General features: G+C 28.6%; 8 protein-coding genes across 10 annotated transcripts; 5 read left to right on the forward strand and 3 right to left on the reverse strand.

Moving 5' to 3' along the window:
* The first annotated feature begins 22,502 nt into the window (after positions 1 to 22,502).
* On the forward strand, positions 22,503 to 24,006 carry LOC124808835 (heat shock protein Hsp-16.1/Hsp-16.11). Its single transcript, XM_065793918.1, has 3 exons — positions 22,503 to 22,642; positions 22,866 to 23,088; positions 23,342 to 24,006. The coding sequence occupies exons 2-3, from the start codon at positions 22,872 to 22,874 to the stop codon at positions 23,821 to 23,823; spliced, it is 699 nt and encodes a 232-aa protein (XP_065649990.1). The 5' UTR covers positions 22,503 to 22,642; positions 22,866 to 22,871; the 3' UTR covers positions 23,824 to 24,006.
* Positions 24,007 to 45,928: 21,922 nt separating this feature from the next.
* LOC136078323 (uncharacterized) lies at positions 45,929 to 53,130 on the forward strand. Its single transcript, XM_065793919.1, has 4 exons — positions 45,929 to 46,701; positions 49,949 to 50,105; positions 50,759 to 50,941; positions 51,780 to 53,130. Exon 4 carries the CDS (start codon positions 52,104 to 52,106, stop codon positions 52,959 to 52,961), a length of 858 nt encoding a protein of 285 aa, XP_065649991.1. The 5' UTR covers positions 45,929 to 46,701; positions 49,949 to 50,105; positions 50,759 to 50,941; positions 51,780 to 52,103; the 3' UTR covers positions 52,962 to 53,130.
* A 31,408-nt stretch (positions 53,131 to 84,538) lies between these two features.
* Positions 84,539 to 87,086, forward strand: LOC100204638 (uncharacterized). Its single transcript, XM_065793920.1, has 2 exons — positions 84,539 to 84,729; positions 85,453 to 87,086. Exon 2 carries the CDS (start codon positions 85,610 to 85,612, stop codon positions 86,756 to 86,758), a length of 1,149 nt encoding a protein of 382 aa, XP_065649992.1. The 5' UTR covers positions 84,539 to 84,729; positions 85,453 to 85,609; the 3' UTR covers positions 86,759 to 87,086.
* Positions 87,087 to 97,362: 10,276 nt separating this feature from the next.
* LOC136078814 (uncharacterized) lies at positions 97,363 to 97,875 on the forward strand. Its single transcript, XM_065794625.1, has one exon. The coding sequence runs from the start codon at positions 97,363 to 97,365 to the stop codon at positions 97,873 to 97,875; it is 513 nt and encodes a 170-aa protein (XP_065650697.1).
* Positions 97,876 to 111,240: 13,365 nt separating this feature from the next.
* On the reverse strand, positions 111,241 to 202,272 carry LOC100197441 (uncharacterized). 2 transcript variants are annotated; one of them, XM_065793922.1, is made up of 18 exons: positions 201,661 to 202,272; positions 172,670 to 172,758; positions 169,141 to 169,218; positions 165,615 to 165,702; positions 165,324 to 165,521; positions 162,998 to 163,115; positions 157,751 to 157,844; positions 157,641 to 157,678; positions 156,993 to 157,100; positions 145,740 to 145,851; positions 142,887 to 142,991; positions 142,677 to 142,715; positions 142,191 to 142,242; positions 133,619 to 135,393; positions 125,127 to 125,175; positions 118,256 to 118,298; positions 111,825 to 111,991; positions 111,241 to 111,543 (listed from the first exon to the last, which is right to left on the reverse strand). In XM_065793922.1, the coding sequence occupies exons 1-18, from the start codon at positions 201,686 to 201,688 to the stop codon at positions 111,419 to 111,421; spliced, it is 3,306 nt and encodes a 1,101-aa protein (XP_065649994.1). In that variant the 5' UTR covers positions 201,689 to 202,272; the 3' UTR covers positions 111,241 to 111,418. The 2 variants fall into 2 exon arrangements, with proteins under 2 accessions (XP_065649994.1, XP_065649993.1); XM_065793921.1 differs by lacking the exon at positions 201,661 to 202,272 and adding an exon at positions 197,192 to 197,359.
* An 18,401-nt stretch (positions 202,273 to 220,673) lies between these two features.
* On the reverse strand, positions 220,674 to 231,789 carry LOC136078325 (uncharacterized). 2 transcript variants are annotated; one of them, XM_065793925.1, is made up of 10 exons: positions 231,713 to 231,789; positions 231,221 to 231,489; positions 225,181 to 225,363; positions 224,735 to 224,871; positions 224,397 to 224,484; positions 224,094 to 224,283; positions 223,591 to 223,780; positions 223,284 to 223,442; positions 223,011 to 223,126; positions 220,674 to 221,231 (listed from the first exon to the last, which is right to left on the reverse strand). In XM_065793925.1, exons 4-7 carry the CDS (start codon positions 224,857 to 224,859, stop codon positions 223,611 to 223,613), a joined length of 573 nt encoding a protein of 190 aa, XP_065649997.1. In that variant the 5' UTR covers positions 224,860 to 224,871; positions 225,181 to 225,363; positions 231,221 to 231,489; positions 231,713 to 231,789; the 3' UTR covers positions 220,674 to 221,231; positions 223,011 to 223,126; positions 223,284 to 223,442; positions 223,591 to 223,610. The 2 variants fall into 2 exon arrangements, with proteins under 2 accessions (XP_065649997.1, XP_065649996.1); XM_065793924.1 differs by lacking the exons at positions 231,221 to 231,489; positions 231,713 to 231,789 and adding an exon at positions 228,783 to 228,920 and having other exon boundaries at positions 223,284 to 223,780.
* On the reverse strand, positions 226,110 to 228,661 carry LOC136078324 (uncharacterized). The gene has a single exon (XM_065793923.1). The coding sequence runs from the start codon at positions 228,539 to 228,541 to the stop codon at positions 227,228 to 227,230; it is 1,314 nt and encodes a 437-aa protein (XP_065649995.1). The 5' UTR covers positions 228,542 to 228,661; the 3' UTR covers positions 226,110 to 227,227.
* Positions 231,790 to 248,206: 16,417 nt separating the features above from the next.
* Positions 248,207 to 249,712, forward strand: LOC124808658 (uncharacterized). Its single transcript, XM_065794627.1, has 2 exons — positions 248,207 to 249,056; positions 249,156 to 249,712. Exons 1-2 carry the CDS (start codon positions 248,207 to 248,209, stop codon positions 249,710 to 249,712), a joined length of 1,407 nt encoding a protein of 468 aa, XP_065650699.1.
* Positions 249,713 to 250,590: the final 878 nt, after the last annotated feature.

Below are 250,590 nucleotides of genomic sequence, written 5' to 3' on the forward strand. Positions count from 1 at the left end.
TGGACCTCTTACAAATACAAAACTTGGGAACAAATACATTTTAACTATAACTGATCTTTGGAGTAAATATATTGAAGCTTTTGCAATTCCTGAAAAGTCAGCCTTTTATGTTTCAAAGTGCCTTACTACTTTATTTTATCAATTTGGTCCTCCAAAAAAAATTCTTTCAGATCAAGACATAGAATTTGTATATAGTTTGAATGAACTTTTGTTCTCTTCATTTCAAATCAAACACTTGATAACCTCTGCTTACCACCCTCAAACTAATGGGCAAGATGAAAGAACAAATCAGACAATTAAGAAATCCCTTTCTAAATTATCCAATGAAACCCAAGACATTTGGGACAAATTGTTAGAAGCTGTTTTATTTGGTCTATGTACATGTGTGCAAAATTCAACAAAATTCACATCCTTTTTTTTAATGTTCAGCAGAGAAGCAAACTTATTTTCAACTTTGTCTCTAAATAATACTGATTTAGATACTAATGAGAATAAAATTTTTGAATATAAGGCATCCAATGAGCAAGTTCAAGAAAAAATGGATTCTTATATTAAAGTTGTTACAGAAGTAAATAACAATATTATGCAGACCCAGACTAAAATGAAAAAATATTATACTTCAAAACAACTGAAAGGATGCAAATCATTTTCATTTCAAATAGGCAAGTATATCAAAATCCAAAAAATTAGTTTGTCTCGCAATTTCTGTAGATAATAATTTTTATTCAACATTATCAGCACAATCAGTCGAGCTGTGCATAGATGTTTTAAAACATCCATCTCGTTGGCTCGATGATACTTTAATTGATATTGCACAAAGCATTCTTTAACACCAGTTTCCTGAAGTAGGTGGGTTTCAAAGTTTTTGCATTTTTATAGCTTTCTATTCACTCACTGACAAGTCCGCATTTTTTGATTTTTTTTTTTTTGTGGAGGCCGAAACTTCACAGCGCTTTTTGAAGCAATTCTTTTGATCGTACAGCCCTGAAATTTTACAAATATTCTTTTGCCGACTAACAATAGCTATATTTGTTACCTTTGATTCAATAAGTCTTTTAGATTTAGTAGAATGAATTAATTTGTTTTTTAAGAGAGCAATAAATTTGTAATGGCAAGTTAGCGTAACGGTCTTCAGAAATTCAAAATAAATTTTTATTGAATATTAATCATAATCAATAAGTGTAATAATTCAATTTTATCAAGACTAAAAAGTAGAAAATAAAAGTAATAAAAAAAACTTTTTAAAAATAGCTTTCTATTCAATTGACTAAAAAGTAGAATATAACTTTTTTCTGTTTCTGGTACTCGTGGAAATCATGTACTTAGTAATAATCACTTTTGTAAAGCCAATACTGAAAGACATTGAAGGCAATTCATATACGTATGTAAACAAACAAACTCATCGAAGTAAAGGAATAGAAAGTTTGGCGCCTTTAGCTTTATGTACATTTAAAACAAATTTGATTTTGAAAGCATCTGACTTAAAAGGCGCCAAATTTTCTATTCCTTTACTTCGATGAGTTTGTTTGTTTACATACGTATATGAATTGCCTTTAATGTCTTCCAGTATTGGCTTAACAATAGTGATTATTACTAAGTACATGATTTCCACGAGTACCAGAAACAGAAAAAAGTTATTTTCTACTTTTTAGTCGATTGAATAGAAAGCTATTTTTAAAAAGTTTTTTTTATTTATTTTATTTAATTCAAAAAACTTTGGTGGTTATACTATTTCTGGAAAATTTGTTCAGATACTTAATGTTAGAAATTCGCATTGGGTTCTATTAAGTAATTTAGCATCTGAAAATGGTTCTAATTCTGTTCAGTATTATGATTCATTGTTTACTGGATTTAATAAAGCCACTGTTCCATTACTGGTACACAAAGTTGCACGATCGTTGTTAATAAATGAATGTATTTCTTCTTTGAATGTGGAGGTCATGAGATGTCAAAAGCAAGACAATGGATATGATTGTGGGCTTTATGCTATTGCAAATGCTACTGCTTTATGCAATGGTTTTGATCCAAGTTTAATTATCTGGGATAAAAATTGTATGAGGTCTCATTTCCTGCAGTGTATTGAGAGAAAAAAAAATGGAGATGTTTCCTTACATTTCTTTATCGTATGGTAAAAAAGTATGCTCATTATCATTTCAATGTGATGATTTCTGTCGCTGTACAATAAAATAATATTGATGTAGTATCTCTTTAGGTTATAAAATAATAAAAATATTTAAGTGTATATTTACAATATGCTGACCTAATCATGTGATAATAGCAGTTTTCAGTTATTTATTTTGTTTTAATAAGTTAATTAGTAATTTTAGAAACTTTGTGTAAAAATAATTTTTTGAAAACCTTAATAAAAGTTAGATATTTAATTTATTAATTTTTGTTTTGTAAGCATAATGACTTGAAATCTTTTTGTTAAATGCATAAAAATAATTTCTTAACAAAAACTTATTTTAAACAAAAACTAATTTTAAGTGTTTTTGATTGATTCAGTTTTAGATAAGAGTTATAAGTAGTGGAGATACAACAAGTAGAGTTACAAGTAGTAGTTATAAGTTAGAGTTAGAGCTAGAGTTACAAGTAGTAAAGATGGAACTAGACTAGATTTTAGTAAGTTTTATAAGAGAGATTAATCTAGAGTTTTTTAAATTAGGTTTATTATGATGTTTTTTTTTTTAATTGTTACTTTAGTTTAAATTCTAGTTGTATCATCACTCTAACTATTAAGTAAAAGTTATAATTAATAAATATAGATTGTAAATATAAAAAAGTTAAAAATAATTTTCTAATATTATTTTTCTTATATTTCACTTTAGATTGCCTGATTACATTTCAGGTTTCAAGTACTTTTTTAAATTCAAACATTTTTGTCTTTTGTTTGTTTAATCTGTCAATTTATTATAATTATCTAGTAAATAATTCTACTTATAATAAGAATGACAACTTTCTTCTTCTTTCTTTTTTTTTTTTTTTTTTTTGAGTTTTAGGTACGACAACTTAAGCTCTTATGGCTAGGAGTAATTAAAGTAAAAGATTCCATCGCTTATGTTAAAAGTATATTTGATAGGTAAACCTCGATCCCTGGTGTTATTTGAGGATCCCTGGTGTTATTTGAGGAGGCAAACAACCGACTATCTAGGAGAGGTATATTTAAATGGGCACAAGTTTTAACAATACAAAGTTGTTAATTTATTTTGGAAAATAAATTTTTAACAATTTAATATGTTATGCGTTTTTTTTTACATTTCTCATTTTGTTTCCAAGTAATTGTAATCTTCTACATGTTTTAATCGCTTACACATTATCCCACGTAAGCGTGTTTGGACGGTTTAGTTTGGATAATGCTGGTTTATAATTGTAACATTATGGAAGGTTTAAGATCATATCTAGATCAAAACCTAGAACTTGTTAAATTTCAAACCATTAACTCCAGATCAGAAATGGATTCCTATGTTTATTAAGTGTAATAGATTTTACACTTTTTACACTTATATGAAAATTTTCATCAGCTGAAAATTTAAAGTTAAGGCTTCTTTTTAAAAATATTTTAAGTTAAAATAACTCTTTTAGAAATACTATTACATTAAGAGATAATATTACTTATCCAGGAGGCACTGTGTGGGGTGGGCGCCAGATAACAAAATTTAACATATTATAACATTTATATCACTATCTATAAACATAAGACATAATACAAAATAAGATCGTTAATCAAGAGCAGTGCGGCGCTCCTAATTGTATTGTTACGTTAAATATGTTTGCAAATATTAAGTTCTTATAAGATTATTTTTGATGTCATACTTTTTAATAAGGATTTTATAAAACTTTAACTTAAATCTTAAATTAACTTAAAATTTAAAATTATGTTTGGCGTTAAAAATATTGTCTTGATTGCTCATTTTGTCTACTTTTTTAACGGGATACTTACTTAACGCCTATAGGCGTTAAATAAGTATCTGTATGTTAACGCATGCGCAGATACAACATTTTGTCTACTTTTTTAACGGGCTTCTTATTTAACGTAACACCGGCAGGCGAAGCTGAAAACATTTTTAATGTCCGGGTTTATAATTATTTTCAGTTTTTTTTTTTTTTTTTCATATGATTTTTTTTTACATATATTTCCTCATTTAAATTAATAAAAACTATTCCTAAAACTGTAAAACTTTTAGGAATAGCTTTAATAACGTTATAAAAAATTTTTTTTGACGTTCAATTCTTAAATTAAAACGTATGGTTCTACTTTTAACTCTGCGTGTTTCGCTTTTCCAATTATTGTTCTATAAAACGACAAAGGAATTAAAAAACTTAAAAAAATTATAAATCTACTCTTTTTTAATTAAAAATTCTTTAACTCAGCACATTTTTTTATGTCAGTTTTTGCTCTTATAGCAACAAACAACACTTAAATTGAATTGCATTTTTATAAAATTGAATTTTATAAAAATGCCTTTAATTTATACAGAAAGAAAATTTAAATTCTCAAGTTCAATCAAAAAAAGTATTCATGCTTTGCTAAAGGGTGCAACGAGAATGAGGCAAAGTGACACGTTTGGATGTTTATTGTTGCTTTGTTGTTTATTCTCATCCGGTGTTAGTACCGTGGTTAGAGGGTTGGAGTCTTGCCCCTACCCTTCCCAACATAAAAAAGCCAATAGCCCCCAAAATCTTAAAAACCTTACGTTATTAGATGACTAAAATTAAGTAAATCCTCCTTTGTCCTCCTTTTGACATTTCTATGTCTTCCTTTTGGCAACCAGGTATCTGGCAACCCTAATACCCCACCCGTAACGATTTTATGATATTTATATTTTGCCGATGAATGAAATATTGGACTGGAATACTGCATCTCAAAACCAAAACCCTTAGACGATGTGTGTTCACTTCTATGCGCCTATTCCTAAATCAGTCGTTGTATGTACACTCTATACTACTACTACTACTACTACTACTACTACTACTACTACTACTACTACTACTACTACTACTACTACTACTACTCCTGCTGCTGCTGCTGCTGCTGCTGCTACTACTACTAATAATGCGCTTATCTTTAAATCAGCCATATATGTTCACTCACTAAGTTGCCATCCATATAATATGTACGCAAAAATCTTCAGATTCGGACCACCTCCCTTTCCCTGTTGCACCTCGTACATTTTTATACTCCCCCTTCCCGCTCATGCGTAAGCACGCTTGGTGGTCTTGCCCCCTCTTCCCCACGGTAGTCTTAACACAAGGCTGCAAGCAACCGCTCGAAGTTGAACCACTCGAGTTGAAAGTTACTGGAAGAGAAAAGATGAAATTATAGAGCAAGATAACAATTAACTAAGAGCTTAAAAGATTGCAAACTATGTGATTCAGAAAAACAAAATGAAGGAAAAAAACTAGACGAATAAGAATTTTTGGAGCTCTTAGGAGCAGTCACAGAAAAAGGATGAGACTTAATTGAATGACGAGTAACACAAGAATGAATTATAGTAGATGGCACAAGAGACACTGGCTCTTTAGAGTAGTGCCCATTGTAGTATTTATAAAAAAGGAAAAAAAAGGTAACATTACGACAATGTGGTAATGGTAGTTGGCTGCAAGAGCAGGTTCAACTATGTTTACAATGTATTTTCTCTTCTTGTCTAAAAGAGAGGGTATTATTGGAAGATCCGCCCCAGATATGGCAACAGTATTTAATACAAGGATTTGAGATTTCTAGAGATAAAGAATAGAATCCGGAATAAGAAAAGGCAAACACCATAAAAAGAAACAACCTTAGCAGATTTTAATTTTGCAATGGATTTGATATATGGTTTCTAAGAAGGATTGGGAATAAGAGTTAATCCTAGAAGATGAAGGGTAGGTGACTCATTGAGTACATTACAATCCATAAATATAGGAAGATCTAGATTATTGAGATAACGATTAGCTAAAATAAATTGAGTTTTTATTTGAATTAAAGTTCAACAGCCACTGAGAGCCCCATGCTTTAGCAGTAGTGAGATCATTTTCATTCTCAAATGTCATATCCAAGTAACCAGTGTTTTGGCTTCTTATCGATACAAGAATAGTATCATTAGCAAACAATGTCACCTTAAATGGTAGAATTTCTGGGAGATTGTTAAAGTAAATAAAAAATATTATGGGGCCAAGGAGAAAACCTCAAGGAACCCCTAAAATTACAGAATATGAAAAAGAGCGCTGTCTATGGAGAACAGATTTGATACTGCGACTGGTAAGGAAGGATTTAATCATCTTTAAGATGTTACCTGATACGCCGTAGGAAAAGAGCTTATAAAAAAAAACCAGCATGCCAAACTTTATCAAAAGTTTTAGAAATGTCAAGAGCGATAGCCTGAGCTTCTTCGCATCTATCTAATGCACGATAAAACATACCATTAATTACCGTTTACAAATCAGCAGTATAACAAAAAGATAGAAATTTATGTTGATGATCAGAATGTAAGCTATTAGATTCAAAATGAGAGATTGAGTGTTTGTTAATTAACGGCTGAAAAATCTTGCTTATTATAGGAAGAAGACTAATGGAACGGTAGTTAGATGAGTCAGATTGCTCTCCAGAGTTTTTGAAAATAGGGATAACAGTTTCTGCTTTCCAGCAGGCTGGAAAACAAGACTCTGATAAGCACTTGTTAAATAGTTTTCAAAGTATAGACAACAGCACTCCGAAAAACACTTTTGCATGACTCTAACAGATGTATTGTCCGAGCCAAAAGCTGTAAAAGAATCTAAGCAGAAAATCACTTTTGATACAGAAGCTGGAGTGATACGAATGTCAAGCAATGGATCAACCTGTTTGTTGGCTATATCAGGTAGAACGCAACTAGTGGAATCAAGAGATGATATTGATAAAAAGCTCTTAGCAAATAATTCTGCTCTGTCTTTAGGTGAGGTGGCAAAATCTAAATCACACAAGAGAGGTGGAATAAAAAATTGGCCTTTGGTATAGACAATGTTAATGATTCTCCTGAAGTCACGAGAGCCTAGTTTTTGAGATGAAATACGAGGTTTCGTGTCCTGAGAGTAGTGGGCTTTGGTGTTAGACAAAATCTTTTTACAATGTTTCTAGCAGTAGTAAACAGACGTCTGTTTTCTAGAGAATTGTTTTACTGATAGATATGAAAATAATGGTTACAATTAGAAATTTCAGCAGTACAATTAAAAGAAAACCATTAAGAGGAGCGAGGCTTGACTAAGAATTGTCAAGAAAGAATAAAGTAATTCATGCCAGCTTGAATCCAAGAAGTTATATTAGAAGCACAGCTGTTAGCAGTAAGACAAAAAATTTTTACCCAAGAACTAGCAAGAAGAAAATCAAGGAAAGAGTTCCATTCAGCTTTAAGATAGTTGTAAGAGGTACAATGATAGAGGGAATTTGATGATGAAGAAGAATGAGATAATAGTTTTAGATTTTAGAGTTGTGATGAAGTGTGAATGTGGAGAAACTGAGGACTGACTAGGATCAGAAACAAGACATAAATCGAGTATAGAAGGTAAATTGCGATAGCTAGTTGGAAAGTTGGCCACTTGTGTTAGAGATTGAAAAAGGCAAACGTTGTGGGCCTCAACTCTTACAGAGTGACTGACACTAGAGCCAAGCCATTTAGTGTGATAAACATTAAAGTTACCAACAACAACGATATCGGCTGAAGGTTAAAGAAAGAGGGTTCGGTCAATTTAATTAGACATAACATTGAAAAAAGTGCAGTCTTGAGATAAAGGAAAGCGGTATAGAACAAAAAGAAGGCAATAGAGTGAAGTGGTGCTAAAGAAAAACACATAAAGAATAGTTTGTGGGTCCAAACTTAGTTTCCCGACAAATGGGTGAACTTTTTATAATGTAAATGCCCTGGCCAAGCTTGTGACTGTTGAAGTCTTTACGAATTAAAGGAAGATAACCATCAACACTAAGATCACTCGGTTAGACATCCAAATTCAAGTTAATCTTGCAAAGAGTAAGTAGTTTTGGTGATCTTTGCAAGAGAGAAGACTCAACAGAAAAAAAGTTACTTCGAAGACCACAAATAGTGAATTATAGATTTAGAGTACTTGGTGATGACAATGGTTTTTTTGTATTTTATAGTTTTTTACTTTTGCCATTTTTTAATTTGTTAAAGAACTTGACTCAAAGCACAAATAGTACTTAATACACTATCTAATAGCCAAAACAAGTGCCTCAATACTATAGTAAACCCCAAGCTGTAACATAAGGATCCAAATATGGCCACAACAATGCACATCAAAAGTACAAACAGGGATACCATCCATGTGCAACATGGCACTGTTAGTACTTTGATATTTTACAGCTGTAGATGAAATCAGCATCTGTGAGAGCTCCCACAGAGTTTGAAAAACCTGATTACCAGCCGGCCTCAGAACCACAAAACTGTGTTTTAGAGCTATATCCTCAGTAGGAGATAGTAGAATGAGTTTACTCATCATAAAAACAGAAACATACGTAAAACGCATGCATTGAGTCAAGAAGATCCAGCATTTAACATCCTAAACTGGAAACAATGTATTATAAATACATCTGCGTCAGCCTTATAGATGAAGAAGGGTTGGGAGGCAACAACGTTATTATAATGAACCAGACGGCTGGTCAACAAATAGAATCTGTTTACCATTTAAGTCTTTACATTGGAGGCGTTCTACAAGACAGAAAGCTTATCCTACAAGCCAGCAGGGCATGAAGCAGGTAGTACTAAGTTACATGTTACCAGTAGCAGGATAACCTGACCTATATTCAGGATGCTCAGGATTCTAGAAACAAAGTCTTAAAAAATATCTCATATATTAATAAAAAGTCTTTATTTAAATCTTAATTGATTCTCTTATTTAATGAAAGAAAAACTTTAGAAAAAATATAAGCATGACGTTTTTTGCAGACTTCTGGTTTCGATATCCTCAATCGTAAAATCTTATGCAAAAGTCAGTAGAAGTTTGTCTTTTCAAGCTTTAAGATTTTTATTTCTTCCAGATGTTTTTGAAAACTCAGAAAATCATATATTATTAACAAAATTTTAAAATGTAATGATTCCGACAGTGAATCATTACATTTTAAAATTTCGTTTAGTATAGAGCGACAGTGTTTACATAAACAATAATATATATAAAATTATTTTTATAAAGGTGTAAATAAAACTTCTTTTTTTTGTATAAATGAATAAATACAATAATGAAGTAATATATATTTAAATTATCTTTTAAATCAAAAGGACAATCCTTGGATTTCAAGTCTGACGTTAACACTGTTCTGGTTTGAAGGTCCAAATGCATTTCGTCCTAATTTTTTATAAACACCGTGATTTTAAATTTGCCATTTGTAAATGTATTAAAGTTTTATGTTAAATTTAGATTCGGGTGTTCAAATCCTTTCTACCTACAAATTTTTACTTCTGGCTGGATTTTTCAAGTTTTCTGCCCATTTTGATTTCATTTTAAGTAGCAGATCTACAAAAATATGATAAAAGTTGTTGGCCAACGTGTCTTTGCGTAAAACGTGAATCGTTTTTTACAAACTTACTAAAGGGGGTTCCTGAAATACACGACCGCTAAATTTTTACTATTATATATCAAATAAAAAAAAACATTATTTGCATTACTATTTATTTATTCCTGATATATAAATTTGTTTAAGTTTTAACACAAAGCTTAACGTGCCACGTTTGATTTTGTTTAAAAGTAATTAGTTGACGAATTAATTCAAATCTTTTAAAAAGTTATATGTTAATGCAAATGAAAAAATTAAAATTAAAAAATCAAATTTGACAGAAAATAAGGAGAGTGAGGAGAAACAGGCCACCAATGTAGTAAAGGCTTTATTAATTTTAATGCCATATAGCTTAATAGAATAACGCATTTTGATTGCAGTATGGAATAAATAGAAAACGATGATAATTTATCGGAAAGAGAAAGAACATTCTTAACAGTTAAACTCCATAAAAACTTTGAACTACTTCATATTTATGACAAATCAAGTAATGCGTTAAGTATAAGTCATGATCTCAACATGGTTTTTAAAAAAAGTAAAAAAAAGCACATTTGTGAATGTAAACGAAAAGACTGCGCAAGCAAGGTAAAGAATATACCGTTACTAAACTAGTTGATGGGGCTCCAAAATAAAAAACTCAAAAAAGTGCCAAAGAACTTAGTCCAAGTTGTGAAAGTATCATGTGTTTACAAAAAATCAGGGTGTAGTGACGTTAATGACGAGACAAGACATATTTTAACCGAGTTTTGTCGATTTTTGATAAAAATCTGAAAATTGAGATGATTAAATTGTTAGTTTGTAACTAGTGATACTAAAAGAAAAACAGTATTTAACCCATTCAATAAAAATTCAAGAAGTAACAAGTTTGCATACCAACTTAAAATTAAAAATACAATACCACCAGTATGCAAGCATTTTTTTTAAATAACTCTGGCATGGAAAAGTAACGGATTTTTCCGTTAAATTAATGAAGTAATTCGTAACCAAAAATCACAAAATTAACGGAGTAAATCAAACGATTAACGGATTCTTCGAAATTTCGTTAATTCAACGGATTAAACATTCAAATCCGTCGAAAAACAACTTAATCTTTTTATTAAAAAGGGTTTCTATGAGAAATTTTGAAGTGCTTTTTCTGTAGATTATATTTTTAAGTCTTGTTTGTTTGATTTAGATTTGTCAATATATTATAGTTCTTAATTTATAAATGATAAAGATTTAAAAGGCGTTTTTCTTAAACCACATTTAAGTTGTAGATAAAGGTTTGTTGCAGTGAGTTTAATTTGCCATTTTTTAAATTGCTTCACATTTTGACTAAATGTGAAACTATTTGAAAAAAGCGTAATTTAAATTGTGTTTATCCATTTGCTTTTTTTTACTAAATTTTAGTATAGAAAGCAAATGGATAAACACAGTTTTAGTTACACTCTGTTATTTCTAATTTCGAAGGTTGTTAAACTTATTTTAAATTTTCTATATATACATTTTTTATTTTTTTTACATGATAAACTAAAGGGTTAGTTGAACAATTATTTCCATAATTAAGACTATATGACTTGCATATATTCTAGTGTAATTTTCTATTGTAAACGTGACATGTAGTAACTTACGGTATAAATTTAAATCCGTTGTAAAAGTAAAAATGTTAACATTTCTTTTGATGCCATCAAAAGACCCATCAATGATAAGTATCATTATTTAGGTTAGTTGCAGCTATGTTTACACAGAGCTAGTTTATATGATTTTATAATTTGCAATTTTAGACATGTGGCATGCAATTTCACAAGTAAACATTTTACAACTGTTCATCAGTTGTAAAATGTTTACTTGTATTTTTTATGGGTGTTTATTTAGTTTATATAGGGATTGTTTAATTTGTATATTTAAGTTTGTATATGCTTTTATGATTTGCTATTTTAGACATTTGTGATGTTATATCACACTGTAAGCTTAAATTAGTTGTAAAACTATTTTTTTTTTTTTACTTGCAATTTTTTTATGTTAGTTGCTACTAAGTTTATATATTGCTTGTTTATATTTGTATAGAACTAGCTACTTTAGACATGGTTTATTCAGGCATGAGGTATCAAATTTAAATGTTTACTTGCATTTATTTTAATGGGTATATTTATTTAGACGATTATTTAGCCAGTTTACATATAATTTGTTTATATGCTTTTATAATTGACTATTTTAAGCACGTTTCATCAGTTGTAAAATGTTTACTTGCATTTTTTATGGGTATTTATTTAGGGTAGTTACAGGAAAGTTTCTATATGGATTGTTATAGTTTGTATATTTAAGTTTGTATATGCTTTTATAATTTGCTATTTTAGACACGTGTGATGCTATATCACACAGTGAGTTTAAATTAGTTGTAAAACTTTTTTTTTTTTTCTTGCAATTTTTTTATGTTAGTTACAAATAAGTTTATATATTGCTTGTTTATATTTGTATAGAACTTGCTATTTTAGACATGTGGTATTCAGGCATGAGGTATCAAATTTAAATTCTAATATTAATACTTTTAACGTGTTTATTATTACAAAATAAAATTTAATTTAATACATTGAAATGTAGAACTAATAAATAACATAATTTTTATTAGCAATTCAGAAATAAAGAGCTAGCAACAAATGTTTCTTACAGGGTTATTAGTAAAAATTTATTACCATTTTGTATTATGGTATATCATTTATATTCATTATTTTCTTTATTGTATTTTAAGGTTTAAATAACCGACAACAAGTTGCTGGAATTAAAATGTGCACACACATGAATTTACAACAGTATTAAAAATTGAAATCTAGAATAGTAACAATTGTATACATGTCTGTGTTTTTTATATAAATGTCTTTTAACCTTGAATATAATAACTGTATTAATAAAATATATATTAAGAAAATTTTTATAACTTTATTTAAATTTTTTGATTTTTTTTGTAATTGAAAGTTTCTATATTGAATTAAATTATTATAAATATTTAATTAGTTTTCAATTAAAAAGTTAAAAAGTTTTTAAAGCTTGCTAAAAAATCTCTCCCGATCAAGTTAGTTTGTATAAATAGTACTGCTTGTATCAGATGTTAAATATCATAATAAAATAATCTATATACTAAAAATAAGGACTATTTTGTAATGAAATCTCAGTTTTATCTGGCTTAATTCCTTTTAAATTTTAATAAAGGGAATAATAAATTATTCAATACGATGACGTAGTAAATTCTTCATTTTACCAAAACAGCAAAAGCCGCCCAGCGTAATAGTTCCTTTTTTTTAGCGAATTGTTTGTTGCACGAACGGAATAAATCCGTAATTTCGACGGACTAATATCGACGAACTTAATCCGTTTAAATTTTAAATCTGTTAAAATTTTAATCCGTTAACATAACGGAAAACCCGTTGGTGCAATAGCGACATATGCAGTTCGTTGTATATAACGGATTTTTTCTTAGAGTGTGACTGGACATTTATGGCTGAAACATTCAGGTATAATATACCTAGAATAAGGGTTTATAGTCTTGTTTAACCGTGCTGCTCTAAGTTCTGTAATCTAAACTACAGGCCATAATATAAACGTACGTAGGCGGTTTGACTGTCCTGTTCCCTATCTTTTTTAAAACTTGATTACTTTTTTTTTTTTTTAATATCAAGTTTTATTACATAGATATTTCTAATTAGCTTAAAGCTCTTTTTTTTTTTCAATGTTTTAAAAAATTTATGCGTCGAGGAAGCAGGTCCGCCGAGTGTGGGGTGAAAGGGACAATTTGTCCCGGGCCACAGTGAGTCAAAATCCATAAAAAACGGCAAAAAACACCCCATAAAAAAGTATTGCTGGAAATTAATTAATTTAATTATAATGTTACTAAATACCACTAAAAGTCAATAATTAACTTTTTTGTGAACAATTTTCAAGATTTCACCAATTTATACGCCTTTTTCGAGACTTATTTATTTTATTTTATTTATCGGAAAACTCGTTCAAAAAAATCTAGCTTTTGTGTCACTCTTTTAAGATTGACATGGGTAAAAACAGTTCAAAATTTAATTTGAAATCATATGTTTAAGATGTTTGGCAACTACTAACAACATTTTTGACAATAAATTTTGTTTTTAGTTTTTCATTATTGAGATCTCAAAAATGTGTCATAAATTGATTTTTTTAAATTAGTTTAATTATGAGTTTAGTTTAAAAACTAAACGATTCCACTAGATTCCATGGTAGTTTTAATACTTTCCCATTAATAGGTATATATGAAAGCAAAAAAAATAAAAATCATTTGCCCAAACTTGCCCCAATTAAAATAAGACCTTTCAAATACTTCGGTTTTTTTGTGTTTTTTTTTTTCGTTTTTAATTAAAACTTGCCGTATAAAGTAGCGAATATTAGTTCATTGCTTTCATTCATTACACAAATTATACATTTAGTTCCCATTAGTAAAAAAACTCATGCTCATGCAGATGGTGCTAATTATCAAACCTCAAAAACCAATATATGCAATGTTTGATGGCATAGTGCACGTTTTAAAATTAAAACTTGTGTATAAAATAACTTAAAATAGTTCATTGCTTACATTGAACATGAAAAGAATACATTTAGTTCCTATAAGTCAAGAGTTAGGAATTAATCATGATAACTTACTCGAGGCTCTTCTACGTGAGTTTTGTAGACTGGAGGGTCTATATTATGAAAGTATTGAAAAACCTGAAATGATAAATCTAAAGAAAACTCTAATAATATTTAAATGTAAATTCCGATCAAAGTTGTGGAAGTATGCAAAAACCTTCTCTAGACTTTTAGAACACGAGCGAACTTGGTTGAACAAAGATATTACTGTTAACAAAAAAAATGTTGCATCAGGTTCAGGTAGAAAGTGCAAGAACTGGGAAGATTTAGGTTATTGAAGCAGAAGATCTAAGGTATTAATAAATAAATTGAATTCAACCCAGTTAAAAAAATAGTTTACAAGCTTAAATATTAAATATTACCTTGTTTAAGGTTGCCAAATTGGCTGAAAATCCTGCTGAAGCATTGGCATCAGCTTCAATAAAAAAAAGCCACTAGAGATCCTAGCAAAAAAGACTTCGTTGATCTTGTGAAAAGTGCAACAAACTCTGAAAAAGATAAAATCAAAAAGATAAATTTTCCGATAAAAATGAAAACCGAAGATGCCTTGAGCTTAAAATTCAGTGTGACCTTTCTGATGAACAGTATCAAATTATTAGAAATTCATCGATAATACATAACGCAGATATTTATCCTTCACTTCATGAAATTAAGAATGAGAGACACAAATGTTATCCTGAGGGTTTAATTGTGACAGAAACATCTGCTTCAACTTCTCTACAGGGTATGTTTAATCATACTCTGACAAGGATATTAACTTTTACGGAATGCCAAGACTCTATGAGAATGTTTGCTGAAATTGGGGGGAGGTTTAAAGGTCTATTCCATTTTAAAGGTGGTTTTGATGGTGCCTCCAGTCAAAGTGTCTATAAACAAAAATACACTGATACAAATATTGGTGAAGCCCAAGTTAATGAACAAAGTCTTTTCCAGACAGCTGTTGTTCCACTTAAATTAACCATCATGAACAAAAATGTATGGTTAAATAAAAAGCCCTCTAGTACACATTACTGTAGACCCCTCCATCTCAAATATCAAAAAGAAACGGAAGAATTGACTAACACTCTGTCCTCGCAATCATGTAATGTTTGCGGAGCTAGGCCCAGTGAACTTAATTACCCAACATTGATCAGATCTAAATCAATCAATGAAAAAGGCAGTAGATGTAATTATTAGATTGAGAACAATCCTAATAGCAGTATGCTCCTGTTATGAGTTGAACTCTGAAAGTTTTGGCCAGTATTGCTATGAAACTACAGCTCTTATACTCAAAAACTATTGCTGGTATGTGATTCCCCCAACTGTTCATAAACTCTTGGAACATGGTGTGCAAATATCTGAGGCATTAGAACTGCCAATTGGTTACTACTCTGAAGAGTCACAAGAGGCTCTAAATAAAGAAATTCGCAAAGCTAGATTAAACCATACAGCCAAGATATCTAGAAAGAATGTTATGAAAAACCAGTACCAATACTTGTTGATTAGAAGTGATCCTGTAATATCAAACACTTTTTTTAAAAAATACAAGGTTGAAAATGGAAAAACACTTACCCTGAAGTTTTACCTTGTTAATGCTGTAATAATGAAATAAAGCCTTTTTATTAGTATTAGGTTTTCTTTTTTTGTTTTCTTGAAAGAAAAATTAGATAAGATAAATATTTATTTTGTTTTTATTTTAATATTATATAATATTTTATTTTAATATTATATAATGTTAAAATATTTTAATATTATATTATTTATAATATATATATTATTTATAATATATTATTTAAATATTTTAATATTATATAATATTAAAATATTTTTCGAACCAGTTTTTCTTTTTAATTAATAAATGTTTTGGTTTAAGGAATTTAATTTTTTTAAATTAAGTCAGTCATTGTGCGCGTAAAAGTCTCTAACGCGTATACGCGTAAGTAGTACGAGCCTTAGGCACAAGAAATATTTAGATTAAAAAATATGTGGTATTCTTTTATATGGTATTTTGGATCAAGGAATTCGATTTAGGTTATTTTTAAACCGCGTAAAAGACAATTACACGCGTATGCGCGCGCCTAACGCGTCATAGGTACGCGTAAAAATTATTTTTAATGGAAAGTTTAAATTTTTGACCCAAAATACGATAATATTGATGTATCACATAATTTATTATTTTTATCAAAAATTAACCATATATTGTAAAGGGCTTCATGACAAGATCCACATGATCTTCTAGAAGTCCTGTCGTTACTAATGTAAAAATTGAAAACTTTAATTGGTTAATTTAATATTTTTAAACGGCAAAAAAATATTAAAGAAAAAAAAAAAAAAGAAAGAAAGAAATTATACTATTTAAAGCATATTTTCAGAAGAAAAAACGTCACTATATTTATGCAATGTATGTATGTATGAATGTATATATGTATGTATGTGTGTATGTATGTATGTATGTATGTATGTATGTATGTATGTATGTATGTATGTATGTATGTATGTATGTATGTATGTATGTATGTATGTATGTATGTATGTATGTATGTATGTATGTATGTATGTATATATGTATGTATGTATGTATGTATGTATGTATGTATGTATGTATGTATGTATGTATGTATGTATGTATGTATGTATGTATGTATGTATGTATGTATGTATGTATGTATGTATGTATGTATGTATGTATGTATGTATGTATGTATGTATGTATGTATGTATGTATGTATGTATGTATCTTTATGTACTGCAGGTTCTACAACAAAACTAAATCAGCAGGAAAACGCTAGGATTCCGTCGCTCACACTGTTTTGTATGAGTTGCTTGATAAAAAGAACTTTTTTATACACAAATCTAAAAAGATAAAAAATTTAAGACTGAAAGAACTATATACCTGATTATGTTCTTTTATCTAGTTATACAGATCACTAGCTTTGAAAATTGCAAGCTCAAAATAGTCAACCTCAAAATAGTAAAGACTTCAATAGAAAAAACGTTGCCCTATATATTAATTTTAACAATGAATTGCCAGCAAACTCTCATATGCCCAGTTTTATCTGCTGGTGCTTTGTACTTTAAAAAGAAGATCAAAACTCGCAATCAAATTATCTATAACCTTCACACAATAGGGGCAACTAATTATTTATGAGATGAGACTGAAGGGAGACTGGAAATGTGTTTTCTTTGATATTATTTTACCATTTATTAAAATAAAAATAAAAAAACCCAAACTTAAATAAAGTGACAATATATTCTGACGGCTGTCTCTACCAAAATCGATGCACTACAATAGCAAATTTGCCTCTTTTGTTTTCTTTTCAAAATAATTTAATAATTGAACAGAAGTATTTGGAAAAGTGCATACACATATGGAAGGAGACTGTGTGCACGCTACTATTGAAAGAACTTTTTAAACTTAGTATGTACTTTTTTTTTACATGAAATGATTTGAAATAAAAGATTAAACTTAATCCTCTAAATGCAACAATATATATCGGTTGGCTGAGATGGGTTGCATTTGAAGGAATTGTAGTAAATTTGATGTCATGTTGAAACATGACTTCAATAACTTCAGGAGAAAAATGCAAATCAAGATTATTACCAATCAGCAAAATTGTGCCGGTGTTTTAAACAGCAACTGGCAAGAATACCTCTATAAACCATCTCGTAAATGTTCTACCATCAAACCACCCATTAGTGGTGATATCGTATGCAGTTCTAGGTGGTTCACCTTGAACCCTGGTAAAGGTACTTTTGTTTAAAAACAACCGCAGGTGGCAAAAATTTTCCAAAAGCTTTACCAGGAAATATTATACAAGTTGACTGCTTTAAGTGTTCCTGTTTTTTTTCAACACAGTGTCCATGACCACGACGAACAATAACGCGGAGATTGTAGATGAACCAATTTTGTTTTATATGGAGATTGCAAATAACCCGATTTTGCGCAGAGCCATTGGTTTAATATACTTTAATAGCAAAACTTGTAAAATGAAACTTTTTAATTGTGTTTTTAAAAAGACTTTTAAAACTATTTTATCTGTATAACCAAATCTGTTAGTTTCAACAGTTGCATTAGGCAAACGCATTAGAAAAATTAGTTTTATTTTGACATCAACGCAGGCTTTGAAACTCGAACCTCTTGGTACTGTGATAGCACTCCAACTACAGCGCCACGGTTGCAGTAGGTTTAATAAAGTAAATAATTGTGCCTTATCTAACGTTGTCCCGGTTTTTACGTAGGAAAGCGAAACGCTAAACTAATTAAAATTTTCATTGCGTTCTCTTACGGGAAAACTGGGACAATATTAACCTTGCCTAAGCATAATTTGGCATCTAGCTATTAATGTACATCAAAGGTTTTGAGTGCAGCATGTGCTGTAATTCGCCTCTTATATCTTTTTAATAGCAATGTCTTATATAGAAGATGTATGACATCTAAACATATAAACACGCTGCACATTTTTCAATAATTTAATGCTGGAAGGCTTACCAAACCCAGCGTTATTCAATGCGTTCAAGCTTTTACTGGTTTAAAGTTACATCACTGTTGGCAAAACAAATTTAAATTAAGAAACTTGTGAAAATTAATACGGGTTAGTTAGTAAAAGTTCATATGCTAATATAAAATTAAAAAAATCTCGGAGTCCGAAAAATTATTATGACGGGCAGGACTCCGGGTAAAAAAAAGAACTCCTGGACTTTAGACTCCAGACTCCAACTTTGCATCCTTGCAGAAAATAAAGAATTATTCTTCTATAAAGAAGTGTAAGAAATGTTAAACATATGGTGCTAAGTTATTTGACATAAATAGGTCTGGCGACCCGTTTTATGTGCCCTCTTTTTTTTTTAAAATAAATATATCTTAATGAGGAGGTTAAATTTTTATTACAGCTTTAAGTTTCCAAAAACATTGGGAGAAATGCTACGCAACTGTCATCTATGTTAAAGATACTTTGTTATGCAAAAATATTGAAGTAATTAAGTATATATAAGGTCGGTGTGGAATGTGGTGGAATAGACTTACTTATAATTATTAAAAAATTATGATTAATTAAGCGTGGCCGTACCAAGCCAATTTTGCCCTTTGGGCAAGAAAAGAAAATTGCGCCCCCCCCCCTCCCCAAGAAAAAAGAAGAAGAAAATTAAACGAAAAAAATGATTTTATGATCACAAAATTTATCACATCAAGTTATAAGTAAAATTTGTCATTAAGGTTGCACAAACTTTAGTTCAATGTCACTTTTCTGGCTTTTCTTGAGGCAAATTCAAAAATGACATCATCAAGATCGATGTTGTTTGCCACTTCATTTTCAATTGAAATTATAGCCAAACTAGACAAGCGTTCTTTGCCCATTGTTGACCTCATATAGTTTTTTAAGAGCTTAAGTTTACTGAAACTTATCTCACACGTAGCAACTGTGACTGGTATGGTGAGGAAGATGCGAATAGCAATTGCCGTGTTGAAATAAGTATCGGTCAAAGAATATTTATGAATGAGCTGCAAAATGTCGATCGGGCTAGATTTTTCAAAGTTGTCCATTATTGGGGCAGCTTGATATTTAAAGCTTTCCATTTCTGACTGGAAATGGAGGAATCTAAATCCGCCTTGTAAATTTGAGATAAATTTGTAGCTTTTTTCTTGAGTTCATACACTGAACTTTTAGAGAGTGAATGCCCACTAAGGAAGTCAAAATCAGAGGATACAGGATAGCCCCAAATTGCCACTCAATTTGTGTAATAATGCTGTCAAACACAAGGTTACACTGAGATCCGAATTCTGTTTTTGCTGTGAGAAGGTGAGAGTCATCTTCAGCCTAATAAAGTGCCATCCGCTTCACTTTGCGCTTCCTCTTAATTGGAAAGCCACCATCAATTCCGCTCTGGTTAGCTTTTTCTGTGGCATCTTTGATAATGATGTCCACCCCAACATCTTGAAGATTCTGAATGGAAGCCTTCAATACTTTCATTTTTTTTGCGGCAATGTCAATTGAAATGGTTTTTAACTGAAGTAGTTTGTTTTTCGGGTCAATTAGAGTAAGAATTTGACACCAGATTGGACATCAAACATAAAAAACTGAAATCAATTTGAATGAGAAGTTCTTTTGCACTACTAACTGTGACAGCATTTGTCATGGGATTGTGGATAATGGATTCCAAAACTTGAAGAACGTCTTTGATTTGTCGGTGCAATCGTGTAATTGTTTCTTTTTTGGCAGACCATCTTGTGTTACTGTTTCCCTTTAATGAGATGGTCAACGTTTTCATCAGTTTTTCCCATCTTGACGTGGAGCTTGAAAAATAGTTAAAGATGGCTTGAACCTTTCCAAAAAACATAATCATGAGTGGGGAAACCTCAACAGCATGTACACCAACAATATTTAAAGTGTGAGCTGCGCATGGAACAAATCTTGCTGACTCATTAAGAGAATAGATGTGAGCTTTTACGCCATTTTATTTTCCAGACATATTGGCTCCATTGTCATAGCCTTGGCCTCGGCAATCGGAAATATTTAGACCATCCTTCTCCAATTTTTTAGTTATCTCTGTTACAAGACCTTTTCTGGTTTTTTGGTGAGATTCAATGAAATCCACAAAGCTTTCCTTAACTATGCAGGTTTCATCACTGATGTGGACATACCTGATGATCTGAGTTATCTGCTCTTTGTGGGAGGCATCTGGAGTGCAGTCAAACAGAACAGAGTAGTATTTAGCTTCTTTGATGTTTGACAAAATGTCGTTCCTGACTTTCTGCCCAAGTAACCCAATCAGCTCATTTTGAATTTAAGGAGAAAAGTGGGATGTTGTGGTTTTTTTGCTTTAACGGACGCAATTTATTCAACCACTAAAGGATAATAATGTCTAATCAACTCAATAAAGCTCAGAAAAATGCCACTGTTTGTTGACCGATGTCTTCTGTTGTTCCCCAAAGGGCAAGATTGTTCTTGGCACAGAACAAAATTGCATCAACAATCACTTTCAACTTTTTCATCTCTCCACTGATAACTCTCTGCAGATCAGAATCCAGGGTCTTTCCTTCCTTAAGGTTTTTTTTAAGAGTTTTTCAATCAGAATAGCATCTTTGGTGTTCATTGCTGTTTTCATGCTCAGGAATTCTTGGGTTTAGTTTTATCCAGTCACAAAACTCTTTGGAAATTTCTGTAAAGTTGTTGGTTTTTGTTGTTGAAAATAACAAACAACAAAAACAAAATAAGGAATCTTTTTTTGTTGCTGTACTGCAGCCAAGTGCGAACAAATTTTTCACCATTGGGATGAATTTTTTCATACCATTTTGAGCTGAAATGTCGCATTCTGTTGTCAAAATCACACAGCGTGTTTGGGAAAAATTCTTTTCTGTCTTGCTCTAGCCTATGCTCAATCAAAAAGCATCTTGTTTTGTCCGTTATTTTAGGCCATCTTGCTGGATCCCTGTGTTGAAAATTTTCTTCCGAGGCCACTGGAATTTCTGAGATTTCTTAATGAAGTTCATCCTCGTCCATTTCAGCTGGGCCTGAAAGCTGGGCATTTCCATCTTCCTTTGTTGGTTCTGAATCAGTTGTGCAAAATTCTTCTTGACTTAGGCTGATGAAAATCTCCTCTTCAATTAATTCCAAATGATAATCTGAACTTAAGTCAATTACAGGATCTGTTGAATTGTCATTAACTTCAATACAAATATCCTCTGAAATAATTTGTTTTTCCACTGAGTTTGTTACCAACCACTTTTTGAAACAGTTATGTAGTTTCTCGTCACTTTCTTGGTGCTGTTTTCTTTCCTTCTTAAATTCAGCACCAGGTAATTTTTTGGTTCGATTCATAATAGAATCATAATGTTCAAAAGTTATCAAAGGTATGTTAGTGTTAAAGGGCGCTCTTTTGTTCAGTAAATGAGCTTTAATATTTAGGAGTTTGTGTCAAGAGGCGGAATTTTAATTAATTTTCTTATCAACAGCAGCGACGTCGTGAAAATTTGTTTCATAAACTGATTATTGTTTTTAATTTATTTTTTTAATTTATCAAAATTTGCGCCCTCCCAATTTTGGCGCCTCAGGCCGCGGCCCGGCCGGCCCCGCCCTTGGTACGGCCCTGTATTTAAGTGATTGTTTAAAATAATAAACTTATAAAAGTTAATATAAGTTTAGTTAGAAAACTTTTGTAGTCGTGTACTTAATTAAAGGGTTAATTAGGAAACGTTTGTAGTCGTGTTTGCATTTATTCGTAAAAAAAATTTTAATACAACTAAATGTTAATGTTTACGCTTAATGTTATGTATTTTAAATGGCTTTTTCTGTTTTAAATTTTTGATCACCGAACCTCAAGAAAACAAAAACTTTAACAAAAAAACGAATACGTAAAACCATAACGAAGGAGAGTACAAATAGATTGTTCTCGAAGTGTTTAGAACAGCAGAATAATTTGTGACGTTATCTCTAAAAAGACATAAATTTCTGTTGTTAGCCATAAAGCGCAAGCAACGTAATAAAAAAAAGCAACTAAAAGAGAAGGAAAAAAGCCAAAAAAAAGGTAAAGATCGTTTTTTGATGTCTTAATTAAAATATTATCTTGATTTTTTTAATTTTACAATGTCTTGATTAAGCAAGATTATTATGAGTATAAACTCATGAAACTTTAGCGCGTTTAGTTAAAGTGTATTTATTATTGTCATTTATTATTATTATATATATTTTGTGTGCAACTTGTTTTTAGTTACGTTTAATATAAATGTTAATTGTTATTTTTTTTTAAGTGAAAAATGTCTTTGTGGCACATTCCTGTTCATAAATATTTTGAAACCGATCCGTTCTTTGATGATATAATGGAGATAACATTTCCTCCTTTGAGATATTTTCCATTCTTTAATGTTGGAGCAAAAGCTGTTTCAAAAAAAAAGACTCCGAAAGAGAATGGTTTTGTTGTAAATCTTGATGTCAAGCATTACAAGCCAGAGGAAGTTACTCTAAAAGTAGAAGGTAAATTTTCAGGCCTAAAATTTATAAATGATAAGCTCGTAGCCAGTTTCTCATATTTATATTTTATCATTAATTTTCCACTATCGATCTCCTGTAGTACTTATTAAATTAGGAGAATTATCGCTGTTAAGTCGCAAACAACGCGGGCCTTGTTTATCCACTTATAGATATTTGAATTCTTAGACACTAGGAAATGCGTTAAAGATATTTCATAGTTTTTTTCTTCTCATAAATGGTGTTTTTCGTTGTTTAGGTCAAGTTCTTGAAGTAAGTGGAAAGCATCGTAACGAAAATGAAAATGGATTTGAGTCAAGTGAGTTCCAAAGAAAGTACACTATTCCAGATGATGTAGATGTGACAGCACTTACGTCAAACATCAGTCAAGAAGGCGTTTTGCATATAGAAGCTCCTAAAAAGCTCCTTGCAACTTCTGGAGAATCAACAAAAGAGACTTTTAAATGCACTTTAGATGTACAAGGTTTCAAGCCAGAAGAAATTTCAATTCAAGTAAAAGGCAGAGATTTAGTTGTTCATGGTGAAACAAAAGCTGAAAGCAGTGGTGAACACGGTTTAAGTTTCCACCACAAGCAGTTTACCAAACACGTAGCTTTGCCAGATGATGTAGATCCATCCGAATTAAGTTCTCGCTATACAAAAGACTCAAAATTAACAATCGAAGCTCCGCGAAAGCAACTACAAGCTCCACTCAAACTTGAAATCAAAATGGAAGAATAAAGTGGTGTCATAGTTGTTCGTTGTTTGCACTTATTTGTAAAAACATATTTTTTTAATATTACTAAATGTTAATGTTTACGCTAAATGTCATATTATTTCATATGGCTTTTTTTGTTTTAAATTATAAATTTTTGTATTATTAGTTTATTTAAAGAAAAAAGAAAAACTTATTTATTCAATAAAGTATGTGTTTTATTAGTCAGAATCACAACTGGCCAAGTTCTTAGTTGAAACTGAGAGAGGTAAATATTTATGCCTAGGTTAACAAGAAAATGACAGTATAAGCAAAATTTTAAACTACTAAAAGTTTAATAAGGTCAAACTTCTACTTCTGGCTAATGTTGTTTGTCATTAAACGTCCAGTCAAGCATCATCCGTTTGTTCAGTTTTGACTTTGTCTTCTTTTGGAAGCCATGTATCATTCATAAAATTAAAGTTATGTTTTGAAAAGTAGATTATGTAGTTTACAACCAACAAACTGATTCTTGAAAAAGTTTTCTTTTTCTTAAATTATTTACAATCCAGCAACACTAAAAATTTCAGACTGATTTTCGATTGATTTTTAAGTGAAGGTTTAGCTTTGGTATTGGTATTTAAATAAAATCATTTTAAGACATTTTTAACAAGTATGACGAAAATGTAATAGAATGTTAAATAGCGAGGAAATAATAAAAAAAAATAATTTTTTCTAGAGTTTATACCCCAAAAGACAAGAAATAAGAAAAAAACACTGAAAAATCTCACTAGAGGAAGTGAGAAACGATAACATAACAAGTTGCTAAAAATACATATCGTAGGCAATGCTCAAGCTTATATTCATTTTTCACTAAGAACTTTAAAATTGTTATATGCTTCTAAAATTAAATGTTATCATCATACTAAATGTTACTTTTGTGCCTCGATGTTATGATGAAACAAGTGCAAAAGCTTTTGTTAAAAACTGAATTTATACTTTTTGACATATGTATTATTATTGGCTGCTGTGGAAGTTTTAAATTTTATGCAATCAAAAAAGTGTTAGGCAATACGTCACAACATTTTAACAGGAAAATTTAGAAGACTATTGAAACACATTGGTCTGGCCTTTATTTGAAGTACCAAGAAACTTTATTGTACTTTAAAAAGCTAACTTGCTACTTTAATTAAGAAAACATCAAGGTCTCGTCAAAGTATACCAAAAAAAAATTCAGTATTAACAAAAACTTGATGGTAATATTTTCCCCAGCCTTATAACAATAGTCTTGTAATAGCTTTTTAACAATAAAATATCCTGGTATTAGTAATAGAGCATGAAAACACAGTAAAAATTTAATTAACAAAATTAAAATCAATTTAGATCACTTTTTGTTCATAACCAGCTTTACGGTGAATAACAAAACATTTTATAACCATTTTGAAAACGTATAACTGATTTATAAAATGTGAAGTGTGAATTGAATGCTGCATGCTGTTGAATTTCAAAAAAAAAAAAGAAAATAAGAATAAAAATAAAAAAACCTGGTACAAATGTGCAAAAAAACAAAAATAATCACATATAACAGCGTTTATAATATGCCTTACTATGTATACATTTATTAAATGTAAACTGCATAGCGTGTAAAATAAATTTTTTATAGTAAAAAGTTTATTAAAAAAAGTTATTAGTAATTATTACAATCGGTTATAGTTAATATTGAGTTTAACGCTGCTGCTGCCGTTACTCAAAGATTTATGACCTTATAACATTTTGGCCTTATAACATTTGCCTTTATATATTTGACTACGCCATAAAGTAATTTTAAATCTTTTCAACCTTTATTATACTCTGTTAATATCTGTTGCTTCTTTTTTTTAGAGCAGACAAGGCTCTTTAGCCATGAATAAAATGACAACTTACCTATTTAGGAAAAAAAACTTTGATTTCTGAATTGTGGATAAAGGTAGAAGGAGCTTATAAGTAGCCTTGTTATCGACTAAAAGTCAAAAGTTGAAATTCGACTGAAAAATTGAATAGTTGGTTTAATCGATAGTCGACTTCCTACTAATCGACTAAAAATCGAGTTATATGATTGAAAATCTTTATATTAGATATTAATTTGATGCAAACCATAAGTTCTATAGTAATAGATAAACCTTATATTATTTTTTAATTAGTTAAGTAACTTTGAAAGTCAGGCAATCTATTTTATTTATTTCAATAATAGCACGATTCAATTCCTTTTTCAATTAAATTTAAAGTATATTAATCTGTGACTTTTATTTTTAAGAACTCGAAGACAGGCTCACACACTCTATGTTGTATGTTCAAGAACAAGATAGTTTAACAGCTTATTTCAAAAATTGATGAACATTCATTAGAAGGTATGTCATTTAGTAAATGCTGCACAAACAATGTTGAACTTAAAAATGTTATCATCTATAAAAAATCATGTTAATTGCGTTTGCAACATAGGCCAAGCAGGCTCACTTGGCCCACTTTGGATTTCTAAATTAAAAAATAAAACCGGTTTTTTTGCGATTTGGCGACATGCAAAAACTGTTAACACGCATGAACTTCTAAAAATCTACTATTATTTAAATCTTTACAACCGGTAATTGAGAATTTTCTTCACGATGACTTTATTTCTTAACATTTTTGCAACAAATGTATATTTTTTTCATTATTTTATATGAAAACTTGATATATATATTTTTTTCATTATTTTATATGAAAACTTGATACCACTAACAGCAAAGCAGCAAAAGACCCTAATTAAATAATTAGGGTCTGTTACTGCTTTGTTGTTAATAGGATCAAGTTTTTACTTTAAAGTAATCCGCAACGCAATAAATGGTTATTTTCAAACCGATTTTGAAGCCGAGTTGACAGGGCTTCTCCCAAAAATCATCTCTTACTTCATCAGTATACACTAACCAAACACTCACGTCATATGAATCCGTCAAAGCAAAGCTTTTGTACCTGATTAAAACTAAATTAATGGACTTTACCCTAAGTTAAGTACTGCGATGCAGACTTTGCTATCCTACTCACCGCTATGTTTTCCGATTTGCTTGAGGCTGGTGAAGTACAGTATCAATAAAAAAAGCTAAAATCACCCCATTCTCAAAAAAAGCTGCATGTTAAACTATCAACCAATATGGTTTGTATTGATCTCTCGCAACCCGTTCATTGTGGATGCAAGGGGGCATTACATCACCATTTATGGAATACAATAATTTTCAGCAAAGCGTTTAAAATCATTTTGCGGGTATGTGGCACAATGATGAGCAGCACAATGCTGCATCATTCTTAACTGTCATGAAAAATGCAGACAAGCACATCTTAAGTCGAATAGATAATTTATAGAATCAAAAGACGCTTTTCCCAATTTTATCATCCTTAACTTTTTGTGGTCAACACGACATTGTTCTTTAAAAAAATAATGATAGAAAAAATGTCGATGACCTGTTTCAATTTAGACTGCAAGCTGATATAGAAATGCATATATAGAGTTCGGCTGGAAAGCCATGTTTTGCTTAATTAAACGTAAAAGAGGGAGGGTTGTTATTTGCCATATAATAGTAATATGTTATTAACGAGTTAATGTATTCAGTTTAGTAATCCTGTGGATTTAACGCAGTAAAGAGATAATTTTCTTTTGTAATGTAGGGATATTTTCCATTCAAACTTTTTCTATTGAAATAAATAAACGGGGTAAAGGTTCTAATAAACTTAAAGTATGCGGAAAAAAGTTAATATGCATCCTTTACTCCACATTTATTATTAGAAGTTTACGATGAGAAATTTTTAAGTGTAGAATATAAATTGTTAATCAATAGATTTTTAAATAAATTATTTTTCAAACCGTTTACTAAAAATTATTGAATCAAAGAGACTGTATTAAGAACATGTTTAGAAATGGTCGGTTTGGAAAAGGCTTACTATGACGCGTATCGTACGGGTCCAGATAACTAGTATAATTATATTCTTGTCTTAGATTTCAATATTGTGCTCAATTTCAAAACTATTGCTTTGCTAATAAATTATTTTGCCAAGTTGCAAGTAAACATAATTTTTTTTTAAAGGGTCATACACACGAAGACAAAACAATTTTATTCGAACATACTCAACTTCTGAGGTGAACGAACGTGTTATTTTTTGTAGCTAAACAACTTTTTTAATATTGAGAATTTGTAGGATTTTTTTTCTGGAATATAGTTGTTTATTAGAGCAATTCAACAGTAAAAAAAAAAAAATTTATTTCGAGTTTCTATGGAAAATAAGACTTTTTTTTAAAAAATTTGTCCGTTTTTTGGAAAATTGTCCCTAAAAGCGGACAGTTATATATATAAAAAAAAACATAGATAAATTGATAATCTCAATATTTTTATTTTTATTGTTAAAATATACACATAATAATAAAACACGTAGAAAAAACTAGATAAAAATTAAATAAAAAAACATGAGCAAGCTTGAGCTTGAAATAAAACTAAAAAATTTATAAACTAGGTTCTGTAACTTTTCGTGCAAAAAAAATCTTCGCCTTTTATATATCTTTTTGGAAGATAAGGTTCACAAATCCACAAACTGCAACTTGATTTTCTCAAGTTTTCCATAAAACTTGGATCTCTAACTTTTAATTATCAAAAAACTTTAAGCACTTTTCGTACTTTTTTTTGGCTTTCTTAGAAGGAGTTTCTACTTCGGCTACTGCAATTTCAACATATGTTCGTTTTAATAGATTTGCATCTTCTTTTCTTAACTGGTTTAACTATGCTTCTTCTGTAAAAGCTTGACCAGCCACTGTTATGACATATCTGGCATTTTTTGCAGGATGCTAATAAGCATTTTGGAATAAAAATTGCTTCAAGAGAGTTCTTTCAAAACTGATTTTTACACGAGTTGCCAATTCTTTTTGAGAAGTTAAATTTAAAGTTGGAATTGAAGATAGAGTTGCAGGCGGAGTTAAGGTTTGAGCAGTTTGAAGCAAAGAACTTGGGCTGCGTGGTGATTTTGCAACTGCTGATGATGTTATTAAAACGTTATTAAAAATTTGACGAATTTGTAATTTTGATTTGTCAGTATTGTCTTGATTTAATGGAAAGAGCCAAGTGTTTTCAAAACCATCTATAATTTGAGTACGAGTGTAAACTTTGTTGCTTCTATACAAACTGTGCAAGGAGACTTGGGAAGGTTTTTTTGGACAAATTGCTAAAACCACTTTCAGCATAAAATTTTTGTAAAATATTACGCCAAGCATCTTTGACAAGGAAAAATACACCAACATCAATGCAAAATAAGAGATGAATGGGTGGTAAAGCAAATTAATGTTATATTGTTTTTTTTTACACTTTAAGGCTACACTTAGTGACACGTGTGTGCTGTGGCCATCCAAAAGTAAAATATGTTGACCACCAATTTTTTGAATGTGGGGAATAAACGTTTCATTCAGCAACTGCAAAAATTAATTACTTTCCATCCAACCAGATGGTGATACTGTGTGAAGTGTGTTTGGTGCCCCTCCTTTAATCCAATCATCATAGAGTCGATTCTTTGGTTTGTAAATAACAAAAGACGGTAGAAGGAATCCGTTAGCATTAACATAATTAAGAATAGTGTAGTTTATTTTTTTGTTATTTCCAGTTAATACTAGTGGACGCTTTGAACCTCTTCTGGTAATTACTTTCGCATCGCTTTTGTTACCATTGAAACCAGTTTCATCACAATTCCACAAATGCATGGCATTACTCAAATCTATTTTTAGTAAATCAAAATGTTTTTTCAAAACATCATAATAACGGGCAATAATTTCTGGTGTGCTTGACCCTGCTCTCAAAGATGCGATGTTTGTAGCTGTTCATAAATCCTTTGTACCATTTGCAACCAGACATTCCATTTTTGAACAAACACGTTTCATCATTTTCAATTAAACAATCTCTGACTAAATTTTGAACTCGATTTAATCGTTTACCGAGGCCCCAATCGCCAAGCCTCAGAAAAAGGTGAACCAAGGTTAACTCGATAAAAGGGCTCAACTTTGTTATATTGCCACTACCAACTACTAAAGTCTTATTTGATTTTTTGTGGAATTACATTAATTTTGGTATGAGGTAGAATTAAGCTGCGGCTCTTAAGCTCAACTTTTTTTTTCCATTTTCAATCTTATCTAATGCGCTTTTTATTGTCTCCTAAGTGTAAGACTTCTCGTTTGTTTTAATTTTTGCCATTTTATGTTTAGTAAGTTCAATTCAGTTACAGATTTTTTTAAATGAAGAAACAATGCACTTTTGTGGTTACTTTGTGTACTTTTGCACCTTAACTTTGTACAGTATAAGTGCAAATATACAAAATTAATTAACACGAAAGCGTGAAAACTTAAAAAACCTAAACGAAAAAAAATTCTATCAGTGTGAAAAAAAAATTAAAAAAAATTAATTTTAACATAATAAAAAAATTCAATTAGAGTGAAAAAGTAATAAAGAGATTAACCTATGAAATTTTAATTGGCTATAGGGGGATTTGTTGTGTCAGGTTAAAGGTGAAAACTAAAGAAAACCTTGTATCCATCATAACTTTTTAACGGAGTAAGATTTTAAAAATCTAAAACTATTTTAGGAATTAGCAGAAAATTTCCAACAAGATAGTTTCCTTTGTTTTTCAATTGCCTTTCATGAATTGAAAAGAGCCTTATTTCAAACTAAAGTTTGATTTTTAGGGTTAGATTTTGTTTTAACTTAAATATCTTATTAAAGCAATGATTTTAATAATTTTTTTTCAAAATTTTATAATTTTAAACAGGCTAAAAATTAAAAACCTTTTTAAAGTTTGCAAATATCTTTATTTTTAGTGAAGATATTTAGTTTTCCCGATAAATGTCCGCTTTTACGCACTGTCCGGTTTGGGGTACTCTATATATGTATGTATATATACATATATATGTGTGTGTATATATACATATATATGTGTGTGTATATATACATATATATGTGTGTGTATATATACATATATATGTGTGTATATATATATATATATATATATATATATATATATATATATATACATATATATATATATATATATATATATATATATATATATATATATATATATATATATATATATATATATATATATAAATATTTCCATTAGGCAACCTTCTTTCCCGGAACCTTATTTTTATTAATCAATACTAAATACTATTTAGAGCTTTTACTCTCAAAATACAAATTTTTTTTATTATTATTTTTTAATTATCTTTTTTTATCTTGATTACATGTATTATATAACAAAAAAATACAAACAGTATAGATTTTAGATTTAAAATGGTTAAAATAAACATATATAAAGCTAAATCGATGTCTTTTCTATGAAAAAATAAAATAATCTTAAGTAAACAACTGTTTCTTTCAAGGTTAATATCTTAATTTATATGTGTATTTACTTTTTTTCATGCAATTCTGCGCATAAAGAACCATGACGTACTAATAAATATGCGCGCATGAAATTATCTGGTCTATTGCTTAGAAAAGACAAAACTTCTTATCTAAATGCTTCTCCGCTGTGCTCTTTGACAATCTTAAGGTCTTCTTAATGTACCTAAAACAAAATACTAAAATTAAAAAACTCCCTTAAAACAAACTTTTTCGAAATAATAAGAAGAACTAGCTTTCCGTAACAATAAAATACGGTATTATTTTACTACGGTAAAATACGGTAATATTTTACTACGGTAAAATACGGTAATATTTTACTACGGTAAAATACGGTAATATTTTACTACGGTAAAATACGGTAATATTTTACTACGGTAAAATACGGTAATATTTTACTACGGTAAAATACGGTAATATTTTACTACGGTAAAATACGGTAATATTTTACTACGGTAAAATACGGTAATATTTTACTACGGTAAAATACGGTAATATTTTACGGGTCTTTACCAAACCGACCATTTCCATACCCAATCTTTATTTACTTCAGTACTTTTAGTAAAATTATCCATTTAAAAAAAATGGCTTTAATAGCATAAAAATTTAACCGCATACGTAAAGCTCATAAGCTTATAAGTTATAATTAGGTTTGTTTTTCTCCTAAACGCAAATCATCGATAGCTCAGTGTTTTAGAGCACTGTCACCAGTGTCGTTTCGAGTTCAAGACCATTAGTGTTATATATTTTGAAATTCTTATATATTTGTAGCAAAAAGTATGGGGCTGTTCAATTTCTACAAGTAAAATTTTATAAATAAGTGCAACAAATCTTAGAGGTTGAAAAAACAGTAATCACTAATAACAATTTATAGAGATAAAAATGTAAACAATATTATTAAGTATATTAAATCAGAGCTAAAAAAAAAAAAAAGGAAGAAAACATATTGCTTTTTGCTTTACTCAATGCAACTAAGGCATGTTACACGTTTTTCCGAACAAAAATATAAGTTTTTTCAATTACAATATATATAAGTTTTTTCATCAAAAAGTATGACATATTTGGTATGTATGGAAAGATTATTTTAACCACTATTATAATCTGGTAAAGTTTATGAGACTATATCAAATCGTCAAGCGTAGTTTTATTTAGAAAAGATGTAGTTTTCACCATAAAGTACCTTGGGGCTCAGCTATAGATAAGTCTATGGGTTTGATTTTTTCATAAAACCACGTATTGGTGTTTGTTTTCAATGAATGTAACTTGGCATTTATAATCAGACATTATTTGGGAAAATTATCGATGAAAGCCATTTTTTTAAATGAAAATTGAAGTTATTATTTTAACTACCACATCTAAATGAGTATGTTTAACAATAATGTCACGTTAGATTCAGATAAACTATGGTAGTGTTAATTTTTCTACCAAAGTTGCTTTTGTATAAACAATCATAACTTTTAGCCCCATTCAAAAAACTGTTTTCGGTATTTAATATCATTTTTTGAAATACTCGGGACTTATTCGTCCATCTTGAAAAAATAGTTTATTCCATTTAGAATGCGTAAACAATTAAAAAACAGAGGCGGTAAACTTTATAAACAAATTAGTTTCATTTTCATACTCTTTTCGTTATATCAGTTGTAAACTTTAATTGACATTTGGTTTCTTTTATTTTTATAATAATAATTTAAAAGTATAATTTACATTTAACTTATTGTTAAAAAAACAATTATATCTTTGAACACTTTAGTCGATAGAAATAGCTTTTACGGCTTCAGTAATGTATAAAAATAAATACTCTTTGTTGTCAGCGCAGCGCAAAATGAAATATATATTACATAATTCATTCCAACTGCTTTTAAAATTAGCATATTTCTTATAAATATACCAACACAAATGTATTAATTTGTAATTAAGTTCATAAATTATGTCAAAAAAAAGTAAGGTTTCTACTTACTATAGTACTACTATAGTACTACTATAGTAAGTAGAAACCTTATAAGTAGTATAGTAAGTAGAAAATCTAATAAAAGTTTTTTTCTTGACTTTATAGCTTCAAATTGGTCTATAAGACCTTTTTAAATTTAACGAGCTTAAAAAATTTAATTGAGCTGCTATTTCTGCTTCAGTTGCTATTAGGTCTAGCGCAGACAAAATGATCTGCGCCATCGTTGTCCTTAAATGTGTTTTAATGTGCTTAAGGATCTTTTTGCAGTTACTTCGTTAATGGGTAATGTCAAGTATACATAAGTGGTGCTATTATATTTTTAAATGAGCAACTTATATCACAATATGTTATTGTGGACACGGGTAAAATGAAATAATGCGGAAATTTTCAATGTGTAAAATGCGGGAAAAAAGTGCAAAAAGTTTCTCTTAACCCTAAGCTTATTGCTGCCCCTACCAAAACACTTAGGCAATGGTTGTAGATTCAATCTTCTTAGTTTTTTGCCGTATTAAAGATGTCTTAAGCCATTTTGTTGCTTTGCGTTGAATAAATTTAACCAAGGTTTTATCAGTTTTTAAAGAAGCCCAAATAGACACTTTATATTTACGGTGTGGTCTAATAAACAATTTATATAACTTGAGAGCCATATTTTCATCAATGAAAGTGAATGTCTTTTTGCATACCAAGAATTTTTAAGGACTTTGAGACAACTGTTTGAAAATGTGTGCTCCACTTGGCGTTATATGAAATAATGACTACTAAGTTACGCACTTTAGTAAAGCTTTTTAAGGATTAATTTACTATACCTTTATATTTTGTTTTCATTCATTCCAAAATATCTTAATTTTAACATAGGTCTGTTTTAAGATAGAGAATCAACGCTTTGGCGAAATTGAGATTACATTAATAAATTGGGGAAATACTATAGAAGATGAAATAATACTAAAAGTCTCTATATTAGATTAGTCACGCATAATTTATGGTGAAGAAAACCATGTTGATTTGCAGAGAGTATTTTATTATCGTTAATGTGCTTAAAGATTTTTTTTCTTAACAAGTATTTTGACTATTTTGCAAGCAATAGCGTATAGTAAAATAGGTCAAAAGTTTTCAGCAAGTAGTTTATGTTCATTTTTTTTATAGACTAAAATTTGCTTATTTCTAGAGCGTGAGCAGTATTCCAGAATTAAGGAATTTATGAATGATTTTTGTTAACAGAAAAAATATTTATAGTGGTTTAGATTGGTTAATAATGTCTGAAGTTAATAATGTCTGAAATAGAAAAACCTAAGTTTTTATTATAAGTTCATTCTGATTTGTATCACTTTTTTAACAATGGAAATTATTCAGAGGGATGTTAATATTCTTTTTTATGTGCTCATTTTGCTTTAAATATTTCAGCTTTTACGGAACAGTTAAGTAGATAGCAGTTTATTTTAAGTTTATTATTTATCCATTTAGTTGAGCAGTTGATATACCAAGCAGATTTTTTTACTCGGATTAGATTTTAATATGTGGAGTAACCCAAAGATCATACTTTTCCTTTGTTTTATTAACCTTGGGGATAAAATATTTGCAAACAGTGCAATTGTTATAAATTAATAAATTAAACATTTGATCCGCGGTTTTATGTAGAACTAAAATATTTCAGTTGATTAATGCAATAAAGTTTGATATTGAATCGTAATCACCTGCTGTAACTAAACAACTGAGATTCACTTTCGGGAAACGGTTTTGAAACTAAAATTCCTCAAGTGATACTAAAGCGGTCCATAGTTTTATTATCTAATATAGCATCAGGAAACAATTATAAAATAGAATTACTGCTGTAGATAAACAGCATGTCTAACATATGGTTTGAGCAACCATAGAGCGTCTGGAAGTAGGAAATGTGTTAAAACCATTGACAATAAAGCAGCCATTATGTGGCTTCCTAATTAAGATATGAGCTATTTTGAAGGATTCTGCGATATATTATATTAAATTAGCATCATTTGGTCTATGTATAACCTAGATAAGTATGTGTTTATTATTAACTTTTACAGATACTAAAACTTGTTTGAGAAATGTTTTATAGAACTAATTAACTTTATGAGAGATAAATACATCAGTAATGAAGATAGCTATACTGCCACCTCGACGTCCGTCTTAGCAATCTTTTTTTTTAAAGTGAGTTATTGTTTTAATACAATAGCTTCACTATTGTACTTTGCTTTAAAACCTTACAACATCATACTTACCACTTTACTAAACTGTGTATTTATGAGTTGATACAGTTTGTTTTAATTTTTTAGACATAAATAAAAAGCTCACTATTTGAAGTATTAGTCAAGATTATTATTAAAACTAGTCTGAAAAAGAGTTTATAGTTCTAAGCAATATAATAATAGCAAATATTGCTAATGTTGCTATGTTTATATACATGCATATTATTTTTAAGAATGAAAACTTTTTTAAAAAATTTGAAAATTTTTACTTGGGCCCCGAATAACTCTGGGTCCTCCCTTAGCTGCGAGCCCTGCAGGCCCTTCGCTACGCTGCTGACTTTAGGCTAGTTATGATTTGCTTATTTTTTTATATAGCATTTTTTTTACTATTATGACTACCAAAAACAATTGAAAGTTCTGTAATCATTTCGATGTCATCTCTGATTGACAAATCATTATGTTTATGTCAAATGATTTCTGTGTTTAGGTTGATATTATTGTACATTCTCAACTAAGATTTTAACACATCTATTGTTTTGAGTTCCATATACGTCTATTCTTTTATTTTTGGCTGATAGTATCACTTTAACTCAATCATCAGGAGTTTTTAATTCCACTAGCACTGGCGCTGTTTTCTCATTTGTTGATCTAAAACTTTAATAATTTTTGATTTCTCAATTCCAATTATGTGAAATATTTCATTAATATTCTCTCTGCTGTTATTTTATCTGAATTACTTACTTTTTTATATATTTTAATTCCGACCCAAAAGTTGTTTTCTTTTTTTTCTTTACGCTTTATTTCACTTAATTCTTCGTTAAGTGATTCGTTAACATTCAAGTCAGACATATTAGATTTTGGTTTTATTTGCAGCAACTTACTCCAAGAATTTAATAAAGCTGATGTTGAGTTTTTAAGTGGTGGTTTAGCTCAAGTTTTGATACTTTAGCTTACAATGCTACATTTTCAATTTCTAATAACTTATTCTATCTTTTAATTCTTTGATTTTTTTTACTTTGATCTTTTTTCACTAATTAGTACCACCCCCGCCCCTCACCAAAATCTGAAAGTCCTAAAATACCTTTGAAATAGAAAACCTTTTTTTTTTGGAAATGCAAATGTTATATCAAATACAAAAATATTTCAACATCCCCCCTTCCCTCAACACTACCACCATAATTTCCTGGATCCATAACTGCATATGGTCAGCTTCTAAGAGAAATAGAAGTTAGTTCTATTAGTTAAAAGAAATAATCTAAGAATCGATGGATTACCGCAGTATTACCCTCACTTATTTTAAATCTGCCCCATTACTGAGGTAAAAACCGCAGTTTACCGCGGTATTACCGTGGTAACCGCCCCCATGTCACTTTATATTGAAGTGAAAGTATTAAAGTTGTTTGAAGAAACACATGAGTTAAAAGGTGTAAAAATTGAACGGCCACATAGTATAGGAATTGAAGATTACATGATTTTTTAAATAAAATCTTTTAAAATTAAAAGAAAAAAATTCTCACAAACGAGCGGTGACAGCACAAATCTAAAAAGGTGTGCGGAGAAAACACAAATCTAAAATGCTCTCCAAAAGAAAAATGTCATGTTAATTTTTCTGATTTTAATTTAAATTTTAGAAATAAAAGACCTTTTATAATACTAACGCTGAAAAGGCAAAGCTTTTCAGCGTTAGTATTATAAAGTTCCCCCCGCCCCTCCCCCACACTTTTTACTTTAGCTGCGCCTCTAATTAAAATATATTTATTAACAATTTGACAATATTTATAAAAACTTTGTTTTTTAAATATGCAAAGAAAAATATTTTGCGATTAAACTAATAAAAAAAGTGCTGCAAATAGCTGTAATTCTACGTTGTTTTTTCAATAAAAAAAATAAAACTCGTTGTATATAGTCGTTAAAACCATATTGAACTCGTATTTATGTAAAATGATTTTTTTTTTTAATTTATTTGTAATTATCTTTTATGTTTCTTTGTTTTGTAGTTTACTTTGCTTTTAGGCTTAAAGAAAATCTTTCAAGAATTTAGTATTTAAAATTATAATATTAGATAATATTTATATATCAGTTTGCTAAAGTGAACGACAGCGGGCTTGTTCTAAAAACGGTTGTATCGCATTGTTTGAAGCAATTTAAATGGTATTTTTGCATTTCTTAGTTTTAACTTTGATTAAAAATAGGTATGTTTTAATTGTAGCAACGTTATATATCAATGTTTTCGATGTTTTACTTCAGTGGTCTTTAAAACGGAAGTTGTCTGTTACGGTCTCGTCTTAAACGACTAAAGGAAAGATTTGAAGAGGGAGATACAAATTGCACTACTACTTGTTTCTATGTAAGAATTGTTGTTTCATCAACTTCTATTAGCACTACTTATGCCGTTAAGAATACGTCTTTTGTTAGTCTTAAGACTATCGTTAAGAATATATCGGTAAGAATATCGTTAGAAGCTATCGTTATCGAAGAAGCTATCGTTATCAAAGAAGCTTTCTTTAAGAATACATCTTTTGCTAGTCTTAAGACTTCAGCATCTGGTGGCTATGACAATACTTTTATCCCTTGCTGATCCTGTCATTAACGCTACTAATTATTCTTCTGTTGGTTCTGCATCTACTTTTACTTCGGTAATCTTGAGTTTGCTTCGGAAATCTTGAGTTTACTTCGGAAATTTTATGTTTTATAAAGGTCTCATACAATAAAAAACTTGTTTTTCAAAACCAAACATTGTTTAGCGTTTCTTATTTTCTTGAAATTTCCGCATGACACACGCATTCAAAAATATGGTATTTAAAGGCCATATTTTACTTTATACCATAAAAATTATTATTAAATAATAAGTTACCACTGAAAGCTTGGGTAAAATTACGAGTAATTACGTGAAAAATAGGAATTGGTACTATCGATCCGTTGTAAAACTTAAATTGTATAGAATTGTTCTAAATAATATTTGATTAATGTTATCCTATTTATAATATTTAGGCATTTTGCATCCCATGTACAACGTATCCCATTAGATTTTGCAAAAACCCGGAAAACATCCGGGACTTGGGATTGTATAATTAATGTCGCTAATTCCTGGATTTTTCCGGAAAATTGCGGCATTATTTTGTGCTTTAAAACTAAAATAAAAGTCTAACTTAATTAAGTATATAGCAGTTTAGATGATCAAAACTTGTAGAAAAAATTATTTATTTTGTCTTTAGAAAATATTCTCGAAGAAAGCTCAAACTATCTAAACTAATATCACTCAAGCGACTTCTTATTTTATTGCAGAATAGTCCTGCGGAGGAAAATACCCTTTTTGATTCTACGCTCATTGGTTTAATTGTCATTAAAAAATCACAAATTTTCTGAAAACTATCATACCAAGTACAACCACTTTCAAGCGATGAAATTTCTTTTGATTATTTAGAAGTAGGAGTTTCGCCTAATCTTGACAAAGAATTTCTGGGTGTTGCTAGAAAACATCTTCTTCGCTTACTAAATCTTAAACATTGTCCAAGGAACTTGTAGGGTGACTTAAATTTGTTACATATAATCTATTACATATAATTTATATAAGCTTCAACATTCTTTTTTTATTTTTAAAATTTGAAGATGCTTCAATAACGTCATCTATGGACATTAATTTGTTTTCTCCGTAATGTAGATAGTGCAGTAGATTACTTAATTCAGTACTTCACTCTTTGATTCTGGAGACTACTGCATTAAAGTTGACAACTTGTTGTTGTATTCAGCTCTTTAATTTAGCTAGCATAAACTCTAACGCAACATCATCAATTATAAGCATCGAATCAGCAATTATAATTGTATCGAGACGACTAAATGCTTCCAGTGCTGCTTTTACTGGAATTAGCACGTTCACTAGTTCAGAAACAATTTTATACTCATTATCTGACATTTTTATAGAATCATTAACGCTGATATCAACAGTTGCCTTTTTTTATGCAGTTTTTTAACTTATGAAACCTTTCAAGCATTGAACGTAACCTGTTCCATCTTGTTTTACAATCTTTGATTAAATAAAGGTTTTTTTCAAAGTTATTTTATTACGTATTTCTGAAGACAGTCAACATTTTTAATTGATGATATTTTAAAAACTAACTTAATATTAATCACAGGACCAATCGCTTTGTTTGTACTTATTACGTCTTCAATTATTTGATTATCCACTATAAAGCAACTCTCATTACCATCATCATTGCTGTCTGATTCACAGCTTGCGCTTAATTTAGATTCATTTTCCAAATTTTCAATGTGATCATCAACTTCCTTGACTAACTGTCTCTGCGTTTAAATTGATGCTGACGTATTATATAAAACAGAAATAATAGCCAGTTGAATACTGTGAGCAAAACATAGCTGTTGATTATTCTGTAATAGTTTTCCAATTTTTTTCATAACGCTGGCTCAGTCTGTCATGATGCACACAATACTATTTTCAAGATTTAAACCAAACGCAAAGAGTTTTTCTTTGAGTACAATTAAACACTTTTTAGCTGGCATTGTCGTTACAATCCTTTTAAACCTAAATTCCAAAAATTGTAATTTTATATTCAAGTAACGTTTATTTCGAATTGACGTCCACTCATCAAAAAAAAATTAAAACTTAGTTCCACTGTTATTTTTTTTGTCTTAATTCTTATAACATTCTTCATATTGTTAGAGAAATCTAGTACCATTTTTTTTAACAGTATTTGGAGATTTAAGTCTGTTAAAAAATTGCCTCATAGCAAGCCCAGCACGTATATCAACAGAAGTGCATATTACGTTAAAATAAACCCCATCTTTAGCTGTTAATCTTGCAAGTACCAAAGACAAATTATTTATTTATTCGTATTCGATGAAAAATATGAAGTAATTTTACTTTTTTTACTATGTGGCTCTTCTTTCAATGTTGGAGAACGGGCCAGTTCTACATTTCTTTGTTGGGCAGAAAATGTGGTTTTGCCAATAAATTAATCGTAGTTTTATAATTTCTAAATTCCGAGAAACTTTTATAATCCCAGGGTTACAAAATTAGACAAGATCCTGGGATCCGGGATTCCAAACCCTAATACCCATGCATGGGGCCATAGATATACAGACCTCCCATATAAATGTTTAAATCTCTGGTTTTTAAAGTTTGTTACCTTTTTTACTTGAAATGATTTATAATGTTAACATACAACTACCAATACAGAATATTTGACACCTTAATGTAAATATATGGAATCCCTACAACTAAATGCTATATCGCTCTATACATAAGAGATACGTTTTAAGATTACTACGGAATCTTAAAAAGTTTTATTGTTAAAAGACAGATTGCTTGCGCCTCTCCAGTTCATGAGGGACTATGAATTGGAGGGGTGCAGTTTAAATAAGTTGTCTACGGCTAAAAAATGTATTCTTTGCGATAATGGCTCAGTTAATTGTAATAATCAATTCATCGTAGAAAGTGGAAAAGTAAAAAAAATTTTAAATGTTTACTGAATGAAATTAACCATAAGTTATGGTTAATTTCATTCAGAAAACATTTAAAGTTTTCAAAATTTTTATTCATACTTCAAATTTTAATACGCTAAATCGAAAATTCATTTTCTATAAGATGAAGTTCCATTGAGTAGTTCCATATAACGAATACTCACTTTCACAACACAAGTACTCACTTTCTAAGATGATTTGATTATGGCATAGTTTCAAAATAATTTGTGACACAGAAACTTGGCTTAAACTAGTGACTCGCATAGTCCGCTATATTGGATCCTGAAGTACCGTCGACATCTGCGCCCATTTTCTGTTACGTTTTTACAAAATGCTTTTTTGGCACGTCAGTGCTTTAAGCATTGTTTGATAGATCAGCCACTTTCAGTCACATTGTTTGTTTCATTTTACCAACAAGAAGGATCTCTAAGCATCAGTAAATTTTTATTTGTGTTTATCCGTAGCCATTTTGGTGTTTTTTCCCTTTGAAATAAGGTAAGTTTTATTTTTTTAAATAAAATTTATCTATTGACCGTACATATCTAATTTTTAACCATACACCTAGCAAATTCGTTTTTCTAAGTTAGTTTAAAATTGTATTACAATCAGTTTAGTCAACAATATAAAATTTTTAAGCACAAATCTACATGTTGCCATTGTCGGCCGACTACCAATTATCGATAATGAGATCGTTTTTTTAAAAAAAGTAAAACTAAGGAGCCATGATACTAGTCTAGACACTAAATTACTCTAGAACTAAATCTATTTCTATCTTTTAAAATGTGAACTTATTATAATTGTAAGTTATTAGATCTAGAATGTAGATTATTCTACATCTTGATTGGAAAATTAGACTTAGTGACTTAGACTTTATTACTTTATAAGTTTATTCAGTGAACTTAAGTGACTAGTTTAGTCAGTAGTGACATAGTCTTAGAACTTTTAATTGTTGATTGATCTATTCTAGACTCTAGAATCTGTGACTATATATATATTATTATATTATAGATCTAATTCTTTCTTTTTTTTCCGTTTTTAGGTCCACAAATTCAAAATGAGAAAAACAACCCAGGATTTATGGAGTTTCATTGGAGAAAATTTTTCCCTAATCAACATACCTATTAAGAATGGGTGTATTTTATATCTAAAATATCAAAGTAAAAAAACTCTACAAAAGAGTCTACAAAAATTTTAACTAAATATTTGCTAAAGGCTGATGTTGTTAAGCTAAAGACTGCCATTAAAAGAACAGAAGATGGTTTTTTAAAATTCAAAAAAGTTCCTGATCGATACTGGTTTGAAATAGTTAATTATTGTGATATGCCTTTCAGGTATCAACCAAAGGAGGATGAGTCTACTAAAGCAATGACCAGTATAGATCTTAATACAGCTTTTATGGCAGATACTACTGATACAGGAATAGACGACACAACCTTTGATCTCAACACAGCTTTTGCTGATGCAAATGAAACTCAACATGCTGCGGCAGATGGCATATCATGTACAACAGGCTTCAGCAAACGAAAAGGTTGCCCGTCATGTTTGCAAAAAAACAATCTCTTAGCCACTCTAGAGAGATAAACTAAAAATATATAAAAATCTAAAATTTACAAATCGTAATTTGACTCAGAAGGAAAACAGAAAATCTGCTTCATTGACAATGTGGAAACAAAAGTATCTTCACGCTAAAGACAACCAGATAGTTTTGAAATCTCTGGATCATAAAGAGTACATTAATTCAATAAGGAAGCTGAAGATATCAAACAGTAAGCTAAGAACTCAGTTAAATAACTTATTAGAAAAAAACAGATCTGAAGCAAAAGAAAGAGATAAACACATTAAAAGCATTGAACTTGAGTTCAAAATGGAGTTGGTGAAAGTAAAAAAGGAATGTTGTCAACTCACAGAACAAAACCATTATCTCTTAAGTTTGATCTTAGAGCCACAAGACAAAAGTGTGGTTGAAACCATGGTAGGACGAGCATATGGTCCAGCATTGAGGAAATGTGTCTACAGGTCCTTAGTTAGCCAAGTACCTATCACAAATATAAGTGATGTTCTAACCCATGTATGTCAGATTTTGACTGGGACAGAACTGTCTTCAGTTTAGCACAAATCAAATGTTGCCAGAATGACTTTTGAGCTAGGAGTGATATCTCTTATTCAGACAGGAGAGGCTCTACACACTTGTGACGTTGCGACTTTAGCATTTGATGCCACTGCAGTGGTGGACAAACATCTCAACGAATTCCATGTAAGTGTTTACCCACAAAAGCAGTCACTTACCATTTTTACCATGAGACTACCAGGGGGTAAAGCATTTGATTATGCCACACACATATTAACAGCATTGGAAGAAGTAGCTGATACTTATGCTGATTTTACACAGAGTAACAGTTAAAGAAATCTTTTTGTCCAAAATTAAAAGTTGTCTTTCAGATAGGGCACCTGTGAATTATTGTGTTATTGAATTGCTAAAACAGGATATTAATGTTGAACTTCTAGAACTTCATTGCAATGTGCATCCATTGGACGGAATAGCTACAGCGTCTAAAAAAGCTCTCATTGATGTAGACAAAGAGCTGAAAATTAAAACTGCCACTGGAAAAGAAGGATCTGTAGTGTCTTTTCTGTACAACTTTTCAAAACTTAGGTAACTATATCTAATTTATATATTCTTTGTTTTGCTAACCTTTTTAAATAACAAATATGATGTATGGTACTATAAAAAAGTATAACACATAATATATATTATATCAAAAAAGTAAAACAAATTGAAAACTATTTTTAGATATAGCTTCAAAGGTGAACCAGCAACATTCAAGTCTTTCTTGAGAGAACATGGAGTTGCTCCAGGAACCTTTCTGCGCTATGTTGGAAACAGGGTACATGTAATTTTTCACATGGCTGGAGTTGCTATATTCCATCTACAGCTGCTAAAGTCATTTCTTCAGAAGTAAGAGTTTTATTTTTACAAATTATTGATAGAGCTTCAAAAATATAATTGAAAATCAAGTTAACATTTTGAAATATTTACTTTCAGACATAACAAAAATGTTGTGAGTAAAACTCTTTTTGGGGACATCGGTAAAGATGGCATCATCTTTCAGCTGCAAGCTCTAGGATTGATTGGAAAATTAATTACAGGCCCGTGGATGAAACTAGTTTATGGCAATGTATTGCAGAAATCTAATCTTGAACTGGTATTTTTATTTTATTTTAAAATAATAGTAGTTAAAACTTAATTTTAGTAAAACTGATCATATTTAATTGTTGTCTTTCTATCTTTTTTGCCTAATATTATTTTAGCTTAAGAATATTGTGTACCCTTTTTCATTTATTTTTACATTTCATTAAATTTAGGTACCCATGTTTCAGATTTGTCATCAAATAATCACCCAGATGAAACAAAGTTCCAATGATTTGTTGTCAACAGATCTAGATATTTTTGGGCAAAAATTAGTGTTTGACGAGGTCATTGCTGAAAACAACTAATATAACGCTCCTCAACAAAATATCATCAACTCTTCTGAGTTCTATTGAGTGTGTTATTCATAGACAATTGCACAATTATGAACCTGGGCCTCTATCTAACCCTACTGAGAAAATATTGAAGGACACACTATCAGCACCTGCCAACAATATGCATGCAGACGTGCTCTTGGCATGACAGACTGTCTACTTAGAAAAGCCCCCAATGCCACTATTGGATATCTAGATTCAAAAGTTAAAGCAAAATTGAATCACACTCTTCAGTGGATTGAATCCAAACCAGAAGATATTCAAAGAAACCTAATACAATTTTCTATCACTAGAGGATCACAGATCCGAAAAGCAGGAGTGCTTGAAAGTAAAGGGTTAGACGCTAACATTAAAACAAGACGGATTGAAGCATCTCAAAAGGCTAACAAGGCATCCAGGCAGAAACTGGAACGAGACGTTAAAAAAGTCTTGCTAAATAATGCCTCTGTTGGTAATGAAATGTTTATAAAAGTTGCCCCAACCAGAAACCTTTTCTTGAAAAAATGTTAAGCAATCAAAGTATGGCTAATCATTTGTTTAATCATAAATGGGAACTAGACAATGGACAGGACAAAATTTTTTATGGACGAATACTAACAGAAAGGCAAAAAAATAAGAGAACTGTGTATGTTACATCTTACTGGGGTTTCGACGAGGACTCATCAGAGGATTTTGACATGTTTATTGAGTCATTTATTGCTGACATGATACTTGGCAAACTATTTTTTGAAGTTTAGTTAACAGTTATTGTTTATGTAAGAAAAAAATTTTCATGTTTTTTTGCTACTTATAAGTTCAAATTCATCTCTTGAAACTGTTCATTTTGATGTGTTTTTTTTGCCTATATGTAATCTTAAAAACTTATGAAATATTCATATTTATTTAAAAAAATCATCAAACGTTTTTTTGTAATTTGCATAATTTATGGATAATAATTTCTTTATTTCATTTCATTTTTCATTGCAACTAGTACAAATAAATTCCTCATTTGAAACTGCTCATTTCGGTATATACTTTTGTCAATGTATTCATAATACTTTCTGAAATATTTACATTTGAAAGAAAATTGTTTCACCTTTTTTTTATTTTTCTATATAAAGTCCATAGGATGTCAAGGCACTTCGGACAAACTAAAAATCTCTATAACTTTTTAACCAATAATGCCAGCATCATAATAGCATCATTCTCTTTCATTTTATTACACATTTATTGGTATTGGATTAAATTAACTTTTTTGGTGCAACTACCTAGCTTAAACCAATGAATAAAGTTCTAATTTGTTAGTTAACAAAAATCTTGTATCAGTTTATTAAATACGTAATATTTGCGTAGTTGGTGTTATTATCATTTTTATTTACAATTCTATTGACATTCAAGTTAACAACCTAAGTATTAATAACGTAGATTGCGAGTCTTTTTGACGCGTTGAAATAATAAACAAACTTACTAAAAACGTCATCATCAATGCTATTTATAGACAACCAGCTGGCAATTTAAACTTATCTGCGCGAATTCGTAATCAAAAAAAGTATATTGCTATTCACACGAGGGAACATTTTACGAAACATTCCCTGGAACGTGGAACATGAACAAATATCCTCTCGTGTGAACGCAACTTGAACTGAAATTCACGGAACATTTCAGGAACTTTTGTACCGTCCCGCCAACCCAGCACAAATAAATGTTCCGGAACATTTATTTTCGCATAAAAAATGGTTTCTACTTTTAACTAATTTTAAAATAAGCGTATGGCACATTAAAAATTTTGTATTATGATAGTAAGATGCAAATTTGTTGTGAAAGGCTCAAGCTAATCTTTTTTATAAAGTTGTTTTCATCTTAACCAGAGTTTTTAGTCCTTGATCTCTGTATTATCCTTGGTCTTGGTCATATATCAAGACAAGAGTATCGATATTATTGGCAACATGTTGCCTTGAAACTTTTAGTCTTGGCCTTCCATCTTTATCATTGAAATCAGAATATTTTTTTGAATATTATTTCATAATTTTATTCATTGAGTGAGTTATAAACTTGTGGTAATTGCACGCAAGTAAGGAAATTCCGATCCCACGCGAGTGTCAATCATAAGTAGACCAGATGGTGGGCAATTTTTTGAAAACAGTTTATTTGACCATCAAAAATTTTATGTTATTTTTAACGATATTTAAAATTTGTATAAATAGAATAGAAATTTAATTATTGTTAGTTTAAAAAGAAGTTATTTTCATGTAAGTGTTTAAAAACTTATTCTTCAAATATACCATTATTACAAAAACAGTAGTATTCTTAATTGGGATCAGTTTTGATTTAAATTGAAAAGAAGTATAATTCAAGGTAACATTTAACTTGCATTAAGAAAATTTAATTTTCATTGTTTAATAGTTTTTATTTAATCATATTCTTTGCAAACATTGTTATTAAATTAATAACAATGCTTGCAAAGAATATGATTAAATAAAAACTATTACTTACTTTCACAATTATTCACAAACAGTAAATTAACTAATATTAAGTAAATACGGAATATTTATGAGGAAAATACTAATGGTAATGTTCAACAATAAAATAACAAGATAAGACAAAGCTAATATAACAAAATATATGATAAAGCTAATATATAACAATATATACCAATAATAATATCATTAATATTAACATAAATAGTAATAACAATGATGTTAATAATAATAATTTTTATTATTATTATTATAATTTGCAAGGCCAATAATAAACAACTCTGCTTAATAGTTCAAAGTTGAATTCTATAAATAAAATTGCTATAAGTTTATTAAAAATGCATCAATAATATTAATGCATTTTTAATAAACTTGTAGCAATTTTATTTATAGAATTCAACTTTGAACTAATAAGCAGAGTTGTTTATTATTGGCCTTGCCAATTATAATAATAAAAATTTTTATTATCATCATTGTTATTATTATTTATATTAATATTAATAATATTATTATTGGTATATATTGTATATATTAACTTTGTCATATATTTTGTTAAATTAGCTTTGTCTTATCTTGTTATTTTAGTTTGTGAACATTATCATTAGTATTTTCCTCATAAATATTCCATATTTACTTAATATTAGTTAATTTACTATTTGTGAATAATTGTGAAAGTAAAACCTTTATTCAGAATATATATTATTGCTTGACTGTATTGATATGACTGTACCATAAATCTTTGTACCATATATTATTAAATGTTAATAATTGTAGCACAATGTGCTACAATTATTAACATTTAATAATAAAATTGAACAATCGTGTTAACAGATCAATGTTATTAAATGACATAATTATTACATTACATGGAAAAGTAAAAATCAGAATAAAAGTAGCATCTAAAAGTTTCTGTTCCCTTGGCTACCAGTTTTTAACACTTTATTAAATTATTTAGTAAGCCCATTATTTATTAAGCCCATAACATTATTAAATTATTTAAAACCCATAACATAAAATCATTTAGTAAGCCCATAACATTTATACCACTTGTAAAGTTTAATTTTCTATTATTTATTTTACTATTAAGCATTTTTTTTCTTTTTTTGTTTTTGTTGTTATTGTTGTTAGATTTAATGTACTTATCCATTTTAGTAGGTAAAACTTTAAGTTTACACAATGTCTCAGCATTCAGATAAAGACAGTATTAACACCAGCACAACATGTACTGGTCTTTGCATATCCCCTGGAAATAAATTTGTATGGAATATTGCTAACACAAGAGTATTACTAGATTTATGGATAATTCAATCTAAAATTATTAATTTGAGGAATTAATTTATGTACATATTCTACATTTAATGTATGATACCTTACTGAAATGCTGAAAGTATTTTACAAAGTTAACCATGTATAATCAGCAGCGCCGTGCTGTAATTTTTGGGGGCCCTGTGCAGAAACTAAAAAAAAAAAAAAATTTTCTTTTAATTCGTAGTAATTTATGGTATTGGAGAAGTTTTTCAAATTTATTTAATAGGGGGCCAAGTGCGATTGCACTTGTTGCACTTGCGATAGTACGGCGCTGATAATCGGGGAGAGTGGTGTACCTTGGAGGTATTTTCAAACTTTTACAAATATAGAAAAAAATACTCATGATATAATCTGTAACAATATATTTTCTTTAACTTGATGATATTAGTTACTCGAGGATTTTTTATTAAACATCCAGACATATTTTTTTATCCCTTTTTTTAATTCTTAAAAATAACAGCCGAGGTACACCACTGGTGGTGTACCTTTGAAGTATGTATGTATGTTGTACCTTGGAGATATTATTGTTTTAACAGATTAAGTACTCAACACGCTAGAAATTTGATATAATGTTTACTTATAGGATAGTTAGACTATATCTCAAATGAGGCGGATGTGAATCAGCCTCATTTGAGATAATATTAATCTAACTAGTTAGATTTATATAAACTGTATATTAATTTATTTTTATGTATGGTTATAAATTTAAACTAATTTATACTTAGAAGTATTAAAAACTTACAACATAAATAAAGTTGATTAAAAAAAGAGTAATAACAAATAACTACATTAAAGTTTAGTAATATTAAATCTTTCACTTTAATTTAGCATTTGTCTATTCTACATTCAGGTAATCAGAGTTAATGCCAAATGATAGTTTTTCCAGCTGTCTTGTTGAACCTCCTGTAATAGAGGGATGTGGCAACTGAAAGACTGTGTCTGATTTGTCCAACTCATACACAGTTTTATATTTTATATTATATATTTATAGTTTTAGAAAAATATCAAAGAAAAGATAACAGTTTGAGAAAAAATAATTACAATTTAACAAAGAAATACACACATCATATCATACTAAAGAAACTCTTAATAAACAAAAAAAGCATTATAAACTATAACAACATATTACTTTAAAAAAAATACTTCATAACAAAAGTTATTCATAATAGTATTTACAAAATTGTGCAAGTGTATATCTTGGTAGTACCACCAAGGTATACAACATTAACTACCTCCAAGGTACACCGCTACCATAGTTTATACAAAGTCGCTACCATATGTTTATAGGGTAGGAGTTAAGCAGTTTCAAAAATGCATAAATGTAGCTAAAAATATGCTTTACAAATTTTGATAATCAGTTTTAAAATAAAGTTGATACGTTGACAGTTGTAGAGAGATACTGGAAACAAACCTTTATTTTTATTGCAACAACAAATGTGTTAAGCGAAGGTAAAACAACTTATGAGCTTTTAATGGCCAATACATGCAACTAAAATTTTGGTTTGAGTTCATCACTTAAGATCACAGCACAATTGGCGTGCCTCCAAGGTACACATACCTCCAAGGTACACCACTCTCCCCTAATATCTAATTTCAATTTTGTTTGCAACTGAGTGTTATTAAAAATTACTTAAAATCTTATTCAGTATTGTAGATGCAACTGAGTGTTATTAAAAATTACTTAAAATCTTATTCAGTATTGTAGATATACAGCTTGTTAATAATTTTTAATTGTCACATTTAAAGTTATTTGATTCAAATTATATTGTGTTAATGATGTGCTTATATTTACTTATATTTATGTATATTTTTCATAGACAAGAAAAACTTCAAGTAGGGTCATCGGGAGGAGCTCTTAGTAAATGGTGACCTTACGATATTGTTGCCAAAATAATAGGTGGTGAAACTTCCCTTAACAATGACCTTTTATCTCCAAGTCAAAATTTTTCTAGTCAGGATTTTCAAGATGATCAGGTAAGTTTAGTATAATTTATTGCTGTATATTTTAAAGTGCTATATATTTTTAAAGTAATATATACAAGTATGTTAAATATTTATACTATATTAAGTTTAAGAAGTTCTTAATTTTGCAACATTTGGCAGACTTATAACATAAAGATCAAAAACATATAATACTCCCTCTGTTCCGAAATACTGTTCTGATTTCACTTTTTTTTTTTTGTTCCAAAATACTATTCTGATTTGATTTTTTTGCTAATTTTGATGAGAAAAAAATCAAATATCTTTAATAAAATAACTTGTGTAGAAAATTATTCGAAAATGTTTAACAAGGGCCAGCCATTAGGAGTACCGAGGGTACCCCCTCTTGATTTTTGTAAAAAGGTCTTCATTTTTTTTACAAATTACATTTTTTTGCAATTCTTTATTTATTAGTTTAGGTTTTTTTGGAGCAGCATATACGCACAATTGCGTAGTTATATACCACATTAACCCAAATCTAGGATATCTATCTTATTTTTGTATATCTCTTTTGTTTTGGAGGGAGGGGCTGAAATGACTTCAAATCATGTCTCTATAAGTCAATAGATAAATTTTGATTGAAATATGATTTATAATCATTTCTTATATGTGGAATATTTTTTTAAATGTGTCTTTTTTAATTACAGATTGCCACAATGGAGGATGGCAAGGAGACTATTGGTATTTTAAATATTGAAGCTTGGATGATACAAGTGATGTGCAATCTATTGTCACTATTCCTGATGAGGAACCAATCTATGTCCAGCTGCAATAAACAAAGGAACTCTGATGATGAAAAAACTGTCAATAAAACAGCAAAAACTAAACCGGTAAGAAAAAATAAAAAAGCAAATTTTTCTTCAGAATATTTAAAAATAGTGAATAAAAATCTAGATGTTCAAATCCATTCACAAGAGCTACGAATCAGAGAGGTTGCTGCTTTAGAGTTTATGTGCAATGCAATCGAAAATGCATCTCAAGCCCAAGTAGATGTGTCTAAAGCCCAAGTAGAATATTATAAGTTCTTAATGAAAAATAAGGTGTTCTATTAGTCAAGATATCTCTTTAGTCATTAATTATGTTAAAGTCAACAGGTCAATGTCTTTTTCAACAGTATACCTTGTTTACATATCTATGCAATATATATTTAATAAGGTTTTTCAATGTTTTCAAAGGGATGGTTAGTGAAATATTGTACAAACTTGTAGATTAATCTCTCTATATATATGTTCTTTATGTTACCATATCACTATAAACAAAGGAATTTTTACTCTGTAATTTCAAGCATTAAAGTATATCTCTGGTGATATTTTTTAAATTTGTCGTATTATTTTAACAAAGTGTTTTTTATATGGTACAAATACTTTTTTTTTTGTATCTTTATACTATATATATTTAGTATTTTTAACCAAAGAAATATTTTCTTTTTGATATGATACAAGCCTGTAGATGAATTATAGTAATATGTTTTTTTATTATACCAGCGTGATTTGTTTTTTATCTATACAAACATCAAACATAACATGTTTCATTTTTATTTTTATTAACAGATCATGCTGTATTGATTCTAACAAAATGGTTTTTAACAATGTGTTCTAATCTCCTTTGAATTGTAATATAAATATTATATCTATGTAATATATTTATATAGTTTTAATAACTTTTTAGGGAAATATCTGTGAATAAAAAAACTATGAGAAAAACATGGAAAGCGTTTTGGCCGTACTTCGATCAAGAAGTAGAACATTAATCAATGATGAATCAATCACCCACCCATTTTCATATTTAAATTTAACTTCCTTTAAGTTAAATCAACAAGGGGATCTAATTGAAAGAAAAGTTTGGGTTAAGCCTAAAAGTTTTCAATGGTTTAACGAGATTTTTGCTCAAATGGAGGAATGTGAATTTAAAGAACATTTTTAAGTAAATCGTAATACATTTAATTTCATAGTTAATGAATTACATCCACATTTATGCAAAACTACCACAACTATGCAAGAACCTATTTCAGTAGTAAAACGTATTGCAGTTGCATTACATTATCTAGCTTCATGTAAAAAGTATCGTGTTGTGCCTAGCTTTTTTGGCATAGGAAAGTCAACAGCAAACTTAATTGTTCATGAATTTATTAACGCTGTTAATGACGTTTTGCTCCCTAAATATGTTAAATTTCCATTGTCAGAAGAAAATTTAAATAAATGTAGTAGAGATTTCAAAACTATTCTTGGTTTTCCCGAATGCGTTGGAGCTGTTGATGGATGCCATATCCTTATTTCAGCCCCTAAAGATCAAGCAATTTCTTATTGTTATTATAAAAGGTGCTATTCTATTGTACTTTTTGCCGTTGTAGACTGTAGATACCGTTTCATTTATACAAGTGTTAGATCGCCTGTTAGAAATAATGACAGCTATATTTTGCAGAATTCTTCTTTGAAAGCAATTTTAGAATCAAATCTTTTTGATAAATTTTGTAAAGAGCTGAGCGGTTCTCTTGTTCCACTATGTTTGATAGGGGATTCAACATTTCCTTTAATGCGTTATTTGTTAAAACCTTATCCTCAAAATTTGGAGCTTAGTGAAGTTCAAAAAAACTACAATAAAATATTTTGCGGAGCTACAAGAGTAGTTGAGGATGCTTTTGGACGCGTTAAAACTCGATTCCGTGTCATTTGCAAACGCATGGAATGTGATATTAACTTTGCTACAAGAATTGCTAATGCTTGCGTCACTCTTCACAACATTTGTAAATATTATAACGACATTATTATAATAGAATGGCTTACACTTCATCATGATGACTGTCTGGCTCAACCCAATGCAGTTTCTACTGCTGGGAACAATGGACCATGAAAAAATGTTCGTGACTCAATTGCTAAATACCTTTATGAAAGAGACAAATAAAGTAATAGTGTTTTTTATTATTTAAAGCTTTAGCTGTAATATGTTATGTATTTATTATCAAATAATATGTCTAAATAATGTCTAAATAAATAGATATTAAATATATATGAACATAAAATGAGAACAGTTTTAAATGGTCGTGGGTAGCTTAATAATGTGTATGTTTATTCAGTACTAAACCACTGGCGGACTGCTTTTCTGCGTCGTCAAAAGCGACTAAAGGAGATATGACCTATCTATATAAGCCAAGCTTTATAAGAAACAGGATAACAAATTTCCAACGTCATCTTTTGTATAGCGGGTATTTTGGATTGGGTTTCTATTGTCTAAACCTGATCTAGCTGGATCCGCAGCGTTATTTGCATTTAGTTTTACTTCACTCAAAATAATAAATATTAAAAATTAATAACTTATAAATAATGTGTATATGCAAAACTGTTTGTCACTAATTTTTATTCGAGTTTTACCGTTTGTTTTTTTATACACCGTCGAGCCAATTTTACACGTGAACGCTACAAGGAACATTTTGTTTCAAAAACATTTGTTCCGGAATGTTCCGCCAAATATCGCAAGTGTGAACATGGTATAAGCGTGTTTATGTTTACGTAGGGTACATGAACATTAGGGCGGGTTTTTTTTTTCAATTTTTAACACTATATGCTTAGACGATATAAATTTTATATGTGTAGGCCCTTCTATAAAAATAAGGAGAAGAAAAAAAATTTTCGATAAAAAATAACGAGAAAAAAGTTTTCTTGCGAAAAAAAAAACTCTTATTTTTAAATTTGACTTCAAAAACAGAGTATTTTTACTTTTTTAGTTTTTTTGAAAACTAAGTTTTCAAATTTTGACTTCAAAAACCAAGGTTTTTGTTAAAAAACGTGTTATGAGCGGTTTGTTGCAACTTTTGATCGGTTAGATTGCAATTAAGTTTTTAGATTCTGAGCAGAGGCAAAATAGGAATAAATTAAGTGGGGAACGCCTAAACCTCAAATGCCTTTTTCATGACTTTTTATATTTTATTGATATTATTATTTCCAGCCTTAAATTACAAAGGATATTAGGACTACAAAATTCAAAATACAAAGAACTTTGTGTTCTTTATACTTTTCTCAATTACAACTTTCATCTTCTAAATTGAATCTTACGTTTCTTAATTACAACTTTCAAGTTCTCAATTACATCTTGAAAAAGGTGTAGATATTGTTAACTTCAGGTGTAACCCTGAGCTTATTTTTAAGTTTAGCTCTACTTTGGACATTTGATATAGCGCATTACAAGTGTAATGTTGTGTCTTGTGAGAAGGCAAGATATATTTCTTGTGATTTTAAAGCTCATTATTATTTTAAATGCAAAATTCTAATAATCGGATTTTAGTTTATAAAATATCAAAGAGAAAAACTTGGAACAAGAGGTAGTAAGTAAATTGGTGCTCAAGATTTTAAAAAAGAAAAAAAGTAAAGTAGCTGGAAAAAAAAAATTCATAAAGTTAGGTATTCTATCTTTTCAACCTTATATAAACGAATTCAATGTATTGATATTATTGAGAATACTGACAACGAAGATGTTTTTTCCGAAGAAAATTCTGATTACCCAAGCAGACAACCCGAGTAGCAAACAATATTGGGGTAATATTCTTTATATAGTTTACATAATGTAAACAATATTGCGCTAGTATTGTAAGCTACTTGCAAAGTTTCTAAAAACTAAATGAATATTGAAAAAGTTGCGTTAGCATCATCAATTTATGGGGTACTACAACAGGGTCACTAGGGGAGTACAAGGGTGCAGATTGCACCGATTAACACCATCACGACCTGACACAGACGTATGACACCAAAATGAAAAACAAAGCAAATATGACAGAACTGCTCGTACTCGTGTTAATTTATGTTTGCTTTTACCCTAATCAATTGTTTTAAGGTTTTAATTTTTTGATATTCTTTATTAATAACTCAAAAATCTTTTGTCTTTCATTCAATATCAAAAGATTATATTTTGTTTGTCCAAACTTTTTTTTTTTTTTTTTGTATAATTCAAAACTGTTGTAAAGCTGAAACTTGGGGTAATGGACACACTTTTCGTGTCATAGTTTTTTGAGAGACAGAGTGGAAGTTAGTACACGATTTGTCTCTCGTATCTACTGTGGTAAATCTGTGTATGCTGCTGCAGTCAGCCTCTACGCAGCGCAACTAGAAACTTGGATGAGTGATCAAGGCTAATGCATGACGGGGCTCCATGCTATGAGTATTTGGTCCTGTTCTGTGTGTTTCATAAATTTTAAATCGGAAAAAAAGCTGAGGGCACATTTGGCTCAAATTACCAAACTTGCACCGAATGGAGTTTGGTGTAATAAGTGTCTGTATGAGGGTGATATCCAACTCATTGTGGAACTCATCTGAGGCACTGTAAGAATATTGCGGAGTGATGGAGGAGGAAACACTAACAGGGTCGGTAACACTGCCCTGTTAGTGAAAGTCTAGAGGGGTGACATCAAAAGCTTAACAAAATGGGTGGCACCAACCTCAGCGACGCCACTAGGGTATCAAATAGAGCAATTGCTTCAATTTTAAAACTAACACTGGAAACAGATAAAACGACTTTTAAAAAAGAATGTGACTGACAGTGAAATAGTGACAGATCATAAGAAAATTGAACGCTCTAAATTGAAGATGATGAAACATTAAAATATGAGAACGACAATATTGTAAAAAAATAGAGTTCAATGTTTAATGTTTGATGGGAAAATGGATGAAAAATAATTTTTTTTGATTATAGATGATAAAAAGTTATATCCCAGACTTATACAAGAAGACTATTATTCAGTTTGTGCAGAGCCAGATGGTTTATATCTGTACATTTTTATAAACGAGAAAGAAAACAGTTCTGAGTTTGTTACTTCAGCATGGCACACAGCAGAACACATATATAAATGAATTATAGAACATTGGGTAGATTCAACTCTAGTTGCTGTTGACTGTGATTCTACTAATGTTAATACTGGTAAGGGATTAATAGTAAATACAGGTAAATATTTGATGATAAATTTCATGCATATTTTAAAAAATATATTTTTTAGACTGGAAGAAAAGGTATCATTTGTTTTTAAGAAAACAAAACTTCAAACCGAACTTATTTGGATTGTTTGTGCCTTGCACAAAAAGGAACAGAAAAGGAGAAACCTTTGAGACACTTACTGATAGTCAGTTACTGATCGGAAAACAATAGCAAACAGCAAGTTTTCTAGCAATTTTGATAAAATTGTCCTTATTGCAAATAAAACATAAATGATCCCATGGAACATACCATATCATCAAACAGTTAAAAATTGTCGAAAAAATAAACTTAAATATTCAGCAAACAGTTTTGTTCTATTTTTATTGCTCTGCAACAAAAATCTAATGCTATTGGTTCATAATAGCAACAATGGCTCACAGAAAACTTCTTTGTTTTAGAATCTCAACAGATTTTGCTTATGCTGTTTTTGGCATTTAGTGTTAATTTTATTGTATAAATAGGATATTTAAGTAAATTCATGCAAATGACTTATAAATGATCAAAGAATAGTTAATGATTTTTTATGTTTTTAATTGGTTGTATTTAGAGTGTTGGTTTAGGAATCTTTTAAAACTGTTTTGCTACATTACAGTCATACAATATTGTATATATAATATTACAGTCATATAATATTTACATGTAATATATGCATAGCAAGATATAATATAGCATAAAATAGCAAAAATAATGATCTTTGTAAAATTTTAAAGTTATAAATTTTCAAGCTAAAATGCTGTCTATAATGCTGTGTATAATGAGAGTTTTGGGATCGAGAGTTGAATTGAAGGTGTTTTTGAGTCAATTGGAATAATCGATTAAAAGTTACTGCAAACCGCGTATCCCGCATATTTTAACTAAAACCTTGACTTTTGAGGTCAAAATTAGGAAACCTAAAAAAAAATTTTTTTGCATTATCTTTATATAAAGGCCATCACATTTAAAATTCATATGGTTTAAGCATTTACTTCTTAAATGAACTTTGACTTCGTTGAGCTAAATCCCGAAAGTAGTTAAGTAAAATCTTTTATTGAAACTCGAGTATAACCTTATACCAACTATTAACAAAGCAACAAGAATAAAAATTGTTAAGTAATATAAAGCCATACAATTTTTATAATAGCCAATTTAAAACGAATATAATCAAAACCGACTTAACTAACCATTTTAAATATTGATAATTACTGATAGCGTAACTCTTAATAGTAATACCCTCAAATCAACAGTATTCGTGATAGAATTCAATAACAACTCCTTGTCAATTTTAAATTTTTATTAAACCACACAAAATCAAAAATGCATATGATTTATTTTTGAACCAATTTTGAAAAAGACATTTCCTAATTAAAAGTTATTATAAATTTTAGTCAATTCTTTATCCTTGGATGACAAAAGGTCTACTTAAGTTATCGAGAAAAAAAGTTAGTTATATGAAAAATATTTAAAACAAAAACAAAATTAATAAAAAAAGTTATAAAATTTATTCAAAAAAACAAAAAACTCAAAAATCATATGAACTTTCAAAAAAAATAACAAACACTAAAAAAAACATAAAATATCATTAATAAACTAAATAGGGAAAAAAAAAATTCAGAAAAAAATTCGCTACGAAATTTTTTATAGATGGAAAGTTTGCTTATAATAAATAAATTTTTATTAGATAACTTAATAGATTTTCCTTGATGTTGGTTCAAACTTAGAAGCAAAGATTCCATTTGGTAGAAAAGGTTCATATTTTATAACGACTGATGTAATTATGGATAAACCTAATTTAAATCAAAGTGAACTAAGTGAAGATTTTAAAAATCTGAAAAAAAGTGCTGGTATAGATCAAATTATAGTTAATGTAAACTAATGTAGTTATACTGCATGGCATGTAAAGAGCTTGAAAATTCTTATGAAATATAATCGTTTGATCTCCTTTGTACACATCAGACATGTTGGATCCGTTGTCTTATCCTTGACCTCAGTAGTTTTTTAAATTGATTTCATTTAGATCCAAATGTCCATAATTATCTTGGTAATGACATTTCTTTTTTTCGAGATTGTCGACCCTGAAAGAAAGTTTCTTATCTTTTATAAACACCATAGAAAACAATTCAGAGAACAAAGGTTATTTTTCCTAGGTAATTAATTTACCGTCGACAATTTTTCCGCATTTTTTGATAAACTCATTTTGAGAACTCTAACCCAAATAATGAGCAATTATTTTTTTTACATTCTTGTTGGCAGCGGATAACTTCTTCTACTCTCGAATAAAAAGATGAGGAAGGGGGGCGGAAATAAAAGAAGAGGTGTTAAACTAAAATTTTTTACAAACCACGCATAAAACAAATTTACATATTGACATTTTAAAAATACAATCTAAATAAGTCCACTTTACACATATTCTAAACCAACATCATAAACCACGCACAAAACTATTTAGTTCTGGCTTGCGGTCAAATGCGCATTTTCTAACAGCTGTTTTATCATAATTTCAATAGGATTTAAAACATTCGCTACCAACTACGAGCATACTCGTAGTAAGTTGGCGTCATTTATTTGCCAACTACAAGTATACTCGTAGTTAGCGAGACTTTGATATTTGCCAACTACGAGAATACTCGTAGTAAGCCGGCGTCATGAGTTTGCCAACTACGAGTAAGCTCGTAGTTCTACTAACGTATTTCAAATAATATTTGTGCATGACTGGCTTTGTCTATTCACTTTTTTTTTTCTTAACTTCACATTTGATTTCAGAAAATATTACATTCAAGTTTTTATTTTAAAAAGCCAAGGAACCTAATTTAAATGCGGATAAAGACAGAAATAGCTTAAAACAAATAAAAGTAAAATATTGATAATGCTTTAACTTTATTTCATGAAAATTAAAGTGTAAACCTATTCTTTTGAATGATACATTCTGAAACATTAGCCAATACATAACGGTGGTCTATTTTCACAAACAGCACATTCATACCGTGTTTCTTTACGTTTTATTTTAGAGCAGACTCGACATGGTTTTGTTGGGAACTTTTTATTTGATGGTATTGAAGACAAGTAGTGGAAGCTATTATTGGTGATTCGAGGTACAATTTCATTCAAACGTTCACCCAATAAATCCGTAACAATTAATTCTCTAAACTTAAGCAAGGAAATTGTTTTATCCAGTCAATATTTGCTATTTAGGCAGTAAGCATGAAACAAAAAAGTATCAAAGAGATGAAGTGCTACTTTTTTATACCATCTAATTGTCTTTCTTAGGCAATCATAATATGATACCATTAGTTCCGTCCTATCTACTCCTGACATAACTTGATTGTAATGTTTAATAATATTGGGTTTCATTTTCTTCTCTCCTCTCCTGTTTGTCACTTCAATCATTTGCAACGAATGCAAGTTGCTAATCATTAGCACGTCTCTTTTGTCTTTCCATTTAGCCACCACTACACCCTCTCTGCTTCTGCTTATAAAGTCTTCCTGTTTCAGTTTTGCTTTTGTACATTCTTTTGGATTTGACTTTCGGTCAGTTCTTAAAGTACCACAAATGTATGTTTTTTGATTTATCATGTGCTTTGTTAACTCAAAGGAATTGTAAAAGTTATCGGTGTACAGGTGATCACCTTTTGCCAGAAATTTTTTCATTAAGTCTAAAGCAATAGCTCCCGTTTGACCCAACAAATGTTTACCGAGAGTTGTCTCGCTAGAGTAGATTTTTACTTTTAGTACAATACCATCTGATTCGCAAAGCTCATAGAACTTGATACCATACTTATGTCTTTTATTTTTCACATACTCCCTGAATACAAGATGTCCCTTCCAAAGCATCATTGACTCATCGATTAATATATTTGTATTAGGACAGTAGATGTTATCTATTGTTTTATTTAAGTGTTCGAGAAGTCCAGGTTTCTTGCTCTCCATGTTTATCTTCAAACCAGGATTGGCAGTAAATTGAATTTGTTTTACAATATTCGACTCATCTTTCCATTGGTTTGAATTTCTAGATGGATTTGTTTCAGAAGTTGTTTTGTCAGCAAAATATTACTTATAAGATCTACCTGTTGAGCTTTGTTTTGATTTTGTCTATAAGAAAGACCACCCGTTGTTCTAGCTCTTTTCGGCGGCATTAAAAAATCTTTTGCAGTGGCTGCTAGATAAACGTCTGTAAACTGATTGCCATCACTTTCTTCAGTGTTATTATCCTCAGAACCTGATTCTGATTCAGTCAAGCTCGGAGACGTAGTAGTATAACTTATATTGTATAAGCGAAAAATGGATCCGAATCTTCAATATTATCATCTTCACTACCCTCACAATCTTCGATAATCATATGTGCTGATCCAATTGTGAAATATCTGTGTTGAGCTAATATGAGATAGATAAATTTATAAATTATCTATTTATAAAAAAAAATTACTTATCCATAAAAAAAAACTTATTAGTATGCTGTGTAAAAAAATTTATTCAAAAGTGCATACTAAAATGTTTTTTAATATATTAAAAAACATTTTAATATATTAAACGTTGTAAACGTTGCGTAAATCAAATTTTTTTCACATTTTTAATAACATGCAGTATAATCATAGTCATAAGAAATAGATAGTCTGCCACTTGCGGTATTCCTTTGATCAACTCTTTGTTACTCTGTTGTCAACTTTTTAGTGTCCAGTCCGCCGCAGAGTGCACAAAATTTATTTTCGTCGATTGTCTTTCTACGAACTGCTTGTTCAAATTGCATCTTCTTCATCCAATTCTTTAAATGCCTGGTGCTAATTGTTCTATTTAAGGATGCAGTACTTCTAGGAGGCATAAGGGAGTTTCTATATTTAAAATTCCTGCATCTAACGATAGTTTTAATACTTCTTGGAGGAAAAATCTAATAGCCATTATTCTTAAAGATCGTATTCAAGATATGAATTTGAAGGCTCAAATAGAAAGTAAGAATCTGTTTATTTGTGAAAAGCATTATCTTCCAGAAATGATACTTCATAACGATAACAGAAAGTCACTAAAACCTGGATCATTACCGACTATTTGTCTACCAAAAAAAAGTTTTATATCATCAATACCTATACAAAGGGAATCTGCATCTTCAATCGTTGCTAAAAGAGATGCTTCTATGATTTCAAATAGTATTATTACTTTTAAACCCATATATAAATCATACGAAGAGTTCCTTAATCGTATTAGCAAGTTAAAGATTTGTGACTGGACAGTGAGTGTGAGTCCTGTTGTGGCAGAATTTAAACTTTATGACACAATCCACTTAGGTCCTCTATATAAAATATATATTGATGATAGTCTTGCTTTTACTATTCGTGTATACTCTTGGCTCATTCCAGATGATCATTTAATATATAGAAAATATGAAAGGTCAATACAACATATTTCAGCTTCAAATCTTATTTTTGTTGTTACTTCATTTAGCCTGTGTTCTGGAATAACTGATATATTCACATTAAAGTCAAATATGTATATTAAACATTGTATTTCAAAAAAGTTTGATTTATTTCCATCTAGGAATGAGTTTCCTTTAAATCAGACAGAGTATCTTCGATCTCAGTCATGTATTATGCTGATTGAGTTAGTGTTATGCTGTTCTCAATGCAAAAGCATTGAAAAAAAAGAAATCATAAGTTTGAAAAAAAATGTTGCCAATGCTTGTATCCCTGCTAAATTAAATGCACCAATTAAATTTACATCTCCAGATTGTCTGAAGCTTACATTACAGAGTGTTCGTCTGGAAAATAAAGAATTAAAAAAGGAATTAGCTTTGATGAAGAAGGAGATTGAAAATTCATCACTAGCTATAAGTTCAAATAATAGCAGGAGCTGATAAAAGCAAGATTTCTCCATTTATGAGCCTGTTTTGGGAAGAGCAGCAAAAGTATTTAAAAAGCTCAAAACAAGGGATTCGCTATCATCCAGCAATAATACGTTACTGTTTGGGATTAGCTGCAAAATCACCAGGTGCTTATGAAGCAGTATGAATAAATGAGAAAAATAATTCTGGTTTCTTAGTTTTACCAAGTCGTAGGCGATTGCGTGACTATAAAAATTATGTGAAGCCAAAGTTAGGATTTAATGAAAATATAATCAAAGAATTAAAAGATAAAGTCGAACATTTTTCAGCTCAAGAAAAGTTTATTGTCCTAGTTCTTGATGAAATGAAAATTCAAGAAAATCTTGTTTGGGACAAACACTCTGGAGAATTAATTGGTTATGTTGATTTGGGCGATCCTATTGTTAATTTTGCAACATTACAACAGGTTGACAAACTTGCTTCTCATGTATTAGTTTTCTTAATAAGAAGTATTGTAAATCCTTTCAAATACAGCTTTGCAAACTTTGCTACTATAAATATTACATCAGTGCAATTATTTTCTCTATTTTGGAAAGCTGTTGGCATTTTAGAAATCTCAGTAGGTTTAAAAGTAGTAGCAGTTACTTGTGATGGAGCATCATCGAATAGAAATTTTTTTGAAATGCATTTTAATCTGACTGAGAAAAAAGATAATAATAGTGATGTTGATGTGACTTACCGCACTAATAATTTATTTGCTGATGATGGCGATAAAAGGTTTATATATTTTATTTGTGATGTCTCTCATTTTATTAAAACAGTAAGGAACAGCCTTTCTCATTCTGGAGCGGGTAAAAGCAATCGTTACATGTGGAATTAGGGTCAACATGTTTTATGGTCTCATATAACTGATTTGTTTTATGAAGATTTAAAATGTCAATTGCATGCATGTCCAAAGGTAACCGTTGAGTACATCAAAATAACTCCATTTTCAGCTATAAATGTTCGTTTAGCTGCACAAGTTTTAAGTAATTCATGTAGTACTGCATTAGAAATGCATCATCTGATACTGCTGGAACTGCACAGTTTTGCAAATATTTTAATGATTTTTTTGATTGCTTAAATGTTCGTAATACAAATGATTATATATGAAGACGCAACTCATTTTTGAAACCATTTTCTGATACTAATGATGTTCGATTTGCATGGCTAAAAGAAAATTTTTAAAAATACCTTTCTGATTGGCTTTTTTCTATTGAATCAAGACCCAGAAACTTTTCAAAAAGTGATAGAAGTAATGTTTATTACTTGGCAAACCCATGATGGTATAAAGATCACAGTTAATTCTGTTATTGAACTTGTCAAATTTTTAATTAATAACAATGTAAGTTATGTATTAACTGAAAGGTTTTGTCAAGATCCTTTAGAAAACTACTTTAAACAACAACGGTCAATTGGTAGAAGAAAAGATAATCCTTCCTTGTTTGATTTTGGATTTAATGATAATACTATTCGAAATCAACATATATTTCACCCAATTGCAGGTAACTGTCTGAATGAATCAAACAAAATGTCAATGGAGGAGAGTATGACACATTACCACGCAGAAAATGGACTTACTCTGAAAATTCTGTTGATAAAAAAAAGTTAACTTTTTAAGTGATTTAATAAAAAAAAACTCTTATGTCTCCTTGTACTGCTGAAAACAAATAAATGAATTTGCATAAAAACGGCTATTTTCATAGCCACAAATCTTTTTAAAAACATTAAATGGCATAAAATATTGATCAGTTAATTAAGAAATTCGTTGTTATAACAACAAATAGAAAAGTTTATTTTGCAGACTTGCTTTTTTGTTTGTTTTACTTTTGTTACAATGTAATTAAGCACCAATGATACTTTTTATAGAACTTTTAAAGATATTATTTAAATATTAGGATAACAATAAAATTGTATTTGGGACCTAGCGTGTAATCAGGGGTGATATTAGGTGATTTTCTTAAAGCACATCTATTTTTCAAAGGTTATATGAAACTGGATATATAAAAAAATGGATTTTTCCCAAAAACTGTCATTAAGACACTATAATTTTAAAAAACATTTGATTACCTTATGTACCTAATATATTAGATTATTAGTTTGTCAAATTTGGTTAAGGGACCTCTAAAATTTGAAAAAAACTCCCTAAATTTGATGTCCCTTCCTCTTAATGGGTGCATGGAGGAGCCTTTATATGTGTAGTGGTTAGATCGCTTGCATTAGAAGCAATAGATCAGTGGTTTAATGTCTGCTCTTAACATATTTACATCATCTTTAAAGTAAGAAATCTTAACAAAAACCTTTCTTTGACACCTATTCACTTGGGTGTATGGTGTCATAATTTAAGCTTGACTTGATTAAGCTCAGAGCGGTGCTATATATATATATATATATATATATATATATATATATATATATATATATATATATATATATATATATATATATATATATATATATATATATATATATATATATAGCACCATACATATATATATTTGCACCATATATATATAGCACCTACATATATATATAGCACCTACATATATATATAGCACCATACATATATATATATACATATATATATATATATATATATATATATATATATATATATATATATATATATATATATATATATATATATATATATATATATATATATACATGTATGTATACAGTGGCGGCGTTAGGGTTGGGCCTGTTCTGACCTTAATGAAACAACACAATCTCCTGGTAGGGCCAGTTCTGACCTTAATGAAACAAAACTCTCTCTCACTACAAATCAGTCAGAGCAGAAAGTTAACCTGAAAATATTTGTTTATTATAAATTTAAAACTATTGTGTGTATATTTTAATTTTGTATTACATTTTGATCAGGGTCCTTTGGATTTAAATTCTTATGGGCATTACTTATGACTTATTGACACAAACAAATCAAAACATTTTCTCAAATTAATATTTTTAATGACAAATAAATAATGAGTTACTATGCCAAGTATGTTTTTATGAAATTTGTGGCTATGAAAATAGCCATTTTTGAATGTGATATTACATTAAACTATTTATTTAAATCCAATTGATGTTTCTTTCATCAACGGAGTGATTTTGACTTTGTTTGATTCTCTTTAAGTTTGTGGATACTTAGTTTTTCTTTTGCATATGAAAAAGATCTCACTCTAACAAGTGTAACCAGATGATAAAATAAGTTTAAAGACAGTTTTTTGGATACTTGATTTGTGCAAAGACTACGAAGTTCAGATATGCTTCCCATAACAACACTGTTTTTTAAAATTTTGGTTACAATCAGTTCTGAATAAATTTTTTTTTGCAAAACCATTACTTTGTTGGCGAAAGAGAAGCTCAAATTTTGTAAAGATTTCTAAAACTGGAGGAGACACTTTCCACAAACCACCTCGATTTTTAGCATCTGCAAATTTTTGGTAAGACTTAGTGGATGTTTCAGGATTCTTAAAAGTATGTTCTATTTTACCAGCATTAAGAAGTGAAAGACAGTCTGTGCTTAACTTTTGCTGCCATAACCGCGAACTGCGAACTCTGCAATAAAATGTACCGAATACATAACCACTTAGGTACAAGATAATTTCTTTATCTCTATCTGAAAGTTCAACTGACGATAAATCATTTAAATTTACAAACGAATTATTGCAAAATGAGTTTGTAAGAAATGCTAAAACATGATTGCATAGTTCATAGCCGAGAAGTCTAGTTGTTTTTTTAGTCAGACTGTAAATGAAAATTCCTCTATCACAATTAATATCTTTGTAAAATTGAGGATAAAACTTTTCTGCATCACCATTATCTTTAAAACTAGCTATCGTTGCCTCTAATAGAGATAGGGTTTGTTGCGAATTTTCTAATAGCATTGCATGATTAATTCTTAACTCATTTCTATACAAATCAGGATAGCATTCGTCTTCAATCAAGGTAGTAATGCTTTTATCGACAGTTTTCAAGTGTTTTTAACGAATATTAGAAAAATCACATAATACGGCCCGAGTGACCAGACTATCTATTTCTTATGACTATGGTATTTCTTATGACTATGGTAGACCATTTCAAATGTTTACAAAATATTCAATCACATGGACATGCGCACTAAACTGGCAGGCAAAAAATATAAACATTCTGCAATAAACATTTAGGAAACTTGCATTTTATTATTTTTTCACCTAAAATACAGCTCTAGATTCGTTTGTAAGTTATTTAAAAAAATGCCTGATAGTAGGATGTGTAAATAGAAGAAGATTTAACTTTAAATTTTTAAATTTTAACTTTAAACTTTTAAATTTAAACAAAGGCATTATAAAGTGATACAATGTTTTGCAGAATTGTATGAAATCTAAGTTAGATAAAAAAACGACCTAATGAACTACACCTTTCTGTCTTTATCAATTTATTGATAAATTTCCTTACATTTTGCTTAGGAATATTTACATAAACTCTATTTATATATAACTAAGGGTAGTTTTATTTTATCTATAAAAAAGCCTAAGGAACCTTTGGGTTGTGTTAACATCACAGTGCCCAACTAATGATTCATACAGCAAATAATGTTGTAGAGCTGTTTACCTTGCAAATATGTTACAAGCCTTAGGCATTTTGCAGTGGGTAATTAAGAATCAAAAGATGCATACTGTTTGTAATAAATAGTCTATTTTATTAAAACATGACATTCTTCTATTGTGTTATATTACTATATCTAATAAAAATATAATATGAATACATAACCAAAACATAAATATTAGTTATCACTAAATGGTACTTTTAATAAAGAAATGCAGTAATCAACTCCTGCATTGAGGGCAGAACCAGGAACCTCTTGGTTTCCTTGTAACATATACACATGAGTAATGAAACCATTTTTTGGAACAACTTGCATTACTGCATGAAATCATGAGACCAAATTCAGGTTTCATGCAAAAACAGCACTGTTTTCTATGTTGAAAGTCTTCCTCTCTTTTTCTGCTGACAATTTCTGGTAAAATAACATTGAAGAAATATTTAGCCAAAACATCAACAACTACTTTAAGAAAATCATTATCACGCTCCCCAGTTGAGCAAAATAATTATTTACAGTACACTGTAAATAATTGTTTTGCTCAACTGGGGACCACATAAAAAACTCACCAAAGGTAACTTTGCAAACGAACATTTGTAATTGCATCTGGAAAAAGTGAGGGTAATTTGATTTTAGACCATTACTATTTAGGAGAAATTTTTCATCACTTTGCCAGTTAATAAAACCATTTTTATAATTATATGGGCATTTAATCTCTAAAACACCCTATCCATGACAAGAACAGGTAAATATTCCATCAGGAGAAGCTCCCAAAAAAGGCATATCAGCCATAACATAAAAACCATTATATCATATATGGAACTTTTTATGCTGACTCGCTGGCTTGGAAGAACCTAAATAAAGATAACACCTATTTGCAGTAAAATATGAAAAGTTATTTTTATATAATCAAATTTTTGTCAACTTTGCTATACTCTAAATGTAGTTCTCAAAATTTAAGATTTATTTTTTGAATTATAAAAAAGTTGGATGTAATGAAATGTTTATTTAATTTCTCCTACTCTATATAGCGTAACTAAGTTATTTGATAGTGAACAAAAATCGCTTTGCTACTAATATACTAAAATTAAGAGCAAACAAATTAGTTTAAAACCAACATATAATATATATATACCCACATATATGTATATGTATATAAAAATGCAGCTGTGTATGCAGTAAATTTATTGCAGACATGTGTATACAGACAGAATTAATAACTGATTATGGTTATTTCAACTATGGACCTTGTACTTGTTGTCTCAAACAAAGTAATAAATAAAAAAATAAAATATAACCTTAGTTTTTATAAAACAATAATCTTCGTTGATGCTGGGAGCATACCAACAATCCTTCACATGGCCACACAAAAAATATGTTTTATATGCCTTCAATGATTTATATGCTTTGGTATTTTCTTTTGTAAACTCACTAGGAGTGCCTATGAGAAAAATTAAAACTTCTCTTCAAGTAATGTCAGGCAACTTTGTAATGTCTTTCTTCCAAACACTTTCATTAAAATTTTCTGGATTTACTTCCATTGGGTTTGAAGTATTCATTTTTTACTTATTGATAATTGATTTTGATATTTTAAATAGTTATGTTTATCAAATAAAAGTAAATGTTGTCTATAGTTAAACCGCTATTTTAATTTTGTTTTGCCTGCCAGTATCTGCGCGCTTATTGTTTACATTTTGCTTATACGTCACTTGAAATTGGTCTATAATGTACCCTCTAAAAAAATGAAGGATGGATTTGATGTTGATGAATGTTGATTTTGCGTTGACATAAGCGATCAAGGGCGATCAACTATAAATGGATGTTGTAGCAACGGCAATGTTATTAACAGCAAATCAACGTTTATTTACAAACACTGAGCATTCGTTGATTTTCTGTTGACAAAAAAAAAATTTATTGAGCCGTTTACTAACAGTAATTTGCTGAGTAAACAGCATGTTCTGCTGGGATTTTTTTGTTATTTTTGGTGGTAATGCAAAGTTTGTTCAAATTTTAATTATATAACGGTATGAAATGAATATAAACTTTATTGAAAAATATATATTTTATTAAGTAATTATATTTTCAGTTCTTAAATAAAGATTATCCTAATGAAATTAGGGTAGCTCTTTAACTATTTGAGGATAATAGAACATCGTAATATAAGTATTTTAACAATTTAACATGAAAAAGTCACAACTTAACAGCAATTTGGCTTATTAATGCTTATTATAATAACATTACTATTATCATAGCAAATTAGTAATGTTTATGACTGCAAGTATTTGCCTGATAAGTTCTGACTGCAAACTTAAATCATATAGTACAATATGCAATTTAAATTGGTTTTTTCTGTATAAGAATAATAATTCGTTTATTTTTTTTTTTTATGATGTAATAAAATAAAAATATTAATGCCTAAATGTGACAGAAGCCTATACATGAGAGAATTTATGAAAGAAAAACGAGATGTTAAAAAAAGAATAAAATATCTTCTGGAAGAGTGCAATATTATTGGTAGAGGGAATTGTGTTTATCTAGGTTCAGACATTCAAAAGATTTTTGAAGTTTCTGAAGATGTGCACAGCGATATATTGATGTTTTTAATCACTTTGCCTGAAAATAAATTTTGTTTAAGTAAAGTTGAATCTAATAATGGTGATGTTGACGACATTGCAGTTGAAAATAGTTTATACAGTAGTATTGATACTCTAACTTCAACAAGAGATTTTTTATATAAGTGGTCATTAAAATACTGTATAAAAGATGATGCTTTAAATGCACTTAAATAAATTTACACCATCTACACCAAAATGCAGGCAGACATTACAAAAATCTCTTCAAAAAGTTAATGTTTTATATGCCAGTGGAAGTGATTATATATATCTTGGAGTTGAAAGTGCATTTGATTATTATATATCAACAGTTGGAAATAAGGAAAAGCTTGATCTAATTGTAAGTATTGATGGTGCACCTATGTACAATAGTAAAAAGACTTCCATTTGGCCTATACTTATTACAACTAACAGAAAAGGATCATATGCTGTTGCAATTTGGTATGGTCAGGAAAAACCAAACAATTTGGATGAGAACTTTGAAGATTTTATTCTTGAAATGAAAAAATTGCAAACTAATGGGTATAAACAGCTGCAGGTGACTATTAAAGCTTTTGTTTTTGATGCGGCTGCAAGAGCATTTGTTAAATGCATTATAGGGCATAGTGGCTACCATAGCTGTGAAAGATATATGGCAGTTGGCAAACAAAAACATGGTATAAGATTATTGAAAACAACTGCTTTACTTTGTACTGACATGGCTTTTAAAAATAATTTGTATAAAGAAGAAGGTCATCAACTTGAGAGTCTTTCTCCGCATGTTCAGTTAAATTTCCCAATGGTAACTGGATTCCCATTGAACTATATGCACCTTATATGTCTTGGGGTAGTTAAAAAATTTCTAATAAACTGGTGCAAAGGTGCCCAATCTATTAGAATAAATCAATCTGTTAAAGACAGTATTTCAAATGAACTCATAAATTTGCGAAGTTATACACCATCCAATTTTCAACATAGACCACGCTCTTTAAATGAACTTGAGAAATGGAAAAGCAACAGAGTTTCGATTCTTTCTGCTTTATGCTGGACCTGTTGTTTTAAAAAGGAAAAATAAATAAAACTAACTATGACTTATTTATTTATCTTTCAATTGCTATGCACATACTGCTTTCTGATAAAATGGTGAAAAATGAATTGTTAGTGGCATATGCTAAACAGTTGTTTATACGGTTTGTTAGAGAAGTGCAAATTTTGTATGGGGAGATCTTAGTAGCATACAATGTTCATAGCATGAATCATTTAGCTGATGATTGTGTTAACTTTGGGGAGAGTCTTGATCATCTATCAGCTCCTCCTTTTGAAAACTTTTTGGGTTGAATTAAAAAAATAGTGCGAAAATCACATCAGACTGTTGCCCAAATAGTGAATCAACTAGATGAGAGAAAAAAGTTGGATATTTTTCTTAGAGAAAGAAATGGTAAAGAAATTTCTGTCCAAGTGGTAAATAAAAAGATCACATTAAATCTACGAGACAGAGTTTATTTCATTCAAGACAAAGGGTTTATTTTAGTAAAAGAGGTTTTGGTAGATATTGTAAAATGGAAGGCTGTAAATCCTCATTCAGTTCAAAAGTTATTTCCTGAATGTTTTGAAACATCTTATTTAAACGGTTGTTATGTAAATTCATAAGCCAACCTAAAAAAAAGGCCTTTTTTTCTGCTTAGACATTGTGATATTGATTATGATCACTGATTTCTTGAATTAAAAACACAAATTTTGATTATACTTGCAGACCATCAATTTTTAAAGAATGTCTGTGCATGTGTCATTTTGTAAAATTTGTTATAAATTTGTCAAATATATAGTTCATTGAATAATTTTAAAGTGAGTTTAATGCATTTTAGTTTATAAATTTTTTGTGAGAAACAAATACCTGGTATGTTTATAGAAATAATAAAATATTTACGCTGGTGTTTTACATTAATAAATCTAAAAAGCGTTTTTTTAAGTTCATTGTTTTTAATCTCTAATGTTTTTTTAATTTTATTTTGAAACTTATATAAGATTGTTTAGAATTAAATTGCACCAAATTATTGAAATGCCAATTTTTAAATGGAAAAATTAAAGAAGTGGAAATGATTGCTAAAAGTTGGATGAAAAATGATGGGAAATGCTTCTGGCCACCATTTAAAAGTTCCGCTGCAATAAATCAGACTGCAATAACTGGGTATATCAACCAATCAGAGGTTAGTGGCTGCAATAAAATAAAATTGCAGCCACTAACCTCTAATTGGAAGATATACCCAGCTAGGATTTTATACACTACAGGTTTGCATATTACTATAAAAAAAATGTAAAATAATTGAATTAGATGCTGAACTGTATGTTTTGACCAGGGCACTGGAGAGGATAAACATGTACTGGTGGAAATTTATTTTGGGCCCCCTTAACAATATGATTTCTCTCATTTAATATCACTTATTGTAGATCTAATATTCTAACTGGCATTTGTTTAAATTATATGTTCTGAATGTTTTTAGAATGTTTAAAGAAGATTTCCAATGATTAAAAAAAGTTTTTTTAATCGTTGACAAAAGCATTTTTATTTTAGAGTCTTTATAAACAAAAGTTTTTTTAACAATGTTTTTAGTTTGTTTTTTTTAACTTTCGGTGTTTTTTAAAAACTGAAAAATTCATTAATTTTCATGGGTTTTTCTTTAAAATTCATTAATTTTTATACGGTGCACCAACTGCACCCCTATCTCATAGGGCCTGCTTTTGCCGCAAACATTTCAATTACATTTTCATTAGATTTTGATAAATGATTTTACGTACATAGATTTGTGTTTAGATTTTTATGAAGAAGCTCAGTCACGCTTAGAAAATGCAGCAGATACTTCAAATATTGAAACTGACACCGAAGAGAAAAAGGGACAAAGCGAAAGTAAATTTTACTCTTTTTAGTTTTTAATAAATAAAAAATTTTGCAATAAAGAATTACACAAGTCATGCACTTTTTTTGTTTAAAAAGTAAAGTTTATATTAAAGGAGAAAGACGGCAATGACATTCTGTAAAAGTGATGAAGATATTGTGATTGGTGATGAAGAACTATACGGAAGACATTATTTTGATAGTTCAAATAGCCAAAGAACATCTAACGTGATTCCAAATATAGCAGGTTAACTATTTTTGTAAAAGTAAAATAACGGTTTGTTAAAATAAACATGCTTGTTTTTTTACTGAATTATAGATGTTTTTAAATCGATATCAACCCCCCATTTACACAGTGAAATAGCAAGCCTTTCAGTTGCTGAAAATAACATTGACTTCTCGAAAGAAACTAATCTATCTCAAGAGAAAATGATGTTTTCTTCAAATATATTGGTAAAAAAAAGTCCTAATGTTGCTTTTGTTTTAACTAAAATCTGTGTGCGTGTGCAGTAAAAAAGTTAATAGAAATATTTTATAAATATATGTTTGTTGACAAGTTTAAATAAAAATCGCTATAGAACGTTTAAAAATTTTGTTTAAATTGTTTAATTTTTGTATGTATAATTTATGTATACCTAGGTAGAAAATGGCTCTAAAAATTGTGTTTTGGATAAAGAGGATAGCAGAGAAAGACATTTGTCTTGCGAAGGTAAATTAACTTTTTAAGAATGTACATTTTACGTGTCAATCAAAGTTTTATTTATTTTTTCCATTTAGGTAATTTTTCATGGTTAATTTTTTACAAAATATTTTACATAAATAATAATAATATTATTTATTTTAATACATTTTTTTTTTAAGATATTCAAAAAGTTGCGTTGAGTTGGATGGCAAAATAGATAAAAAGGTACTACTGTTGCTTTTTATTTTAATATCAAGAATTACATAAGGCCCCCACAAATTTTCAAAAGTTTGAATCAAATCAGAAAAGTGATTTAAGAATCAATTTTAAAAATCCATGTATTGAAATCAAGATAATTTCATTCATATAGAAGGAATATAATATGTATTCTGACCCTTAAGTAATTTTTATTTTTTTTATGAGTGAGTTTTTTTATTGATGAGCAAGGACGCTGGGGCCTGTTTTAATGTCTCTGGTGGTTCATTGAAGATAAATATTAAAACATACACCCTGTATCATATGATAGTGGGTAAAAATGGTTTTATGCATTTTTTTAGATTTTTTTTTACGGGAAATATATTTTGTTTATCACAGTCAGTCATTTATGTAACTATTTGCTATAATTTCTGCAGTTTGATTTTTTTCGAAAAGTTTTAAAAATGAACAATGCTGCAAACGCTTAAATTGTTTAAAAATGTAAATTCTGTGTTAAATTCAATAAAAATCTTTCTTATTTAACGGAATGTCTACTTTCTTTCATTATTCTTTTGAGTTAGCTTTGAATTCCTCTATCGCTAAATTTTTTGCTAAATCTTTTATTTACAGCCTGTTTTTTACAAAGCAAATAAAGATTTGAGCAATATGTATAAACTTTATATACATATATTTTATATAATTACATATATACATTATGCATGTATATATGTAAATATAGAAAATATTTGTAATATTTACATTTAATATTTTATATGTAAATATATAAAATATTTTATATATTTACATATATACATACATAATGTATATATATAAATTATAAATTAGTATTAAATCACTCAACAAATTTTTTTTTTATTTAACACTGTGTTTCATCAATAAAAAGACGCATCAGAAATAATGAGTTTTTTATTGATAAGAGCATTTCTGATGAGTCTTTTTATTGGTAAAACACAGTGTTAAATGAAAAAAAATTTTGTTAAGTGATTTCCTACTAGAATATATTTTAAAGTTGTTTAAATATATATATTTCGTAAATTGCTGATATATATTTTTTCGATATATGCATTAAAAAGCGATATCAAAATGCCGTCGGTTATTATAAAAATCAGCGTTGAATCACCAGAATAAATGTTTGTTGATTAAACGTTGAAAAGCAACATTCGATCAACGTTTTTTGTAAACACCAAATCAACGTTGATAAGTGGCTAACATTTTGGACAAAAAATCAATATGGAATCAATATTGACGAGAAACATTGAATCAACATCAAATCAACGCCTCATTTTTTAGCGGGTAGTTATCAAATATATTTTAGCTTCTAGTCCGAAAAACACAACAATTTAGAATTAAGAAAACAAATTCTAAATTACCTTTTTTACTCATGATAACTCCCAATATGTATGTGCATGCGCAAAAAAATTGAAACACCATTTATAATACTGCATCAAATAAGCTACATTACTATACCTTTTCAAGATGTAATTGAGAACTTGAAAGTTGTAATTAAGAAAAGTAAGATGCAATTGAGAAATACAACATGTAATTTAGAAGTCACAATATGTAATTAAGAAACACAAAATGTAATTAAGAAATTTTAAAATGTAATTGAGAAACCCAACATGTAAATAAGAAATTGCAATATGTAATTGGAAAAACAAAAGTTCTAATTAAGAAATTGTAATATGGAAATGAGAATACATTATTTGTAATTGCAAATTCACAAGGTAAGCTTAAAGCTCATTATAAAAAATCTTCTTGTACATGCATTTTAATAAGTTAATAATATCAAATTTAGCATTTGTATGCACCCGCAATTCAGTAATACAGTAATGGAATTGAAAGGTCATTGTGTTATTTGTCAATACACTATAAACAGAATGTCTGTTATTAAATTGAATCCGTGTATTTATTTCACTAAATTTGTTTACATCCACTTTTGGAACAACCAGAACCACCTTGTCCAATTTGTAGACATGAAATACATACAACCGAATAAGTTGAAAGAAAACATTATGTTTTATCTTCATCGAATGATTTATTAAATGTGCTGAGCGAAATGACGACCCAATAATCATCATTTTGCGACTCCTGGCGCAAACTTTAGGTGTCAAATATAAGACAGCATACAATTGGGTCCTTAGTGGAAATTTAAATTTCCTTGTAAGATATGGAGGTCCACTCCTTCTTTCTAGTTAAATGCCCTTCCGCTGTGCTCTGCAATAAAGACTTCTTGGGGTACCTATAATAAAAATTAAAAAAAAATTAAGAAAAAAGGTTTTTATTCTGAAGATCTTTTAAAATAATATTAAAAAAAAAAAGAAAACATCAATCATTTCATCAGAAAGTGAACTACGAAACTTTGAGACAAATCTGGAAGACGGGAAAACTCTTTCTGCTTCCGAGGAAGTTGCTTGAATTCTGTGGATGGCTAGTTCAAATTTCAAAACTGCTTCTGATTTCACACCAGTTACTTCATATTTTTTAAACTGATCGGTGAAGGTCTTGACTTCTTTTGGCTTTTTAGCTGTTGATTGATTTTGATATAGAACTTCTTGAATTTCGACAAAAAAAGATGTCGATTGTGATGGTTCTTCTTATTTGCTTTTAGCACGATCATCTGATTTTGGTTGGAGACTATTTTCTTTTGTTGTAAATAGTTGATCAAATAAATTTGCAACATAAACTTGAAAATCTTTTTTAGAAGCGTACAAAAATGTGTTGCTTTTATTTAAAAAAAAATCGGGATTGTGCAAATAACGACTCAATGATACCAACATAATGTTTTTACAATTTTCGTACCTGGAGATTAACACCTCTGCAAAATTAACACTGATGTCTAACCTATAATTTCCTTACTAACGTTTCCATAATGATGTCATTCTCCAAAATTTTTGTATTTGGTTTTTCCAAGCGAACTGCAGCGTCAGCAATGACTTCCAATAAGTCAGACAACGATTTTAAGAAATTCAAGTCAATTTCATCTAACATGTTTAAGCAGTTTCTTCGAGTTCTTCGAGTGTTTCTTGACAGCTTTTAAGCAATCCAAAAAATTTTTGATTATCTGAAAAACACTGTTCCATCTAGTGCAGTTGTCGAGCAACAGCCCTTTGTCATGCGAAGATCCGTAAATTTTAAAAACGATGAATATTTCAAAAACTTAATTAGTATTCAAAGTTTCTGTAGACTTTTTTCGATATTTTCTTCATATTCAATCTCATTCTCCGAATAATCAATAAGAAACTCTCTTTTAGTCTCTCCATCAGTTTCCGTTTCTGCTTCAATATCCGATTCAGTTTCTTTGTTCACTATTTCGCGACAATCTTTTTTAGCGTATATCTAATCACAAACACTCAAATGAATTGAATGATTCTGGCAGATTTGATGTGGAAACTTAAATATGGTACCCAATTTCACCATCCACCTACAGCCATCCGTAGTTTTACCTGCAACATCTTTATCATCTATACCGATTTCTTTTAATTTTTGCATTATAAAATGTTTTATGTTTCGGCAATACTAAGAGATGGCAATCTCACCATTCCTAAACAACATGTTCGGTCGTGATGAACATTTAAATTGTAGTATCTTCTACCTCGATTGCTACACCATATGTCACCTGTTAATCCAAATTTTTCTCCTTTTGCTATCAATGTAGCCAATTCAACGATCATTTAACATTTGGCTTCAGCATGAAACATCTTAATTTTATCTGAAATTGTGGACGCTGACTTGGGAAAACTTTTTTCAAACGATTTGGCCCATAATTTTCAAAAAGCATTCTTATTGTTTCAGATTGAGTTATGGACCTAATCGAATATCCATCAAGAGCTGTCAACTTGGCAAGAAGTAGATAGTTTAGAAGAAGATAGTTTAACGACATCTTAGTCAAAACTGGTCTGGAACTGGATGGTTTTAAATCTATTTTCTCGCAACTTCTGACGTGACCAATTAGGCCGTGCTGCTTCCTGGAAAAGCGATTTTTTTATGGGACTTTTTGCAATCTCCGTATTTCTTATCATTTACGACAACTTTATCAAAGTAATTCCAAACTTCCGAAACCATTTTTTTTTTCTATAAAAGAAAAATTATCAATTTGATTGTGACACAGATATTTGTTTTTAATTTTATTTTGCGATAAGTTATCACATTTCAAGTTATTAATTAAGTTATTTATTCTAATAGGTAAGTATAATTAAACATCAATTATTATTATTTGTTATCACCGATAACATTTTATTACACAATTTCGCCACAATGCACAGTGGGCCGAATATTAGACTTATGGTGGACAAAATTATTTTGATCGTACGAAATACGACGTTATTGTAAAAAAAAAGTATTATATATTTAAAACTTACCTCGTTATTTTAAGACCAGTTTTTGTATATATTATAAATATTGATCTTGATCTTGACTAAATATTTTTTTTTTTAAAGGTAAACTATTAAATAGTTACAATACATTAAATAATATCACACACGCACAATATTTTAAAAGTTACTGTTTACAATATCTTTGCTTAAAAATTCTTGCTTTTTTGACAAAAAAAGATATTTTATTAAGCATTACATTTTATTATAGCGCAACTGATTTTTGTGTATTTAAAAAATACTAAATATTAAAAAGATACTATTATACTCAAAAGAGTTTTTGAAATAGTACAATGGAAAAGTACGAGTATGTTTTATTATATAGTTTTGAATAGAATAAGCTTTTTTTTTTGAGGTTTTTTCCACCACCACCACCTGGCCCACTGTGCATTACTAATTGCTTTGCGATGTAAATTAGTGTTGATATTGAACAATGAGAACCCTTATATTTTGAAAACAACAAGAACTATTGTAAAAGCAGCGTAGAGTTAAAATAAGAATTTAATTATTTTACGAGTAAGTTCGGAGTTTTTACGGAGTTCCGAATGGATCCGTTGCATCGGCACTTGAGAAAAAAATTTCTTCTTCATTGCCAAAGTATGAGAATACTCGTAGTGCTCCATATCCGCATTATTATCTAATACTATTGACATTTCGTCCCCTCAGTATTATATTGTGCTATCTAAAAATGTAATAAATAAATTTTTTTATTTAACGTGCAAAATAAATACAAAAAAAAATTATATATAAATAAATACAATGTTCTAATATAGTATAATATCATATTATATTTGTAATATAGTATAATATATTATATCAAGTAGAACATTGTAATTCTCACCAAAGTATAAAACATCAGCATATTAATACGTTCAACAGGACGATTTTTTGATGGAAAGAAGCAAGTAACATTTCAGCAGGATAAAAAATGGGCAAATTATTACAGAAAATATGTTACCGAGAAACTTATTGTTCTAGTTTCCAAACCTTGATCAAAATATTTTTGTCACGAAAATTGATGCAAAAGAGTTAAGTACTGATCAGAAATATCTTTTTGACATTTGTAATGGAATTTCAAGAGGTAATGTATCAATGTCTTTGTCACTGCGAGATCCTGGAAAAATTTCGCATTCACATTGATTAACAACAGCCAACAGAATTTTAAGGTTATATGTTTCCACATTAGATCCATCGATAGATCTGAATATTTTAACTATACGATTAAAATATACTCTGCTAGCTGGTTTGAAATAAAAATGAAATCAACCTGTTTGAATGGATTCAATCATTTCTTTGGAATGATTAAAAAATTTTGGTACTTATCTGATGAAATTAATTGTCGATCCAGTATTAGAAAGAAATGCTATTTCTGTCATCCAGAAAATATTTTGTTAGCTATGCTAGTGGATGAAAGAATGCACTTTAGAGAATTAGCTTTAAGGCGAATTATCGTATATAGAGAATCATATGATAATCAGAGAAATATTCGACCATTTAAATTGCCAAATCTAAATTTTAATGCTGAACATTAGATAGATATGATTAGTTGGCAATATGTTAATTTTACTGAGCCTCGTTTAACAAGACACATTTCAATTGATTATTAAAAAAAAATGATTTCCTCCATTTCTGATACAATTGGTATTGAAAAAATACTTTGCCACACTCAAGCAGTTGAACGATGTATAAAACTTGTATCAAATACTTCTACATCAGTTTGAAACTAAAAAACATTTCATAAATTCATTAAAATAAATATAAATTCTGCCTAAATGATTTTTAAAAGAAATGTTTTACTCAACAGCTTTTCTATTTTTATTTTCTGCAAGGTCCAGGGTTCCAATTTATATTGGAAATTATATTCTTCTGCCGTCAATGCAGAACATTCAATTCTACTCACAATATTCTTATTATTAGGAAAGATCGGGGCTAGTTGGCTCGGTTTTTACTCTATGAGCTCTGTAGCCCTAACAGCACATTTTTTAAAAATATTAGAGTGTAGTCTCAAAGAGCATGAATTTGGGTAACTGATAAAATTTGCATTCATTAACAAAAAAAAATTCTTGGGGTCTTCCCGGGCCCTCGAAAAAAAAAAATTGTGCTAACTTACCCCACCACGGGGTAGGTTGGCACAAACTATAAAAAATAATTAATAATGTACTATTAAGTGAAAAATTAATAGAAATTTTTTTTACTGTTAATTTTGACAACAAATTTAAGCTGGTCCACCCCAATTCAATTGAATTTCTTTAATATTAACTTTATATTTTTCAAATCAGTCTATTTATATCGTTTTTTGCTAAAAAAGAGTATTAAAAAAATAAATAAAAATCTTACAATTTGCTTCATTTATTCAACATTTTCCCTGTTTTGGTGTGTTTATAAAAAAAAAGAGATTTCTCAGGAAGTAAATGACCCTTTTTAATGCCCTTTGGTATTTCAGCTAGTAACATGTTTACTCAGGTACCCTAGCAGTTTTATCTATTTAACTGGAATCTTTCAAAAGTTATAGGAATTGCCATAATGGTTCCTTGTTTTATCGTGAAGGTCTCACTTTTTGATGACAAAAACACAAACTTAAAAACAAGAAAAAATAAATATTCTGCTACCAGTCCTTTTCCAATATATTTTAAACAAACTGGGAAAATTTCAAAGAAAAAGAATAAGCCTATCAGAAGATATCTTTTTTTAACTTTATTTGATTCGCTAAAAAGCTAATGTGGAGAAAATCACAAAACAAAAATAAATTTTATTTAAAAAGCTCCAGATTCATAAAATGATACAGGTTCTTCTTCTGCTTCTTTATCTAAGAACCCTTTTTTAATTCCTCGTAATTTTTGCCTTCTAACTTTGCATTTATTGGTGGATTTATAATTTTGCTTTTGATATACGTAATGCATCATGTAATTTAAAAGCATCAATCATAAACCTCCCAGTGTTAACACCTAAAATTTTAAACACTTTTAAAACTCCTTGAAAACCATCATTAAACGAAATAATAGCTGAATTTAAAGATAGTTCTAAAGACCTTTTACTAACAAATATATCTTTTGGGTATCTTTTCCAAATAACAACATTCAAGCTTTCATTATTATTCTGTGTTTGACCATGAAGACAATTACTTAGTAAATCTTGATTAGATAGATTTTTAAATATAGGAATTAAAACTTTGTAAATAGCCAATGGAAGGCTCGATTTCTTTTGATATTTAAATAAGTTAGTTAGTTTATAAGACTGCCACAAGCACCAGCTCGTTTTTGTCCTTAGACAAAATTGATGGCGGATGTTTTCATCCTCAATGTCAGAGTTATGAAAAAGCACAGCCCATACGGATTTCTGCATATTGTAGAGATTCTCAACATTTTTTCGTATGGCCATGCCATAATAGTTTTGAAACAAATTTATTGCTTTGTCTGTGAGGTTACCTTTGCCACTTAGACTAATTTGACCAAGTTTAATATCAATAAGTTTTTTGCCTTTTTGACTTTGGCGCAAGTTACGAAGACAAGTTCTTATTTGTTTATGAACGTAACCAACACATTCTAGTTTCTCAATATTTATATTGCCATAGTTTTGACGAAACAACATCAGTAAATGAAGAGGTATCACCATCCCCAATATATGAAGTGTACCTTAAATTATTCTTCATTAACGATCAAGAAAAAATATCACCGCCCCACATGATTCCATTGCTCCAGATGATTCATGATTAGCATCACATACATGATTTAAACTCCAATGAAGATATCCAGGATTAAGGCTTTTCGTTTTCCAGAACAAACAACCTCTGCATATTTTTGAAAGAACAATGGCATCTAAGCACTTTCCATTCTCTTTTGAAATTATGGTTACAATACCATTTAGCGATAGATGTCCACGCTTTTGCCAGGTACCATCAACAGATACCTGACAATTTATATGTTTGTTATGATCAACACAAAGATTCATTCTGGTCTGGAATGCAGCTCTAGTAGTACTTTGAATAGCAACAGTCTCATATGCTTTGTATAATTTGTTAATCAAATAGTTAAAGTTTTTTGGCGTCATAGGAGGTGGCATATTCATGAACGTGCAAAAGTACGCAAAGATTCATAATCTTTGCCAAGTTCTCTAAAAGCTACAATGGCATTAAAACTTACAGCTGCAACAGGTTTTCCTGGGGAGGTTAATATTTGTTTATAACTTTGAAGAGATGCATCGTATTTTGAGATAAATTCACATGTATCACATGATAAGTGTAACTCGTATGAGAACCCATTTTTGTTTTGTAAATTGTATTTTAGTAACAGCTTTCCATCATTTGAACAACACTCGTTACATATACAATTATTAAACACTCTTTACATATACAATTATTAAACACTCTTTACATATACAATTATTAAACACTCTTTACATATACAATTATTAAACACTCTTTACATATACAATTATTAAACATTGTTTTTAAAACTTCAAAGTTTATTATAATATTGTAATTATCCTCATCAAGCTCTTTTGTTCAACATAAGTTTTTCAATATTGTTAAAAATTTTAAAAAAATTAGTTTTATACAAATATATATTTTTTTCCATAGTAAATGTTATGAGCCAACTTACCCCGTGAAAATTTGTCAACATACCCCGAAAGCCTTTTTTTCAATAAACAGTCTATAGATCTTAAAAAACGGCAACTTTATAAAAAATTCTGACAGAATATAGTAAACCAATTGTGACTGGAACTTTTACAAGATTTTTTTTTTTTATACAACCAACTGTTTTCTTTGTAAAATAAAAAGAAGCGATGTTTCAAAAGTTACGTTTTTGTCCAAAAAATACATAAATTTTAATATCTCCCATGCGCATGCGCGAATCCTGACAATAGTATTGTGAATGATGAAATGGTCAATTAGGAAGGTTCTGTGACATTTTTTTCAGTTTCTAATGAATAGCTCTGAAGATAAACGCAATTCGTCAACATACTTATGCGGCCAACTAGCCCCGGTTCCCTACATCCAATTTTACCCTCAGTTTCTTAATAACCAACAAAATTAAACAGTAACTTATTTCATTTTATGTCAAAATTTTTCAAAAATAAAAGTAAAAATATGAAAAGTAGCAGTTACAAAAGTAAAGCCTAAAAAAATTGCCGAAAGCAAGGACTTACAAGCATAAATTAGATAGACCTCAACCGTATTTAAGTTTAAATAAATGTTCTGTTTTTGATTTCAATTTTTCATCAGTATAAATCTTTTTTTACAGTTGATATATTGGCTGTAATTAAAGCTATGTAATAAATATGCTGTTGCTATGAGCAATAGGTGAGCGTTGAAGTCCTTAGCAACAGTCGTGAAAATAAAAACCATTTTTAACAAATTTTTTTGTCTTTTATTTTTAAAAGTAACATTCATTTCGTGTTCTAGAATAAGTTTTACGTTTAGAAGTCTTTTTTCCGAGAAATTAAATAGTATCAAGCCAATATTTAACTAGGAAGAATATAAATCAATGTGTTTGCAATGAGCTCAATATAAATTCATGTGTTTATAGTATTGTACAATTTATAGTATCATAATAATTTTTACTTACTCTGTTTGAATAATCCAAAGAGTAAAATTTATGTAATGAACTCGAATGCAAGAAAATTTTATAGCTATTTTTATGATATTTAGCGAATTTAAAAAAAATGTCTTTTTTTTAAACAAAGCAGTCATTATAAATATTTTTCGCGCAATTGCTTCGGACTAGTCTCAGGCTTTCGCTTATAAATTTTGCTAATGACATATAAACTACTTACATTAAGTAAAAATAGTGGGCAAATTGGGCAACCAAGTAATTTAAATTTTACTATATGGAACAACCCCTTCCTTTGCGACGATATATATATATATATATATATATATATATATATATATATATATATATATATATATATATATATATATATATATATATATATATATATATATATATATATATATTTATATATCTTTGCCGTCGCAAAGAAGAAGGGGAGGGGGGGAGGGTGCTCCCTATATTTAAATTTATTAAAAATTAAAGTTACTAGTAACTTAAATTTTAATATAAGGAGTAACAACCAAGTATACTTGGTTGTTACCCGATTAGTCCACTATTTTAACTAGATTTAAATAGTTCATATGTCATTAGCCAAATTTATATGGAAGATTCTGAGAAAATAAGTAAAAATATAGAACATTTGCAAGATTTTTCGTTTTGTTGTTAACTAATTTCTGTTTCAGTAATTTTATTAAAAGTTTAATAGAAAAAAACATTTTTTTTTTTAAACTATTAAATAAATTGTCAACTACAAATTAAAATTTAAAGATATCTTTTTAAAATCTTTTTAAAGGAAACCGCATAGTTCTATATGTTTGCCTTTTTGTTGTTAACTTGACAATCGCTGCAATATCCTATATTTTAAGGAATGAACGTAAACATTACCTCAAAGCAATAATAAAAAAAAAGATGTCTAAAAAACAATGCACTAACCACGCGTTGTTTCTATCGGATTTGCGTTTAAAATTTTTCAGCATCCGTTTTACCTAATTTAATTACCAAAACAATGGTCGTTATGAAAAATGTTGGAACAATCCGGATCATTTAAAAGACATTTCAAAAAATAACTGTAATTTTTTTAAAAATAATTAATTTTAAATGCGAACGAAATGGTTTTTAATTTAATTACTTTATGTTTTACAATAAAAAGTAGTAAGTAGAAGAGATAAGTAGTATAACATATTAAGTATATTATAACATAACAGAGATATTATAACATTACAGAGATATCATAACATAACAGAGGTACTTTAACATAACAGAGATATTATGGAACAGTATACTATGTTTTTTTTTTGTTTTTTTACTTTTTAATTATTATTACTAAAATTTAAAGTAATTTGGGTAAATTGGAAATATAAATATGGAATTCGCTTTTAACAAAAAATATAATTTTTGTTGTATTTCGTCATCGAATTCTCGTTAGTTCGGCGTAATATTAAACGATATAAATTTGTGTTGTTGTGAACGTTAAATGTTTTGCTACAACATTGACTTTAATTTTCAAATATTATCAAGCTATGTGAAATGAATTCAAGTTTGTCAAGCTAATAACAACTACGTAAATATCTTTGATTACATAAATATCTTTGATTAGCGAATTTGACTGTATTTTGAAGTGACATTAGGCGCCTAATTAAAACAAAGTTTACAAAATTTCGATTGTGCGGAAAGGATAATCTATTATCTGCTGGTAAATAACAGTCAGTGCAAATCCTTTTTTCTTATATTTGCTAAAACTCTCCAATTTTTTTGATTTTTATTGAATAAGCTAGAAATTTTCATTTTCGCAGAAGCTTTCGATATTTAACGCAATGATTGAAATTAGTATTAAGCAAAGAATATATATACTATATAAATACAAAGTATAGATTTTGAACGACGTTTACAATTAGCGACTTTTATTATTTTACGTTCTTTTATTTTTCCTTAATTATTTTTCAATGAAAGGTGAGATGTTGATATTTTTTACACTTTTAATCGTCTATAAGAAGTAAAAGTATGAAATCAGTTTTAAGTTAAATAAATTACTTATTAGTTAAATAAATTTCAACCAGAAGTAAAATTAAATTACAGAAAAGTGTTTTTGAAAAATAGTTTTAGAGAAAAAAATAATTTTAATCTTTTTAAACTTTTGAATAAACTATGAAATTGATTTGCAGAAACCTTTATAATATTATTTCAATTGTTAGTTTTTTTTTTCTTTTTTTATAATTAAAAAAAAACCCTTTCGTGTAAAACCAATCGAAATCATTACGGAAGTTTAATAGAAATTCTTATTAAAAAAAGCTTTTTTATGTGACGTTAATTTTAAACAGTGTTAAATCTCGTGCGCGCGTCAAAGTTTTTATATTTAGATATTGTAAGATTGTTAGAAGTAATATGCTTCACCAATCTTTGCGTTTTGCTGGTATGAACTTTTAAAAAGATTGCAACTTTGTGCCAAATTGTTCAATAAAAGCTTATCTACATATCAGTCTTACAATATGTAGATTATAAAACAAATATTCTTTTGTAAGAAAAACATTTTGGATGGAAGTTTGACTTCCTTTAGAATTATGTTTTTTAATTTTGGCTGGATTTGCTTAGCTGCATGTTTTCTTAAATGTAATTGAAAAATTTTTTTTCTCATGTCATTGAAATAAAATCGAATTAAAAAATTTTATTTTTTAGCTAACGTAAAATGCTTTTTGTACCACCGTTTTATTGAAACTTACTACGAACTACATATTGCCAATGGCACCAAAAAGATTTAGCAAGTTGATTTAAAAACATTTTCGCTTTGGTATTTTATACAAATGATATTACTAAAATTTATAAGAAGAGCATAATGTATAAAGACCAAGAAGATATTGAAAAAGATGAGCTCATGTGGGTAAAAGCTGGGGGGCCAGGTGAGAAACCTACTATCATAAGACAAGTTTGTTCTGACTCATCATCTTGCAGCTCACGTGAAAACTCTGGTGAATCATCAAATGGTGTCAAACAAACTCTTTTATTGAGCCCTAAAGTTGGTCTTACATCTCGTGTTCCCAGTAACGATTCAATGCATAATTTTGGGCATTTAGGCAGAACATCCAGTGAAGACTCTCGCGTTATTGTTCTAAACGTTTCTCAATCCCCGTATCCTTATTCTATCGATAAAGAAAAAGTAAAACGATTGAAAATTTCTCAAGGAATTTACGCTGCAAGTAAGGATGACAAAGGTAACACCAATAATAATTTTAAAACTAGCTCATTTTGTAACAACGCAGGTGGCAGTCAGGTTTCAGTATGTGATTTAATACTGAAATCTAATAATCAACCTGTTGATTTTTTACCTCGTTTTTCTCCGATGACTGCGATTAAAAGGTCTTCAAGCGACGATTCCCCTCAAAAAAGCTCATCCCTTACTCAAGGATATCCAAAAACAAAAAGCAAAGAAGGGTACACTACGTTAATCAAAGATTCTCCAAACCCAAACATATCGGAAACAGCCCGTTCAAAAACACTACCGAGTTCTTGGCGACCAGCATATTCAAAAGAACATCAAAAGGACTTTTCAAAGTTTTCAAAAAGCATTGCATTAGAACAAGTAGTTAGCTTTCAGGATGAATTATATAATAAATCTTCGGAGATCACAACTTCGCAAGTAAAATTAAATCGAAAAAAAACGCGTAAAAAGTTCAGGCATAATTTTGAAAATGTTATCGAGGTAGGAACTTGCTTCGTTTGCTTGCGGTCTGCTGTTTATCATACGCAAGACAGCGATGATACGGGTAGTTCATTAGATCACCCGTGTAAATGCCAACCCTGTAGTTCAAATACCTGTGGACGGTGGTGCATGATTACATTGATGATATGTTTTTTTCCGTTTTTAATATTTTACCCACCAATAAAGGCGTGTCTAAATATACACGACTTACGAGTTAAAAGGAAAAAAAGACACAGCGAAAAAAGGGAAAAGTTAAAAAAATCATTAGTTCACGACGAACTTTAAAGTTAAAAGAGAAAAATCCTAAAAGAAATTAGATGAATTAGAGAAAATTAGATGAATTAGAGAAAAATGATGAATGCACCTTAAAAATAAATATTAAAACGAAGTGACTGTTGATTTATTCCGTTAAAATGGCGCCTGCTGATATTTGACATCAATATTATATATAATATTATATATAATATGACATTATTTATATAAAAATAGTATTTATTTTTTGTTTTTTAATAAATGATTATTTATATTTTATATATTTTTTGTTAAAAATCGTTGTGGAGTTTTAGAATCAAAAAGTAGTAGAGTTTTGTGGTAGATTATATTTGTTCATTTATTGTTCTTTTTTTTTCTAAATATTATACTTAAATTTTGTTTTCAAGTTTTAAAACTAAAAAAATTTTATTTTATTAGTTTTAAAATTCGAAACCAAAACCAAAGTAAGTCAGAAATAAAACAAAAATAAACAGAGTGATTCTAAATCTATTATTATTATATTACTAATATTATTAAATTAAATATCAAATCTCAATACTTGAGATTTAAAATTTAAATCTCTAAACTGGGAAGACTCGGGTCCAAAGGCACTTCCTAGAATTTTTTGCAGTTCTAAAAAGTTTTTATATTAATTTTATAGTCTGTAAACAAAATCTTTTGTTTTAGTTAACTAGTTTATTTTTTGAATTATAAAATCAAGGTTGAGACCTTGGTTGCACCACCTTAAAAGTAAACACTAATAAAATGAGTTTATTTAAAAAAGCTACAATAGTTTTTTTTGGAAGTAATATGCAATGTTAACAAACAACATATATTAATATTTAGAATAAAAAAGAAGAAAAAACATTTACCAAATCAGAAAAAAAGAAGCGTCAATGTAGATTGTTTAAGTTATTTTTTTTTTCAAAAATTTTTTTAAGCACCCTTTTAAGGGTGCTAATAAGTTTTGCACCTTTATAAGGGCGCTAATAAATTTTGAAAAAACCATTAACTTAAACAATAATACATATACGTATTACTATATTAGTATTTTTTTTTCTCTTTCTTTTTTTATATATACTATCAAGTATTATTATTTAATGTTTCTTAGTAATTTAGTTTATTATTCAAAACGCCCTGCCTCCTCTCGTCTGTATAGGATAACTCTGTTCTACTAAACTAAAATAGGCAGGACGTGTCTAGACACTTTGAATAAATTGAAAAAACAGCCGAGAAATTACATATTTTCCTGCAGTTGTCGTATTCTCATTTCTCAGTTAAACTTAACGGAGAGATGAGAATACGGCAACTGCACGAAAATATTTTTTATTAGTGTAAATTAAAATTTCTTTTAAATTAAACTAATAAAAAATTTATTTAAAATCATAATTTTTTAAACATAAATGTTTTATTTTGGTATAAGTTTTATTTTAACGAATTTAAATAAACTTTCGTCATTTCTTTACTTAGAAATATTGTAATGAAATTTCAGGCAAAAGCTCCGTTAAGCTTAACGGAGAGATGAGAATACGGCTGCAGATCATTAAAAAATTATAGTTTTATGGGAGTTTGACTGAGTGTATTAAACTCTAAACAAATAAATTGAATATACTAGATCAATTAAATTGAATTATCAAGATCAATTAGAACAATGCAACAAAAGTCCGGATTTTTCAAATTTATTTATATATTGTTTTACCACTGAATTCAAAAATCATTTTTATTTATGCTTAATTCTATATTCTCTTAATATAAGCAAAGTCAGTATGTTGTATCTATTCTAATGTCAGTATGTTGTACCTATTCTAATGTCAGTATGTTGTATCTATTCTAATGTCAGTATGTTGTACCAATTCTAATGTCAGAATGTTGTATCTATTCTAATGTCAGAATGTTGTATCTATTCTAATGTCAGTATGTTGTATCTGTTCTAATGTCAGTAGGGTAACCTGGGGCAAAGCGAGACACCGGGGCAAAGTGAGACAATTAGGTTTTCTAGCTTTGTACAGAATTTTTTTAAAATGATTAAGTAATTTTGTTCAATTATATTAAAAATTTCATGTTTTTTTTATGTGTAAAGTAGTTTCCATCAGATTTTTCATATAATATGACATAGAAATAATAATGACATAGAAAAGTGGGTTAAAAGCTTACAAGTTGCGTCAATTTGATTGAAAAATCAAAATTATTTTTTTTTTCTTATATGGAAAAAATCCACGTACGCTGCCATTTTTTACCACAGAACAAACATAATATTGAGTTTGTAATCATTTATTTGTTATCTTTCAACTGCCATTCTTCTTTTTATGTAAGATTATTTTGTTTCAAAGATATTTAAGAAATATATAACTTCACATTTACGGGGAAAGTGCGACAACGCTAGTTACTGAAAAAGATCGTCAAAGTAAACGTTTACGATATCATCATTTTATGAAAGAATTTTATGTAAAAGTAAAGCATAATTTTATTAGAAACTTTAAAAGAATATAACATAACTTTGTTGTCATTTAGTGACCAAAAAGTTTTAAATGAGAAACGACAAGAGAAAAACTAATCAAGCGAACTGGAACAAAGATGACATGAAAAATGCTATTACAGCAGTAAAGTTGAAGCAAATGTATTTAAGAAAAGCTTATAAAAACTATAGTGTGCCAAAATATTCACTACATCGGCGTGTTAAAAAGGCTTCACTTGAAAATAGTTTACATACTAACTAACTTGGAAGATTTATAAAAGTGCTTTCTGATAACCAAGAACAAGATCTATAAAGTATATTAAAGATATGGACAATTCATTTTATGGTCTCTCGATGATGGATATTAGATTCATAGTATTTGAGCTCTGCAAAAAAAATTTAATTCTAAATCCTTTTAACAAAGATAGTAAATTAGCAGGAGAAGACTTTGTGCGAGGCTTTTTAAAACGCTATCCTGATTTATTACTAAGAAAACCAGAAGGAATTTCTGTAAACAGAGTGTTTGGTTTGAATGAAGATAATGTTAAAATCTATTTCAGTAATTTAGAGAATTTGTTAGATAAATATCATTTTAAACCACATCAATTTTTTATTTGTGATGAGTCTGGGTTGTCATGGGTGTTTTTCATTAGTGACAAGTGAGGAAAAAAGAGTCACAACAACAATTTTATGTGGATGTAGTTCTGTTGGTCATTATGTACCACCAATGATGATATTTAAGCGCAAAAAAAGAAAATTATTACTCACAGATAATGCTCCAGTTGCAACTATTCAAGGATGCTCAGAAAATGGCTGGGTTAATACTGATTTATCTCTTGAATATATACAACATTTTTTTAAACATGTACAATGTACCTTGATCAACAAAGTTTTACTTATATTTGACAGTCATCGTTCTCATACCAAAAGTTTAAAACTTATAGACTTGTGACAATGGATTGTTTTTGCTATTGCTACCACCACACACAACTCATAAACTTAACCATGTGGATTTTTTAAGCCTTTGAAAACCTTTTTTAATCAAGCATGTATGAGATGGATGCGAAACCATTTAGGAAGACAAATACAAATAGAAAATCTTGGAGAAACTTTTAATGAAGCGTATTTAAGAGCTGCTAATATGTAAAATGCTACTTCAAGTTTTAGAGCAACTGGAATTGTCCCATTTAATTGGGGTTTGTTAGAAAATGAATATCCAAGGACATCTTTGAGTGACAATAATAATAAAATCAGGTTATCCATACCTCATGAAATTCACTTTGAACGCGACAACAATAAAGAAAGTGAAATTTTTTCAGAGTAGCCAGAGTTGACTACATTAGAATTAATGAGTCATAATAAATTAAAGCTAATTGAAAGCTTTTCAGATACCACTGCTACTTTATTAAATTCTTTTGAAGACATACTTTAAATTCCGAAACTTTATCCTCCAAAAGAAAATTAGCTGAAAATTCTCAAATTATAACTAGTTCTCCATATAGGAAAAAAATTTTACTTGAAAAGAACAATGAGAAAAAAACAATAGGAAAAAAAAAAAGAATAATAAGAAAAAAAATTTACTGGAAAAGAACAATGAAAATAAATTGAACAAAAAAAATATAAAAAAGAGCAAAAAGGAAAGAAAATTAAAGAAATGCTTGATTGAAAAAGATGTAAACAATGAAGAGGAATGGTTTTGTCCAGTTTGTCAAGGGAAATGGTGCAATGGTACCCAAATTGACTGGATAGCTTGTTGTGTGTGTACTGTTTGGGTACACGAAGACTGCACATTAAACAATGTTTGCTTTTTATGTGAATAGATTTTATTCAAATTTTTTGACTAACGTGAAACTTTGCATATGCATTTTTTTTATTGATAATTTTTTTTTAATTCCTATCATGTTTTTTGATTTAAAAGGAAAAATTACATTAAATTGATACCTTCGTGTTTTTATTTGCATTCTTATATTTAATCAGATCGAATTTATTAATAGTCTGCTTTAATTTTATTGAAAACTATATTTTTTACTTAGTTTTTTCTTCAAATGAAATCTGTCTCACTTTGCCCCAGGTTTTGGGGAAAGTGAGACAGGGTAGTTGTTGTCATTTTGAATTTAATTATGTACCAATGCAACAACCTATCACCACAAATATTTTAGAGATCATTAGACACATAGTGTGCTAGTGGCCTGCAAAATTTCTTGTTGTGAAACGTGATTCTTCTTAGTTATGAACATTCTCCCTGAAAGTGTCTCGCTTTGCCCCAGGTTACCCTATGTTGTATCTATTCTAATGCCAGTATGTTGTATCTATTCTAATGTCAGTATATTGTATCTATTTTAATATCAGTATGTTGTATTTATTCTAATGTCAGTATTTTGTATCTATTCTAATATTTTAAGGATAATTACATAACATATAAAATTTTTTCATATTTTAAAAGGTATTTAGGAGGAACAATATATGTGAAAATTAAAAAAAAAAATACACCATTACACCTTCTGCCTAGAACATTGTATATCAAGAGCAAAACCAGAATGCATAGTAAAAACCTGCTTTGCAAGCATGTTTACACTCTTGAGAAAAAAAAAGAGAATGCTTGCTTACACACTTAAAAATATTAGAAAAAAACAGGAGTTTTGTTGTCGTTTCTAACGAAAAAAGACATTCAAAACTGTAAAGTTAATCAGACTTTTTGGGCATTTTTTACAAAAATTTGTTGTTCCATTTCTTTTAACATAATTTTAAGTATCTGAGCCGTGATTTTAAAAAATTTACTTTTGACAACTGATATCACAGCTATCACTGCTATATATGTAGCCCTTTAGTTCTTATCTTGTTTTGTGTGGCATTTAAAATAATGAGTTTTAATACCTATAATTATTCGCTTTTCTGTCCTAATTCACTGCACAACAGCAATTTTGTTTCGGAACCAAAATTATTTATTTCTTACGTATTTTTCCACCTGCTGAAATCAAAAATGACATATTAGCTCTAGTTTAAGAAATAAAAGCAAAACTTTTCTCTCAAGGGTACAAGTTTTTTTTTGAAAAAAAAAAATTGTTTTGTTTTTGACTATCTATAATGTTTTATCTATGTTTAAAACTTGTGATATTAGTTATGTGTGTTGGCTAAAGTTTTTGGTCTAACCTATTCTTAGTTTTTTTTTTCATTTGCTAGTGTAAAATTTGATAAATCAACATGTAACGGAAGTTTGTTAATTTAGTGGACAATTTTTGTTACATTTGTAGCGAAACAACATTTTCCTTACAGAAAAGAACTATGAAACCTCTTGTGAAGACTGCTTACCAGCATTACTTCGATATGAAGGTAGGGGACCAGGATAAGTCATGGGCTCCACGTTTATGCTGTAGTTCTTGTTCGGTTACACTACAAGAATGGTTAAAGAATCAAAAAAGATCTTTAGCTTTTGCTGCTCTAATGATATGGAGGGAGCCTAAAAACCATAAAGATGACTGCTATTTCTGCTTGATCCCACCCATTAAGGCAGGTTTGTCAATAAAGAACATAGGAACAGTTAAATATCCAAATCTTCCACCTGCCATTCAACCTATTCCACATTCGGATAGTTTACCAGTTCCTACTCTACGTCAAAGTTGCAAGTTAGAAGCAGAAAATGAAGTAGTAGTAGAAGAAAAAGTAGAAAATAAGCCTTCCACATTAAATTATTCTAATTTTGTGATAACATATGATGTGTCACACAGATTGAGTCAAGCAGAGTTAAGTGATTTTGTTTGATATCTGGACTTGTCACAGGAAAAGGCAAATCTAAATTAATTACAATGAACATAAATGGAAAATTTGTGGTGATCTAAAAGCTATTGCTTTACTTTTAGGAATGCAATTAAAGTATACTAAATACTGCTGCTTTTTGTGTACGTGGGGCAGTAAAGACGGAAGTTTACATTATATAAAAGAAGACTGGCCTGCAAGAAATCTCAAGACAGTTGAAAATAATGTTAATGATGAACCACTCGTGGATCCAAAAGATGTTCTTCTTCCACCATTACATATTAAGTTGAGTTTAATGAAATGTTTTGTCAAATGTATGAACAAAGAAGGACTGGCGTTTAGGTATTAAAGAAACAAATTTCCGAAAATAAGTTATGCAAAAGTTAGAGAGGGTATTTTTGTTAGGTCACAAATACGTCAACTTATGAAGGATCCTGCATTTGACAAAGTTTTAAAGAGGCAAGAAGAGGAAACTTGTGAAACTCTTAAGGGAATGGTTTGTGGATTTTAGGCAACAAAAAAGATGATAACTGCATTCAATTGGTAACTGTACTTCTGCAAAAATACCATCAACTTGAATGTAACATGTCACTCAAGATTCATTTGCTCCACTCACACCTAGACTTGTCCCCCACCCCTCACGCAGGAGCTGTTTGTGATGAACATGGGGAAAGGTTTCACCAAGTTATTTCTGTAATGGAACAAAGATATCAGGGTAGTTGGAATGAGGCTATGCTTGCAGATTACTCTTGGTTTGAGTGTAGGAATGCTCCAGAACTATTCTACAAAAGGAAAGCAAAAAGATCACGATCTCGTGACGATACCCCATAATCATTTTCATACTTATTAGCTTGATGATCATGATTTTTTTGTTTACAACTGTTAGAATATACCCGTAATAAAAAAAACCAATGTTCTTTAAATTACAATAATTAGAATAGGTAACTTATATGTCATATTGCTCTGTGGCAAATTCACTGAAATAAAAATTTATTGCTATTGTATATCTCAGAAGCTAGAGCTAATAAAAAATTTTCGTTGCCATTTTCTTTTTTCTCAGCCCAAAATCAGTATAACTTGAATAAAATTGCTAAAGGTACAAAAAAAATGTTTGTTGTGTTGCCCAGTGTTATTAAGGTGCTCTAAAATGACCCAGCAGGCTTACAGAACACCACTAGCAGAACACTCTATCAGATTTATAACAGAACACCATTAGGAATCTAACAAAGGAGTTCACACCACCTTATTTATTGATATCGAGCAGAAGAGGCATAGAACCTTTTGATTCGAAATCCAGCGCTTAAAACCACTGCAACAATGCTGCTCTCATTATTAGTTAAGGCAGACTAAAATTAATTATCTTGCTGTGTTTACTGAAATTAAAATAGTAGACATTTTGATCAAAATCTTTGCTTTCTAATGAAAAATGTTGCAAATACAAAAATTCGAAATTGTCACAATTTTTTTTGTAAAGCAATTTTATATAAGTATATTAAAAATAACATGTAAGATTAAGTTACTTAAACAGTTTTCCAAGATTCTAAGCAGATCTGGCGTTTGTCCAAACTAAAAATGGCTACCATTTTAATCAAAAGTTAGTAACAAACTTTTGATATACTGACTGAAAGTACTATTCAATTTCACCAAGCATTAATTTACTCTTGTTAATCTAGTAAGTCTTGGATATCAGTAGATGTACACTATGTTCAGTGTACTGCTATTTATTTGCTACGCAGTAAATTTTGTTCTTTAAGAAAAATTTCTTGCTTCTCCTATACAATCACATGCCATTCTGTTTGGTGTTGAATGTCAACATAACTGAATACGTTTCCAATCTCAATTATATAAAACCAACTTGATTTTTTTACCACAAACTGCTGATACTGATTTAGTATAGAAATTGTCTAAAAATGCAAACCTAAGTGGAGCACGACTTGCCATAATTAGTTTCAGTTTTTCACCCGCAATGTCAGCTGTCAGCGACAATTCCGTAAGGCTTGCCAATCAAATAACTTGTACACGCAACACACCATATGCGTCAAAATTTAGTTTCAACATTTGTAATTATCGAACAAATTGATTTCGTTTCTTTTGTTTTCAAAATGGACACAAGCCCCATTAATTAAAATTTTTCAGGATCAACAAAAATATATATTTTACATAAAAAATCTTAATTGTTTATGAATATTGGAGTAGATAAATAAAAAATATAGATAACTTTAGTAAATTTTATTTTTTATAAAAATAATATTAATCATATACCGTAGAAATGGTTAATTACTGTAATTTTTTACTAAAAATTAAATAAATCGCTTGTTAGAGCGTATATTAAACTTTTTTGTGTGATTAGGGTATTACAAACATCTAGAGGCTTTTTTACAGGTATGTGTGTAAAGCAAAGAAGGGTTGGGGGTGACATCCCCGAAAGAAGGTGATTTTCAAGTTATAGTCGCTTTTACAAATTTAGTCGGCTAGTCGAGTATTTGACATAATTCAGTCGGGTAAATTTTAGGAAGCCAGTTGGTATTTTTTAAGGATTCACACTCATTTTATTCGTAGAATCGCCTCTGTGAGCAACATAAGCAAAAGTTAGATTATTTTCAAAAATAATTATGCTGGATCTAAAGTTTTTTTCGAAAAAGCAATTTTTAGGAATCACTACTCAAGATCTACTAAGATAATTGGGCACCCGAAATTTTTTCTTATACAAAGGTTTTAAAAAAGTAGCAAAAATGCTCATATTACCAGACCACTTGGTAATATGAGCACTTTAAATTAGTTCAAAAAAAATAACATTAACTAAATGAAAAAATACCAACCGAAGAACTTAAATTATAGAAAGATATTTATTACAGTTAGAATATTGAAAGTTTTAACTATGCTTTGTTTTTATTGAAAAAGCAATTAAAACCACTACATTTTTAGAACTTTAAAACAGGTAATTTCAATGAAAAACACTGGGCAATTTGAGCATGCTCATATCACACAAAATGGCTATCTTTAAATTAAGCAAAATTATATGTTTCTGTGCATTGTTTTCAAACAAAAATTGAACAGATTTCTAGTTAACATATTTTTCTTTGTGAAAAATTAAATTTCATTAAAAGCATCAAAATTTCGCGGCACAGATTTATTTATGCGAGATGATAATATTTTTACAAAGCAAAAAACTTAATAGCGTTTAAATTAGATGAGAGCCACTAACTACTGCATATAAACTTACGCTAATTATACTGATTCTTCTTATTTAAAATATACAAAGTAACTTTGACTTCACAGCGTACATCTTAAAAAACTTTTAGTATACTCATATTACCGAGGTGCTTATTTACCCTAATCTACCCTAAATATACTTTACGAAAAGACGATTTGAAACACATGAAAAAAACTATTTTATTTACTTGTATTTTATTAAATTTTTTTTTTTGTTAGTAAATACCAATACGCATATACAGTGGTGGCTCAAAAAATTAGAGCCGCCCTAAATTCTTCATAAAATACGTATTTGAAATACCAAATTGTTTGTAGTTATTTGATTTCAATTAGCAAATGTCACAAATATGCATTATTTTATCATAGTGGCAACACATTTTATTGCACTGTAATGAAGTTAGTAGCATTTGAGTTATTAACGGTAGTTTTTTGAATACGCGTGGATTTTTGACAGCAATATTTAGTCCAAGAACAAATTACTTTCGTTTTCATATTTTTCACTGAAATTTTTTTCTGAAAAAAGGTAAGTGCTTCTTCTATTTGAACGTTTAAAAAATCTAATATTTTTTTATTTATTTTATTTTCAACATAACCTAACCTTCTTTTTTTGTTATCTTTAAAGCAATGGGAAAACAAAAGGATATTTCACCATCTCTAATTGGACTGATTCAGGGTCTTATATTGGCTGGAAATAGCTCCAATAGACAAAAGGCAAAGAATGTAAAGGTTTCTATGGCAACAGTCGATAGAATTAAGAAAAAAATGGGGAAAAATGAACCATTGTCGTCAGAAATAAGGAAAAACTGTGGCAGACATCGAGTGACAACCCCACGAACAGAGAGAAAAATAAGAGATATGGTGGTGGAAAATAGGAGAAAATCAAAAAAAGTCCTTAAAGAAATCCTTAAGGAACAAGGAATATCAATTTCTTTGGGGACTCTTCGTAGAAGATTGGCAGAATACGGCTTCAAAGTTTGTAGACCTGCAATCAGACCCAAGCTCACTGAAGCTATGAAAGAAAACGCCTACAATGGGCAAAAAATCATTTACACTTTACTGCTGATGATTGGAAATAGGTATGTTTAAAAAAAATCATTCTTATAAACTGAATTCCTTTACATATTTTGGCTACTTATTAAAAAAATGGTGTTTTTTAATTTTTATAACTTTGACTTTTAAGGTTTGCTTCTCAGACGAATCCACTATAGAGATCATGATGGATAAAACCAATTTTGTGAGAAGAAAAGAAGGCGAGAAGTTTAATGAGGACTGTTTGGTGCAAAGAGTAAAACAACCACTTAAAATAATGGTGTGGTCTGTTATAAGTGGCCAAGGAACAGGAAAGGTGTATATTGTACAAAATACGATGCACCAGGATCAGTACGTTAAAGTTCTCGAGGAACGCCTCATACCTCAGGCAAAGGAGTGGTTTCAAGATGGAAAATTTATTTTCCAAAATGATTCGCCTCCATGCCATAAAGCAAAAAGCGTATTTAGACAACAAAGAAATTACTGTTTTACCCTGGCCAGGAAATTCACCAGACCAAAATCCAATAGAAAATTTATGAGAACTTTTAAAGCGGGAAATAAACAAAATTTAATTGAAAGATTAATTGAAGTATGGCACCGTAACGAAAACATTCAAAAACAGTGCTTAAATTTGATAAAGAGCATGCCAAGGAGAGTTGCAGCAGTCATCGCAGCTAAAGGTGGTCATACAAAATATTGATGTCGATGTAGATGTTAAAGAATTATTTAAAGTATTTTTTTTTTTGTAATAAAACATATAAAAGTTATCACAGTTTTTTTTCTAAAATACCTAAGTGTTCATGAACCAATTGATTTAGAAATTCAATGTATGCCAAAATTGGTAATTTTGGCACGTAAACCTTAAAAATGTGGAAATTTTATGGTGGCTCTCATTTTTTGAGTCACCACTGTATGCATATATTATACACTGTATGCATATATTATACACTGTATGCATCTATACGGACGAATATAAAACAGAAAGAATAGTGCATACATTTTTACTTTTTTTTTTCTTTTTTTCTTTGCAGTTTCTTCGTTTTGAGCACCCGCTGCAATGTTTTTTATAAGCTACATATACAGTTTTAACTTATAATGAAAAAAACAACGCTTATTCATAAGTTTGTACACGTAAAAAATAAGTTAGTATAAAAGTTTAAATATAAGAATAAATGAATAAAAAATTATAGAATTATTTTTTGAATTTTATTAATAAAAAATATATTTCTCAAATAATTATTTTTAATTTAAGCTTCTGAATTAATGCTTTTCTCATAAAAATTCTTTTATGTATACACAAATCCAAAAATTGTTAAAAAAGTTGTCATCTTTTATTTCTTGGCATTTGTTGTTTGTCAAAGTTGTTAGCCATGCAAAGAGCTGTATAAAATATTTTACAATCTGCTATTGAATACTGAAAATATTTTTCTACTTTTTTTAAATCAGTTTTCTTTTTATTAAATTTTCTTTTACCGTCATATGCAGTAGTAATAATTGATGGTAAAAGTGGCTGGTACCCCTTTTTTGCAAGAGTTGGAAATCATGACCAATTAAACAACCTTTGTATCTACGCGTTGTTATAAGATTTTGGTGTAACTTTAGAGAATTGTGATACTTTGTAAGAGTGAAGAGGTACACAGCGGAAGCACATAAAAGAATGGTCAGAGGATTCAAACTTGATTTCTTGACAAATAGGCGAATTTTTTATTATTATTATTATTACTTATTGTGGTATTTAACCTGGACTGGTATTTAACCTGGAAGTTCACGCCTTCTTCCTTTCTAATGATGCATATATGGTAAAGACCAACTTTGAATCGTGGATCTCCAATTCTGAAGCAAGAGCTCTAACCACTATACCAGGCTGCAAATGGGCAATTGCTGCGTAATTGCGCATTGATGTGTATTGCGAAGTGATTGCCTAAGTATACGGCCAAGCCAAACATGCAACTATTAGAGTCTTTGCAAACCAAAGGGTTGTGACCACCAATGATCTGAAGAAGGAACAGCCAAATTTAAATATATGCATTTGTAAAGAGCAAGAAAACCTGGTGAAATTTGCATAATGTACAAACAAAAATCTTTGAGTAGAGTCAAGAAGATCCAGCATTCATCATCCAAGGCAAGGATTCATCCAGCATTCATCATCCAAGGCAAGGAAACAACGAAACACAGGTTTGCATCTATGCCAGCCTAATAGATAATGAAGGAGTGCGAGACTGATCACCTTTTAGTCTTTGCTTAGAAAATCTTCTACAAATTGTTAGCTGGATACAGTTAACATCTGCCCAAAATATTTTAATTTTTATCGCGACACCATCACTAGGCTTAACTCAACCAAAACTCCAAAAGCAGGGAAATTTTAAGCTGGGGTTGTCCTTCATGTTCTTCCCAACTAAATAAATCCATCTAACTTTAATTTAATTGTAAAAATAATTCTAGACCTACAAAAGTTAATATATTTGGCTCAGCAAATTATGAGCTCAAATTAAATTAGGGACAGCACTTTTGTTTATTTCGATGTAAAAAAGTAATGGAATTTTAAATGTAAAGCATTAAACATTTAAATTTAAATATAAATCATTAAAAAAAAAAATAGTAAAGTTATATTAATCTAAATTTTGTTAAGATAAAGTTAATTTTTAAAATACGTAACTAGTTGAAAAAGTAATTTGTTTTTATAATTAAAAGTAATTAATATAAAAAAGTTACAAACGTTTTTGTTACTTTTCTTTTGTATCCGGTTATTATTAAATTCCGGTTATTATTAAATTCCGGTTATAATTAAATTCCGGTTATTATTAAATGTTTTAGTTTTAACAATTGTTTTTATCACCGGAAAAGTTTTTTTATTGTGATTTTGATCAAGAAACTATTATAATTGTTTTAAGTTTGTAAATTTTTTTCACAGTTTATACATTACTAATTATTAGTTACATTAAGTTTTAATTATTACTTACATTAAGTTTTACATTAAGTATTAGTAAATTACATTAACTTAATGCTTTTTCAAATTGATATTTAACCTATAATCAACTTACAAAAATAATTTTTTTTTTTAAATTTAATTTAAATTTATTATACAAAACAAAGCGACAATACATTACTATTGTAATAAAAAATAAACCAATTATTAATAGTAAAAAAAAAGTAAATAGGTCAATTAGCTAGACTCTACCATTCCTGCAATTTAGTTGAGAGTGATACCAAAGATCCTAATAAAATAACACTGAAACCCGTAGGAAAAAAAATTTAGCTTAACTAAGTTCAGCCATCAATATCGTTTCTGAATAGCATATTTAAAATGGGGTGTAGAGGGAGATTTTAAGCATTATTTCATCTCAATTTTCAGAATATTAATAATATAAAGTTATTTTAATTCAGTTTTATTATGTAGTTTAGGTAACAGAAAAAATATATATATTTTAAAGCAATTTGCAGAACTTCGAATGTAAAAAATTGATTTAATACCATTATTAGAACTTCGAATGTAAAAAACTTCGATAGCATAAATTCGAAGCTCAATCTGATGAAAAAAAAAGTTGTCAAAAAAGCAGAAAAGCAATAAAAAATAAAAACATCCTTCAAAAAAGAAGTAGAGTTTTTAATAAATAATAAAATAAATAATTTTAATAAATTAATTTTAATAAACCTAAAGCAGGGCTTGGAAATAGTAAAAATGGTAACATGTCAAGAAGATTATTTCACACCTCGAAACCTTTCATTTATAAATGGTGTTTACTTGGATATAATAAAACATTTATACGTACTTCTGGAAGTCCTTTTAAATGGAAGGTTTATGCTCTTAAATTTTAAACAGCATCAATTATCTATTTTTAAACGCTTTTGCTCAAGAAACTGCTAAAAAGTATATAAAACGTTACGTTAGTATTCCATGTTTCTGACTACGCATAAAGTTTTTATGCATGTTGCCAAAGTAATAACTTATGAAATCCTCCCTATTGGACAGTTATCTGAGGAGGCAGCTGAAGCCCAAAACAAGCACTTTTGGTACTACAGGCAAAATTTTAGTCAAAATTCTCTCGTATCGATTGCAACACAGAATTATGCTGTTAACTTCGGAGCCATGCATAAGTAGTTATAGTATACATAGTAGATCAAAACGGCACAAAAAATGTTGCTTTTTTCAAAAGAGACAGTAAATATGATGACCTGAAATGCTCATTTATTTTAACCTCAAGCTGAAAGCGATAGTAACCAAAATATCACAGATGAAAATAAAAAGTTTAAGAGTTGACAATAACTAGCACATAATTAATAAATCATTTTTTAATAATAAATCATTCTTTAAATCTTTTTTTGCGCTTTTAACAAATACGTCTGAACATTAGTTGATACATCTCTAATAAGTATGTCAGATATGACGCACTCTTCCACAGATATAAAAACGATTATTTGAAAGTCAGGATTAGGGTTAACTATAAATCTAGAGCAACCTGACCCTCGCCTCAAATCTATTTGGACCAATCATAATCTTAAATCTGATCCTTATACAAGGCTGCTTCTTGCAGGAACTAGTCGAGTGCGGTACAATAATTAGGGTTTTAACAACAATTTAATTCCGCACTTCTCTCGCTTTTGAAGCACTCACTCTACTAACACACCACTACTGTATGTTACCGCAAGTTGTTTTTTTCCATTTTCAAATATTCGAGGTGATTATTTATTTACTAATAAAAAAGCAAACTTAAATTGGTATCGTTAGAGGTTTATAACATATCAAACGGTCAAATTCTAAAAAAAAATAATTAAGTGATTTTGTGAGAATCCTAGTGACGCAAGTCAATTTTTAGTTTATTTTAGCTAAAAGTAGAAAAATGAACTCATCTTTACTTATATTGAATTTTCTGTATGAAATTTATATATTATAATGTTATAAACAACAACATAAGTGTGGCAGGCCTAGATGACTTACAATACACTTATTTCAACCATTAAAATTTGTCTAAAATACAAAACAAATTACAAAAAATTACGGTTGAAAATTTCCGGAAAGAGCATGACGTAATAAGACATTCTCTCCGGCCCCCCTACTGTCTAGGGAGATCCTAAAACTTCTAAACAGTTTTCTAATAATTAAGAGGCGCTGGTTATTAATAAAAATAGGTATATTGAGATCTTTGTTGGTAACATTCCTAAAAGACAGTCTGAAAGTCACCCCTCGTTATTATCATAATTTATGCGTTTTCGTCAATATATGCTTACATTAAAGAGTAATAACAACAATGCGTGTGAAGAATTATGCTGAATTTTTTTTTTTTTACTAATCTCTATTCAAAACTTTGGAACCAGTTTAATTTAAAGTCAGTTTTTACATTTTTAATTACTCAAAAAGTAGAAGCTTGTGTTAACCGAGTGGCGAGGTATAGCTAGGTCATGTTGCTTTGGATTAAGATTTTCAATTAAGTACAACATTGAGTTTAGCTTAAAAATTGATCGAAAGTGACTATTTTTACAAAATGTACAACACAAAAAACGATAGGTTGTTCTGTTCTCTAAAAAAAGCTTGTCAAGGTGGTCATCAACTGTAAAAATTGATTGCTGGGCTGTTTCTACGTAAAAAAAAGGAGGTTTCGCAATAGAGCGATTTTTAATAGCCATAATGCTGCCCCAATCCAAGCATAGCCTTTCCTTTTGCATGTTTAGAATGACAACGCTAATTTCCCATTCAAAAAAAATGTCTTTTATAAGTCTCTTCTGAATAGTTTTACATTTTTTGCATTCAGTCGTGGTTTCATAAGATTGAAAATCAGCAAAATACTGAATGAAAAACTCATATTCAGATCCAAAGCAATCTATTAGAGAGCATCCATCCATAAATATAGTTGGTAAAATCAGTTTTTGCTTCATCCTATTCATCTTTATCTATTAGCTGAATAATATCATATAAAGATTTTTTTAAAGGACTACATTGCAAAAGGCTCATCAAGTTTGGTGCGAGTTGGACTAATGTTCAAAGAGATGAAATAAAGGTAATCTATTGTACAAGTGTGATTAATAACGAGAGCTGTTGAATTAGACTTTATTGTACGTTTAGATTCCCATTTAGGCAATTTTAAGAAGAACCATTCTATATTTTTATTTTTATTAGGTGATTGAAAAGTTTTGAATTTCTTTGGTGATGACATCATCTGTAAGGAATCATCTGAAAAAGTCTTATCCTTGTCAGAGTTTTGAACTTTGTCTACTTCTAACTCACTCAACCAAGCTTTACTTTATCACCTTTCGTCATTTTGTTATTTCTAATTTTCTTTTTTCAGACTTGTTATCATCTTTATTATTATTGTCACTCGTCTCCAATACAGCTAACTTTGGAAAAACAGACAACATCGAAACAGCTTGGCTTTTAATTTTTTTGATTCTTTTTTCGTCGCTTGAAAGAAACAAAATAACTCTTGCAATGTGACTACAGCAGCCGACAGTACGCATTCCTGTTTTACATATACAATACCAAGAGTCGATGCCGAATTGATCATTGATGTTGGGTAAATACTTAATATATACCATGTATTTAGTCATTTTACTGTGCCTAGAACAGACATCTAAGTTTATTATTTTAGAACATTGGGTTGAATCGATTGTTCCATTAAGTCTTTACTCGTATTTTCCTTTGTTAAGATGCGCCGATACATAACTCAAGCTTTACCTAAGCTGAGACAAACCTATAGTTATATAGGTTTGTTTTGTATTTTGATCAAGTACCGTATATCTTAGGATTCCAATTTAGTAAAGGCAATTTTTTTTTTTATTTATTTATTTTTTATATTTTTATATTTTAGGTGCCCCAAGAAGTCCTAACGTTCTTGTCACAGAGCACCGCGGAAGTGCATTTAACCAGGAAGTTCACGCCTCCTTCCTTACCGTGACGCAAAAATTTTACAGTGAAGCTTCTTTTCTTTTTCGTGTTAATTAATGTTTCGATTAAGTTCTATTTGTTAAGGCTCTCTATCATAATTCTAATGATTTCTACTTTGTTATCATTATCGAAGAGTAATCTTCCAAATTATTTATTAATCAAAGTGGCATCAATCCGGTAATTATCTAGAGTATGAACGAGGCTTATGTTGCGAACCTTATACAAGGCTCAAAAAGATTGCTTAAGAAAGCTATTGATAACTTAAATAACCCATCAAGACTTTGTAACGAAGCGTGATTGATTTGTTTCCAAAGTTGTTAACTGTTTCTGGCCTTTTCTAAGACAAGCTGGCATTTTTGGATTAAGTTTAGAATCTTTCTTAAGCTCTTTAATACAATCACGGAATCCGCAGTCCAACATAATGACGTCATTTGGTCGAATTAAAGAACTTGAGCTTTGGTCCTTGACTAGAATCTCACTTAATATAGTCGCGTCATTTTTTGTTGCTTCGAAAAGGCCATAAACATCTAAGATATATCCGTTAGAAAAACATATCACGAATGGCATTACCAAGTGTTTCTTTTTTTGGACATATGTATTTTTTACGCTGAAAACTTTATTGCTACTCTTTTGACAATAGCAGTAAGTTCCATCTGCTATTAATATCAAAATGATCATCACTTGTTTGAAAAATCTCTTTAGCAATGAGGCTAATGTTTTTTAATAATTTATTTCTTAGGATGTAGTTTACACCTAGATTATTTGGAACAAAATTAATGGTAAGTGACTCTCTGATATGTTAAAGTAACCAACTTATATCAAATTCAGGATCCAAATTAAAAAACATTGATATTGTCAAATGATTCAACCCAGTTATGAGCCAGAATTGATATATTGCCAAAGCTTAGGTTTTAGAGCGCTGGATTGAATTTTTCATTGAATCAAATGATTCGCTTATTTCAATAAATTGTCTCCTTGTAAATCCAGTTATTTTGAGACATTTATATTACTTTGAAAAGATTTTTAACCTCTTTTTTTTTTTGAGTTTTATATTAACTTTACCAATTGATAACATCTCCATACTTTGTTTGATTAATAGATTTGACGATTGACAAAGATGAATGCTGCAATACCTCGAACTAGGTGGAATCAATATTTTTTTTTTATATAGACGTCAACAATCGCTTCATTAAAAATGTTTCTCAACTTTTTGTATAAGTTTTTCTTTCCACGAACAAGACAGCTTTTGTGAGACAAAAGAGAACGAAAAAAATCTACAAATACTGATTCATCGTCAGAATTGCATTTTTTGTCAGTTGTTTCTTTTAAATGAACTTGTGAATTTAAAACCCTAGAATTATCTTTGTTGTCTATTACACATTCAGCTGAAAATACTGATAAATCGCTTACTGGGAATGAAAATGCGTTATCGGTATTCTCGGTAGTAGTTGAATTATTGTTTATAGATTCTTCATTATTATTTTTTTATTTTTTATTTATTTCGTTATAAAGCGTTTTGATAATTCTTACTGATTTTATCATTTTTCGTAATCAAATTCAATTCTTTGTTTCGGATTTTATTTAAACTATCAATATTTTCTTATGAACCAACTTCACTAAACTGTTTTAGTTCTATACAAACATTACAGCAAGCACAATACAAATATCGAGCATATTTTTTTGCCATTTAACGTTTAGCATTCAAAAAACTATTTACGCGTTATTAAATATTTTAAACTATTAAGAGTTCCAAGTTACGCGATAATCAGACTCACAGTTCGTCGCGTAGGTTTGACTTTTCTTATATGAGGAGAATCTGAAATTTTTCATATGAGGAGAATTTTAAAAAAAATGTCTCAATTTTTTTTTAATGTTTATTTAAAATTATTTATACTACTGTTTTTTTATTTGTTTGGGTATTTTTTTTTTGGTTGATGTATAAAATAACATAAGTAAATAAAGAAATAATAATAAAAATATTTTTATGTAGACTTTAAAAAACAGAAAAAAAAAAAGATTTATTTGCTACTCTCCTAATATAATAAAAATTATAAAAATAATTCGGGCTATTTAATCAATTTTTCTCGAATACTATCAATTTTTTTCATAATTTTTTCTGAACTTCTTTCCTGTCATTCCGGTAGATTTTGAGGTGATTTAATAGTAAATTGATTGAAAAGTAAAATTTTGATGTTGCACAGTGGGCCAGTAGGTGGACAAAATGGGAAAAATTTTAGTTGTCTAATCTTGAAAACCTATTTAATTTTAGTATCTACATATATTAGGAGAAATCTATTGATAATTTATTTATATTAAATCCCTTAGTTACCAGGACTCTAAGCATTTGAATATTGAGATAAAATAAAAAAAATAAAAATTATAAATAAGTAATTAACGGTGACATCAACGTTGTGTTATATTTCAATTACATCTACGTTTTTGAAACAAAAAATTAGTACATGTTATTCTAGAGTATTTAGAGTTAAGAAAAACCAATGTGTGAAATAAATTTGTCATAGCATGTTATCTCAGTTATACTTTGAAAATCACAGATTAAAAAAAAAAAATTTCTTAAGAAACTTATTTTTTGCCGCACCATAACTAATAATTACCACAATTTGCCATGTGTTGTTTTATATTTATTTGAGCTATATGATGCTTCAATCGAGTTTTAATTGATTGCTCGTCCCCTTAAATCCCCGTTCAGATTTTATGTATGTTTTAACTTGGTTGCTATGGTACTAAATTTTGCATAGCAAGAACTCATTTTTACATTAACGTTGTTTTAACAGTATTTTACTTGCGCTAAATACACAATATTGGGGGTATGTATTAAAATGAGATTCAGAATTCTTATGAGGTTAACTTTTTTTGGTTACTATGGATACCTTACTTTGCATAACATAGCAACAACATATTTTTGGTAGTTGTTAGTAATTTAATTACTAACAACTAGTAATTTAATTACTAGTAATTTAATTACTAACACTGACAGTAATTTAATTACTTTTAATTTTAATTACTAACACTTGTAGTAACTTAATTACTAACAAGTATTAGTAGTCCAGGCGGCATATATATTATAACATTTTACTTTTAAATACAAAATACTTGTTACAATAATTATTTAGATATGGTTTTGTTAAACTTAGATATTCATAATTTTCTCCAAAAAAACAATCTTAGTATTTCAAAACAAAATATTACTGAAGATATATTAAAATTTATTCAGCCAAAATTTGCTGATTTTAAAGACGTTGATTTTAGACATGCTGTTCAACGATTTGTTTACTTGTATAAAAAAAAGTGGAAATCTGCAAACTATACTGTGAAAAATTTTGAAAAGAAGTTTGTGAACTGGCTTAATGAATATTTAATTGTCAGAAAAAAAGACAATGAACCAACTGCAAGTAGACGTGGTCGAAAACCAGTTGCATTTGATAATAGTTCTAATAAAACTAAAAAATGGCGTGTATCTTGTTTAATTGAATCTCATTCAACCAATGAATTATTTTTTGCTGCTAATAAAAAATTTAGAGATGAATCTGTTGTTATTGCTGCCAAGAATGTTTTAAATATATCAAATACAGATAAAGCAACTAAATATTCAGCAGACGAAGCACTGGCTTTAATAATTGATGCAAGTCTGACAAAAGCTTCCTATCAATTGATTAGAAGCGGAGCCTTGGAGAAAGAATATAACATCTACCCCGCTTACAATGATGTCAGAGATGCAAAATTGAAATGTTATCCTGCAAACATAACAGTGGAGGAGTATTCAGCTTCAGTTCCTTTAAAAGATTTAATGACTCATACTTTGCAAAGAATCTGTGCAGTTCAGGAGCCTGTGCTAAGGCACTTGATATTGAACGACAAGGCAATAAAAACAATGACACTAACGTGTAAGGCTGGTTTTGATGGTGCTACTGGCCAAAGCATTTATAAACAAGTTTTATCAGAACCCGACATTAACAGAGATTTAAAGCGTGAAGAATCATTATTTATTACTTGTCTTGTCCCATTGGATTTGACTGGATTTAACAACAGCAACGAAAAGGTGCCTATTTGGAGAAATCAAAAGTCGTCCTCCACAGCCTATTGTAGACCCATAAGATTTGCATACAAAATGGAATCCAAGGAATCTGTGATTGAAGAAGATCAGTACATTAAAAGTGAGATAGAAAGCTTGGGTATGATTTTATTAGAGGTTTGCGGATCTTCTATTGAAGTGAATTGTATTATTGAACTTACAATGATTGATGGGAAGGTTCAAACAATACTATCTGAAAAAAATAACTCATACCAATGCTGTTCAGTGTGTGGTGTCTCTCCAAAAAATATGAATAGTCTTGATACCCTTAATATAGATTATACTAACAGAGAGTTCAAATATGGTCTTTCCAGTCTTCATGCATGGATTCGATTTTTTGAGATGTTATTGCACATTGCATATAAAAAAGAAACAAGAAAGTGGCAAGCAAGATCTAAAGAACACAAAGAAAAGGCATCTGTAGCTAAACAAAAGATTCAGACTGATTTTATGAACAAAATGGGACTTGTTGTTAATTTCACTAAAAGTGGTGGTTCTGGAACAAGTAATGATGGCAATACCTCAAGGCGTGCTTTTGCAGCATATGAACAAACAGCTGAAATTCTGGGTATTGATCAAAACCTTATATTCAGATTTTACATTATCTTGGTAACGCTCTCTTCAGGATATGATATAGACTGCTTAAAGTTCAAGGATTATTGTTTTGACACTTTTAGACTATATGTGTCCCTTTATCCATGGTATTACATGGCTCAATCAGTTCACAAAGTATTGATACATGGGCATGACATAATTAAAAGCCTTACATTACCCATCAGACTTATGTCAGAGGAAGCTCAAGAGGCTAGAAATAAAGACTTTAAATCTTATCGCGAAAATTTCAGCCGAAAAACATCCAGAAAAGCAACAAATACTGATCTTATCAATAGACTCCTAGTTTCCAGTGATCCTGTTATTTCATCATTGCGTAAATCAACATCACACCAAACAAATCATAAAGCATTTCCTTCAGATGTTTTACAATTACTTAAACAATTTTCAAACGATATTATTGTTTTATAATTTTTCGATGTAATTTAAAATTGATAACGTTTTCTTGCACTATTTTTTGCTTTTATTATTCCTAAAACATTATTTACCTAAATACTCAATTGTTATTCAATATAGGTGGGTCAAAAATCCGATAAGATATTCAAATATCAATTTACCACTTTGTAACTAAGGAAAGTATCCGGTAACTAAGCAATATAAGTATCCATAACAACTAAATTTAAAAAATTATCACTTTTGTAAGAAGTGTGATCTCATATTGGTACTCATGCCAAATTTAGTGAATATAGCACTTATAAAATATCTGCAGATAACAAAAGTAGGTTGTTGCTAAGCAAAATAAAGGTATCCATAGCAACGAAATAAAAAAATATTACCTTCATAAAAAGCGCAGACATCATATTAGTACTCATACTAATTTTAGTGAATATAGCTCTAATATTAAATTAGTTATGAATTTTGTCCAGTAAAAGTGCATTCTGGCCCACTGTGTGTTGAGGCGATTTTCTGGGGGTGAAATTTACATGCTTATTGCGTCATGCTCTTATCCGGGAAATTTTGCTCAAATTCCGGAAATATTTTATTGCAATAAACTTATAGTTATTATATGGTTTTATAAAATTTCTTTGTTTCAAAATAATGCGTTTCATCACCGTAGTATTTGGGTATTCTTTTACATATTTTAACAAAAAATATAAAACAATAAATACCCAAGCGAAAAGCATCTTTTAGTCAAATTTTTATAGTCAATTTAAGAATCGCGCATTATATTACTTTTACTTACATAACTTTTGTGAAACAACAACAAAAGTAGATGTTTTCCGAGCTTGTTTTTTGAGGTTGTGTATAATATATTTCTAGCTTTTACTTCTCTCGACTACGATGTAAAATATTCACAAAAACCAAAGAATCAAATTGTTTTTAGAATAACAAGTTTTACTGTGTATTATATTTGAAGAGTGTTTTAAAGAAAAAAAGATTTTTTATGTGTGAAGATTGTATACAAAAGCGATTTTAGAGGGAGGGTGTGTTGGGGAAGGGGGTGTTCTATCCCTAAAAAGAAGGTGATTTTCAAGTTATTGTCGGTTTTATGAGGAATTTAGTCGGGTATTTGACACAACTCCGTCGGGTGAATTTTAGCTTATAAGGACTCTTTATTTCAAAGAAACCAGTCGGTACTTTTTACAGATTCACCCCCTCCCCCTCATTTGTTAATTTATCAAGTCATAAGTGCCATAGGTTGTGGCGAGTGAGACTCAAGCCTCAAAAACACTTATTTAAACATAGCGGTGGAATTTATGATCTCGAAATCATTAGTTCTTTATTTTGATTGCTAAGTATATTTTTAAATAGTTCAAATTTAGCAAAAAAATCCTAGCAAAAACATTTTTTACTTTTTGCCTTTCATTAATCAATAAAGTCTTTAAATCAAGAGAAAATTGTATAATACTATAAATATTCAATTAAATCTTTATATATATAATTTTACAATTTCCAGTAACTTATAGGCCAATTTAAAAAAATGCCCCATCACATGCATGTGCACATTAAGTCAAGCCTTACAAAGCTAGCTACGGCAATGAACATCAATATGCTTAGCAAATAACGAGATAATGCAGTTTTACAAAACTTTGAAAACAAAGTATCATAGTTGTTACTTAAAGTTATATTTATATAAATATGTATATATATATATGTGTATATATATATATATATATATATATATATATATATATATATATATATATATATATATATATATATATATATATATATATGAAGCGTTTTTCAAAGGGGGCTTTCTAAAACTTTTATAATCTACTTCACAATATTTTACTATCTTTTTTTGAAATTTCCAAAATTTCCGGGACTTTTTCAACCTTGCAAAAAATCACGAGGTCTTGCATTTTAATAGTTTTGCAAATGAAATGTGTTTTAAAAGTGAATCACTTAAAAAAAACAAAAAAAAAAATAAAAAGGAATACAAAAAAATAAATTGACGCATGCTTTAAAAGATAATCGTTTCCGATGGTATTATATCCGATACAATTTAGGATAAGTAACAAAAATAATTCATGACACGAAAAGCTGATGAATTGCCACCATAAATAGTAAAAATTATATTTACAAAAAAATCTTATAAAAAATATATGTACAATAAGAAAGTTTAAATAACATTTATAAAAAAGATTTTTAAATAGTTGCAAAAATATGTTCTAGAAAATTAACAGTAATATAAATAAAGAATAATACAAATAAAAGTTTCTACTCCTCCAGTTTTGTTAGATTCTTAGAGAAACGTCTGGAATTCCTGTGCAATTTAATGAAAGGAAAGTGACGATCTTTCGACTTTACAGATGCCGTATCTCCATTTTCATAAGGCGTGTCATCTAAACCAAAAGTTTTCAATTCAAAAAAATGATACAAGACATAAAAGGTAAAATACAAATCAAAAAAGATTTTTCTAGTTTTATAAAAATACAGTACGAAACAATTTTTTCAAGTTTTATAGGAAAAGGCACAAAACGATAATTATCGTTTTATACCGTATAAAAACCAACACCGAGAGGATAGAAACTGGCACAAGTGCTTACAAATTACTCTTTGTTTTTTTAATTTTACAGTATTAATAATTTGTAATCTAGTCAAAAAAAACTTTTTTTTACATTACCAGGTATTTTCTTGCTAATTAACGGAGAATCACCAGCAAAGTTAATATCTGATAATGACTTGCTTTCATGTTTTAGATCAGTATCAGCAGTTGGTGATATTGGATCTGTGAGAGAATATCTGTTTTCTTGAGTTAACCATTTGGCCACTAAACCTGACTTTTGAACACTAAAATAAAGTGTAAAATTCTTCGCATTCATGCAGTAAACTCAATGATTTGAAAAAATAGATTAAAAGAGGGTCAAATGACATAGTTAATTTTTGATATTGATTTTTTTATTCAAGTTGTAAAGAATTTTAAGATGTATTTAAAATATAATAATCAAATAATATTTTTAAAAAGTTTTTTAGGAAACTTTATTTAATTAGAAAAAAACAACTACTTTATTCTACTCTCATATTTGGGGAGAATGAAATATGCAAATTGATTGGTAATTAAAAGAACACTCAATTAAAAAATGCTACCAATGATAACAATTAAAATGCTACCAATAATAACAATTAAAAAACAACCAAGGAGTAAAGAAAGTATTATTAATTATGTGATGATGTTGAGTCTTTAAGAGGTTCTGGAGGTTGAGTTAAGTTGTCACTCGTGCTGCACTTTTTGGTGCCATTTATATATCACTTTAAAATGCATGTTGAACAAAGCCAAACCTTGCCTTTTGAATTTTCGCACTGAACCAGAGTTTGATTTATTTAATTAAATAATTAATTGATAAAACTATTTTTTAACAAACCGACTGTTTACCTGGAAATTTTTTACTGGCGGGAATGCAAACGCCGAGGAGCCACAGCACGAATTGTTTAATTTCCATCCATCCCGACGGAGATATTGCGCATACGGCACCACGACCACTTAAGCACTATTTTTGTACAGACGTTTTTTTGATTTAAAAATAATGTATGGTCTATAACCAGCAGCATTGATGCAATATCCAACTGTATAATTGATTTTTTCATTGTTGCCAACTAATTTCAATAGTCGTTTAGCACCACGTTTGCAAACCATGTGTTGCTTTCCTTGATCACCAGAGAAGCCAATTTCATCAAAATTCCACAAATGGCATGAAATGGTTTCTTTAATACTTGCATCGTTATATCTTACTCTTCGCAGTATATTGAAATACTTTGCTACTATTTCTTGTGTGCAAGAAGCGACTTTGAGTGATGAAATATTGCCAACGACTCTGATGCTTAACTTATGACTTCTCTGATTGATGAAATGCTTGTGCCAATCTTTCCCTGATGTACCTTTGAAAACAGATGAAATTGACCTTGGTGTTGCAAATAGTTGATAACTAAAGTGACTACACCATTAAAAGTTGTACCACAGTCCTGATTGAATAACATGATGTGTGTATCTACCAGAGTTGATTCAAAATGTTGTGGCAACATTAGGTTTGAACCACTGCCAACTATTTCACTTATGCCGTTGTAATGCCTACAAAGAACTGCTACTGGTATGCTACTGGTCTTCGGTGTATGTTTTTTGTTTTGTTTTTATGCTCAATTTTTTTTAAGGAGCATATTTTATATTAGAATAGATTTGATAATAATCGATTTATAAGTTGAAACAAAGAATTTATAAAAATTCATTGGTAAGTTTAGACATAATTAATAAGCCTTATTTACCAAGCAAATAATTGGCGTATATCATTCAACCCCATAGTCTACTGTTTCCATTTTTAACTCATAACTTTTTACTGGAAATAGCAAATTTAATTTTGAAAAAAGATTAATGCCAGTTAATTTTACGAGTTTTTTTTTTCTTCCTTGAAAAGCAAAATTCACATATTATTCTGTAAAGTATGAGATTAAAAAAAACGAGAAACAGAAACCTCTTTTAAAATAAATTACTGACACATTAAAAAAACAAAAAACAATGATAATATTTTAATCAAGTAATAATAGTAGTTTTCAGAAAATATATATAAAAAAAAGAAATTCGAATTATAATTTATTATAATGCCATCGAAGCAATTTGAAAACCGGAAAAAAATGTTTGCACATTCAAGATAATAGTCACGACAAAAAGTTTTAAACTTAAACATCCTCTCTACCTTCTTTTTTCACCAACGGTTGTTCTTAATATTCATATTACTATTCTTAAAAAAAAACATAAAAGATGGTTTCAGACACACCTATTAATGAATTTTAGTTCGAATGAACAAATTTGAGCCTTTTAAAATAATACAGCTAATTTCAATAATCAAGGACATTTTAGTGAGAAAAAATCTCAGCACCTCCCTACTTGACTACTTGTGTATATCAAACAGGGTTGGTGTGTATACCTAAACACCTACGCATATAGGTATACACACCAACCCTGATTATGACAGATTTATTTAAAGATTTATATGCATTCATAAACACCCTGGTAAAAAAAATTAAATTTAAAAAAAAATTTAAACTTTCCATAAAAATATTTTCTAATTTTATCAGAAATTTTTAGTTTTTTTAAATTTTCAGTTTTCAGTTTTTAAGCTGTTAAGTAACTAAAATATCAATAGAATGTTAAATAAATTGAACAGTGATGTATGCAATTAATCAATAAAACTTCTAAAATAATTGAGCTGCAAGCAACCACTAATTAAAGTTGGAAGTTACTGGAAGAAAAAAGATGAAGATTGAAGAGCAAGATAAAGATTGACAGACGACTTAAAGGATTGCAAACTAAAAGAATCAGGAAAGCAAGATGAAGGAAGCGAATTCCAAAGAACCAAAGTTCGAGGAAAAAAACTAGACAAGTAAGAATTTTTGGAGCACTTAGGAACAGTCACAGAAAAAGAATGAGACTTAATTGAATGTGGAGTAACACGAGAATGAATTTTTTAGATGGCACAAGAGACGCTAGCTCTTTAGAGCAGTGCCCATTATAGTATTTGTAGAAAAAAGAAAGAGAAGCAGCATCACGACGATGTGATAATGGTTGGAGATTGGCTGCAAGAGCAGGTCCAACTATGTTTACAATGCATTTTTGCACCTTGTCTAAAAGAGAAAGGGCATCATTAGAAGATCCGCCCCAGATATAGCAACAGTATTCCATACAAGGCCCGATTTGAGATTTATAGAGATAGAGAATAGAATCCGAAGTAAGAAAGTGTCGAGCTCGATAAAGAGATGCAACCTTAGCAGATGTTAAGTTTGCAACAGTTTTGATATATGATATAAAATCAGAAGAAAGAGTTAATCCTAAAAGACAAAGAGTGGATGACTCATCGAATACATTACCGTTCACAAATATAGGAAGTTTATCTGTATTGAAGTTCACCAGCTACTGTGAGCCCCATGCTGTAGCAAAAGTGAGATCCTTTTCAAGCTCAAATGCCCCCTCCAAGTAATCAGAGAGTGTTGGCTTCTTATCAGGACAAGAATAAATGGTAGTATTATCTGCAAACAATGCCACCTTGTGAGAACATCTGGAAGATTGTTAATGTAAATTAAAAAGAGTATAGGGCCAAAGATAGAACATTGAGGAACCCCTGAAGTTACAGAATAAGAAGAAGAGTGCTGTCCATCAAGGACAACTTTTATACTAAGATTGGAAAGGAAGAATTCAATAATCTTAAAGATGTTGCCAGATTCACCGAAAGAAAGTTTATGGAGAAGACCAGCATGCCAAACTTTATCAAAAGCTTTTGAAATGTCAAGAGCGATGGCCTTAACCTCTCCACCTTTATCCAATGCATGATAAAACCTATCGGTTATTACTGTTAGCAAATCAGCTGTAGAACAAGAAGATCGAAATCCATATTGATGGTCAGAAAGTTATTAGATTCAAGATGAGAAATTAAGTGTTTGTTAATTAAAGATTTAAAAACCTTGCTAGTAGAGTATAGACGTCAGCTCTGGAAAACACTTCTGCTAGACAATAACAGGTATGTTGTACGGGCCACAAGCTGTAGAAAAGTCTATGCAGGAAATCACTTTAGATACAGAAGCTAGAGTGATACGAATGTCAAGCAATGGATCAACCTGTTTGTTGGCAATATCAGGTAGAACGCAACTAGTGGAATCAAGAGATGATATTGATGAAAAGGTTTTAGTAAACAATTCAGCTTTGTCTTTAAGTGAGGTGACAAAGTCTGAACCATACAAGAGAGATGGAATTAAAGATTTGCCCTTATTTTTAATACTATTAAAGATTCTCCAGAGGTCACAAGAGCCTAATTTTTGAGATGAGATACAAGATTTCATGACCTAAGAATAGCGAGCTTTGGCGTTGAACAAAACCTATTTACAGTGGTTTCTAGCAGTAATAAACAGACAACTGTTTTCTGGAGAATTGTTTTGCTGATAGATATGGAAGTAACGGTTTCGATTGGCAATCGCAGCAGCACAGTGTGAGGAAAACCATGGAGGAGAGTGAGGCTTGACCTGGAATCATCAGCCAGCCTGAATCCACAAAGTTATGTAAGAAGCACATTTGTCAACAGGAAGATGAAAGATTTCTACCCAAGGGCCATCACGAAGAAAATCACGGAAAAAATCCCAGTCAGCTTTTAGGTAGTTGTAAGAGGTACGATAATAGGGGGATTCAGGTAATGAAGAAGAATGAGATATTAGTTTTAGAGAGATCAAACTGTGATCAGAAGCACCTAAGGGTGAATGTGGAGAAACTGAGCACTGACTAGGATCAGAAACAAGACATAAGTTAAGTAAAGAAGATAAATGATTCGGGTTGTCTGGAAAGCGAGTTGGAAAGTTAACTATTTGAGTTAGGGATTGAGAAAGGCAAAAGTAATGGGCTTTAATGCCTGCAGAATCACTGACACTAGAGCCAAGCCATTCAGTGTGATAAGCGTTAAAGTCACTGACAACAACAATATAGGCTGATGGATAAAGAGAGAGGACTCGGTCAATATGATCAGAAATAAGATCAAAAAGAGTGCTGTCTTGAGATGAAGGAGAGCGGTATAGAACAAAGAGAAAGGTGATAGAGTGAAGTGGTGCTATACGAAAGCACATGAAAGAATAGTCTGTTGATTCAAACCTAGTTTCACGACAAATGGGTGAATTCTTACGAATGTAAATGCCCAGGCCAAGCATGTGACTATTGGAGTCTTTATGAATTAAAGAAAGATAACTATCAACACTAAGATTGCAAGATGAGACAGCTGAACTCAAATTAGTCTCACAAAGAGCAAGTAGGTCTGGTGAACTTTGCAAGAGATAAGACTTACCAAAAGAAAAGTTACTTCGAAGGCCACGAATGTTAGTGAATGATAGGTTTAGAGAACTTGGTGATGATGGTTTTTGGTGTTTTATAGTTTTGGTACTTTATTCATTTTTAAATTTGTTGAACTTGACTCAAAGCATAGATAGTACTCAGAACACTGTCTAATAGCCTAAGCAATTGCCTCATTACTAATAATAAACCCTAAGCCGTAACAAAGGGCTCCAAATGTGGCCTAAGCAATGCACACCAAAAGTACAAACAGGGACACCATCTATGCGCAACATGGCACTGTTAATACTTTGATATTTTTCAGCTGTTTGATGGAATCAGCCTCTCTGAGAGCTACCACAGAGTTTGGTAAACCTGACTACCAGCCGGCCTCAGAACCATAAAACTGAGTTTTAGAGCTGTACCCTCATTAGGAGATAATAGAATGAGTTCCCTAGTCATAAAAACAGTGACACAAGCAAAACCCATGCATTGAGTCAAGAGGATCCAGCATTCAAAATCCTAAACGGGAAACAATGTATTAAAAATACATCTGCACCAGCCTAATAGATAAAGAAGGGGTGCAGGCTGGTCAACAGATAGAATCTATTTACCCATTAAATATATGCAATGTAGAAATAAAATGTAGAATCTGTTTACCTCTTAATGTATGCAAATTAATCAATAAAACCTTTAAAATAATGGAACATCAATGTATGCAAATTAATTAATTAAACCTTTAAAATAATTGAACAGTGATGTATGCAGATTAATTAATTAAACCTCTAAAATAATTGAACAGCAATGTATGCAAATTAATCAATAAAACCTCTATAATAATGGAACAGCAATAACAACAAAACAGAATCTGCATAATGCTGAGATGAAAATGAAACTTGATAAAACAGAGCAACTTATCAAAATTTTCAGAAATAAAACTCTCTGTTCAAAAGGGATGTCAAATTGTAACAAAACATGGTTTCTGATATGAACCTGGTAATTTGATAAAAGGACATCTACCAAATTATAATAAGGGTGTTATTAATACAAAAAATGGTTTTCAATTAAAAAAAAATCAGGATAAAAAAAAGTATGTTAGATTTTAATTTTGTGCAAAATAAATAGTGGATTATGAGCATTCATAAATATAGTATAAATATTTAATTTAAATATATTTATAAATATGAATATATACATAAATATTTATACAAATACATTCATAAATATCTAACAAAAACACAATAGATAAATTAAAAAAGTACCTATTTGGTGTGCTTGTAACATTTGGTGTGCTTGTGATACTGTCTAAACAAAAAAAACAACAACACTTTTTAGCATTTTATATTATACAAACACGCACATTAATAGCACAATTCTTTGTCTATACATAGGCACATTTAAGAAAGTGGTCTATAAATGAATTTACAAGCTAGTTACAATAGAGTATTTTTTGAAACAAATAACACAACCCATATAATAATTTACTAATCATAAATTATTTAAACTTGTTGAACAAGGGCATTCATCCCTTTCCAATAATAATAATAACTGCAAAATAATTGGTAACAGCATATGACTTTTTACGTGATCACTACAACTTATTCATTTTTTTATGAGACATGATGCCTAAAAAATATAATTTTTTATTTTATCCAACTTGTGGTTTCAACTTTTTATTATTTGATTGACCAAAGACATGTTGTCTCTGTCCATAAACCCATCTCATTTGTGTTTGCCAAAATACCAGATTGAGAAGCTTATGTCACATCTTTCAACCAACTGTTATTGAACTTGAAAATAAGGTACATAAATCTTGTAATCAATAAATTTAATAAATTAAAAACAATAAAATCATTAAAAATAATAATAAAAAAGTAATTAATAAACGATTACAATGAAAAATAATAATGACAATGTTAGTATAGGTTCTTATACATCTGAGCTTCAAGCAATTATATCTTAAGAGTGAAGCCTTTTTATTTGCTAAATGATGTTTTTTAAATAATTTTAAATAATTTGAACTGCAGATTGTCTGTAGTACAAATGCGCAAAGAGAACATTGTCACTATAAACATTCTATGAAGACAATAAAGCCAGTTTTATTATAACTTTATTTACTTTTAGTCTCTTTAAATGAAAAAGACATTTTAATTGCTAATAAGATGTATCTAAGTTCTTCAATCCACTTCAACTTTGATTTTAGACCAAAGTGGAGTAATAAACTCCATATATTTTTTAAGAGTTTATTGGTCATATATAAAAATATTTTAACTTCAGTATCAAGTTCTATCATAAAGAAGTTTTTACTTTTTGACTTATAAGATAATTTTTAAGTATAAGAAAGGGGTTATTTATAAGGTAATTTTATACTAGAATTTTATTTAACTCTGTATTGTTACTAAGATATTTTTAAAATTTTTTCTTGATTTATTCTATGGGAAGAAAAAAAGAGTTTGTCCTGTGTGTTATTGTTGTATCGATGGAACTGTTTATTTGCTGCTTGATCAAGTAGCTGTGTGACTTCAATAGTATTAGGTGGAGACAAACAAATTAATGTGCTTTTCACACAAAACATTAAAAACTTTAAAGTCAAACCATGGTGAACAACCATCTGATAGAAGCACCACTGAGCACTCAGTGACCTTGCTACCTTGCTACTCAGCTACCATGCTCAGTGAGATGTTTATTAAGATTCCCATATGCAGCCAATAAATCAATCAATAAATAAATTAATAAATCAAATTTTGCTGTCAAGCTGAACCATGAAATATCAATGAGGTAGAAGAATTTTCCTGAAAGATTATTATCTTAATTATTTTCAAAAGAACAAATCAACTGTGAAATCAGTCAACTGATTCTTGGGTTTTCAAACATTACAAGGAATCAATTGATTTGGTAGAAAGAAGAGATTCGAAAATTAAGCCTCACAACTTTTTTGTTCATATTTGCTGAATCCTGTCTGGATTAAATATCTTTTTCTTTTGTGCTAAAAATGTTTTTATCAAAAACTCTTATCAAAAAACAAAATACCCAAACCATACCGAAAAGAAACAAAATACTATCAAATAACATGAACGAAAAAATTGTACAATACCCAATGGCTGCCTAATTCCTGACGAAATTTGACCTAAAATAAATATTTGGTCACAGATTTTAGTTTATTTTAAGCTTTCAGCAATAAATTTAAATATACAATGCTAGATAAGTTTGGCAGGAAATGTATAAATTGGCAAGTTTTAGGTGTGGCAAAAAATGCAAGCCATTTGTCAACTCAAAGATGATGAATGACGAGCTCTAAAAGATGGAATGTTTTTCTTGGGTCAGAAAAATAGCAACTCAAAGTGACTAGCAGTAAGTGTTTTACACTAAGATTAACATCTGCTTCAATTTGTAAAGATATAATTTTAAGTATAAATTAGCAAATCACATTTAACTTGGTCTCCAAATTCAAGAGATCTCAGAATGTCTATGGATCTAATTTTCAAAAACATATGCTGTAACCATAATGGAAGAAGAGATTCAAGAAGTTGACTTTGGAAAATATGAAATAACTCAGTTGATGGTAACAGCTAGGTCATGGCTACAATTTGCATCATAAAATAAGTTATATAGATGTATATAAATGTACCTTAAGATTTTCCGAAGCCAAGATAAATGCTGTTCAGGCAGCAAAAATTAATGTACATATAATCATCAAGTATTTCATAATTTATTTCCAGTTTTACAGCAAAAGCATTCACTATGTACATAATTCAACTATGTTGGTAATTTCAAAATTTGCTAACTGGCCTGGTCACTTCACCAGCCTAGTCACTTCACCGACCTGGTCACTTCGCTGTATTAAATTAATAAAAGCAAATAAAAAAGTGCAAAAATGTTTTATTAAGAAAATTGCATATCCAAGTGTTTATTTGTATTTTGAAAGTCTCAGAATACTTAACTTGAAATAATATGGAACTCATAATAATCACATGTTTCAAAATTCTGATTAACTAAATTTGCCTTGATAAAATTAGTTTCTTTTTGATTAAAAACTATACCCACACTTGAAGCAAACTAAAATGCCAATTAAATGTTCACTAATATCTACTGCAGAGTTGTTAACAAATGCTTAAAATAACAATAGCCTTACAAATAAAAATAACTAAGTAAATTCAAAAAATACTGTCAACCCTTATTGCTAATCTCATATGCTAATTATTGTTTTATATTTAGAATTATTGTTTGTGATTATAGTTTTGTTATTTATTATGTAATTTTAGGGCACATTGTCAGTAGAGTTGAGCTTTTACCAACTTTTTAAGAGTTTATTGGTAAATTATTTTTAAGTTTTAATTGAAAGTTTCTCTGATTACTTTCAAATCATTGTTAATTTGGTGAATTGTCACATTGTTACATTGCTACATTGTTAATTTAGTGAATATCATTATTAAAGCATGTTAGTTGTCACATACTAATTTATGTTTATGTATTAATAATTATTGTAATTATTAGGAATTGTCAAGGGAGTTGTTATATGCTTATTCAAACTTACATTTTTATGAGCATTGTAATTATTAAGAATTGCCGAAGGAGTTGTTATGCGCTTATTAAAGCTTACATTTTTATGATTATTGTAATTATTTAGATTTGTCAAGAGAGTTAAATTTTATATTTATTTAATATTTCGTGTAATAAATAAAGAGAATTTAAAATCTTAACAGTTTAAAAAAAATATAAACATGATAATGAAACAAAAAACGTCAGATATCTGCAAACATTATAAAAAAGATCTATCTGAAAGCATGTTTAAGATATGTGGAAACAAATATCAGTTCACAGGTTCTACAACAGGAATGTGGATCTTTGGTGAAAAATATGAAATAAAAAATCTAAAAAACAAAAAAGATTCTAAAAAGTCTAAATTTATCTGACAAAAGAAGCATCCAAAATTTCATTGTTTTTCGAAGAATTCAATCAGAGAAGTTAAAACTGACAGCTTGGCTTATGAAAGATTTTATTTAAATGCTTCAATAAAAATCACATTTATTCGGTCAGCAATGGCAAAAAAAAGTTTTCTAAAAAATTTTATTCAATTGGTAAAATTGAATTAAAATTGAATTTTACCAATTGAATAACTTAGATATAAAAGGAGATTTCTAAACATTAACATTCATCAGAAAAAGAAATACTGAAATCTTGAACTTAACGTATATCAGGGTCTCTTCTTGCTGAAAAAGCAGCAGAAATGGTCTCAGTGAGAGTGGCAGAATTTGGATTGAATTTGGTTAATTGTGTTGTTTGTTTTACCACTGATGTCATCAATGATGTTATCACCGATGTTATCACCGTAAAGGTCAAAATTCATTTCCAGTCTGTCATCAACAAAGTTCCAAAAAATATTAAGTTGTTCTAGTAATCTCCTGTCAAAAATGATATTCCCTAAAAAGAAGGTAAAAAACAGCAAAAAAAAAAGCTCTTATTTTAGACTGTCAAACAAGATGGATCAGCTTATTGGCAATGATTCAGTAATTTCTAAAAATCAAAGATCAAATTGATACACTAGAACCAGTCAAATCAGCAGCAGAAGCACTTTGCAGGAAAACTGCAGAGGGAACCTTAAAGTTTCTGAAAAAAAAAAAAAAACTAAACTAGAAAAAATTGAATCTGTATCAAAATGAAAGAGGCAATTATAAAGCTTTGCAAAACTTAATTCAAATAGAGAGAAGTAAAGGACCCAAAAACAATGAAGAACAACTTTCTCTCGAAAAATAGTTCGAAGAGACCATCTAACATTTAGCAAAGAAGCAGAGATTAAACTCAAAACTTAAACTAGTTTAATTCTATTACAAATGAAATATTGGTTTTTGAAGCAACAAGCAAAGGAACTGCTAATCTCGAGTTGTTAATAATTCCCTTAACAAGCGTTGAATCAGAGTAAGAATTTTCAGCTGCTGGACTATTTTTTATAAAAACTATTTGTTATAAAATTTTGATCTGGAATGAGCTATAATTTGCTTGACTCTTTATGCTTCCTGAAAGCCCATTTTTGTTGAAAAATAAATTATAAAAAATAATATTTTTTTGTCTTGTATTTATTGCAATGCAAATCCAGGGTAATCAAAATATACTATTATCTAAGTTAACCAATTTTTTTACCATATACATGCCTCAGCAGGATCAGCAGGCAATCACCTGTGCCTGCCTTCACACCCGTATAAGTCTCTTTATATGGGCAAAATAAAGCTCGTGCAAATATACAACTATTATTATTTTAAACAGCAAAACCTTATGTTTTTGTTGAGCTGTATAATCTTAATGTTAATGTAGAGTTGTATTTTACTTACATAGACAATAATTGTAATAATAAAAACATTGTAATAACCAAACAGTAATAACCAATAGGTTTTAGCGTGCGTTAGATAGATGTGGAGAGGTTAAATTTTTTGCTCTTGACATTTCTAAAGCTTTTGATAAAGTTTAGCATGCTGGTCTTCTTCATAAACTTTCTTCTTACGGTGTATCAGGTAACATCTTTAAGATTATTGAACCCTTCCTTACCAATAGTAGTATAAAAGTTGTCCTTGACTGACAGCCCTCTTTTTCATTTTCCTGTTATTTCAGGGATTCCTCAAGGTTCTAACCTTGGCCCTCTTTTTAATTTACATTAATGATCATCCAGATATTCTCACATCTAAGGTGGCATTGTTTGCTGATACTAACATTTATCTTTGTCTTGATAAGAAGCCAACACTCTCTAATTACTTAGAGGCATTTGAGCTTGAAAAAGATCTCACTTCTGCTACAGCATAGCGCTCACACCGGCTGGTGAACTTTAACTTAGAGAAAACTCAATTTTTTTCAGCTAATTGTTATTGCAATAATCTAGATCTTCCTATATTTATGAACGGTAATGTACTCAATGAGTCATCTACCCTTCATCTTCTAGGATTAACTCTTACTTCCGATCTTTCTTGGAAACCATATATCAAATCAATTGCAAAATTTGCATCTGCTAAGATTACATCTCTTTATTGTGCTCGCCACTTTCTTACTACGGATTATAATCTTTATCTCTATAATCTCAAATTTGTCCTGGTATGGAATAGTGTTGCCATATCTGGGGCGGATCTTCCTATGATGCCCTTTCTCTCTTAAACAAGGTGCAAAAACACATTGTAAACAAAATTGGGCCTGCTCCTACAGCCAAACTTCAACCATTATCATAATATTGTAACACTGCTTCTCTTTCTCTTTTCTATAAATACTATAATGGGCACTGCTCTAAAGAGTTAGTGTGTCTCTTGTACCATCTACTAAAATTCATTCTTGTGTTACTTGTCATTCTATTAAGTCTGATCCTTTTACTGTGACTGTTCTTAAGTGCTCTAAAAATTCTTAATCGCCCAGTTTTTTTTTTGGAAATTAGTTCTTTGGAATTCACTTCCTTTATCTTGTTTTCCGATTTCATATAATTTGCAATCTAGCAGAGATCTCCTGAAAAACTTATCAAAAACCTTTTAAAGTTTCATTTAATATGGTGGTCATTGTGTCAATGGCCATGTGTTCGATTCTATAGCTGTTTTAAAAGCAACATACATTACATGTAAAGAGCAACTTTCGATGTTTATAAAGTGTGGTATCTCACTGTCTTTTCTGTATTAAAATCATCTAGAAATTTCACATTTTACTTGAATTAAATCTTGATAGGTTTTCATTGCAATGAGTAAGAAGGTCAGAAGCTGTAAAATGACCAAGTAAAGCAAATGTCGAATACCTTTCTTTAACTTTGTTGTTGACATAGAACTATCAAATGAATAGATCCATGTGACAACTTGGAGTTATGCCATTCAAATTCTTATCAAAAGATACAATGTAACAAACAGATTTTGTTATTTCATTTGTTTAATGGCTTTAATTATGGTTCTAACTGATATGATATAAGTTATGATATTATACACATATTATGTTTAACATATGAATGTAAATATGACATACTTCATATGAATGTATATATTATGTAACATATCAATTGTCTGACAAAACAATTTTTCAAAACCAACTTCCAACAGGTTTCAATTGCAAGAGTTTTTAGAGTTATAAAAACATTATAAATATATACATATATATAGATAGATAAATAGTTTTACTCACGCGATGAACTTTTCCTTATTTTGAACTTTTTTAAAAGTCTTTTGAAACTCTAAAACATAAAACGCCATCAGATATTACATGCGTATTTATATATATATATATATATATATATATATATATATATATATATATATATATATATATATATATATATATATATATATATATATATATATATATATGAAGAAAAAACAACTTTTTCTATGGCACTTTTAGTTTCATGCCTATACAGCAATCATCAGCCATTGAATACAAAATCAAAAACAAAAAAACCTGCTAAAAATTACAAAATACTGTGTAGTGGGATCTTTATGTAGCTAAAAGACATACTTGGTGGCAACCAAAGAAAAAACAAAATATTAGCCGATCACCGGTGTAAAAAAAAGATAAGAGGAATTTATTCTTATGCCTGCATTTTGAAATCAACTTATTTCATTTATTTAACATGTTTTCACCTTTAGATGTTAAAATAAAGAATTTTTTGTATAAGCAAAGATTGCAAATTTTTGACAAGGACTTGCAAGGTTTCACAATTTTCCACTTAATCAAGGGTGTAAGCATTTTGTCTATTATGCCCCAAATTTCTTTAGACAACTCGGTATCATTTTTATATTTATTAATGTTAGAAGATTTTAGGTGATTAGCAAACCAAGATTTGGATGGAGTTTCACATAAGCCAAAATGTACTTTTTCTTTGTAGTCAGGTTTATTTGACAACAATTTTATGGTGAAGCTTGGATTAAAAAAAGTGGAGGTTTATTTGATGTCACAATAGGAGCCTTTGATGTCGCAGAAGTTTGTGAGTTAGTTGGAGTATTTATCTTGTTATCGCAGTCTTACAATAAAGATGAATTCGGATTGTATAGAGATGATGGTCTAGCAGTGTTTAAGAACCAGAGTGACCAACAAATGAAAAAAATTAAAAAGCACTTTGTAAAAATTTTTAAAAATAATGATCTTCATATACTTATCAGCTGTAATTTTAAAATTGCTAACTATCTGAACTTAACGTTAAATCTTAATGACAGTTCTTTCCAAGCTTACTGCAAGCCTGGTAATTCTATCAGTTATATAAATGCTGACTCAAACCACCCTCCTAGCATACTAAAAAGTCTTCCTCAAACTATTAAACTAAGATTGTCAACCAATTCTTCTAACGAAAATATTTTTAAACAATCCATTCCTCCTTATCAAGATGCATTATTTAAATAAGGTTTTATCTGCAAATTCGTTTACCATTCAAATAAAAAACCAATCCCATTCAAAAATCACAATCGAAACATAATCTGGTACAACCCACCTTTCAGTACCAATGTTGCAACAAAAATAGGCAGTCGATTTTTGAACATGGTAGACCTGCACTTTCTGGTTGGTCACAAATTTCACAAGACATTTAATCGAAGTACCATTAAAATAAGCTACTCATGTATGCCAAACATCAAGTCCATCATTAAATTGCACAATCAGAGGGTATTTTATAGCCAAGGTAAAGATGAGGGAAAAACATGCAACTGTGTCAACAAATCCATCTGCCCCATGAACAATCAGTGCTTGACGAAGAACATCATTTATCAAGCCACTGTGTTGTCACATAAACCTGACTACAAAGAAAAAGCACATTTTGGCTTATGTGAAACTCCATTCAAATCTCGGTTTGCTAATCACCTAAAATCTTCTAACATTAATAAATATAAAAATGATACCGAGTTGTCTAAAGAAATTTGGGGCATAATAGACAAAATGCTTACACCCTTGATTAAGTGGAAAATTGTGAAACCTTGCAAGTCCTTGTCAAAAATTTGCAATCTTTGCTTATACAAAAAATTCTTTATTTTAACATCTAAAGGTGAAAACATGTTAAATAAATGAAATGAGTTGATTTCAAAATGCAGGCATAAGAATAAATTCCTCTTTTTTTTTTTGACACTGGTGATTGGCTCAAATATCAATATATATATATATATATATATATATATATATATATATATATATATATATATATATATATATATATATATATATATATATATATATATATATATATATATATGATCTCAGTGGAAAAACCAGCGTGGTCACATTTATCAAACTTTTATTTGTATTTAAAAAATTATCAAACTTTTATTTGTATTTAAACTTTAAATAAATCAACTGAAATATAGTTTTTTTCTTCTCATTTTTAGTTTTTTTTGTTTTATATAAAGACTTTTATTAATGAGCAATAAATTCTTTCTCAAAACTTTTTAAATGTGACAATGCTGGTTTTTCTACTGAGGTCTTCATATATATCTATATATAAATATATATATATATATATATATATAGATCTATAGTTTGTTGTCTTTGGGAAGAGCGGAAGGAAAAAAGTGATTCTTACGCCAACACATACGTCACTTTTAATTACTTTTGACTTTCGTCCAACATTTGCGTGTTGAACGAAAGTAAAAACCATTAATTTAATTACAAATAAATCGTTTTTTAAAAAAACCACAAAAACGCAAATTTAATTGACCAGAATGTTTTAAAAACATTCTGAATGTTTTTAACAATATAAACAATGTTTTTACTTTTATTTTTTTTAATAAAATATTTTTATTTTTAATTTTTTTAACAAAATGTTTTTGTTTTTATTTTTTTTTACTGCAAATCATGCGCGGAGTGTTGCTACATCGACTATCTTATAGCCTGACTCGCAAGGGAGTGCTGCTACATCGACTGACAAATAGCCTGACTCGCAAGGGAGTGCTGCTACATCGATTGACAAATAGCCTGACCCGCAAGGGAGTGCTGCTTCATTTACTATCTTTTAGCCTGACCCGCAAGGGAGTGTTGCTACATCGACTGAGGGTTTGGTTGGGGCAGGAAGTCTATCAATTAATAAAAAAAAAAAATTCCGGTCTTGCATTTTATTTTTTACTTTTTGTCAACAAAATATGGACAACTTTTGGACAACATCTACGGGTTGTATAAATATATATATATATATATATATATATATATATATATATATATATATATATATATATATATATATATATATATATATATATATATATATAAATGTACTTTTTCTTTGTAGTGAATTAATACTTAAGGAAAATTTCTTAAGTTTTTATTCACCTAAAGCTGACCAATTACTGAGTAAAAGCAATTACTCATTTTTATTTACACGGCTTATTATATTTATATATATATATATATATATATATATATATATATATATAATATATATATATATATATATATATATATATATATATATATATATATATATATATATGTATATATATACATATATATATATACGTATATATATATATTTATTTATAAATTGTTGGATTTGGAAGTATGTTAAGGTAAAAAATGATTCTTTCGCCAACAAATACGTCACTTTGAATTACTTTTGACTTATATTTCCGTGTTGTCAGAAAGTTAAAACCATTAATTTAACTACAAATTAATTGTTTTTAAAAAAAACTGCAAAAGCCCAAACTTAATGACCAGAATATTTTTAAAAACATTCTGAATGTTTTTGATAATAAAAACAATGTTTTTATTTTTATTTTTTTTAATAAAATGTTTTTTTTTAATTTTTTTAAATGTAAATCATGCGCAGAGTGTTGCTACATCGACTGACAAATAGCCTGACTCGCAACGGAGTGCTGCTACATCGACTGACAAATAGCCTGACTCGCAACAGAGTGCTGTGACATCAACTGAGGGTTTGGTTGGGGTAGGCAGTCTATCAAATAAAAAATAAAAAAATTCCGGTCTTGCATTTTAATTTTTTTTTGTGTCAATAAAATACAGAAAAACTTATTGACAACCAGGTAGGAGTTATATATATATTAGACCATTTCAAAATAAAAATATTTTAATAATTAAGTGGCTAGATGTTTAAATGTTGTTAATTGATGAAAAAAAGTAAATCATTAAAGTTTCAAAGCATTATTCCAATATTTAGTAACAGCTCAATTAGTTTACTTTTCAATGTCCTAAAATTAAAAAAAAAAAGTTTCTTAAAAGTAGGTCAGTACTCAAAAGAAGCAAAATAATATATACATTTCAAAAATAACAATTGTTTTATAAAAAAATAAATTACAAAATTTTTATTTTTGTTAAAAACTTGTAAAAATTTTTCTATTTCTAGTTAAAAAACCATAGTTTTTGTGCAATTAAATCTAAAATAATAATTCTATTATGAAATTATCATTTTTTATGAAATTTTTATATAATTTCGATACTTTTAAGCAGCGCCGTGCTGTAACTTTTGGGGGCCATGTGCAGAAACTAAAAAAAAAAAATTTTTCTTTTAATTCGTAGTAATTTATGGTATTGGAGAAGTTTTTCTAATTTATTTAATAGGGGGCCCAGTGCGATTGCACTTGCACAAAATTCTTTTTTCAAAATAATAGGGACCTGCTAAAAGGTAAAGTTAATTGAGCTGTCCCTAAGCACATTATTTAAGTTTGCAATTTTGAACTAATTTTCCTAACCACAAACTACATCAAATCAAAGGGTAGCCCACAAAAATTTCATATATATATATATATATATATATATATATATATATATATATATATAAATATATATATATATATATATATATATATATATACATATATATATATATATATATATATATATATATATATATATATATATATATATATATATATATATATATATATATATATATATATATATATATATATATATATATATATATATAGAGTGCTCAATGTTCTTAAAGAACAGAGCAATAATAAATTAGTAAAAAACACTTATCTAACTTTTATCTTCTACTTTAAGTTTCACCATTGCTGGATCATCAGGAAGAGCTACTAAATCTCAAAAAAAATTCAATTTATAGAAAAAAACACTTTATTAATTTTTTTTTATTAATTAACACATAGTTGTGGCCACAACTACGCGTTAATTAATAAAAAAGAACAAATAAAAGAAAAAAACGCTGATTTTTGTAATTGTAAACAAAAAATAGATTGCCCTCTAAATGGAAAATGCCTTTCGAAAAATATAATTTACAAGTGCATTGTTTCCTCACAAAATAACCCTGATAAACAATATATTGGCTTAACCGAGGGGGAATGGAAAAAATGTTATGCCAACCACAAACAATCGTTTAAACACAAAAAATATTCAAAAGAGACTATGCTGTCAAAATATATTTGGGATTTAAAAGAAAAAAATAAAAATTTTAATTTACAATGGTCTATTCTAAAATCTGCCCCTGCCTATAATAACATTTCCAAAAAATGTATGCTATGTTTGCAAGAAAAATTTGAAATAATTACTCATTTAAGTCAAGAAAATTTATTAAATAAAAAATCTGAATTAATTTCTAAATGTAGGCACGAAAATAAATACCTCTTAAAAAATTATAAAAACAAATGACCAAATTAAACTATTCCCATTCCAAAGACAATTATTTAACAATTACTTTCTGTAACTTCCCGTTAACAAAACAAATATAGTAATTAAAATTTTTTTTATAATAATTTATAACTTCCTGTAAAATATTTTTTTCTATAAATTGAATTTTTTTTGAGATTTAGTAACTCTTCCTGATGATCCAGCAATGGTGAAACTTAAAGTAGAAGATAAAAGTTAGATAAGTGTTTTTTACTAATTTATATATATATATATATATATATATATATATATATATATATATATGTGTGTGTGTGTATATATATATGTGTGTTTATATATATATATATGTATATATATATATATGTATGTATATATAAATATATATATATATATATATATATATATATATATATGTATATATATATAAATATATATATATATATGTATATATAAATATATATATATATATATGTATATATATATATATGTATATATATATGTATATATATATGTATATATATATGTATATGTATATGTATATATATATATATATATATATATATATATATATATATATATATATATATATATATTATATATATATATATATTCGATCCCCACCACGTCCCTGGTAGTACCGCGCTCAACTTGTTTCTCCGCGCAGCGGCCTTGTTCGTCAAGGTTCGTGTTTCGGAGTTATAGAGTTGAGAGAGGGTTATAACCACAATTAAGTAGCCTCCTTATCTGTAGTGGCCTTCTGGGCCTTGTGGAGGTGAAGTAACAAAAAAAAAAAAAAAAATATATATATATATATATATATATATATATATATACATACAGCGGTGGCCAAAAATTAAAAACCACTCATTTTTTAGTTGGTTTCTTAATCTTTAAATTAAAATTAAGAAGATTCTAATTGACATATTAAATTTTTTTTTTTAATATCTTGTTAATTAAAACATACGGATTAAAGTGGTATAACTTTTAATTCTAATTAAATAGCGTTTAACTTATTAAAAAACTGATGAGTACTTATAAATCTTCTTTAAATAAATTAGACAAAATTTAACGACCACTTTCAAATCTTTAATTTGCACTTATTAAAAATAATAATCCATTATTTTTTTAACTGTCTTAATTGCTTATTACGTTGGCTATAAAATAAAATGTCGAAACCTGAGTTTCGATATCAAATAAACATTTATTTTTTGAATTGCAATAAGGATATAAAAATATTGCAAAAATGCGTGCAAAAATCGAAAAAAAAGACAGATATGCGGCTCTTGTATTAAAAGAATGTTTGCTCGTTAGTGAGATTAATGAAAGAAAACAGACAAGCATCATCTACAGACTTGTCTACGAAATGGACACTGTCAAATGGTCTGAAAGCAAGCCCTAGAACTGTGCAAAGGGTCCTCCACAATTATTTTTAAAAAAACCACGCTTAAATAAAAAACAAAAATTTGCCAGGAAAGAGTGGCGCAAACTACATAAAAATTGGTCAACAGATTAGTAGAGCCATGTGGTCTTTAGTGATGAAATGAACGTTGAGGTAGACAACAGAAAAAGTCGCGTAATGTTGCTCCACTTCCAAGTGAACGGTTCGATGAATCATGCATTTTGAAACGAACAAAACAAGGCAGTGGTTCAATAGGCATTTGGCCCTGTATGAGTGCCTGTGGAATTGGCGTTTTTCATTTATTCAATGGTAGACTCAACAAAGAAAGGTACATCAAAATTTTGGAAAACTCGCTTATTCCTAGCATTGATTTATGGCAGTTGCAAGATGGATTTATTTTCCAGCAAGATAATGCGCCGTGTCATAAAGCGCATGTTATTAGCGATTGGTTTAATTCTAATAAAATTCAAGTGCTTCCATGGCCTGCCAATAGTCCAGACTTGAATCCAATAGAGAATTTATGGTCATAGCTTGATCACAAGCTTGGTAAAGAACAACTTTACAATTTGGAAGATTTGAAATCTCTCATCATTTGAAAAATGTGCCTGATGAAGTAATCAAAACTTTAATGAATTCAATGCCAGAACGAGTACAAGAGTGCTTGAAAACAAATGGAGGAACAACATGTTTCTAAATTATTTTTTTATTGCTTTTTGAAATATTTTTGAAACTGGTCTTAAAATTTTGTCCAATTTTTTTTCCCATTTATATTTTTTACTAGTCAGTTTTTTAATTTTTTAACATTATTTTGTAAAAAAATTATAAATTCTTTTATAATGAATATAAAATACAATAAAAATTCTTTCTAAAAATGATTTTGTTTTTTTGATACCTTTTTCCAAAATAAAATTATACTAAGGTTAAAAATAAATTTTGAAAAAAAAAAGAGTGGTCTTTAATTTTAGGCCACCGCTGTATATATATATACATATATATATATATATATATATATATATATATATATATATATATAATATATATATATATATATATATATATGTATATATGAATATATATACACATATTTATATATATATGTATATATATATATATATACATACATATATATATATATATATATATATATATATATATATATATATATATATATATATATATATATATATATATATATATAAAAAATAGTATAAAATAACTAAAGAAAAATTTATCTCATATAACAGTGTTTCATCAATAAAAACTCATCAGAAACTGATGATTGATGATAAAATATTCCTACTTGTTATTTTAAACTAATGGGTGAATCAATAAAACTTTATTCTAAATGAAACATTACCAAAAAGAACCCAAATTTTTTTTTTAAACATAACTTATCTAACATTTTAATAATAAAAAATTCATTAAAAATCATTGATCCTAAGTTTAATATGCTATCAGTATGGCATGTAATGGCAAGGAAGTTTATGAAGATTTTTAGTATGAGAATTTATAAATGGGGAACATTTTTCAGACCCGTTTTTGTATGTAACGATCTTGTATGTAACGATCTTGTATGTAACGTTCTTGTATGTAACGATCTTGTATGTAACGTTCTGGTATGTAACGATATTAAAAACAAAGCTATGCAGTAAAAGCAACAATAAAAATATTTTGGAAAAAAAATTAAAATGTGACTTACTCCTCTGCGAGAACTTTTACTTCCAGATATTGAGGGGACACCAATAGAAGGCGCACCAATAGTAGATAAATCAATATCCTTACACATTGCAGCCAACATAGCTTCAAGTCGCATTTTTTCCAATTTTACTAACATAAGTTCCTTTCGTAATGCAATATTTTCAAGTTCAATTTCTGTTATAGATTTATTATTACATTCATTTTGCGAAGTATTGTTTGTATCAAGACCAGTTAAAGAATTTTTATGAAAAAGATTTTGATTTGAATCCGAATCCTTTCCAATTAAATCACTGCTTTCATCAGAATCAGAATTTTCATCTAAAGACAAGTCTTCTAAGTCAATTTTTAATTTTTTAAAAAATGTTTGAATATCATCTTTTTTCTTGTCCAGATCGGAAACTTTATCAATATCACCTGATTTGGTCTGATCGCCCAACTCTTCAGAAAGTTTCTTTTCACAAGATTCTCGTTGATCTTCAAGACCAGTTAATTCTTTAACAATAGAAGCTTCCTTCTCAGAAATAGCTTCTGAAGATCTTGAATCAGTAATATACATGTCTTTTTCATTATTTAACTCATCTTCTACAAGTTTTAGTAAATCATCACATGATTCCCATTCGGATTTAAATTTTTTGTGTGCAATAGATCCACAAGCATCTACTGAATCTAAATGACTAAGAATTGAAACATTATCTCTGTCAAAAACTGAAACAATATTAGTTTCATCTGCTACTATGTTTAATACGTCATTTAACACAACTGCACTATCAATAAAATAAGGCATCTCTTCAGTAAGGTATCCAAGATATATTATATACTTTTCTAAATCGTCTAAGTTATCAGTTAAAGAGCTACCAAAAAGCAAATCAAACTTTCCAATATCTATATTAGTAATATCAGTTATGCTATGAAGGTAATTAAGTTGAGGAATGGAGCCGCCAATTTTTAAAATATTCTGAAGAAATTCTCCCACTGATCTTAGGGTAATGTTACTAGCTGAAAATATATTGTTTGTATTCATAGTAAAACTTTCAAAATCTTCAGTCTGATCTGCATGACTTTGATCTGCATTTGTATCTTCTAGATTGTCTGTTTGAGTAGAAACATTTGAAGAAATTTTTAAATAAGAATTTTTTTGAAGCAATACTGTTTCACCACTGAGTTTTCCATTTGTACTGCAGTTGTTTTCAAAATAAATATGGGAAGTGTTACTGAATGATTCTTTTTCAATTTGATTAACATTGTTTAAAACTAAAGTCTCGTTATCACCATTCTTTGCATCATATAAACACTTTGATTTATCTGCATTTTGGTTATTTGATATTAATACAACCTGAGTCCCAACCTCATTTTCATTTTGGGATAAAGTAACTGAGTTCCTGATAACTTCTGTTGTTTTAAAATCATTTGCATTCTCATAATTATAGTCTAACATGTCAAGTGATAACTTTTTAAAATTTGGTGAAATTCCATCTGGAGCATCAAGTGCTTCATTATAAACTTTACACTCTCCATTGATTAGCTGTTCTAAAGTTTCAGACTTTTGGTTAATGTCTGTATTATACTGAGTAATGAGAGATAAAGAGTTTTCACTATTTAAAAAACTAAAATCATAACAAAGTTTTTCGGAATTAAAGCTGGTTTGACAGTGAACACTTGCATATTGTTTTTGTTTCATTTCTAATGCGTCATCAACAAATTGAGTTCCATCTGAATTTTGTTGAATTAAATATTTCAATGACTGGAAATTACTTTTTTCCTTTTCATATGCCTCTTCTAAACAAAATAAATTTTTAAAGTTATTGAAAACAATGGTTTAGAAATATAAACCCATGACCTCGTTCCAAAAGGTAAAATATTAAAGTTAAAGTATACTATAACTTTAATATTTATATAAGTATATGTATATATGTATATATATACATATATATATGTATATATATACATATATATATGTATATATATACATATATATATGCATATATATACATATATATATGTATATATATACAAATACATATATATATATATATGTATATATATATATATATATACATATATATGTATATATATATATACATATATATATATGTATATATATACATATATATACATATATATATACATATATATATGTATATATATACATATATATATGTATATATATACAAACACATATATATATATATATATATATATATATATATATATATATATATATAAACAAATAGAAAATCCAGTAAACTTTTTTTCTCAAAATGTTTATATCAAAAACAATATAATTACCGAAAAAGTACTAATACAAAATATTTTTTTATATATTAAATATATATATATATATATATATATATATATATATATATATATATATATATATCCTTATATTGTAGTCTTTTATGGGTAAAAAGTAGACTTTTATGATTAAAAAGTCTCCTTTAACAACATTTAAGTGACATCAACAATTAAGCAACATTTTGATGTTGTTAAAAAGTTAAAACAATTAAAATAATGTGGAAGTACATTAAGTTTTATCATTTTTTTAAAAACTGCAATAATTATGGACTAGAAAGTTTTTTTAAATATTAGTGTTTTTGTTTTTTTATTGTTTCATAATATTTTTAAAACATTCGAGCAGTGTGCTACATTCACTGACAAATAGGTAAAACATGTACGGAGTGTTGCTTTTTTAATGTAAAACATGCAAGAAGTGTTGCTGCATCTTATAGCCTGCTGCTTAAAGGGGAGTGCGGCCACATCAACTATCTTATAGCTTGCTGCTACAAGGAATATTTATCTTAAAACTTCTTTTTTAAAGAAGTTTTAAGATAAAATACTTCAAACTTCTTTCTTATCACTTAAATCTTCTTCTAAACCTTTGAACTTTCATGCAAGTTTTCATCATATATCTTTAATACTTAAATCAGTCTTATTTTACTACTTAATGGTTTAACAGTTAAGGCATGGTCACCATGGTGTTACACTTAGATTGTAAAATTAAATATTTTTTTGTTCATGCAGAAAAAAAACATTGCAATTTAAGGTTAATTTAAATTAACAACCTAAACACAACCTAAATAGGTTGTTTTTAGGTTTAACTAAAAACAACCTATTTAGGTTTTTTATAGTTCAATCTAAGGATCTAACTGCAACATGGAATATAAAACGTTTTAAGAATATGAACCATTGTTTACGTCTTTTTTTTTTTGCATCATTATCATAGCTCTGACCTCTTATATTTTTCACTGAAATTTTTTTTTCTACAGAGTCAATTATTAAATTAGTTAATTAAAGTCAGTGCCTGTCTAAGCCTGCACACAAAGCCAGTAGAGTTACTTAAATGAGATCAGGAGTGCATTCTACATTTGAATGCTGCAGGTTAACATAAATATATTTTGCAAGCTACAAATAAACTCCTGGTGCTTGAATGCAATGTGGAAAACTTGAAAGACCACGGCTTTCACAAATTCAGAAGCCAGTGATGGTGACACAATCTATTTGACCTTACATGCCATGGTAAATTCTGTAATAATGGATAAGATCACTTCGACATCATTAACTTGTGAGTGATTGGATACTGATAGCTAACAGCAACCCTTGTTTTTCCTAATTTAAAAAAATGGAACAAGTTTTGTGGTTAGAACAACTTTAGGAGTATTTATATTTTCTGATGGAAAGAATCCCCAACAACCATTTGCAGCAACACTTCAAATAAAGTTTCTTGAAAGAGCAATAAAGGATGTGAAACATTTCAAGCATCCAATGTTTGAACCTGCATTTTAGAATACTAAGAACAGCATATGAGTTTGAAACTTATTTTTGCTACTTATTCTTTGCACAGAAAACAATTGTGAACACCTAGGTTAGGCTCAAACTCAAATTGTGAACAACAACACCTAGGTTAGGCTCAAACTCAAATTGTGAACAACAACACCTAGGTTAGGCTCAAACTCAAATTGTGAACAACAACACCTAGGTTAGGCTCAAACTCAAATTGTGAACAACAACACCTAGGTTAGGCTCAAACTCAAATTGTGAACAACAACACCTAGGTTAGGCTCAAACTCAAATTGTGAACAACAACACCTAGGTTAGGCTCAAACTCAAATTGTGAACAACAACACCTAGGTTAGGCTCAAACTCAAATTGTGAACAACAACACCTAGGTTAGGCTCAAACTCAAATTGTAAACAACAACACCTAGGTTAGGCTCAAACTCAAATTGTGAACAACAACACCTAGGTTAGGCTCAAACTCAAATTGTGAACAACAACACCAGGTTAGGCTCAAACTCAAATTGTGAACAACAACACCTAGGTTAGGCTCAAACTCAAATTGTGAACAACAACACCTAGGTTAGGCTCAAACTCAAATTGTGAACAACAACACCTAGGTTAGGCTCAAACTCAAATTGTGAACAACAACACCTAGGTTAGGCTCAAACTCAAATTGTAAACAACAACACCTAGGTTAGGCTCAAACTCAAATTGTGAACAACAACACCTAGGTTAGGCTCAAACTCAACTTTTTAAGAATATGATCGTTTCTTCATTTATGGTTAAGCAGATGCAAGAATCATTAAGTTCATCATCAATTGAAGTTAGTTGCACTGTGTGCAATGGTTGAACAACAACGCTTGTTGAAAAAAATGTACTTGTATTTTTCTAGATTAAAACACACTTACCATATGTTAACCCAGTCGACTACTATTTTAATATTGATTTGTAACTGCTGGATGTCAAAGGGTTCTTTGATGATTGTGATAAGCTTGGTGTTATAAGCAGTGTTATAAGTGTTATAAGTTTGCAATGATAGTTGAGTAAACAAGGTATATAGTTAAAATGGATGAGAAACAGAAGTGGTCCAGTATATGAAACCTGAGGTCAACTAAGGACACTCACTCTTTGAAGAGAAGCATATTTATCTATCGGCAGATGTTCTTGTCAGAAACATAAGCGCAGATTAAAATAAAAAGTTAAACACATGAATAAACACTAAATAAATTAAAAAAAAAAGTTTTTTGAGATATTTTTTATTTCATTTATTTATACTGTTTAATTTACTAATTTATACAATTTTATTCTCATAAACACTTTTATCTTTTTATTTAAAAAAAAAAAAAAAGTATATATCGATCAAACTTTGGTGCCTTCAAAGCCTTTGAATCTGGATGAAATCCCAGATGGAAAAAAGCCTTCCCAGGAAACGTGTGCTGTTTTTCCTCTTGTATGTCCATGCATGAGTATTTTATTTTAGACAACTTGATCACAGCCGTTTGCAAGTTTTATTATGTGTTGCTGAAAAAAGTTTTAAATACAAAGAAAGCAAAACTTACAAATGAGGAAATTAAAATAAACTTAAAAAGAAAATAATAATAATAATAATAATAATATAAATAATGTGTACTGTTTTTATTTTTGTTTCATCAGAGTGGTTATTTTTTTTGGCAACAAAATTCGATAAGCCAAAGCAAAAAAAAGCCAACAACAACAACAGTTTTAAACATTAAAAAGAATGATTTTCCTATATTTTATTTGTTTTTCTTTTAAAGAGGAAGGCAAAAATATAAACTGTCATCTGTTTGTAAAATATATTTGTAAAATTTTAATGTAACAAGTACCCACTGTCCCTATAAGAAAACATCTATGTAATGCACGTGCATACTTTTATATATAACTTTTTGTACTATATAACAATTTTTTTATGTATAACTATATTTATTTAAGTATAGGCACGTTTAACTCAATTGGATAAGGGGTTATCTTCATACACAGAATGCCTATGGTTCAATTCCCACTACTGTCCATATTTTTTTTTAAACACCGCTAGTCATATGTTTGCTTTGTAACCATTTATCTTTTCTTATTTGTTTATAAAAAATCTTTATGGTATATGTTTCTGAATGATACACATCTCATCACATTCAGATTTCTTATGCCATTTAAGAACTTGTAGAACTTAGAAAATACACTTTCAGTGTATTTTCTAAGTAAGGCGCACACACATATAAACATAGTTTTTAAGCTTCAATTAAACCATGCCATCTACACATAGCCTTAATTGTTTCATATTACTTTTCTTTTCCTGTACATTTTTTATCCCTAATATTTTAACGGAGACATGTTTCTTTTTAACATTCAGCTCTGCATGTGTAAAAAAACAAAAAAAATTCAAGAAGAGGTTTCCTCAAACATTCCGTTTACGAAGTCTACCCCTTATCCAAATAAGCTAAAAAACCCTATAATTAGAAGGACGTAAATATAATTATATAATACAAAAAGGTATAAATAAAAGTATACATATCTATTACATAGATGTTTTCATAAAGGGACAATATATACTTGTTACATGAAAATTATACAAATATATTTGACAAACACATTGCGATTTATATTTTCGCTTTCCTCTTTAAAAAAAAAAAGTTAAATAAAGGAAAATCATTCTTTTTAATGCTTTTAAATTGCTTTTTTTTTTTTTTTTTTGCTTCACCTTATAAAATTTTGTTGCTGAAAGTATCAACCACTCTAAAGGAACAAAAATAAAAACAGTACACAAATTATTTAAATTATTTTTTTCTATTTAAATTTCTTTTTATATCCTATTTTGTTAGTTTTGCTTTTTTTATTTTTGAAACTTTTTTCTGCAATCAATAATATTATAAAACTTGCAAACAGCCATGACCAAGTTGTCTAAAATAAAATACTTGGGTGTGATCATACAAAACAAAAAACTGCACACGTTTACTGGGAAGGCCCAGGAAGAAACTCCGTTCTGCCAAGCCTGTTTATATCAAACTTTCCGAGGATAGATGTGCCATTGCATGCCTTATATGACTACGAATATAATTTTTTGTTTTGACAACTTGGCTCTTCACATGTTTTAATAACTAGTGTGTTTTAAAAATGTGCTGAAAAAAACAAGCTAAACTAAAGAAAAATTAACTTTAGGAAAAGTTTTTTTATTCACATAATATAATGTGTCTAAAAAATGTTATTTTTTATTTGGGTTTAAAATTTATTAAGTTAATAGACTTTATAGACTTTAAATGCAAACTATCAAAACACGCAAAGAGCTGTGGCCAAGTTTTCAAAATAAAAAATCTCATGTGTGGTCAAATAAAACGTGTGACTGCATGCCTTTCCTCAGAAGTTTTGATATATCTTCTATATATATAAAGGGCAATGTGTGTGTGTGTGTTTGTTTGTTTGTTTGTTCTCTATAGAAATCCAAACCGCCGGACCGATCTCGATGAAATTTGGCATGAGGGTAGTCCTCGAGGGGGAGAAGGTTCTTAGCTGGGTTTTGACCCCGTACCCCGATCCCCGGGGTCAAGGGGGCCCAAAAATGGGCCCCCCTGACCCCGGGGTCAGGGGGGACCATTTTTTAAGCCGATTTTTTAGGCCCATTTTTGGGCCCATTTTTGTGTACAGATATCAGGTAAGCCAGTTTAAATATTGGCCCGGGCAACGCCGGGTAACTCATGCTAGTATATATATAAGTATATACATCAGATGTAATAAAGCGGGTGTGATTACTCCCTTTACATGAAACACGCCCATCAACAGTATATTCAAAACCTACAGGCATGATAAGCAATGCTCATTCAGCTTATAATGAGAGTATAAAATTCATGTTTAATTGATTTTTTATAAAATATTCTTAATAAAAATTACTTGTTAAAAATAAAACTTGTTTAATTTAACAGTAAAATTCTGTCTTTCAATTAAAACTAACAAATTCGTTTATCTTAAATTAAATTTTTTGTGTATAATCTCTAAAATAAATTAATAAGATGAAAAAAATATATTAATAAACTTAAATGGAAAAATAAATTAAACTTCTTTTGTATAATCCTAATTTTTTAACAGAAAAAATAAAAAAAAAGAGCTTATTATTAAAAATTTTTTAAAAAAATCAAGAATTACAAAAAACAGCATAATATCATTAATTAACAGCATAATATCATTAATTAACAGCATAATATTATTAAATCAATCAATATATTCTTAATACTAAATCAATAAGAACTTATAAGTACTTGCGCTTTTGTTTTACCATCAATAGTTTTAAAAAGTTGCGATAAGACGCAAACAATATACAGAAGTTGGGAAGTATAAAAAGTTAATTCCTTGATGCAGTGTCCTGAATGCATTGTTGTAGATACTTCAAAACAGTTGTCAACAATGTTGTATAATAAATAGTAAACTTTTTATGAGTCTTCACCAATTTTCAAACCTTATTATTGCTCTTGAAGTAATTATCTTGAGCATGCATCACACAGCTCAAGACAACATACTTCAGTTTTACAAGCGCAAAATAACATGTTGCGCAATTTTCTTTACAAAAAGCCCTGATATATACTTATATATATATAACCTTATATATTAACTGTTTAAAGAAAATTATAAATTTTGTAAAAATATTTTTATGAGTTAACTAATTTTATCATTTACATTTTAATTAAGTTATTTAATTTGTCTATTTATTTTTATACTATATATTTAGCATACAAATATATATTAATTATATAGCATACAATTAACAAAACACAAATTTAAACAAAGGTTAATTTATACCTAGTTGAATCAATTCCTTTTGAAGACGTTCTGCTAAAGCTTTGTAGTCAACCTAATTGTAAAAAAAAAAAAACTTGCAGTAAACCTAATTGTAAAAGAAAAACCTCTAGCCAAAATTTTATAAAATAAAAAAAATTAAAATTGTAACCAACTCACTAACTTAGAATTGTAGTCTACTTATAGTAAAAAAAGCTTCTCAATCAATGTATTAGCTAACTTATAGCTAAAGCTGACACATGGTAAAAAAAAAGTCTCTCAGCAAACCTATTTTACTTATAGCTGTAGTTGACATATAGTAAAAAAAATTCTCTCACTTAACCTATCAGCTAACTTATAGTTGTAGTCCACTTGTGATAAAAAAAGTCTCGCAGTCAACTTATAAAACTTATAGCCAATCCAATTGCACTAAGCCTTGCAGTAAATGTATTTGTTAAAATTTAAAACAAAACATCTGTTTACAAAAATTAATAACTTATCATTTAAGACCTTTCTTTTCTGTATATTGTTTACCATATGAAAATCTTCCTAAAATAAAACAAAAGTGTGTTACTTCAAAATAAATGCAATTTTATAATATAGGTTCATCAGCCCAAGAGTTACTGAATTTAAGAAAAAAATTTAAAATATATATATAAAAAATGCAGAAAGTAAAAATAAAATACCAAAATAATATATAGTCTATTCTAAAGCTCTTACAATATATGTTGATGAAGATACATTGACTACATTCATTGCTCGCCTTCCAAAATTCAAAGAAAATTTTGTTTCTTTAGTGTTGAGTAGAGATGGCGAGACACAAATCTTTAAATCAACAAAATATAAAAAACATTTTTTAACTAAACATCATAATTTCTTTAATTACACAAATAATTGTAAAAAGATAATGATCATAAAAAAATTTACTTTTTTTTAATTTTAACTGTGTTTAAAAGTCTTTTTTTAAAAAAGATGCCTACATAAAAATGACTGAAAACAGATTAAAAATGTAAAAAAAATTATAAGATAAAAATGACGTATATGAGATGGGGGGCAGGGATCAATTTTAAAAGTAAGGAGATACTTAATTTAAAAAAATATCAAAAAATGTAGGGTAGGTAGGTTAAAAGCATAGGTACTTTTAGGGAGTTGGAGGATATGTACTTTATGGATGATCCCTTAATAGGTACTTAATATAATGATATTTAATATAATAAATATAATGCATTGATTTAATCAATTTAAACATTAATATGAATTAAAACTTATCAACACATTAATAAAAATTGGAAAAACATACTGAAACTGAAGTCACTCTGTAATAAGGTAACTAATAATAAAGTTGAAAAACTCACAATCAGGAGGTAATCCACTGAAAAAAGTGGTAACCCTCACACAAAAATTATCATTAAAAAAAAAATGGCTTGCTGAAGCAACTGAAAACGAAGTCAAAAAAAGTAGTGTTTTTAGGTTATCTCTTTCGGTTACTGAAGATCAGACTACCATAAAATCCATTGCTATAAAATGTTATAAAAGCATTATCAATTTTAAACATCAAAACCAAAATTATAAATACTCAAACAATAAAACAAAAATTTCAACCAGACAATGATTCAACTTTAAGAAATAATCAAACTCTGGTGCATTGATGTGTCCAAGACCCTTTAAATCAAATCAACATGTTATTACACTCATGCCATCTCACTTAACCACAATATGGCATCATTAAACACTACTGCAAAAATATTAAACCCAAACATCATAACTATTGTTGAAACCTGGTTCAACAAAAATTCATTTATCAAATAAACTACAAACTATTCCACAAAAATCTGGAGTTATGGTGGAGCTATTTATGTGTCAGAAGAACTTGAAACTTACAAGATTACCAACATAATGTAGCACAAAGTTCGAGCAGGTTAGGCGTGGAATCAGATTTAATAAAGAAATAATTTTATTTGGTTGCATTTATAGACTTCCACCCAAATCAAGTGATACTTACAATGGTAAAAAAGCATGTAAAATTGCAGTAAAACTTTTAATTGTTCTAGCCTCAAGCCAAGTTAAATTAAAGGTATTTTCTAGAATAAGTATTGTTGGCAGAGTTCAAATATAGTTTCAAATATAGTTTCAATTACCAACATTATAAAGCAGTGGAAAGAATTTAAAAGAGAAAAAAAAATCTGTATTAGATGTATGTATGAGAAAAATATTGTACATGACAGGTCAAATAAAAAATGATTAAATGGATATGTGAAACTGAAGCATGCAGCATCAAAGTCAATAAACTCTACAACTAATGCAGATGGCATAGTATCTAACTCTGGAACAAATATTAGCAACATTTTTAATTATCATTTTAAATGTAGACTTTTAAATGTCATTTACTTTGTAGAGGAGTTAAATAAAGTTTAGGCACCACATTTTGAGACTTCCACACCAGCAAATGTTAGGATTCCCTTACTAAGTATTAAAAATATTAGTAAAGGTTTACTAAGCTTAGACAATAAAACTCCAGAGGTAAATGGAGTTTAACCTTGGATACTAAAGACATGCCATATAGAGTTTTCCAAGTCACTATGATATTTTTAGGCTTTATGATGGAATTATCCCTGACATGTGGATATTAGCCAATGTTGTACCAATATATATAAGTGGCATTTGCAACAACCCAGAAAACTTTTGCCCAGTTTCCTTGACTTCAATTTTATATAAACTTTAGGAGCAAATTTTCAAAGACATAATGAATCATCTTAACTTGAACAAACTCATAATCAAAGTACAACATTTGTTTGCAATAAAGGTTTCATTGCCAATTTACTGGAAACAAACCAGTCACAACAACACTTTCAAAAAAACAGTGAACTGATGTAGTTTTTCTAGATTTTGCCAAGGCAATCAACATCATCTAAGACTTGCTCGAAAATTACAAGCATATGACATAAATGGAAAATTACTAAAGTGGATACTAAACATTCTAGCAAACAGGCAACAACATGTTATGCTTTGAAAAAGCATTTTGAATTGGACTAAGGTTACTAGTGGAATACCACAGGGTAATGTTCATGCTGACAACAGCAAGTTTATAGCCTAATTATCAAATGAAGAAGACTCACAAAAATTAAAAATAAAAAATAAATGCAATCTTCAACTGGACAGAAAATGTCTTATGAAACTAATGTTGATAAATGTAGAGTTAAGCATTTAGGGTATAGCAACCTTAAATTTAGTTACAGTATATCTTACCAAACAAACAACTTATGCCTTAACATCAACAGACTCTGAAATGCAACAAAATGTGCTTACAAAGCTGTTGTGAAATTGTCAAAAACTGCAAAAACAACTTTTTCACCAACAGAGTTATTGATTAATGAAATAATTAGATGATTCGACAATTCAAAAAAGTAGTTTAAAGGACAGCTTAAAAAAAAGTACAATAGACATTATTATTGCAGTTAACAATAGCTACCATTATAAGTCTGCTGTTTGCAGATCTTGTACTTATGTTTTGCTCAAGGTTTTTCTCTAGGATATAATACTAATAAATAATTCTGTAAATAACTAAAAGCCTACCATAATTGCAGCTTTGCTATTTCGAGCAAGACTTTCTTGTAATATTCTTGTTAGAGGTGCATTTCGAAATGGGATATAGCTACTTCGAGATGCTAATGCATGAATGACATTTCTTTAAAAAAAAAAAAGAAGTTATACACACTTTTTGTTTTCTGAAAATTAAAGAAAAAAACAGAACTTTTATAATATTTTTCTGTATTCACCAGAATTTAAAATAAAAAAAAAGCTGGCTTTATAAAATCTGTTTTTAAAACACAATTTAAAAAAATATATACTCATATTATTGTCAATATTATATCATATATTTTATTATCACTATTATATCATATACTTTATTGTCACTATTATTTATTTACTCTAAAATCAGAAACTAAGTAACAAAGATTGAAAATGTGAGACAATTGAAAATATAATCTCTTGACATGCTAGGAACTCTGGTAGTTTGTTTTGGCTGATTTAAGTCTACAAAACAAAACTCTAATAGCTTCCTAGTTTTGAAAAAGTCTTTCATGACTTGATTTAAAAAAAAGCAACAGATTGAATAGTGCTCTAAATATAACAAATTAATTTTGGTACGGCATCTTTGGAAATTAATAATAATAACTATTTATTGCTGAAAATGAAAAAAATAACAATTTAAACAATTTAAAACAGAAATTGTTAATTTTATAGTGTTAAACGTGAGTAATAAGCACACTTTATATCAACCGGGAACTCAATGTTCGCTTTTATTATATTTGTATAATCATTTTTTGTACACTTTCATGGATGTAGATAGCACGATAGATGAAGGAAGACAACTCTATACAGTGACTAATCTATTAAGAATAAAATTCTCTCTTAATGGACAATATTCTTTTATTAATTCATTTTTGAATCAAATGGGATTTCTTCTGTATGAAGATTGTTCAAATAACTCTTCAGGTTTTATCATTATTTTTGACGTACATGTACACTAGGGTGGAGCGATTTTCATAGCAAAAAAAAAAGAGTTTATAAACCAATATTACTGAGACACGAATCAATGTCTATTAATTATAAGATAAAAGTAAAAAAATATTTTTTGATTTTGATGAGATCTTGAGGGTCCTCTTTGGAATTTTTGACAGGTCCTAGTGGTTTTTTCTAAACCATATCAACCTTGGACTCAAAAAAAGCAGAAAAAAATGCTTGTTTCATAAATAATAATTTTATTTAAAAAATTTTTTAGTAAAAAAAATACTTGCAAAAATATACCTTAAAACCCCTGTTTTGTTGAGGACGGGGGTTTTTAATGAAAAAAGCAACTCTACTTTTTTAATTTTAATTTTTAAATAAAAACAAATATTATTTTCAAAATCAGCATATTATTTTGCTTCTTTTAAGTATCAAGTTGATATAGTTTAGAAAAAAAAAATTTAAACAATATTAGGACCCATCAAAAATTTAGAATCCAAAGAGGAACCTCAAGAACTCATCTAAACTAAATAAAAAAAGAGTAAGGTTCTTTTTTCACCAAAAGATATTGATTTGCTGCTCAGGCAAATTAAATTTCAAAAATTTTCAAAATCGCTCCACCCTAATGTACACCATTTAACTTGTATTAAATCGTGTACAACTTAGAACCACTTGATTAAATCTCTTTAACCTACTTGTTTCTAACGTTTTAATATTAAACTTTAATTGTAATTCATAACTTAGATGTAAGAGGCTTCTTGATCAAGTCACTCTTCATTGAACTTTTTTCACCATTTGGCTACTTTATTTATATCATTTTGTAATTCATTTCTTATAGTCTTGATTTTGTCTAGTTCAGCAAGAGTTTTACTATTTTTAAGAGTTTTAAATTGGCATATACTTTTGTTATGTGGAAAAGCTGACAAAGAAGGTCATTTATAAATAAACTTTTTTTAAACAGTAAGGGGATTTAAAAAATATGTTTTTATAAAAAATATAATTAAAAATTCTAATTTTTTATTTATTGTAAACTATTTGATTAAATTTATAACGTTTAAAAAAAATAAAAAGGTAAAAATACATAATATTAAGGTAATAAGAAAATTTAAAGTTTTACGGCTATTTTACCACGCCTCCGGTACACCGAGTCCGCAACAATGACGGAATTTAGATAACCATCAAAATATTATTATACTTCGTATAATATTGGAAGAGTTAACTCGGATGCCTAAAACTTATAATACATGAGATATTGCAGATGCCCACGCCGTAAATATTTTGTATTTCCTACTTTACTTTTATAGATTTCTGAAATATCTTTGAATCTTCTATTATCATGATCATAAATAATATAATTATTGAATATACTTTTTTTTATAAATAGTATGTATTTTTTTTAATCTTTTAAACTTTTTAATCTATTTTTAAAGTTAGATAAATAGTAAGTATTTTTTTTTATCTTTTTAACTTTTTGACCTGTTTTTAAAATTACTGAAGTTTAATTTTTTGATGTTTTACTTAACAAAACATGCTCTGTTTTAAAGGTGATGCATTGAAATTCTGTCTTGACAGGCTGGTAGTTTTATAGAAGCTAAAGATGACCTTATTTTAAAAGATGACCTTATTTTTAAAGATGACCTTATTTTTAAAGATGACCTTATTTTTAAAGATGACCTTATTTTTAAAGATGACCTTATTTTTTAAGATGACCCTAATTTAAATGTAAGATATTTTTATTTTCTATTGGTTTTGAATAATTTTATGGTTAGATATTCAATCGTGAATCTATTAATTTAGTACAGTGTTTTTGTCTGGTGGCGATATTCAGGTTAGCTTTTATAAATTTCAATTCATTTAAAGAATCATTACAATTTACTTCTTAAAAAACTTACATTTGCTTTTTTTACATTTTTTCTAATTCAACAAATTTTTTGTACTAATGTTTAAAATTGAACAACAATATTTTGTTTGTTATTTTAATTTTAGTACCACAGCTTATCACATTGTTGGTTTTAATTTCAAATTTATCTTCATCTTTAAAACTGATTAAAAAAAAATTTATTATTTTCTTTAATATGATTGTATTATTCTATTTTATGAGATACTTTACAATTAGTTTATGAGATACTTTACAATTAGATTGCTTTAAATTGTTTTTAATTTTCATTTTCATTACCTGTATGTTTTTGGTATTTATTACAGCCAATAAAGTTGTAGCAATCCCAGCAACAATAGCTGCTGCACCACCCTTATCTGTAACTGGTAAATAAAAGATTAGGTTTTATAAATAAGTATAAAACTAAAATATCATTCAGCTCTCTCAATTGTTACTTTTTTTATTTTTAGGTTATTCTTATAAATGTTTGTACGCTATTAAGATTGGAACGGGAAAAGATTTCCCTTCATTAAAGGGGAAGAGATAACCCTTGCCGAAAGTAGGTGGAGTTCAAGTGAGAAGGGGAAAATACTTAACTACATCTTCAAAACGAAGGTGTAATTAAATGTTTATAGTTTAATATGTATATTTTTATTAACCTTTTTTTTTAATTTTGTTTGTAAACAAAGACCAATTTTGTTTCTTCTTTTTTTAATATAATGTTATGTTTATAAAAAATTGTTGTTGAAAAGGTGTACATTCTGTTTCTACACTAAAAACCATCAAAATTTCAGTCAGCAGAACATGCAAAATATTAAAATAATTTGTTGCTGTGACGGTGTTTATGATTCTTCCATGTCAGAAAAATAGTTTATTGTCAGTTTAGATTTTATGATTACTTTAAATTGCATTTCATAATTTTCATAATAATCAACAATACTGAATTAGGGGATAACTAATAAGCACCAACAATAAATTTGTGAAAGAACTTTTTCCCCGTCTATGTTTTTAATTGATGTGTCCTTATCTATTCATGAAAACATTATTTTTTTTTTATTAAAAGGATCTTTTTTAAAAAGAAGTTAACATTTTACTATATCCTTTTTATTTATTTTATTGTTTGTTTTTATAATTTTACCTTTATTATCTGATGATAGTAGAGTTATTTGTCATGTTTAACTGGAAATATTTTAAATTTAGTTGTTATTTTAGTTCTTTAGTTAACTTGGGTGCTCTACCAACTACCATTAGTTTGCTTTGTCTACTGCTAAAATATAGTTTTAACTTTGTAAACTTTAATTATTTAAAATTTACTATGTTGATTATCAGCTAATAGTTTGAAAAGAAATTAGTTTGTCGAAATCAAGGTAAGAATAATTTTATTTTCTGATTGAATTACAAAATTTGTTTACACCGATAGCTCTTATGTTTTTGTTAATTCATGTAATAGCTAATTGTCTTTTCAGTAAATGACTATTACAGATTTTGACTGTTTTTAACAATGCTCTAGAAAAAGATCAGCAAGAGGTAAATTGGTTTGTAGTGTTTATACAATTTTACTTCTTTTATTATGCCATAACTTAAATTTTTTAATTTTTTTTCTATTTCAGATATATCTTGCAATGCTTTTTTAGCATATTGCAGAGGAAATAGAGGTCCCACATCTCATTAGGCACATAGGATTAAATTAAATTTAGGGCAAAAGCTCTCCGCACATCTTTTTTTTTTAATATAGAGTTGCAGATTATTAAATAATGTTAAAAGATATTATAGCATGCCAAAATATTTGAAGTGCATGGGTTCAAATCCTTTTGTATACACACTTAATTTTTTTTTTTTCATCTTTTCCAATTTTCTAGACAGAAAAAAATGTAAGCCTTTAAAAAACATTTTTTTTAAAGGCCTATAGATATTATATACTCAACATATATAGAGATACTATATACTATAACAAATGAAAGGGAGAGAGTTTTTTAAAAAGCTTTTTAAAATTTCTAAAAACATAAAAACACTATTAAAAATTTATGCACATGTCATGATAGAGATACACAAGTTATTAATGTGCTTAGTAATTCGTTAAGACTGCGCATTAAACAACTTTCTTATAGAAAATTTACATGCAAACTTTTATTTTCTTTAAAATTAACAGGGGGTAATAAAGTATTGAACATTAATTGTTAACTCAAAACAACAATTTTGCTCTTTCTTAAAAGTTATTGAAATAAAGCGAAATTATTAAAATGGTCGGTGTGGATGCTTTTGTGAAATCAGTAAATAAAATGTCGACTGGATGTTTGTTATGCAAAGCTGTACTAACAAAGTCTTGACACTCTAGAAAATTATAGACACAACTCTTTTTTGGCACGAAATCATGCTGTTGCATAATAAGATTACTTGTTAATAGATGTTTCATCATGGAGTCACAGATTATTCTTTCCATTAATTTACTTATGGCCGATGTGAGTGAAATTGGCTTCTAATTACTTGCAACAATTTGACTACTGTTTTTGTGTAGTAACGTAACATTTGCCTGGCTAGTAAAGTAACATTGCCTGACTCCATTGGTAATGAACTTGATTTAAAACTTTAAATGAAAGTTATTTTTAGTGGAATACAAAATGATGTTGCACAGTTTTTAAGAACGTATCGACTTACGTCATCAATTCCTATTGATTTGAGAATATTTAATTTTTCTAGTTTCTGTAGTATTGCAGTTTCTCTGATATTCGTTCTTGCATTTCAGTAAATATTAGACCGATTGTAGATGGATCTTTGGTATTTTTATAACATGTATAAAATAACAATCATTCACACTATTGATAAAACTTGATTTGTTTTCAAGTTTGAATTGAATGGATTGCATTCTGCATTCCATTTGATGTCAGTGTAACTGAAGGATTTAAAATCATAAGAAAATATGCAGATAAAAAAGATTTCAAAAATCTAATTATAATTAGTAATTTCAATTTTTCCCTTTTTTTACTTATAAAAGTTGGTTTAAAAAGCTTAATTGAAAAAGAGTCTGACATTTCAGTCAAATAAATATAAACTCACTATCAAACATCAAATAAATATTTTTTAATTTTAATTTTAGATTTAATTTTCATCAACACAATAGGCAAATGTGAACCAGCAAGTATGAGTATTGTTGAGTAATTTTGTATTATTAAATATATCATGAATTTAATATTTATATTAAAATTTTGTTTAACTTTATAATATGTTTTGATTTTTTTCTTTAAAATAGAATAGTTGAAGAAATAAAGTGAAATTTTTTAATGAAAAACTGATTTTAAAAGCATAATAAACTTCTTTACAAGTATTAATCATCATGGGTGATCATCATGAGTGATCATCATGAGTGATCATCATGAGTGATCATCATGAGTGATTATCATGGGTGATAAAAGACATCATTTTACTTATTAGGAAAAAACATAATTTACAATGAAAAAAATGCAAATCTTTGTATTTTTCCACTGTTAAAAGAAGGATAAACCAATGATTGTTAATAAAGTAAAAAAAAACCTTTGATTACAATATAGGTATGTAACCTAAAAATGACCTACAGTTAATAAATTACACTATTTAGACATTACATAGCATTTATAGTCTTAGTAGATGATAAATCAAAAACCTATTCCGACATATGAAGTGTTATGTAAATTGATAACCGAAATATAACAAAATAAGTGTATGCCTAGATTTTTAAACACTTTTGAACAAACTACATTTTTAACTTATTGCCTAACCCAAACCGAAACTCTTAGTCGATGAATGTACACACCCTGCATGTTCTACCTATTTAGTCAGACAATGTATGAACACTCCCTGCATGTTCTACCGATTTAGTTAGTCGATGTATGAACACTCTCTAAATGTTCTACCTATTTAATCAGTCAATGTATATACACTCCCTGCATGTTTTACGTATTTAAGTCAGTTGATGTATGTACATTTCCTGCATGTTCTACCTATTTTATCAGTTGATGTATGTACACTAGACCATTTCAAAATAGTATATAAAAAATAATTTTTGAATTTTAATTGGGCTACCCTCTAATTTGATGTGGTTTGTGGTCAGGAAAATAAGTTAAAAATTGTATGCTTAAACAATGTGTTTTAGTGACTGCTCAAGAGATTCAAAATTGTAAAATAAATGGTGAGAAAACAGTAAAAATTCTTATCCCATTAGGTTGATTGAATATAAATGTTACAACATATTTAATAAGTGTGTTATACAATGTGTGATTAAAGTTTTTACAACAGTAATGAATGATCACTTGCTATTCTGCTTTAAAGTTCTTCTTTAAAGGAATGGTCATGAGCTTTCTGTGATATTCGACAATCTGAAATATTAATTGCCGTTTAGCTTCATCAAGTGTTAGCACATTATTGAAGTCTGTTGCTAACTTAACAGCACGCTTAGCACAGTCATTGGTGACTCTCAGGTTTGCTATTTTATGCTTGGCAGTGAGATAGACAGGACAGAAAACCCATGCAGCTGGATTATAAGTAAAAAAAATAGGTTCAATTTTAAGTGCAGTGAACAGATTCATTGATCTTTGAGTAACAAAATCTGACAAAGTCTTTTCCTGAAAGTTGTCAACTAATTTTGAATCAACTCTTCTGAGATCAGTTTTCATTGGTGGTTTCTTCAGAACAACAATCATAGCCTCTTTCTCACTATTTGGAACCAAGTCAGAAAATAATGCAAGTCCAATCAAATCTTCGCTCAAATAATCCTCTCATTTTTTTAATTGCAATATCTGCTACTTTTTTGTCTACAGCAAGATAAGACTCGAGAGTTTGAGTAGACAAAGGTCATTGTATGGAGCATCAGAACTGTTTGGAGCTTTAAGCCAGATTTTCGCATAAATCGTAATAATTAAAAGACAGATACGACAAAGACCTTGTAGTTCGTATGCTGTAAGTTTGAATTGTCTATGGAACAAATAGATTTTAAGACAGTATATTCCTTTTGCCATCAACCTGGCACGACGATAAGCACCTGGAGGACTGAAATAAGTCATATCATAATTTTCGACCAATGTGATATGGGTCAGTTAGATTAGCTCCAGGTAATCTTTTCGTGGTTTATTTTTATCGGAGAGTTAATTCCTAAGATATCCCGACATTTTTCTTATTTTGGTTTAGCCATACACATTCACCAACTGTGAGTTCCGATTTGACTTCAATGTCAGAAGTCTCAATTGTACTATATTGGGTAGTGTCAATAAGTTTCCAGTGTTCCTTGAACCGACGAAATATTCCAATCTGTGATCCTGAAGACTGGAAAAACTGGTCAAGTACTGCAGCCAAAATAATTTCAAGGATATGATGCCCGCATACTAAAAGTAAACGTTTATCATATGCCTGCTGAATGACAGTAATCGCACCGGTGTGAACACCAGTGTTGGAACTTGTTGTGTCAAAACAAAGACCTGCCAGCCAATCTGGAACATCTTTCCATTTTTCCAACACTTCAACAACCGAGTTTCCCATAAGCTCACCAGTACCCATGAAAAGTTTAGGAAAGACCAATAGTTTTTCAACATTTAAATCTGATATAATAATTGCCATCCTGTCAGCCAGGTTTCCATATGTGTCTGGTAGAATTTTACTGTCAAAATGGGCAACAATGTTTTTGGCACAAAATGGGCAACAATGTATTTGGCACAAATGTTTCTTGAATGTTTTAAGCTATAGATTTTCTAATTGTTTTATGAGCTCTGTATATTGAACTTGCAGATAGAGTTATATCTTTTATGTCAATCCCAACAGCTTTGAGAACTGGCCGATGTAGTTTTTGTACGATCAAGACTAGCAATAAATAATGAACTATCAATAACATTATGTGGTTTGGGTGCTAATTTTTTATTTTGTTCAGTTTGAGTTTCAATAGGGTGGTTTTCTAATGTAACGATCTTTTTAGACTTTTGCTGGTGATACTTGCTAAATAAAGGCTCCTTATCATCAGTTTCTTCATATTCTGAATCTGAATTTTTTTTCAACCGATCCTGTCTTGATATATTTTTTCACTTCAGTTGCCTTTTTTTTGCGATGTTCTTCTTGGAAATGTCGATACACTGTTTTTTTTTTCACGTTCTATAAATTCTAAATCTTCTGTACCTGTTACCATTTTCCTTTTTTCTCTTTGGTCTTTTAGAAACATTATATCCTGTTAAATTTTTATAAGTCTGCCACATCAAATAGCTTACTCAACTTATTTATCCAATCAATTTCCAATTTTAATGGTTTTTCAGTTCTCTGAGGCTTGTTCTTTCCTATTTTAACATAAGAGTTATACAATACTTTTAGTTTAGCAATAGCATTCCTTTTTTGTGTTGTTGAAACATTGGCAATAAACCAAATTTGTAAAACCTCATCAATAGTATTCGAACAGCTTTGTGAAAGTTCCATTTTGTTTGTCATAAGTCAAGTCATAAAAGAGGCGATGTAGGACAAGACGAACTGTGGGCAAACAGCTTGAACAACTTAGTTTATCTAGAACTGGTAATTGATGACCAATCAGCCACACATTAGTGTCACATCTTGTTTTAATGACCTTCTTCTTTGAAATTTAGATTATTTTTTTTTCACTAAAAATACAAAATATATATAAGGTACATATTCACATAAACATATAAATATTTTTGTCATTTATCAAATTAATTGAAACTTAGATGAATTGGCTTTTTTCCATAAGGAGTACCTAGATTAAACCAATTACCAATTAAAACAAACATAGTTGTAAACAAAAGTTAAATTAACACTATGCAGTATACAAATGAATTATTTTATCAAATTTAGTAGATTAGTTGACAAAAGCAGATAAATAAAGTTAATTGAGCTGTCACTAAATGTTGGAATAATGTCATGAAATTTTGTGGAGTTATTTTTTTCATCAATTAACATCATTTAAACACCTAGCCAATTAACTTTTTAAATTTATTTTTTGAACTGGTCTAATATACAAAATTCACAGGCATTACACATAAAACTAGAACTAAATACTTTAAAATATAACATAAAAGTTCACATAAAAACAAATCACTCAAGAGGAATTGATCCTGTGTTGCCCAGGCAACAAGGCAAAAGTGCTATCAACAAGACCACATGACATATATCTGTAGCGCAGTAAATTATAAATATATACCTTTATTTTTCCGCTACGCAATTATTCAAAACAATTATTGGGTCATCAATTTAACCAAAAATTCAAACGTCGAAATAGGTTTTTGATTCTATCATTTACCTAAAGTCTTATACAATTTGCTATGAGTAAATTGTAAAAGACCATAAACGCTCTGTAATGTCTAAATGATGAGATAACTTATTGCAGATATACTTCATAGCAATTTTTGTAATGCTTTTATCAAAGAATATGACAACCAAACTCTATTTTGTAAATCATTGAAGATGCTATCTTTAATTTAAAACCAACACAAAAATAGATTTTTAACTGCATTATAAAAAAATGTTGAAAAACTGTTTCAGATAGTCATAGATTTATCCCTACCTTGCATTACTTTTATAATACAACAAAACAATGTTTAAAATAATGAAAGCAATCTTATAACTAATCAGGGTCTTGGATTCATTACAAATAAATTATATAAATCAAAAATTACTTGAATTTCTGGATTATATTTCAAGCAATATTGATTAGAAATGTTCTGTTGAAGTTGTTTTACTTGAATTTGCTATAGCTTTGATACAATTCCACACCAGAAAATAATTTCATAATGTGCAGTTTATGTTTAAGCTATTTTGTACTTTTTTAGTTTAAAGCTTTTTGCCTGACAAAATGCAATAGGTTGTTATAAAACAAAATACTTAAACATGGAAATACAGTGAAGTTCTTAAGTGAAGACAGTGAAGTTCTTAAGTCTTAGGTTCATAGCTTTATAATGTTTATATAAAATATTTTCCAGAGTCTATAAAAAATACTTTTATGTTTGAAAGCAGACAACACAAAAGTCATGACTTTAGTTTAGTTAACAAATTATAATATACTTTACTAACAAAAGTTATCAAAATTATATTTGTTGCAAATTAATAAATATATATACCAACATTATATAACAAAATTATCTTAATCAGTAATTTATGATATGAAGATTAAAAATATCTTTGGCTTATTTCAAAATCTTTGGCTTATCTTAAAATCTTTCGCTAATCTTAAAATATCTTGACTTAAAACAAGACAAAAAAAAAGAGGATATAATTCAACTATATAATATTTTTAAAGGATGTGATAAAGTTAAACTTGAAAAGAATTTTGATTAAAAAAACAGTACATATGCTCAGTTTAAAATAAGTTTTTTATTACTACACTTCTGTATCATTGATGTCTCATATAGCATAGATTTAATTTCCACCATTTTTTTTTATTATCCCTATTGTAAAAATTGTTCTTAAAATATATAAAAAATTACCCAAGTTCTAACAATGATGTGTTAATAAATTTGACTTCAGACATTCTTCTATTTGAGCAAGTTTCAAGATCTTTCTTTCTCATTCTTTCCGCACCAGCTAGATCACACCTAGAACATAAAAAGAAAACCTAAATCCTTGTACTAAGAAAAAAATATTAAACATGCTTGAAAAAAAAAAAAATTAAATAATGAATATTTTGTTGCATCTTCAGCATATAAATACTGAACAGATGGTTGTAACTTCAGCATATAAATACTGAACAAATGGTTGTATCCTCATTACATAAATACTGAATACATGGTTTGTATCTTCAGAATATAAACACTAAACATATGGTTGTATCTTCAGCGTATAAAGCCACTTTAAATGTAAAAGTGTGAGAAAATTTAATATTGAAGATTATAAACAGTGTGGACAAAAATTGCACATCCTTGGAAGTTACTGTGGAAGAAAAAAATTATTGCCTATTCAGTATAAATTAGAAAAACATTTAAAAAGTAATGATAAAATAGTAATGAAGAAAATCAGGAAGTCAGTTTTGATCAATAAATTTTGAATAGCATTATTTATCAAGTTTTATAAGTAATATAAAAAATTATTAATAAAAATTTTCCATAGTAGCACAAAATGTTGTTAAAATTGCTTACATGTACAACTTAGTTTTTATAACTGTATCTTCAATTTCCTAGAAAAATAGTACCAAAGTAATCATAAATTAAATTGACATAAGTATGCAAATGCAATATATCAATACTACTTTTTCACTCCTTCCGAAATTAGAGATTTTCTTTTTTTTTACTGATTTCCTTTTTAATTGCTTCTTGATAGTTATCATGCAAATTACATGAGACCTAAACAAAAAAATTATATATATATATATAAATTAGTAAAACACTTATCTAATTTTTGATTACTTCAACACTGTGTTTCACCATCAGTAGGTTCATCAGGAAGAATTTATTTATTATTGCTCTGTTCTTTTAGAACATTGAGCACTCTATTTGTAGAATACACTAACATAATTTATAATTTGTATATATATATATATATATATATATATATATATATATATATATATATATATATATATATATATATAAATTTAATTTTATTATAATTTAAATATATATATATATAAATTTAATTTTATTATAATTTAAATATATATATATATATATATATATATATATATATATATATATATATATATATATATATATATATATATATATATATATATATCTGTACCTCAGAAGTCAAAGGTCGGTTGTCACTTTTTAGAAATTGTTCAGGAGAGAGGAAATAGTAAAATAATTAGTCTTTATTGGCTTATTCTTGATGGTTAAATTTATGTAATTTTTTTCGTGTTTTATTTAACTTGACTTAAGGCACATGAAATATATAATACCTCTGTGTAGATACTTAGGAAAAAAACACATACTGAAACTTTTTAGTCCCTGCGTTTAATAAGCTAACTAATGTATAAAATATTTCACGACCAGGAAGTCATCCACTTTTATTAAGGGAGGTAGCCCTCCTAACCTGATAAAATATTACAAATTTCACAAAGTTAGAAGTTGGAAATGTCAGATCAAAAAGAGTGGGCGAACAAATAGTGCGGTTGCACGCCCTGTTTAAAGTAATATTTTTAGACACACTAACCATGGCACTTTACATCTTTTAACTTATAAAGCGTTTAAATAATTCGTGACAATAAAGCTTAACTTGAAAAAACTTACTGAGAAAAAAATAACTTAAAAAAAGGAAACAAGATTGTAACGAAATATCAAGTTTTAATTAAATAAACTAGAAAATTTAATAATTAAAAAAAAATAAAAATAAAAATTTTTTTATATAAATTTTTATACAACTTTTATATTCTTTTTTTAAAAGTGCTTTTTAGCTAGCGAATTTGATACAAGTTGATGAAAAAAAACATATCTTTTATAAAAATTTAACAACAATTGAAAGTTTATGCAATTTATTCACAATTCTTATCAGCCTGTATTATTAAGAAACTAATTTGAATGTACGCTAGAACTATGAGAAATTTTGTTAATTTCTTTTGTTATGTTTATTTGTTTTGTCGTCTTTTCACTTTTAAAAATGTTTTTGCTAAACTTGAAGTTTTTTCTCAATGCTTATATAATAGGAAAATAAGAAAATAAATTTTTATTTATTTGTAAAATATATTATTTGAATAATAAATTTTATAATGATGGAATAAATTAAATAAAAGAATAACATGGTTTCTTTTATATATGTATTTACCGTATTTGATGCATGCCTGAAATTGTTTCTTTCGACCAATTTCAAATGTTAATACGAATTACTAGAGATAATAAACATAACGATTGCTCTGTTTAAAAAAAAACGTATTTAAAACTTAAAAAAAAAAAATTAAAAACTTCAGTAAATTACCAATGCTCTAGCCCAAAAGCTTTCGGAGCATCGTCAATAACAATAGTTCAACAGGAAATAAACTAATGGGTTTAAATGCACAACTTGGATAATCCAACAAAACTGCAGACTATTTCAATGGGGGTATTAATGACTTTTTTTTATTACATGAAAAAATAATTTTTATTTAATTGTAAAAAAAATATTAAAAAAATTCTTTTTTTTTCAAACAAATAAAAATTTTCTCACTTTCTATGCATTGATAAAAACAGTAAAGTTTAGTAAAAACATTTGAAAAATAAATTTAAAATTTTTTTAACAATCAACTTTTTTTAGCTTATTTTATTAGATTTTCTATTTCATATAGTCTTTGTTTCGTTTCTTCAAGTATTACTGTTTTATTTTCTGTAGTTTCTTATAGCTTTGTTTTGCCACAAATTCTTAAAACGCTTACTATATAAAAATGAGGTCAAGTTGTCTAAAAAATTACTTGAAGCGTGGACGTAAAAGGCGCACGACCGCACGCACTTCCTGAGAAGGCTTGAGTGGTGTTTTCAAAGTACTCTTCTAATTATTTGAGCACTGACAACAACACCAGAAGCTTCTTGCCATTTTCGACTGAGATCAGTATAAGGTAGCTTTCTATTATTATTTCACTATGCGAATAAGTAAATGTTCATTTCTTTCATATGAAATGCTGGGTCTTCCAGGAGGCAGAAGATTTTCAATTGTATTGCATTTGTGATATCGGTTCACTATTCTGCTCACAGTTGCATGTGTTGTGTTTAAATGATGCTATTTCTCTAATTGAGGTGTTATGTTCATTCTATGCTATGATATCATATTTTTTCATGTTATCAATAGTTTTTCCAGTCATTTTGGTAGAGTGTTTTTATTCGACTATAGGGACCAGCACTACAAGCTCGACTACAGGGACCAGCACCTCAAAAAAGAGAAAGGAACACAATTATGCCTTTTCTAACTACAAATTTTGCAAATATTAATTTTGAAAATTTGTTAACTACTCAACATGGTATTTTGAAACTATCTGTTTTAGACAATAAATTAAAATCAGTTTTTAAAAACACTTCTATTGTACTATCATAACGCCAACTAAAAAATATTTTAATAACTTAAGGTTAAGAACACATCTACACATGCAGAACAGGTATTGGTTCAGATAAATTTGATCAGCATGTTTTCAATTGCCATAAAAATGAACCTTTTTAAAATTATTTCCAATGTTTAAACTCTCAAATGTGAATTTACTTCTTATTTATGAAGCTCACCTACATAAACAGGGACATGATACAATGAACATATAAACAGAAAGTAATTATTTTCACATTACTTTTAAAATTTTCATTACCAACAAGTATCAAGTTATGCTATATTTTTGTTAATTATAGTTTTTTATATAAACCTTAATTACTTCTTTTTTAAACTTTTTATAGGAAGTTCAATATAAAGAGTTTTTTATAGTTTTGTAAATCTCATACACAGCTGAAGATTTTATATGAAAGGCCTTCTGTGTTAGAGAAAATTTTTTTAATTATTTGTCAAAATTTAAATAATAAATATATTTTACTCATCTTAGTTTGAATACTTTTTCTTTTGTTACCTGGAACATTTACTCATATGTATATATATATATATATATATATATATATATATATATATATATATATATATATATATATATATATATATATATATATATATATATATCCTCTATGCACATTGATGTGCATGATCTAATTAGTTTTGCACTGCAATTTTAAATGATTTAATTGCAGACAGTTTTTCAGATAAAAAAAAAAAAATATTTCTATAAATTTTTTAAAAACAATAAATATATGTAAAAAAAATTATGACAACAAATGTTCATTAAAAATAATAAAAATAAATGAAATAACGAAAGAAACTTTATTGATATTTAAATAATATACGGATATATGATTTTGGTAGAAAATATATGTATCTTATCCATATACAGTTATGGTACTAAAGATCTGACCACTCATAAATATTATAGATAATTGCTTATAAATGCAAAAGATGCGCACTGGTAACAAAGTAAACAATCACCCATTCCATGGGTGGTTGTATAGTTACCTACCAATTAAAAAAAATTTATTACATGCTCTATATACAATAGAATGCTATTTAAAAAAAAAATTTTATCCTCTAAATGTGTCATTCAAACATTATTATCTTAGAGTATGGCTATAACATCACTTATCTCAGAATATGACTACAACATCACTTATATACAAAAACATCTAAAAGTATGGCTACAACATCAATAATCTCAGAGTAGGGTTACAACATCACTTGCTAAACACGCACAAGTAAAGCTTTTTGTGGAATATGGCAAGGGTGAACAAATGATTTCTGCATGTTTAAAGATGCCGAAAATAACTCTTAAAAATATTATTCAGCACATTAAATCAACAGATGACACCAATCCAAGAAAATCCTCTCACAAATTCTTACTAAACTCTTAGTGTGAATCTTAGTACTCACACAATTTAGAGACACTTTGCTGAAGACTTTGATCTTCAATCTTAGCGTACTGCATTAAAGCTAAGCTTTTCTCAAAATTTTATTTGTAAATGTCTCAAATTTTGAAAAAACATAGAATGAACTGTTAAATTATAATGATTTGTCATGTTTTCTGACAATCTACATCTTAATCTTATGCGGTAGTGGTGTAGTGGTAAGAGCGCTCGCTTTGTAAGCGAGAGGTTCGGAGTTCGACTCCCACCACGTCCCTGGAAGTACCGCGCTCAACTTAGTTTCTCCGCGCAGCGGCCTTGCTCGGCAAGGTTCGTGTTTCGGAGTTAAAGAGTTGAGAGAGGGTTGCGCCACGAATAACAACTAAAAAATAAAAACACAAAAAAAATGAGTAGCCTCCTCGACTGTAGTGGCCCCCCTCGGGCCTTGGGGAGGTGAATAATCTAAAAAAAAAAAAAAAAAAAAAAGCAGCTTGCAGTACACAAAGTAAATGCCACAAAAACTTACGGAGTTTTGACAATTCGCAATTATGCAAAAGTTGTCATGACATCACTTGAAAATCCTATTAATGTACTACATATATAAAGTTTTAAACACAATTAGGTTTTCGCAATTAATAGATGAATTTATAAACATTTGTTTATCCTTTTTACGTTTTTCATTTTTTCTTTATGTTAAATGTTTCATCATAAAAGGCATTAAAGCTACCAAAAAATTTGTAATTAGCATGAGGTAGGAGCAGCTTAGGAAGTGAACCTTTTGTTTTGTAATATATTTTAAATATATTTTTTATATCATTTTAAATTTATTAGTTGCCAATATAAACATAGTTAAAAAAAGCTTAACAATATTTTTACTAAATTTTTTATTTTACCTTCACCAAAAAACTTTATTAAAATGCAATTAATAGAATTTTAAAACATTGTATATAAGAGTTATCAAAATGATTTATATCAGATGGATTACTTTTTTTTTATTAACACACCCTGTTAATAAAATTTAAACAATGAAATAACGTAAACAATAAATTTATATTTAAAATTGTTTGAACCTTATAACCTTAGTAATAAAAGATTATGAAGTTTACCGAGAATTATGAGGTGTTCTTTCATCCAAAATTAGCTTTACTTTCCCTGTATCTAACAAATGAATAGCTTCTTCTGTGTTATTTATAACTGTCTCAGATAAACCCTCAACTAAAATCCCTAATAAACAAAAAAAATAAAAATAAAAAATAAAAAATAAACAAAACATTGAAAGCTATAAAAAATACTGAAACTATTTTTACGCTGAAACACATGTTGTGTTCAGATGAAAGAGCTCAAAGATGTTAATTTATTTAAACACACATGAGAGTGTATCAAAATATTTGAACTAATGCTCTTATTGTTGTAAAATTCTTTAGTTCTAAAATGTTCTCTGTCAATATTATTTCATTTAAAAGACAACTTTAAGTAGCAACATGAAGAATTAAATAAACACTTTCGGAAATGTGATATAAATCAATAAATATCAACAGTTGAAGTGAACTCAGTTATTGATCATCATGTAATATTGTATGGAAATAATCAAAATACTAAACAATATTTAAAGTAAATTCAAATATTTATTTATATTGATTACCAATATTTGAAGTGATCTCCTTAATCTCCTGTGATTTAACTTCTTGTACATCTTTTGAGATCAGTTATTTTATCAACCTGCTTCAACAATTGGGATACAATTTTTGTTTCTAATCTTTTCACCTTCTTTAGTCTCTAGACCATATTTTTCCAGAGTTTTTTGACATTATAAAGACTCGCAATTCTAATAAACAAAAATATTTTTCACATAAGATGACATTTTACTTTTTACCATTGTGTCATCATAAATAATGGTGTTCACAATGACTTTCAAGACCAATGGTGCAACACCAAACCCAAATCATGTCAAGCGATACCAATTTTTTTAGATCACTATGATTTTGAATAGCACTACGCCTTATTGTGAACAGGATCAAAAAACATAAGCTGGTACACTTGTTTAGTTTTGTACATAAGTAGTTTTGACTAAATATAGTCTGTAAACAAATCAAGGAAATTTTTTAATTAGGCAAAATGCGTAATTAAAGTTACCTATGCTATATAAATCAATGATACAGCTGTAGTTATATTATATGGATACTATAACGATGAAAATATAATTAATAATAATTTAATAATTATTATTAAACAATAATAGATAATATAAATAAAACATATGCATTATAATAAATTATAAAATGTTACAGAAAAATAAAAACATCTTTTGCTACAATTTAAACCTGCACATCCACTTTTGCATAATGTCAAAATACCCACTGCACTACACTATTTATTGATTATGAATATATTAAACTTATATATTTATTGTAAAGCAAACCTCCTCAGAGTTTATTTGTCTGTTTAGTTAGAGGATTAGTCACCGTTAATTTAAACAACTTTACATGGAACTTTATTTAATTAAAATTTATTCATTTGTTTCCATAAGTTCATGTTTGTTTTATAGGTTTCACACTTTTTTAAACTTCATAACCAAAGTTAACAAATACTTGTGTTGTTAACTTGCTATTCAAGTACAGTTAACTTTAATTGTTTAAATTAAATGAATTTCACTGGCGCTTAATCAGAGGTAATTTTGCCTAAAATGGTTTTATTTGAGACAGATTTAAAGCCAATGCCATTCCATAGAAACAGAAAAATCAAACTTCTGTACCTGTTTTTAGCTTTAATTTTAAATCATAATGATATAATTATAGTTGCAACCGTTAATCAATTTAGATATTGCATCATAAATATGATCAGAATCACAATGCAGTAAAATCTGAATTAGTCTTTTAAGCTCTATTATAATTATAAACCTTTTTTCTTAACAAGTCAAACTTTATATTAATTTATAAAAATGGATTAAAATGTTTCCAAACCTTGTATGAATTTTAAAAAACAATTTTTTTTGTTTAGATGCTATTGTGCCATATTTATCCAGTCATTAATTGATTTTTATTCCTGACCCAGGTTGATTTTGTGCTCTTTGGGCAAATTTAGGCTACATTTTTGTTAGACATACTAGTTTTTTATAACTATTATTTTTGTGTGTTTTTCTTTCATAGATTTGTTAGTAAATCTTTGTTTAACATATGATTTCATAAACACATTTTCACGATTGATAGAGCATACAATCTTTTAAAAGTTTGTGGAAAAGATAACAAGAAAAAAATGTCCTGAAAACCAAAATTATTGTTCAAAAATTTTGAGGTTCAAAATATGAAGAGGATTTTGATCTAAATAAACACTAATGCACAAGAGAATGAGTAAAAATATTAAGTTTATTGTGCCCCCCTCTCTCTCCCTCAAAAAAAAAATTTTAATGTTGCATTTTTCATATTAAAAAAATACCATCTTTTGGGTGTTCTCTCAGTGCAAGTGGACCATTTTCGCTGTTAAAAAGCAAATCATAAATCCGATCTTGGTAAATTTGCAAATAAGATAAACTAAGTGAATAACTGTATTCAGTACAGTTCGAAAGACAATCGAATAACTTGCGTACGGTTGTGGGTATCATTCCATCCTGAGAGAGCATAGAATAAGTTTTGCCTAATAAAATAAAACAACAAAAATAAATAAATATAGCTTGCTCATAATCATCGAATTTTAATAACTTCAAAAGATATTGATTGTAAAAGTTACCTGTACATGTCTGTCCATATACGATGAAACTGACATTGAACCCATTAAAAACAGAAGAAACTAGTGGACCACACAATGATGTTGTTATCTGTCAAAAAACATTGTTATTAAAAACTTATTCAAAAAATTATATAACAAAATATACAATTTAGAAAATATATGCATATACACAGGGTTGTTTTGATATAAATTGAGTGATTTAAATCAGTTGATTTAAATTGATTTAAATCATGATTAAAATCAGACGAATAAAAATCATGATTTAAATTGAGTTTTTTTATTTCAATTATTTTTAATGATTATTTATTGATTAATCAAATTAAAGTAAATTGCACTAGCTAAATATAACTACTGCATAAACTAGTATTAGTTATAATAGTCAGATAATACAATATATTTGCATATATATATATATATATATATATATATATATATATATATATATATATATATATATATATTATCATATAAATGATTAAATTTTTAAATCTATTGTAGGATTTTCATCCATACAAGTAAATTTTTTTTTTCATGTTTTAACTTATTGACTAACTACATTAATTTCTGTTTTTGTTACTATTTATATAGTAAATATAAATATATTCCTTTTATATAAGAGTATATTCAAATTTATTTAAATTACAGTATTCATTTATAATTGGTTATTATTTTTTAACTGAAAATAAAATAATATTACTAGAAACAAAAATGTCTAGCGTCGGTAAAAAAGAAGATACAGTTTGGACATGGTTTGAAGAAAGACTTGCAAAGTTTGGGAAAAAAGGTAACAAAGTTAAATGCAAAAGCTGCGGTGTATAAATGCAAGGTTTGGTTGCTCGAATTAGAAACCACAAAAGTGTTGGTAAATGTAATTTTCTGAAAGATGTTAATTATGACGAAAACATAATTATTTGTCAAGAAACCTTAGAATATATCAACCAGACAATTGAATAACCACAAACTAGTCAATGTTCTGTTAAGAAAACTGAATCTAGTCAATCTGCTGTTGAGAAAACAAGTTTTTTGTGTTAAAATAAAAAGGCATTGACAAGACTAAACAGTGGCAAGACAGTGACAACTAAATTGGATTCCTACCATCATATATTCAATCTGAAAAAGAAGCTACTGATGAGCAGATAGCAAGAATGATTTATGCTACTAACTTACCTTTCAGAATGGTTGACCATCCAGAGTTTATCAAGATGATCCATTTTTTATGCCCAGGATATAATCCTCCTAATAGAATCAATATTGGTGAAAAACTACTAGATACTGTTTACAAGATCAGTTTGTTCAGGTTTGCTACATGATCAGTCTGTAACCATGAGTATTGATGGGTGGAGCAATGTTCATAATGAACCAATAGTTTGTGCAACAATAACAACAATGAATTCAGATATCTATCCTGCAGATACAATTGATACTCCTGGCTATTCACATACTTCTGACTATTTGGTTGACATTGCTGTTAATTCTATCAACAAATGCAAAAAGCAATTAAAGCTGGCAGTGTAGTAACTGATAACACAGCAAATGTGCTGAAAATGAGACAACAATTGGAAACTTGAGATAATGTTAATGTTATTACAAATGGACGTTTAGCTCATATTCTCAATTTGTTGGCCCAAGATTTGGCAATCCTAAATTTTTCAAGTTGTTATATATTTTAGAAACAACCATTTTGCTGCTGCTACATACAAAGCAAAAGAGGGGCTACGACTCATAATGCCCTAAGATGTCAGATGGAACGCATTGGCTGATTGTCTTGAATCCTATCTAAAACATTGGTCGATTCTGTTAACAATTTGTGAAGAAAACAGAACAATAATTGATAAAAATAAAAAATATTTAAAGGTAAAAATATAATGAATAAAAACAAGAGAACTTGAACAACATTTATTTTGGTCAAAATTTCAACTGACACCATTATATTACTAAATAAAAACGATTTTTATTTTACGCCTGTAATGTCTTCTTTTTTGATGGTTTGATTTATGTAGCTTTGTAATGTTTTATATTACAGCTGATGATGCTGACCGCTATAGGTTTGCGAAATATTGTAAATATATAATTATATCATTATATTTAAAACAAACAAAAAAAAGACTTATACGCAGACTTCTTAATGAAATTCAACAAATATAATATCATATAACAAGAATATGATTTTAAAAGATATATATATATATATCTTTATAAGTTTCATGTCTATCAGCAATCATATCATATCTATTCTTTAAATCAAGAAAAAACCTGTTAAAAAATACAATATAGTTCTGATGTTAAAACAAAATAAATTGGAGTAGAAAATTGGTTAATCAGCTGTGTTGAATTGGGCGAGAAGAAATTTGTTTTTATGTCTGCACTTTATATTATTTCACTTGATATTATTTCACTTTTTATTTAAAAAATTTGGATTTTCAAAAAATAAAATTTCATACTTTTTACTTATGCATAAATTACAGGATTTCATAGTTTGATTATAAGAATTGCATCATTTGATTATTTTGCATTTGACAAGAGGGTTTAAATTTGCATCATTTAGTTTCCATACTTCCTTTAGTAGTTCAGTGTCATTTTTGTACTTAGGAATATTAAAGAATTTCATATGGTTGGCATATCTAATTTTAAATGGTGTTTTGCTTATACCGATATAGAACTCATTGATAAAAGTGTGAGCAGGATCATTGTAACTTACATTAGCTAGGTATACAATGTTTTTTGTTAAACAATGGTTTGATGAAGGGCAGGTATTTTTATTAAAGCAGTTGCAGCTGATTTTAAATGAAATTTTATTGTTGTTTATAATGTAACAATTGTGTGCATTTAAAATAGATTTCATATTTGGCATAACGCTGTAACTTATTTTTAACATGTTTTGTATTAAAAATTATATGGTGTTTAATATTCATTGGGAAGTGTTTATAGATTAAGGTTAAAAAGTTTTTTCCTACATTAGTGCTAATATTTTTATTGAAAGGAGGGTTGCACCAAATGATGTTGCATTTACTATTTTTTGTATGAAGTAAAGTTAAATTAGGACGGTATGAATGTATATATATATACATTATTGGACAAACGTTTTTAATTACTATTTAAAATTGCTAAATACAAAGAAAATACTGTTAAGTATAAAGTATACTATTTAGTATAATAATTGTGAATAATTATATAACACAAACACAAATTAAATGCGTGGTCACCAAATGACTACATTTAAAAAACGAAGTAATCTGTGTTTAAGCGTTACTTTAGTATTTATTAACAAAAAAATTACAAATTATGATTACCAATTATATATTTAATCATTTATATATCATTAATTACTAGTTATAAATTTAAAAAAATCAGCTGTATTAGTAATAAACTCCAATATTAAAAAATTAATTATTTTAAACTACACTAGAATCTTTCCTGTTATATGATTTTTGTGTTATATGATGTTATCTGATTCTTCTGCTATAACTAATAAAATAACTTTTTTGCAACTAAGAAATTTAATAACAGTTTTTAAACTTAATCTTACATCTTCATTTGAAGATTGAGGTGGAAAAACCTGGTCAAATTTGTATTTAGTTTCTTTTCCACCATCTTGCAAGATAATCTGTTTAAAAAAAAAAAAAAAATTAAAAAAGTAGATTATAAATTGATAAATTATAAACAAAGTAATAAATACTAAATATTAATTTTATTATCAATTATACGGACATTTAATATAAGATCAAATCAAAAAATAAATTACAGCCTAAAAATACTATTAATGCATCTTTTTTTGTTGCAGCACGTTTTTAAGAATATATTTTGAAAATAAAAAGTTGATTTAAGATTTCAACTTCTTACTTCAAAAATCAATTTTTTTTTAATTTTTGTTTCAGATTGATAGAGTTAACAGAAAAATATATATCATTACCCTGTTTTAAATTAATGTATAGAAATAAGGGGCGGATCTAGCATATTTTGATTTTGAGATAGCTAACTTACAGACATGGAGCAAACTCCAAAAATAAATAATATTTGCAATAAATTAACTACAACACAATTATTAATAAAATAAATAAAATATTAGTAAAATAAAAAAAAAACATTTATATGTTTATATTTTATATGTTTATATGTATTATACATCAAATACGGATGCTTTGCAAAAAAATGGGATGATTGGGAATAAAAAAGCCCCAAATTATTGCCACCCTACTCCAAACATGATAGCAATAAGCTGATAAAATATTTTTATAAAGTAGAGTAAACTGGGGTAAGAGTAAACAGTTTAGCTTCAAATTCAAATATTTTTTGAAAGAAAAAATATTTTATGTTTATTTTTTTTTGTTTTAAAGAGAATTTTTTACATTATATAAATATATAAAAATTAAGAAAAAATATTTTGAAAATCTTTAAAAAATTGATTTTTATGAAGAAAAAAAAAGTTTACTTTTTCCCTTATAATTGGGGAAAAGTAAACTAGTTAATTTTTAATAACAACTTTTTAAGATATTAAGAAAAACAAAACTAAATAAAGGTATTAAGAAAATCAAGCAAAATTAATTAAAAATAAAATGAAAACTAATCTTATTAGAAGTTACGTTTACAAAAAACTATTTTAATCAAATATACAAAAAAAAACTATGTCTTAATTAAAAAAAAGAGTTTCATCGGCAGAAGCAGGTTCGTGGCATTTTTTTATGCAAAAAAAACTCTTCACCAATTTTGCATTTTTTGGGTAAACATGATCAACAAACCCAAGACTTGCAACTAAAAGCTTCCCATTGGTACCACATTTTGTTTTGAGTTGGCAATGCTTCCTCCCAAACTCTGCGACACTTTTTGCACCTCTTAATGTCTTTGCCTTGTCTAGGTTTTTTTGATTGTTGCACTTGCTGAGTTTCATCTAAAGCTTCACTGAAGTGAATTTTGTATTTCTTTAATTGCTTTAACTTTTTGGCCTCATTGTCTTGCTTTAGTTTCTCGAGCACCTCAGATGTACTTAGACACTGGCCTTCAACTATCGGAATGCTGACTTTTTTGTGTTTTTTTTTCGCGTCATTATGGTGGCGCTGTAAAACATTTTTCAAATTGTCTTCGAGTCTTTCAGTGAAATGTTGCAACATTTGATACGTTTAAGCAGGAGTCACTGATGTTGCTATGAAATTTTGAAGTTGGCGAATTGTTGGAGTTTGATGCTGACTGATGTTAGATGATGATATAGGCTGGGATGAGGATGATGAAGCAGGCTTGGTTGAGGATGATGAAGCAGGCTTGGTTGAGGATGATGAAGCAGGCTGAGATGTTACTTGAAATATATGAGCAATTTGTAATTTTTTAGTTACGTAGCAAAATCTCATAGATAAATAGCAAAGGCTGCCATATTTATCTATATTTTAAATAATTAATAAGTATTAATTAGTTTAACCGCACTCATCTTAATGCATAAGTGTGAGCAATTAGCATGTTTACTTTTCCCCTGAAAAACATTTATACTGGTTTTTTGCTCATTATTTTTTTCCGGAACTAGCAAATTCAATTTTTAGAATCTTGATCATAAAATTTTCTACAAAACAGCCTTTTTTGTTTAGTAAAATTTAATTTTAGTTTTGGGAGTTTTGTAGTTGATTTTTAGAAAAAAAACTTTTTTTTTACGAGGGTGGTAATTTTTAAAGTTTGCTAATTTTTTAAAATAACTTTTACACCTTTAGATAGAGCACAAAATTCTCTACAAAATGGTGCCTTGCATTTTTAAAGATTTTTTGTTTTAGCTTTCAATAAATGCAAAAGAAACAAAATAGCTAAACCGCTCACTTTTTTTTTCTTTTATTCTTACCCCTGTTTACTCTATATCATAATTATTGAAAATAGTTTCATAGTATATTTTCATAGTGTTAAAAAACCATGACCATATAAAGTTTAAACAGCCCTCAATTTGAAGGGGTTACAAATTTTATATGGTCATAATTTTTGAACGCTAAGAAATTATACTACGAAATCAAAATTTATAAATAAAAATAAGTCTAGTTGATAATAGAAAAAAAGCAGTTTAAACTAGTTGCTCTCACATTTAAGCAAGGGAGGCAAATATTTTGGGGCTTTTTTGTTCCCAGGTTCAAATCATCACAATTTTTATACAACTATGATGATTAAAGTATTTATTCTAACTTTTATACTGTATTTCTTTATTTATAGTATTTATACTGATTTCTTTATTTTCCATAAAAACTAATGTGTTTTATAAGAATGAAATTTAAAAGAAGAATTACACCACACATTTCTTTGATGGTAATTTCTTTTATTGTTTAATTATTGAGAAAAACATATATTTGATATTTATTATTTAACAATTAACAACTTCACACTATAATTTTCAATATTTCTATAAATTTAGAGTTAAAAACCTATAGTTAAGTTAAAAGGTTATTTTTTATTTTTTTCAATTGTTTTTTTAGTTTATGACTATCTTTTATTATAAAGGATAATAACTTAATATTTTTAAATACTTTTGTAATAATCTTTTATAATATTAAAGCATCAAGCAAAAAAATAAAATATACTTTGCATAATTATTAAATTGAAAACAAAAATAAACAATTTTTGAAATAAATTAACTACAATACAATTATTAATAACACTAAAAATAAGAAAAAAATTGGTTAATAAAAAAGTAAACATATAAAAGCTTGTTTTTATACAGTCTGTCATAATTAAACCAGAGTAGTTCAAATTCTTTCAGTCAATACAGGAAATAGTATTACAATTGTATTTTTATATATGAGAGCAATAATAAAGACTAAAGAGCAAACCCTACATCATCAATATCTATATTACAAAAATATACAAAAAGCACTTTATTGTCTATTTTAATATATATGTTACATAAGCCTGCTTTACATCAACACATTTACCACATAACATATATATATATGTATATATATGTATATATATATATATACATATACATATATATATATATATATATATATATATATATATATATATATATATATATATATATATATATATATATATATATATTATATATATATATTTATATATATACATATTCATACCTCATTTTTGTTTGGAAATTTTAGATTAATAGTTTCATCAACTGAAAATGTTGGAGATGCTCTTACAAACACTTGAACGTTAGATATATCTAAAATGCAATACTATTTTTAAATAAAATCATTATCATATATTGCCAGAGTTCATGCAAGGATAATACAAAAATAATAATACAAGAGTAATAAAAGTCTTTGTATATCTAGTGCATCTGTAATCTAGTATGTCAATAAATAGTATTTTATTTGAGTTTCTTGTATTACATTTTTATTTTATATATATATATATATATATATATATATATATATATATATATATATATATATATATATATATATATGTATGTATATATTTATATATATATATATATATATATATATATATATATATATATATATATATATATATATATATATATATATATATATATATATATGTTTATTGTATAACTAGGCATTCTACTGAAAGATTATTCAAAACTATATAATGTATACTTAATTTTTTATCTAATGAATATTATACATTAGATTGGAAATTAAGTTCTAGGCAAATACTTTAGGAATAAGCATAATATTTTTATAGATCAGTTTCACACCATTTCTTGATCTAATAAGCTAACATAGATGTAAATCTGCCTCAGTTAACAAGTGTTGGATCTTTTTAACTCTACTAGTTTTTTTTTCTTGTGCCTGTTTTAGGAGTGGCTATGCAACTTTTTTTGCTATCTTCTAATAAAGGTGCAGCTCTAAAATTAAGTTTAATAGATTTGAAACTAGTTGCTAATAAAATTTTCTGAACTAAAAGGTGTCATACACTAGCTTTAATTGAATCAAATTCTTTTTAATTGAAAACATGAACAAAGTATTGGAAAAAATTAAAAAAAAAAAACAATAACGTTATTATCATCATTTTTATTAAATCTATCATTTGATTTGCAAAGACTCCAATAGTCGCATTCGTAGGATATATTTTCCTAAAAAGTGTGAAATTTTGACTATTCTTTAATGTGTTTTTGCTTAGCACCTTTTAACTCGATTGCCTATTTTTTTTGCGATTTATCATTGTTCTTTTTCCCAAGACTGAAATGAGTACATCATTTCAACATTGTTTTGATAAAATTGATCAAGTCCTATCTCTTTATCCCTCAACCAATATTGTTGTTATTGGTAATTTTATTGCTTATTACACTGAATTGCTGACCACCAACTCTGTAGGCTCTAAAGCCTAAAATCTTTGTTTTTCTCTATCTTTTTCAGATAGTTTCCTTCATAACTCATTTTCTACAAAATTCTAATCTCTTAGCTTCATTCCTTGATTTGTGTCAAACCATAGCTTTACCTTTATTCTTCATATGGTGGTTCAGATCATGTTATGATTTCACTAAAACTATTATCTTTTTCAAGATTTATAATCTTAATCCTTTTATCTTTTTCACAAGAACAACTCTATGGATGGAATAATTCAGCTTAGATAATAACTTATATACATCTAACATTTTTCTTTGAACATCTTTATTTTTTAATTTTCTTCCACCCTTATAATTTCCTGACTGGAATAGAATAAAAATTTTGAAGTTTTTTGTTGAATACTTTCTTTCTCTTTAACTCTCTTTACAATAAAATAAAAAATTAAAGTGTTAATTTTTTATTTTATTGCAAAGAAGCTCTATTCTATTGTGAAGTAAAGTATTTCTGATGCTGTAGAGCTGCAGAACTAATAAAAGGATGTCCATAGCTAAACTTAGAAGGTTAAGACCTATTCTGTGTAATTTTGGTGCAAGTATTCCTCTATTTGAGGAAAACTTGCACCAAAATTACAAAGTCCTTGTTTTTGTATCCTTACTTGCACCAAATTTTTCAAAGTCCTTGTTTTTGTATCCTTTAGAGTTCAGACTCTCTTGAGAATAATGCCTTCATTCTTGGGCAAAAAATTTCAAACTAAAAGGTAAAAAAAAAAGTATACAGAGTTTTTTATTTCATCAATAACGTTCCGGCACACAGGGGTTTACCTGCTAGGTTTCCTGATTCTACAAACCTATTGAGTTGAATTCTCTTAGAAACTGTGCCTCTTTGTCTTATAAATATGCTAATTGTAACATCTCATAGAAAATGATATAATCCTTTATAGGCAATTACAATGAGAACTTGTGTAAAGATGAAAATTTAAGAGCTCTAGATAGATTTTAGCCACGAAATTCTGCTGTGATTTTTCCCAAAATGTATTTAAATTATGTAGTGCCTCCGATTTTGCATATAATATTAGGAAATACTAAACTGTTCAAGCTATCTTATCTCTTAACAACGAAATTTCAAGAACAATTAAAATATGAGCTGCCAAAAAAGATCCTTGATTTATATATAAAATGGAGAACTTTAATCTATTATTTTACGTTTGTGTAATATTGTTTGCTTTTTTCAAAATGTATATATTTCTTTATTACGTATAACGTTTTCATCTATATTACATGTCTATTCTATTAATATTCTATTAAGTAGATTTTACTAAACATCATTTTTATAAAATCGTAAAGCCAATTGAAACTTGCTTTTTGGTGAAAGTATGTAATATTTAGCAAATATCAACTTTGTGTACTTTTCCTATATATGTATTTGCCTATATATTCCTTTTCCTATATTTTTCCTATAGAAACAAATAATTGGGGAAGCAACTGTTTATAAAGGAATTTTTTGTTTACTATAATAATGACTGAATATCAAAAATAAAATCGCATATAAGGTAAGTGTGGGTATTAAGGCCCGGCGGGTAATAGGGCCCACTAATCCAAACTTAGGGAAAAATAAATTGTGAAACTTTTTTTCGACATTAAAATATTAGAGTTATCTGGTTTTATCACTGGCAGCAAAAAAAAATCAGCATTTCTTTACATTTTCATTTTTTTAGGTGGGCCTTAATACCCATACTTACCTTATACGAAATTTTTTTACATTACTTTACAAAATTTTACATATGTGTACGTATTTTATCATAGATAATTTTTTTGGGTAAATCTGCAGTTAAGCTGGCTAAAATAATTCTATTTTTCGGCTATTTATTATTTCATTCGGCGAAGAGTGCGAAAACGCAAATCAATTAGACTAATATTAATAAATGATAATAATTATTTATAGTGATGGCTTATATATTTATATATTTATAATATTAGTAGTGGTAAAGTTACAGTTAAGCGGCCTATGACAATTTTATTTTTTTGGTTATTGCGCTCTCGTCAGTGGAGTGTTTTTAAACATAAAAAATATTTGGGTGATGGGGGATCGCTCCCATACCATACTCCCTCTTTCTCTCCACTACTAGATTCCTAGTATGGTTTTTGTTATTCAATGACCAATTTTCAAAACTATTCAACAAGCAACTTACAAGACCTTAGATATTTTCAAAATAATTTTTTTTTCTTTGTAAATTTATATATTTAAGGTGGTAACCCTAGAAATAATTTATTTTTTGAGTTTAAGCTATTTATTGATATTTTGTAGTAAAACTTGACTCTATTTCAAAAAATTAAAAAAAAAAATCATTCAAAAATTTTTTTTGCCTTGATTATCCAAAAATAAATTAGTTAAACCTCAAACAATGGGGTATATTTGAAAACATAATATCTCACTATATAATAACTCTACAGCTTTGACATTTTGCAGAAATGCTTATTACATATAATATTTTCATTTGTCATAGGATTTTTTGATTTGCCTCGATAATTCCAAAGTTATGCAAAATGTTTCAGAATTTATTTATTTAGTCACTCAAATAAATACTAAATTTCATATAAATCTGAAATTTGCTCTTAATATTACAAAATCCTATGAGAAATGATTTATCTATGTCTTATGAAAATGTTCTGAAAATTTCAGTTCATAAATCCATACCATTTTTAAATAACCATGTTTTAAAATGTGTAATGTCTCGAAAATTATTAAACCTGGGAAACGAGACTTTTAATAAAATATTTCAAAAATAATGTTTAAAAACCACCAGGTATATATGAAGTTTGTTTTTCATTTGAAACCTCAACATCCACTATGCCTTTTTTAATTTTTCTTAGTTTTTTACGCTGTTTTAACATCATATTAGAAGATTTGTGCTTCATATGTTCAACACGTTTATTATCAGCCTCCATTAGTTTCTTGGAAGTTATTTGTCCTTTAGTTCCAAAACTTTCCAAAACAGATTTTACTCCTTCACCACCATCATTGAAATGAACTGCAGAATTAATTGCCAATTCAAACGTTCCTCTGGATAAGAATACATTTTTAGGACAGCGAGTCCATATTATTGCGTTAAATGCTTCGTTTGCATTTTGGGTTTGTCCATGGAGGCATTTGGTCAATAATTTATCATCAGATAAATCTTGAAAAATTGGTTTCAGCTTTAAATAGATCCATATTGGTAAATTAATTTTATCTTTATGAAACTTAGTACCATTTAGTTGATCAAGTTGCCACTTACACCAAGAATTTTTATCTCTGGGACACATAGCATGGCGACCTGCAGGATCATTAAGTGCGGTGCAATGGTAGAGAATGGCTCCTATAGCTTTCTTCATTGCATATACATTATCAGAGTTTCTCCGAATAGCAAGACCATAGTAGTTTTGCATGGAATTAATAATAGTATCAGTAAGTTTCCCTTTACCATGTATTGGAGTTTTTGTCCCTTTAAAGTTTTTCACTAAATTTCGAACTCTAGTACCAAGTCGCTTTTGCACATGGCCAATACACTCTAATTTCTCAATGTTAATTCCATTCTCCTTGTAAGGATTAGATTCAACAACTTCTTTAAAAGAAGAAGTATCTCCATCTCCTAAATATTGGAAATAAATTATATTGTTTTTCTGGATGGAACGTGCAAAAATTTGAATAGCACCAGCAGCTTCCATGGCACCAGAGGATTTAGTATGGTTTATATGACAATTATGATTTACTTTCCATCTATCATGTTCAGGTGTACCTTCCTTGGATCTCCACATTGTATAACCTTTACAGTGTTTTGAGAAAGCCTGATAATCTAAAACTTTATCACCAACAACAGCTGTAACTACACCATTCAATGATGCATGACCTCTCTTCTGCCAAGAACCATCTGTTGTAACGCGTTTGCAGACTGGCTGATTACTCGCTTGAGAAAATTCACTGGCAGCTCTTTTCATTGATACTTCAGCTAATTTAGCATATGCAGTTGAAATACAGTTGTCATTTAAGTTGTCAAAAGCTGATTCACCAATACCATACATGTTAAAACAGTTAGTAAACATTTTCAATGCTGCCTTGCCCCGACCAATCTCACGAAAACTAATGACTGCTCGAACATTTGACTCATACAATTTGCGACCACGTTTAGTTTTTCGATGAGAATCATGGCACTCTTTACTTGTGAAACAGGAATTAATCCAACCACAGCTCATACATTTCAATTCTAATAAATGAGCAAATCCCATTCTTCTTTTCAGGTTATCAATAAATTCTATCGGTTGTTTGTTATCACATTTAGGACAGTACATAATTGGTAAAATTAACTTTTTCATTTGCTCAATATCCATAAACATAAAATATTTACTATCATCATTATTACTAGATTCAGCAACAAAACCTGCAGTTTTAAGTTTCCTGGAGCTTGCACATTCAGTTTCTAAATCTGCTTTAGTTTTGTTGTTGTTAAAGTTTTTTTCTTTGGTTTTAACCATGTGGCGATTCTTTGGTGGTATTTTTTTTATTTTTCTTTGTAAATTTTGTTTTGTTGAAATCATTTTTACTAACTAAAATCTAAAAAATAAAAAATTCAAATAAATAGACTTCAAAACAAAAAAGAAATTTGCCTTCGATAAGCAATTCATGTCACCAGACAAACTTCATGCTTATCCTTTTAACTTTAACAAGTGTTTTAGTTTTTAAAGTATAGCTTATAGTCACTATATAGTTTTAAAGTATAGCCATAAAAATGTTTCAAAAATAGTATTCTGCTGCATTTTTTAGGGCATTTACATGTTGCTAGCGCGTTGCTAGGGAAAAGTAACAGGAACCAATTCACAATTATATCAATATATTGACAATCATATTAAAAAAACCTATTCATGTTATACATTTTTGTAAAGGTATTAAAATTCTTAATTAAATACAATAGAAATATTTTTTTTGAAAATTTCATCAAAAATCAACTTTTATTTCTAGGGTTACCACCTTAACAAAACATGTTGTTTGAAAACTGAATTAAATTAGGGCGACTATTTGTGATAAATTTGAAATAAATTTGTGGTGGAAAAAAAAAAAAATTGGGACTGCTAGGATATTAATAGATATCAATAGATTAAGACGGTGTAAGACTAATATTCTAATTATCTAATTAAAAATTCTAATTAAGATAACCTAGATAATTATTATCAATTATCTAGATTATCTTAAAAAGTGTTACAATTTAAATCTGAAAACTGTTTCTCTTTCCCTCTCTCCCCATCCTCTCTACTAGATAGTCTGGATCCACCAAGTAAAAATAAAAATACCCTCCAACTTTTCTTCCTAGATGATCTGGATGCACCAAACCAAAAAATTGCCCCCTCCCTTACTAAATGGTCTAGATTCCTCCCTGCCGGTCTTAATCGATTACATCGAAATCATTCAGACTTTATTACATTTATGTTATACATATAAAATGTTTAGAATGTTTTTATTCATCACTTGAAAAGTTTTATATAAAATGAAGTATAAAAAAGTTATAAAATAAAAGTTTATTTTATAATATTTTATTACAAAATTTTGCTATTGAAAATTTGTGTGTTTTTTTACAAAAATTCTAACTCCCTGGAAAATTATGGCTTGTAGCCTAATGACCTTTAAATTTCAAGATTTCAATTTCAGGAGGTTATTTTTTTTTTATATTACCGTCTCACTCCTAATTTCAAGGTAAACTCAAAACTTTAAACTCAAAAGGTTCTTATTTTCCGGGAAATTGAGACTTTGAAGTCTTAACTTCCTGACTTATTTTACCGCAATACCATATTCTGTTCAAAAATCGAAGGTTAGTTTTTTTTTCTGCGTTAAATTTAATTAGCTTTAAAAGATTTTTTACTTTGTAAAACGTAAATTTTTTTTGTATTGTACTTTAATAAATAAAACTATTTATTAAAGTCAGGCCGTCCTTAAGAGGTGTCTTTCATGGAGGCGGGGTTGTTTGTGTTTTCTGCCAACTAGAGACAAAAAAAAAAAAGGTCCTCAATATTAGACATTAGCCAATTATACTTCAAAACCCATCTACAGGTCAATTGTCATGCATTGTGTATTTTTTAAACCAAAGTGATCCAAAATGTTGGGTTATAGCTTTGATGGATTAGTTATTTGTAAAATGTTATATTATCTGTAGTATAAGGAACAAAATGTCAAAATAAGGTTGCTTTTTTTGTTTTCTTTGTTATTCACCTCCCCGTGGTCGAGGGGACCACTACAGTCAAGAGTAATACTTTTTTTTGTCATCAATTGAAGAATTATGTATTAAATACAAATTTATTTTTATTACTTGAATAATAATAGCAAAGATGTGTCATAAAAATGACACATCTTAAACATACTTTTATTCAAGAGGTATCCAAAAAAATCCAGAAAAATAAATTTGATTTTATTAATCACAGCAAAAAATTATTACATATTTAAACTACTGATAAAATTTAAAAAAGCTGATTACATTTTATTTTGCAGAGCAGATTTTTATTTTTGCTTTTCAGTTGTACAGTAAATGTGAAATGATAGCAAAATTTATGAAAGTTTGTTGCTTTTTTCCACATCAATTGCTATCAGTTTATACAATAAGAGGGTAAAATTATTTTATCAATAATAGAATACAATAACCAATATTCAACTTCTTTTTTCTTTTTTTTTTTTTAATATTTGCTTTTAAGATAATATTTTTTTACTCTGAAAATCTCGGTTGTTTTGAGTTTTGAAGCTTAATAAAAGTATATGTTGTATATAAAAATGGATATAAAATTTATAAAGTCAATAAAAATTTGTATATATATATACAATATATATATATATATATATATATATATATATATATATATATATATATATATATATATATATATATATATATATATATATATATATATATATATATATATATATATATATATATATATATATATATATATTAGGGTGACACAAAATGTGTAAAAAAAAAAAAAAAAAAAACCGCAGTACATTTTCCGGTTCTATCAAACTTAGAGACTCTACAAAAAAAATTTCAGATTCCTAAGTGATCAGGAAGAGCTATATGTAAATTTGAAAATTTTACGTTCCAAGCATTTTTTATTTCTTTACTTTATTTTATTATCTTTAGATCATTCAGAAAGTTTTGAAAACATGCGTCAAAAACTTAAGATTTTTCTTAAACATTTGCGGTTATTTACAATTATTTAAAAAAAAAAAAGTTTAATTGCAGCATAAATTGCGTGGTTTGCATTTTAATCACTTGGCAACTTTTGATTTATTAATTACCTTGCTCTAAACTTTGATTTATATACTATTTACATATCCGTACAAAATGTTGAAAATCAAAGAGAGAAAAACAAAAGAAATTAGCTATAATGCTCGCAGGTCTGTTTACCTGCTTAACTCGCCTTTAAGCTATTTATCTACAAACCAACTTCCATCAAATCGAAGTGTTCTTTGATATTACTTGTTCCTAACTTCAGCTAGAGATAAGCGATTCAAAACTATTAAAACTAACTTTTCATGTTCTCGAGCAAGAGAGGATGTTATATGCAAAGGGAAAGACGAGTTTTGTAACTCAAATACCGAAAAATACTGTTAACTCCAACAAATAATAATAATAATGTAAATATTTGGAAGTCTGCAGGTTTCAGAAATTATTTGATTTCTGAGAGAAGCATAGTGGAAAAGTTTAAATCTCTATTTTCGACAGCCACACAAATGAACAATATGATAGAGGAATTGTTTGACAACAGTGCGAAAGACTTTGAGAAGAAGATGAGACACGATAAATCAATGACTCGTGATATTTCTGCTATAAAAGAAGATTTGGCCTTCTTAGATGATCAAAGGTATTTTTTTTCTAAATTTTAAAGATTTCACCAACTGAGATTAATTGAATAAAAACATATGTACTTATTTTTCCTTAACATAAAGAATAATTTTTTGGAGAAATTTGGTTTTTTTATTTAAACTTATCGTATGCAAAGTGTTTTAACAACTTTTTGCACAGAACTAACAGAAATATGATCATATCTTCTAAAATTGACAACGAGCTTGAAGCAAGGTTTCAGAGAAAGATCGATAGATGCAAGAGAAAAGAAGAATACAAAGATCGAGTACAGAAGAACAACGGTTCAATAACTCGTGATAACAAAGAGGAAATTGATAAAAAAAGGAAATGGAACCATAATTTTTTTCAAACAATGATATAGATTTCAATTCAGCAGATGAGGAACCTACAGAACCTAAAAAAACAAGAGCTGAATCAAAATTAGGTAATATCAAAGTATACTTTGCTTAACACTTAAAAATATTCATTTCAAATTCTGATTAAATCAAAAGGGAGAATATAAACAGTTTTTTCTAAAAAAGCACAGGCATTTTAAGTAAAATCATTCAGTTTTTGAAGTAAATGTATAACTGAGTTAAAAATCTTTATATTAATTTAGATGCTGGAAGTGTAATTGTTGGGTCAGAAGTTTTTGTCCCAAATAAAAATGTTAACTTTAACGAAGCAAGCTCAAAAAGTAGGCATCAGTTTAGACCAGCATTCTTCAGAGTAGAAAAGGAGATTACCAGTGAGGGTCTCATTGCAGCAACAACTTCCACCAGTATAAGGGCCGGTCTCAGCGTTCGAGATCAAACCCTTCTTATTGCAAGTATAGTAAACTATTTAGGAGGAGATGTTAAAGAATTAAAGTTAAGCAGAGAATCTGTCAGAAGGCGACGTTACAGATTTTTAGAAGGGGAAGGAGGCCAGATACGTAATGAATATATTGATTTAATGGCTAACAAGATGTTAGTTTTACATTTTGATGGTAAAATGTTAAAGCATATTGAGGAGAACACTAAACAGGCCACTACTACAGATAGACTATCGGTATCTGTAACTAGCCCAGAGTTTGAAACCAAAGATGATCTTTTACTTGGTGTTGTGCCAACTGAGAGTGGTAAGGGAATCGATATGGCTATAAGTATTATGAATCTCTTAAAATATTTTGAAATTTGTGACTATATTATAGAATTCTGTTCTGACACCACAGTAAGTAACACTGGATGGGAATCTGGTGCAATAAATGTTATGGCAAGATTTCTCGGTAAACCAATTCTTTGGTTATTATATAGACACCATATTGCCGAGATAAATATTACTTGGGTTTTTAATGCAATTTCAAAGGAAACATCTAAAGCCCCTGCAAATAAGTTGCTAAAAGATTTTCAGCTGAAATGGATAACATAGTTTTATCCAAAAGTTTCAGCCAGTGGTGCTGTAGAAAAGTTCAAACAATTTCCTAAGCAAGACCTTATTGTTGGCAGTGACCTCTGCAAACTCTATTTGAAGGCTAAAAACATTGTAACTAAAGCACTAGAACATGAAATTTTCCCCAGGTATGTAACAATAAATTAAATTTTTTCCATACATACACTTTTTTTTAAAGGATATTAAATAAAAATGTCAATGTTTTATGAAAAATTATAAGCATCTTGTTGAATATTTGGCTTTGAATATCTGACTCCTAAAAAGAAACATATGGTCGCAAGGGTAGCATTTATTGTTGCTATTTATTATGGACCTGCCTTTCTCAAATCAAGCAAAGCAGAGCATGCCGTTCTAAATGATTTTAATGCATTTAAAATTGCTGAAACAATTAAAACAGAATGTGGTTATGAAGTTGGAAACTCACTTCATAAAAGCATGAGTAACCACACATGGTATTTGTCTCCTAAAGTTGTCGTACTATCGCTAGGTGATCCTTATATGAAAGTAGATGCTAAGCGTTTATTCATTGAGAAGCTTTTAAAATTTCCAGTTCCTGAGATATCAGAGATTTCTGTAGAAGCTCCATCGGCTGTTATTGTTACTAGCGAAAGTAGATTAGAGATTAATTACGAAGGAGAGTTGGCTTTTTTTTATACTCACAGGTCACACCGAATCTGTTCGAGAGTGGCATACTTCAAGCGATTTTTTAGCGCTTTCTAGATTCGTACAAACATTTCACTCAGTTTGTTCGCAATCTCAGTGTGACTAACGACTGCGCAGAAAGAAATATTAGCTTATTTGAAAATTTTGTTCACACTTCCCACAATGAGGATCAGAGACAGAACATTTTTTTGGTAGTAAGGGAACATAGAAAACTAATTACAAAAGATATTTCGTTTAAGGAACTGGTAAACCTAAAACCTAGAGTTGAAAAATTAATGTAAAATAATATCTATAAACATACTATAAACAGTGTTTTAATTTCTTAGATCAAAAAACTATTGTTATAAACATATTTTAATCTCAATTTCTTATAAAAATTGTCATTGTCTTAAAAAAAGTCTTCATTTTAAAAGTGGGGTGTGGGGGCGTGTGTCACCTCCCCCTCCCTAAAATTATTAAATCACATTTTACATTATTTTTCCAACTCTCAGGGTCAACGACACCCTGTGTTGCCGGCCCTGAGAGTTGGAAAATTAATGTAAAATAATAGTTAACTGTAAGATACTACAAACAGTGTTTTTTTTCTTCTTAGATCAAAGATCAAACAAGAATTTAGTTATAAACACATTTTAACCCGTAAAATAACATAAAGTTCACCCAATCCTCAATATTCGAAAAATTACATGTAGCACGTCTAACAAAGAAAAATAAATAAAATTTTGTTTATAGACTAACTGAATGTTGTAGAACAGGTTAAGCAACTGCGGTTTTTGATATTCTAAAAGTTTCATTTTTCGACCCTAATTTGTGTCACCCTAATATATATATATATTGCATATAATATATATATATATATTGCATATAATATATATATATATATTGCATATAATATATATATATATATATATATATATATATATATATATATATATATATATATATATATATATATATATATATATATATATATATATATATATATATATATATATATATATTGCATATAATATATATATATATTGCATATAATATATCTAATTTAATGCATAAAAGTTATCTAATCACATTCCACTTCACTATGGGCCAGTATAGTCAATTTTGAGACAAAATTAATAACCAATTTAATATTATTACTGTATTTACCAAATTTAGCAAAAGCTAGCAAAATTAGCAAAATGAGGTCCGCGCTTCTTATAAAAGTAATAACTTTTATATTTAGTTGCTATGGATACCTAATTTTGCATAGCAACAACCTGTTTATTGATCTTAGAGATTTTTCGTTAGTGCTACATTTACCAAATTTGATGTGATTACAAAGATGAGATCTAAGCTTCTTAAAATTTTTTTATTTTTAATACTTAGTTGCTATGGATACCTAGTTTTGCATAGCAATAATCTATTTTTGGAAGTTAGAAATTTTTTATTTGTGCTACGTGCACTATATTTGGCATGTGTCTTTGATATGAGGTCTTTGCTTTTTATAAAAGTGATTTTTTATATTTGGTTACAATGGTTACTTAATTTTGCATTACAAGGTGGTGTATCACCTGAAGTTTACTAATTTTGCATAGAAAAACTAGATAACTATAGCAATATATTTAAATAAAATTTATATCAACTAAACAGTCAATTTTTTACACAACTTTAATACTTGTTTCCTAACATGGCCGACGACACGGGTTTCGTAGAGGATGGGCACAATCGTCTATTTCTAAAAAAAGTCCTCTAAATTTAGAGTTTTCTCTAAATAAAAAAAAAAAAAATAAGGGTCCTTAAGAAAGAAGTGAAAGAGAAAAAGTAAGGGTGGGGGCTTATATATATATATATATATATATATATATATATATATATATATATATATATATATATATATATATATATATATATATATATATATATATATATATATATATATATATATATATATATATATATATATATATATATATTAGGGTGTTTCATATTTTATCAATTTTTGAAATTAAACTCGCGAATCGATTTATAAATTGACCATTTATATGAAAATAAGTTTGAACAAAAAAAAGTATGTTTGTACAATTTTTAGGGTCCCCGCCAGTTCGATTTTGGGCAAAAATGTTGGGTGTTTTAAACGCCTGGCGGGGACCTTAAAATTTATCCTACAAAATTTATTATTCTGTTAAATAATATATGTTGGATTGGATATTAATTACATAAAAGAAGCATGTTGAAAAAATTAAGATACGCCTCCGAGTTATAAAATATGCCTCCGAGTTATAAAATACGCCACCGAGTTATAAAATAGGTTTTTGTAAAAAAAATTTGGATTTTTCACCAATTTCAGAAGCTTCAGTAGAATAACTTCTTAATTTTTTTAACATGCTTTATATATGTAATTAATATTCAACCCATATTATTTGAAAGTATAAAAAAATTTTATAGGATAAATCTTAAGGTCTCCGCCAGAGGTATTTACCTGATGACGCTGACCACAATAGGTCAACAAAATATTGTAAATATATTATTATATCTAAAATATATTTTAAAAAATAGTTATACGCTGCCTTTTTTATTAAAATCAATTTATATATATATATATATATATATATATATATATATATATATATATATATATATATATATATATATATATATATATATATAATATAATATTGTTTTATTAAATATTATATAAATGTTATATATATATATATATATATATATATATATATATATATATATATATATATATATATATATATATATATATATAATATATATATATATATATATATATATATATATATATATATATATATATATATATATATATATATATATATATATATATAACATTTATATAATATTTAATAAAACAAAACAAACATAACTCATAACTTATTTATATATCAGGACAACATAGAAATTCAAAAACTCTTAATGGGAATTTTTTTTTATTACTCATAGACTGGACCATTGATTGCAGGCTTTGTTTTAAATAAAAGATGCTTGACGCATCAGCATTATGTGAATTTGACGTCATAATGTTCTCTTTTTTTTTTTACTTTTTAAAGACAATAACTTTTTTAAACTACTGCAATATTATTAATTACCGCAAAACCAGTTAAATTAATATACAAATGCTATTATGGAATGTTTATTTTCTTTCGATTTCTTTTTTATATAAAATAATTAAATTTAATGTTACATTTTTAAAAATGTTTGATATAAAAAAATTTCTTTCTTTACTCGACAATTTGTATAAATGAACAAAAAATGTTAAATTTTTTAAAATTATTATTTCTAAAATTTCTTATTGCGGCTTTGCAATTTTGCAACTTTGCAACAAACAATTTTTTTGAATTGAAAACTTGAATTTATTTACTTCATTTATTAAAAGTTTATTACTTTATCAGCGATTTTGCTGTGATATAAATGTGTTTATAAAAACTATTTTTATAAACACACATATATGTGTGTGTGTGTGTGTGTGTGTGTGTGTGTGTGTGTGTGTGTGTGTGTTTGCGAAGGAAAACATTTAATTTATATTAATTAATAACAATAAGTAATGTTTAGTTAATAAAAATATCAAAATATTAAATAAATTTTTTAGCTTTTTTTTAACTTTTTTTTTATTATTAAATAGAAATTTAAGTAAATTTTTTGTGCTCACAAAATGATAAATAAAAGTTTTTATTATATATTTCTTTTATGGGTTTTAATTATTTTACGTTGAGTTTAATAACTTCGTATACAAAAAAAAAATTTGTTGTTAACTATAAACAATTTTGTTTTCTATTACTAAATATTTTAATAAAATTTTTAGTTCAATAGAGATTAAGTTTTCTTAATGATTAGGAAAACTTAATCTCTATTGAGCTAATAATTTTAGGGGCTGTCCATAAACAGCGTCAACGAAATAGGGGGAGAGGGTATTAATTTTTTTGACATTTGTTGACAGGTGGGAGAGGGGAGGTCAAGACAAGTTGACGTCAACAACGTTACTTTTTAAATAAATTTAGTTACTGAAAAAAAGGAAAATTAGGCAGCGTTTGTAGCCCTGTGTTACATACTAGCTAAACCTTGCGTATTTTAATAAAGCTATTTATATTCCTACTTTTTAAAAATCGTGTTGTGCTTTAAAAAGATCCGACACGTACAGAACTAAACAAGCACACACCAGATGTTTACTTGTAACACTATTGTTTTTTCAAAGTTATTGTTGGTTGGTCTGCTGCGCAAACAAAAAAGATTTATGTAAGTACTTAGACTACACTATTATTTAAACGTTTATAACAGGGGTCGGCAACCTGCGATTGATGCTGCTCTTTAGCTCCATGCACAAATATTAATATAATATTGAAATAAAGATTTGGTAGATGATTTGAAAAAAGATTTGAAATGAAGATGTTGGTAGCTCTTCAAAAATTAAAGTGCTACCAACATCTTTATTTCAATATTATATCAATATTTGTGCATGGAGCTAAAGAGGCACATCTTGACATCAAAAGAACCACACGAAGCTTGCAAGCCGCAGGTTACCGACCCCTGGTTTAAACGTTTACATAATATTATGTAGACCATGTACTTACATAAATCTTTTTTGTTTTCACAGCAGGCTAAAACTTTGTAAATTACAACTTTTGGCACTTCGTTCTCAATTGGTTGCCGAACCCTGGTTTATACAATTTGTTAAATCTATTTTTTGTTATACTAAAAGATAATTGGCTTTTACTGTGAAATTGAATTAGGTTTAAAGTTAAAATGAGTAGGATTGGCACATTGAAGTGTTGTATTAATTTGAATAATGTTCATAATTTAAAAGCGTAAGGTACATATATTTATGTAAATCCTTTAACCTTTTTTTTGTTCGGAGTAAGTTTTTGTAGTTATAAACTTAAAATATGTTCTTAAGTTAAAAGTTTAATAAATCTTTTTTCTATACCTTTTACTTTTATTCACTTTTTTTTCAAAGCATTTGTAATTTTAACAAAGCAAACATTTGTAATTTTAACAAAGCAAACATTTGTAATTTTAACAAAGCAAACATTTGTAATTTTAACAAAGCAAACATTTGTAATTTTAACAAAGCAAACATTTGTAATTTTAACAAAGCAAACATTTGTAATTTTAACAAAGCAAACATTTGTAATTTTAACAAAGCAAACATTTGTAATTTTAACAAAGCAAACATTTGTAATTTTAACAAAGCAAACATTTGTAATTTTAAGTTGAGATTTACACAGCTGCACTATATATCATTAGATAGCTTATTTCTTCAGCTACAAAACTATGTAGAATTCTTTAGATTTTATGAGAGTAGTTGGCCGTACCATTATAAATTGCACAGTGTGTCAAAAGCACTGGTTCTCGCCAACTTGAATTCAATCTCGCCATTGATTTAAAGTCGCCCACTGTGTGACTTTAAAAAAGATCTTATGATCGCCTAGGGCGACATTATATACAGGTGAGTAAGATTGAATTTTGTTAGTTAATATCAATTCTCAATTGCACCATTTTAATTAGAAAAGTATAAAACCATGCGGTTTTTTAAACGCAAACTTTCGCCCCTTCTTAGATTGTGACCTTAATCTGAATTCCGAGATCAATCCTAATTGTAATTGTAAAATGTGTAACTATTCGCCCCAGTCAAGAATTTAATTTTTATATTGAGCAGCCGTGGCGCAGTGATTAGAGCATGGAACCGTAGTACAAGGGTTGCGAGTTCGAATCCTGCTCGAAGCGTATACGTTACCAGTTAGGCTTGAAATGGGGAACCAACTCATTAAATGCTTATGCCCTTGTGGGTGCTTCTTTATAATAAGACCATTAGGTCTTATCACACATAAGACCATTAGAGTATTCTTAAATAAAAATAATAAAAAAGTTTATATAGATAAGACGAAATTGTATGCATTTTTGAATATATAAAAATTTTTGTCAAATATTTAATACATATTAGTAAGTATTGTTCTCGAGATCAACCAATGGTTGAAATACAGATGATAGTGAAATGAACTTCTTTTTTGTTGTTGCTGTAGACTTGTGGCACAATCTTCTAATTTTTTTTCTCAGCCAATACCATTTTTTGTTCTTTTTCTTCGAGTCGCTTTGCAGCATTGATATGTCGCTGTTGTTTTCTTTCTCATTTTTCTCTTTCCTGTTAGGTTTTGTCTTGGTGATATTTCAGCTTTGCTGAGTATGCTACTTGAGAAGTTAAATTTTAATTAAATTTTGAATTTTTTTAAAATCAAAAATTAATTAAAAGTTGCATTGTTGCTATGAAACCATTGATCACTTTGTGATATGATTGACTTACCAGGATAGAAACTGTCGTAGATTGAAAGTTTGGTGGTTCTAAGATTTCTTTTTCTTTTCGCTTTGTAAGATTGTTAAAACTATTCACAGTAAAGTCAACATTTTTTTCTTTAACTGAATTGACCAAATATGCAAGCTGCTTATCATGGACAGTTTCTGCTTCCATAATAGATGTGTTGCTTTGTAATGGGCTGTGAATTGCGATATCTTGTTCATTCTGATTTTTTTTCTCATTTATGGCAATCAATGATTCACCCATACCATTGTGCAAAACGATTTAAACACCTTAATCATTATCTGCACCAGGTATTGAAATGTCATCAACAGTGGTATTGCTGATATATCCTCAACTTGGGTGTAGATAGCTAGGCAAATATGCATTACTAGGAATAGCTCGAGGATTAAATGGATAAATTCCACACGACTTGAACCCAGATGCAATGTTGCTAGAAGTCATTGCTTTTTCCCATGCTGAAGCAAATCTCTCTGCTAAATTTGAACGACAAGTAATAATTCATGGAAACTGACCCATCATATCTTGTGCTGTAGAACAACAATAATTCTTGAGTGACTTAAATAAGGTGCGGTTGCATGGTTGAAGCCAGTTTGATGTGTGTGAAGGCATAACTATATGTATCTGGTTCTGGATAGCAATGCCAATTAGCTCAATAAAGTTGTGAGAGTCGTGCCCATCCAGAATCAATAAATGAGGATGTTGGGGATCAATGTTTTCTGTAAATGTTTTAGTAAACTATAGTTTTGCTAACCAATTTTCTTGGTTTTACGTCAAGTTGTAGACTAGTTTCATCCATATTGCATATGACTCCGATTTAACGTGAAAACCATTCTTCACTATGACGTCATTAAAAGCACTAAAGTACTTTAGTACCTTATCTTTATCCATGCACTGATATCGAACTGAAGCTGTACCCTTAGGTTGTCGCAGAGTAAATTTATGCCCATGCCGACGTTTAATCCTAGTCCACCACTGGTTGCTTGGAAGTCCTTTCTTAAAGTTGAACTTATGCTTTGTGGCAAGTTTCCCAGCATAATTCAGGAACTGTGACTTTCCAAAACCTACACCTAACTTTGCTCTATTGCTGGCCTTGCTGTAATAACTATTTTTCCAGAGAGTTTCTCAGTGTTGTACGAAACATAAAATTAAAAAGAAAAAAAACGAAACATAGAATTAAAAAGAAAAAAAAAAACCATCAATAAAACAAAAAGTTAGAATGAAAAAAATTAAGATTAAAACATTAAGTTAATGTTTCAGTGTAACATAGTAGGGGGTTGTCCATAAAGTACTTACGCTTTTATTTCGATCCTCCCCCTCCCCTCCCCCACATTTTTCTATACGCTTTTTTGAGTACCCTCTACTTCCTTAAAAGTACCTACGATTTTAACCTACTTACCCAACATTTTACAATATTTTTTTAAAGTGTCTCCTTACTTTTATAATCAACCCCTGATTCCCATCTCATATACCCCATTTACAGACCCCCTCTCCCTCATCCGAGCGTACGTACTTTATGGACGATTCCTTGCCATTCAAACTTTTATAACAAACCTTTTCATATAATCATCATTCAAATGTTAAGTTTTTTTATAAAATAAATTGCTTCTTTTATTTTACTGCTTAATAACAAACTTGAAAGTTAAAAAAAAAAAAATAATGATAAAAAGTTGCTCATAGAAATCGCTTTAGCCGTACGTAAAATACGCATATGTAAATTGCCGGCAGCGTAACGCTTTAAAACAAAGCCTACATTCAATGGATCAGAAGTGCACAACAGTCATTTGATTACATCTTTTTTTGCAGTTTGATTGACTTATTTTTCTTGCATGATTTTAGCGATAACTCTTAAAATCTTTATTACTAGCCCCTTGAGCTTCTTCTGACATAAGACCAATAGACAATGTCATTTTTTCAGTTATGAGGTATCTTTTCATTAATATTTTATGCAGACTTTGAGACATGTAGTTGCAGGAGTAACATTTAACAAAATATCTGACAGTTTCAAAACAATAATCCTGAAATTTTGAAATTTCTAATTCAAAAAGATTGAAGGTACAACAAAGTAAAAAATATAAAATATTTTTTAAATATTTTTAAAACAATATTTTATACTTTTACAAAAATCCGATAAAAAAGTCGGATTTTTGTAAAAGTATAAAATATTGTTTTAAATGCATTTAAATAAGTAAAAAACTGTTGTTATACATATTACCCGATGTCAAAATTATCTTGAATGCGTGATTAAATAATCAACTTATTTATTCTTCTATTACTTTCCTGTTAAAAATCATTTTATATATTTTCACCTTTTTTATTAATGTAAATTTTAAATTGCAAATCATAATTAATTTACATGGATATGATCAGAAGTATCCATAATTACTGTCATGAACAGAGCATCTTAAATAAGGTTTTAGTGGCCCTGCAAACTATAACCCCGAGCAGGCGCAGGGCTCCTCGCATCGGCCCCTGCTCGGGGTTATAGTTTGCGGGGTCCTTAAATGAAAACTTAATTAAAGTGAGGGGGCGAAGAATACTAATGTACGAGGGTAAAATCGTGTTTATTATTAAATATATGATATATATTTAATAGCATATAGTGACATTATTGAGTATATTATACTCTATACTCAATAATGTCCCTATATTCTATTAAATAAAAAAAAAAGAAAATCGTTTATAAGTTAAAGAATAAATGTAACTGAATTTTATTAAACATAAATCTACATAGACAATAGTGATGTTCTACATGTTTCCAAGTTTTTTCTCAGCAAAATCTTGTAAAGGAGTTTGCAAATCCAACTGTCTTGCTTCTTTACTTTCAATCAACATGATCGTCAAACTGTTTAATCCTGAGTTTTTGTTGATCGCAGATAAATTTTTTAAAAGTTTTAATCTAGAAATGATATCTCTCTAGAAGCAAAGCTCACTGGAATTATTATATCTCCCAATAGGAAATATAGACAAAAGTTGTAATTTGATTTTTCCAAAAATATAGTTATGGCATATGCAAGGTCTAAACAAGCTCTTAAATTTTCTTATAGCAGTCTAGCCTGCACCCCTGAAATCTTTTCCTTTATGTTAGAACCATTGTCATAGTATTGCCCTCGGATGTCATTAATGTTCAGTCCTAAAGATTTAATTTCTTGCTTCAACACAGAAAATAGGTTTTCTCTTGCACAGCTCTTTAAATGTATAAATTTAATAACTGTTCATATACACTGGCACTAGAACCTGGTAATGCATCATCTGAAACATCTGGGGATTGTTCTTTATGACTGATGTCTCGAGTACAGTCAAGAATCACAGCAAAATACTTTCCATTTTTTACTTGCTCCATAACTTTATTTTGAATTTTACTGCCTATCGCATTTATAATTTCATTTTTGATTGTTTTATATAGAAAATGTTTATTAGTTGTTTTACTGGCAATTCGCTGTAGATGGTCCTGCATTATTAGATCAAATTTTTTAAATAATCCAATAATACTTATAAAATTTCCGTTTTTTGTCTAACTTTGAAAAGTTTTTCAACAGATCCTTAAAATGCTATATTGCGTTCAGCTAAAAACTGAACCACAGAAAATAGTCTTTCATAAATATTATACCAACGAAATTTTACTTCTTCAAGCAGCTTTTGCTACACTTTAAAAATTGTTTGTTTAGCAGACAATACGTTTAGTTTTTTTGAAGATTTGTACATTTTAAAATAGCCATCAGTTAATCTTTTGAATTTTCATGTAGTGGTAATCTTCTGTGTATATTTGACCAGGTATTAAATCCAAAAGTAGCAAATGCACCTATTTAGATTATTATTTCTTCAATTGAAAGCTTTCTTTTCAAATGCACTTTTGAGAAATGTCTTCAATCATCTTGACAAAATCATATAAACAACTTTTTGGTGGTCTTTTCTTAATTAAATAGTCTCTTATTTGTTGACTAACTATCTGGGACCAAATAGCAGGATCATCTGTTATATTCGTTTCTTCATTATAATATTTTTCTTTACTCTCAGTCGTATTGGGTTAAGTTGTTTCTATTGTAATGTTTTTTCTACATCTTTTCATTAATTTTATTTTCATCGTTTTCATCTTTGTTGCAATTTTTGTTTTCATTATTTTTTTTTTTATCTTTTTTATTATTTTCTTATGTATCTTTATTATCATTTTCTTCTGGATCTTTTCAATTAATTTCTTCTGAACCTTTTTCGTTTTTATCACCTGGTGCTTTGTCAGCATAGCCTATTTTTAAGTATTTATTGGAAACACCTTCAAGTTTTTTAATATAAGCTTTTCTATTTTTAGTTAATTTACTTTTTTAACTGCCACTTTTGTATTTTCTTCCTATATCTCTCTCTCGTTTTGTCGGCTTCGACATCTTGTCAATAAAATAAAAGGTACTTTGTTATAAACATCTTTTTTTTTATGAACTATTTTCAGTAAATAAGTTACAATTTTTTAAAAATAAAAAATATAAATATACACGCTGTATTGGTTGACTGGCTAAATTGACTCAAAGTTGACAAACAATCTTTGCGAAATAAACCTTTGACCACAAGTTTGTTAAGAGCAAATATTTTTATTCGTTTCTTTTAATTTTTCGAACAAAATTATCAATAAAGCATGATGCTGTTGTATTGCAGTAATTCTATATACGATTTTTTTTAGAAAACGTGCTTGTTTGTTGAACTCGTGCTTTGAGTAGTAAATAATACATTATGTCTATAAATACTCTAAACTCTTGCGAGAAGTCAACTTCTGGTTTGAGAATTCGTAGAAAATAGATTTAAATACTTTTAATATTGAAGTATTCTAAATTAAATAGGCACCAAAATTTAATTAAAAACAATTTATTTGTCTTTTATTCTTTTAGTAAAATTCTAAAGGTCTCCGCGGGGACCTTTAATAGCAAATAGTTAGAGTAAATTTATATATAATTATTGCTAGTGTCCAAGCAAATAGAATTTTTGGTTTAAAAAGAATTTCTATCAAAACTGAGCTGCCTGACTTTATTAAACTTTTTAACGTTTTTAAAACCAATAAAGATTTGTGAAAAACGTATAGTATTTGATCCAATTAAACAATTAAAAAAATAGATAATTTGAATAAACCCATATTGTTTTAACTATATAAGTTTATTCTAAAACAAATTACAGTTATAAAACAAAAAAACTAATTTAATTGACTTTAAAAGATTTTTGTAATGGAGTTTAAGAGGACTGGCACTAGTAAAAAAAACAAAATAACGTCATCATAAAATCTCATCATCATCATGATTCACCAGAAAGACTAAAAGCCTTTCCTTACTAACTCCTCTAAACAGATGATTTCACTTCACTACAGGTTATTGTTTCTGGCAGTCCGCTAAAATTATTTTACTGTATATAAACCTTTGTTCCAATTAAATTCTGCATTTTGTAAATTTTTCAAAACAAGCCATCAACAACTTTTTTTCCTCAACTTAAATTATATCAGTTAACTATTATATCTAATTCCTCAATTTGACGACTAGTCGGCAAAATGAAACTTTGACAATTTGTCTTTAATCGACTATAGATATATAGATAGATAGATATATAGATAGATAGATATATAGATAGATATATAGATAGATAGATATATAGATATATAGTCGCTATATTAGTTTAAAACATGTAACTATATTTATTTTTTTCCACTGGAAACTGGCTAGGTAGTTGTTAGCTAATTTCCGAAGGAACATCATCTAGCGACTAGCTAGCAGTGACGGATCCAAGAGGTATGGGCTATGCGTACCCCCAACACCGCACAAGAATCTGAAAGTCCTATTGAAAAGGTAATGTTAAGTTAGCAACAATATAATTATATTAATAGTAATAATATTATGTTTTAAAAAAATATGGTGCAAATTGCAAGCTGTTTTTACAGCTTATAAATTAATAGTTATGTTTTAGCAAGCTACAAAGCTACGGTCTGTAACAATCAAAATATTGCTTTAAAACCACTTATAAATATATCGTACCAACGTATTATGTTTGTACAATATATAGATAACTACATATTGTAGTTTTGTCGCTAGCAATTACGTAACAATAATTCTTTACCTAAACTTTGACTTCAGCCATCTATAGCTATAGCGATATGTATATACATATGCATATACAAACCCGTATATATATCGATATAAATATATCGGTATATTATAACGATATATTATATTAGCAACTAAATATGTTGAAATATATCGAAAAACTAAATATAACTAAATATATCGAAAACAGAAAAGCTTGGATATTTAGCCATCAACAAGCTTTGAATATATATATATATATATATATATATATATATATATATATATATATATATATATATATATATATATATATACATATACATATATATATATATACATATATATATATATATATATACACATATATATATATATACATATATATATACATATATATATACATATATATATACATATATATATATACATATATATATATATACATATATATATACATATATATATATATACATATATATATACATATATATATATATACATATATATATATATATATATATATATATATATATATATATATATATATATATATATATATATATATATATATATATATATATATATATATATATATATATAATCATTTATAGGGGAAGGTGTTGAAGTTTGGAGCTCGATAAACAAGGGTAAATAAGGTTTCAACGGGGTTAGTAAGTGTTTAACTTTAAGATAAATTTAAAAATACTTTGTTAACTTATTCAAAATCTGCAACAAAATTATATTTTTTAAAAATAAAATTACTTGCATCTCATTTTTTGTTCCTCTAAGTTTATTGACATGAGTATGAAGAGTCCGTTAATAATTTTTTCAGTTTATTTTTGTTTTTATCCTGCTTAAACTATGCAATTACAATTTTAGAATACAACGACTTACGAACATCTACACATTTCTTTAATCAAAAGTTTCTTATAAAAGATCTGAAAATGTATTTATTCCTACTATCCAAAAAAAAATTTTTAGTGATCAAAAAATTGATAATTTACAAAAAAAGAATTCAAAATTACCGCTAAATAGCTCAACTAATGCTCTAACATTGTTAAAAAACATTTATAAAATTAGTATTTAAAATCATTATTTTAAGATAACTGATGACATCTTGTAAACCCTCAAAGCGTAAACTTCTTCAAAAATTAAAAAATAAAGCGCTGTACTAATATTTAGCTTTTTAACTTAATTTTTTAATTTAATATATTTGTTTTTCTGTTTTTCGTTATTTTTTGCAAGTTTACTTTAGGTTTAAAGTAATTATCGCACTTTGATTTTTAGTCTTAAGACAGCTGCAAAATTGGTTTGCAAAAAGATTTATCAGTGCGTTTACAAAATAGTTTTTTTTGCACCTTTTTATAACTTTTGATTGTTACTCTTTTATTTCTTCTGATTATTGTATTATTGTACTAAATAATAAGAAATATTAAACTTCAACCTAAATTAAAGAACCTCGTTATTGGTAAAAAATTTATGAACAAAAATAGAGTATTTCCTTGACTGTTTATTCAATTAGTAAAATTTTAACATTTTCTAAACGAAAACAAAGGTAAAACATATGTCTTGTTTTAAAGTGACAAACCAGTAAATCAACTCATATTAAAATTTTGTATTTTACCCATTTTTTATTAATTCATAAATTAAAACTGTCCATGGTTCAATTATATAGCAACACATAACTAATCTTTGTTCAAACCATGCAGAAATAACTTCATAATACTTGTTTTATTTCGTGCTTCTTAACTATCGTTTCTAACAATTGTTACCCTACCGTGGTATTACCAAGTAATTTAGTAAACATTGTTGTTTTGTCCGTTGTTCCCGTTACTGTGTCGCTCTTTACGACACTAACTTAATTATGGTAGCTAGCGTAGTGCTGAAAATGTTAGACAAGTGCTGAGACACAAATATTATATTGAAATAACCTTAGATTACCAATAGATTAATTTGAAAACTAACAATTTTCTGTAAAAACTTGCGTTTCGTTCGCATATAATTAAATAGATAGCAATGTTACGATATTTACTGTATTCCTTAAGAAAACCATGGGATTAAATATTTACGTATATTTAAAGTTGCGATTTGGTAGCAAACTGAAAGTAAAAATAGATGTCAAAAAGTTATATTATCTAAAGTATGCTCTAACTAATAACTAACTCTCTAAAAAAAACAAAAATCAGAATAGAATTGTTACTTACATTACGCGGTTGTAAAAATTGGATAAAACTTATTATCGCAGTAGAATAGAGAGTTTTGAACAGAAGGCTTCCTGCGTTTGCTCGTACCCATTCGGAAGTTTGGTTTGGTTCAAAATAACAACTGCTGTTTCGAATCGTTTTTACAGAGCAAAAAACTAAGAACCATTTTGTTTCATACTGTATTTTAACAATACTGAGGTACCCATTTTGTTTGTACCAGTGTTTACGAAAAAAAATTAAGACTTGTAAAATAGGAATCAATTGCTTCTTACTTTTCAATTTTTTTTTTTGATAATTGGACATCATTTTATTATATATATATATATATATATATATATATATATATATATATATATATATATATATATATATATATATATATATATATATATATGTCTATATATATATATATATATATATATATATATATATATATATATATATATATATATATATATATATATATATATATATATATATATATATATATATATATATATATATATATATATATACATATTCTTGTGTTTTTTAAAATGCCTTCTTTATTTTAATATCTCATATTAAAAATGCTTTCTTCTTTATTTTGATAATTTAACTTTTTTGAAAAATTTCAAATAAAATATTATCAAATATTTCATCTTTACATTTGCTACCTTTTTTTATTTTGGCTATTATAATCAGTCTGGTTTACACTAAAAGCAATTACTTTAAAATATGCAAGTAAAACAAGCGATTTCTTTTGGTAGCGGCATTTATTCCATAGCGGAGGAAATTGCTTATAAACAGAAGCAAAACCTTATTTATGTACTTTTGAGCAACTGCTTTTGTCGTGAGCATTTGCTTTTTAACTTTTAACTTTTATTCAGAGCAATTGATTGTGAGCAATTGCTTTTTTATATTCATCCGGTCTATTATCGATTTATTAAATAGCTGATAAAAAGATTCCAAAGAGTTTAATGTTAAGATGTGATGTATATCGAATGGGTGTAACATTAGATTTTTCAAGGAATAAATTTTGGAAATTTCTTATTTCCGATTTCTTGAATAAGGGTGCGTATTAAAATTCTTTTATGCAGATTCTAAACCTGCTGAAAAAATAAGAAAAATAACAATTAGACGTTTTGATTTCTTTTTTTTTAAATCTTTGAATTGTATTTTTAATTTTTATATAATTTTTAGAAATGTATGTCTAGACGAAAGAAGCTATCTGTTTAAATTATAAAATTTATTTCTTATGTACATTGTTTTATTACTTATTTAGGACACTATTATTTAGGGGTGCACTGTTAGTGTCCAACTATTTAAGGGGTGCACTGTTAGTGTCCTACTATTTTAGGGGTGCACAGATAGTGTACTACTATTTTGACTTATGTGTCTTTTAGAACATGCATTCTTGTTCTAATAAATCTTATGTTCTCTCTTTTTTTAAAAGTTTCATGAAAAAATAAAAAAAATTTAAAGAACAGTATTTAAGTAACACATATTTTCCTTGACTTTTATACCATCTATTTGTATTTTAAAGTGTTTATCGAAAATCAAGGATTTGATTGTATTCTTAAACATACAAATACTAAAACATACAAATACAACCAGCATTTACAGCTTCTTATGACAGACTGTTTTAATGATTAATAACTTGTTGAGAAAAACAATATTTGCAAATATTGAATCGATATCGTTGCTTGTGTAACTATAAGAATGACCACGCGTATTATTATTATTGTTAATTATTATTGTTTATTATAATGATCACGCGTATAATAATTATTATTGATTTAAAAAAAAACTTTTATTTCTACAAAGCAATTTATGCATAGTCTTATAATATATAGGTAAATCATCTAAGCAAGTCATCTTTTATACGCCTGAGATGAAGGCAACCCAAACCAAGCATTTTTTAGCGGCTATGATAGCTTAAAGTATTAACCTTTTTTTTTAGTTTTATTAATAATCAATTTTTTAATCAATTAATTATAATAATCAATAGTAATCATTTTATCTAAATCATTTATTCAAAAATAAAGTTCAAGAAGCGAAAACTTCGTGATGAACTGCTTAGTTTCGAATCATGCTACTAAATTTTGAATTGCACAAATTCTTCGACTTTTTAAAAAAAAGATAGATGTAATACTTTCAAACATTTTGAAAACTCCAAATATAAGTATATATATATATATATATATATATATATATATATATATATATATATATATATATATATATATATATATATATATATATATATATATATATATATATATATATATATATATATATATATATATATATATATATATATATATATATATATATATATATATGTGTCAAAAAAAAACGTTTTAAAAAATCGCAGTACTTGAAAAGTTAGCCCTCCTACCCCAAATGTGAGAGCAGTTAGTTAATGAAATATACATTTTTAGTTCTATCGATGTAAGATAAGGTCTTATAAATCCTAAATATAAATCCTAAACTCAAATTTATCGACAGGTTTAAAGTTTTATTTAATATTCTTTTAACGTTCAAAAGTTATGTCAATAAAAAAGTTCTCCCCGTTTCAAAATGAGGGGGTTATAAGTTAAATAATCATGACTTTTTAACATCCAAAGATTGTTAAAAGAAATTTATATAAGTTTGTTGATGAATTTAATATTATAAGGTAATGATGAACTTAGTATAATACACTAAAAAAAAATATTTTAGCAACTTATTGCCCATTTGTGGTGTGGGCTACTTTTTCTTCAATCAGCGCAATTTTTCCTAACTCCAATCACTGCAAATTTTGCAAAACATTCTGATTTGACATAATTATGAACATGTTTAAGCTCGGAGTTTGCACAATATCTAAAGGTTTCATACACCAAAAACCTAAAACATTTTTAATACTTTATCTTTAGTCAATATAACATATATTGTAATAAGCTGTATCGCATTATAATGGCATTGGATGTATTTAAAGTTAAGGTATTTAGCCATGTTGATGAAAACGATACTTCTAGATGTCAATAAAGTTTTTATCTTTTTTATCTCTTTATTTTGACTATTAAAATATAAAAACCCCAAAATTGTGTTTTTGAAGTCTTTCAAAAGCGCAAAAGTTCCAACCTATTGCCATCAACTTCGCATACAAATAATTAAGATAATTCATATTCAAAAAAACCTTATAAATATTTATTGTCATTGATTAACAATATATTTTTATATAAATATTATAATCTATATTTCTGCATTTTTATCATAGTTTTTTTTATATTACACATACAAATATTGCTTATAAACAAGAAAATTACCTTTCATCCTGCCACGTTTGGATTCCATACACTTTTTGTTTTTTCTATTTTTATTTTTTGTTAGTTTTTATTTGATAATAAATCAGAAAGTTACCAACATTTATTTCTTCTAATATAAAAACATATGTTAATTACAAAAAAAGTTTAATCCTCGTTTAAAATAAAGTTTTTTTTACTACCATGGCGTATAATTTAACCTATTGAATTGTCATTACTTGATGATATTGAAATAATTTCCGTTTCATCTATGTTTAAAGGAGAAATTCTTTCATATTATTAAGTCGTTTTATATGGACTTTATCTTTTGCGTCGTTACAACGTTTACGTTCAGCAATTAGACAACGTGTTACTTACATTTGTCAATAACATAATATAATAAAACTTAATTTGTTCTACAAGCAATAAACCTTTCATTCACCAAATAAAAATCTGTTTGCCTGTTAATTCTAGTTAAAATAATATCATGTAAACTAACGCACTTTAAATAAAAACTATAATTTTTTTTTCACTTCAATACAATTTCATTTCATTTAGCGACAAATCTTTGCAAGAAAATATTTTTATCGTTCAAGAGGTTGTCAAAACTATCAGCGCAATAAAACAATAAAAAAATGTCTGTTTTGCATGACAGATATTTTTTGTTTGTTTATACGTCAATCAGGTAGTTAAAAGTCTAGTCGACGGATTATTAACTAATAAAACGTTTGAGTAAATTCGTATTTTAACTGCAAGTGTTGAAGTATAAGCTTAACATAATAAAATTTACCGTACAAATACAAATAAATAATATAAAATAATATATAAGATACCATAATATAGTTTACAAATGGCTTATTTCGAATCGCTGAAAGTTGTAAATTATTTGATAATTGTAACTTGTTGGTACAACGAATAAACAGAAGTTTAAAAAAATGTTCAACTTTCGAGTGATTTTCATAGATTTAAATAGTTTTATGTGTGAAAGTACAATAAGGCAATTATCATGTTTGTGTATGGAGGCGCAGTGCTAATTTAATTTTTATAATTTTTGTACTCCCTTTTTCTACTTAAAAACTAGTTAACAGATGCTTTATTTGAGGAGTGGACAAACCAGATGATTCACTTTTTTTTAAAAATGACTCAGCAACCTTTTTGTATAGTTTTCTTATTCCTAAATCTTCGTAATTAAAGATTAAATTTAAAAGTAACTATTTTAATTATATTTGACCTGATTAAAAATATGTTTTCCGTGCAAAACAAGATAAATCAGCATTAACTTTTAGGGGTCATCCATAAAATGTCAGTATATATAGGTAGTATATATTTGCAAGACAAAAATCCTTAGGAATCCTTTAAGATATCCTATAAAATAGTACAAGAATATTGCAACCGTGTAAGACTTAAGTTGTTCTTAAGATAGTATACCAGGGGGTCATCCATAAATGATGTCAGTAAATATAGGAGGAGGGGGGGGGAGGGGGAGTGCTGGAAAATTTGACACTAATTGACAATGGGGTGTTGAGGCTAATTTAAATTTTTTTTTTAGTGAGTTTTATTAGTTTTTATTAGTTTTAATGAGCAGATTTTAACGGTATTTACATCAACTAAATGGTATAGATAAGATGTTTTGTTTGTGGGGAAATTAATATTAAATGCGGGGAATTCGAAATTATATTTTATTAAATTATTTATAATATAATATTATAAATTAATATAATAAGCTTCCCAGAGACATTAAATAAATAACAACTACTAATGTAAAATAAAATTACTATCGTTTTATTAATATATTACCATTTGACTGCGAATCAGATTATGCTAGAAATATTAACTCTTTGTATATTAAATTCACAATCGTTACTCGTTCCCTAGCGGACTACAAAATGTGGTTCAAAGTAAACTCATTAAAAGTAAACTCATAAATTTGTCATTTTTTGAAATTAAATTGTCGTTATTTCAAATACGAAACTCTAATTGCTCTCTAGTTGATTGTAAAACGTAATGCAATGCAATCACATAAAGTCTATTGAAAATTCGAAACGCTAATTTCTTCCTAGCCGGTTGAAGGAACTCTTTTAAAAAGCTTGCGCTAACGATGAGCAAAATCATTATTCTGATTGTGATGTAAACAATATTAATAAATCAATATTAAAATATGGCTGAAACCGCATTACTTAACTTATTGATGGTCTCGTATGGAAATGCTCATCCCGATAAAAAAAAAGCTAATATCCAGAAAGAAGTCCATAGTATATGGAGTTCATTAAAAGAAGAGAAACTGGTGCATAAGGATCTTGAATCAAGAGTAATGTATTTAATCAACTTATTTAATGAAAAGACAATGAAGTTCAAGAGCAAGCAATTATCATTTTGGGCAAATACTCCAAAACAGTCTGCCCCACGTAAACTCTACTTGAATTTGACAAGAATTCGTCACAGTTTGTTGAGCCCACCAATAAGTGATCTGTTATTGATGATCAACAAAGTGCATTAACTTTGAGTTTGTTGACCACGAAAAATTAAAAAAAATGCAAGAACAGTGGCTCAAGATCGACTCAATTCTGAAATTGCAGCTTTAAATTGTGAAGTTGCTGGACTAAAGACTAGAAAGAGAAGAGGATTAATTGCTGAGGCTGAAGAGAATGATTTGAAAAAGAAAAAGAAGAAACTAGCTTATCCATGTAAAGAACTGGCCAAAAAAAAGTATGATCAAGCTCATCAGAAGAAAACTAAAGAACTGAAAAAAGCTAGAATGGAGGAAATCTGTTTGGAGCATCCAGATGTCAAAGAAAAACTAAAAATCAGAAAGTAACTTGATCGACCGTTATTAGAAGTAGATCAACCTCTTCTTTTAAAGGCGATTACAGGCCTTGTTAAGAAGCGTTACGCAGCTCGCATTTTGCTTGCGATAAGGCGATTCGCCTACGCGTTCAGCGTTTTTGCGTTACGCAAAAACTTATATCTTTTTTACGCAAAAACTTATATATTTATATTTTTAATTATCTTTTGATATCGTTTATGTAACGTTTATTCTGAAGAAATAAAGTTGTAAGTAAAAGCATTTAACCGCAATTGTAAACTAATAGATTTTTAGTTTAAGAAACAGTTTGTTTAATAATTTTTTTTATTGTTGATAAAAATTAGTTAAAAAAAATTAGGTGTTTTAAGTTTTATCTTAAGGAATTAAATACATTAATTCCTTTTAAATGTAAAAGTTATTTTTTGTCATAATAGTTTAAAAAATGCAAGATTTATTTTAATGTAAATATTTTATAAATAAGATATTTTGTTTATTGTTAATTCAATATCGTAAAGTTTTAACGACGTTCGTTTAATTTATGAAAATAAATTATGATCACGAATATGTTATCGGTAACTGATAAATAACAAAAAAAAACTCTTTATTGTTTAAAAACGTTATTAAAAAGAGTTCACAAATTAAATAAGAAAAAATTTATTAACAGTTAATAAAATAATCATAAACCATAAGTAAAATCATAAGAAAATAAAGATAGATTATTTTACGTTTCATGAAAAGAATATTTTTTTTCAAAATAAAATTTAGTTCATATTTGAAAGAAATAATAAAAAGAGGACAAAGCTCACGATTATCACTACTTTTCAAAGTATTGGTTGGCAAGTTCACTTATAAAATTTACGAACCAAAACCAAAGCTGGAACTTTTTAAAGCAGAACAATTTTCCAAAACACTGGGACAACAAAACGTCTCAGTACTACAAAACAACAATCGAAATATTAGGCAAAAACGGGTCCCTTTTTAACATCCCCCTAAATACAACAAAAAAATTTTACTTAGAAGTGGCAAAAAACAAAAAGACAGTCGTGCCAGCAGAACTTTTTTGGAACAGTTCAACAAAAACAACGATGCCGTGGACCCAAATTTGGAAAAAGAACTTCACCTCCCACGCATGCGGACCGACTCAAAACGTCCTCTTTCGTTTTTTACACAACAGTTTACCTTCTGCGGCCTTGCTAGCCAAAAGCACAAGGCATCAGATCGTCAAAAATAACAAATGCAAAACTTGTGGTAAAATCGAGGACAACATGCATATCTTTGCCTACTGTCCTCCTTCTGTTGAAATTTGGGAGTATTTTAAACATGTATATAACTCCTTGACATCCCGAAACAACTTTTCTCCGATAAATTCGATTTTCTCGATTTAAACAGCGAATTTATCAGTGAAAAACCCCACTTCGCAGCTGCTATTGACACTCACTCAAACCATCATGAGTGCAATATGGAACAGTAGATGCCACCACATGTTCAGCAACAAAAAAATTGACCCAATGGCAGTGATCAGGGTAATAATCAGGAACATCAGGAATATTATTACCTTAAAATATAATTATCATGTCCGTAGAAATACAACGGACATTTTCTGTGAGTATTTTTGTATTAAAAATGTTTTCTGTCAAGTAGAGAATGGAAGTCTGAAACTAAACATATGAGCTGAATTAAAACAACGGCTCGTTGTATGTTTAGTAATGACTTCCTTCCCTCTTGCAATTTTTTTTATGTTATACAACAAACTTATTATTATATAAATAAGCAAATCACTGCCAGCCCTTATTTTAAGAAATATTATTTTAACATATAAACTTTTTTTATCTACAGTGTTCGTAACGTAATGTTTATTTAAAAGTCCTGTAATTCCTTTTTTAATTTTTTTGCGTATAAATCATTCATTTTACCTTATGAACCTTTCCTTAACCTATTTTAAAATTTCTTCTTTTTTTAACTTAATCCAAACTCTCGATTTCTTTCCGCACAACGGCAAAAAAATAAAAAACAAAAAAATATAAAACCAAAAAACACAAAAAAATATAAAATCAAAAAACACAAAAAAATTAAAAATTCAAAATACAAAAATTACGTAATATAATTTACAAAACAGAAAATGTATATATTTGTGAAAAATTGTAAAACCATATATTGTAAAAACATAAAACCTTAGTTAATGTTATTAAAAAATTGTTAATATTTATTATTTTATAATAAAAGAAAAAAAAAAAATAATAATTAAAGGTTTTCTTATAATATAAAAATTTCAAGATTTGATTTGAATATAATTTACGAAATAGATCCCGTTTTCTGTAAAAAAGTTAATTATATCCAAATATATTTCTTTATTATTTAGAGCATTAAAACTCTCGACGAATTGACATCGGAGATAAACAAAATTGGATTTGCAATCAGCAAGAGCACCCTCTATACCCATCTACTTCCGAGAAGTTACATAACATTAGAAGGCAAAAGGCACGTCAAAACAGTCCCTGGTAGATTGATCAGTCTTCAGAATAAATCTCATCTAAAACATGTTGATGGACTCTTTTGCAGTTCAACAATAAAATATGTGGAAGATGTTTGTTCTATTTTAGGGCCAGATGAAGTGTGTTTCATTAGCCAAGACAACAAGGCTAGAGTGCCAATTGAAATCACAGCAGCCAAAAAACAGGTGCCGTTGATGCATTTGGAGTACCTGGTAACTCTCCCGGACCACGATCCAGTCTTGGTCCGGGTACTCCAAATAACTAATAATAATAAACTTGACGCTATTTTCATGACGGCGAACGCTCCAGGCCGCAGTGCATGCCACAGAGCTGAGCGACGAATGGCGCCTCTAAGTAAAGAATTATCTGGGGTGATTCTTCCGCACGAACATTACGTAACTCATCTTGATTCTCAAGGATATTACATTGATAAAAGTTAATTTATAAAAACATTAATAAAATTTTTAACCTATAATAACTGACATATCTTTTTAAATCAGGCTGGAAAATAGATGAAAATTTAGAAAAACAGAACTTTGGTTTTGCCGGACAGGCTTTGACTGATATTTGGTCTGATCTACAAATTTAAAGTTATCCAACCAATGCAGAGTATATTGATCCAGACAAATCAGAGCTAGAGTCAAGGAGCCTTTTATTAGAAGATCAACGTTGGATTGCCGATCATCTTCGTACAAGTCAATATTTTACTCAAATTGTGAAATGTGAAAATCGTTCTTGTTGACGGACTATTAGAAGCTCTTACTTTACTCTAATTAGAGAAAGATTTCTTCCGCCACCTGTCCCTCTCAACAAAACGAGAGACGGGCTTAAAGCTGTAGATGTCTCAGAAGGAGCAAAAGAATTGTTTCCATCATCCGTCTTTATGCTCATCGCATCAATCATTGAAAGTATTCTTCCTCGTACTGCCAAAGGATTTCGAATTTTGCCACATGATGCGTTTTGTCCATCAATTCAGTCTAGCCTAGCTGATAGAATCTGTAAAAAGTGCAATATCTACTTTGCCTCTCAAGCTATGTTGAAAAAGCGCGCTTCTATCCATTCTTCTGCTATAACACTCCCTTTAATCAAAAGGGTCCAACATGTTTGTATCGCTGTTAAGCGTAAGACAGAATTTTTGGCAGTCATCGCCTTGCAGAAAGTTCGGAAACTGCTAATTGGTTAGATGAAAATGAAGTTGACGCAACAAATTTGATTGTACCTCAAAAATACGACATCCTTTTTGAGCGCGGAGAGCATTCACTACCTATTGTTTCAATCGATGATCACTTCAACAACCCATGGGAAGATTATATTAAAGATATATAATACTATTTGCTTAGTTGATTATTTAATGAGATATCGACTATTATATAATATAACTTGATGAGATCTACTATTATATAAATGTATAATTTAGTCAGAAAAACAATCAATGGTTTTTAAGCATTTTTATTGTTTTTTATGGGGAGAGTACACAATAACTTACATCATATAAAACGGGGGGTTGGCCAAAAATTGACAGAGTTTGACAAAGGGGGGAGAGGGAGTCAAAAAATTGAGAAAAAACACTAATATCATTTATGGATGACCCCTTTTTACGTTTTATAAAAATGGCGGATTTTATTAAAATGTCGGTCGGCGTTGTCGCATGCTGATCTTAATTCCGAGGGCTGTATGCACACACATGTATATATATATATATATATATATATATATATATATATATATATATATATATATATATATATATATATATATATATATATATATACTGGCCCGCAGCCAGACTTTTTTTTAGGAGGGTGACAAACTTTTACTGCTGCCTACTATTTTTTTAATAGGTCATTTTTTAAAAATATTATAACTAAACATATAATTTCCCGAAATTTTGAATATAATTATAGTAACTGATGAAAAATAAAAATTCCAATCTTCTCGGACTTAATTTTGAAAACATATTAACGGCCACATCGAAGTTATAATCATATTAGGTGTGCAGTGTGCATTAAAGCCAACTAAAAAAGTCTTTCCTGTCCTTGTGTTACTCTTGTGTACAAATGAAGGCGTAGAATTACACTTCCCGTTATTTCACATTCTGCGTTAGTGACTGGAAGAACACATCCAAGGGAAAGGTCAATATAAATATTTGGAAACTTATCTGGCTTACATTTTTTAAGAGCACTAACAGCACTCGCGGGTCGATTATCTGATTGATATATAAACCACATTTTTGTCACACAATTATTTCTTCATCAAGGAAATTAGAGTTAGGAAGATGACTTTCATAATGTGTTATAGCTTTTTGTATCATTTCAGATAGCTCCATTGACGTTTTTGACAGATAATAAAGGATAATAATAACTCAACCGTATCTGATAATTTAAATTTATCTTTTGATTCAACTAATACATGATCTATAAATGAAATGATGAGAGATCGTTTAAAATATTGTTCAAACGTTTCAATGGGCGGATTTGCTCGCTGAGATTGTTGGCTTGTGTGTAATCTAACATATTTCTTTTTACAGGTATTTTTCAAGAATTACTAATAACCATATTCGGTCTATGACACGCGCAGAGTGTATATTGCTTCTGGTTGAATGCTCAGAAATTGTGCTTGTACATCTGATAAGAAACCTGCCATTGATACTGCACAATCGTATAAATGCCTCTCATATTTTCAATATTCAAATTAAGGTCATGTAAAGTTTGCTTATTTTTAATAAAAATATTTTTGGCTCTCACACGCTCAAACTTTACAAATACCACAAACTCCTCGCGTATCTCATGTTTCTCATCAACAAATTTTTGTTTAAGGGATAGGTCTGTGTGGTGATAAAAATATTTGTCCTCCTTTATTTCTTTTATTAAAGAAGCTTGCACCGTACTTTTTTCTAAAATGAGATTACCTCATTTTAAACCTTTGAGGAAATAAAAAGAGCATTTTCATTTTTGGACTTGGAGAACAAATGCTGCCGCAAAAAAAAACCTTGCGGCACAACAGCATGCTCATTTAATATTCGTCCATCTGTTTGATCGAAAATTTTTTAAAAAGTTTATTGGTATAATATATTTAGTGATGTATTGAATTTTGATTTCGACGACATCTTTATTATATTTCGCTCAATAGTCCTTATGTTCATAGTAGACGTAATGACAATTGCAATTACGTCTACTATGTGAAAAAAACGAGCGTTTTCAGCACTTGACATTATTTTCAAACGTTCTTCAACTATTTGAATTTTGTTTTGTTGATGATTACTGGTCGCAATAAAAGATGTTGACGATAATTCGTCCGACTTCTTTTCCCGTGAAGTTTGTGAAAACTGCCTTAATTTTATGCACAAAAAAAGAGGAAAAATTTTCTTTAAAAGATGTTGACATAATGTCATGAAAATTTACTTGCGATTGTTCTTGTAGGAGTTCTATTTAAGACCTGTTCATGTTTTCATCTTGCGTCTGACTGACTTTTTTATAAAAATTTGCAGTTAATTTCACACATTCTTTTACAGAGGATTTAAACTTTTTTAGTTTTTTATAAGTTCTTTCTCAGCCCCATCTTTTCTTTTTGATTTATGTTAAACTAAATGATTTAGAGGAATAAAAAAATACATATCAGTAAATGCGAAGTTTAAAAATTACCGTAAAAACAAAACGCATGAAAAAAGTACATATTTTTTTGCAATATGACATTGGTAAAACGTTGTGTACTGCAAATGTTTTCCTTTTGGAGCTGCGCTATTTTCACTTTTTTTAAACCAGTTCTATCGGTTAATGATAAAAAAACAAAAACAACTTAAAAGCCTTTATGTGTTGGTATGCAATAAAACTACGACCGCTTGGTGTAGTTAAGGGGTCGTCCATAAATTACGTCACGCGGTTTTTGAAATTTCATAACCCCTTCCCCCCACCTCCTCGTAACGCAACGTAACACTTAATTGACCCCCACCCCAATATTACGCAACAATTTTGAATTATTCTCCCCCCCCCATCCCCTTAAAAAAATTGAAAACATTTTTTTATAGTGTACAAAATTTTACAAAATACAGAACGATTTTAAATTTATTAATGTCTATAATGTTCTAAGCTTTTTTGAGTTAATTAATTAGTACTTTTCAGTCTGTTCAATGTTTTTTTTCCACCCTAATAGTTCCATGTAAAATTAAATAAAATTAAATTAATTAACATTGCTATCCTAAACATGATACCAATTTTAAAAAGCTATTCTTTCGATATATAATAAATGCAAAACATTATATATATAATATATAATACATAATAAGACATAGTATATCATATTTGCAAAAATATTATTTTATAAATACAATTTTTTTTCAACTTGCAACGTTAGCGTGGCCAAGTGGATTCCGGTTTAGGCCACTAAACGAAGGTTTCAGGGTTAGCCTCTCGGTTAAGAGATTTTTTTTTTTTTAAGTTTGTTCACAAAGGTTGTTTTTTTGTTACTGCACACTTTTGTGCACCAACTAAATAAGTTCTGCACTTATAAATAAACCGTATAAAATCAAAGCGCAGAAAGTGCACATAGACTGTTACAGCCGTAACAGTCCATTATTAGGCTGTAACTACGCCGTTAGCGGAGTGTACACATCGACTAAGTAAGATTTAGGTGTAGTTGATTTTATAATCAACATGTAGATACATCAACGAGGGTTTTGGCTTTGTCAGATACTCTTTTAATTTAAAGAAAGTCGTCTCTAAATTTAAAACTAAGAATGTATAAATGTCGCGTCACAAAATCGAGAACCCTTCCCTCTCGTATCAAATCGTCACAAAATTGCCTCCCCCTCAATTCCGCTCATCGAGGTTAACATAAATTTAGTTAAAATCTTTTGAAAAAGTTCCTTAATTTACTACAGGTCCTAGTTCTAATCAGTTCTGACGTATATTAACTATATATAGTTGTCAAAACACAACATTTCTATCAATTTTCACAAAAAATACTAGAACTCCGACCAAGAAAGAGCTTATAATTAAGAAAAATTGCTAATATACGATCAGAACAGATCATATTGTTAAACTATAATATTCATTTCACCTAAAAAACGCACTTATTTGAAATCCTATTAAAATTTAGACAAGCGATTGTAATTTTAAGAAGATTTTTTTTAAAAAAAAAAAGAAAAAAAGAAATTTCGGTCTGGGTTTTTTCGCTATTTTATGATACCGCAAAATTTATCATTTTAATTTTTTTCGTCTTTTCATAATTCACAGACCTGATCATTTAACGGAAATATGTCGTTGTCAACAAAACAGACGCTATAATATTTTAAAATTGCCTTAACTACACCGAGCGGTTAATATTGTCAAAGCAATAAAATCTAATTGCTGTTTTTGCAAATTATTGTATTTTTATAGTTTGCGAAACTAAGAATTTTTTAAAAGCTCGAGCCAACACTACTTTTAATGAAAAATAAAACAAAACCACATATTTAGTAAAACTTTGAAATAGGCCTACTTTTTCAAAAGGAGGGTGACAGCCACCTCCTCACCCTTTAGTTACTGGCCTGAATATGTATATATATATATATATATATATATATATATATATATATATATATATATATATATATATATATATATATATATACACAAGAAGATGTATGAAGCTATTAATCGTAAGGATTGGGACAGTTGGGTCAATGAAAAAGAACGAGTATGCAGGGCACATTTTGTATTAGGTATGTCCTCTGATGAATGAGGTTAGCTAATAAAACTATATACGTAGTAATACGTTTAAGAAGGTTCTTTAAATTAATAATTTATAATATTTGGTGCATATATTCATATAATTAAATAATGTCAATTGTAAAATAAACTTATTATATTTTAGGGAAACGTTCTGATGACCCATCTGACTTTGACTGGAGTACATCTGTATTTAATCACCTTGGAGCTGCTCTGATTTAAATGTTATTATAGAACATAAGTAAATTAACTTACTTTATTTATATATATTACTTTTAATTTACGAATTATACAAAATGTAAGTTTATGCAATTTAAATTTTATTTTGCATAATTCATTTTTAATGAAGATTTCTTATTACTTTTAAAATAAAAATTTGCTACTTAAAAAATATTATTTTATTTGTAAATTTAATTTACATTTGGTAGCATATTACTTTTATGTAACTCATTTTCATATGCAAGTTTTTTTTAAATATAATTATTTTTAATTAGTTACTTTTATAGGTAAATGTAAATTACACTTTAAGAAAATTTTATATTATGTAATGTAATTTTCAAAAGTAGTTAACTTTTAAATGTAAATATAAATAGCTTTTTCATGTGACTTACTTTTACATTTCAAAATAAATTAATTTTTGATGTGATCTTCTTTTACATAACTTTTAAAAGTAAAAAAAGTTACATTATAAAGTAAAAGTCGTTTCAAAAAAACTATTTACATATACGGAAATTTAAATTTACATTAGGCGTTAAAATTACTAATGTAATTTACTTTTTGATTAAAATTAACTCGTGCGAGTAAGAATAAAGTAAGTAAAAGAGTCATTCCTACTCAGTAGCTTGTTTTCCAAGATCATATATAGTGCAGTCAATTGGTGCAAACGTTGTGCTATTTAAGGTAAAAGCATGAAACTTGGTGGACACGTTGATAAGGTTAAAACATTCGCTTTGAGACTCAAACCCACTTTTAAAATGGCCATAGATGGTCTCCAAAACTAGCGCCTGCCTAGAGCAACAAAGATTTATTTTTTTAAATCTAATAATTTATACACCAATCAAAAGCTCAATAAAAATGAAGCGAAAAGTATAAAAATACTATACGGAAAAAATTAACTGATAACAAGTAAGAGGGCTTTAAAACGCTATAAATCCAGGGGGTAATGTAGTTATAAAGTATTGCTTGCAAAAACAAGCAATACTTTTTTTTTTTAAAGTTATTTTATTTTTTAAATGTCATTGCATATTTTTTTTGCTTTAATTTGTTACAAAATTCTTTTGTGTACATAAAAAATTCAAATTAGGCATGACAATTGTTTAAAAAAACTAGTAAGAAATAAAAGAAATATAAAGCGGTTTTTATCTATGATTTGTTTTGTATGTAATTTAAATGAGTTTTCGAGAAAATTTTATAGACCACATAGTTTAAAATAGAAAAATATAGCAAGTAAAAATGGCTAAAAGGCGTTTAAGTGCAGATATATTTGAATTTTCGTTAACTGAATGGATCTTGCGTTTGTATTGTCAGGCAAAGACAGCCGAGAGTTTAATTTGTCCAGGGAATGTTAAAAGAAAAAACCACGATTCTAGAGCTGCAAATGAAAAAGTTGCCATAAACTTAGAAAAATATGAAAGAATGGGCGAGTCATTAATTACAATATTATTTGATAATGTAAATATAAATAATCTAAGGGATAAATTTATTCAGCATGATGCAAAGTTTCATAAGTTGTGTAATAATAAATTCAGCGATATGAAGTTAGAAAGAACTGAAAACATGTACTACTGAACCAACTAGAGTGCAAGAAGAAAAATGATGATGCTAAGCATAGTTTTTGCTCAATCATTTCCATGTAATCAATTAGCTTTTAAGTAATAGAATTTGCATATATATATATATATATATATATATATATATATATATATATATATATATATATATATATATATATATATATATATATATATATATATATATATGCATATATATATATACATACATATGTATACATATATCTATAAAACATATCATAAATAATTTAAAATATATAAATATATATGTAATAAGTTATACATCATATAATAAATACATATATTACATATCATACAATATATATATATATATATATATATATATATATATATATATATATATATATATATATATATATATATATATATATATATATATATATATATATATATATATATATATATATATATATATATATATATATATATATATATATATATATACACACACACATACAGTGCTTCCAGAAAGTATTAGCGCACTCATATTTTTTTTTACCTAAGTGAACTTCAAATGAGTGTAATTCGAAAACAATAAAGGCTGATTGATATTTTTTTCATTAACTTATTCATAAAATAAAGCAGAAATACTAATTTTCAAATATACAAAAGATATTTCTTTATTATTATCTTGAATTTAATTAGAATACAATAAGAGTGATAAAAATAATATCAAAAAAGTGTCAAAAGTATTAGCGCACTAACAGTTTTTAAAGATTCTAAGAAAGTTTAATATTTTATGTGACCACCTTTGTTTTTAAGGCATACCCAGACTCTAAGCGGCATAGAATCTGTAAGTTTTTCTGGTTCCACAACTCTTGGAATTTGCGTTTTGAGCTGCACCAAGTTAGTGGGCTTGCTTTTTTGTAATTTTCAGTGCATCCAACTCCAAATAGTCTCAATAGGATTTAAATCAGGTGAGCGAGCGGGCCATTGCATTAGATTCAACTGTTTGTTTTCCATGTATTGCTTCATTGAGCGTTCTGTGTGGCAAGGAGCGTTATCTTGTTGAAATTGTCTTGTGGAGTCAGCCTTGAAAACGTCCATTGATGGCTTTAAATAGTCTTCTAATATTTCTCTTTATCGAAGTTGATTAAGGCGATCAGTGTAAAGATGCGCCAGTCCATAGCTAGATCCAGCAATACAGACCAAAATGTCAATTGAACCTCCTCCTCCTTGAACTCTTGACATGATAAAATGAGGATTATATTTTTCGTTTTTGTATCTCCTCACGACAACCCTTTTCTTGCAATTAATAAGTTCAAAATTTGACTCGTCCAAGAAAATTACTTTTCTCCATAGCTATACAGCCCATGCAGCTTTCTCTTTGCACCATTTTCTTCACTTGAGACGGTCTTTGATACTTAATAGTAGCTTCTTTGTTGCAAGGTATGAATTAAGATATTTTTTCTTCATAAGCTTGCTAGTTGTTGATCGGCTAACTTGATGTGCAACCAACGCTGTATTTAGGTCTGAGGCGACTTCGGCTATGCTCATGTTATGGTTGCGTCTAGCGAGCGTAATTGCTTTATTTTCGTCCCTTTCTGACATTTTTTTGGGACGACCAGAGCGATTTTTGCCTTTGACTGTTCCAAACTCATTATAGTTTTTTGAGCGTTGTTCTAACGCTGCATTCACTGATTTCAAGTTGACGTCCGATTTCTTGATTGCTGAGACCACTTTTGTTCAGGCCAACGACTTGCCATTTTGATTCAACTAATATGCTCCTTAAACCCATATTTTTGCTGTTGCAATTTTTAAGTTTTAACTAACTGTATTTCAAATGATATTTCCGCCACTTCAATTTATTCTACATTTTATTCAGTTTTTCTCAAAGGAATTTAACGAGTTTGCTAATACATTTTAAATGAGTGAGCTAATACTTTTGCAAACTTAATTTCAGACATTTTTCTAAGTAGTCATTAAACTCCTAATTAACTCATAAAAAAAAACAAGCAGGTTGACAATATTTGGCATTATAATTAAATGTAATTGCTTTTATCTTTCATTTAAAAAAAAAACTAGTTCAAAACTAAAGTTACATTACAATTTATATTGATTTGAAGTTGTCTATAATAAAATAATTATGAGTGCGCTAATACTTTCTGAAAGCACTGTAAATATGTATATTTATCAGGCATCTAATGCTTACTCTGTATCCAAAACCAATTTATTTTGACTACTCTAAGAAAGAAGTCATATTACAACCGAAATATGGAAGAAAATATATTCTTATATTTTATTATCTTAATTGTATATTCTTAGCTAAATAAAGAGCAAAAATATGATATTGCCAGGTCTTTTACGGGTTGACGAAGGAAATGGTACAATAAATTGCTTTTCAAATTGCTGAGCGAAATAAACTGAAGCATAAATTAAATTAGACATCCCAGTTGGCAGGTAAAAACTGGTGTTATTCTTTCATAAAAAAACATTACAATATTTCATTGAGAAACCTTAGCCCACTTCTTTAAACATAATAACTGCATTTAATGAAACAGAAGTGAAACCGTCTTTTGAAAATCTGGAAGCTCTGCAACAAACTTATCACTTTGACGCAAACCATATGTATAATGTGGATGAGACGGGTATTTCTAATGTTCAACAAATTTCCAAAATCTTAGCCCCAAAGGGCCAAAAACAAACTGGGATGGCAACCAGTGGTGAAAGGGGTTCAACAACTACGGTTGCTTGGTATATTAAGCATGAGTTTCACTGTTTATCGTCCGGATGGCTACTATCACATTACAGTTTAATGAAAACAATTATTATTTTTGCATTAACTATCGCTGCACATAAGCACATATTTAATAAGCAAAATATAGCACATAAGCTATATTTGAACTTGGTTATATATCATAAAACGAAAATATAAATACAATTTAAAATGAATGGAATTATATATTTCATCAATAAAATGTTAATTATGAAGGCTAATCAGATCACAGTAATTTCACTTTGCGGGCTTTAATCTTTGCGAAACTAGAGATGACATTTTCGTACAATAAAGTCTTGACAAGGTTGTTTTCAATTAAAATCACCATAAGGTTAGTAAAGCGATGAAGAACTAAACAATTACTTTGTTAATATTGGTCCAAAATTGGCTGCTAAAATTCCACCTAACTCCACTCCTTTTGATTCATATTTAAAAACTTATGATAAACTTATGGACGAAAGTAGTTTAAAACTAAGGGAACTAAGAGCTGCATTTAGCAGTCTCAAAAGTAAAAAAAGTGAAGGTTTTGATAATATTAGTATTTATATTGTCAAATCATTTGGTATTATTGAACCTTATTTATTTCATATTTTTGATCACTCGTTTAAGACAGGTATTCTTCCTGACAAACTAAAAATTGCCCGTATAACACCAATTTTTTAATCTGGAGATAAGTCAAATATTTTAAATTACATGCCTATATCTATACTACCTTGCTTTTCAAAATTGCTAGAGAGAATAATGTATAATAGACTATATAATTATCTAACTGAGAGCAACATGTTGTATGGCAAGCAATTTAAAAAAAAAAAGTTCCACTCAACATGCAATAGTTGAACTTTCTAATCAAATACTTAGCGCCTTTGATAATGACTGTTTTACATTAGGAGTTTTCATTAATGTGTTTTGCATTAGGAGTTTTCATTGATACGGTATCAAAAGCTTTTGATACCGTAAATCAAAATATAGGGGGACCGGGGCTAGTTGGCAGCAGGGGTAAGTTAACGAATTGCGTTTATCTGCAAAGCTTTTCATCAGAAAGTGACAATAATTTCAGGAAACCTTCCTAGTTGACTATTTCATCTTTCAATGTAGTATTCTAAGGATTTGCGCATGCGCATAAAAGATATTGTGATTTATGCATTTTTTCCACATTTTTGTAACTTTTGCAACTTCTTTAACTTTTTCGATTTTTAAAAGCAATTGCATCAAGTGCACGTAAACTTGATTAAAGCTATATCTTGCATGGTTCAGTGAAATATGTCCAACCCTCCGTTTTTTATTATTTACCTTTTTCAGGGATCGGTAGGGGAGTTTGTGACCAAATAGCTGTCGGGGTAAGTTGACAAAATATTGGCGAGGCAAGTTGGCCTATTATTTCAACTTGATCCGATCGCGATCGGACGTAAATTTTGAGAGTTTTCCATTTTTAATTTCTTTAAATATTATATTAAAATCGATTAGATAAATAGAACACATACATCATATGCAAAATTATAAACGAAAAAACAGAGAGGGCTATAACTCCTCAAAACGTTATAAAAAATGCAGTTAATGCTGTTTTATTAAAAGGAAAATCTATACGAAAAGCAGCCAATATAATAATAAGACTTTAATGTCCCTGAAAAAAGTTTGTCCCGATACTGTAAAAAGCAACAACATCGTGGTCAGCAAATATCAGGTTACATAAAAAAAAAAAAAATATATATATATATATTTTTTTTATATGAAAAGACACCACCATCTGCAATTGATCTCAATTTTGTTCTGACGCCGTTCATATGCGACTGTAAAAAGTTTAAATCAATTTCTTGTAGTTTTAGTTTAATGCGATCAATCAAAACTTGCTCTGTTGAAGCTTGCCAATCTCCCTCGTAAACCTCTGTGCCAAATGTCCCCAAAAATTTTCAATTGGTCATGCTTGAGGCACATTTGGTGGATTGGATTCTTTATCAACGTAATAGACATATTGGTCCATCCAATTTAGAGAATCTTTAGAATAATGAGAACTTGCTAAATCTGGCCAAAATAAATAGTTACAGTCTCCATGATACTTGTGAATAAATGGAAGAAGTCGTTTTTCTAAACATTCATTAATATAGATTGATGAATTGATCGCTACAGCCTTGGAAGTGCGAAACAATGGCTCGGACATACCACGGTCAGATATGGCTATCTACATTAATAATTTTTTTGGAAACTTCTCTTTTTCTATAAAACGAAAATTTTCTGGACATGTCTTTTTGTTGTTTGTGTAGTATCCAGAATTTCCAGGCATGTTGTCCCCTGCAAAACAAAAGTATTTTTCGTCATCGATGACTAGAAGCGATTTTGTGTTATAGAGTTGGTTAACTAGTTTCCTGCTTCTTTTCTTTGCCTTTATTTGTTGTTCTATAGTGTATTTTGGAGTCTTTTCACGTTTTCTGTATTTAATATTCATTTTTTTTAACTGACGACCAATTGTCGATTGATTTACACCGAATTTAATACCTATTTTTCTCTGACTGACCCCTTTTCGATTGTTGACAAGTCTCGTTAATTCGGTTTTCTTTTCTCTAGTCCAGGATGTCGGACGACCAGGGTGCTTTCTATCAGAAAACGATTGAACAGTTTCAAGTCTTTTTAGGTTATCATATGTTGTACTTCGAGCAAATCCCTCCTTTTTAAAATGATTTACGATTTTTTTTTTTTAATAAGGTTTTTTTACAAAAAACATTTTTAGTCGCTTTCGAAAAGATTCTCGTTCAGCTGCATTTAACCTTATTATAAATAATTGTGTTTCAAATAATAAAGTTTATATTTTATAGAACGTTTATGCCTACGCATAAAACCACAAAAACTAATTATCATGCTCAAATAATGAAATTAGGATTTGTCCGATAACTTCAGCATCACCCGTTATAAAAATTATGTTAGTGTTTTTATTTACAAATAGAGTGCTCAATGGTCTTAAAGAACATATCAGTTATATTTTATAACTGTGTGTTAGTGTGTGTTAACCTACACTCTTAAACAAAATCAGGAAATCGCAACTGAAATTCAGGGATAACTTACTGAATTAATCATTGCGTTAAGGCACAATTGATTTTCAGGCGTTATCGCCTGAAATTCAGGGAATTATATTTTTCTGAAAATCAGGGAAACCAAGCCTTCTGAAAATCAGGGATTTTTGTTGCACTGAAATTCAGGAAATGTATAACTGTATATTCAGGAAAAAACTTTCACCAACTCGGGTTTTTATACCGTTTTTATAATATTTATTATATTGTCGGCATTTTTATTGTGGATAAAATTAATTTTGAAAGAATTTCGCCATTGCTGAATTGAGTAAAGTATTTGCACACGCCTAATTTAACCTGGGATTCAAAAACTATATTATACTATGTTGTTCGTGCACTTCACATTTATAATTGTTCGACTATTAATTACTTAAATTTATGATAGAATTCATTATGATTTCATTAATCATGTTATTTAGTTCTTACTTGTAGGTAGAGATAATTACAATAATTAAAGTTAAAAGAAATTTATTAATATAATTACCAACATTACAATGCATTTAGCACTATTTATATTGTACACTTGTGTGGATAAATACATGTCGAAAAAAATAAAAACTATATTTCAAACACAAATACATCTTAAACAAAATAAAAAGATTTCGTTGATGTATGCATTTGTATAACATTTTTGACAATGTTCCTATCTCAGAATGTGAATAGATGTTGCTTATTTAAAAAGCGTTAAATATATTTAACGCGTTTTTAAAAAAGTAACAAGATCCCGTACACATTCTGAGATAGGAACATTGTCCAAGATCCCATACAAATGCACCTGCAAAAACTGCCAAACATGGCTTACACTTTGGTCATACTTAATCTAACCGATGTAGTGTAGCTTGAAACATTTGTCAACAGCAGAGACCATACAGCGCGACTCAATAACTTCGTTTTCTATAACGACAAACGATTGGCTAATGTTGCCAGTTATACCCAGTGCAATAATTATTGGTTGCTTAATTCCTTCACTTTTAATTTTCTCAAGAATTTCATCCATTGAAGTTCCATTCTAAAAAAAGGTAATATAAATATTAGGGTGGTCCATTTTAACATGCTAAATTTTTTTTTGTTTAAATTAATGAGGCATGTTGCCTTATTTCTTCTTTTTGGTCTAAAAAATCAACTGTGCAAAGTTTCAGGTTGAAAAAAAATATATTTAGGGGTTGCTAAGGCATATCAAAGTCTAGAATATTTTGTAGTTTTGCAAAAAAATTTTTTTAAACTAGAGTTTTTGTGCAGACTGTATTTTTTATTGTGTTTAACCATTGTGTTTCATTATCAATGTAGAAATATTGTAGAAATTTCTTACTCATTCAGTAGATGTCAGCATTAAACTTAATATACTTCTAGAATAATTATTACATACAATTTTAAACACCGTTTTTTGGTAATACTATAATTATTAATTACTGAATTAACTTTTTGAATTAACATTTTACTCATTTTAATAGAACTTGCTTGCATAATTTATTGTAGGTTAAATAATTTAAAATAAACAATGGCTAAAGCTGCAATAAATATACCAACAAGAAAAGCAACAGAAATATATTTGATTGGGCAAACATTGGAGAACTTTGGTGAGTGATTCCTTCCAACAGAAAAATATGTTCTAAAGCGCAGTTTCTTCTTCGGAACCAACAGTCAAGAAAATCACAAAAAAGTCGTCAACGAAGTGCTGTTCTTGTGGACAATGGCACATATTCCAGTTATGGAGACCAATGCAATCATTGCAAACTGCCAAAAAAAAAGAGCGAATAGAGAAAGAGAAGAAAAAAATGGAAGCTTAAAGGTGCAACTTGTTGACTCGACACTATCCTTTTCAGACTCAGAATCATCAGAACATGGCTCTCCTTAAAGACGTAATCAAGATCAAAGCAATCAACTCCTTCCAAGAAATTGAAAATGACTCCAGAGTTGGTTTCTGCATTGGACCGTATTAACATTTCAGACTGGCGCACTGTTCACATTTTGAATGCCACAACAGCAACAGATCAATCTCCAGTAGCTCAGTTCGACGTGCTAGTATATATAGCAGGGATACCTTTTTAGTATTACACTGGGATGGCAAGTTGCTCTCAGACTGTACAGGAAATGGAGATGGCTTAAAGGTGGATCGTTTCAGGAAGGGTGCAGAAAGCTTGAGAAACTGAAAATTGTAGATGATGGGGCAGAGAGGGGAGCTGCAATGATTTCCACTTTCAATGATTCTTTGACAAGGGACGAAAAGACAAAACAAGCACTACTACTAGTTGTGGAGCACCTTGTTGTCTCCACCCCCTTAAATGACTTTTCTGACATTTACGAACAATGTGAATGATTGTGTTTTTGATTTTCAATAACTTTTCAGTGATTTTTATTTTGAATGATTTCGATTTTCAATAACTTTTCAGTGATTTTTAAATTTAAATTTGTCTTAAATTCATTTATTTGTTCCTGCAATTTGCATTATTTTGATAATATGATTCATTTAATCTATAGTTATATTGTAATTTTTCACTGCTGAGCCAGAAAATAAAAACAAATGAAAATTACATAGTATTTACACTGTGGCATCAACTATGAAACTTTTATAGCATTGAGCAACCTCTAAATACAGTCCGAACTATGTAATATTTTGCACAGTAGCTTTTTTAAACAAAATGAACATAACAAACAACATGCCTCTGCAATATATGATACTTGACTTTTTTGGACCACCCTAATAAATATATAGTTTATGCATTTTTACATTTTGAACAAATTTAACATAAAATATTGATAAAATAAGATAAACGTAGCTATTGCTTACTGGATGAAGCTTAACAAATCGCTTGCACACTTCAGCAACCGAGGCACATTGCTGATTTCGCATAGGCACACTCAGCATAAGCGGAAGTAGTAACAGAGCGTATTCTTGTTTGGTTTCTGTAAAAATGTTGTCAAGTACATACATTACATACACATAATAAAAGTAACTAAAACAATATAATATAATTTTTATAAACTTAATAATAAGTTAATTTTAACTTATTTGTAGATAGGATCTCTATTTAAATTTAAATAAAATTAAACAAACATGTACTTTCGAGTAGGTTGTTGTCAGCTGCTAACTCATCAAGTAATATTGCAAGCTCGGTTGACAACCCTTTGCATTTTCCTTTGGCATACAAAAAGATCCTGGAAAAACAATCTCCCAGTCCCTCCACTAGCCGTTTGCTGTTGGGTGCACTTCTACAGAATTCTTCCTCAAACAAAATAATTTAATTAGTTTATACAATAAATCATTAATGTAAACAACTAACAAACAGTGGCATAAATAATTTTAGTGGCAACTCATAATTTCATCAACTAACTACACAATGATTACTGAAAGCAAATTAAAAGCTTACCGCAGATGAGTAAATATTTCTTAATGGGGGAAATGATAAAAAAAAATTGTTTTTATGGGAGGTCTTCCTTCCCTAACCCAGAGACTGCAACTTGAATAGGTTGATCCCATAATAATATTTATGCGATCCTCGTTAGGTGTCTCGTTTATAAGTTCATGGGTAAGTGCCCTTTCATCTTCGGTAAAATACTCTGATGAAAAAAATTGAAAATATTAAAAAAAGGCAATTAAAGAAACTATAATCTTTTACTATATCTTTAAATATATTTTAATACAGCACTTAAATACACCATTACATATAAATAAGATAAAACTATGAATAAATCAGAATGAAAATCAAGAAATAATATATATAAAAATAAATAAAACTTACAAGTAAATCAATAATTGTTATACTATTATTGAATACAAATTTTTCAACTATAGAGTTATCCAAATAAATGTATTTTAAATATATACTTAATGCAAATGTTCAATCTATAAACAAACAATTAAAATAAAAACCTGTCATGGGTCCATTGACTAGATCAACTGCATCTGTTCTTAGGCACTTCTGATGCGGCTTGTGTGCCTTTTCAATAACCGGAAGTTGTTTTCTCAGCGTCTTTAAGCGTTCTTTAATAGAGCCTGACGGGGAATACTTTCTTAATTTTCCGTTTCGTATTACTTCAACATACTGTCTGAAGTAAGCATCCTTTAAGTAAAAAAAAAAGTTTCGTAAAGCTAAACTAAATAAAATTTCAACTATATTCCCATTTCCATAAATATGCAAACAAAAGTTTCAATTAGACTTATAACAAGACTTACATAACCATCTCCATTACCACTTCTTAAGGTTGGAAAGCGGTTTATCACCTCCATTGCCAAAGACTTTTTTTTCTCTGTATTGGGATAGCTGCAAAAAAAGAAAATCAATTTTGTTGTGTTTAATAACCTTCCTGTAGCTCCATTTATTTTTTGCAGTAAACTTTTATAAATAATAACTTATATCTAAAATAAAATTTATTTTATTTTAGATTTAAAATTTATTTTATTTTAGATTTGTTTTATTTACTGATTTAAATATTCGAACACAATATTCAAACATTCAAATGCCAAACAAATATAAATATCTGAATAAAATATCATATTAAAGACTTCCTAACCAGTTATTATCTTTTACAAGATTTCCAACAATGATACGCACAAAAAGATCCTTCATCAAAACTAACTGCCTGGTTCGTTCATACTCAGACAAGATTGATGCACCTTTAGGGTGATCTTTTAACATACCATCAATGTCCTTAAAAATTAAAATTCTCTTTTACAATATTACAAATAGTGAAATATATACAATTATATAAATAATTTCAAAAAAAGTTTAAGCTTCTAACAAAATTATAAATTATAAATATATATGCATTAATGATATAAATTTAATAACAACCATAACTCACAATACAACATTTAACAAAAGTTATAGAAAAAAATAATCTTTTGTAGCAAATGCAAGCTAATAATCATTTACTATGCTTATTAATAAATATAACAATTTTATTAAAAAAGCTTAAAAGTTTCATTTAATATTATTTATTAAACAAATTTCACTCACAAACTTATATTGACATTTATATGATGTTCTAACAGAACTGCTAACAACACCGGAATTTATTTAATCCATTATGATTGTTGTTGTAGGTACAATATGCTGTCTTATATCAGTATATATAGATGCAGAGCTTTGTAGTTGTATTTATGCTTCGTCGGAGTTGATATGGCAAAGAGGCTGCTCATTCTATTATTAAATAAATATGCTAAGAATAATGTAAGTTGATACCTTAGTTCAAGTTTTCATTCAATATTGAGATGAAAGAGAGAGATTTATACATAGTTATTGATAATTTACACAAAGTTATTGAGATTATAAAGAGAGGGTTTTAAGACAAGTATCATAGACAATCTTAAAGTTAAAGCTATAAATCTATCATACAAAGAAATATTGCAAGAGTACAATATTACATCACTCATTTTATTTTAATTCTTTATAATATTACTGATTAGTATTCTAATATATATATATATATATATATATATATATATATATATATATATATATATATATATATATATATATATATATATATATATATATATATATATATATATATATATATATATATATATTAGAATAACTAATCAGTAATATTATAAAGATTTAAAATAAAATGAGTGATGTAATATTGTACTCTTGCATTATTTCTTTGTATATATATATATATATATATATATATATATCTATATATATATATATATATATATATATATATATATATATTGTATTTATATTCATATATATATATGAATATAAATACAAAAAGTATTATACATATATATATATGATAAAAATTATACATATATATATACATTAACAAAATTGAATAATTAATATTCAAATTTTATTATTTTTTATTTTCGAAAAATCCTAAGTCAAAGAAAAGCACACAAATACACATGGTATCTAAATAAAACAACTCATTTATGTTTTAACTCATAATGTATGTTTTACAAATCAAAATATTTGACCAAATTATATCACATTTATATGTTATCTGCACATAGCGTGTGACGCAATGAAATGTGCATAAAGTGACAGATCGGATTATAGCAAGTACCCAAAAAAACAGGATGATAGTCAAGCAAACTATCAAGTGTGTAACAGCTGACAGTTTTGGTATCATCACAAGTTACAGTGTAGCTGTGTAGGTGCTCATCAAACTGAATTAGCCTAAAACTATGGCATAACAAATGAGCTTTTTTGTCCATGATCACAATCTTGTCTATACAAATAAAGTTTGGCTCTCCATGTTCATTAATGTCTGCTATTAGTGACATTCCAGGTTTGTAAACAGTACCATAGGCTTCAATAAAATTTGCTAGATATACAACAGCATGTTTATCTGCAAAATGTGATGATATTGTTTCTCCATTTGGCACAAGATATAAAAGTGTTTCTGTAAATGTGCCCAAAACAAGGCTTTGTTTAAAACCTGTTTTTTTCCACCACTGACTACATTGTGCAAGTTGATGACGAAATGCAAGAGTGTAGGCAATGTTACAAAAGTTGCACACAATGTGGGCTAATCTCTTAAAAAAATTGTGTTTGGCTTCAAAACGCATGCACCACATCCTGGCTAATGGCCCATTTTCTAAGATTAGACTTGGATAATGTGTGCCTGTGGTGTTTGTACATTAAATTCTTATTTGGAAAAAGATTTTTTAATAGGGTGTTATGGTCAGAAATCAAAGCCGCTAAATATGTCATGTCAAATTTGTGGACTGCAGGTGAAAATACAATAATTGAAATTTTTAATAGTAGCAGCAAAAGTTTCCAGTGTTCAGAGTTACTTGGTACTTTATCACCAATCAACAAAGGCAGGACAATTAGTAAAGTCATTGTTTGACTAGATCTCTGTCCAAGAAGAGAACTGTTATCTTTTAATCGATTTTCAGTTATCAGACTGGGTTTTTTGTCTTGTAATGCTAATCTATAAGGAAAATGTCTGAGATGATTATTTAACAAATTTAAATCAAAAAGATGTTGCACGTAATTTTATAAACTTGCTGCATAGCTAATTTGTTAACAATTTCCTCATATTGTGCTACAGGTAATTGAAGCGTTGGAACTTCTGTAAAAATGCTTTGCATTGTTTTTTGTCAGCTGTGCAAAGATCACAACAAAAGTCACTATTAAAAGACTCTACATAGCCTAAACAAGTATTAAGTCCAAGATTGTCCCCTGTAATTTGACCAAGAATGCATTGCACATGTCTTGAAGTAGCTTCACCATCAACTTTAATTTGAAATCCATCCTCCATACACTTTAAATCGTCAACAATGGCTCTTAAAACTGCATTAATGCCATAATTTTTTATGTCATTGACATATGTCAATGCAACTAAATGTACATTTGCTAAATTGGAATTAAAAACAGCTGGAAAATTTTTCAGAATAAAGTAAAATGTTCCAAGCTTATGTATGGACACTTTTGATCCTATAGGATTTACTGTTTCTACATCATCATAATAGAGTTGAATAATGAGTTCGTGGGTGATAAAATTAACTGAAGGCAAGGGATGGCGATTTTGATGCGCTTGGCGATTACTTCCATCTTGGTAGTCACATAAGATTCCACCTTCAGCTATATTTTCACTAAAAGTGCAGGCTGACCAGCAATCAGAGTGTCTAAAAATATACTTAAAGGTTTTGCTGATGGGCACAAACATAAAAGTGTCTTCTACTTGAACTTGCTTGCCCATCTTTGTTTCCCACCAATGTCCCAATGCAATTTCAGTAGGGATAATTAATGCACCAACCCTTTCTAGATATGTACTCAGCTTTTTCATAGTATCAATATTCTGGAATGGGTGTTCAAGAGCAGCAAGAAAAAATTCTGCTGTGTTTTTATTCTCTAAACAATTCATAGTAAATACTTCACTGACTTTATGTTGCACAGCACAAGCAAAAACAGAAAACATCTCATCCAAGCCATTACGGATGTCATTGGTATTGCTTAATGGTATAGCAGCAGATATTAGATTAAGAAGAAACTTGGCAGCTGGTAAAAATATTCCTCTATGGTCGAAACATTCAGCTACATCTAGAATCGGTTGTGCATCAGGAGCATCATTAACGTCATCAAAATCTTCTGGCACAAAGCTATCTTGGGTATCAAAATTGCCTTGTGATAAATCAAGTATTTGATTAGCAACAAAAGGCACTTTCCAAACTTCTCTTTTAACATGAGAACGCACATGTTTTTGAAAACTATGAAAAGATGTAAATAATCTTTTGCATCCTTTTTGGCTATATATAAGTTCACTTGGTTCCTCAAGCGCATGTATACCTTTCATATGGCAAAGTAAAAACTTTATTGTTGGGAAATTGCGTGCACATTTACAGCATGTTAACTGCATTTTTATTGATTTACTTTTTTATATTAGTGAACCTGTAAACAGCAAAAATTGTTTTAGTTAAAAAATACCTTAGAATATATAGTTGAAAATACACTTTTAATCTTTAAAAAATAAAGGAAATTTAACATTTTTCTAAATTATTATTGAAAAAAAAAACTTTAAATTATTATTGAGAAAAATGACTAGTACTAATCAAGTCTAATGTACAGAAAATTAACATACCTTCAGAAAATTAACATACCTTCTAGAACCTGCATACTGTTCTCTAGCTTCTTTAGAGACCTTTCATTTTACAACACTTAGAACAAAAGTTGAGTGTACATACAACGCTAGAAATTTCGCTACTGAATATTTCAATATGGAGTAAACGCGTTTTTCTTAATTTGTTGCCTGAATAAATCAGAGCATGAAATAACCTAAATCGTTCAACTGAAAATCAGGAGTTTCGCCTGATTTTAAGGGCGGAAAAATTAACTGAATAATTCATGTAATAATTTCCCTGAATTCATCTTAGAGTGTATGTGTGTGTTAAAGAAAATAGCAGTTATATTTTATAACTGTGTTTTGTGTGTGTGTGTGTGTGTGTGTGTGTGTGTGTGTGTGTGTGTGTGTGTGTGTGTGTGTGTGTGTGTGTGTGTGTGTGTGTGTGTGCATATATATAGTGTTATTTATTTTAATATTGGTATTGCTCATTTAGGTTTTTACTGATTTACAAGAAGATTTATTAGAACAATATGTGACCAAAGCCTCTGATATTTATTATGGACTTTCTCCTAAGGAAGTGAGGAAACTAGCTTATCAGTATGGAAAAGCGAATAGCATAAAAATGCTATTCGCTTTTGAGGTAAGCACTGGTTCAGTGCTTACCTCAAAAGGCACAAAAAACTGTCAATAAGAAAACCTGAGGCAACAAATCAAGCACGTGTTTCCAGTTTTAATCCAACAAATGTTCAAAAGTTTTACAACAATTTACAAATTGTTCTTAATCGTTTAAAGTTAGAAAGTGGAGATATTTGGAATATGGATGAAACTGGTATTACCACAGTTCAAACTCCAGATCATATTGTAGCAAGAAAAGGTTTTAAACAAAATGGACGTGTTACTTCCGCTGAGAGAGGCAATTTAGTTACTGTGGCAGTTGCTGTTTCTGCAAGTGGAAATTCAATTCCTCCATTTTTCATATTTTCTCGTGTGAAATTTAAAAGCTATTTTTCAAATGGTGCTCCTAATGGAAGTGCAGGCGCAGCAAACCCATCTGGTTGACCGAAGTTCAATTTTTGCAGTTTTCCCATCATTTTGTCAAATATGCTAGAAGTACGAAAGAACGACCCGTTTTGTTGCTATTAGACAATCATGGCTCTCATCTTTCAGTAGAGGCTTTAGATTACTTTAAAGAAAATGGGGTATCAGTTTGTTCATTTCCTTCTCATTGCAGCCACAAACTTCAACCTGTAGATCGAAGTGTATTCAGACCTTTTAAAAAATACACTAACACAGCTTGCGATGCATGGATGACAATGCACCCTGGTTCCACAATGTCTATTTTCATTATACCAGGTATTGTGGGTAACTCATTTCCATTAGCATGTATCCCTAATAATATCAAGGCTGGTTTTGAAAAAACAGGAATTTTCCCACTGAATGTTAACATTTTTAGTGAACACGATTTTATGCCAGCCTATACCACAGATAGATACCACAGATCTCCGAAACAAGACTGTGCTATGGAAAGTACAACGCTGAATATAAGTAATGTAACTGATGTTGATTTTACAATATCAGAGAATGACATGTTAGAAGCTGGTTGCTCAAAAGATACAGAACCACATAATGATATTCAAGCAATAATGATGTACAATGCATTTGCAGAGTCAACTGTAGTTCTATCGCCTGAAGATTTAAGACTATTCAAAAAATGTTTGTGTTGGAATGTTTTCTAAAAGTAAACCAGAAGAAGTCTGGGTTCAATGCACTCAATGTCACCTTTGGGCTCACGAGTCATGCATAATCGGAAACTCTTTGTTTTTCATTTGCAATAATTGCTACTAGCCGATTTGAAACTTAATTAGTTGAAAATATTCATATTATAAAACAATATACGTTTTAATTCTTATTGTATAACCATAAATTGGGAGCACTGTTTTGTTTTCACTTTTTTTCACTTTTTAATTATACTTTTTAATTATATACTTTTTAACTATAATTACTCTTTTGCTTATGTTATGACTTATTTATAATTACTCTTTTGCTAATGACTTAACCCAAAAGTTTGATGATATTGATAAAAGTATATTTCAGCTATGGTTTCTTTAAAAAAAAAGAGGTGGGGAGGTTAAAATATTATTGGAATACATATAAATAGGACCTTAAACTTTAATTTTTATTATTGTGAGTTAACTTACCCCTTGAGTATAAGCAACTTACCCCGTGGAGGGGTAAGTTGGCGCAATTTTTTTTTTTTTGAGGGCCCCGTAAGGCCCCAAGAATTTTTTTTTGTAAATGAATGTAACTTTTAAAAGTTACCCAAATTCATACTCTTTGGGACCACACTTTAATATTTTCAAAAAAATGTGCCGTTAGGGCTACAGAGCTTATAGAGTAAAAACAGAGTCAACAAACCCCGGTCTCCCCTACTAATAAAAAAGCTTGACAATTAAGGAGTGAAAAATAAAAACTTACTTTGGTTCAAAGGTTATCTGACAAACTAAAAGCAATTTTTATAATATGATTGAAATAATGCATTTCCATATTCCATAACTTGAGGAGTTCTTCAGGGCTCTATTTTAGGACCAATCTTATTTCTATTGTACATAAACGACTTAAACTTAGCAACAAATCGTTTAGATCTAACTTCGTTTCCAATCTTTTTTGTTCTCACAGAGATATTAAAACACTTTTAAAAACAGTTATGTAAATTTAATGAATGGTTCGTATGTAACAATCTCTCACTAAATGTGGATAAAACAAAACTTATACTTTTCCATAAAGTAAATAAATCAGAAAACATCGCTCTAAAATAACCAAATCTTGTAATTAATAATACTTATATTAAAAGGGAAACATACGTAAACTTTTTAGAAATAAAACTGGATGAAAATTTGCTGTGATATTCACTTATAAATATTGAAAGAATACTCTCAAAAAATATCGCAATGATGTTTAAGTTTAAACCTTTTCTAAATTTAACATCCCAAAAAAATTGTATTTTGCCTTTATTCACAGTTATTTTTCTTACTGAAACATTGTGTGGACTAATAATGGCTATACAAAACTTAATAAAATCTACAACAAACAAAGACATGCGTGCAGAATAGTTTTTGGAGCCTATAGAAATACTCCTTGCGAACCACTTTTGCGTGCGCTCGATGCATGAAATTATTGTTTATGTTTAAAACAAAAATGGGATTGTCCCCTAAAATATTTTAAACTTGTTTTAATAATATTAATCATAAATATTCAAGAAAGGTTTTAGATAACTTCTTCTCAAATATAATTTAAAATTAATCTCCTACTCAATTAAATACCGCGGACTATTCAATTAAATACACCTTATCTGTGGAAAAAATTCCCAGAGATTGTCAACAAAAACAAGACTACATTATAGCAATTTAAAAATGAATCAAAACGATTACTACTGTTCAGGGATCTTAATTTATCCGACTATTGTTTTTTTTTTAAATTACTACTGTTCAGGGATTTTAATTTATTCGACTTTAAATGTTTCTTTTAATATAAGCTTAAAAAAATATAAAAAAGTTTATTTATATATCAATGAAATTTAAGTGATGATGTTAAAAATTCATCCTGTAATTATGTTAATTTTGAAATTTTATATTATTATTTTTTTATTCAAAAACTTTTAAGTGATTCTTAAACATTTTAGAAGCTGTAAGCATTTCAACACTTCTTTATTGCTATTTTTAATTTCTTTATTTTCTGAATTATTTCCTGTTTAAATTCTGATTTATGTTTTTATACATATTTGTATGTTACGGTTATGTAGAACTATTTTTTATATATGGGGCTCGGCGATAAGGCAAGCTATGCCTTCATCTTGCTCCAGCCATCATTAATTTCGAAATATGCATATGCAATGTAAACATTTTTTAAAGGCAAAATAAATTTCACATAAAAAAAAAGCCTCTCTTTAGTCATTGCTGATCGCAATTTGGATTTGATGAGAGCAAGCTTACTGAAAGAGCGCTCTCCTTCAGCCACTGAAACCGGGATTGTGTTAAAAATGCAAAGTAAAATGTAAATTAAAGGAAATATTGACTGAAGACCTTTCTAGTAGATTCTGTTGAGCAACTTGATAGAAAAAGAGATTCTATATGTCTAAAGTATTTGATTGCTTCAGAACATCTAGATGACGGATTTCTTCAATCAACTCCTCTTCTTTTACATCATTTACGTAGAGATTTGCCAGGACTTTGCATTTTTCTTTCTGACTAAGTCTTTCTTTGTGACTAGAAGGAGAAATTGATATGGAAAGTACAACGCTAAGTAGAAATTACTTATATTTAGCGTTGTACTTTCCATAGCACAGTCTTGTTTCGGAGATCTGTGGTATCTATATGAACAAAAACATATACGCCGTCTTTTGAGCTGTATCCATTCTGTATCTTTTCTGTTAGAGCAGCGCGTCAAGAGCAACATCAAATACGTTCACCTCAAAACCCTTTGATTCGACTTTGTGGAAATGGGTTGTGTTCATCGACTCGCCGTGAAGTGTTTTCCTTTACCTTGTCCTCTTAATAACAAAATCATTTTGAAAGCCAAACGAGGCTAACATAGATGCAATCATTTTCGCTTCTTGGAGGATTTGGGAACAAGAAGAACGTAGTCGGTCAAGATCATCAATTAGATTTTTTAAAAAATTTGTCAAAAAAAATGCTTTCTTTTGTCAAAAAAAATGCTTTCTTATTGACGAAGGAGGCAGACATCGTTGACCCATAGAAGAGCCTTAAATTAGTAAGAAATCAAGGCAATTAATTAAATAGATTGAACCCATATTTTGAGTGCCTTAGCTAATTTTAGTCGATGATCTTCCAATTTAAGTTCTTTAAAGAACTATGTGGTCCCTCCAGGTTAAATTTTCATCCAGAACCACACCTAACAATTTTATTGATTGCTCTCTTTTTAATAATGCGTTATCAATAAAAAGATCAGGAAGTTTTAATGGAATATCTTGTTTTTTATGAAGACGAGATATTCCATTAAAACTTCCTGATCTTTTTATTGCTCTCTTTTTAATAATGCGTTATCAATAAAAAGATCAGGAAGTTTTAATGGAATATCTCGTCTTCATAAAAAACAAGATATTCCATTAAAACTTCCTGATCTTTTTATTGATAACGCATTATTAAAAAGAGAGCAATCAATAAAATTTTTAGGTGTGGTTCTGGATGAAAATTTAACCTGGAGGGACCACATAGGTCTAATTGAAAATAAAATATCAAAAAATATAGGTGTTTTGTATAAAGCCAAGCAGTTTTTAAATCTATCTTGTTTAAAAAACTTATATTTTTCTTTAATTCATTGCTACTTAAATTATGCAAACGTTGCTTGGTGCAGCACAAACGCAACAAAAGTAAAAAAACTGTTTAGTAAACAAAAACAGGCTATAAGGATAATTACAAACGTAGACCGTTTCTCTCACACTCAAACATTATTTAATAAACTTAATATTCTAAATGTATATAAACTAAACCTTTACCATATTCTTATCTTCATGTTTAAACTTGATAAAAAAATATCACCAATGTTATTTAATTCACTTTTTGAAAAAATAAACCACATATACCCTACCAGATTTTCAAAAAACAATTACATTCAATCCAAAACACAATATTCAGCAACCAAATTCTCAATTGCTAACCGAGGTCCTAAGCTGTGGAATACAATATTAAATAATGAGCTGAAATCTAATTATTCTTTAAACCAGTTTAAAACAAAACTTAAGCAATTACTGATGATACATGAAAATGAATTAAAGTTCTTCTAAAAAGCTTTTTAAACTAGCAAACAAAAACAAAAATTAACCTACTAATTACTCTTTAATATTATATTTAATATTCTAAACAATAGTCTGCTATTGTAAATGTATTTCTTATCTTATAAGTTTTGAATTTACAAACGATTTTTTTAAGTTTTATTATTTGAAATACTAATTACTAAAAATATTGTAAAATTTTATAATTTCAATTTTTATTAAAAAAAGTTATTGTAAATTCTTTTTGTAATATTAATACTTATATATCATCTTATTTTACTAATCAGTTCTTAAATATAAATACTCTTTGAATTACTAAATATTTTAAACGTTATATATTTTATTTTTTGCATTTTGTTAAAACATTTTATTTGATGAATATGCATTTTTTTAGGGGGGGCTTAATGATAAGATGAATTTTGTCTTCTTCAAGCCCCAGTCATGTAAATATTTGTTTTTATAAATTACGAGTGTAAATTATTTTCAATCGGCAAATACAATACTAAAAAAAAAAAAAAAAAAAAAAGAAGTTTCAAAAACTTCAGTATATCTTTCGGTCGTCTCAACAATGGCCGGACAGCTATTACGCGTGCACTCCGTCTTATTTGGAAGTTTGGTGAAGGTACTGCTTAGTCGCCTCAGTCAAACTTTACCAGCGCATGGTGCTAATACTAAAAAGGTTATACAAAGATTGGATGTTGCCAAAATAATTGTTGACTATTTAACTGTTGTTAATTGTAATAAACAATTGTTGAGTAGAAGATTCTGCAGAATGAACTCCAGCTTTATTGAGATTATGCGCACTGCAAGGCATGAACAAAGCTTGAGGATTTTTCTCACGAATGATAGGCGGCAATCCTTTGTATAGACCGGAAATTTTAGTCCCGTTATCATAGCTCTGGGCCCTACAGTTCTTTAAATCAGTTCGGATTTGATCCAAAACGACTATAATTAGCTACACAATGTCAGAAACCTTTTTTCCTCCAGACTTTTTACCTTCAGAAAACGAAGGTATACGGAACAAATCATTTTTTTCGAAGAACAAAAATGATTTGTTCCGTATAAGACACGTCCGGAGTTCCATCATTAACAATGGAAAAAAAATGGCTGTGTGGACCTCTTTGAAAACAGCAGCGAAAACAGTTTCATAATGAATAATGAATTGATTTTGAGTTTTCCAGCTCAAATAGTGCGCTTGCATTCTTTTTTCTTGTTTTTGGTGTCGAGAAACTTCTTCTAGATAAAACTGAAGTGTCCTATTGTGTTTCCCCAACAGCTCAAGGGTGGATAAAAAATTACCATTATCATACTTTTCCAGCATGTTTGATGAACCTACACAAATATGAACATAATATTGAAATAAAGATTAAATTTAGATTAATATTCCAAACAACATTAAAATTATCTTATGAACATAAATTGCTAACACACCTCGAAAACTTAGATGTCTTGAAGCTAAAATTTCATACCACTTAGATTACTTATTTCTTATTGACTTTTCAAGTTCTGAATCGATCCCGGTCTGATTTTTCAAGGCTTCAAAGGCTGATTTCCAAACAATGTAGTGATTTCTGTGTTGAACATTATACTGGTGGCTTTTAAAGTTTCATAGCTTTCGCCAGTAATCTTTTATTTCGCCATTCCACATCAAGTGGAAAGAATGAAATCCAGGTCAAAAATTATGCTTTTGTCCAAAAATAGAGCAGGGAAAACAAACGAAAGCTTTTGCAGTTCCACTCCTGATAAGCCAGTCTCTGTTAATCGTCTCTCCCTGTTGAGAGAAGTTTCGTAAAAAACGGAGCAAGAACTTTTTTGTTTGTAGAATATATAAGAAAAAGTGCCAGATTTTGAGGTGGTCCATTTAGTATGACTAGATTGCGTTCGACTTTGGATAAACCCTATTCTTCAAAACGGGGTCATTTCTAACTGCTTGATCACCCAGTTGAATCACTTCTTGATCCTAAATTAAAAAAAGCATTTGAAAATTGTGGTATGTTTTCAATATCTGCAGATATTAAATAAGTGCTAGATTAAGATGAGGTAGGGGGTGGCTTGGAGGAAGGGGGGTTATAGCCCCGGGCCCCACAATTTAGGGGCTTCAATACAAAGCAAGAGATTTTTTATAAACTCTGAAAATTAAATCTTTTATTAACTCAAAAAAGCCAAGGTTAAATTTCCTTAATTGACTAATTAAAAAAAAAAAAAAAACACAAATGAAAAAAAACTGCCAACAAAAACGCTGCATTAAAATTTTTTTTTCCGGTCTTGGACTACCGGAGGAGCGCTAATCACTTCTACAAAAAAAAAAAAAATTGCTAGATTGGCAGCTGAGCCTAATATCAAAAATATTTGTAAAAATTGCTACGAAAACAATTCCCTTTGGAAAATTATTGGTGACTTGAATAATTATATTGTCTTTGAAAATGTATGAACGATTGCAACTCTACAATTCTTTTGTACTTCCGCACAAAGAAATTCTTGTGTGAATACATATAAAAGCTGTAGAGCTTAACTTGCGAAAGAGAAGATTCAAGAGAAAAAACGAATAGCTTAACACTTTTCAGGTTATACAGTTATTATTAATATGCTAAGAAAATATGAGTGGAGTTTCTAAAAGGAGATTGAAAAAAGAGAGAGAGGAAATGGTAGCTAAACTTCCGAAAATGACAAATTGTTTTTCATCAAACTAAATCAATATGCAGTTTCCACTAACTGTAGAAAATGATAAAAACAATGAAAGAATTGATGAAAGCAATAACACGGAAAATGAGGTAGCCTGCCTCAATCCTTCAAATAAAATTCGCGGAGTTAAAAGTGTTGAATCTACAATGCGTAATAATGAACTTAACTTGGGTACTCTAATTTTCACTTATCTTTCTTTTAATGATGCCTCTAACGTCTGCTAAACAAACAATTTACTTTTCAGGCATTTAATATTATTTTTCAAAAGTTGTCACTTTTTATGATACTCATTACATATACTTATTATTTTTTTGTTAGGCTTTTGTTTATCATGATTTTTTTTCTCCCCTGGATACCATTCTACATAAAGACCCTACTTTATGGCCATTACAATTAAAAGAAAATGAACGTATGAAGTATTTAAACAAGGGGTGTGCTTTTTTTCAAAATAAAGACTTTGATTTTGAATCTTCGAAACGAATGTTCAAAAACCAGTATAGATATTGTTCGGTTAAATATTTTCAAAAAGTGATGAATAATGGTGAAAAGTGTGACCGAAAATATTTAATGTTTTCTGAATCCATGGATGTGTATTTTGTTATTTTTGCAAACTATTTTCAACTGATTACGACAATGTATTTGTCAAAAGTAGTTTTTATAATTGGAAAAAGCTGAACGAACTATTTTTGGCCACACTGTATAACTTTACCGTGAAATTTACGGTATTTTACCGTAACTTTAACAGCATTATACCACTATTGTAGTATCACGGTATCACCGTGATGTTCCACAATATGAAAAATATGCACTATACGAAAAATAAAGATTTAAGTTTGTTAACTTTTTTTTTTCATATTTTTTTATTATTTAATATGTTAGCATGTAAATCACATGATAACATAACAGTGTAATTAAATAATAATTGTAACTTTATCAAATGTAACTTTAATTATTTAAAAACTAATTTTTTATTCTCTTTTGATTAGGTACGTGACTATCGCGTTTTACGGAACCGAATTTTGTGCTAAAATTTTGTGCCACATTTTTCGTAGCCTCTTCCAAGTTAGCGTGCTTGAGAAAAGCTTTGTGGAATAAATTTTTAGTATTCGTTACCAACATAGATTATTTTTAGAAAGAAGAGTAGTTGAAGCATTAGTTCGATTTGGTTTTAATTATACTCACTTGATATATTGAGTTTGTTGATGTCAAAATTTTGGTCGTACTTCTGTGGTGAAATTAACGTCCAGAATATAGCCTCTTTTTTTTTCTATCCAATTTTTTTGTTTAAGTTATTCATTTATCTATGCACCTGCCAAACTTCGTTGAAAATATTTTGTAGCAGTCACCCTATTTCTTGCTGCACTTTTATTATCTAATTTACATTTTCCCTGATGTTGGGCGGGAGACAGAGGGATACATTGATTATTTATATATACATATTTCTTTATATATATAGCATTCATATTAGCAATATTTTACTAATGTCATAAATTAATATTATAAACCTAGATATTTTATAGTAAAAATATAATTAAAAAGTTTGTAGATTTAAAAGAAGTTGTTTTATTAAAACAATTTTCAGTAAATAATAAGATAAAACTTAAATTTTATATTTCATTTAAAAATAAAATGGAAAAAGGAAATGTTTTACATAGTATTTCATATCATATTCATAATATAAACTAGATATGAATCAAATTAGTTATGAATCATATTTAATTTGAAGTTTAAACGTTGTCTTTACTTAACAAGGAATGTCTTTATTTAACAAGGAATAAATAAGCTATTTCAATATAAATTTATTCAACTGTTTTTAAACTATTATATGGCCACTATCTAAACCTTTATGTATAGCTTAAATATTTCTTTCGCTGTTTTAGATGCTCAAAATTGTAGTGAAATGGCGTCAGCCAACAACATCAGTTAGTTACTTTCTGTATTCAATAGCTCAGTAGTTATTATATAGATACTATTATAGTATATGTTCTATATATATATATATATATATATATATATATATATATATATATATATATATATATATATATATATATATATATATATATATATATATATATATATATATATATATACATATATATATATATATATATATATATATATATATATATATATATATATATGTATATATATATATATATATATAGATGCTCAAAATATAACTTGTATAAATGATTTACTATATGCAAATTTTTATATTTCTTTGTAAAAATAAAGTTTACTTAATTTTTGTTTAGATGAAGTTGCTTTAGAGAGGATCAGTCAGTTATATCATTATATAGTCAGTTATATGATTTAATATTTTAGCATTTAGTCATTTACTATTAGTTTTCAAATACAGTTCTTTATTATGCCTACGTAGATTATTGTCTAACAAAAGTATTTCTTTTTAGTTTTATTTTCGTATACCTAATACTTAAATTTTATTAAGTCTCTCTTTTTTTTTCTGTAGACAAATTAGAACAAACAATCAGCAAGTTAAGTTTAAATTGCTTTAGTTACTATATCATTTAAAATTATTTGTATGCTGTGTTAGTATTCCTTTGTCAGCTTTGAATAAACGTTTTGATTTAAAGTTGTGATTTAGGTGAGTACGGCCAGTAGATATGTAAGTTTTTGTAGATTTATATATTTTTCAACATATAACTAATTGATACATCATTACAAATATAAACTTCAAATAAATGTTTTAATTTAAAATTTGCATTTAGGTGAATATTGCGAACAGATATGTAAGTTTTGTAGGTTTCAATATTTTAAAGTGTATAAATTATATGATGTATATAATACATCATTATAAAGATATTATAACTCGAAACAAGTGTATTTTACAGTTAAAAAATAATATGCCATTTAATCAATATTTAGTGTCACTGTCGTTTATTCCATCTGGTAAGGTTTATATATTCTTACCTTTCAATATAATTTTAGTTGCTAAATAATCGTGAGATTATGTTGTGTGTTGCATTTTTATTTCTTAATATCATCTTCTTCCATTACTGTAGGTAAGGTTTATATATTTTTACTTTTCAGTATGGTTTTAATTATAAAAAAATTGTAAGGTTGTATAATCTTCATCCGTAACTGTTGGTAAGGTTTACATATATATATATATATATATATATATATATATATATATATATATATATATATATATATATATATATATATATATATATATATATATATATATATATATATATATATATATATATATATATATATATATATATATATATATATATATATATATACAGTGCGTTTCATAATTATAGCCGCATCCCTCATTTCTCTTAGTCCATGTTTTCCACAACGAATAAACAAATAGTATTAATGCTACTTCTTATGGATAAGTAAGAGTAGAAAAAGTACATGTGTTATAATCATTTTTGTTTTACTTACAGCCAGCTATGGCCTAAAATCGATTTTACGTGCGTTTCATAATTATAACCGCAGTACGACCTATAACCATGAAGAAGGAAAACTAAAGCGCAGGTTTTTTTTCTAATGACCGATATAGCCACCTGTTCTTAATAACCTCAAAAATGCGATTCGGCATGCTCTGATCAGATTCTCAAGCAACTGGACTTCAATTTCATTCCAAGCTTACGAAATCCCCATTTTTAGTTCGGGCACGGTCTGAAACTGACGATTCTTCGCATACGCACGTCGTACAAGCACTCCCCATAAATTCTCAATAGGACTTAAGTCGGGTGAACACGCGGGCCACTGTAAAAGTGGAATATTTTTCTCAATCAACCACGCTGAAGTGCTTTTGCTGGCATGAACACTTGCATTGTCTTGTTCAAAAGTCAAACGACGGCGTGGAAAACGTCGGATGAAAGGTAGAAGATTGTTCGGAAGTACCAGTTGGTATTCATCACTGTTCATTTTTGTCGAAGGAAACGCCAGTTGCAGTTTAGAGTTAACACAGAAAGCCCCCCATACCATTAGACTAGCACCACCAAAATTCCGTTTCGAGAAGAAATGTGGCTCTTTACGGAAAACTCTCCAGTAGTGAGTTGTTCCATCTGGTCCAACCAGATTAAACTTTTTTTCATCACTAAAGATGACCTGATGTAGAAAAGTGAAAATAAAAACACCTTAATTCTTTAAATATAATTATTACTACCGAATTTAAAAATTCACTACCTTGGTCCAGTCAAGAGACATATTGTTCCGACCAAAATCCAATCTCGCCTCTTTATGGCGTGGCAGCAGACGTGGCACAGGTAGCATTTTTTCTCGAACAATGTGTGGAGCATGTTGTATGGTCCTCCAAATCGTACATTTTGACACATTCAGGTCTAATTCTCGTTTAACCTCGAGACAACTCTTGTTAGAATTCGAAACAGCTTGAATAATTTTGCGCTGGGTACGGTCACTGAGTCTTTTTGGACGTCCAGTATGCTCCTTTTGGCAGTAAGTAGCTGGACTAGCCAAGTAATTTCGTACCACGCGATCTAAACGTCCAATTAGTCGAGCAATTTCACGTTTGGGTTCTTCCTTTTTATGTAGAATTTGTACTTGGACTTTTTCAGCTTCAGTTAATGTTTTCCCGCGAGGCATATTGCTACAATGAGCAAATAAATAAATGAATTAGGTAAGGAATAGTAATATATAATAAAAAAGTCATTACAGCATTAATAACACACATATTTAAAGTTAACTTACATTTTAAATAAAAGTAATCACAAGTGCGGTTATAATTATGAAATGCCCGCAAAGTTGATTTTGCGCTATTGCGTCCATTAACTAAAACAAAAATAATTATTGCACCTACATTTTAGTTTCTTTTACCTACATATATTTAAAATAATATGAGTAATATTTATTTAATTATTGTATTATATATAGATCTCAAGAAATTATGTGTGCGGCTATAATTATGAAACGCACTGTATATATATATATATATATATATATATATATATATATATATATATATATATTTTTATATATATATATATATATATATATATATATATATATATATATATATATATATATATATATATATTATATATATTTGGAGTTGTTTTTCTGGTTTTAGTGGAGTTAGACCTATTTACAGAATAAATGGCATTATGGATCAGTATGTTTATCGTGATATTCTCAAGGAAAAAGTGGTTCCTCATACTAATAATATGCCCCTTTTATGGACATTTCAACAAGACAACGACCCCACACCTCTTAATTCGTTAAAGAATGGTTTGAAATAAATCAAATTAAAGTAATGAAATGGCCAGCTCAACCACCTGATCTCAACCCGATTGAAAATTTATGGTACCAAGTTGAACTCTCCCTAAAACATAAAGGACCCTTCAAAAACGCCGATGAGCTATATAAAGCTACTGAAACCACGTGGAATGAGATTACACAAGAAAAAATTAATAAACTCGTAGAGTCTATGCCGAGAAGATGTTCCTTGATCCAAAAAAGTATAGGATATAGCATTAACTATTGATATTAACAATTTTAGGGTAGTTTTAAAAAAGCTGCTAATGTTTTGGAGGACTACGTTTTTGCGTTAAAATACCAGTACAAACAAAAATTCACGTTTATTTCTTTTCAAGTAGTCTTATTATGTTAAAATCTTTATTCTTACATGTAACATTTTTTTCATTCAAAGCGTAATTAAAAAAATATATATTATTAATTACAAATAATTTCAAGCATGGTTTCACTTATGAAATAATTGCACGGTTATGTTGTGTTTTGCATTTTTTATTTTTTAGTCTTCATCGGATATAACGGGTAAGGTTTTTATATTTTATTTTTCTATATGATTTTAATTTCAAAATTATTTTAGGGTTTTGCTATATTATTTCATTTTTTCATATAAGGTTTTTCACATAAGATTATTTTATCATATAAGGCTGTGCTATAGTATTTTATATTTTTATTTTTTAGTGCCATCATCATCTAAGCGAATTGGTAAGGAATAATCTAAACCTTCCACATGATTGTAATTGCATAATAAATACAAGATTTTATTTTTTATTTCAGTGCCACTCTCCTATGACCATCGATGGTCAAAAGAGAGTGGCACTAAAATAAAAATTATGGATGGTACTCCACTCTCTTATGACCATGGATGCACCACTAATGTATCTTTTAATGTAGTGGAATAAATTTTTTACCTCTTTGTTGTTGTACTTTAAATATTCAATCAGATATTTCAAGAATTAAAACATTTTTTGATATTATAGTACTAAAACATCATCAACATATCTACTATGAGTTTTACATTCATCTACCATATTTGGTGGTAGTCTGGTATGAATTTATTTTTTAATTTATTTCTAATTTCATTTTTAAAATTATTATTCCAGTATTTAAATTTATTTCCATTTTTTTTTAAATTTATTATTCAAATTTTGAAAACAGTAACTGCAATTTTTTTTTTAGGTCGGCGGGGGAGAGGGGGGGGGGGGGGGACAGACGCCTCTTCCGTAATAGAAACGCCACTTGTATACGTAAGATCTTGTATAACATAATTTTATATTGTATACTGATTTTAATTATTATAGTAAAGATATAAATATTTATAAAACCAACTCGTTTTTGATACTAAGGTGTATCAAACCATCACCGCCACACATCCACCTCTATTGCTAACATACACCTCTTATATATTTTGGTGGTTACTATAAATTTAAAACAACTTTTTTGTATATTTATATTGCTTATGTCTTTTAAAAAAACTTTTTTTCTGAAAAAAGTGTTCAGTTTCCTATGGGCGAGGTGGTGATTTGGTACCCCTCACATACCTATTATGATTTTGATCTCTCTTATTATTTTTATTCGCTTAAAATGTGTTTTGTAATTTATTATTTTTTTAAAATTCTAATTTCCAAGTTTAATAAAAGAACTTTTGTGCAATTAACTATTTTCAACACGTTGCTACAGCTAATATTATTGATAATATTGTTAATATTGAATTTTATTAAAGCAAACACTTAAATATGGAATTAGTTCAATTAAATATCAATCCATTAAATCATAAAATTATCTTCCCTCTAAAATCAAGACAACATATCAAAAAAAAAGGAGAGCTCTCTTCATCAAAAAAGTTAAAGAATTTATCCAAGATAAAAACAATAAGTAAAGTTTCTGTTGTCTTATTGATCTCTATATTTTAATTTTTGTGTAATTTTGACCTTATCCTAATTATTATCCTTATTGTTTAGTGACGCGTATCAAATTTGATGCAAATCCTCACTCTTGTGGCCCTTAAAGAACAAAAGAAAGACATGATAGAAGCTTGAGTGAACTAGCAAACTGTAGTTTAAACAACTTTGAAGACGTTAAATTTCAGTCGCCTTTTAACAATGTTAGTGATTTTCATGTCTCTACTGGTTTTCCACCATGTCTTGCTCATGAATGTTTTGAAGAATTAGTATGACAAGATATGTATCTTTTTATCAACTATTTTTTTACCAAGCGGCGGTGTTCTTATAAAAACCTGAATAGAAGAATTAATCTGCTTAAGTATTTAGAAAATGATGCACAAGACAAACCATATGAAGTAAACAAAATATCATACACAAAGAAGTTAAGTGACCATGCAGTAAAAAACTGGGTGTTTTTGCGTTTATTTTCTATTATTATTGGATCATATTTAACTAATAATTTTAATGACCTGTTCGGTTACTGTATCTTAAATTAAAACAAATTATGAAGATGGTTTGTTCTCCAAAGATTGATCTTACACATATTGCGTACCTTCAGACTTTAATACATGAATATTTGTCTGGGCGAAAAAAACTGTTTCCTTATAAATAACTTTTACCCAAACATAACTATTTGTATCATTACCCACAGTTTATATTACGATATGATCCTCTTATACGTGTGTTTACACTGCGGTTTGAGAGGTTTCTTATTTTAAACGATGTGCTCGAAATTATCATAATTATTCATAATTATAAACACCTTTGCAAAACTTTTACTTACACCCATCAATTGCTGCAAGCATACAACAATTCAAGCATTACAAACCAGGAATATTTTTTTATTGATTCCTTTCCGTTTTATAAAACAAATTTTAATTCTTTAATAAATGGTGTAATATTAAATACATGTGGTCAGTTTCCGCATGAGGTATCAAGGTTTCCATTGTTTTTCGTGGCACACACTACAAGAAAAATCGCTTCTTATTGTGTGAATTTTCAAAAGATTTTGAGTTTCCAATTTTTTGAAAAATAATAATTCTTTTTATAGATCCGAGCTGTAGCATCCCTCGGGTTATTGTCGCAGTTCAAAGGACTGAGTTTGTCCATGAACTTGGTTTATATGAAATTTTCGGCTCTACAGATAAAATTATTTGCCTTGCTTAATTGGCTATCTGCTTTTACCAGCTTACATATACCAGTATCGAAAGATGATTTCACCTAAACATACAGTTTCATGTTCAGTGCAAACATTTTAAAATCTTAAGATAAATAATAATTGAATTATAATATTATAAAGATTATAACAATTTTTTTTTAATTGTTGTTAAATTTTAAATGTATATTTAAAATTTAATATAAAAATATTTAATTTCAAAATATTGTATTTAAAATTTCAGCTATTAATTTCTTTAAAATCTTTAAAAATAGTTATGATAACAATAAAGTTAAAAAAGTCTGAATATACAAAATCACTTCTTTTTTTTTAAATTGACTGTTATTAACCCTGATACATTTGAGCTATGATCATACAGCATATGTTTCAGTATATGCTATATATATGCCAATCTATTAAATTTTATTCTCCATGTGGCGGTGCTCTATGATAAGACCATTAGGACTTCTTAGAGCACCTAAAATTATATGTATATATATATATATATATATATATATATATATATATATATATATATATATATATATATATATATATATATATATATATATATATATATATATATTAATTATATATATATATATATATATATATATATATATATATATATATATATATATATATATATATATATATATATATATATATATATATATATATATTTATAGTTTAATTCATTGAAGATTAAGTCATTTTTGTTGCAGTGTTGTTTATTTATGTAGGTGATGGAATTTATTAAAGCCAGCATATTAGAATCCTTCCCTCTATAGATGCAACTTTATTTGAGCAGCTTGCAAGGAGTTTAGAGCTGGACGGTGGAGTGAAGACTGAAGAAGATCTTTATTTGGTTACATAAGAAAACTTGTTTGGGCTAAAGCCAATACAAAGACGAAAACTAATTCAATCATGGTTATCAAATAACATATGTAGGTGGTCAAAATTTCTTTTTAAAATTGTATTAAGTTTAGTCTTTATAAAATAATGTTATATACTGTGTAACATCCTACTGTTACACAGCTATACTAAGTAGAAATATAATTATGTATCTATTACTTAGTATACATTAAGATGTTCCAAAAAAATGATTTTTTTTAATTTCAATTAACATTGCTTTTCATAAGGTGCCCCAACCTTGATATTACTAATAAATTTTTTTTTTTCATGATTAGATCACTCCATGACTTCCCTCAATGGGTCCAAAGGTCATTTTTTGCCCATATTCCAGACTAACTGAGGGGAGTGTTACCATTATCCAAATTAGTTTTTCTTTCTTTTTTTTTGTTGTTTCATCTTTTTGAAGAAAATAAAAATATAATGTTAAGCTTAATTTGTTTATTTATTTGAACAATAAAGATCAGAAAATTTGAAAATATTTATTTATTTTACTATATTTCGCTATCTTTTACTACCTTGGTCCTATCTACCATTTTAATGTATTTTCTGCTATACTTTAATTACACATATATTTGTTTTATTTTGTGAACAATTATATTTTACCTTGTGTATGCAATTTGATTTTTAACTTGTTTTTATCTTGGTTATCATTTATCTATTTAGTAACTAAATAACTAAAAGTTTCTTAATAGTAAAATGCCACCAAAAAAGAAATTGAAGCTTACTCGAAATAAGGCTGAAGTATTTTTAGTAAAGAAAGTAAGACAAACTCTTTCATGTTATAAACTTCCTACTGGCACAGAGGCTTTGCAATACTACCTATATCTAGGAAACTTGAATCCCAAAGTAAAGAAAACGGTTTTACCTAGATGTCATTTCAAAAATAATTTAATTGAGCTCAGATGCCCTCCAAAAGCTGACTGTTGTGTAATGTCTAAATTAGTAAGGTCATGGATTCTTGCAGGATTCCTTATCATAATCTATGAAAATATCAGGTAAATTATGAAATCAAAATTTATTGACAAATTTATTTTAATCTTTATTTTAAATATTGAATAAATTTTGCATTTTAAAGAAAGAAGATTGATAAAATGGTGAACAACTATTACAAGTTAAAGAAGAATAGTAAAAGGAACAACAAATACAAAAAGGATTGAGGAATTTTTTGAAGAAATGTTAAAATGCTTTTGGATTAGTGAAAAAAAAGAAGGACTAATTGAAGGTATTATGAAAGACATTGAGTTTGAAAGTATTATGAAAGGTATTATGAAAGACATTGAATTTGACAAAAACTATGAAAGACATTGAATTGAAGGTATTATGAAAGACAGGAGAAAGACATCCAAAGGCAAAAATGAAGATATTGCGTTTATCTTAGACCAACTTAGAAATAGGATGGGAAGAATAGGAACAAATGATAAAAGATTTACGTACACTATTAAGAGATACCTCAAAAAATTCCATTCCATGTTAAACATGGAAATTAAACTAAACAATGATAAAAATTTAGACAGTTTAAAAACTCTTCAAGTAATGATAATAATAGACTTTTTGCCAGATAATGACGTCATTATAACTACGCATTGCATTTTGGGATTGCCTTGGAGCAAACAAAAGTTTAACTTGTAAATATCCTGCTGTTTACTAATTAGTTTATTAAAAGTTGATCATTATTATCTATATGGTTAACAACTATTTTTTTTTATTCGCAACACTTTTTTTTAATGGGTAAGAGTGATCATTGTGCAGTTTTTGGTTGTAACAACGATCGCCGATACAAAGAAAAGTATGTTTTGAAAGATCATATTTGGAAGACATTTAGTTTCAGCGAATTAAAAGTTTTTACTTGTAAAGAGAAATATTTTTCCACATGGAGTAAAATTATTAACAGAGAAATAGTCGACCCTTTAACAAAAAAAAGAAAGCTATGTGCTGTAAATAAGAATACAAAAGTATGTGCAAATCATTTTGAATATGGGAAGCCAACTGAGCTATGCCCTCATCCAAGGTTATATTTGAAAGGATACGAAACATCTCCTCCTCAAAATAAAATAAAATTACCAATGCCTCAATATACACCTAATAAAGTTTCTCAAAAACAAAAAAATACGCATTTTTCAAGTACCTGTACCACTACTAATAGCAGTAACAATAACAACAACATTCTCCAACAGTCTTCTCTGTCAATATCTCCTCCATATCTAACATCAACAGCATCTGATAAGCAACTTTCTCCACAAAAACTCAATTTAATTTCTAACACACCAGCAACTTATGTAATACCAACAACACTTTATAAACAAAGTAGTCATAAAAGATTAACATGGGAGGCAGTGCGTTCCTTACCCAAAGTCATAAAATTGTATACTGGGTGTCCAACTGAAAATGTTTTTTTATATATTGTTAGCCGTGTTCAAGCTAAACATAAAAAAATTTCATACTTCATGGATCATAAACGTTCATTTGAACCAAAGCAATATCAATTTATTCCTGCTAGTAAACCTTTAAGTAAAAAGAAACCTGGTCCATCACGACAGCTTTTTGTTGAAGATGAAGTGTTACTTACTTTAATGCGTATTCGACTTGACTCACCATTACAAGATTTAGCCTTTCGCTTTAAAATTTCAGTAAGTCACTGATCTAGGATTTTAACTATATTTATTACTTTATTAGCCCGAGAACTTGAACCATTAATATATTGGCCTACTCCAGAAGAAACATTAAATTTTACACATCCTCATTATATTGGAGATTTTGTTTATGTTGAAGGTATTGGTGACTGTACTGAACAAAATATTCAAAAATCTGCCAATTCTAAAGCTCAATCTCAAACATATAGTTCTTATAAAAGTAGAAACACATTAAAAAAACTTATATTTTGTACTAAAGGCGGTTCTATCTCTTTTGTTTCTAAAGGTTACTCTGGATCTTCCTCAGATCGTTTTATCACTGAAGATTGCAATGTTGCAAGAAGATTCACTCCCGGTTTTATTGCACTTTTTGATAAAGGTTTTAATGTTCAAGATTTATTTCTATCAAGGCAGGTAAAAGCTGTAATTCCACCATTTTTACGTAGTAAGCGACAGTTTACACCCTCAGAAGTGTATCATTGCAAGCGCATAGGACGTGCAAGAATACACATTGAATGTGTCATTGGAAGGCTGAAAGAATTTCGACTTCTAAAGAACACTCTACCTATTACATTAGTCCCTCTAATAGATGATATATGAATAATTGCTGCTGCCATTGTTAACCTGCAACCACCTCTAGTAAAAGCAATAGCAGTATAAATTGTTGTTCTTTGATGTTACTTTTGAAATCTTTTTTTTGAACTAGTTGTACCGTGCGCAGCCTGCAAAATCCTGGTTGTTACTTAGTGCTTGCTGGACCCTTTCCAAGACCTGTTCGAGAGTGGCACCCAACCACTGTTCATTTTTTCTAAAAAAAAGAACAGTGGTCAGTTGACACCCTCGGGCGGGTCCCAAAAATAGTCCATAGGTGTTAAATTTGACCTGGGTTTTGCATGCTGTTGTGTTTGCTCTTTAATTTTTGGTTATTATTGTGCTATTGTATGAAATTTGTTTGTTTTTTGTTATATTTGTATTTTATTATCTTTGCAGTCTGCAAAATTCTAGTCACCACTCCCTAGATCCTTTTTAAGACTCTTTTGAGAGAGGCAACCAACCACTGTTCATTTTTTCTCAAAAAGGAACAATGGTTAGTTGCTCCTCTCAGGCAGGTCCCAAAAACGGTTCGGGTGTGTCAAGTTCTGATCTGAATTTTGCAGGCTGTTGTGTTTGCTCTTTAACTTTTGGTTATTATTGTGCTACTTATGGTTAATTTTTTATTTACATTTGCATTTTAATATCTATGCAGCATGCGAAATCCTGGTCATAACTCGGCACCCCCAAACCCTTTTCGAGACCCGTTTGAGAGAGGCAGCCAACCAATGTTCATTTTTTCTAAAAAAAAGAACAGTGATTGGTTGCCCCCCTCCCCCCTCGAGTCTCGAAAACGGTCCGGAAGTGCCGAGTTCAAATTTTGGTTATTATTGTACTATGTTATGAGTTGGATTAATTTCTTTTTTATATTCGCATTTTAATATCTT

The sequence above is a fragment of the Hydra vulgaris genome, chromosome 03 (genome assembly GCF_038396675.1).
Source record: "Hydra vulgaris chromosome 03, alternate assembly HydraT2T_AEP".
Taxonomy (NCBI): Eukaryota; Metazoa; Cnidaria; class Hydrozoa; order Anthoathecata; family Hydridae; genus Hydra; species Hydra vulgaris.

Excerpts from the sequence above, each read along its gene's own strand:
- LOC124808835 (XM_065793918.1), top strand. The coding sequence starts at position 22,872 with ATGTCTTTGTGGCACATTCCTGTTCATAAATATTTTGAAACCGATCCG. Across the intron at positions 23,089-23,341 it reads AGTTACTCTAAAAGTAGAAG|GTCAAGTTCTTGAAGTAAGT; the intron begins GTAAATTTTCAG and ends TTCGTTGTTTAG.
- LOC136078323 (XM_065793919.1), top strand. The coding sequence starts at position 52,104 with ATGCAAGAACCTATTTCAGTAGTAAAACGTATTGCAGTTGCATTACAT.
- LOC100204638 (XM_065793920.1), top strand. The coding sequence starts at position 85,610 with ATGTATAAAGACCAAGAAGATATTGAAAAAGATGAGCTCATGTGGGTA.
- LOC136078814 (XM_065794625.1), top strand. The coding sequence starts at position 97,363 with ATGGATAAAACCAATTTTGTGAGAAGAAAAGAAGGCGAGAAGTTTAAT.
- LOC100197441 (XM_065793921.1), bottom strand. The coding sequence starts at position 197,234 with ATGTTTTTTAACAATGTTAGAGCATTAGTTGAGCTATTTAGCG. Across the intron at positions 165,522-165,614 it reads ATATGGACAGACATGTACAG|GCAAAACTTATTCTATGCTC; the intron begins GTAACTTTTACA and ends TTATTTTATTAG. Across the intron at positions 135,394-142,190 it reads AAAGGAATTGATTCAACTAG|AAGAGGCATATGAAAAGGAA; the intron begins GTATAAATTAAC and ends TATTTTGTTTAG.
- LOC136078325 (XM_065793925.1), bottom strand. The coding sequence starts at position 224,859 with ATGTTAAAAGATCACCCTAAAGGTGCATCAATCTTGTCTGAGTATGAA. Across the intron at positions 224,284-224,396 it reads GTGGTAATGGAGATGGTTAT|GATGCTTACTTCAGACAGTA; the intron begins GTAAGTCTTGTT and ends TTTTACTTAAAG. Across the intron at positions 223,781-224,093 it reads AGTCAATGGACCCATGACAG|AGTATTTTACCGAAGATGAA; the intron begins GTTTTTATTTTA and ends TTTTTTCATCAG.
- LOC136078324 (XM_065793923.1), bottom strand. The coding sequence starts at position 228,541 with ATGCAGTTAACATGCTGTAAATGTGCACGCAATTTCCCAACAATAAAG.
- LOC124808658 (XM_065794627.1), top strand. The coding sequence starts at position 248,207 with ATGGGTAAGAGTGATCATTGTGCAGTTTTTGGTTGTAACAACGATCGC. Across the intron at positions 249,057-249,155 it reads AGTGTTACTTACTTTAATGC|CCCGAGAACTTGAACCATTA; the intron begins GTATTCGACTTG and ends TTACTTTATTAG.